The sequence below is a fragment of the Balaenoptera ricei genome, chromosome 1 (genome assembly GCF_028023285.1).
Source record: "Balaenoptera ricei isolate mBalRic1 chromosome 1, mBalRic1.hap2, whole genome shotgun sequence".
In the NCBI taxonomy this organism is placed as follows: Eukaryota; Metazoa; Chordata; class Mammalia; order Artiodactyla; family Balaenopteridae; genus Balaenoptera; species Balaenoptera ricei.
The window spans coordinates 154474933-154763290 of record NC_082639.1 but is presented as its reverse complement, the minus strand read 5'-3'; the positions used below and the strand labels follow the sequence as shown (position 1 = coordinate 154763290).

At 36.1% G+C, this 288358-nt stretch overlaps 1 protein-coding gene across 3 annotated transcripts; it reads left to right on the top strand.

Annotated features, from left to right (window-relative positions):
• The first annotated feature begins 136311 nt into the window (after positions 1-136311).
• On the top strand, positions 136312-284793 carry SYT14 (synaptotagmin 14). 3 transcript variants are annotated; one of them, XM_059904383.1, is made up of 7 exons: positions 136312-136438; positions 143125-143340; positions 211774-212045; positions 216577-217026; positions 280440-280629; positions 283168-283224; positions 284480-284793. In XM_059904383.1, the coding sequence occupies exons 1-7, from the start codon at positions 136327-136329 to the stop codon at positions 284791-284793; spliced, it is 1611 nt and encodes a 536-aa protein (XP_059760366.1). In that variant the 5' UTR covers positions 136312-136326. The 3 variants fall into 3 exon arrangements, with proteins under 3 accessions (XP_059760366.1, XP_059760375.1, XP_059760358.1); XM_059904392.1 differs by lacking the exon at positions 283168-283224; XM_059904375.1 differs by lacking the exons at positions 136312-136438; positions 283168-283224 and adding an exon at positions 138636-139563.
• The last annotated feature ends 3565 nt before the right edge of the window (positions 284794-288358 follow it).

Genomic DNA, 288358 nt, shown 5'->3' with positions numbered 1-288358 from the left:
AGTCCAGCTTAACCCCGGGACCCTCCTGCTTGTCCCAAGGCTCAGAATCCAGGGCAGAGGTGAGGGGCCCCCTCTTTGGCACCAGTTCTAAGCAGATTTTCTAGTCTAAGTTGCACCATAGATTCCCCACATTGTGGAGATTACTGGACACTTGCCAAGCCATTAATAAAGCTGATATTCTTGTCCCCTTTTGGCTAGTGGTCCTTACACGTATTATCTAACAGTCCTAACCCAGAGCGAGAAAGATGGTCATTGTAGGGCCAGAACTCCTGGCTCCATTATTAGGTCAGGGGCTTTCTGCATTGCTTTCTGCTTCTTTGTCTGTTCTATATCAAAGCTAACCTTATTTTCATAGATCAGCTAACCTGCAGGACTCTGCAGTAATTTTAAGCCATGTACATAAATACTATCTAACAGTCTTCAAAGATGACCTACCACAGGAAGTATGTTCATTTCACAGTTAACAAAAATAAGGAGGATGGAGACTCTTTTGATAATTTTTGTATAGGGGCCCAGAATTCAAAACTGAAAACTGCCTAAGTAGCTCATACACGTTAACCAAGTTAATTCTGACAAGTATCCGTCTAAGCAGCTTTACTTAGATTTCTACTTACCATCTTAAAAATAGTTTTAGCCCCAACCTTACCACCAAAGTCCTATGACTTGGACAAGGCCCTTTTCTGGGCTGCAGCTTCCTCACCTGAACAGTGAATGTTTTGATACAGACCATTACTGACATCCTGCTTCCATATTCTATTTATATTCAAAAGTCAGTATTTGGGTCTGGATTGCCTTCAGGGTGTGTTGGTGGTTCTGAGAGGTTTTGGGAGTTGAGTGAGTCTAGAGAAAAATATCTAATAAATAAAAAGGGAGGAAATTGCCAGATGCAAAGTGGGAGTTTATTCCAGGCATATTAAATTACCATGAAACACTTCCATCTACATTTATTAAGAACAGGAAACTCAGCTTTGCTTGCCTAAAGCCTTCATTTCCAAAGCATTAACAAATTATTCATTTCCTTCATAAGTTCTTTAGTCCTTGGGGTATTTAACACTAGGAGTTTGACCATATTATTACTTATTCTCATAACATGTGATAAAGATGATACTAAATATTTTACACAAATGACAGTAGATATGGCTTATGGATCCTCATTAATTTATTTTGCTTTTAGCATAATAGCTTAATACTTTAACCATAGACTTTTTTTTCACCCAAAGCAGAACTGGTAAGTTTCAGATTTGTGGTATTTTAGTAGATAAATACCACTGACCACATAACAAAACATTCTTCTTTTATGCAAATGTGTGTCAAAGATTATTGAAATGAGAAAAAGTTTTACTTTCTCAGCCGCTTAAAAAATAAGATTTTAAAACAGGCCATATCACTATTTAGCTATGTACTCTGTGTTCGTTTTTTATTGCTGCATAACCTAGTACCACAAAATTATCTGCTTAAAGTAACATCTGTTTATTAGCCCGCACCTCTGTAGGTCAGAAGTCTGTGTGAGCTCTCCAGGGTTTTCTGTGTGGAGTCTGACAAGGCCAACATCAAGGTGTTGGCCAGCGGGCTCTTGTTGGGATGCTCTGGGGAAGAATCTGTTCATTTAGGTTGTTGGCCAGATTCGGTTCCTGTGGTTGCAGGACTGAGGGAGGTCCCATTCCCTTGCTGTTGGTGGGAGGCAGGTGTTAGATCCTTTGGGTTGCTCCCATCCTTGGAAAATAAGCCCTTTCTTCTACAAGCCAACAATGGTTTTTTGAATCCCCTTCATGCTTTGAATCTCTGACTTCCTCTTTTGTGGCTAGCCAGAGAAGACTCTCTGCTTTTAAAGGATGCGTCTTTTGGGTAAGGCCCACCTGGATAATTTCTATATCTTACGGTCAACTGACTTGGGACTTTAATTACATCTGCAAAATCCCTTTTCAGCACTACCTAGACTAGTGTTTGACTGAATAACCAGGGAACGAGAATCTTGAGGGACCATTTTTAAAATTCTGTCTACCACATACTCTAATACAATTATGCAAATTACCTAACCTCTATAGGCTTTTTAGGATCCTACTCTGACGGCTTTGATGACCAAATTGTTGAAGGGATTTCACTTTCTAGAACTTTCCAGCATCAGCTAATTAAACAAAACTAAAACAAACAAATAAAAACCCTCTCAGACTGGGTCTACAAGATGTCAAAACATATGAACAAAAAAGAATCAGATTTAATTACAATACTTTCAGTTTTGCTCATTGCTATTTCCCTAACCCTTACAACAGTACCTGGCAGAAAGTAGGTGATCATTAAACATAGTGTTTGTGGAATGAAGGAATACACAACACTAATTAGAGCCCTTTGTTTATCTCTTTATCAAGTATTTACTGCACACAATGCATTTGTGCTGAGTTCACTGAAGAATATGAAGATTCATAAGGCTCCACCCTCACCTATGATGGTTAATTTCATGTGTCAACTTGGCTAGTCTAGTTGTTTGGTCAGGCACTAGTCTAAACATTGTTGTGAAGGTATTTTTTTAGCTGTGATTAACATTTAAATCAGTAGACATTGAGTCAAGCAGATTATCCTCCCTAATGTGGGTGGGCCTCATCCAATCAGTTGACGGCCTTAAGAACAAAGAGAGAGTTCTATCTCCAGCATGTCTTCAAACTTAAGACTGTAACATCAGCACTTCCCTGGCCTCCATCCTGCCAGCCAGCCTTGCATATTTCAAACTTGCCAGCCCCCCAAATCATGTGGGCCAAATCTTTAAAATAAATATCTTTACACACACATGTGCACACACACACACACACACACACACACACACACATACACACACACATACACCATATACACACACCTTATTGGTTCTATTTCTCTGATTAACCCTGACTAATATGCCACCCTGAAGAGGTTAGAAGTTAGAATAATGTTGGGAAGATTGAAATGTGTATAAAGGAAAACAGCTAATAACATATGATTGCTCATAAAGGGAGGGAATCAGCTGTCTTGGATTTAAGGAGGATGGGTGATCAAAGAAGGCTTTATGAGCAATGTGGGGTTTAATCTGTAGCTTAAAGAACAGATGAGAGATGAACAGGTAGAAAAAAGAAAGGAGGGTGTTGCACATAGCAGACCTGGGGAGGTGGGCAGACTTCTGTGTTCTGGTTACAGGAAGAGCAGCCCAGCTAAAGAGTCCTAACGGCTACCCTTTAGGAAAACACTATTAGAAAGGGAACCTGGAGCCAGCTTGCAGAGAGCCCTTATCAGCCCCGAGCAGCCCTGGGCCTAGAACATAGGCTGCCAAAAACTTTAAAGATTCTTCCTTGGAAGCAAACAGCATTAAGTACTCTCCTGTGGCAGGCTACATCATCTTGTCCAAGCCTCTCATCTTGCAGTGAGGAAACTGAGACCCAGGGTGACTGTCCTCAGGTCACACAGGAAATCAGTGGCAGAGCCCAGAGGAGAAATCAATCTCCCAAGGCCTCAGCTGCGGCCCTGATGACCACATCTTTCTGCTTCCTGCTGCTTCAGACTCATCTCCTACCCTCTCCCCCTTGCCTGCATTCCAGCCATGCTGGCTCCCCTGCTGTCCCCACACATTCCAAATTCATTCCCACCTCCGAGCCACTGCACTTGCTCCCAGCCCAGCAGGGCTTTGCCTTGGGTTTTCACAGGCTGGGGCTTTTTTTTTTTTTTTTTTTTAAAACATCTTTATTGAAGTATAATTGCCTTACAATGGTGTGTTAGCTTCTGCTTTATAACAAAGTGAATCAGTTATACATATACAATATGTTCCCATTTCTCTTCCCTCTTGCATCTCCCTCCCTCCCACCCTCCCCATCCCACCCCTCTAGGTGGTCACAAAGCACCGAGCTGATCTCCCTGTGCTATGCGGCTGCTTCCCACTAGCTATCTATTTTACATTTGGTAGTGTATATATGTCCATGACACTCTCTTACCCTGTCACATCTCACCCCACCCCCTCCCCATATCCTCAAGTCCATTCTCTAGTAGGTCTGTGTCTTTATTCCCGTCTTGCCACTAGGTTCTTCATGGCCTTTTTTTTTTTCCCTTAGATTCCGTATATATGTGTTAGCATACCGTATTTGTTTTTCTCTTTCTGACTTACTTCACTCTGTATGACAGACTCTAACTCCATCCACCTCATTACAAATACCTCCATTTCATTTCTTTTTGTGGCTGAGTAACCACAATGTTCATTGCAGCTCTATTTACAATAGCCAGGACATGGAAGCAACCTAAATGTCCATCGACAGATGAATGGATAAAGAAGATGTGGCACATATATACAGGCTGGGGCTTTTTGTCTCAGGTCTTGGCTCAGCGACTGTCTCTCAGAGAGGCCTTCCCTAACCACCGGCTCAAACAGTGGCTCCTCCAAACCTGTCCTCTAATAACCCTGATTTCCTCTCTTTATAACATTTATCAAGATGAGGAATTTTTTTTTTTTTTTTTTTTTTACTTCTCACTTGTCTCCCCAGCTAGAACATAAGAGAGCAGGATTGGTTCACTGGTGTGATTTGTTCACTGCTTTAACTCCAGCGCCATGAACAGTGTGTATTAGTCACTCTACAAACACAAATTGAATGAATGAATGTTGAATACAGGCAGAGCTGGGAGATGCTGCAGGTTTGGTTCCAGACCCCTGCACTAAAGCAAATATAGCAATAAAGCAAGTCACACAAATTGTTTGTTTTCCCCATGCACATCAAATTTATGTTCACACCATACTATAGGCTGTTAAGTGCACAATAGTATTATGTCTAAAACAACAAAGTACATACCTTAATTAAACAACACAGTATCTGCCAAGTGCCATAAAGTGAAGAACAATAAAACAAGGTGTACCTATACAGATCTCAGTACATATTTGCCGAGTGAATGAAAGGGGAAAAGAGATCTAGAGAAGCAAAGAGGCACATGCGTGAGGTACACAGGCGTGCACAACCATCATGTCTGGTCCCAGACACTTGCTCTTTGCCTGCTTTCACTTTTTCTCCAAAGCAGATGCCTCTGGATTGCACTGCAAGGTGGCAGGTCTTGCTGGCTAAAAAGCCCTCATAGGACGGACTTCAGCTGATCACTCAAATTCCCTGCAGTGCCCATTGCAAACCAAACTGCTCTCCCAAAGACGAAACCTGACGCTCCTCTCCTCACATTTCCCTCATACCTGAGAAGTTGGAGGTCATCTAAAATGAACTCTGTTTGCCTCCCTAGCCTTGCTTCAGATAACTGTCCTTTATCACTTTTCCCTTTCTGCCTTAAAGGTAGATGCACCCCCACTTCCATTCAAAGACTTCCTTTTTTCACTTGTTGTCTTAGCCCCTTCCCAAATGACTTTCCCCTGCCTCCCTGTACCCTCCCCAGATGCCATCCCCGGATGGATCCTCAGTAAGCCACATCTCTGCACGTTGCTTTCCTGCTCTAACACCTTCACTGGTTCCACTCCAACTCCAGGTCCTCCCCACAGGCAAGGCCAGCTTACTTCTCCAACCTCACTTCCCATGCCTCCTAGGCTTAAACTGGTGTCAAAGCATACAGGATAACGAATAGCCTGCAATTTTAATGAAGTGAAGCTGTTGGCCTGCAGCTGTGACAGTAAAAGACATTTGGCCACAGGGAATCTGGTACAAAGGCGTTCGGGCAGAGCAAATTCCACCGTGTCGGTTTTACTGTTTTCCGTGAGGAGATAAGCCACCCTGTAGAGAGTCTGAATCAGTTGACTTCTTCCTCTAAAATTTTTCTAGCTGCCTAGCTGTTTGTGTGTGGGGCGTGACTGCATCGCTGAATATACAGAGGCTGTCGAAGCAGGGATTTGGATCTCAGAACTGTTGATTATTTTATATCATCCTAAGCCTCCTCTCTCCTGCACTATCATGGATAAATGGAAGCTGATTGAGTGTTAGAGTCGCACAAGGAGATAAATTCAATCAACAAACATTCAGCAAACACTTATAAGTACCTAATGGATGCTACTGAAGGGTAGCAGAACATGCCACTTTAACATATTGATTATATTGAGCTAAAGGTGACTTAAAAACAGATGCAAGAAAGGTGCTCTGGTTTCCTTTTTTCTCCTTAACACAGTAGATAAAACTCCATGTGAAAGATGCCCTTCCTATACCAGAAGGAAAAGAACATTCTTATCCCCAGAGATGGGGAGTTGAGGCCAAAAGAAATCTTTACCAGCAGGCCTTGTTAAAGTAACCCTTATTTTCCTTAGTCTTCCCATATATTTCAGTTACTTTTCCATAATTACCACTCTTTGTTCAACCTAGTATGTAAACACTTAGGCCTAAGCACTTTGTGCGTCTTCATTTTCCTATGAAGACTCCCGTGTACATGTAAAAATATTAAATAAAACTTGTATGCTTTACTCCTGTTAACCTGTCATGTCAACTTAATTCTTAGACTCAGCTGGCCCTGAGAGGGTAGAGGTAACATTTTGTCTCTCCTACAGTACCTTGAGATGCTCATAGCATAGAGGGGAACAAAAACATATAAACACAACATTATTTCAGAAGAGCTGCTCTGATAAGGGTCTGTGCAGTCTTATAGATACTCAGGGAACAAAGAGACAGTACCTCTCTCACAGTCTGAAGAGGACAGGGTGCCAGGACTAAAAGGGTGTGAATTTGAGGCAAGTCTAAGAGAGAAGTAGGTTTTCCAGATTTCAACCATATCCTCAATATAATTTGAGAAATATTTTAAAACTTCATGAACAAACTTTTTTAGTGACAATACTTTGGCCATACTGAATGATTACCACATGTCTTTCTACTCCTCTGACCTACTTTTTCATGAGCGTCAAAAGAGATTTGTAAGCAACAGCTAAAAGAATAGTTATAAGGTATCAGGATGGTGTTTTGAATTAGAGACTTCCACGTGCTGAAGCCGATGGTCTTGTAAGCTGAAAAAAGTCACATTGCTATGAGAGAAAAGCAGAAGGAAGCACAGCAGGGCAAAAGGAGGAAGGAGCCCAGAGCAGGCCTGATGCTACTGAGTTGTGAAGGGCTGGAGCCTGAGTCTTTCAGGGAATTTTTTATTGAAGTATAGTTGATTTACAATATTGTGTTAGCTTCAGATGTACAGCAAAGTGATTCAGTTATATATATATATATATTTTCAGATTATTTTCCATTATAGGTTATTACAAGACATTGAATACAGTTCCCTGTATTATAATCCCATTCTCGTAATTTATTCCCTCCTCCCTTTGCCCTTTGGTAACCATAGTTTTCTGTGTCTGTGAGTCTGTTTCAGATTCATTTGTATTATTTTTTTAGATTCCACTTATAAGTGATATCATATAATATTTGTCTTTCTCTGATTTACTTCACTTAGTATGATAATCTCTAGGTCCATCCATGTTGCTGCAAATGGCAATATTTCATTCTTTTTTATGGCTGAGTAATATTCCATTGTATAATCTCTACCACATCTTCCTTTTTTTTTTTTTTTTGGCCATGCTGCGTGGCTCGTGGGATCTTGGCGCCCTGACCAGGGATCAAACCTGGGCCCCGGCAGTGAAAGCACAGAGTCCTAACCACTGGACCGCCAGGGAACTGCCTACCACATCTTCTTAAACCAGTCGTCCATCCAGGGATTTTTAAAAACTGGATCCATCGTGATGTTTCTGGGAGAGCATATAATTTAACTGAGAGAACCTATACACTTATAAATTATAGGACAATGATTAACCATACAGACAAGGAGCTGGAGGAAGGGTGCCTTGTGTTTGAGACTGGTTATATAATTGCTTAACAAAATGTCTATTGGTTCCTTTGCAGGGCTCTGAGTCAAAAGTAAGAATAAGAGCACATCAAACATGGTATTGTGGGTCAAACCAATTTCATTGCCAAAGGACAATTCATGGCATCAGTAGTAGCTGCCCTTAAGATTATCATCTAAGGCTATAGAGGTGCCCGGTACATTCCTAACTTCTTTCTGTGAATTTCAATTTTTAAATTACTGAGTCAACAGCAATAAGCATTTAAACTGTTTTTGATAGCTATCCTATATTGTTTTTCAAATGGGCTGTATTAATTTTACCATGCCACCAGCAGCATACATATATATACCAAATTCATGACAACCTTGACAACATTTAGCAAAAGTAGGTTGTTGAGTGAATAACTGGTGGTTCAGTATAATTAAAATAGTACCTCAACATTGGCTTAATAAGCATTTCTTTGATTACTGGAGTTATCTCTTTATGCTGGCACAAAGCACTACAAGGTTTTCATGAGGAGACATGGGCATTTCCACTTAAATAGGGTGACTATTTGAATAGGTCACCTGTTTCAAGATTTCTCCCTTCTTTTGTCCTCCATAGAAATCGACACATCCGGTCATTGAGTTCTTTTTCTTTTTTTTTTAATTTTTGGCTGTGTTGGGTCTTCGTTGCTGCATGCGGGCTTTCTCCAGTTGCAGCAAATGGGGACTACTCTTCATTGCAGTGCGCAGGCTTCTTATTGCGGTGGCTTCTCTTGTTGCAGAGTACGAGCTCTAGGAGCACGGGCTTCAGTAGTTGCAGCACGCGGGCTCGGTAGCTGTGGCTCATGGGCTCTAGAGCACAGGCACAGTAGTTGTGGCACACGGGCTTAGTTGCTCCGCAGCATGTGGAATCTTCCTGGACCAAGGATCAAACCTGTGTCCCCTGCATTGGCAGGTGGATTCTCAACCACTGTGCCACCAGGAAAGTCCCTGGGTCTACTTTTTAATTAATTTTATTTTTTATTTTTGGCTGTGTTGGGTCTTCGTTTCTGTGCGAGGGCCTTCTCCAGTTGTGGCAAGTGGGGGCCACTCTTCATCGCGGTGCGCGGGCCTCTCACTGTCACGGCCTCTCTTGCCGTGGAGCACAGGCTCCAGATGCGCAAGCTCAGTAGGTGTGGCTCACGGGCCTAGTTGCTCCGCAGCATGTGGGATCCTCCCAGACCAGGGCTCGAACCCGTGTCCCCTGCATTGGCAGGCGGATTCCTAACCACTGCGCCACCAGGGAAGCCCCGGGTCTACTTTTTAAATAGGAATCTATTATTTTTTCCATGAATAAAAAACTGCTCTTTCCTCTCTGAGACATTAATTGTAAGAATTAAAAACAAAAAAACAGAAAAACCTCTGCTTTCTGCGTTGTGTTTCTTCAGAGTTCCTTTTCTCTGTTCCTTCAGGTCTCCCTTTTATCTTGGAGGTATTTGTTACTCAAACATCTGGTAATCTTTGGCTACAGATTCATGTTAAAAGCGAGATACTGGGGCTTCCCTGGTGGTGCAGTGGTTAAGGATACGCCTGCCAATGCAGGGGTATGGGTTCCAGCCCTGGTCCGGGAAGATCCCACATGCTGTGGAGCAGCTAAGCCCGTGCACCACCACTACTGAGCCCGCATGCTGCAACTACTGAGCCCGTGTGCTGCAACTACTGAAACCCATGCGCCTAGAGCCCGTGCTCCGCAACAAGAGAGGTCACCGCAATGAGAAGCCCGCGCACCGCAACGAAGAGTAGCCCCCGCTCGCCTCAACTAAAGAAAGCCCGGGCGCAGCAACGAAGACCCAATGCAGCAAAAAAAAAAAAAAAAAGAAAAAGAAAAAAAAAATGAGACTGTCTAGCTTAGACTGTGTACTGCGAAGTGGTTTCAATTTCAGTTGAGTTAAATAAAAACTTTTTTGAGGCTTACTTTGTTGAATTCTAGGCACTTCCAAGGATACAAAGAGTAATAAAACACAGTCCTCAAGAAGTTTACAATCTAATAGAGTAGTTCAGTCTTTTCTTCCCCTTGAATCTTTATGCCATTTATTTATTTGTCCTAGGTCCCCCAGTGCAGTACTACATAGAAGCAGTGTTAGTGGACATTTTGGTCTTACTGCTAGTTTTTAAAATAACAACTTTATTGAAATATAATTCACATACCATAAAGTTCACCAATTTAAAGTGTACAATTGAATATATTTTAGTATATTCACAGACATATGGAATCTTCACCAAAGTCCATTTTAGAACATTTTCATTACCTCAGAAAGAAACCTCATATCCTTTGTATGTTATCCTCCTACTTACCCATCCTCTGCAGCCCTAACAACCACTGAATCTACTTTTTGTCTCATTGAGAGATACATTTCCCTATTCTGGAATTCTATATGAATGGAATGATAGAATATGTGGTCTTTCATGACTGGCTTCTTTCACTTAGCATGTTTTCAAGTTTCTTCTAGGTTATAGCATGCATTCATACTTCATTCCTTTTTTTAATTTTAAAAAATTGTGGTAATACATACACGTAACATAAAATTGACCATTTAAACCATTTTTAAGTCAATTCAGTGGCATTAAGTACATTCACGTTGTTGTATAACCATCATAATGCTCAACTTCCAGAACTTTTCATTACTCCAAACGGAAACATTGTACCTATGAACAATAACTTCGCCCCTCCCCCAGCCCCTGGAAACCACTATTCTGTCTCTATCTATATGACTATTTTTGGTACTATTTTTGGCTCATATAAGTGAAATCATACAATGTTTGTCCTCTTGTGTCTGGCTTATTTCACTTATTTTCACCACACTGTTTTGAGGGGTTTTTTAGTGGTTGCTCTAGGGCTTACAATATACATCTTAACAGCTTCAAATTTATACTAACAATTTCAATGAGATATAGAAATGTTATCCTATATAACTCTATTCTCTTTCCTCCCTTTTTGTGGTATTATTATACATCTATATTATATCTATAAATGTTATAAACCCAGCAATACATTGTTATAGTTATTACTTTACATAATTTTATGTTTCTTAAACATAAAGTTATAGTTATTACTTTACGTAATTTTGCTTTTTAAAGAAGCTAAGATGAAAAAGGAGAGAAAGTATATATTTATAGCTTTTGTTATATTAACCTTCTTATTTATAATTTCTGGTTCTCTACATTTGTTCCTGTGGATTCAAATTACCACATGGAGTCACTTTCTTATGCCAGTACAGCTTTGCTCTCACCTCCTTTGGGCTGTTAATGACAAATGTAGTATAGTCCTATATGTTATATGTCCAACAATACATTACATACATGGCGCTTTATGCAATATGGGCATTTATCAGGTGAAACTTTGAGCCGTCACTATTTATCGTTGTTCTTTTCCCATCTCTTTATTCTTTACCTGTGTGTGCTTAAGAGATAGTAAAGGAAAAAGAAGAGACCATAATTGATTCATAGCAGGTCTGGGGAAGGTTAATTCCTATCAGGAAGAAACCCATGGAAGAAATGACCAGGCTGGATTATTTTGGCAGCATTTATAATATGCAGCAATATTCTGAAAAAATCAAGAGCATATGCTTTTTTGGTCAGTTAGATTGCTACCTGCTAGCTGAGTATCTTTGAGAAAGTAAATTATTTTTCTGATCCTCCATTTCCTCACTGGTATAATGGGTATAATAATATCTATGTGGCGTTGGGAGTTACATGATGTAATATATATTAGGTGCTCGGTAAATGATAGCTATTATTATACTTAACTAAGAAATAAAATTTCAGAGCACATCCCCACAAGGCTCAGGGATTACCCGAGTAGAAGAACTATGACTAACAGGAGGGATAATGACCCACGGTTATTCTGGTTGTCAATAGCAGGGCTAAAGAGATAATGACTTTGCATTGCAAAGCAAAGTCGAATTTAGGGACCAGGGATATAGGACCAATGAGTATGATGTGAAGCTTTTCTATTATTTTATCCTTATCTTAGAATACACCTGCACACACTTGAAGACAGATCATCAAAATCCCCTGTGACTACACAGTAGTGTAGTTTTTGGTTCATTATTTCTATGGTAAAACATCTTATTTGTAGGTCTTTTATTTATATGCATGTTTGCTGGAGAGCTGTGAAAGCTAGCAGAATGAGGAGAAGAGGGAACATTTGCTATTAATGTACTTTGTTTTTCTTGCAGTCATAGTATAAATTGCTAAAAAAAAAAATAAAGATCCAAGAAGAGTATCTTAATTAGTCAACTGTGGTACATGATAACAACGGGTAGTAGAGTACTGAGGTAATTAGAAAAATCTTTATCAACAGGAACATACCTTTATAATGTATTGCTCCCAAATATTTCCTCTCCTCTTATCCTCGTGGTGTGGTTTCTTTTTTCTTTTCTTTTTTTTTTTTTTTTTTTTTTTTTGCCACACCGTGTGGCATATGGATCTTAGTTTCCTGACCAGGGATCCAACCCGTGCCCCCTTGCAGTGGAAGTACAGAGCCTTAACTACTGGACCGCCAGAGAAGTCCCCCCTCATGGTGTTTTTAAGAATTTTTTTTTTTTTTAGTAAAGTTTGTTGTCAAGTGAGTTCATGGGAAGAACTTTTAGAAATATCCATATTCTAGAGAAAATTGTCAGAAAAAACTCATAAAGAGAACCAAGAGGTGGCTTGTCTTGCTAAAGTGACCCATCCCAGCTCTTAGGAGCTAGCATGTGCCCCATGTGGGAAGATAGTGCAGAGCCTTTGCCTCAACAAGGCAACAGAAGCCCTCCAAAGAGCTACTCCCTCTTCCTCTTCTGGCTGCTAGGTTATCACTAGGCTTATATCCTAGCACGCCCAGCTGGGTACATACTGTACCTGAAAAGAGAGCAAAGAGGTTGTACCCAAAGAAGCTGCAAGAATTAACTCACATATACTGGCAGGATCCGGGGTGCTTGATCAAAGAAACCAGAAAGTAAGATTAGGTAAGCAGGATTTCATTAACCTGAGGACACTTCTAAATGGAAGAAGGGGTGGTTCTTAGAAACCTGGAGAAAGTGATGGCTCATACTTAGTGGTTGAAATGCCTAAGTGGCCATGGCAGACAGTGACAGAAGGGATTTAAAGTATCAGGGAAATGGGCATGTTGGAATATATATATTATGTGAAGTAAGAAGACCCACCAGAGGATTATGTTCCACAGGAGGGCCTAGAAGTCACATCGTTTATCAAACTATCAGGAATGTGCTCATGAGACGGGCACCAGCATTGCCAAGAAGTATTTGCTCTTCTCTGTAGGCCATGGCTGACGGTAGGAAATGCAATCACAGAGCTGGGCTCATCAGTAGCAATGATGATGGGGTTATGAAGCAATGGAGGCCAGCTGGTGACCCCTGACTACCAGAATCCAGGAGAAAACAGTTATGATTATGATGGTAAATTTTGAGAGATCCCTAAGGAAACTTAATCTACAAGGCAACTGTGGAGATAATTAAGTGAAGATGGCATCCCTAGGGACAATAAATGGGAAGCCAAAAAGGGATGAAATCAAAAGAAAGCAAGAGGGGACTTCCCTGATGGTCCAGTGGGTAAGGCTCTTTGCTCCCAATGCAGGAGGCCTGGGTTTGATCCCTGGTCGGGGGACTAGATCCCGCATGCTGCAAATAAGTCCACATGCTGCAACTAAAAGATCCCGCATGCCGCAACGAAGATCCCACCTGCTGCAACTAAGACACAGTTCAGCCAAAATAAATAAATATTTTTTAAAAAAAAGAGAGAAAGAAAGAAAGAAAGAAAGAATAGGTGAGCATAAGGCTGGGGGCAGTTGCCCCAATAAAAAGTTATGATCTCTTGCTCAATTCCTAAGCAAATTGGACTTATGCCAATTTTCAGACCCCAAAATTATTGACTGAAAAGGTGAATAAGTCCACAGAAAAAATGTATGGTAAAGATTCTTCCAGTCCTTTTCCAAAGGGACCTTCAGCTATTTACTCAGGTAACTATACATTGGAGAAAGGAGAATGCCCAGACATTTTGAGAACTGCTAGACATAGGAACTAAGTTAAAGTGGAAATCTAAAGTGTCATCATGGCCCTTCTGTTACAACTGTGGCATATGCAGGCCCATTCAACATGGAAGAAGCACTGAACGACCAAGTATACAAAATAACTTACCCAGTTGATGCTAGCCAGCCTTTAACATCAGGAATCACAGAACTGGCTCATGAACGGAGTGATCGTGGTGCCAGAGGTAGAGTCTAGGCATGAACTCAACAGCATGGAGTCCTGCCTATCAACGCCTGTCTAACCACTACTTCCTCTGCATGTCTGACCTGCCAGCAACAGAGACCAATGTTGAGCTCACAATATGGCACTATTTCTTGTGAGACCAACTGGTTGCTAGGTTTAAATTTTATTACACTGGGTCCTTTCCGTCCAGGAAGGGCCAGTGATTAATTCTCACAGGAAAAGAAACTTATTCCAGGTATGGATTTGTCTTTCTCTCCTGTAGAGCCTCAGCCAGCACCATTATGATGTTGTTTACGGAGTGCCTGATTCATAACATGGAATCACTCACAGTATCCCTATAACCAGAGGGTCAACTTCACAACAAAGGATTTGCAGGAGGGGGCCCATGACAACGGGATCTGCTGGTTGTATCACCTATCACAACATCCAGAAGTAGCAGATCTGATAGCACATCAGAAAGACCTGCTGAAGTTACAATTGAAGGGCCAGCTTGGAAGCATACTTTGTAATGAAAGAGTGACATCCTATGAGATACAGTATGTACACTTCACTGAATCACGTATATGGCTTGGGAATGAAGGGGTAGAAGCATAAGTGGCCCCATTTACCATCATTTCCCATGACCCACGGGGGAATTTTGCGGTTCCTATCCCCATAATTCTGGGCTTTTGTAGGTTTACAGACCCTAGCTCCCCAAAGAGGGGCAGGGTCCCGTTGAACTATAAGCTAAAACTGCCACCTGTGTACTTTGGCTTCCTGTGTCCAGGGATCAGCAGGAAAGAAGAGGGTCACCCTCTGTCAGGGATAACTGACCCTGATTATCAAGAGGACATAAGACTGCTGTAATATAATAAGGACAGAGAAGAATATCTATGGAATACAGGGATCTTCTTGGGTGCTTATTGGCACTCTCTTGAACAACTGTGACTGTGAATGGAAAAGTGCAGTAACTCTGACCTGATAAAGGAGTCAGGGGCTCAGACTCCTCAGAGACGTGTGTTTGGCTACAACCATCCTATAACCTGCCAAGACCTCCAGAAGCGATAGCTCAGTGTGTGTGAAATTTAGAATGGATAGTGGAAGAGGAAGATGATGAGAGGATGATGATGAGTTGCAACCCTCAATCAACTGTAGAGATGAGTGCTGTAGTTCATCCCATTAATCTAAGTTTCTTCTCAGGAAGGAAGCCCTATATGAACCATGGAGATGCTGAAAGATATGTTGCAGTGTTCGAGGCAAGGAAATGCTCTCTCTAGGAAGAGACTGAACTAAAGATTGAACGTGGTAGAGAGACTAGGGTCTGGCCACTTCTGATCAAAGGGGAATTCCTCCAAGAAGCAATTTTTGCTCTGGAGCTCGCCATTGGACTGGCTGAAACTTTCTCAGAGTTGACTCACAAGTCTGATGCTCTTTCTACCCAATATCCTTCCTTCCCCTTCTTTTTTAAAATAAATTTTGATCGATTGATTTTTGGCTGCGTTGGGTCTTCATTTCTGTGCGAGGGCCTTCTCTAGTTGTGGTGAGCGGGGGCTACTCTTCACTGCAGTGCGCGGGCTTCTCATTGCGGTGGTCTCTCTTGTGGAGCACGGGCTCTAGATGCACGGGCTTCAGTAGTTGTGGCGCACAGGCTTAGCTGCTCCGTGGCATGTGGGATCTTCCCGGACCAGGGCTTGAACCCGCGTCCCCTGCATTAGCAGGCAGATTCCTAACCACTGCGCCACAAAGGAAGCCCCCTTCCCCTTCTTTAACAGAGATCAGACCTGCATTGTGTCTGAGGCTTTCTACTCCTACTCCTATTCCCTTTCCCCTTTCTCTTTCCACAAATCTCTTGCACTTCTAACTCTACCTTGGCATTTGCTTCCCAGAGAACCCAAAGTGACACGCCGATTGTGAGACCTTTCCAGCTTGTGTTTCTGACTTAAGTGAATAGATCCTTTCTTATTTCTTTTCACTTTTTTCTTTGAATCCATATATGTATACATATAGCTGATTCACTTTGTTATACAGCAGGAACTAACACAACACTGTAAACCAATTATACTCCAATAAAGATGTTTAAAAAAAAGAAAGAATCCAAGTTTTATGTGCACATAATTTAAAAATCAAAATATTCCTACAAGGTTTGTAATAAAAACCAGCATCCTCCTGGTCCTCTCCCACCATTTTCTTCCTCCTAATAGGCAACAATTTCCCCTTGTTTACCTGATTATTTTTGTATATCTACATATCTCTAAATAACATATTGTATTTTTACTACTCAATTTTTCCATTTTGGTTATTATTTATCCCACTAGAGAAGATAAGGGTTTAGCTCTCATTCCCTTCCCTACTCTTACCACACATATGCACACTTTCCAAAGTTTTTATACTGCAAGGATGTTGTATTATACTTTGGCTAGATCAATATCAGTGTTTACATTGTGATGACGAAATGATTGCTATTCAGAGCTAAGCAATGTAGTAAACGATGACTACATTTCCCTTCCTGCAAACTGAAGTTGATCACTGTCTTGTTTTTGCTTTTAAAAAAAATTCTTCGTTTTCTCTGTACCCATCACTAATTGAAGCCCAAGTGTCTAAATACCCTTTCAAGATCTTCAGGCACCTCAAGTGTTCTATCAAATTCATCTTCATGAAGAAGTCTCTCTCTTACTGTCTTCTGACTTGGCCCACTAGAACTCATTGCCTTCTATGATTGTCCAAATGTCCCCCTGGGATCCCAAGAGTTTCTCACACAGGAGTTAGAGCTCCTGTTTCCTATAATCTGTACCTTTCTCTTCTTTGGTTTCTTTCACTACTATGTTGGAGAACTTTCTCAAAATTATTTGAGAAAAGGTGCATAGGAGGTAAGATTTTTCTGAGATCATAGAGGTCTGAAAATGTCTTTATTCTACTTTTCCACTTTATTTATAACTTGGTTGAATATAGAGGCTTAGGAAATATTTTTCTTCAGCATTCCAGAGGCATTGCTTTAATTCCTTCTAGTTTATGGTGGTGTTGCTTAAAAGTCTAAAGCCAACCTGATTCAATTTATTGAGCAACTATTATGCATCAGATTGTTCTACATTTACCCTTGTGATACATCTGTTTTCTGATCTTCTTGCTGTCCTCAACATTCCACACATTCATGAAATGTGCTTTCATGTGGGTCTCTTTTCATTAATTGTCCTGGGCACTCAGAGTGCCCTTTCAATCTGTAAAATCATGTCCTTCAGATATGGGAAATTTCCTAGATTTTTTTCTTCGATGATTTCTTCTCTTCTATTTTTCTGAAACTCCATTTATTTGAATATTGGAACTTCTGTGTCCCCTTATGTTGTTTTCCCTATTTTTTATATCTTTGTCAATTTACTCAACTTTCTGGAGATGTCTTCAACTGTATCCTTCAACCCTTATATTGAAATTTAATTTATATTATTTTTAATTTCAAAAATCTTTTTTCATGTACTCTAAATGTTCCATTTTGTCCTGTTCTTGTTTCACAGTTGAAATATCTTCTTTTATGTCAGACCTAAGTTAAGGCTGGGAAGAACAGGGCAGCTCTGAGGACCTTGGTGTCAAGAGTTAGTGAACTTCATTCTAAGTCTTTAGGTGATAGCCCCCAATTATTATGTTCTTTCACTTTCTCAGTTCAAATGAGAGAAAGAGGTTGACTGGAATTGATTGGTGCATCTGGGTTAGGTATTACCCCTGGCCCAATCAATCATGACCGAAGATTAAGGTATACTACACAAACATGACTCCCAGGGTCTCACCACTGGTAGCTGGGAAAACTGTTCTCAGAGAAGGGGAGATGTGTCATGGAATAGGAAGATATCCCAAAAGATTTGTTTCTCTAGTCTTTCTTCCTGAGACATAAAGTATTCTTCAATACTTTTTAAAGTTGAAAAACTTCAGTATATGTTATATTCCTGAATTTAAAATCATCTAGAGAGGGGAAAATATTCTGTATTTAAAATTAATCCTTATGGAGTAAAGGTTTGCTTTTCATGAGAACCACTTGCTTTAAAAAATATGGATCCTCAGGCTGTACCTCCAAAGGTTCTGATGCATTTGATGTGAGATGGAGCCTGGCAGTCTGTTTCTAACAAGTCTCAGGTGATACTGTTACAGTATTAAGAACCACGGTTTGAGAAACAAACATAGAGAAGGCCTTCTTTATGCTATGCTACACAAAAACAAAAAATCTGATTTTATTTCAGGAGTCAAGAAAATACATGAATTCATTAAGGCAGGTATTTTAAAGAAACTTGGGTATTTAATACCCTGTTGGGGGACATTTTGGTTAACTCACTAGTTTGGATGGCCAACAGAGTCAACTCTTCTTGGCAAGAGTTATGAGGTTGCTCCCAAATGTTCTTTGTGAAAAATTCAAATTGAGAATTCAGATCATTGAGGGCATGGCACAATATCTTAATTATCACAGCCACCTCATTACCTACTGGCCTAATCAATTTTCTGGGAAAGAGGTTTCTTATCTCTTAAAGAGAAGTCATATATTTTTAAATTCTCTGTGTCCTCAAATGTATCACTGTTATAACAATGACTTTGGACTTAAAATTTTTAAGGAAAGTGCAAAATATGCTATCATGTGACTCAGAAATGGGATTCATGAAGGAAAAATTTTAAAAACTTAATCCATTTTTGACTTAGCTTTAGAATGAGTTAGCATTCAAATCTCTCCTTAGTTATTTTTTTTTTAAAGTTGTAAAGACACATGAGTAGGATATTTTCTTCTTGATCCTCGCTCACATTCTTTTAGATATATGAAGTTGTTATTTAAAGCAATTACATCCAGAAATATTTATGGTAAATGCTATCGTTTGTGTTGTTTATTATTTTGGCTTTAACCTTGTTTAACCTTTGTTAAAACAAAAGATATAGTTAATTTGAACTAACTGCCAAATTACATTAATGAAGAATATGTATGTTAGTAACAATTTCATATAGATTATGTAAAATACATACAAAATAAAAAATAGAGGAAGCGATCATCTCATTACATTGTAAAAACCCAATGTACTATCTTGGTAAACTGATTTTACCTCTTAGTTTCAAGTAGTAAGTCTATGCTTTACCTACCTCTCATGCCTGAGACCTCTCACTAAGGTTCCAATCTTTTAGCAACCTCAATACTCTACAATACATTTTTATTTGGGTATCCTCTCGTGACTCAATCATCTCCCATAAAATGTTTCTAGTCCTCATATTTCTATGAATAATACCATTAATTTGGTCTCTTATGCTTATAACATTAATAAATTAGAACTAATTTTGCTTTTTTCCATACTTAATCCTATATCTGTTAAAATATATATATATATTTATATATATATATATTTTTGGTTGAAAATGATGGAGTTTGAATTGGATGAGAGCTAAGGGGATTGAAACTCCACCTAGCTTAAGGAAAAAAGGGAATTTTCTGGAAGGATCCAGGGGTTGTTCACAGAACCTAAGAAAGAAGTGCAGGCACTAGAACAGGTCTAGGAACCTCTGGAATTGGAACCAGCAAACTGGTGCCACTAGAATGTGCTCTTTCTATCTGGATGATAGCTATACTTTCTGAGTATTTTTCACAAGGCTGGGACACCAGTAAAAGACGATGTCACAGCCTACAGCTCAAAGTGCATAAAGAAAAACTGAGTATGGTCGCCATTTTAAATTCAGCCAGTCTCAGGGAGGCATTCTTATTTGTCCAGCTTGAGTCACATGCTTAATCCTTGGACCAATCACTGTGGCTAGTGAATGTTGTACTATATTTGGGATTGGCAGTTGTAGTAGTCTGTGTCCTCTAAGAAGCAGATGTCAAAATGGAATTAAAATATAAGGATTTTATTCGAGGAAATGTCTGTGTGAAACGGAGGGAGCTGGTCAGGGCTGGGAAGACATCAGACTATGATGCAGTCTGACCCTGAGTGAAGGAGAGAAAGTAGTTGGCCTAGATTGCTGTGCAGGCTATGGAAGGTTCAGCAAAGCTACTGTGTAGTTTCTTGAGCCGAAGGAAGTTGGCTGAAATAGGAGTCCCTTGTCTCTCAGGAACTGATCTGCCTTGGTATTCCTGTCATACTCAGTGATTGGCAGGAGCAGCCTGCGGGAGGCGTGGCCTCCATGCAAACTTGGAGATGGGTTTCAAGGTGCAGCCTCTGGGTCCCTTAGTCAGTCGTGCTCCCTGCAGTAGGAGGTCTGTGGGGAGCAATCTCATGGCGGCATCTCAGTCCACTCTGAATCATACGGCTGGAGCGGGAGATGAGCAGCTCCTCGAAAAGAATGGATATGTTTTTCTGGACAGATAAAACAATAATGTCTGGTACATTGTTCGTCAAAATTCTAACATGCCTCTCCAGTTCAAGTCTTTGTTTTTATTCCCACAGCTGCTGCCATTGTCCATACTTTCATGATCTTATTCTTGGACTACCAGAACCTGTTCTAATTAGTTCCTGCCTCTATTCTCAACCTTCTTCCACCAATGTACACTCCACCTTGTAATTTAATGACTAGAACCTCAGTTTGAACAAATCGTTTTCTTATTACAAGAAACCTACGCGGTTTTCGGAGAGTTCTCATTCTCTCTCTGGCATTCGCAACTTTCTAATATGACTCTTACTATTCCCTAATACAACTCCTGTGTCTTGCAAATATCACCATCCTTCAAGCACAACATGTTCCTTTATACCCCAACCTTGTCTTATAATCACAGAATCTCAGAAATGGAGAGTATCTATATGGGCATTGGTTGTTCTCCATTTTAGCTTCTTGACCTTAGGGAGATTAGAGGTGAATATGTGGGTATTAAATCAAAAATATAAATGAAGGGGAAGGAGATGAGATAGATGGAGATGGATAAGGGGTGGGAGCATGCAAAATCTAAGGTCTGGTCCATGTGACAAAATCAGCATATGGTCCTTATGATTTTGAGAGCAGGTGGCTGGGATAAAATGAAGGCTACTGGGGAGCTGGACTTTTGGAGAGGGAGGGATGAAGAGAGTATGGGATGGGTTCCAAGAAGAGGTTTTTTGTTTTTTGTTTGGCTGCGCCACGCAGCTTACAGGATCTTAGTTCCCTGGCCAGGGACTGAAGCCAGGCCACAGCAGTGAAAGCGCCGAGTCCCAACCACTGGACCGCCAGGGAATTCCCCAGGAAGAAAGCCCACCTGGGAAAACTTCATATAAGATGAATTTTTAAAAAAAGCCAAGTGAGTAAGAGGGGAAAGAGATAGAAGGAAGGAGACATGGCAGCTTCCCAAATCTGCCATCCATCTAATGTTTTTGTTGACCAGCCTGTTAGCATTATTCTGTTCCAGTAGAGCTTGTATGCAGTGTATGATTACAATCTGGTTTACTGTGGTAAAAAAATCCAATTATTTTACATACTAAACCAAGAGTGATTATTTGTAACAATAATAATCTGGGCACCAGGGTTTATAACAAGCCAAGATCTGTTTCTGTGCAGCTGCCACCCACTGGTTTTGGCTCTAACCCTTGCAACCATACAGAATAAGCCTGCTTCCTTTACAGCTGGCAGCCATTCGAATATTTGAAAACAATTATCATGGAGTCCCTGAGTCATTTTTTTTTCAGACGAAACATTATCAGCTTTTTAACTTTTTCTCTTAGAATATAGTTAGAAATATCTTGTTGCTGAATTCACTCCAGGTAGTTTCTTAACCAGGGCAGAAAAAGGTGGGATTACTGCTTTCTTTATGATAGATAATAAGCATCTAAAATGGCAGCCTAAAATCACATGAATAACTTTAGTAGGTACCCTATTTATGGAAATTAAACTTATTCTCAATGAAAATTCCAGGTCCTTTCCACTTGTGCTGCTTCTGGCTTAGGTCTTACCTCTTCTGTTTTCTTTCATTTATTGGAGGACTTTACTGAAGATTTCTCATTAATTAAATACATTTTTATTAATGAGGAACCACTGTGGGCTTGGCGCTGGGAGTGAGAAAGATTTATCACTGCTGGGATCCTCTCCCATTGCTGTGACCCAGGGAAGCTAGAGATGGCAGGACCCAGGGTTAGGACTAAGGGTGAGATAAGCAAAATGTCTAAGGTGCAAGTTTTAAGGAGGCACTCGCTCTCAGGTTTGTGCAAGTGCAGGAAAAATAGTGTAGTATTCTAGATAGAGTTCTTATCCAGTCCCCCACTCTAGTTTATTGCTTTGGATAATCTGAGAACATAGATCAGGTAGGTTTAGTTCAGCTGTTGGCCATTTTAACTACAAAACAAAGTTTTAGAGTTAGTACTTTTATATTCTGTACAACCACACAAGCATATCCTCTTATTTAATATACACTGGGGAAAATGAGAGTCATATATGGTCAGCGTGAGGGAGATCAGAATACAAGATTGGGGTTTTTCCTAGATCTTCCCATGGCAGTATGGAGAAAAAGGAGAAGCATATAAATCCAACCCTTGCCCCCAATTTGGAGGTGCTTATACACAGGGGTTTCCTTTGGGCTGTGGATCCTCGACAACATTGTCCAAATTTTTCTTTAAAATTATCCCCTGGATCTAGATTCTCCCATTCTGTAGTGATACAGCTCAGAACATTAAGTGACTACCCAATGACCAGCACCAAAAGAAAAGCCCTACATAGGAAATTTGGAGAAAATAAAGAACTTCGCTATGATTATATAACTAAGCCTCAGACATAAAAGGAGGCTAAATCAAAAGGGAATGGCCCCTAACAGAGAGCAGTAAAACCCTTTTGAGGAAAACAAAGAAAAGGAGAGCACAGGCAAAGGTGAGTTGAATATATACCTCCTCCCTCAGGTTAGGTTGCCCTGTCCAGCTCAAACCAAATCTCTTTGAGGAAATTCCCATTTTATTCTCCTCAGTGAAAGGGGACCAGGAAGGTGAATGAAACAGGATTCCTAAAGTAGGACTCAGCCTAAGGCCCATTCAATTATGAAGAGATACTCTAAATTTTATAATATATGTAAATGCAAAATGTCAGGCATGTTCTTCCCCCTGATTGAAGGGAAAGAGGGTTGGAAGACATCACAGAGAGGAGGAGGAGCCATTTTTAACTTTACTTTCAGAATATAATTATATACTTTTAATTTTAAATGCTATTCTTGCTGGTTGTGAAAAATTTAAAGACCACAGAATGATAAAATATAAAGTGAAAGTCTATCCCATGCTTCTGGCCCCCAGAAGAAACAACTGTTAACAGTTTGGTATATATCCATCCAACACTCCTGTGTCTTAAAAATGTGTATTATAGGGGCTTCCCTGGTGGCGCAGTGGTTGAGAATCTGCCTGCCAATGCAGGGGACACGGGTTCGAGCCCTGGTCTGGGAAGATCCCACATGCCACGGAGCAGCTAGGCCCGTGAGCCACAACTACTGAGCCTGCGCGTCTGGAGCCTGTGCTCCGCAACAAGAGAGGCCGCGATAGTGAGAGGCCTGCGCACCGCGATGAAGAGTGGCCCCCGCTTGCCACAACTAGAGGAAGCCCTCGCACAGAAACGAAGACCCAACACAGCCAAAAATAAATATAATAAATAAATAAAAGATTACTATTAAAAAAATGTGTATTATATATGTATTAGTCAGGGTTCTCCAGAGAAACAGAACCAATAGTGTGCATGTATATCTATATATCTATATCATCTACCTATATAATATATATGAGAGAGAGAGAGAGAGAGAGAATAAGGGATTGGCTCACGTGATTATAGGTCCTAAGATCTGCAGTTGGCAAGCTGGAGACCCAGGAGAGCCGATGGTATAGTTCCAGTCTAAGTCCAAAGGCCTGAGAACCAGGAGAGCTGACAGTGTAAGTTCCAGTCCAAAAGCTGGCAGGCTGGAGACCAGCAGGAGAGCTGGTGTTTCAGTTTGAGTCCAAAGGCAAGAAAAGACCAATGTCCCAGCTCAAGGCTGCAGGCAAAATGAATTTCCTCTTACTCAGTCTTTTTGTTCTGTTCAGGTCTTCAACTGACTGGATGAGATCCACTCACATTAAGGAGGGCAATCTGCTTTACTCAGTCTACTAATTTAAATGTTAATCTGATCCAGAAATACTTTCACAGACACATCCAAAATAATGTTTGGCCAAATATCTGGGCACACTGTGGCCCAGTCAAGTTGACACATAAAATCACAACACATATTTATTATATATAATATAATAAATGGGTTCATAGTGTATGAACTGGCCTATAACCTATATGCATTATGCATTCACATCAAGAACGTGGGCTTCAGAATCAGTGGGCCTGGGTTTGAGTTGTGACCTTGGTAAGTCACCAAATGGCTCTGAACTTTTGTTTCCTTATTTATAATACTGATCTAATAACATGATATACCTTACAGAGTTGTGATGAGAGTTAAACAAAATGTTGCCTAGTGGAGAATAAGCCCGCCAAATGCTAGATTGAAAAGAAAAAGTCCTAACACATCATGGATATCTTTGTATGTCAATAAATATGGCTCAACTTTATCCATTTTTGATAAATGCATAGTATTCTATTGTATGGGTGAATCCTAATTTATTTAACGGACTCCTGTTGATGGACATTTAGGTTTTTTCTAATTATTTACTTTTCTAAACAAACAAACAAAAAAGATAGTCTTGCAAACTTAATTATTTATTTAGGAGAAATTCATAAAATTAGAATGACTGGGTCAAAAATATATTACAGTTGACCCTTGAACAAGATGAGGGTGAGGGACACCAACTCTCTTCACAGTTGAAAATCCATGTATAACTTACAGCTGGCCCTCCATATCCACAGTTCCTGCGTATCAGTGATTTCACATCCAAGGGTTCAACCAAAGGCAGATCGTTTAGTATTATTGTATGTATTCATTGAAAAACATCCGAATATAAGTGGACCCATGAAATTTGAACCGATGTTGTTAGAAGTTCAACTGTAGGTATCTTTAATTTTGATTAAGATTGCCACATTGGTCTCCAGAAACATTATATCAGTTTATCCCAGCCACTCCCCTCCCTTGTCCTCACATTTGGGAGCGTGTCCATTTTCCCATACCCTTGTCAGAACTAAGCACTATCAAACACTTAAATCTCTGCTAAACTGATATTTGAAAAAAATCTCATTTGTTTTACATTCCATTGCTTTTATCAATGGTAAACTTGAGCAATTTCGCATAGTTATTGCCCATTAGTATTTCTTCTTTTGTGAATTGACTCTTCATATCTACAACCCTTTTTCTAGTGGATGCCAGCATATTGTTTTCTTATTGATTTTAAGTGTTCTTTAAAATCCTCAACAATACAATAATATCTAAAACTTATATGCCACCTAGTATAAGCCAGGTTCTAAGTGCTTTACATGTACTAATTTATTCCTCAAAAACATCCTGTAAAGTCGGTACTATTATTATTGCTATTTTACAGATGAAGAAACTGAGGCATATGAAAGTTAAATAACTTGCCCAAGACCTTGCTGCTGTTAGGTGGTAGAGCCAGTTAGTAGGCATTTTGGTGCTGGAGTCCATGCTCTAACTACTTTCTTTACTGCTCTCCAACTGCTGTAAGTATTTCATTTCCCAATTTGTATTTATCTTTAAAGTTTGTTTAAAGTGTCCTAAATTTTTACATAGTCTAATTTCTCCTTTTTAAATGATTTCTTGCTGATCTTATTCTTCTACTTTTTTTTTTTAAATTAAAACCCTATATATTTTTTTAAATTATTTATTTAGCTGCTCCGGGTATTAGTTGTGGCACAACAGGGATCTTCATTGCCACGTGCGGGATCTTTAGTTGCAGCATGTGGGATCTAGTTCCCTGACCGGGGATCGAACCCAGGCCCCCTGCATTAGGAGCATGGAGTCTTAGCCACTGGACCACTAGGGAAGTCACCCTTGCTGATCTCATTCTTAAACGATGAATAGAAATTTCCCCAGCAAAGAAGATCTCTACCTTCCACCTTAAGACAGAAAGATAATTGTGTACAAAAGACATGCATGAAGGTGTGAGAGAGCAGGGGACATTCAGGAAAAACTGAGATGATCAGATACATGAATTCTGGGAGACAAGTTTGAAAAGGTCATTTGGAATTAGACTGTCAAGAACCTTGTAAGTATGGATTTTATCCTGAGGGTAGTGAAAGTGGGAGCTGCTTAACTTATGCTTTTGTTTTTAATAAAACATACTCATGTATAGAATGGTATAAAACAAAATAAAAAGAAATATTTTCCAACTGAGACTTCCCATACACCCAGCATATTCCCAAGAGGTAAGCTTCTTTTATGTGTTTCTGGTTTTGGTTCTTGCGATTATCACCATAATTTTAAAGAATATACTTACAGTTCTCTTTATTAATTTATAAGTTTAGACAATATCTATTTACTCCCATTTATGAAAGAAGAGGAATTTGGCTTATACGTACTATTTCTCACCTTTTCTCCCTTCATCCTCTCCTCCTAAATATATATTCAATACTATACCGTGTATATGAATAATAAAAGAATATATATACCCATGTTCTATTTTTCATTTATATCAATCAAAAATATATAAAACTTCTACTTATCTTTCATCAGTTAAAAAAGAAAACTTCTAATTCTGCATTATGTAAGATGAGAGAAATTACCATCCCTAAACTATTCTTTTTCTCTCATCCCTTTGCTTTACTTCTTAGCCTCTGATGGCTCTGTCCTTACTTTGATGTTGTCAAGTTTGCTAACATTTACATTCTGTTCTTTACGGTAAGTATTTCATACTCTTTCTAACACCTTAGAGCAAATATTTTATTTTAATATTTTATAATATTATGGTTAAATAAATATTATTTATTTTGATGCAAAGTGTATGATTAGAAAATGTAATTCTATATTGCTAAATCAGTGCTGACCCAAACAGTGTCAAGGTCAAATGGATTTTCTTGTCTTAAACCCTAACAGCTACTCAAAATCATACCCTATTTAATTTGCTTGATGTATGGAATATATGGCTTTCCCCTGTAGACTATCTAATTGCCTTTCTTTTTTCTACTGAGAGAAGAAATAGATACCTTTTTCATGATAATAATAAGATCTTCCAGCTTTGTAATATATTAGTTGTTGAATGGAAAGAATTTTCTCCCTGAGCATATTCTTCAGACTTTCTTTTCTAATTTAAATGTGTTGCTTTCTAGGCTTGCTGCCCAGCTGTCATTCTATGATTTCTTTTCATTGTATTCATAGGTTAGTTTCACCATTTCTTGGATCCATAGCTTTCTCTTCCTTAGATTCCGTTCTCATTTTGTTGGGCTATATCAAGTTAAAATCTAAAAAAAAAAAAGTGCACGAGAGAATCCATGCATTCCTTAAATAACTTAATTTTGTCCTCACTCTTGACTAAGTTTGATTTGACACAGAATTTGAGTTCCATAGTCATTTTCCCCTCAGTACTCGGTACACATTGTTCCATTCTTTTCTAACAACCACTTTGTTATTGAGATTTCTGACCAATTTGAATCTCATTTTTCTGGCATTGACGTTTTAATTTTAATTTTATTTTTTTTCCATCTCTGGAAGCTTTAAGGATCTTCATTATCCTTGATGTTCTGAAATTCAATGGGATGTGTCTAGGTGTGGGTTTTTATTCATTTTTCTTACTTAGCCCTTGAAGAGCTCTTTCCATCTAAAGCCCAGAGGCTTTCTTTACATCTGGGAGATATTTTTCCATTGTTTCTTTAACTATCTGTGCTTGATATTCTCTGTTCTTTCCCTCTGGAACTCTTATCAGCTAAACACTAGACTTCCAGGATTGATCTACGAATTTTAATTTTTTTCTCACATTTTCCATTCATTTGCCTTTTTTCTCTTCTAGTCCTTCTTTTTTCTTCATATTCTGTTTTTTCCCCTTTGTTCAAACAGCTTTATTGAGGCATAATTGACAACTATAAATTGCATATATTTAAAGTATAGAATTTGATAAGTTTTGACATAGGTATACATCCATGAAACCATCACCATAATCAAGATAGGGAACATATCCATCACCACCAAAAGCTCCCCTCTGCTTCTTTGTAATCTCTCCTTCCTGCCTCTCACTAGATCATCTTCCCCTTTTCCCCCCAGGCAACCATTCATTTGATTTCTCTCACTATAGATTATGTCGTTTACAAATTTTAAACTCTTATATAAGTGGAAACGTACAGTATATATATTTTTTTCTCTCTGATGCTTTCACTTAGCATAATTATTTTGAGATTCATCCATGAGGTTGTGTGTATCAATAGTTCATCCCTTTTAGTTTCTGAGTATTAGTCCATTGTATGGATATCCATTAAAAATCCATACAATACACAGTTTGTTTATCCATTCACCTATTGATGAACACTTCAGTTGTCTCTGTTTTTGGCAAATAAAGCTGCTATGAATACTCATGTACAGGTCTTTGTATGGACATACACTTTCCTTTCTCTTGGACAAATATCTAGGAGAAGGATGATTAGATCATATGGTAGATGTGTGTTTAACTTTTTATGAAATTGCCACAACTGTTTTCCAAAGTCCTGGTGCCATTTCCACCCCTTCTAATGAATGTTTTGTTCCAACGATCATATTTTAAAATTTCAATAAGTCTTCCTTGTTCTTGGATTTCTCTCTTTTTCCTTTCAGTACCTTGTTTAAAGACTTGTAATATTTTTTTGAGACTCTTTGAGTTTCCCTTGGAATCATTTATCCAGTGTTCACTTAGGTCCATTTTACATGTCTAGAGATCCTTGCCTCTCTATTCATATTTTAAAATAAAGGACCAGGTTGAATAGTATAGGTAGCTAGTATATCAAAATATGGAGGGTTTTATTTTGGGTAACAACACTAGGTGCCTCACCTTTTCCTAGGCAGATGTTCAAATTCTTTGGAGTTCTCTGATTTTATCCTAGGTACAAATTCCACCTCTGGAGTGAAATTGGGTGAATATTTAGTAATATGGGAATAAAGTTAACCAAGTATATTTTGGTTGGGGGAAAAGTCTGAATGGAAAAGAAAAAAAACAGGGCTTAGCAACTGAAAAAGTACATTTTTTTCACATGTAAACTGATGACAATAAGATGCACTGGACAGAAAGTGGTAGAAGTAGCAGGTACCCTAATAGCTTTATCTATTATTTTTACATCATCTTTTCTACTGAAAGTTAAACAAAATATTTGTACATATTGTTTTAGGAGAGAAATTAGATTTCCTAGGGAGTTACCAACAAGTATTTTTTTTAAATCATATTTTGTAGTGTTTTTTAAGTTCTTTGAGCAGCTTCATGAAATGAAAACATTACTATAGCAATTGAAACATAAATTGTGCTTAGAGTTTCACAATTCACTTCCAAACCTTAGCATAAAATGTAAAAGAGATACTGTACTCTTACAAATCATTGTCCTATAATAGATTGTTGTGGCCCAACAACAATCTATTATAATCTATTTCTGAATCCTCAAAAGATATTCCATAATTCCTTTAATAAACTGTTCCACCTTAAAATAAAAAACATCAATAAATTTTTTTAACGTCAGAGTATGGCATGTTATATGAAACTCTATGAAATGTTCCCTTTCATTTATAACAGTATATATTTAAGCAAAGAGAAATTCTATATTGGGAAAAAATAATTGGGAAGATAATAATGAGAAATACGATTCTAGATAAAAAGTTATTTAAGTTTCTTAAAGAGTTCTTTTAAGTTTCTCTTTATCACCATCATCAATGGCTATTTTATCTTATTGGTGTACAGATGTACACTTCAAAGCTTAAGAACAACTAATATAAAGGATCTAGGCACCTAAGCCTATTATGATTTATTTATTCATTTAATAAAAATTTAGTAAGTATCTACTTTTATCCAAAGAATTCTATGCTTGTCATTCTTGTATTTGATAAATGTAAGCAATAAAAGCTCTTAGTGACCTTCTCTGAATCAGGCTCACACATTTACAGTTATATGAACTAAGGAGATTTGAATGACTTTTGTAGCAGTAGATTTTCTCATCTAACTCAGAGTATCAATTATTTTCTTCAGCGTAGAATTCAATTCCCTTCCTACATATGTATGTTCTTGAGACCTTCTACAAGTTGCCTTCTGCTTTCTACATGGTAGGTGGCCGCATTTACTGGTGTGTGACATAATTATGTCATTGAAAAGGTCTGTGGGATATTTTTTGACCTTTAAGTGAAAATTGTTATATAACTGTCACTGGTCATTATCATGGGAGCATCTAGCTGTGAAAAAATTTATTTATTTATTTATTTGGCTGCGTTGGGTCTTCGTTGCTGCGCGTGGGCTTCCTCTAGTTGTGGCGAGCGGCGGCTACTCTTCGTTGCGGTGTGCAGGCTTCTCATTGCGGTGGCTTCTCTTGTTGCGGAGCACAGGCTCTAGGCTCGCCGGCTTCAGTAGTTGTGGCTCGTGGGCTCTAGAGCGCAGGCTCAGTAGTTGTGGCGTACGTGCTTAGTTGCTCCGCAGCATGTGGGATCTTCCCAGAGCAGGGCTCGAACCCGTGTCGCCTGCATTGGCAGGCAAATTCTTAACCACTGTGCCACCAGCGAAGTCCCGAAACATTTTTTTAAATATAATCAAGTACTCCTACCTAGAACAAAATAATATACTTCTTTGCTGTGAGTAAGAACGTTTAGCTTATTTAGTTCGTATCCCCATAAGCAAGTACTTGTTGAACATTTTGTGTCAAATTGCTCTATATGTTTAGAAGTTCCGTTCACTCCTCCACACTGACAGGCCAGTATCCTGCTGTGTTGTAACTGTGTCAGTAAACCACAGTGTACTGCTCCATACATTTAGCCGATAGCAATAACTTCACTGATCAATAATAAATATTAACAGAGATTATACAGGAGCACATCATATTTGGAGAGGAAAAGGGAGAGGAGTGTAGGTGGCTCTTCAGTCTGCATGAAAGGCTTAGAAAATATAATGGAAGAAAGTGTAGGGTAGTAAATTAGCGTCTATGCTATTTGTTCTCTTTTTTCTTTTCTTTGGTAGAGCTTGTGCTATCTCTAAAGTTTTAGAAGGCAAGAAGGAAAGCTACCATTTGATCTAAGTGAATAAAAAGAATTCTAGAATGCTCCACGTTTATTTTCTCTCTTAGCTATTACTTTGCTGCCTGTAGTGGAGTAAGTGATAAGTCTTGAGGAAAATAATTGGTGGAGGAAATCGAAGAGAAAAAAGAATTGTTCTGATTTATGTTTACTTTTATTTTTTCTTTCCATTTTCGTCTTTAATTACCTCCACACAGCAGGATAGATACACTTCTTATTGTACCACTCTATCAGGTAGAGTATCCACAAATGGGAAGTTATTACGGTTCTCCTCCCACCAAAGACATTACAGTTTATCCCACCAAGTAAGTGCCCACTGAGCAATCTTCTCTGGCAGTCCCTCCCTGAACCCCACCATGCCATTTCTGTAGCTCTAAGGCTGTGCTGTCTGATACAGTAGACACTAGCCACATATGGCTAGTAGCCAGTGTATTGCGTAGCACAAATATAGACAGTTTTCATTATCGCAGACAATTCTTTTGAACAGTTCTGCTCTAAGAGAACCTCAGGGAAATGTGCTGAAGTACAGTACCCTTGCAGGCATCACTTAAGTTTTCTCTGTCCAAGAATCCCTTTCTGGGAACCATTTTCCTTTCTCCCCGGTTCATCCGTATAGGTCCCATGGGGGCCACTGTATTCCTCCATGACCCTCCCATTATGGCCACAGAGGTTTTGTCAGAGGTATGCACCTGACCCAAGCTAGGCTAATTTTAGTATCTGGCTTCCTAATTGGTCTGGGGTAGGTTACCTTATTTAAGTAGAGCTAATGACATCCCACCTTTTTTGGAATTTATGGACTTGGGGTACAGAAATGTGGCAGAATCTGTGAGCTGTAAAGTTTGGAATTTCTCAGGAGTCATGTTTTCCACCATAGGGATAAAGTTAGCTTGTCGTGAGCAAGCAAAAAACCAACATGCAGAACAGGTAGAGATAAGGAGCAGAAAATATTGTGATAGCATTCAGATTCCCGAGATTGCTGATACTGAGGCCCAGCTTTATTTCTATACTTACACCTTTATAATTAACTTTCCATTTTCCATAAGCTAGTTAAAGTTGAGTTGCTCTGATTGGAAAAGTTCCTAGAATAAATAACTAATATATAAGTGTTTCCATGACATTATGATTCATGGAAGAAATGCAATATTAATGGTTTTAACTAGATTTTCATTAGATCCTTATATCTAGCCACATCTTCTCAGATAATTGCAACTGCTAATAAAGCTTAAAGTATAAAAATGTTTCTCTTATGCAAACATTCAAAATCCCTGGATAACTAACACTTATTAAATTTTCCAAAATGTAATTTTTGGTATAGGTACTTGTTAAGGCTCCATTTTTATATATGTAATATATAATACTAGAATTAAGCATATATTTAATTATATATACTAGAATAAAATATATATTACTAGATAGAATTTTTGTTCCATTCTTTCAATGGCTTTGGACTTTTTCAATTGAATAGCTTAAATTAAATACAGGAAGTTTCCAAATTTAAAAATCATTTGTTTCTTAAAAGTACATTGGGAACTTTTGTAACTTGGAACATATACTCTTCCATCAAGATAGTATTGCTATTAATAGTGGTAGGTTATTTTGTTTGGCACATGAAAACTACTTAACTAATGTAGGTGCAATTACATTTCACTTTCCCTTTGAGCTGTTCTTTCCACATGATTCACCTTCAGTGCTTTCTTTTTCTGCTTTCTGATGTTTCAGCTGTACCACTGGATAATTAAGCATTATGTCCTCCTGTAAGTCAAACTATCATTGTAAACAATATGTCTATGAAATATTGAGTTGAAACTTAAAATACCAAAAACACATTTCCATTTCCTAGTCATAAGAAAAGGAGTTACTTTGACTTCTTTTATTTTTCTTTTCCTGTCTCAGCCCCTAACTATCCACAGCACATGATGGGAAAATTGGGTAATTGCTTGAACTATACATTTGGAAACTATTTTTCAAATAATTCATTAACAAGGAAGAATGAAGAATTTAAAATGAAGCATTTTTTGAACATCCCCTACAATGTAAAGGTGTATAGACTAAAGATTATTTAGAGGTATATGGTCAAAATTACAAAAACGTCTTGTCCTTAGGTGGGATGCATGACTGATAAAATTTAAAACATTTAAATTATAAATAATTGACACTCCTCCAAATTAAAAGTATCAAACCCATGGCATACTTTAGAAATAAGAGTATATAAGAAGTTAAATCTCAATTCCAAGTGGCCCCTAAGCAAACTCAGAAGCCATATGAAATGTTGGAAAGTTAGGTTAAGCCATATGATATTGTCCAACAGTAATCATAGAAATTTCCCAACTAGTATCTGGAGAGCATTTTTAAAAAAAGGCAATATTGGTAGGGAGAATTATGCATTCTAATCTGGGGGGAAATGTCATCAATATCGAGGATCCTTGGCCTAAATTCCCAGATTTGACAAGTTTGAAGCTCATGTTCGCCACACACACACAAAATTCATTTTCTGAGCAAACTGTGATATTAATCTGAGTTATGGGAGCTCAAATAACTTGGACCCATATATGATACTTAGGTAATTGATGATGAAATGATGATTTTTTTCTTTTGGCTTTCAATATGAAATTCTTATAAAGGCTGAGAAGAGCCAGCCAGAAACCACAAACCCACAACTGTGGTTTCAAGTTCAAACCAATGCCTTGGAGTTCAAGACTAGTTTAAGGGAGGTTGCTTGGAGAAAATATCTTTGGCACTATACATATTTTACCTGAATCTCACAGATATCTATGGTAAACATACACACACACAGAGCTTTCCTAAAACATAGACATTTTAATATTTTCTGGTAGGACAGCATTTTGTTTGATCTTTCAACATCAACTCTTGTTTGTAGCTAGCTTTTAGCACAGTTCCTGGTTTGATAAATATTCACCAAACTAATGAAAATGGTAAAGAATGAATTTCTATTGAACATAAACTGTGACTGAGGGAGAGATTATATAAGTGCAGTGAAAGACAATTTCTGCTCTAGATTTACAGTCCAATCTCACTTACATAAGTGCAAAATTTTCTTTGTGTCAGTCTCCAGGATAGCTATTTTGCACTAGGAGTAAGCATTTTCTTTGCAAGGAGAATCACCAACTCCCTATTCCTCCATGTTGTTTACACCGTTCATTGTCCAGGTCGTCAAAGTACCAAATGAAGCTGAGAGTTGGGTAAATGTTGAGTGGCTCAAGTACCTCAGGTCAAAATTAAACGGCCAGTTGTTCTGTGTTCGACGTTGACCTGTGACGGTTCATAATGCTCGTAGGTTTGCCAGTTAAAAGAACTTGAATGTGACTTGCTTTTTCAGGCCCTTTGTCGAAACGTCTGTCTCATCTCTACTTTTGTATGACCTCAAATGTGTGGAGACAAATGCCAACGCATATTTCCGAGGGAAAACCAAGCTCAGGTTAATGGCAAGCTTTATCAGGAGTCTAAGGCGTGAAGTGCACGAGCACACGTGTGCGTGTGTGTGTGTTTGCGTGAGTGAGAGAGAGAGAGAAGCAGCTGTCCTCAGGATCCCTCTGTCTCTCTCCCGTGTGCTCTTTGCCCAGCTAGCCGTCTCTCAGCCCACAGCGGAGATCTGAGGCGAGTATTTGGCTGATTCAGGCAAAGCAAAACAAAAACAAAACAGACCTTCAGATTACCAAGTCTGAGGGAGTCACTGGGTGGGGATTCTTGAGCCCAGTTTCAATTGAGACCTGTCCATGGTCCTGACCACATCCTTCCCCCTGCCCCTCCCTCATCGGTTTCGGAGGCCGCAAGCAAGGGAGGAGTGGACGTCTCCGCCGGGGTCCTGGGCCCAGAGAAGCTCCCGGCCGAGCGGGTGGAAGCCGTCCGCACATGCTCAGTGCGCCTCGGGCTGGCCTTGGGCGCCGGTGCTGGGGCTCTTTGGACCCCGCACCTGTTTCGAATCCCGGCGCGAGGCGCGGTGGGGGAGGCGGGGTGGGGGCGAGGCGGCGTCACGTGCCGGCGGCAGTGGCGGCCCGGGAAGGTTCCATTTCTTCCGCGCGCTCGCGGCGCTCCGCCCCACCCCAGACCGCCCCGCCCGCGGCTCCCCCAGGCCGCGCAGCCCGGCGACTGCGGGGCTAACCCCGCCCAGCTCCACTCGCCGGCTGCCCCGGCGCTTCCTCCGCCCGCACCCTCGCTCGCCGCCCCCGCCATCCAGTTGGTGCGGTCCAGGGCGAGCACATCATGGCGATTGAAGGTAAGTGGAGGCCGTCCGTGGTTGGTGAGGAGGGGGGAAGCCCAGGTAGCGGGGGCTCGGAGGTGCACGAGAGGCCGAGGCGAGGATGGGGCCGAGAGGCGGCTGTGGAGGCGCAGGGGTCCCGAACGCGTCCCGGGAGGCGGGTGGGCGGAGCGGCGCCGCGGGTCCTCCCGACTCTCGCCGGCCCTGGCTGTTCCGTCGGCCTCGGTCCGTGGCCCGGCGCGGGGAGGAGCTGGCCCGGCTGACAGGTATGGTGCCAGGGCCGCTGCCTCCTCCTGGCTGCGCGGAGTGGGGCTCCGTTGCGGCCCTGCCGACCCGGCGGGGTGGGCTGGGGGAGCGAGGGACCGCAGGGTGTACCCCCTTCCATTGACCTCGCCCCAGCAAGCCATCCTCCCACAATACCCGCCTTCCTACCAAACTGGGAGCCCAGTTTTGCTGTCCCGGTCCTAACCCTTCTCAGTCCCTACTGTGGAGCCGATGCTGGGCTGTACTCTCCGTCCGTTCCCCTTTTGATTGCTGTTGTAGGGGACCAGGAAATTTGAAGTGAGGTTAATTTCCTTCTCAAGTGTTTTTTCCCCCTAACACTCAAAACTGGTTTTTCTCTACGAAAGAGGTATAAATACATCTTTACAACAAACGCACACTCTTAGAATCCTGCAAATATATCAGTCCTTTAAGTGTTATAGTGCCATCAATACTCATATTTTCAAAAAAGTAGCTTAATAAATTAAGTTCCTAGATAAGGTACATAGTTGGCACTAGAGTGTATTTTTCTCTTCTTCCAAAAACATGTAACTGGGATGAAGCGTCTATATTTTTCCTTTTTTTTTTTTTTTTTTTGCTTTGTTTTTAAGGAAGATATTTTGAAAATTAGTATAACTCGTCTAGGATTTATGTGAACGTCTGCAGCATCTTTCAGCCCCTGTCTTACTCTTACCTTAATACAAACAATGAAAGTAGTTTGTAAAATTTCCCGGTGTGTTTGTATGCATCTATACAGATGTGCAAGGCCCCTACAGCAATATCATCACTAGGCTAAATTTTATGTGTTCCTCCTAAGTAAAACTTTTCAAAGGACTTCCCATCTTGGTGACCAATCCCTAGTGGCATACATCTTTGCCAGCTCCAGAATTGTTTTAGTTGTGTGTTTACGTTTATCTTATTTATTTAAGAGATTGATTACCTATTATACGCAAGACACACATTCAGACAGGTTCAAGTGTCTGCTTTAGCTAAAGTGATAGAGGGCACTGGGAATAAGATCTACCAATAATCTTTGATATTCTTGTTATCCAGAGCGGTACTTTCAAACTTTTCCTTACTATGCTTTTTACTAGAGGTTTAAAATCAAGAAACCGAATACACTGATTTATGTTTTGTACTTTATTTCCGCAACCACTTTGTAGTAGAATTTCTTACGACTTGGTAAAGGTAAAAACGTTATTGCAGAAGGCGAGGAAGAATCAGCCAGATAGTATCCAGTTATGATCCTATAACTTGTAATTTCTTTAAAAATTTTCCAGTTTTCCCCCTTTTTCTCGATTGATCCTTCCCTTCTCCCCCTGCCTCCCTGTAGTTAAATGTGATCGATTCCTTTTTTAAGTCAGCTGATGGCATTTTGCTCTGCCTATTACTACTTGTATGTTTAAAGAACAAGATTTTTGCTTTCCCTATTCAAGAGATTCTTCTGTGCTTGAGATACTCTTGATTAATATTTTCATACTAAAGCATTTGTTTAAGGCTTCATAATATAAAGGTCAGGAATTGTCTTTTCTAGTTTGGCAAGGAAACTAGTTAATACTAGCATTTCAAATAAAGATGTCAGGTAAGGTGTGCTGTTTATCACATACTAAAGCAGGTTACTTATACACATCACCCCGTGCTATGTTATGAAATAGAATGAGCTCTGGATGAGGACTTTATACTACGGACATCTTAGAATTTTAGGGGCCCGAGGGAGCATCTCATCCCACCTTCCCAAAGAAGTGGCTGTTAAAACATGCAGTGCCTTCATTCACCTGTTAATTCCGTAGACTTACTGAGCCGTAGCTGTACTCAGCATTCTGTGCTAGACTCTGTGAGGCCGTAAAGATGAATAAAACCACATTTCTTCCCTCAAGGATTATGTGTTCTGTTGGGGGAGACAGATAATTTTAACCATGCGATTACAATATAGTGTGAACATCAAGAGATGAATCATTCTTTTGTATAAAAATATTCAATGATAATGAGTTCATTGAACGAATATGCCAATGAGCATTTATGCCAATGTGGAACTATAATTCTTATAGTTCATAAGATCTTTGTTTTGACCAAAAATCTGCCATTTAGTAACTTCTATCTATCCACTCATCCTAGTTCTGCTTTCTAGAGCAATATATTAAAAGTTCACGGGCTTCCCTGGTGGCGCAGTGGTTGAGAATCTGCCTGCCAATGCAGGGGACACGGGTTCGAGCCCTGGTCTGGGAAGATCCCACATGCCACGGAGCAACTGGGCCCGTGAGCCACAATTACTGAGCCTGCGCGTCTGGAGCCTGTGCTCCGCAACAAGAGAGGCCGCGATGGTGAGAGGCCCGCGCACCGCGATGAAGAGTGGTCCCCACTTGCCGCAACTAGAGAAAGCCCTCGCACAGAAACGAAAACTCAACACAGTCATAAAAAAAATAAATAAATAAATAAATAAAAGAACGTGAATTTCTAAAAAAAAAAGTTCACTATTCTCTGTGTACACGACATCACTTCTACCATTTGAAGACATCTCCTGAGCATTTTCTTTTCTAGACAAAATCTTTAACTCTTCCTCTGGATGGTCTGTAGTTATATGTTTGAAATATGGTAGTGGGCCACTCCATTCCAGATGTTTTGTTGAATAGCGTACATTAAAACTGTTGTATCACTCCTTGACTTGTGCATAATCCTATTAATGTAGCTTAATATTAGAATAGACTTTTTGGAACTTCATGTTGACTCAGGATGAGGTTGTAATCAACCAAAATTACATTCTCTTTCACCTGGACTACTTTCAAGGCACGTGTCTTCAGTCCCTTGCATGACTAACCAGTGTTTTGATTTGAAGAACAGATATTTGTATCTGTTAAGCATACTCTTATTAGTCCTGGTCCATCGTTTTAGCCCTTTAATTTTTTTTTTTTTTTTGGTCGTGCCACATGGCATATGGGATCTTAGTTCCCCGACCAAGGATTGAACCCATGCCCTCTGCATTGGAAGTGCCGGAGTCTTAACCTCTGGACCGCCAGGGAAGTCCCTAGTTTAGACTTTTAAGTACTAAGGGTTACTTTTATTTCCTTCTTTTTGGAAAACCCTTATTTTACAATACCAATTAATCATTTATTTCCTCTTTTTATCAATCAGACAGATAACTGCTAATCAGGACTTCAGACAAATATAACATGATGGTGTTACCACTCTGAGCTAATATAATGCCAGTCAGAGGTGAAGAAGTTAGCCCTATCTTAGGTTAAGGTACAATTTTTAAAAAGCATATTGAAATATTGGGTAGTTTACAGATCCTTATTGTTACCCTAGAGGTTTGGTGGGTGATACCAGGTTGGGAATCATTGGTCCAGCCTCGCCTATCAAGATCTGTAATTGTTATCTGGCATATTAACTCTTCTAACGTTGGCCTCTGTCAGTCTGACATTGTTGACTATTTCCTGTTTTTCTAAGTTTTCTCTTCCTCTCTTGATTACTTACTTCTCAGCCTTCTGTTTATCTCCCTGATCTAATGTTCTCTGTGTTTCCATTCTCAACCCTATTCTCACTCTGCTTTATACACACTGCTGTAATTGCAGTGTGTATAAAGAATAATGTTGAATAATGTTGGAATCACTTATTTATAAATTTGTCTCCCCAGTCTGACCGTAAAAGCCTAGAGAATAACGTTTATTTGGTTTTTATTCATTAGATTTTGTACAGTATCTGAAAATAGTATGTACTCAACACGTTTCTTGAATTGTTATAATGGACTTCTATGCATTATCTTAATGGGTTGCATCCCTTGCCCAGATGTATTTGACCAAATATCTGCCATTTAGTAACTCCTATCTATCTACTCATCCTAGTTCTGCTTTCTGGAGCAATAAATTTAAAATCCACTATTAATAAATTAAAAGTACGCATGATTTTCCTAACTTATATTTCCAGGTAGTAGCTACATATCTTGGATGTTTCACAGCAATTCAGAATGTTTAGCTTGGGACATTCAGAATGTCCTAAACTAAAGTTGTCGCCACAGCTACTGAATCCAGCCTCCATGCTCCCCACTCCATGCAAATTTACCATCTGAATAGCATTTTTAAATAACCAGACACCTGAATTACAAAGCTGGAAATCAACCCTATCTTATAATTCACCCCCCACATCCTGTTGATTACCAAGTCATACCACGCCTACATCTCAAATTAACTGATGATGTTTAGTGCTTACATTTTAGATTATTCCCTTATCCGTCATTAAGAGACTTGTATTAGTTCCCTCACTTGGCATCTCCAGTCTTTAAGATTCATTCCAATCCATTTTTCAAACAATTGCTAGTTATCTTTGTAAACTGCGAATCTGAATTATTTAAAAACTCAAGATAAAGCTAGTCTTTAGTGATCTGGCCTACACCCTTCTTTCATCCAGTCCGTATTTTTCTGTCTCTTCCATAAGATTATCATAAGACTCCTTGCAGAATGTTTTGCTGAAGTAAAAATATTCACCTTTATTGTTAACTTGCTATATATTAACTTTAAGTACTTAACATCTGTGGGTAGCATTTTTAAAAATTGTGAAAGAAGGGTAAATTAGAGAATCTGTGTGTGTGTATACTCACTTTTTGATTATAATGCGTCTTACAGTTTATCACACACTTTTAGATATATTTTTTAAGTCATTAGTACAATTTTGAGATGCTCTTGAAGATTTGTTGTGACTCTTAAAATTTCCAAGACATAATTTGGGCTTTCAAAAGCCATTTGAAATGTGGAATTAAAAAACCCAATACAGGACTTCCCTGGCAGTCCAGTGGTTAAGACTCCGTGCTTCCACTGCAGGGGACATGGGTTCAATCCTTGGTCGGGGAACTAAGATCCTGCATGCTGCGCAGCGAAAAATAAATAAGTAAATAAAATAAAGGACCAATTTTAAAAAAACAATACAAACATGTTGTATTATTAGTCTTGAGGGAGAACATCACACTCCTTTCCTTCTTTCCATTCTATTGTTAAAGATATATCATTACAATGTATACAGGGGATAATGTAATTAGAAAGTCCTACCTGTCAGTCTGTGGCTGACTAAGGCAATTTATTGAACAGTTTATATTTGGAAGATTTAGAGTTCAGTTTAAGCACTGTTGTTCCTAGAAGAGATCCTTTGGCTTTCAGCAGGAATAAAATTTCTAATACTTCACAGAGATTTAAGACATGTTTGTAAATTAGGTAAATTTGTTCACAGTACTTTTGAGTAATTTAGTTTATTTTAGGTTCCTTTTCTAACTCATTAAACAAAATTAGAAAAAAGTAGGGAACACTAGAGAAATATCTGTATTAAGAAGCATTTCATTTTTTGATATTTTAAGTAGTATTAGAATGCAACAGTGTATGCCAATGTGGAAAGCAGAGAGAATCAAGTATTGGCTTATTTATACAATTTGTTGAGTAATACTGTTGGCATTGTTGCTTTCTTTAAAATGACTATAATGTTTGTCCATAGCGTGTGTGTAGTAGTAGAGTAGATTGTCTTCATGGATTTGATTTCCATTCAGCTGACGTTCATTCTTACCTCCACCCTCCCCAGATCCTCACTTGTTAATACTTAATGTGAACATGCATATAGAGATAACATAAGGCTGATCAAACTACTGTAAATAAAAACATTCCAAGTTTTTGAGTAAAATGAATATTCACATATTTTATATGTATATGTAGTAAAATTTTAATTGAAACCTAACAAATTGGAATCCTTGATTTTTCGTTTTTTAGGAGGAAGAAATAGTGACAACACAGCAAGCTGTTATTAGGAATTTATTTAAAAACAAACTTTTAGGATCCATATGTGTATTCAGTACAGTTTCCTATTTTCACATTTTAGAGCTGTTACTAGAATTGATATTGAGTCATCAAAAGATAGAGGATTTTAATGAAATATTAAATTATGTTCAGTATTCTGAGCTTACTGATGCAGTAATGAATATTAGTAGCTTTAAAAAAATGATCTGGTGCAGTAGTGGAAAAAAAAGGTATTCTCAGTTAAATAGAAAATTAAATTAAGTAGACTACCTTCTTGTGAGCATATACCTCTTCAAGGTTTTATGGTAATAATGAGCTTCTAAGAGTCAAAAGCATAATTAACAAAAAAACTGAATTAAGAGTGGTCAAAAGTGGGAAAAATGGATTATGTTTGTGAACAGTAAATTTATAAGGTAAAACTTATACCTGTTAGAAAAATTATTGAATAAATTTTTAGGAACTTGTATGGCTCAAAAGAGAAACTGTATTTACTATGCTGTGCAAACCATGATCTTTCAACAACACTGGGACAACACTGGGGACTAAAATTGGTGTTATTCCTTGAATGACTTAAATAGGGACAAACTAAAAAGTGTCTAGAGATTAGAGACCGTAGTCTAAATGGGTTAAGTTGGTTGAGAGGAGTTGGCAACATTAATAGGAAATATTTAAAGTTTTATGCCTATTATGGAAGTATAGGTATCTGCTGAAGAATTAGCTATGACAATTTATTAATGTGAGCTAGACATTAATTAAAAGGCTGTGGCTACTTTAATGCATGTTTTTTGGAGAGAAATCTTTAGATGAGATGGAATTTAAGGTATTTCTAAAGTAGTCTTGCAGTGTTTGACTTAGAAGAAATTAATAGAAGAATAGAAGCTGTAAATTGTAGTGATTTAGGCTAATGGTCAAAGTAAATGTGGCAGAAAAAATAAAGTCAGTTTTAAAAAGGTTTCATTTTAAAGGAACCAGATCCTTGGGTTTAATTTCGTTTTTGTATACCTGGGCGTATTTTGATGGGAATATAACATCACTGCATATTTTCCTTCTGTAGACATGTGAAAAGTACATACATACTTTATAATATCTATCCCTTCCCCTCTAAAGCGAATTGCTGGTTCCCAGGCACACTTTTAAGTATGTGCACATTCATATACAAACATACACATGCACACATTCACAGCACACGTGTGTGAACCCACACACATCTATTTCCTCTTGTACCCTGACTTATTCCAATTGTAGAGGATTAGTTTCTATTATGCTCCTACATGGGTTTGCCTGAGGGAAAAGATGGTAACTTTGACTAAGCTTGTCAATTTCTATCTGTTTCTCATTTCCATGTTGCTGAGATGATTATTTCAAGGCAATGCTAGTACTATCTCCAAAAATAGTTTTGAGAAATTCACTTTTATTTAAGTTACCTTAAAGAATTAGAAAACAATATAATAATTTTCATAAAAATGAAGAAATATCAATGTTTACTTTTTCACTCTATTAAACTTAGTGTTTGGATTACTTTTTTCTGACAATTAAATAGTGACAGTTAACTAGTGACTGGGCAACGTTACTTAACCTTTAGTGCCTTGGTTTGTTTATCTATAATGAACTAGACAAATTTATTTCTGAATTTTAGTCATTTCATATTCAGTCATTTTAATATGATCTCCAAGTCTTTATTATTATGTCTTTGAAGTAAATTTGGTATGTGAAAAATTATATTTATATGAATTCATTTTGACTATTCATTTTAGTGGAAAACTCATCTTTTTCTAAAGAGATTGACGAATTGATTACATAAATAATCGTTCCTTCAAATTGGTTCAGCCATTACAGAAAACAATATGGAGTTTCCTCAGAAAATTACAAATAGAACTACTATATGATCCAGCAGTCCCACTCCTGGGTAAATATCCAAAGGAAATGAAAACAGTATATCAGAGAAATGTATGCACTGCCATGTTTATTGTAGCATTATTCACAATAGCCAAGATTGGAAACAACCTAAGTGTCTGTCAACAGATGAATGGATAAAGAAGATTTGAGATATACACGCACACATATGCACACACACGTATATGTATACATACAATGGAATGTTATTTAGCTATGGGTAAGAAGGAAATCCTTCCATTTGTGACAAAATGAATGGACCTTATGGGCATTATGCCAAGTCAGAAAGACAAATATATGATAACACTTATGTGTGGATTCTGAAATAGCTGAACTCATAAAATAAAAACAGAATAGAAGGGTGGTTACCAGGGGCTGGAGGGTGGGAAATGGGGAGATGTTGTATAAGGGCAACTCACAACCAGTTGATAAATAAGTCCTGGAGATCTAATGCACAGCATAGTGCAATAATGTGTGTAAACTTCAAAGTCGCTAAGAGACTAGATCTTAATTGTTCCCACCACAAAAAAGAAAAGATAATCATGTGACACGATAGAGGTATTAGCTTACACTAAAGTCTTACGGCAGTATGTGAGAGTATCAGATCAACACGTTGTACACCTTAAACAGTGTTGTAAGGCAGTTTATCTCAGTAAAAATAAATAAAAAATAATTATTCCCCTATCTATTGGCTATACATACTTGATTATCACCATGATATACACTTTACATATCTTAAAATTTTTTATGTCGGTTATACCTCAAAAAGCTGAAGTTTAAAAAGTCAATAATCATTCCCCTTGTGCATTATACTCTTAAAATCAGTAAACCACTTTCGGATTACCACCATATCTAAGTCAAGATATGCCTACTGTGACTTGCCTTTTGCTTACAAATCTGACATTTCTCTTGTAAACTCTTCAGATTACTTTTAGAAAGTTTTGAAAAAGGCATAAAATTTGTACATAGTTCACTGTATCTCAGATTGAAGAAGTGTTTAAGCCTTTTGATTCCCAAACATGTACATTAAAAATATACATTTAACCTATGCAATGCATATTTTTTCCTTACTCTCTTTCTCATCTTAGGAAGGGTTGAGGATAAAAAGAATATTGATTTTACTGTTTGATAATGTAATAAAGCTTATTTAACTTTTTGTGTTTCTTCTTTTGTACTTTTAAAAGTAAGTTTTCCCCCTCCCAAATTTTACTTTATTGTCTGACATTTACCTATCTTTAATATTCCTTTTTATTTCAGTAATAAGAGTGATTGCTCTTGAGTTAGACATGTACATCAGTGAAATCTCACTTGTTGGTTAGAATTTTCAGAACAAATATCAAGAATAGTAGAGCTCAATATTAGTTGCTTTTCCTAATTATGTGATTTTTGTGCATACTTTGGCAAATGTAATTGTCAATTGACTATAAATTTAAAATACAGTAATTATTTGACTTAACTTTTTATTTATAAAATTCTTTCATTTGATATAGATAAATTGAATACTTTTAAAAGTGGGAGTTAGGTTTCATTGTCATTTGCAGTTTTGAGAAAAGTTTAGACTACAGTAGTTTTTTGTTGTTGTTAATACTAAGCCTTGTAAAAATGATGCAGTTATAGTGAAGATTAGGTGTGTATAGTAAAACCTAACAAATTTATATTACATATGTGGGAAGTCTAGTTTCAATTACAGGCTTTAAAAAGTGCAGGCTTGTTACATGAATTAAGTACATAACTCAAACTAAGTTATAAGTGTTACCATCTGGAGAATAGGTCTTAATGACTATATAAGAACTGTTTCTAAGTAGCCTATGAAAACATCAGTGCTGGTGTCAATATACATTATAGTTATGTTGTTATTATGTGGTTCTAAATTTCTTGAAAGTAGTTTCTTCTTATAATTTGGTAAATATTCCCCTTCCTGCCATTTGACTAGTTTCTCATTTTTAAAGATAAGGTGGTATATGGGTATAGTTCATTCTACCCCTTCAGCAACCGATCAGTGATTACTCATTGGTAATATTCCAGTTGATAAGGTTTCACTGTATTTATACTGAGGTTTGCTGAATAATAATTCTTTTATAATCATAACTTTATGTTACGTGTTTCTTGCTAAGTCTGTCTTCCTGATAACAGTGATTAGTCTGTATTGTTGATAATAAGGAAGCAACGGCATTGTTACAGCCACGTTAGAATGTAGCTCTAACCTACTTTAGTGATAGAAGTACTGTTTTCTAGTTTTTTAGCTTGCTTCTTGGATGACCTACTTTTTTTTTAGTGGATATCATGGTTTTTATTTCTCATGTTATTGCTGTAAGACATTTCTGTTTCTTATAAAGTAACTGTTCATAATAAGCTTCTATGATGAGGTAAGATGATGAAATTATTTAATGTTTTTATTATGCAAAGTTTAAACATAATTTTCAGCATAATTATAAGGTTATGCATATATAGAACACTACAGAATTTTATTCAGCTTACATTCATTTCAGGTAGTGGTACTATGTTTCAGAGTGAAGGAAATACCTATTTTTATGGTAACAAGTAATATTACTCTTAGGATAACTAATGTAATTTTTGATAATGATTAAGGTAAAGTATTTTTTGGTTAAATTTGTTAGTTTTATCATCATAGTACTTATAAAATTTGTCTTATTATAGACTTACAAGAGTGGGTAGGTGGAGAATGGGGAAAGATCACAATATGAGTATATGTGATAAAATATAAATAGTGCCTTTAAGGAGTTGACCCTTCCATAATAACTTACCTGTATATATTAAGGCTCAGATACAAAAGTGGGTCTTCCTTGCAGTGTTTCCTTCTAGATGATGTAAAGAGGTGCTTAGGAAATGGTGCTATGATTTCTGCTCTTGAGAAGCTTGCCATTTAAAATAACATACTTGAGTGGAGCTTCCTTATTCCAAGACTTCATAAGACCTTAATTTATGGGTTCAGGAAGATTCTGTGTATCAGGTTTATCATATTTGTATAGGTAAGGTTAAAGAGAAGAATTAGGAAACGTTTTTATGAGGCCATTTCTAAAAGCTAATTTAAAACAGTTCTTTGTAACAGTCAAACTCAGGTTATGATCTGGTTTTAATTTCTAACAAAAATTTTCTTAACAGGTGGAGAAAGAACCTGTGGAGTACATGAACTTATCTGTATTAGAAAAGGTGAGTCAGTGCTCTGCATGGATACTTAAATACAAAATGAACACAGTGTATGATACATTTTAGTACAATGGCAGATAATTTGGACTTACAGAGTATAAAATTTAATAAATATTAACATTTGTTATTTGTATTGTAGACTTAACCATTCATCAAGTACATACTGCTTATTATGTGGTTATTGAGAGTTGTTACTTTATATTTAGTTTTCATGGGCTGATAAAGCCTGGTTTCTAGCATATTGGTTATCAGATGTGGTGAAGAGGCAAAGAATGGAGGGTTTGATTTTTGTTCCCTTTCAGAATCTGGAATCTGAGTGCATGCTGATCTCCCATTGACTTCTGTTCTATTACTGTACCCCATCAGAGAGATGTGAGGAGTTGGTTGAAATTCAAATCGGGAACATGTCCAAAGACCACAACATCTTTTGACACCAACAACTGTCTATGCTTCCTTAGAAGGAGCCACCTGACAACTGGGTGGTTGAACAAGGTGGCCCCAGGAAAGGTAATTCAGTTATTAGGTGGGAGGCAAGGAATCAGGTATTCTCTAGATTTGGAAGAATCAGGAAAACCTTGGGAGTCCCCACACTCCTAAGCAGTCACACCTGTGAAAGGGTGTGAAGAAAGGGGAGGTCAGGGGAATAAATCTTCATAAATGTACTACTCTTTTCTCTTTTTAAACTTGGGGGACTTTCCTTTTCTTACGTCTTTCTTGAAAACCGAGTTGGCCCTCCTGAGTCTGGCCAACTAGCAGCACTCCTTGCCCTAACATTTCACCCTAAGGAGGTTTGAGACAATGTCAGTATTTGTGATACGTGGGTATGATTGACATACCAGGGAATGTCAGCATACTTTTAGGAAGTCTTCAACAGGTCTGAAAAGCCTCAGCTTCTTTAGAGTTGAGTAAAAGGTTTTTAATTCTTTTTTAGGTGAATTTGGCGTAATCATGCTAGTTTATCTATGTGTCATTGCCTTTGATTGCTGTTCATTTAAAAATCGTCTCCTTCCTGTATTAAAGTGTAATTTATCTGTATGTCTGGTACTACAAAAGAGAAAATTGAAGTCAGTTCCCTGAAATCTCAAATTTAGGATTGTGGAAATGGGGGAGAGAGGGGACAAATTATATGTTGTTTTCTTCCTCTATGTAAACATTTTTAGTCTTCAACTATAACATATTAATCCATATTTGCTCAAAATGTTTTAAATAATTTTATAGTTACTACCTTGTCCCAGGAAAACTTTTTAAAACACAGAACTTACTTGGACAGGAAAAGGCACCGTACAAATCAGTTGAAATCAAAAACTATAAAACTGTGGTCAGATGAAGAGAGAATCAAGACAAGAGTAGAGATAGCTAGAGGGGAGGAAAATAAAATGTGTAGAGGGCTTTTCATGGCTACAAGGGGAACAGAAAGCTACAATGGAGAAAATAGTGTAGGTAGTGATAGATGATGATCTGAACACACACCTTTTTATTATGGCTCTTCTTGCTGTTCTTTATTGCTATCTCCATTCCTATCCAGGTGGTTCTCAGACCATGCCTTGCCCAGATTTCTCTATATTAGACCAGCTTTTTCACTTCTTCCAATTTCCTGAAGAATTTAAAATCTGTGATTAAAATTTTAAAAATCATCACAGTGCAGCTATGCAATGGAAAAGTCTCTGAATCTATGTGTATCCCCTCAGCATTCAGTGTCCTCTTCTAGTGGAAGTTCCATAAGTATATGAATATTTTACAAATGAATGCTCAGAGCTAAAGCTTTTGCATTTTATTTTTTATTTAAAAAAATTAAAAAAAAATTTTTTTTTTTGGCTGCACTGTGCGACATGTGGAATCTTAGTTCCTCAACTAGGTATCAAACCTGCGCCTCTGCAGTGGAAGCACGGAGTCTTAATCACTGGACCACCAGGGAAGTCCCTAAAGCTTTTGCATTTTAAACTGGACTTTCATAGAGTAGAGCCTATGAAGGTTATATCAAGTGGAATAATTGTAATTAGTATCAATGGTTCTGGTAAGATGACATCTCTAACATTATGTTCAACTTGTTTTTACCTGTTTGGCTGTTCTCTTTCTCCTTTGCTGGCTTCTCTCCTCTGTCAGACCTATAAATGTTGGAACATACCAGAGTTGGGTCCTGGGCTTGCTTCATTTTTCCATCTATTCTTTCTGTCTAATTTTATTTGGTTCTGTTTTTTTTTTTTTTTTTTGGTTCTGTTTTTTTAAATGCCATACGAGTTTATAAATCTGGCTCTGAGCTGTCCTTGAGCTTCCTGCTCTTATATCAAACTACTTACTTGATATTTCTATCTGGATGTCTGTTAGAATAAAAACTTGGCTTGTCTAAAATGCAAATCTCAATTTTCTCACGTGAATCTATACCTTCCTCACTCTTCTCCATCTCAGCTAATAAATAGAATAGTCTACCCAGTTGGTCAAGTCCCAACTTAAGAATCATCCATATTTCTCTCTTTCTTTTATCTGATGCATTTAATTTATTATTATTAGCAAGTTTGTCAATTCTACCTTCAAAATATATTTTGAATCTATCCTCTTTTTTCCTTCCTGCTGTTATCATCGTAGTCTGTGTCCTTATCTTCTCTTGCTTACACTACTGTAATGGTTTTCTAACAGGTTCCCTTACTTACACTGTTAGCTCCTTTCAGTACGTATCAATGATCCTTTTAAAAGTTTATATTGAACTCAGGTCATATCACTTTGCTGATTGGAATTCTTCTGTGGATTCCCGCTATACCTAGAATAAAATCAAAGTGCCTTACCCTGATCTACAAAGCCTTACATTATAACATCAACTCAGAAGTCTCATCTGTAAATCATCAAACTGTCATCTAAATTTCATCAACTCAGAAGTCACATCATCTAAATCATTTACAACAGGTATGGGTGAAACACTGGATATGATCCATCCTGGTTCAGAATTCCTCTCCATCTCTAGACATGTGAAACTAGCAAATATGTTACCTGCTCTTCAAATACAATGGTGGAACAGGATAACAGTTATAGACATTTCCACCCCAAAGGTGGGAAAATGGAGAGAAGAGAGGAGTCACTGGTACCCAGCAGTTTCGAAATCCAATTGGGAAAAGTATATTCGGTTTCAAGGCCTGGAAATAATACTCTATTGCTCTTGGCCCTGAGGTCTGAGGCTCCACTCTCAGAATTTAAGACTCTACCCTTGGAGTCATCCTTCCTTTTTCAGGAAAGGTAGTGTATATCTGCACCTGAGTATTTTTATCAGCCTGTTTCCTGTGTGTAGAATTTTGGTCTGTTTGTCTTCTTTCATTTTGTCCACTCTTGTCCCTTTCAGTCTGAGGTGGTGGTGTTCTGCTGGTATAACAGTCTCAGGAAAGATTCTCGTGAGTCTTCTCTGTTCGTTATGGGGGTTCCTTCCATAAGACAAGACGCCCCTCCACATGTCTTTCCTGGATGATTCCATCTCTGTTTTTGGCTTCTGCCGGGATGGCTGAGGAGATCCATGAGTCACTTGTCTAATCTCTTCAGAGAGCCCTCTGTGTCACTGAACGTTGTGACCTTTTGTTCATTTTGAGGCACTGGCAAAAGGTTGTCTAGCCACACTTTGACTTTGTCTCCAGAGCAAACTTTCTTAACATTGAATCCCTGATTTTAGCATAATTTACAATCTGGGTAGGCTGAGGATTTTCCAAATCATCGAGTACTGGTTCCTTTTTGCTTAACAGTTCTTCCCTCACTTTATCTCATTCCTCTCAAATTTAACCATAAGCAGCATGAAGAAACCCAGGCTGCACCTTCAGCACTTTGCTTGGAAATCTCCTCAGCTAAATATCCAAGTTTGTTGTTTACAAGTTCTACTTTCCATATAATTGTGGGACACGATTTAGCTAAGCTTTCTGTAACAAGCACCTCCTTTCCTCCAGTTTCCAATAACATGTTCTCATGTTCTTTATTTCCTTTTGAGCTCTCACCAGTAGCACCTTTAACATTTATATTTCTACCAATGGTCTGTTTATGACTATTTAGGTATTCTAGATCTAATACAATACGGATTTTCTGTACCATGCTCCTCATTTTCTTCTGAGTCCTCACTACCAGGGTCATTAACATCCACATTTCTACTAAAAGTCTGTTCAAGGCAATTTAGACTTTTTCAGTTGTGCCCCTCAAAATTCTTCAAACTTCTTCCTATTACTTAATTCCAATTACTTAATCATAACAAATACCTAACTTCCTCATCGTTAGGTATTTTTTTTAGTGGCACCCCACTTTCAGGTACCAAAATCTGTGTTCGTTTTCTTCAGTTGCTGTAATAATTTGCCACAACTTTTGGTGGCTAAAACAACACAAATTTATTCTCTTACAGTTCTGGAGGTGAAAGTCCAAAGTCAGTTCCACTGGGCTGAGGGCAGACTTTTCTTCTGGAGGCTTGAGGGGAGAATCTGTTTCCTCAACCTTTCCATCATCTTGGGGCCTTCATCTGCCTTCCTTGGCTTGTGGTCCCTTCCTCCATTTCAAGGCATATCACTTTGAACTCTGCCTCTGTTGATCCATGTAATGTTCTTCCCCACCAGCTCTTTGAATGACTGATTCCTCTAGTTCTTTCCTTTGCAATCATACATTCCCTACTGACATAAGTCTTAAGTGGCCCCCTCATCCTTTTTTATTCTTTTTTTTTAAAAATTTTATTTATTTATTTATGGCTGTGTTGGGTCTTCATTTCTGTGCGAGGGCTTTCTCCAGTTGCGGCAAGCGGGGGCCACTCTTCATCGCGGTGCGCGGGCCTCTCACTATCGCGGCCTCTCTTGTTGCGGAGCACAGACTCCAGACGCGCAGGCTCAGTAATTGTGGCTCACGGGCCTAGTTGCTCCGCGGCATGTGGGATCTTCCCAGACCAGGGCTCGAACCCGTGTCCCCTGCATTGGCAGGCAGATTCTCAACCACTGCGCCACCAGGGAAGCCCCTTTTTTATTCTTTTTTTTTTTTTTTAATATTCTTAATCTCAATGATATCACCCTCCTTATTTAATAACATCTATTTTAATTGGCAGTTATCGCCTAAATAGTTATTAACCTTGGGGGGAGGAGCTGTATGTCTCCTCCATTAAGATAAAAGCTCTAAGAGGGCATTAGTGTTGACGGACTTGTTCACTGCTCTATTCCCAGTGCCTGAAAGAGCATAGGACATATGATAGATGCAGAATAAATGTTATTGGAGTTAATAAATGAATGATTGAGGTGGATTTGGCTGAATTGATCCTGAATAATTTAATCTGATGCCTACTAATTAGTTACAAGGTGTTTATTGAATACTTTCTTTATGCAAACAAAATTCTAAATGTAATGACTGGTTAAAGAAACAGGGATTTCTTTTTTTCAGCGATATTTTGAACTTGATAATATAAAAGTTTCTGCTGTAAAACACCTGAAACTGCTAGAGAAAATATAGCAAACATACCTTTAAATGTGTTTTTGAGCCCACAGAAAAGTTAGGGAACCCTCAGGGTTTAACAGTGTAGAAGGTCATTAGGGAAATGCAAATAAAAACCACACTGAGATGCCATTTCACCCTCACTAGGATGGCTAAAACCAAAAAGACAATAATAAATGTTGATGAATTATTAAACAAAATATTATTATTAATTTATTATAATAATTATTATGAGGTTATGGAACCTCATACATTACTGGTGGGATTGTAAAATGGTGCAGCCACTTTGGAAAACAGTTTGGCAGTTCTTCAAAAAGTTAAAAATAGAGTTACCAGATAATCCAGAAATTTTATTTCTAGGTACATACCCAAGAGAATTGAGAACATGTTTACACAAAAACCTGTATAGTAATAGTCGTAGTGTCATTATTCATAAGAATCAAACAGTAGAAGCAGCCTAAATGTCCGTGAACTGATGAATGGATAAACAAATGTGGTATATCCATACAATGGAATATTATTCAGCACTAAAAAGGAATGAGATATTGATTATGCTACAGCATGGATAAACCTTGAAAACATTATAAGTGAAAGAAGGTAGACATAAAATATGTATGATTGTATTTATATGAAGTGTTGTATGATTCCGTTTATATGAAGTGTCTAGAATAGGCGAATCCAAAGAGACAGAAAGTAGATTAGTGGTTGCAAGGGGCTGGGGGAAAGAGGGAATGGAGTGACTACTGATGGGTACAGAGTTTCTTTTTGGAGTGATGAAAATGTTCTGAAATTAGACAGTAGTAATGGTTTCACAGCTCTATGAATATACTAAAAACCACTGAACTATACACTTTAAAAGGATATAATTTATGGTATGTGAACTTTATCTCAATAAAGTTGTTATTAAAAAATAGCAGGAACTGAAAATGAGAGCTGTAGATACATTTAGTGGCTTCTCACATGGTGGTCATAGATCTAACAGATAAGGTAGATGATGTATCACTTTTTTATGATCTAATCTTAGAAGTACGCACATGGTACCACTTCTGCCACATTGGCATAAGCATTTATAAGCCTGCCAACATTCAAAGGGAGGAGACATAGGCCCTACTTCTTAATGGGAGTAGTGCCAAAGAATTTTGGGCCATTTTTAAGAAAAGCAAAAACCTTACATGCCTAAGTTAGAAGAGAATGAAAACTTATGAGATCAGTATTCAGTGCAAGAAGTTAGAGCTATCTCATAAGTGCAGAGAAGGTTGAAAGAAAGAAACACTAAGGATAAAAGAAAATTAATGAAATAGAAACAGATACAGTAAGAGGATCAAGACAGCCAAAATGCTAGTACTTTCTTTTTTTTAGCTTTTAATATAAATTTATTTATTTACTTTTACATTCTTTTTTTGAATATTCTTTTCCATTATGGTTTATCACAGGATATTGAATATAGTTCGCTGTGGTATGCATTGGGACCTTGTTGTTTATCCATTCTAAATGTAATAGTTTGCATCTACCAACCCCAAACTCCCAGTCCATTCCTCTCCCTTCCCCCCTCCCCCTTGGCAACCACAAGTCTGTTCTCTATGTCTATGAATCTGTTTTTGTTTTGTAGATAGGTTCATTTGTGCCATATTTTGGATTCTACATATAAGTGATATCATATGGTATTTGTCTTTCTCTTTCTGACTGCACTTTTACTATGATAATCTCTGATTGCATCCATGTTGCTGCAGATGGCATTATTTCATTCTTTTTTATGGCTGAGTAGTATTCCATCGTATATATGTACCACAACTTCTTTATCCATTCATTTGTCAATGGACATTTGTTTCCATGTTTTGGCTATTGGGAATAGTGCTGCTATGAACATAGGGGTGCATGTATCTTTTTGAATTATATAATTTTGTCCAGATATATGCCCAGGAGTGGGATTGCTGGATCATATGATAATTCTATTTTTAGTTTTCTGAGGAACCTCCATACTGTTTTCCATAGTGGCTGTACCAATTTACATTCCCACCAACAGTATAGGAGGGTTCCCTTTTCTCCGTACCCTCTCCACTATTTATTATTTGTAGACTTTTTGATGCTAGCCATTTTGACAGGTGTGAGTTGATACCTCAGTGTGGTTTTGATATGCATTTCTGTAATAATTAACAATGTTGAGCATCTTTTCATGTGCCTACTGGCCATCTGTATGTCTTCTTTGGAGAAATGTCTGTTAAGGTCTTCTGCCCATTTTTTGATTGGATTATTTGCTTTTTTGTTGGTGAGTTGTATGAGCTGTTTGTATATCTTGGAGATTAAGCCCCTGTCTGTTGCATCATTTGCAAATATTTTCTCCCATTCTGTAGGTTGTCTTTCGTTTTTTTTTTTTATGGTTTTCTTAGCTGTGCAAAAGCTTGTAAGTTTGATTAGGTCCCATTTGTTTATATTTGTTTTTATTTGGGGGACTGACCTAAGAAAACATTGGTATGCAAAATGCTAGTAATTTGAAAAGACTTATGAAATAGAAATATCTCCAGCATTGATAATTAAGACAATCAGACAGAAGCAACATGTAAATAATATTAGGCTTGTAAGAGGGTATATAATTGCAGTTACAAGTGAGCTTTCAAAAATCCTAAAAGTGTTAATGACTTTTTGATAGCAAAACTGAAGTCATAGATGAAATGGACAATTTCAGCGAAAAATAGAATTTAAACTCATAGAGAAGTTGAATTAATCACTAATGATTTTTTCTGGCAACTACTTTGCAGCCTTCAAAGAAAAAAGGAACCCAGTCTTATTAAAACTGTTTCAGAGACTAAGAAAAATGGAACATTACCCCAAATTACTTCATGAGACTAGAATATAACCTCAATACTCATTCAGACTAGTACAGTGTGAAAGAGGGAAATACATGCTAATCTTACTTAGAAATATGAATAAGAATTAGCAAACCAAACCCAGCAATGTTTTGAGGAAGAAAACATACAGATGTATGACAAGTTGGTTCATCTCAAAATGTTGCATGGGAATCTACTGATACAGTTTACCATGTTAATCATGTGAGCACCTCAATAGAAGCAGAAAAAGCATTTGATAAAATTTATTACTCATTTATAATAAAAGCTCTTAAACTAGGAATAGAAAGAAACTTCTTTAACCTAATGAAGGGTATCTGTCAAAAATAGATAATAAACTAAATATTAACGATGAAGCATTAGAAGCATGAAAGTTGCTATTCAGCATCATACTGGAGATCTTAGCCAGTATGGTAAGCCATGACGAAGAAACAGAAAGTATAAGATTAAAAAGGAAGGGATAATGCTAATAGTATTCATAGGTGATGTTGATAATCAATATAGGAAATCCAGAAGACTCTATAATCAAATTAATAGAATAAGAGTTCAGTAAATTTGATCAATACAAGATCATTATATAAAAATCAGTTACATTCCTGTATAATAGGCAACAAACAATTAGAAAATGCAATAAAAGATCTCTTTTAGAGTATTATGAAATCTGTAAATACCCAGGAAAAAAATGAACAAAAGTTGTGTATGGCTTTTATGCAGAAAACTAAAAAGGTTTATATACAGACTTAGAAGAAATGTAAATGAAGAGATAAATAATTCTTATGGGTAAAAATATGCAGTATGTTTAAATTGGCAGTACTCCCCAAATTAATCTATGAATTCAGTGCAGTTCTAATCTAAATCCCATCAGGAATTTTCAGGGAGTGGACAAGTTAATTCTTAAATGTATATGTTAGAGCAAATAGTCAAGAAGAACTAAGTTAGCTTTCAAGTAAGGAACATGGGTGTGTGGTGGATATGTAGTAATAAGATACTCATTTGATTGCTTCTCAGAGACCAAGTGGCTGAACAAGAAAGGTTTACTTCTGTCTTATGTAGAAGTCCAAGCTGATAGGCAGGATGGAATTAGGTGATTCTACTTGATGAGTTCCTTCTGTCTTGCTTTGATGTCTTTTAGATGTTGTCTTCCTTGGGACGTTTGAAGTTACCATGTCTACATTCCAATCCCCAGAAAGGGAAAGGGAGAAAGTAGCTCTTTTTTAGGATGTGATTCAGGAGTTGCAAACACATAATTTTTACTCAATGTAAGTGGCCAAAACTTAGTCATGTGGTCATATCTAGCTGCAAGGGAAGCTTAGAATAGTTCTGCCAGAGCAGAACAAGCAAAATCCAGAGGTTGATTCCATAACTAAAAGGAGGAGAGAGAGAATGGATATTGGAGGCAGTTAGCCATCTTTGCTTCAGGGATTTGTCCTGCTGATACCCAGAGCTGGTTGTAAAGTTACTGTAATTAAGATAGTATGGAATTGGCCCAGATACAGACAAATAGTCTAATCAGACACTATAGAGAGAACAGAAAGAGATACTCATTGACATGGAAATTTATGTAAAAGGTGATATCACAATTCAGTGGTGTACGGTTGGATACTTATTAAATGATGCTGGGACAAATGGTTATCCATATGGGAAAAAAAAAAGTTGGTCTGTACCTCATGCTTTAAACTAAAGTTCTATTTGGATTAACTTTAAAACTTTTAGGAGAATATTTGGTATACAATATGATTTCAGTGTGGAAAACAAGTTCTTGAGTCACAGAAAGCAGAACCCAGAAGGAAAAGATTGATAAATTGTACCATTTTTAAATTTAAAACTTTTGTACAATAAGAGATACTGTAAGCAGAGGGAAAAAAAAACAAGCCACAGAATGGGAGATGCTGTTTGCACTGCATATGGGCAATGAAAGTTAGAGTTCAAACTACATAATGACTTCTGATATATTTTTAAATTTTACTAATGTATGTATGCCAGGTGCTGTTAAAGGTGCTGGGAGTAGAGAACATAGAAATGGCTGCCCTCATGAGCTTATTTTCTAGGGGAAAGAGACTGATAATAAGTAATGTGTACACTATATTAGGCAGTGATAAGTGATATGGAGAAAGATAAATCATGGAAAGGGAATAGGGCTTTTGGCTTATCTCTTCAGGAATTTAGGGTGTTCACGGAAGGCCTTATTGAGAAGATTGAGAATGATTAGAGTGAAAGAAGTAAGTCATGCCAATATCTGAGGGAAGAGCATTCCAGGCAGAAGGAACAAGTGTAAAGACCCTGAGGCAGGAGTGTGCTTGGCTTGCCTGAAGAACAGAAAGAAGTCCAGTGTGTGGCTGGAACAGAGTAACAGAGAAAGGAATAGATGAAGCCAGACAAGTAATAGAGGACTAGGTTGTATAGGGTCTTGTAGGTCATGAAAGTATTTTGACATTACTGTAAGTGAAATGGGAAGCAATTAAGGGGTATTGATATATCTCAAGTTACATTTTTCTTTTTTTAATCATGAAAAATTTCAAACATACAGAAAAGGTAATAAAATAGTGAACCCATATAGACTCCTCACCTAAATTCAACAATTATATTCATTTTCTATGTTTGCTGCAGCTATGTATACTTTTTAAGAGACCAACCTAGTAGATTTTAGAATGTCCCACATTCTGGATTTAATTGTCTATAAATAATATAGAAAAATATGTGATACATATAGTAAATATAAGAAATGTATAATTTTTTTTCTACAAAAGGTGAAATATATGTATATTGTTTTATATCTTGCTTTTGTAAAAAACCCTAATTTTACATCATAGAGTTGAATTCAAATTAGTAGGTAGAGATCTCTCTTAGTCCTTTTCCTGGCTGCATTGTGCTCTATTATGCGAACATACCATAATTTATTTAACTGATTTCCTACCAATGGAAATTGCTTTGTTTTAATATTTTTGCTGTTGGCATAATGTCACAATGAATACTGTTGTACATTTGTTATTAGTCGTCTGTTTTTAAGTAAATTTATCTTAAAAATGCAATTGCTGAGTCAAAGAGTCATTCTTACACGATTGTATAGAAACTGCAAAATTCTTGTCCTATGCATTGTACCATTTTGCATTCCCACCAGAAATATATGAATTCACAGCTCTGTCAACAGAGTGTATCTTAAGCTTGTGGATATTTTTGTTAATCTAGTAAGTAAAATATTGTAGTTCTGCGTCATTCAGATTTTCATTTCTCCTATAAGTGAGGTTGAGTATCTCTTTAACCTCTGTCTATAAAGTATACAAATGTTTGCATGGTATGATTTAAAGGACACTGGAAGAACCTGCTTCATCTGAAATGTTTTTCCTATCAGTGTCCCATGGTCTCTCATCTCCTGACATTTGCTATAATTAGAGTCTATCTGATCTTTAGAAATTCATTTCAAAATGTTTTATGTGGATAGAGAAGATGGAGAGTTATTCCTTGGTCCTCTAGCATTTGAATCTAAACATATTACCGCATTTTATCAGATATTTCACTTTTAGTTGTGGAAAGTGGGAAATTATGGACCTGAAGGAATGATACCCAGGACATTGTGGAGAAGGGGTTGGGTAGATGGGTGAAAAGCAGAAGTGGGACAGTCTAGGACGTTGTCCAGGATGGGTAGGTCTTAGATGCCAAGGGCAATCTAAATAGAGGACACTAAAGAAAAACTGCATCTATACTATAGTTTTACTATAAGTTGCTTGGCATTGTCCCTATTTTTTCTCCATGTGTAGAGGAGACCCAAGCCCCCCTGGGGGCTCATCCCTTTCTTGACTTAGGGTGAATAAAAGAGTCTAAAATCTGAAGGGAAAGGCCATATTAGTAATATGGTCCTACCGGTTGTGTGGCACTGTAACCTCTCCGTCTCTGTCTCACCAACCCCTGAGTCTAAGGTCCTAGAGTTGCAGACAAGGGCTGGCTTTTCTTCCTTTCTTTTTTTCTTTTTCCTTTTTGAGTTGGCTTCTGTGGCTATTTTATTATGTCTTCTATCCTCCAGTAGCATTTTACTCTTTGGTGGAAGAGATGGTGTGGGTTTATGGGTTGCAGTGCCATGAAAGAGGTAGCAGTGGCAGGCAGGGATCCAGTTTTAGAGGTCCACATGTCAGCTCTCTCCTTGTGTAGTTGATGGAAACCAAAAGCCTATAGAATGCCTGCTGGTTATGCAGGTAGGGGATTGAATTTCTTGTGTTACCTTCCTCTTGTGTGTCTATGTATTCTTGTATATTTAATTTGTTCAGCAAGTGGTTAAGTGCCAGGTCTTGTTCTAGGTACTGGAGATATTGTGGTGAATAAGACAACTTACCCGCTCTTCTGTAGCTTATATTCTTGGGGCTGATGGGAAATAGACAATAAACAAATAGGATTATTCTAGCTAACCATAAATGCTATTAAGACCAAAGAACACAATGGTGAGTGAGTGGGAGAGAGAGAGAGAGAGAGAGAGAGAGAGAAAGTGTGTGTTTGTGTGTGTGTGTGGACAGGACTCTTTGAGGAGTTAACATTTAAGCTGATATCTCATGATGAGAAGGAGCTGGAGTGTGAAGGTCAGGGAAGGTCATAGTTAGAGAACAGGGAATGCAAGTGCTCTGAGGTGGAAACAAGGCTTGTTATGTCCAAGATGTTGAAAGAAGTATGGCTGGAAAAGTAGTGAGTGAGTAAGTGAGTGTGGAAAGTCTCACAAAATAAGATAGGAGAGATAGATGGTATCCAGATCCTTATGGACTTATAGGCCATAGTAAGGGGTTTGTGCTTAGTTTGAAACACAATGGGGTGCTAAAAGAGTGTTTTAAGCAGGGGAGTGATGTGACTTGTTGGTAATATATGATCTGTAGGGGGTTAAATGTGGAAGTAAGGAGACCAGTTAGGAAGCTATTGAAATAGTCTAGGTAAGAAACGATGGGGCCTGGGTTATGATGTTAGTTGTGGAGAAGTTGAGAAATGCTTAGATTTAGGATGTATTTTACAGGTAGAATTGACAAAACTTGAAAGATTAATATGGGTGGGGGCGGAAGGGAAAGGGAGGAAGACTAAGAGGTTTTGGCATCACTTCTGAATGGTGGTGCTATTAAGTGAAATGGGAAAGACTGAGAGAGGAGCTGGTGGGGCAGGGGTGATGGTGCACAGAAATCAGGGACTCTGTCTTGGACATGTTAGCTCTGAGGTGCCTATTTATCATAGATATCAGGAAGGCAGTTAGTTGGATATCTGGAAATCAGGAGAAAGGTCAGAGTAGGAGATAAATTTGGGGGTATGTGGTATTTAAAGCAGTGAGGCTAGTTGAGATCACCCAGGAAGTGAGTTTAGGTAGAAAAGAGAAGACCAAATACAGGATTAACGTGAATATAGATTTGGATGTAAACATTAAAAAGATGTTTATGTTGTAGTTGTTGAACATGAATAGTTTATTATCTTAATGAATTTGTTATCTTTGGAATTAATTTTAAAACACACACTTAATGGTTGTCTTGCATTCTGCCAGGGATAATTGTTTGATTTTCTCAACTAAAAGCATCATGCAGGAATAAATGTTCTCAGTCAGTTTTAATTTAGTGGTTCTTCTAGGGGTTGGGATTTTGACAATTAGAGAGTCGACAAGGTAACAAGCCATAGTTTGTATAATAAGTGAATAGAAATGGTGAATAGTTGAATTTCACCTTAAAGTGTTCTGTTACAAAGGAACTTGTGGTGTTAGTTTGTGTTAGATCCACTTTTAAAAGGGCAGCTTTGCTGTGTAAAAGCTTTGAAGTTTCATTAGGTCCCATTTGTTTATTTTTGTTTTTATTTCCATTTCTCTAGGAAGTGGGTCAAAAAGGATCTTGCTGTGATTTATGTCATAGTGTTCTGCCTATGTTTTCCTCTAAGAGTTTGATAGTATCTGGCCTTACATTTAGGTCTTTAATCCATTTTGAGTTTATTTTTGTGTATGGTGTTAGGGAGTGTTCTAATTTCATACTTTTACATGTACCTGTCCAGTTTTCTCAGCACCACTTATTGAAGAGGCTGTCTTTTCTCCACTGTATATGCTTGCCTCCTTTATCAAAGATAAGGTGACCATATGTGCGTGGGTTTATCTCTGGGCTTTCTCTCCTGTTGCATTGATCTATATTTCTGTTTTTGTGCAAGTACCATACTGTCTTGATTACTGTAGCTTTGTAGTATAGTCTGAAGTCAGGGAGCCTGATTCCTCCAGCTCCATTTTTCGTTCTCAAGATTGCTTTGGCTATTCGGGGTCTTTTGTGTTTCCATACAAATTGTGAAATTTTTTGTTCTAGTTAAGGAAACCATAAACCAGGCCAAAAGACAAGCCTCAGAATGGGAGAAAATATTTGCAAATGAAGCAACTGACAAAGGATTAATCTCCAAGATTTACAAGCAGCTCATGCAGCTCAATAACAAAAAAAAACCCAATCCAAAAATGGGCAGAAGACCTAAATAGACATTTCTCCAAAGAAGATGTACAGATTGCCAACAAACACATGAAAGAATGCTCAACATCATTAATCATTAGAGAAATGCAAATCAAAACTACAATGAGATATCATCTCACACTGGTCAGAATGGCCATCATCAAAAAATCTAGAAACAATAAATGCTGGAGAGGGTGTGGAGAAAAGGGAACACTCTTGCACTATTGGTGGGAATGTAAATTGATACAGCCACTATGGAGAGCAGTATGGAGATTCCTTAAAAAACTAAAAATAGAACTACCATACGACCCAGCAATCCCACTACTGGGCATATACCCTGAGAAAACCATAATTCAAAAAGAGTCATGTACCACAATGTTCATTGCAGCTCTATTCACAATAGCCAGGACATGGAAGCAACCTAAGTGTCCATCATCGGATGAATGGATAAAGAAGATGTGGCACATATATACAATGGAATATTACTCAGCCATAAGAAGAAGCAAAATGGAGGTATTTGTAGTGAGGTGGATGGAGTTAGAGTCTGTCATACAGAGTGAAGTAAGTAAAGAGAAAAACAAATACAGTATGCTAACACATATATATGGAATCTAAGGAAAAAAAAAAAGTCATGAAGAACCTAGTGGCAAGATGGGAATAAAGATGCAGACCTACTAGAGAATGGACTTGAGGATACGGGGAGGGGGAAGGGTAAGCTGTGACAAAGTGAGAGAGTGTCATGGACATATATACACTACCAAACGTAAAATAGATAGCTAGTGGGAAGCAACCACATAGCACAGGGAGATCAGCTCGGTGCTTTGTGACCACTTAGAGGGGTGGGATAGGGAGGGTGGGAGGGAGGGAGATGCAAGAGGGAAGAGATATGGGAACATATGTATATGTATAACTGATTCACTTTGTTATAAAGCAGAAACTAACACACCATTGTAAAGCAATTATACTCCAATAAAGATGTTAAAAAAAAAAAGCTGCAGGAAGTCTGAATTCAAGCAAAATTATGATGTATGTAACACTTGTCTTAATTATCTCTTTTCTTTAAAAGTTAAAGCTCTGATTTTAAATCAAAGTAATGCTTCTTACATTGTTAATAAGAGCATTCTCTTAGCCCTTCCATCCTTTCCACCCAACCTACTCTCAGAGGCAAAGGCTCTTAACCCTTTTAGCTGTCTTTTTTCCTGCTTACTTTCACGTTCTGCATAAAGTGTCTCTATTTCTGCTTTTGAAAATATTTAGGCATCTGTTGTTTTCCTGCTCTTGTAGGTAGAGTTAGTTCTGGTGGATTAGCATATTGGTTAGGTATATGGTTCTAGAATCAAGACTCATGGGTTCTAATACTGTCTTTATGCCACTTATTAACTGTTTGACCTTAGGTGGGTAACCTTATGTATCTCACTGTCCTCATCTATGAAATGGGATAACAGTATTGTCTTCCTTGTGTGTTGTTGTGAGGATTAAACTAGTTAATACATGTTAAGTGAATGTGAGTACATTTATTGAGTAAAACCAATCAGTAAAAGTAAATAATAATAAATTCAATAATTTTAATCACTATGAAAATAATATTATTTCATCCTCTTCATGCAGTTGTCCACATCCCATTTCCTCTGTATAGTTGTATTTCAGTTTTAGTTTTCAGAATTTACATTTTTATGATCAATAATGTTTGCAGTAAAGGCTTATTACACAATAATTATATTTCCTTTTTTGTAGAGCTTCACTTCTCCACTTAAAATACCCCTCTCTCTTTATTGTACACTTTTCAGGTACCCACCTCAACTCCTCATTAACCAGAGTTCAGAATCCTTGCTGATTTCTCTGTCATTAACATTTTACTTCTGCCACTACTCTTCCCTCCATGTTGACATATATCTCTTCTCTATCTTATGTCATTAGTTAATGTTTTTCTGCTTCCTTAGGAAGTAATTAGTCATCATATTGTATTATTTAAGGTATTGTTAGCTGCTATGTGAAGCAAACCCGAACAAATAATGACTTGAATAGGATAAAGGTTTATTTCTCACTTGTCTAAATCAGGTGTATCAGATTGCTACATCACACTCTTGAGCAGCGATTCAGGGATCCAGGCTTCTGTCTTGCGGCTCTGGCACCTTCATTGTGTAGTTTTGGAGGTTGCTGCATTCATCTGCATCAAGCAGGGGTTGTGGGAGAGGGAAGAGGAAAGGAGAATTATGCCTAGGAGATGATTATGGACTAGGCCTGGAAGCAATGCACATTCCCTCAGATTCATATCCCTTGTCAATAATTCAGTCATGGCTACATCTAACCTCAAAACAAACTGGGAAATGTTAATGAACCAGTGAGCCCAAGAAGTACAGCGAACTACATTCTCCCACTTATCAATGAATCCACTCTAATATGCCTACTTTTTCCAAGTCTTACATGTTCTGTTTATGTTAAGGGTAATCATCTGGGTAAATTCCCTCTAGATGTAGTTGTGTACTTTAAAGGTGTGACTTCAGTGAGAGAATTTCAGGCTAAGTAGAAGAGGAGATTGAAATGGACAGGTAGAATAAGGGTCTTTTGTTGTATTTTGTTTTGGCAGAGAAGGGGTTCTGAATCCTCTGATTTTGTGATTCTTTTGTCTTTGCTGGACTCTATCCCATTTTGCTGCTTTTCCTCATCTCCACCCAGTTGCCAAAGGGCCTTCTCCCTTCTTGCCTTTTTCTGCTCCAGAAATTGAGTTACGAAGACCACCAGACCACCGGTTTAAATCATGCTTGCCTTGTCAGCTCCCATGTATTGATACTTTGAGGTTCCTTCCCTGTGCTCTAATCTACTCAATTATTTATTTATTTTTTATATTTTCAGATTTAGGGTGGGCTTATCTTTCTGACTGTAGTTTTAGATCAGCCTTTGGCCCCCTTGTTGTCTTCTCCCTTCTGTCTTCTCAGCAGTTTTTCTTTTTCTTTGCTCATGACAAAGCCTTTCAGTGGGGTTGGAGCGGGGGTAGGGATGTGAGAGATTGTGCCCTATGATTTGTTAAGTTTTGTCTTTTTACTAACAGTTATTTTGAGATTTCAGTATTCTCTGTATTCAGGTTATTCTGAGGACATGGCTTTTATATAGATTTACTTTTTACTTCTGGTTTTGTATAGTTTGGGGAGGAAAAATTGGGAGGCATGGAGCTAGGCAGCTTCCATTTATTGCAGATACTCACAAATGTCTATGGTCTTTGAGCAAAAATTTTAATATTAATTTTGTCTGACTTATAAATATTCTTTTTTTCAGTCTTTCTTTCTCTCTCCTTTTCTCTCTTTAGCACTCTTTGAGACTTTGGGGGGGAAATACTATATTACTTTTAAAAGTTTAAAGTCTTACCTTTTAAACCTTAAAGTCATATTTAAGTCATTAAAACAGATGAAATTAATTTTTTTACATAGTTGAGGTAGGAACCTAATTTCATTTTTTCTTTATAGAGTTCTAGCACAATTTACTAAGTATTCCAAATATTTCCCACCGTTCCATTAATAAACACTTATCTATTCCTTTACTTAACTAATTATTAGAGCTTTGTGATTTTTATCTATTAGGGCAGATTCTTTTTCTTTTTCTTTTTCAGTGGTGTCATGATTATTGCTGGGCCTTTGATTTTTTTGTATAAATTTCAGAATCAATTTGTCCAGTTTCTCAAAAAGCCCTTTTGAAATTTTAATGAGAATTACATTGAATCTTTACATCAATATGGAGTTAATATCTTTATTGTAACTGAAACTTCTTGTCTTGAACATGGTGTATCTTTGCATTTGTTTAATACCTTTCAATAAAGTTTAAAAAATTTCTCTATAAAGACCTTGCATAATTTTTGTTAGATTTATGTTTAGAAATCTCATATTTTTTTGTTGCTGTGGTAAAAGAAATCTGATAATAGAAATGCAATAAATTTTTGTATATTGATTTTATATCCAGTCTTATTGCTAAACTGTTTTAATATTTCTGTAGATATTTTGGGTTTTCTATGTAGACAGTTATATCACCTGCAAATGATGACAGTTTTATTTACTCCTTTTCAGTTATACTTTTTATTTCTTTGGCAGCTTCTAGGGAAAAATAAACAAAATAGAACTCTATAAGAATTCTCTGTTGTCCTCTTCCAAATGCTTGACTAAGGATGATCTTAAAAATGGACAGTAGCAAGCGTTGGTCAGGATGTGGAGAAATTGGAATCTTCATGTATTGCTGGTGGGAATGTCAAATGGTGCAACCACTTTAGAAAACAGTTTGAAATTCTTCAAAAAGTTAAAAATATACGGTTGATTTTTGAACAGCATGGGTTTGAACTGCACAGGTTCACTTATATGCAGATTTTTTCAATAAATGTACAGTCGACACCCCACATCTATGGGTTCTGCATCTGTGGATTCAGCCAACTTCAGATGGCGAACTTAATACATGACTGATGGTTGTCTGAATTCATAGATGCAGAATCGTGGTTACAGTGGGCTCACTGTGGACTTGAGCATCATTGGATTTTGGCATTCACAGCAGGTCCTGAAACCAATACCCCATGGATACTGAGGTACAACTGTAGTTATTAGATGACCTGGCAATTCCACTTCTAGGTGTATATTCAAGGGAATTGAAAATATATGTTCATATAAAACTTGTACATGAATGTTCATAGCAGCATTTTTCATAATAGCCAAAACAGTAGAAACAACCCAAATATGCATCAACTGATGAATGGATTAAACAAAATTGGTATATCCATACAGTGGAATATTATTCACACATAAAAAGGAGTAAAATATTGATGCAAGCCACAACATGGACACGTCTTGAAAACATTATGCTGGAGGAGGGGCAAGATGGCAGAAGAGTAAGACGCGGAGATCACCTTCCTTCCCACAGATACAGTAGAAATACATCTACACATGGAACTGCTCCTACAGAACACCCACTGAACGCTGGCAGAAGACGTCAGACCTCCCAAAAGGCAAGAAACTCCCCACGTACTTGGGTAGGGCAAAAGAAAAAAGAAATAACAGAGACAAAAGAATAGGGACAGGACCTGCACCAGTGGGAGGGAGCTGTGAAGGAGGAAAGGTTTCCACACACTAGGAAGCCCCTTCGTGGGCAGAGACTGTGGGTGGCAGAGGGGGGAAGCTTCGGAGCCGCGGAGGAGAGCGCAGCCACAGGGGTGCGGAGGGCAAAGCGGAGAGATTCCCGCACGGAGGATCGGTGCTGAGTAGCGCTCACCGGCCCGAGAGGCTTGTCTGCTCAGCCGCCGGGGCAGGCGGGGGCTGGGAGCTGAGGCTCGGCTTCGGTGCTAGCCAGGAGGGAGTCCGGGAAGAAGTCTGCAGCTGCCAAAGAGGCAAGAGACTTTTTCTTGCCTCTCTGTTTCGCGGTGCGCAAGGAGAGGGGATTCAGAGCGCTGCCTAAACGAACTCCAGAGATGGGCGCGAGCCGCGGTTATCAGCGCGGACCCCAGAGACGGGCAGGAGACGCTAAGGCTGCTGCTGCCGCCACCAAGAAACCTGTGTGCGAGCACAGGTCACTCTCCACACCGCCCCTCCCGGGAGCCTGAGCAGCTCGCCACTGCCCGGGTCCCGTGATCCAGGGACAACATCCCCGGGAGAACGCACTGCGCGCCTCAGGCTGCTGCAACGTCACGCCGGCCTCTGCCGCCGCAGGCTCGCCCTGCATCCGTACCCCTCCCGCCCCCCGGCCTGAGTGAGCCAGAGCCCCCGAAGCAGCTGCTCCTTTAGCCCCGGTCTGTCTGGGCGGGGAACAGACGCCCTCAGGCGACCTACATGCAGAGGCGGGTCCATATCCAAAGCTGAACGCCAGGAGTTGTACGAACAAAGAAGAGAAAGGGAAATCTCTCCCAGCAGCCTCAGAAGCAGCGGATTAAAGCTCCACAAACAGCTTGATGTGCCTGCATCTGTTGAATACCTGAATAGACAACAAATCATCCCAAATTCAAGAGGTGGACTTTGGGAGCAGGATATATTAATTTTTCCCCTTTTCCTTTTTTTGTGAGTGTATAGGTGTATGCTTCTGGGTGAGATATTGTCTGTATAGCTTTGCTTTCACCATTAGTCCTAGGGTTAGGTCCATCCGTGTTGTTTTTTTTTTTTTCCTAATAAATGTTTTCTTAATAATTTTTTCCTTATTTTCTATTTTTAGAAATTAAAAAATTTTTTAATAAGTTTTTTCATATTTTTTATTTTAAAAGAAAAAGTTTTTTTCTTAATAAATTCTTTCTTAATATTTTTTTCTTATTTTTTACTATAAAAAATTAATAAATCTATTTTTAAAAATTAAAAAAAATTTTGTTTTCTGAATACATTTATTCTTAAAAATTTTTTTTATTTTTTATTATAATAGCTTTATTTTATTTTATTTTATCCTCTTTCTTTCTTTTGTTGTATTTTTTTCTCCCTTTTATTCTGAGCCATGCGGATGAAAGGCTCTTGGTGCTCCAGCCAGGCATCAGGGCTGTGCCTCTGAGGTGGGAGAGCCAACTTCAGGACACTGGTCCACAAGAGACCTCCCAGCTCCATGTAATACCAAACGGCAAAAATCTCTCAGAGATCTCCATCTCAACATCAAGACCCAGCTTCACTCAACGACCAGCAAGCTACAGAGCTGGACACCCTATGCCAAACAACTAGCAAGACAGGAACACAGCCCCATCCATTAGCAGAGAGGCTGCCTAAAAACATAATAAGGCCACAGACACCCCAAAACACACCACCAGATGTGGACGTGCCCACCAGAAAGACAAGATCAAACCTCATCCACCAGAACGCAGGCACTAGTCCCCTCCACCAGGAAGCCTACACAACCCACTGAACCAACCTTAGCCACTGGGAACAGATACCAAAAACAACGGGAACTACGAACCTGCAACCTGTGAAAAGGAGACCCCCAAACACAGTAAGATAAGCAAAATGAGAAGACAAAAAACCACACAGCAGGTGAAGGAGCAGGGTCAAAACACACCAGACCTAACAAATGAAGAGGAAATAGGCAGTCTACCTGAAAAAGAATTCAGAATAATGATAGTAAAGATGATCCAAAATCTTGGAAATAGAATAGACAAAATGCAAGAAACATTTAACAAGGATGTAGAAGAACTAAAGAGGAACCAAGCACCGATGAAAAACACAATAAATGAAATAAAAATACTCTAGACGGGATCAATAACAGAATAACTGAGGCAGAAGAATGCATAAGTGACCTGGAAGACAGAATGGTGGAATTCACTGCTGCGGAACAGAATAAAGAAAAAAGAATGAAAAGAACTGAGGACAGTCTCAGAGACCTCTGGGACAACATTAAACGCACCAACATTCGAATTATAGGGGTCCCAGAAGAAGAAGAGAAAAAGAAAGGGACTGAGAAAATATTTGAAAAGATTATAGTTGAAAACTTCCCTAATATGGGAAAGGAAATAGTTAATCAAGTCCTGGAAGCACAGAGAGTCCCATACAGGATAAATCCAAGGAGAAACACACCAAGACACATATTAATCAAACTGTCAAAAATTAAATATAAAGAAAACATATTAAGAGCAGCAAAGGAAAAACAACAAATAACACACAAGGGAATCCCCATAAGGTTAACATCTGATCTTTCAGCAGAAACTCTGCAAGCCAGAAGGGAGTGGCAGGATATACTTAAAGTCATGAAGGAGAAAAACCTACAACCAAGGTTACTCTACCCAGCAAGGATCTCATTCAGATTTGATGGAGAAATTAAAACCTTTACAGACAAGCAAAAGCTGAGAGAGTTCAGCACCACCAAACCAGCTTTACAACAAATGCTAAAGGAACTTCTCTAGGCAAGAAACACAAGAGAAGGAAAACACCTACAATAACAAACCAAAAATATTTAAGAAAATGGGAATAGGAACATACATATCGATAATTACATTAAATGTAAATGGATTAAATGCTCCCACCGAAAGACACAGACTGGCTGAATGGATACAAAAACAAGACCCATATATATGCTGTCTACAAGAGACCCACTTCAGACCTAGAGACACATACAGACTGAAAGTGAGGGGATGGAAAAAGATATTCCATGCAAATGGAAATCAAAAGAAAGCTGGAGTAGCAATTCTCATATCAGACAAAATAGACTTTAAAGACTATTACAAGAGACAAAGAAGGACACTATATAATGATCAAGGGATCGATCCAAGAGGAAGATATAACAATTGTAAATATTTATGCACCCAACATAGGAGCACCTCAATACATAAGGCAAATACTAACAGCCATAAAAGGGGAAATCGACAGTAACACAATCATAGTAGGGGACTTTAACACCCCACTTTCACCAATGGACAGATCATCCAAAATGAAAATAAATAAAGAAACACAAGCTTTAAAGGATACATTAAACAAGATGGACTAAATTGATATTTATAGGACATTCCACCCAAAAACAACAGAATACACATTTTTCTCAAGTGCTCATGGAACATTCTCCAGAATAGGTCATATCTTGGGTCACAAATCAAGCCTTGGTAAATTTAAGAAAATTGAAATCGTATCAAGTATCTTTTCTGACCACAACGCTATGAAACTAGATATCAATTACAGGAAAAGATCTGTAAAAAATACAAACACGTGGAGGCTACACAATACACTACTTAATAACGAAGTGATCACTGAAGAAATCAAAGGGGAAATCAAAAAATACCTAGAAACAAATGACAATGGAGACACGACGACCCAAAACCTATGGGATGCAGCAAAAGCAGTGCTAAGAGGGAAGTTTATAGCAACACAAGCCTACCTCAAGAAACAGGAAACATCTCAAATAAACAACCTAACCTTGCACCTAAAGCAATTAGAGAAAGAAGAGCAAAAAAACCCCAAAGCTAGCAGAAAGAAAGAAATCATAAGGATCAGATCAGAAATAAATGAAAAAGAAATGAAGGAAACAATAGCAAAAATCAGTGAAACTAAAAGCTGGTTCTTCGAGAAGATAAACAAAATTGATAAACCATTAGCCAGACTCATCAAGAGAAAAAGGGAGAAGACTCAAATCAATAGAATTAGAAATGAAAAAGGAGAAGTAACCACTGATACTGCAGAAATACAAACGATCATGAGAGATTACTACAAGCAACTCTATGCCAATAAAACGGACAACCTGGAAGAAATGGACAGATTCTTAGAAATGCACAACCTTCTGAGACTGAACCAGGAAGAAATAGAAAATATGAACAGACCAATCACAAGCACTGAAATTGAAACTGTGATTAAAAACCTTCCAACAAACAAAAGCCCAGGACCAGATGGCTTCACAGGCGAATTCTATCAAACATTTAGAGAAGAGCTAACACCTATCCTTCTCAAACTCTTCCACAATATTGCAGAGGGAGGAACACTCCCAAACTCATTCTACGAGGCCACCATCACCCTGATACCAAAACCAGACAAAGATGTCACAAAGAAAGAAAACTACAGGCCAATATCACTGATGAACATAGATGCAAAAATCCTCAACAAAATACTAGCAAACAGAAGGGGTTTATTCCAGGAATGCAAGGATTCTTCAATATACGCAAATCAATCAACGTGATACCTCATATTAAAAATTGAAGGAGAAAAACCATATGATCATCTCAATAGATGCAGAGAAAGCTTTTGACAAAATTCAACACCCATTTATGATAAAAGCCCTGCAGAAAGTAGGCATAGAGGGAACTTTCCTCAACATAATAAAGGCCATATATGACAAACCCACAGCCAACATTGTACTCAATGGTGAAAAACTGAAACCATTTCCACTAAGATCAGGAACAAGACAAGGTTGCCCACTCTCACCACTATTATTCAACATAGTTTTGGAAGTGTTAGCCACAGCAATCAGAGAAGAAAAAGAAATAAAAGGAATCCAAATTGGAAAAGAAGAAGTAAAGCTGTCACTGTTTGCAGATGACATGATACTATACATAGAGAATCCTAAAGATGCTACCAGAAAACTCCTAGAGCTAATCAATGAATTTGGTAAAGTAGCAGGATACAAAATTAATGCACAGAAATCTCTGGCATTCCTATATACTAATGATGAAAAATCTGAAAGTGAAATTAAGAAAACACTCCCGTTTACCATTGCAACAAAAAGAATAAAATATCTAGGAATAAACCTACCTAAGGAGACAAAAGACCTGTATGCAGAAAATTATAGGACACTGATGAAAGAAATTAAAGATGAGACAAATAGGTGGAGAGATATACCATGTTCTTGGATTGGAAGAATCAACATTGTGAAAATGACTCTACTACCCAAAGCAATCTACAGATTCAATGCAATCCCTATCAAACTACCACTGGCATTTTTCACAGAACTAGAACAAAAAATTTCACAATTTGTATGGAGACACAAAAGACCCCGAATAGCCAAAGCAATCTTGAGAACGAAAAATGGAGCTGGAGGAATCAGGCTCCCTGACTTCAGACTATATTACAAAGCTACAGTAATCAAGACAGTTTGGTACTGGCACAAAAACAGAAATATAGATCAATGGAACAGGATAGAAAGCCCAGAGATAAACCCACGCACATATGGTCACCTTATCTTTGATAAAGGAGGCAAGCATATACAGTGGAGAAAAGACAGCCTCTTCAATAAGTGGTGCTGGGAAAATTGGACAGGTACATGTAAAAGTATGAAATTAGAACACTCCCTTACACCATACACAAAAATAAACTCAAAATGGATTAAAGACCTAAGTGTAAAGCCAGACACTATCAAACTCTTAGAGGAAAACATAGGCAGAACACTCTATGACGTACATCACAGCAAGATCCTTTTTGACCCAGCTCCTAGCGAAATGGAAATAAAAACAAAAATAAACAAATGGGACCTAATGAAACTTAAAAGCTTTTGCACAGCAAAGGAAACCATAAACAAGACGAAAAGACAACCCTCAGAATGGGAGAAAATATTTGCAAATGAAGCAACTGACAAAGGATTAATCTCCAAGATTTACAAGCAGCTCATGCAGCTCAATAACAAAAAAACGAACAACCCAATCCAAAAATGGGCAGAAGACCTAAATAGACATTTCTCCAAAGAAGATATACAGATGGCCAACAGACACATGAAAGAATGCTCAACATCATTAATCATTAGAGAAATGCAAATCAAAACTACAATGAGGTATCATCTCACACCTGTCAGAATGGCCATCATCAAAAAATCTACAAACAATAAATGCTGGAGAGGGTGTGGAGAAAAGGGAACCTTCTTGCACTGTTGGTGGGAATGTAAATTGATACAGCCACTATGGAGAGCAGTATGGAGATTCCTTAAAAAACGAAAAATAGAACTACCATACGACCCAGCAATCCCACTACTGGGCATATACCCTGAGAAAACCATAATTCAAAAAGAGTCATGTACCAAAATGTTCATTGCAGCTCTATTTACAATAGCCAGGACATGGAAGCAACCTAAGTGTCCATCATCGGATGAATGGATAAAGAAGGTGTGGCACATATATACAATGGAATATTACTCAGCCATAAAAAGAAACGAAATGGAGGTATTTGTAGTGAGGTGGATGGAGTTAGAGTCTGTCATACAGAGTGAAGTAAGTCAGAAAGAGAAAAACAAATACAGTATGCTAACACATATATATGGAATCTAAGGGAAAAAAAAAAAAAGGTCATGAAGAACCTAGTGGCAAGATGGGAATTAAGACACAGACCTACTAAAGAATGGACTTGAGGATATGGGGAGGGGGTGGGGTGAGATGTGACAGGGTGAGAGAGTGTCATGGACATATATACACTACCAAATGTAAAATAGATAGCTAGTGGGAAGCAGCCGCATAGCACAGGGAGATCAGCTCGGTGCTTTGTGACCGCCTGGGTGGGTGGGATGGGGAGGGTGGGAGGGAGGGAGATGCAAGAGGGAAGAGATATGGGAACGTGTGTATATGTGTAGCTGATTCACTTTGTTATAAAGCAGAAACTAACACACCATTGTGAAGCAATTATACTTCAATAATAAAAAAACATTATGCTAAGAGAAAAGAAACTAGACACAAAAAGCTACGTATGATTCCATTCATATAAAATGTCCAGAAGTGATAAATACATAGAAAAATATACAGAAAGTAGATCAGTGCTTGCCAGGGCTGGGAGGAGGGAGGAATGGGGAGGTATTGCTAATGGGTATGGGGTTTTCTTGAGGAGTGATGAAAATGTTCTGGAATTAGATAGTGGTGATGATTACACAACTCTGTGAATATACTAGAAACCAATGAATTATACACTTTAAAATGGTTACTTTTGTGATATTTGTATTTTATCTCAAAAAAATAAACTGCTTACATAGTGTAATTTTAGTCTTTTTTTTTTTAAACTAATTATAGTCTTATTGGTCACTCTTTCTATGCAAAAGTTTGCATCACCGGAAATTATGTTCCTTTGATGTTTATTACTTTAGATCGTTTTTGTCTTTTATGAACTCATAATTAAGAATGCTATGCCTTACACAGGTGAATATATGTGTTAATATGTCCAAGTCATATTAGCCTGGAAAGTGATATTTAGTTTTATGTTAAAGTACTCTCTCTATGGTCTTGAATATAGTATTTTCTATATATTAAATCTATCTTTATAGCATTACTGAGTTGAGTTTACTTAGTATTCACAAATCAACATATAATATCCTAATACAAATGACAGCCTGTTTAGGAAATTTTAGAAAAGAATTCTTGTATTAGTGTTTAGAGAATAGGAGATATCAGTGGTGAATTTTTTTCTTTAAAAATGAAAATGGCTTTATTTTCCATGGGGAAAATGTATAGATGTTCAGATTTATTATCTGCTATCTTTTTCCTTGACTAGAAGAAAATCACTTAGGTAAGCCAGTAAAATGTAAACGACTGGTCAAGTTGAGAAATAGTAACAGAGATCAGCTTTCTAATCTTTTTACCCGTTGGAATCAAAGACTGTCTTGAAGCTAAGTGGTCACCTGTGGGGTTCTTTGTGTGCTGCTTATCACTAGTCTAGATGACCGACCTTTATGATTTCTTCCAAATATGATCCTGAATAATAATGTAAACCTCATCAGTTAACATCTTAGGGGGAGTAATTATCACCCACCTGACAGAAAAGCCTTATATGAGTGTTGACAAGGTTGTGTTTGGTAACGGTAGGGTTACAAGTTATGGGGCTGGATTAGAGAATATCTTCAATCCATTCAATTCTGATAGTTTCTTGTCCTGATACAGTTGTGAAGAGAGTACAAGGTATAAGAAAGAGAATTTGTAGACAATAGCTAGACTGAGTATAGTAAATAGAGCTAGGAGGGGAAGCTGGGCGTGGTGCTGCCTTCCCCAGCTTCTGACAATTAAAGGAGCGTTTCTGTATGTTCTATGCTTTTTCCTTTGAGTTGGATGCTACTGCTTTGTGGATAAATGGTAATCCAGTTAGGTTTCCATCCTTTCCTGCCTGTGCCCTCAGATCCTCCTTTTCAGCTGGTGGACAAATTTGTTCTCTTTCCTCCTCTTTCCCCTTCAGTGCAGTATGAGCATTTCCATTTCCCTCTTTTACTGGTGTTTTTAGCTGTCTCTTTTTGGGGAAACATTGGATAAGTATCTGAAAATGTAGATAATAATTTTGAATATAGAATTTGCGAAGTTATAGAACTGTATTATGACTTTTGGGGGGCTGGAGTAGGGTAGGAATTTTTTGGTTAGTGACCACACTTCAAACCTTTTGTAGTTCTAATGATCCAGAGTAAAAGAACAATGAAGTGCTTTTTCTTCTTTCTAGTATTTAGAAGAGCTAGTGTTCAGTAGGAAGAATCCACGTTTTGGATTCAGGAGACATGGCTTAAATTTCCCAATTTGCTTTATCCAGGCTGGACAATTGAATAAGTCACTAAATTTTTTGAGTCTCAATTTCCTTATATATTAAATGGTGATACAATTAATGTTTTCTGAACTTAACTCACAAGACTTTTATGAGGACTGGATAAAACAAAGCACATGAAAGCATTCGTAGCCAGTGAGTTGGCATATGCATATTATTACCTTACTTAAGGGGGTAGTGACAGCTCTTGGAACTTGCAGACTCTTAGCAATGGGCCAGATGTATTCTGTGTGTATGAATCTGGAAGGTATGTTCTGATAGTTTCTACTGCTCATTCTTTTAGCGGTTTGACATTCAGCATTTTGAGCGTATGAGAGCTACTAGTGAGTTCGCTAACATGAGTCTTCCAAAATGTTTCAGGAATTCATTTAAATGATGGAATATGTATATAGGAAACACTTTGCTGATCTCTGAATAAGGAAGTGGCTCCTAGTATGGAAAATTCTGACCACTAATCTTGGATGTTGGCATATAAGCAGATCTCTATGTTCAATTTCTGTGCAAATCCAGTAAAGTCATTCTTCATATATTGTTAAATAAACACTCTAATGTGAAATACTAAAAATTACGTAAAAATCGTAATTATGTTTTATTCCTCTGTTTCTTTGTTGTGACTAAACAGTATGTTATAAATAATGTGCTCCTTCTCCCAGCATGTAATTTAGTTTGAATTTATCTTTTAAAAATATCTAGAGTCGTAATATAGTTCTCCCTATTTATACTGTTTTCATTTTTTTCTGGCTCTTAGGATAGCTGTCTTTCCCTTTCAGTGTAGCTCAGTGACTTCTAGGTAGTGCTAATAAGAGATATTCTTGAGGGGACGAATAGATTTTTGTAGCTGTTGTGTTGGAGTACATTTTAAGGTTTAAGGTTTTTTTTTTTCCTGGCTCAAGAATTTTCAATTAGGTTGTGAATTTATACAACCTTGATGGTAACAAAGAATAAGGCTTTTGCTACTATAATTAAAATGACACTTTCACTTACAATTTCATAGAAGGTGGAAATCATGGAGCTGTATTTTCTTTGATTCATTCTCAGCTTCCTTGAACTTCTTTCTTTTTTTTTTTTAAAGTTTTAGTAATTGTTCCTTTTTTTTCCCCCCCTTTAAATTTATTTATTTATTTATTTTTGGCTGTGTTGGGTCTTCGTTCCTGTGCAAGGGCCCTCTCTAGTTGTGGCGAGCGGGGGCCACTCCTCATCACGGTGCGCGGGCCTCTCACTGTCGTGGCCTCTCCTGTTGCGGAGCACAGGCTCCAGACGCACAAGCTCAGTAGTTGTGGCTCACGGGCCCAGTTGCTCCATGACATGTGGGATCCTCCCAGACCAGGGCTTGAACCCGTGTCCCCTGCATTAGCAGGCAGATTCTCAACCACTGCGCCACCAGGGAAGCCCCCTTGAACTTCTTAATGAGAGGTTTATGTGCACCCAGAGGGAAAAGAGCCTACTGCATTGACACATGCTTGCTATTTTTAGTTTTATCTTCCAAATTGTGGCTGCTGTAAGTTAATATCTGCATTAAGTGAGTAAAGCAGCCCCTCAGCAGTTGAAGGGGGAGGTTGAAGTTCAGGACTTAAGGGGAAAGAATGTATTGTGAAGGTCACAGGAGTACAAGAATCTGTAGTCATTGTCATAAAAATGGAGAGCACACTCATGATGAACACTGTGAGAGCCAGTCCTATACCTCACCAGGTCCTTCTGTCTTTCTGAAAGTACCACTTATTGTCTTATCCTCTTATTTCTTTTTCTAAAGCCTGTGTTAGTTGGAGTTTTGTGAGTATAAAACTAAGGTGTTTTGCAGAATGACATCTGTGGACCAACTTTGTAAAGTTAAAGGCTCTTTCCATTTTTCCTAAGCCAATATGCATTATTCAGCTGTGTTATACACTCTTTAATAACTGACCCTGAAAACGGAAAGGAAGTTATTTATAGGCACTAGGACAGAAGAACCAGAATGTTTTTAACTGCCGAGCCCTTGGTCCAAGGGAAGAGTTCTAGGCATACTTTGGCTCAGGATAGATGTCTCACTGATTTGAAGTGGAGATGTCCAGGGTATACTACCCATCCTTTTTTTTTTTAACCCTTCAGAGAAGAGGATTAGGGATGGATTCTCGATGTCACCCTGACAATTGATGTCATACATACCAACCACTACCGCCATTTTACAGAATGCCCCCATTATCAATTTAGTTTTGATTTCTCTCTCCTAAGGTTTTTTTCCCATCAGAAGCAGGGTAGGGGAGAAGGGAGATTTTTGTTGTTGTTCTTATGGATCTATTTCATCCTAAGACCCAGACAAAAGAGTGGGATGTATACTAATTAACATTGGCTTAAGTACATTTTTATTTATATGAACTTCACATATGAAGAGATATATATGGCTGGGTTCTTTGAACAATAAATTTAATTTTCTGGTTATTTATGCTGCCTTATGACCATTTTCAAGAGGAGGGAAAATATCTACAGAGGAAAGTTTCCATACATCAGCTGAAATATGCTTCATCTTTTCCACCTTTTTTTTTTTAAATTAATTTATTTATTTATGGCTGCATTGGGTCTTTGTTGCTGCACTCGGGCTTTCTCTAGTTGTGGCAAGCGGGGGCTACCCTTCATTGCGGTGCGTTGGCTTCTCATTGCGGTGGCTTCTCTTGTTGCAGAGGACGGGCTCTAGGCACTTGGGCTTCAGTAGTTGTGGCACGCTGGCTAAGTAGTTGTGGCTTGTGGGCTCTAGAGCGCAGGCTCAGTCGTTGCGGTGCATGGGCTTAGTTGCTCTGCAGCATGTGGGATCTTCCCAGACCGGGGCTTGAACCCGTGTCCCCTGCATTGGCCCGCGGATTCTTAACCACTGTGCCACCAGGGAAGTCCCTCTTTTCCACCTTTCAACCCCCAAAGTTAGATTACCACAAACAGACCTTTAAGAAATATGTCCACAGAGTGAGAGTGATACAGGTGGTGAATATGGCTTATGTTTGGAGATGATTTCCCTAAAGAATTCAGTTTTCAACTCAGTGAATCTCTAATTACTGTAAAATGTGGGCATCTTTAAACATTTAAGTCTTTAATTAACTTGCAAGTTATTTTAGTGTGAAGGAAGGATCCAGCTTAACATTTATCTCTGATTAACTAACCAGTTATACAAATACCAGTTGTTGAATAATTCATCCTTGCTAATGTGATATACCTCTGTTATTATAAACTAAATTATATATACATGGGTCAGTTTCTGTATTTAGATTTTTTAATTTTCTTTTATTGATTTGTCTTTTCTGGAACCACAGTAGATTGCCTTGTGTAGTATGGACGTTTTAACAATATTCTTCTGATCCCTAAACATGGTATATCTTTCCATTTGTTTGTGTCTTCTTCAGTTTCATTTGTCAGTGTCGTATAGTTTTCTGAGTAGATGTTTTTACCTCTTTGGTTTGATTTATTCCTAGGTATTTTATTCTTTTTGATGCAATTGTAAATGAGATTGTATTCTTAATTCCTCTTTCTGTTAGTTGTTAGTGTATAGAAATGCAACAGATTTCTGCATATTAATTTTGTATCCTGCAACTTTACTGAATTCATTTATTAGTTCTAATAGTTTTTTGGTGGCATCTTTAGGATTTTCTATATATAGTATCATGCCATCTGCAAACAGTGACAGTTTTACTTCTTTTTTTCCACTTTGGATTCCTTTTATTTCTTTTTGTCTGATTGCAGTGGCGAGGACTTCTACTACTATGTTGAATAAAAGTGGTGAGAGTGGGCATCCTTATCTTATTCCTGATCTTAGAAGAAATGCTTTCAGTTTTCCACTGTTGCATATGATGTTGGCTGTAGGTTTGTCATATATGGCCTCTATACCCACTTTCTTGAGTTTTTATCATGAATGGATGTTTAATTTTGTCACAACCTTTTTCTGCATCTATTGAGATGATCATGTGGTTTTTATTCATTTTGTCAATGTGTGTATCACACTGATTGATTTACAGAAAATGAATCATTCTTGCATCCCTGGGATAAATCCTACTTGATCATGGTGTGTGATCCTTTAAACTTATCGTTGAGTATTGGTTTGCTAATATTTTGTTGAGGGTTGTTGCATCTGTGTTCATCAGTGATACTGGCTTATAATTTTCTTTTTTGTTGTGTCTTTGTTTCATTTTGGTATCACAGTGATGCTGGCCTTATAGAATGAGTTTGGAAGCATTCTTTTCTCTGCATTTTTTGTAATAGTTTCAGAAGAATAGGTGTTAACATTTCTTTAAATATTTGGTAAAAGTCACCTGTGAATTTTTCTGGTCCTGGACTTTTGTTTCTTGGGTAAGTTTTGATTACTGATCCAATTTCATTACTGGTAATTGGCCTGTTCATATTATCTATTTCTTCCTGATTCAGTCTTGTAAGGTTATACATTTCTAGGAATTCATTTCTTTTAGGTTGTCCAATTGGTTGATGTATAATTGTGTTTAGTAATCTCTTATGATTCTTTGTATTTCTTTTGGTTGGTTATAACTTCTCTTTTGTTTCTGATTTTATTGATTTTGGCCCTCTCTCTTTTTTTTTTTTTTTTGATGAGTCTGGTTAAAGATTTATCAATTTTGTTTATCTTTCAAAAAACCAGCTCTTAGTTTCATTGATCTTTTCTATTTTTTTTTTTAGTCTCAATTTCATTTATTTATGCTTTGGTCTTTAATATTTCCTTCCTTAGATTAACTTCAGGTTTATTTGTTCTTTTTCTAGTTCTTTTAGGTGTAAGTTTAGGTTATTTGAGATTTTTCTTGGTTCCTGAGGTAGGCCTGTTTCACTATAACTTTCCCTTGTAGAACTGCTTTTGCTGTGTCCCATAGATTTTGGAATGTTGTGTTTCCATTTTCCTTTGTCTCCAGGTGTTTTTGTTTTTGTTTTTTTAATCAGTCATCAATTTTATACACATCACTTTATACATGTCAATCCCAATCACCCAATTCGGCACACCACCATCCCCACCCCACCGTAGTTTTCCCCCCTTGGTGTCCATACATTTGTTCTCTACATTTGTGTCTCAACTTATGCCCTGCAACCCGGTTCATCTGTACCATTTTTCTAGGTTCCACATACATGTGTTAATAAACGATATTTGTTTTTCTCTTTCTGACTTACTTCACTCTGTATGACAGTCTCTACATGCATCCACATCTCTACAAATGACCCAGTTTCGTTCCTTTGTTTGGCTAAGTAATATTCCATTGTATATATGTACTACATCTTCTTTATCCATTCGTCTGTCGATAGGCATTTAGGTTGCTTCCATGACCTGGCTATTGTAAATAGTGCTGCAGTGAACATTGGGGTGCATGTGTCTTTTTGAATTATGGTTTTCTCTGGGTATATGCCCAGTAGTGGGATTGCTGGGTCATATGGTAATTCTATTTTTCGTTTTTTAAGGAACCTCCATATTGTTCTCCATAGTGGCTGTATCAATTTACATTCCCACCAACAGTGCAAGAGGGTTCCCTTTTCTCCACACCCTCTCCAGCATTTGTTGTTTGTAGATTTTCTGATGATGCCCATTCTAACTGGTGTGAGGTGATACCTCACTGTAGTTTTGATTTGCATTTCTCTAATAATTAGTGATGTTGAGCATCTTTTCATGTGCTTCGTGGCCGTCTGTAAGTCTTCTTTGGAGAAATGTCTATTTAGGTCTTCTGCCCATTTTTGGATTGGGGTGTTTGTTTCTTTAATATCGAGCTGAATGAGCTGTTTATATATTTTGGAGATTAATCCTTTGTCCGTTGATTCGTTTGCAAATATTTTCTCCCATTCTGAGGGTTGTCTTTTGGTCTTGTTTATGGTTTCCTTTGCTGTGCAAAAGCTTTTAAGTTTCATTAGGTCCCATTTGTTTATTTTTGTTTTTATTTCCATTACTCTAGGAGGTGGATCAAAAAAGATCTTGCTGTGATTGATATCAAAGAGTGTTCTTCCTATGTTTTCCTCTAAGAGTTTTATAGTGTCCAGTCTTACATTTAGGTCTCTAATCCATTTTGAGTTTATTTTTGTGTTTGGTGTTAGGGAGTATTCTAATTTCATTCTTTTACATGTAGCTGTCCAGTTTTCCCAGCACCACTTATTGAAGAGACTGTCTTTTCTCCATTGTATATCTTTGCCTCCTTTGTCATAGATTAGTTGACCATAGGTGCGTGGGTTAATCTCTGGGCTTTCTATCTTGTTCCATTGATCTATGTTTCTGTTTTTGTGCCAGTACCATATTGTCTTGATTACTGTAGCTTTGTAGTATAGTCTGAAGTCACGGAGTCTGATTCCTCCAGCTCTGTTTTTTTCCCTCAAGACTGCTTTGGCTACTCAGGGTCTTTTGTGTCTCCACACAAATTTTAAGATGATTTGTTCTAGTTCCATAAAAAATGCCATTGGTAATTTGATAGGGATTGCATTGAATCTGTAGATTGCTTTGGGTAGTATAGTCATTTTCACAATGTTGATTCTTGCAATCCAAGAACATGGTATATCTCTCCATCTGTTGGTATCATCTTTAATTTCTTTCATCAGTGTCTTATAGTTTTCTGCATACAGGTCTTTTGTCTCCCTAGGTAGGTTTATTCCTAGGTATTTTATTCTTTTTGTTGCAATGGTAAATGAGAGTGTTTCCATAATTTCTCTTTCAGATTTTTCATCATTAGTGTATAGGAATGCAAGAGATTTTTGTACATTAATTTTGTATCCTGCAACTTTACCAAATTCATTAATTAGCTCTAGCAGTTTTCTGGTGGCAGTTTTAGGATTCTCTATGTATAGTATCATGTCATCTGCAAACAGTGACAGTTTTACTTCTTCTTTTCCAATTTGTATTCCTTTTATTTCTTTTTCTTCTTTGATTGCCATGGCTAGGACTTCCAGAACTATGTTGAATAATAGTGGTGAGAGTGGACATCCTTGTCTCGTTCCTGATCTTAGAGGAAATGCTTTTAGTTTTTCATCGTTGAGAATGATGTTTGCTGTGGGTTTGTCATATATGGACTTTATTATGTTGAGGTAAGTTCCCTCTGTGCCCACTTTCTGGAGAGCTTTTATCATAAATGGGTGTTGAATTTTGTCAAAAGCTTTTTCTGAATCTATTGAGATGATCATATGGTTTTTATTCTTCAATTTGTTAATATGGTGTATCACATTGATTGATTTCCGTATATTGGAGAATCCTTGCATCCCTGGGATAAATCCCACTTGATCGTGGTGTATTATCCTTTTAATGTGTTGTTGGATTCTGTTTGCTAGTATTTTGTTGAGGATTTTTGCATCTATATTCATCAGTGATATTGGTCTGTAATTTTCTTTTTTTGTAGTGTCTTTGTCTGGTTTTGGTATCAGGGTGATGGTGGCCTCATAGAATGAGTTTGGGAGTGTTCCTTCCTCTGCAATTTTTTGGAAGAGTTTGAGAAGGATAGATGTTAGCTCTTCTCTAAATGTTTGATAGAATTCACCTGTGAAGCCATCTGGTCCTGGACTTTTGTTTGTTGGAAGATTTTTAATCACTGTTTCAATTTCATTACTTGTGATTGGTCTGTTCATAGTTTCTGTTTCTTCCTGGTTCAGTTTTGGAAGGTTATACGTTTCTAAGAATTTGTCCATTTCTTCCAGGTTGTCCATTTTATTGGCATAGAGTGGCTTGTAGTAGTCTCTTAGGATGCTTTGTATTTCTGCGGTGTCTGTTGTAACTTCTCCTTTTTCATTTCTGATTTTGTTGATTTGAGTCCTCTCCTTCTTTTTCTTGATGAGTCTGGCTAATGGCTTATCAATTTTGTTTATCTTCTGAAAGAACCAGCTTTTAGTTTTATTGATCTTTGCTATTGTTTTCTTTGTTTCTATTTCATTTATTTCCACTGTGATCTTTATGATTTCTTTCCTTCTGCTAACTTTGGGTTTTGTTTGTTCTTCTTTCTCTAGTTTCTTTAGGTGTAAGGTTAGATTGTTTACTTGAGATTTTTCTTGTTTCTTTAGGTAGGCTTGTATAGCTATAAACTTCCCTCTTAGAACTGCTTTTGCTGCATCCCATAGGTTTTGGGTCGTCGTGTTTCCATTGTCATTTGTCTCTAGGTATTTTTTGATTTCCTCTTTGATTTCTTCAGTGATCTCTTGGTTATTTAGTAATGTATTGTTTAGCCTCCATGTGTTTGTGTTTTTAACGTTTTTTTCCCTGTAATTCATTTCTAATCTCATAACGTTGTGGTCAGAAAAGATGCTTGATATAATTTCAATTTTCTTAAATTTACTGAGGCTTGATTTGTGACACAAGATGTGATCTATCCTGGAGAATGTTCCGTGCGCACTTGAGAAGAACGTGTAATCTGCTGTTTATGGATGGAATATCCTATAAATATCAATTAAGTCTATCTGGTCTATTGTGTCATTTAAAGCTTCTGTTTCCTTATTTATTTTCATTTTGGATGATCTGTCCATTGGTGTAAGTGAGGTGTTAAAGTCCCCCAGTATTATTGTGTTACTGTCAATTTCCTCTTTTATAGCTGTTAGCAGTTGCCTTATGTATTGAGGTGCTCCTATGTTGGGTGCATATATATTTATAATTGTTATATCTTCTTCTTGGATTGATCCCTTGATCATTATGTAGTGTCCTTCCTTGTCTCTTGTAACATTCTTTATTTTAAAGTCTATTTTATCTGATATGAGTATTGCTACTCCAGCTTTCTTTTGATTTCCATTTACATGGAGTATCTTTTTCCATCCCCTCACTTTCAGTCTGTATGTGTCCCTAGGTCTGAAGTGGGTCTCTTGTAGCCAGCATATATATGGGTCTGGTTTTTGTATCAATTCAGCAAGCCTGTGTCTTTTAGTTGGAGCATTTAATCCATTCACGTTTAAGGTAATTATCGATATGTATGTTCCTATGACCTTTTTCTTAATTGTTTTGGATTTGTTTTTGTAGGTCCTTTTGTTCTCTTGTGTTTCCCACTTAGAGAAGTTCCTTTAGCATTTGTTGTAGAGCTGGTTTGGTGGTGCTGAATTCTCTTAGCTTTTTCTTGTCTGTAAAGCTTTTGATTTCTCCATCAAATCTAAATGAGATCCTTGCGGGTAGAGTAATCTTGGTTGTAGGTTCTTCCCTTTCATCACTTTAAGTATATCATGCCACTGCCTTCTGGCTTGTAGAATTTCTGCTGAGAAATCAGCTGTTAACCTTATGGGAGTTCCCTTGTATGTTATTTGTCATTTTTCCCTTGCTGCGTTCAATAATTTTTCTTTGTCTTTAATTTTTGCCAGTTTGATTACTATGTGTCTAGGCGTGTTTCTCCTTGGGTTTATCCTGTATGGGACTCTCTGTGCTTCCTGGACTTGGGTGGCTATTTCCTTTCCCATGTTAGGGAAGTTTTCAACTATAATCTCTTCAAATATTTTCTCAGGTCCTTTCTCTCTCTCTTCTCCTTCTGGGACCCCTATAATGCGAATGTTGTTGCGTTTAATGTTGTCCCAGAGGTCTCTTAGGCTGTCTTCATTTCTTTTCATTCTTTTTTCTTTAGTCTGTTCTGCAGCAGTGACTTCCACCATTCTGTCTTCCAGGTCACTTATCCGTTCTTCTGCCTCAGTTATTCTGCTATTGATTCCTTCGAGTGTAGTTTTCATTTCAGTTATTGTTTTGTTCATCTCTGTTTGTTTGTTCTTTAATTCTTCTAGGTCTTTGTTAATCATTTCTTGCATCTTCTTGATCTTTGCCTCCATTCTTATTCCAAGGTCCTGGATCATCTTCACTATCATTCTGAATTCTTTTTCTGGAAGGTTGTCTATCTCCACTTCATTTAGTTGTTTTTCTGGAGTTTTTTCTTGTTCCTTCTTCTGGTATATAGCCCTCTGCCTTTTCATCTTGTCTGTCTTTCTGTAATTGTGGTTTTTGTTCCACCGGCTGCAGGATTGTATTTTTTCTTGCTTCTGCTGTCTGCCCTCTGGTGGTTGAGGCTATCTAAGAGGCCTGATGGGAGGCTCTGGTGGCTGGTAGAGCTGACTGTTGCTGTGGCAGAGAGAGCTCCATAAAACTTTAATCCACGTTGACTGTTGATGGGTGGGGCTGGATTCCCTCCCTGTTCGTTGTTTTGCCTGAGGCAACCCAACACTGGAGCCTACCTGGGCTCTTTAGTGGGGCTAATGGCGGACTCTGGGAGGGCTCACACCAAGGAGTATTTCCCAGAACATCCACTGCCAGTGTCCTTGTCCCCACGGTGAAACAGAGCCAGCCCCCACCTCTGCAGGAGACCCTCCAACACTAGCAGGTAGGTCTGGTTCAGTCTCCCCCAGGGTCACTGCTCCTTCCCCCGGGTCCCGATGCGCACACTATTCCATGTGCGCCCTCCAAGAGTGGGGTCTCTGTTTCCCCCAGTCCTGTTGAAGTCCTGCAATCAATTGCCACTAGGCTTCAAAGTCTGATTCTCTATGAATTCCTCCTCCCGTTGCCGGACTCCCAGGTTGGGAAGCCTGACGTGGGGCTCAGAACCTTCACTCCCGTGGGTGGTCTTCTGTGGTATAAGTGTTCACCAGTCTGTTAGTCACCCACCCTGCAGTTATGGGATTTGATTTTATTCTGATTGCGCCCCTACTACCGTCTCACTGTGGCTTCTCCTCTGTCCTTGGACGTGGGATATCCTCCTTGGTGAAGTCCAGTGTCTTCCTGTCGATGATTGTCCAGCAGCCAGTTGTGATTCTGGTGTTCTCGCAAGAGGGAGTGAGAGCACGTCCTTCTACTCCGCCATCTTGGTTAATCTCTCCAGGTATTTTTTAATTTCCTCTTTTATTTATTCAGTGACACACTGATTGTTTAGTAGCATATTGTTTATCTTCCTGGTGTGTGTTTTTTTCCAATTTTCTCCTTGTAGTTGATTTCTAGTTTCATAGTGTTGAAGTCAGAACAGATAGTTGTTATTGTATCAATCATCTTAGATTTATTGAGACCTGTTTTGTGGCCTAGCATGTGATCTGTCTTGGAGTGTGTTCCGTATTCACACATTGAAAAGAATATGTATCCTATTGCTTTTGGATGGAGTGGTCTATATATCTTTCTAGTTTAAGTTGTCATTTAAGGCCAGTGGATTTTTATTGATTTTCTGTTCAGGTGATCTGTCCATTGATTTAACTGGGATGTTAAAGTCCCCTACTATTATTGTGTTGCTGTCAGTTTCTCCCTTTATATTTGTTAATATTTCCTCTATTTAAGTACTCTTATGTTGGGAGCATATATATTTACATGCGTTATATTTTGTTGGATTGATCCCTTTATCATTATGTAAGGCCTTTCTTGGTTTTTTTTGTTACAGTCTTTGTTTTAAAGACTGTATTTGTCTAAGTATTGCTACTCCATCTTTCATTTTATTTCCATTTGCATAGAATGTGTTTTTCCATCCCCTCACTTTTATCTATTTGTGTTTTTAGATCTGAACTGAGTCTCCTGTAGACAGCATATATATGGGTCTTGTTTTTCTATCCATTTAGCCACTCTGTGTCTTTTGATTGGAGCATTTAGTCCATTTACAACTAGCATAATTATTGATAGGTATGTACTTATTGCCCTTTTGTTAATTGCTTTCTCATTGTTTTTATGCCTTTTCTTTATTCCATTCTTCTTCTCGTGCTCTCTTCCTTTGTAATTTGATGACTGTCTTTAGTGATATGTTTGGATTTCTTTCTCTTTATTTTTTGTTTATCTGTCATTGGTTTTAGGTTTGTCGTTGCCATGAGGCTCATATATAACAGTCTTTATCTATAGGTGTCTGTTTTAAGTTGATGATCTCTTAAGTTCAAATGCTTTCTAAGAGCCCTACATTTTTACTATTCTACCCCACTCTTTATGTTTTTGATGTCATATTTTACATCTTTTTATCTGGTGTATCCCTTGAATATTTATTGTATGTATAGATTATTTTACTACTTTTGTCTTTTAACCTTTCTACTAGGTTTGTATGTGATTGACCAACTACCTTTACTGTATGTTTGCCTTTACCAGTGAGAGTTTTCCTTCCATCATTTGTTTATTTGTAGTTGTGGACTTTTTTTTTCCTGCTTAGAGAAGTCACTTTAGCATTTCTTGTAAGGCTGGTTTGGTGGTGATGAACTCTTTTAGCTTTTTGTTGTCTGTAAAACTCTTCATCTCTTCTTCAATTCTGAATGATAACAATGCCAGGTAGAGTTTTCTTGGTTGTAGGTTTTCTTCCTTTCAGCACTTTGAATATATCATGGCACTCCATTCTGGCCTATAAAGTTTCTGCTGAAAGTTAGCTGATATTCTTATACAAGTTCCCCTTGCATATAACTAGTTGCCTTTCTCTTACTGTTTTTAACATTCTCTCTTTATTTTTAATTTTTGACATTTTAATTATAATGTGTCTTAGTGTGGACCTATTTGTATTCATCCTGTTTGCAACTCTCTGTGCTTTCTGGACCTGATGTGTTTCCTTCTCCAGTCTAGGGGAGTTTTTAGCTATTTTTTTTCCTCAGGTGTGTTCTCTGTTCCTCCCACCTCCTTCTGGGACCTTACAGTGTGAATGTTAATACACTTGATGTTGTCTCTAAGTTCTCTTAAGCTATCTTTCATTTCTTTAAATGTCTTTTTTCTGTTCAGCTTGATTTACAGTACTTTGTCTTCCAGATTCCTGATCCATTCTTCTGTATCATCTAATCTACTGTTGATTCCTTCTGGTATATTTTTCATTTCAGGTATTATGTTCTTCACCACTGATTTGTTCTTTTTTATATTTTCTAATTTTTTGTTGAAATTTTCTCTGTTCATCAGTTCTTCTCTCAAGATTGACAAGTATCTTTATACTCATTACCTTGAACTCTTTATCAGGGAAATTGCTTATCTCCATTTCAGTTAGTTCTTTTTTTTGAGGTTTTTTCTAATTTTTTCATTTGGAACATATTCCACTGTCTCCTCATTTTGCCTAATTCTCTGTGTTTATTTTTGTATATTAGTAAGTTTTTTACATGTCCCAGTTTTGGAGAAGTGGCATTATGTAGGGAGTGTCCTATGGGGCCTAGCAATGTGCTCCCCTCTGGCCATCAGAGCTAGATTCTCCAGTGGTGTCCTCTATGTGGGCAGCATGCACCCTTCTGTTGAAGCTGGACTGAGTACCGTTGTCCCTCTGGTAGGTCGGGTAGGCTCCCTGTGTGACTGGCTCTGCAGCCTGGCAGTGTGCAACCGTTTTGGGCCTGCTAGTGGGTAGAGCAGGCTCCTCTTGAGGCTGGCTGTGTGTCCTGGCAATGCATGACTGCTTTCGAAGATTAGCAAGTGGGTCTGGTGCAGGTGCCTTTCAAACTACTGCTTCTGTGCCCTTTAAGAGTAGTCTCTGTTTTCTGTAGCCCCCCAGCTATCCTGAATGTGAGTCATGCTGGTTTTCAAAACCAGATATTCTGGGGGCTCATTTTCTTGGTGCAGGACTCTGGGGCTGGCTCAGACCACTTGCTCCTCAGGGAGGACCTCTGCAGTTGTGATATCCTTTCTGTTTTGGGGTTGTCAACCCTGGTGTGTGGGTTCTGACTGGACTGTGTCTCTATCCCTCCTACCTGTCTTGTTGTAGCTCCTTGTTTATATCTTCAGTTGTGGAAAATCTTTTCTGCTTGTATTCAGGTCATTCTCATAGATAGTTGTTCTGTAAGTAGTTGTAATTTTGATGTGCTCATGGGGGGAGATGAGTTCAGGACCTTTCTACTCTACCATCTTGATCTCCCACCCCCTCCCAGTTGGGCTTTTGATAGAGATTTCATTGATTCTCTAGATTGCTTTATGTAGTATTGTTACCTCAATATTACATTTCAATCCATGAACAATGGATGTCTTTCCATTTATTTCCATCGTTTAAAATTTCTCACCAAAATTTTGTAGTTTTCAGTGTATAAGTCCTGCAGTTTTTTGGTTAAATTTATTCCTAAATATTTTATTATTTTTGATGCTTTTCTAAAATGGAATTATTTTCTTAACTTCCTTTTCAGGTTATTGATTGCTAATGTATAGAAATACAAATGATTTTTTGCATTAATTTGTACCCTTCAGCTTTGCTGAATTTATTTATTTTTTGAATATTTATTTTGTGTGTGTGTGTGTGTGTGTGTTTGGTGTGTTTTTTAGGGTTTTATTCATATAAGATTATATTGTCTGTGAACAGAGATAAGTTTTCTTCTTCCTTTCCAATTTGGACGCCTTTTATTTCTTTTTTCTTACCTAGTTGTTCTGGCTAGATGTTCCAGTATGATAATGAATTGAAGTGGCAAAAGCAGGCATCTTTGTCTTGTTCCTGATCTTAGAGAGTAAGCTCTCAGTCTTTTACCATTGACTATGATGCTAGCTGTGTGTTATTCATATATTGCTTTTGCCATTTTGAGAAAGATCCTTTCTATTCCTGGTTTATTGAGACTTTTTTTTTTTTTTATTATGAAAGCATGTTGTATTATATCACATGCTTTTTCTGCATCAACAGAGAGATGATCTTTTTTTTTCCCTCCTTCATTCTATAAATGATGCGTATTACATTGATGGATGTTGAACAACTCTTGCATTCCTGGAATAAATCCTACTTGGTTATAGTGCAGAATGCTTTTAATATGCTGCTGAACTTAGTTTGCTAGCATATTGTTGAGGATTTTTGCATGTATATTTTTAAGGACTGTCTGCCTGTGGCTTTCTTTTATTGTAGCATGTTTGTCTCATTTTGGTATCAGGTTAATGCTGGCCTCATATAATGAGTTAGGAAGTGTTCCCGCCTTTTCTTTTTTAAATAATCAAATAAATAAATAATTAATTAATTTTTGGCTGCATTGGGTCTTCGTTGCTGCGTGTGGGCTTTCTCTAGTTGTGGTGAGCGGGGGCTACTCTTTGTTGTGGTGCTTGGGCTTCTCATTGCAGTGGCTTCTCTTTGTTGTGGAGCACGGGCCTTAGAGCCCGTGGGCTTCAGTAGTTGTGGCTCACAGGCTCTAGAACACAGGCTCAGTAGTTGTGGCGCACAGGTTTAGTTGCTCTGCGGCATGTGGGATCTTCCTGGACCAGGGCTCGAACCCGTGTCCCCTACATTGGCAGGCGGATTCTTAACCACTGGGCTACCAGAGAAGTCCCCCTCCTTTTCCGTTTTTTGGATAAATGTGAGAAAGTTTGGTATTAATTCTTCTTTAAATGTGTGCTAGAATCCACCAGGGAAGCCATGTGGTCCTTGGTTTTTCTTTGTTAGGAGGCTTTTGAGTTACTGATTCACTCTCATAGATTTATTCAGATTTTCTGTTTCTTTTTAAGTCAGGTAGTTTGTGTGTTTCTAGGAATTTATTCATTTCATCTACATTATGCAAGTTGTTGATGTACAGTTGTTTCTAATATTTTCTTATAATTCTTTCTGTTTCTGTAATGTTGGTAGTAATGTCCCCACTCTCTGATTTTAGTAATTTGAGCCTCCTCTCCTTTTCTTCGTCAATCTAGTTAAAAGTATGTCAATTTTGTTGATGTTATCAAGCAACCACCTTTTGGTTTCATTCATTTTTCTCTGTTGTTTTTCATTCTCTATTTTGTTTATCTCCACTGTAATTTTTATCACTTCATTTCTTCTGATAGCTTTGGGTTTAATTTGCTCTTGTTTTCCCAGTGTATTAAGATGGAAATTTAGGTTATTGATTTGAGATCTTTTTAATGTATGTGTTAGAACTTTTCCTCCTGGCACTGCTTTTGCTACATCCCATAAGTTTTGATGAGTGTTTCTGTTTTTATTCATCTCAGGGTATTTTCTAATTTCCCTTTTGGTTTCTTCTTAAACAATTGGTTGTTTAAAAGTGTGTTAATTTTCACTTTTTTGTGTATTTTCCAGTTTTCCTTCTGTTTCTGATTTCTAATTTCGTTTCATTGTGGTCAAGAATAGATCGATTGTATGATTTCAGTCTTTTTAAATTTAATGAGACTTGATTTATGGCCTATCATGGGGGAGTATTATATATGCACTTGAAAAGAGTGTGTATTCTCCCATGTTGGGTAGAATATTCTATATAGGTTTGATAAGATAGGTCTAATTGGTTTATAGTGTTGTTCAAGTCCCGTATGTCCTTACTGATCTTCTCTCTAGATGTTCTATATTGAAAATGGTATACTGAAGTCTCCAACTCTTGTTGTAGACTGTTTCTCCCTTCAATTATTTCAATTTTGTCTTCATATATTTAGGGACCCTGTTGTTAGGTGTATATATGTTTCCAATTCTTACATATTTTTGTTCTATTAAATCTTTTATTTTAATATAATATTCTTTGTTTTTGTGACCTTTTTCTGTCTTGAAGTCTGTCTTGACTAATAATAATGTAGCCACCTCAGTTCTCTTCTGGTAACTATTGCATGAAATATCTTTTACAACTTTTTACCTTTGTGTGTTTGTATTTAAAGTAAGTCTCTTGTATATAGTTTCAGCGTATAGATGGATCTTTTTTTTAACCTATCTTGCCAGTCTCTGCCTTTTAATTGTAATTCATTTATGTTTGATGTACTTATTGATACAAAAGGACCTCTACAATTTTGGTGTTTGTTTTCTCTATGTCTTAAATGTTTTTTTCTCTTCAATTCCTCCATTCCTACTTTTTTTTGCATGTGGTTTATCTTTTTGTAATGTACCATTTTGATTCCCTTTCTTCCTTTTCACGTATTTTTAGTTATTTTCTTTGTTATTACATTGGAGATTACAATTAACATCATAAATTTATAATAACTTAGTATGATTAATAACAACTTACTTCCAGTAGTATACAAACTTTCTGCTTTTATATATCTCTCTTCTTCCCCCTTTTAGTTGTTATTGTCCCACAGTATGTTGTCATGCATTGTGTGCCCATTAACCTATACTTATAATTATTGTTTTATGCATTTTCTTTTACAATAGTGATGAAGGAAAGGAGTTAAAAACCAAAAATGCAGTAATACTGGCTTTTACATTTATCTGTGTAGTTACATTTACCTGTGTTCTTTATTTATTCATATGGCTTCTAGTTATTGTCATGTTTTTTTTCATTTCAGCCTGGAGGACTACCTTAGTATTTATTGTAGGGCAGTTCTACTAATAACAAACTCCATCAACTTTTGTTTATCTGGAAATGTCTTACTTTCTCATTCTTTCTTAAAGGATACTTTTGCTGGATTTAGAACTCTTGGTTCACAGTTTTTGTTTTTGTTTTTTCCTTTTGTACTTTAAATATGTTATCCTACTGCCTTCTGCCCTCCATGGCTTCTGATAAAAAAATCAGCTGTTACTGGGAACTTTTTGTATGTGATGAGCTGTTTCTCTCTTGCTGTTTTCAAGATTCTCTCTTTGTCTTTGTCTTTCAACAGTTTAACTGTAACGTGTCTTAGTGTGAATCACTTTGCATTTATACTGCTTGGAATTTCTTGACCTTCCTGGGTGTTTAATTTATTTATTTCAACAAATTTGGGATGTTTGGGGCATTATTTCTTCAAATATTTTTCTGTCACTCTCTCTTCTCCTTCTGGGACTCCTGTGATGCATATGTTGGTATGCTTGATGGTATCCCCCAGGCCCCCTGGGCTCTGTTCATTTTTCTTCATTTTTTTTTTTTTTTAACTGCTTCTCAAACTGAATATTTCCAGTTGTCTTATCTCCCAATCATCTTCCTCATCAGATTTTTTATTTGTTTCTTTTGAATAGTGTCTATCTATTGACATTCCTTTTTTGTTAGTACATTGTTCTCTTTAGTTCTTTGCTTGTTTCTTTTAGCTCACTGAGCATATTTAATAAGTTGATTTATCATTTCTTACTAGTAATTTTAATGTTTAGGTTTCTTAGAGATAGTTTGTGTCAAAATATTTTTCTCATGTGAATGGGCAATACTTTCCTGTTTCTTTGCTTTCTAATTTTTTGTTGGAAAATGGATATTTTGAATACTGTAATGTGATATGAAAATCAGTTTCTCTTGCTCATCAGGGATTGCTGATTTTTGCCTGTTGGGAGCTACAGTTATCTATTTAGTGCCTTTTCTAGACTATTTTTGAAAAGTCTATGTCGCTTCTTGTGTGTGGTCACTGAATTTTCTTTTACATTATATCTGTGGTCAGCCAGTGACCTTATAGAGGTTTCCTTAAATGTCTGGATGCAAAATACTAGCAAAACAAAGTCATGTGTGTCTTTAAATCTTTCAGTAGTTCCTGCCAGGGAAGTCACTGTAGCTTGAGAAGGCCAAAACAAAGACAAACGTCTGAGCTGGTCCTTCAGGGAATTGCTAGAATGACCAAAATGTGCAATCCCAGATTTTCATAGGACATAGTGTTTACTGCCAGCTCCAGCGCCAGCCAGCTGCTCTCCCCACTGCCAAGGCAGGGCCGAGGATGAAGGATAATAATTGGTTCACACACCACTGCTCTGCTACCAAATTTCAGCAACCTCTTCCTTCATCAAGTATGTCTCTGGTTGCTGTCAGTGTCCAGTAAGGTTGCAGAATTCAGAAATAGTTGATTTAAAAAGAAACTTTTTTCTTCCAGTTTTATTGAGATGTAATTGACATACAGCACTGTATAAGTTTAAGGTGTACAGCATAATGATTTGACTTACATACATCATGAAGTGATTATCAGAATAAGTTTAGTGAACATCTGTCACCTCATATACATACAAAAGTAAAGTAACAGAAAAAATTTTTTTTCCCTTGTGATCAGAACTCCTAGAGAAATAGTTGGTTCTGATACTTTTTTTCCAGTTTAATACTTGTTTCAGTACAGGGACCAACCCTTGTAGCTTTCTGCTCTACCATTTTCCATGAGATCACTCTCAATTATCTTTTTAAAAAATTAATAAGATAAAAACTGTATTTACCCATGCATTTACCATTTCCAGTGCTCTGTATTCTTTTTCAATAGATCTAGGTTTCCATCTGGTATCATTTTCTTTCTGCCTGAAGGACTTTAACATTTCTCAAGCAGGTTTGCTAGTGATGAATTCTTTTGGCTTTTGAATGTCTCACAGTTTAAAAACAATTTGTTGTTGTTATTTTACCTTTGTTTTTCAAAGATATTTTCACTGGTAAAGACTTCTAGGTTAACACCTTTTTTCCCTTCTTTCAATACTCTAATGATGGCGCTCCACTTTTTCTAGCTTGTGTTTGTTTCAGACGAGTAATTGGTTGTTAACTGTATCTATTTTCCTTTATACATAATCTGTAATTTTTTTCTGGCTGCTTTTAAGATTTCATCTTAATAACTGTTTTTAAGCAATTTGAGTATCATACTCCTTTTTGTAGTTTTCTTCATGTTTCTTATACTTGGGTTCAATCAGCTTCTTTAGTTTGTCATTTTCATTAAATTTGTAAAAATTTTGAACTTCATTTTTTCAAATGTTTTCTTAATTCTCCCTTCTCTGACCTCTTTTTTATGGACTCTAATTATATACGTATGTATTTGTGCACCTGAAGTTGTCTCACAGTTTACTGCTTTTCTGTTCATTTTCTCCATCTTTTTTCTTTCTGTTTTATTCAGATGCTTTCTATTGGTATGTCTTCAAGGTGACTAATGTTTTATTTTGTTATATTTAATCTGCTGTTAATCTTTTTACCTCTGATATTATAGTTTTCATCTTTAGAAGGTTGATTTAGGTTTTAAAAAATGTATATCCATGCTTCTTAACACATTCAGTCTTTCCTCTAGCTTTTTGAACCCATGGGATACATCATAATAACTGTTAGTATCCGTGTCTGGTATTTTTGCTTTAACCATCTTTGCTGCAAGCATTTTCACCTCATAACTAATTGGGCGTAAGGCGGTTTTACTGTAAAAGATAAAATAACTCGTTGACAGTTTGGTTTCATTTCTCCATTGACACAGTGCACCCATTTTTATATTATACAAATCTTACCCCTCATAATGGTCTATACAGTGACCAGTAGGAGTGTGGTCTGAAAATAGTGCATGATAACAACTATGTATATTGAGTTGATAGAAAATATGGTGATAAAACTTACTGGAAGTGTGAAATACGAGAGTGTAAAGCCAGATTGCATACTATACTAGAAAATAATGTATTATTTCTCAAGTCCTTTAGCGATTTGAAGGTTCAGAGCTGAACCCACATTTCCTATAGAAGTTTGCAGTGTCTATCAACAGACATATGACAGTATACCAAGAACAAACAACAGTGAAGAACAGTGGTCCCCAACCTTTTTTGGCACCAGGGACCGGTTTCGTGGAAGACAGTTTTTCCACGGACGGGTGGGGGGATGGTTCAGGCGGTAATGTGAGCGATGAGGAGCGGCAGATGAAGCTTTGCTTGCTCGCCCCCCGCTCACCTCCTGCTGTGTGGCCCGGGTTGGGGAGCCCTGGTGTAGAAGGCTTTCACAGGAAATTCAAAGTTCAGTTTACAGGTTTGCATCCTAGTATTTGGAATCTGATCTCTCTCTTAATGAAGAAAGAAATTTTATTGAAAAAGTAAGAGTGCAGTTCCAAACAAGGAGGTGTACTAAGAAGGAAAAAATGTATAAAATGCTGTGAATGAAAGACTTGGAGGACAGTGCTTGTTACAACTCATAAAATCAGTTATTCATACAGTATTGCTATGAATTTTTTTACACGTTTTAAATATATTCAACATTTTTATATTTTGCTATACTCTTTTTAATTTATTAATTTTTATGTTTCATTATGTCCTTTTAAACATCCTTTTTTGTTGTTATTTTATCCTTTACGGCAAAATTACCTTATGACCAATTAGTTATGTGGTGAAAATATTTATGGCTGATATGTAGCAAAGATGCTTATGGCGAAATTACCTATAGCCATGTATCCTTGTCTACTAATTCTGTCACCTTTCTGAGTCAGTTTTGATTGTTTTATTTTTTCTAATTTTCACCTCCCTTCTTTGCATGCCTAATTATTTTTTATTGGATTCCAGACACTGTGAAGTTTTCCTTGTTGTGTTGGCTATTTTGTTTATTTTTTGACCTTTGTTCTGTAATAAGTTGTTACTTGGAAACAGTTTGTTCCTTTTGGTCTTGCTTTTACTATTGTTTGGTGGGGTCATACCCTGGTTTACTCTAGAGTTAACTTTTCCTCACTTTTGAGCAAGATATTGTAGTATAATCAGTGCCCCATAAGGTTCGATATTTTTCATTTTGGACTTGAGAATAGACACTGTTTCTGTGCTGTGTGATATTTGATCACTCTTCTCTTTAATTCTTTTGCAGGATTCTTTTCCCAGTCTCTGGTGGTTTTCTCACATGAATGTCTTGAGCAGTACTTAGCTGTATACTCATGGGTGCCTCAGTGTGGCTTTCTGGACTTCTCTCTCTGCACAGCTTTCTATTCTCTGGTACTCAACCAGGGAAACTCTAGCCTCCTTAGCTTCCTTTTATCCCCACGTTCATCTCAGCTCAGGGAGACCACTGGGCTCTGCTTGGGTTCCCTTTCTCTTTGCTGCAGCCTGGAAACTTTCTCTAGGATAAGCTTGGAAAATAATAATCTCTTTTTTTTTCCCCCTCAATGATCACTGCCCTTTCTTGCCTGTGTCCAGTGTCTTGGTGCCGTTATTTCATATATTTTGTCTCATGTTTTAGTGTTTTCAGGTAGTAGGATAAATCTTATCCCTGTTACTCTATCTTAATTGGAATTGGAAAAAGTGATGATCAGAATAGGGCCATTTTTTGGTATCTAAATAGTTGATACATACATCTGGAGCAGAGGATATCAGGATAGAGACTAGGAAACTACACTTTTTTTTTTTGGCTGTGTTGGGCCTTTGTTGCTGCGCTCAGGCTTTCTCTAGTTGTGGTGAGCGGGGGCTCCTCTTTGTTGCGGTGCGCGAGCTTCTCATCGTGGTGGCTTCTTTTGTTGCAGAGCATGGGCTCTATGTGTGCGGGCTTCAGTAGTTGTGGCATGCGGGCTCAGTAGTTGTGGCTCGTGGGCTCTAGAGTACAGGCTCAGTAGTTGTGGCACACAGGCTTAGATGCTCTGTGGCAGGTGGGATCTTCCCAGACCAGGGATCGAACCTGTGTCCCCTGTGTTGGCAGGCGGATTCTTAAGCACTGCGCCACCAGGGGAGTCCCGGAAGCTACACTTTATTTTATTTTATTTTTTTTAAAATAAGCTCTTTCAATTTATTCAACTGTAACATAATCCAGTAGTTCTGGTGAGATTCAATTATATAATGGCTTAATTGAAAGAAAATTAAACAAGTATATGTCTAAGTTCTGTCACACTAAATGAGATTTTAAATTACTCTAGGAACAGATATTTCAATTCTGATATGATGACTTTAAACAGGGTGGTATTTGATTTTCAGAACAATCAATAAGAATTTCACAAACACTTGAGAGCCATCTTCTGTTGATCTTGCAGAAAATTAAATCAAATTCCACTTTATGCCCAGGTGATCAAAGTAAAGAAAAAGAAGTTGAAAAGCCAATTCAAGCTTTGTTAAGTATTTTTTAAAGATGCCTTCCATGATAGTAGCAAGAATGGATTATCTTCCCTATCTTACCCCTAGTAACCAGGTAACCAGGAGTAGGCTGAAGCTGAGCACATGCTTATCATCTTACAAATTAGTTAGGTATTTACCAAAAAAGCCTGCTCTATAACGACACTTCCATACCCTTCATGTTTCTACATAAATATGGATTATTGTATGATATATACATATATATTTAACATCTTTATTGGAGTATAATTGCTTTACAACGGTGTGTTAATTTCTGCTGTAAAACAAAGTGAATCAGCTACACATATACATATATCCTCATATCCTCTCCCTCTTGTGTGTCCCTCCCACCCTCCCTATCCCACCCCTCTAGGTGGTCACAAAGCACCGACCTGATCTCCCTGTGCTATGAGGCTGCTTCCCACTAGCTATCTGTTTTACATTTGGTAGTGTATATATGTCAGTGCCACTCTCTCACTCTGTCCCAGCTTACCCTTCCCCCTCCCTGTGTCCTCAAGTCCATTCTCTACGTCTGTGTCTTTATTCCTGTCCTGCCCCTAGGTTCTTCAGAGCCATTTTTTTTTTTTTTTAGATTCCATATATATGTGTTAGCATACGGTATTTTTTTTTCTATTTATGACTTATTTCATTCTGTATGACAGACTCTAGGTGCATCCACCTCACTACAAATAACTCAGTTTCGTTTCTTTTTATGGCTGAGTAATATTCCATTGTATATATGTGCCACATCTTCTTTATCCGTTCCTCTGTCGATGGACACTTAGGTTGCTTCCATGTCCTGGCTATTGTAAATAGTGCTGCAGTGAACACTGTGGTACATGTCTCTTTTTGAATTATGGTTTTCTCAGGGTATATGCCCAGTAGTGGGATTGCTGGGTTGTATGGAAGCTACACTTTAAATTGATATGCATTGAGAGAGTCCTGGATTAGAGAATAAGATATGATGAAATTTAGTCAAGAACAGTAGATAGAAATTTGATTATTGAGAAGAAGTAGAACTTGGACAGTGTAGATTTATGAATGAAAAGAAGTAAAAAAAATATTAAGGTAGAAAATTAGTTTTATCTTCTATTTATCTTAAGGGAAGACATTCTCTAGCCACCTGACATTTAACTTTTGAACAGTTGTTTTAGAACATTCCAGCTTGATTTCTGAATGGAATTACTTATTTTATTTGTTTTATTATTTTTTTATTTTTAAAATTTGTTTATTTTCCAGTTTTATTACATAATGAAAAGAGAATATAACATGTCACATTTCTAATTTTTTTATTTTTATTTTTATTTTTTTAACATCTTTATTGGAGTATAATTGCTTTACAATGTTTTGTTAGTTTCTGCTGTATAACAAAGTGAATCAGTTATATGTATACATACATCCCCATATCCTGGATTACTTATTTTAAATTGTAATGTTCTAAAAAGGGTGATACCAAGGTAATTGACTATATTATTTTTCTTCACTTGAAAACTTAAAATTTAACAATGATAAAAGATAATGTATTGTATTTACTTAAAAGTTAGATATATTTTATAATACTTTTTAAACACATGGGGAAAATTAGAGTTTAGTATACAGTTATGTTAACTAGTAGATATATGGTGCCATCTAATGGCTGATGTGAAAATCTGTTTGGGAAAGAGTATAATGCTCAGCAGTTTGTTTTATGCTGAGTAAATTTAACACTGAAATCTTCGGTGCTTTTGATGTCCAAGGTACATTTTTTATTTAAACACTAAGGTATATGTGCATTTTCATTTCAGTTTATAGTATCTTTAAAATTCAACTACATCAGTATGATTTGTCATCACATATAAAAGCATATGTGTGCAATTTACATATTTTAAAATTTATTCAGTATAAATTTTGCATGCAAAACCAATTTTAATAAGCAAGTCAAGTTTGCAAATCTTTCCATCTGCTATCTTATTTAGTTCTTGTTCCCTCTTCCTGGTCCCAATATGTACTTAGAAATTAACGCCTTGTGGAAGTTCACTACTGTTGTAACATAATTCATTCTTCCTCCCTCCTTCTCTCTCTATTTATGTTTTATAAAATATATCCAGAATGTGAGAATGATAGAAGAGATTGGCAATTTTTAAGTGCTTCTCCAGATTGTTAGAGATTCTGTGGAGTCACTCCAGGGGCTGGCATGGAGGTGGCTAAGGTTGGAGAATTAGAATTTTGAGGGCTCTAGAAGTCCTAATCCAGTTTTTCCTAAATATATTTCATTATGGAACCGTTGTCTTCCTTTTTTTTTTTTTTTTTTTTTTTTTGGGTCAAATAACCCGTGTTAAAATCCTGTTGATCTTGTGCTCTTTAGACCTGATTTTGGAAATTATTCTGTATTCCCTTTTATAAAAAAAAAATTATTACTTTTTATTATTAATTAATTTGTTTATTTTGGCTCTGCTGGGTCTTAGTTGCAGCACGTGGGATCTTCGTCGTGGCATACGGGATCTTTAGTTGTGGCATGCAAACTGTTAGCTGCGGCATGCATGCGGGATCTAGTTCCCCAACCAGGGTTTGAACCCAGGCCCCCTGCATTGGGAGTGTGGAGTCTTACCCACTGGACCACCAGGGAAGTCCCCTGTATTCCCTTTTTAAGAATAAAAGGATCCTTTATATATATATTTTTAATGAAATACAGTGGATTTTTTTCTGGTCATCTAATAATGTTTGTTCATTATCAGTAATTTAGAAAATGCAGAGAATTGTTTAGAAAATATATAACACATAATTCTACCCTCCACAATGACAACTATTAGTATTTTAGAGTATTATCATGTAACTTTTTATATATATACATAATTTAAGCAAAATAGGCTTCACTTCTGTGGATTGTTTTGCATCCAGAATTTTTACTAACCTAATGTAACATTATGAGTATTTTCCCACATTAGCGACCATTTTTCATTTTATTTTCTTACTGTTTATCTGATTTTTAATGATATGGCATTCCATTGTATGGGAATACTATTACTTATTAACCAATCTGCTATTTCTGGATTTTTTAAATGTACAAATTTCTATTTTTACAAATAGAATAATTTCAGTGAATACAGATATTTATAATGTTTCAGTAGATCCGATTATTTCCTTAGAAAAAAGGAATTTTTACATTGACAGTTTTTATATTGACACAGAATTCCTGGAAATAGATTATCAGGGTAAAAGAATATCCTTATTTTTAAGGTATTTTATAAAATTCGTAGTAGTTTACATTAATAAGAATTATATACAAGATTATTTTCTCATTTCTTGGTTAAAAAAAACTTTGTCAAATTGGTATGTTGTTTTACCCTCCATTTCTCTGATTACTGTGAGTTCGGACATTATTCATGTTAATTTTTTTCCTTTTATCTTTAATGAAAAATGTATAAGTTCCTAAATCAAACTTTCAGAATTAGGTCCCTTATATAGCCTGTTATGCAGTTCTTTGAGTAACCTTCACTTAACTTTTATAGCTACCAAGACTGCTGAATTAGTTTATCCCATACAGACTACACAATCATCTAGGCATCTATTTGATTTAAGAATAATAACCAGCATTACTTGATAGTTTATACTTAACTTTATGAAAGAAAATGCTGCAGCTAGAGCAGTGTGATTTGAAACGACACAGTGCCCAAAATATTCAACAGTATCATATGCACCTCAATCTTCAGACTAGGTGGAAGCTTAGGCATAAAAGATTTACTTTTACAGATTTTTCACTTTTATGGAGAAATTAAAGGCAAATAATTCCTTGGTTGGGACTTCCCTGATGACGCAGTGGTTAAGAATCCGCCTGCCAATGCAGGGGACACGGGTTCGAGGCCTGGTCCGGGAAGATCCCACATGACGCAGAGCAACAGTGCCACAACTACTGAGCCTGTACTCTAGAGCCCGCGAGCCACAACTACTGAAGCCCGTGCACCTAGAGCCTGTGCTCCGCAACAAGAGAAGCCACTTCAATGAGAAGCCCGCATGCTGAAACGAAGAGTAGCCCCTGCTCGCCGCAACTAGAGAAAGCCCGTGTGCAGCACAGCCAAAAATAAATTAAAAAAAATAAAAATAAAAAAATTTTTTGGTAAGATAAGAATGGCTTTACCAGACCCCAAAGAGAATTTAGTTCTAATTCTCTTAATTTGCCTTTGTTACCCTTGCATGGATCAAATGGATTACATTTATCAGTGACTTTTGGAATATACACAAAGAGTCTTGGGATATTTTTCAAGTTTAATGATGATTTACAATTCTTTAGTGAATGTCCATTTGAATTACTCTTGTAGGTTTATCTTTACTTAAAAACATTAAGGATGTGTTGAGTGATAACTTTTCTCTCTGTTTTTGCCATGTTAATTTTTGCTGTCCTCTTTATTGTTTAACTTTGAATTTTGATTGTGGTGTCTTTTGATACATAGAATTTTTATATTTGTATGTAGGAAAAAAGTATTAGTTTTACTTATGGTTTTTTGTTTTATTTTTGTAAATTTTATCTAAAATCAAAATTCATCGAAACTTAAGTTCTTTCAAATAGTTATTATGTATTTTTCTGATTATAAAAGAACTGTTTATTCACTATCAAACATTTTAGAAACAGAGATTAAGAAAAAATTTAAAAATCACGTGAAATCCCTGTATCTATACCCAGAGATGACAACACTACTTATTGAATAACCAGCAAACTTATTTTTTCTTCACTGATTTGAAATACCTTCTTTATCATATCCTGGCTCACTATGTATACTAGAGTCTACTGAACTTTTTATATTGTCTCACTGTTCTATCATTTTGTAAATATTGGTAATTATTTTAATATCTGGTTTAGTGAAATCTCATTATACATCTTTTTAAACATTTTCTCTCTATACCTTACCATGAATTCTTAACCAAAAACCTCTTATATTGACAAATACACCTTCATAATGACTTGAATGAATATCATTAATGTCTAGCAATCACTACTATGTTTTTTAACTCTATGATTTTATAATTTTAATATGTTATATAATTAGAATCACATAGTATGTGACCTTTTGAGATTGGATTTTTTTCACTTAGCATAATGCCCTTGAATTCCACCCAAGTTGTTGCATGTATCAGTAATTTGCTCCTTTTTATTGCTGAGAGTATTTCGTGGTGTAGGTGTACCACAGTCTGTTTAAACATTGACTTGTTGAAGGATAATTGTGTGCTTTCCATTTTGGGGGTATTACACATAAAACTATTTAAAAAATTTATGTACAGGTTTTTGTGTGGGTGTTGTGACAGTTAATTGTATGTGTCAACTTGGCTAGTTTGTAGTGCCCAGTTGTTTGGTCAAACACCAATCTAAATGTTTCTGTGGTGTATTTTTTAGATATGACTGACATTTAAGTTAGTAATTTTCTGAACAAAGCATATTACGCTACATAATACAGATGGGCTTTATCTAACCAGTTGAAGGCCTTGAAAGAAAAGACTGAGATCCAGCTGAAAAGGAAGGAATTCTACCTACAGACTGCCTTCTGACTCAAGACTATGACATCAACTCTTCCTTGGGTCTTCAGCCAGCTGGCCTGTCCTGAAGGTTTCATATTTGCCAGCCCCTACAATCATGTGGCCCAGTTTCTCAAAATAAATCCTTCTCTCTCCCTCTCTCTATCTGTGTCTGTGTGTGTGTATGTGTATATATATATATGTATATATATATATATATATATATATACATACATATATATATATGTATATATATACATATATATACATATATATATATATAATATCTCCTGTTTCTGGTTCTATTTCTCTGGAGAACCCTAATACAGATTTTGTTACTGCGAATACTTCTAGAGGAACAGTATCAATGCATTTTCTGAATTTGTTTTGGGATTTCTCCAGTTGATTCCTTGATCTGATTTGATTTAAAGATACTGATTCTGTTTCAAGTACTAAAGAGAGTACTGATAGTCCATGGCACGATGTGTCAATAGTGATATGCAAAACATCACCAGTGGATACTTCTAATCAAATACTTTTAAGAGGCAAGACTTTGGGTGGCCATATGTTTTGATACCTTAGAACATTTTTCAAAATAAAAAGTTTCATGACAATGGCAGGAAAGAAAAGGATGAATTTAGGGATTTGAATTCCCAGCTCAAGTACTGCATAAATCACCTGAAAGTTTCTATGTCTTCCCTGAAAGAGATCCTTATCTCCTGTTGTCAAGGGCTGAGATGGCTTAAAACCAAATCCAAAGTCTCTTCCTTGGAATGGCTAAATTACAATGCAAATTGGATTCCCAGCTTCACAGGATGTCTGCTGTTGAAATGAGGGTGTTGATTGGGAGGGAACGGGATCCTGAAAATTGGAATGGGGACATATGGGAAAATCCTGATGAGTTTGGAGTTACCTTGCTTTGCCCAAGGAAACTGTAATGGCCTCCCCTGAAGTAGGTGCTTTGTGAGACACTTCTGATTCTCCTTAAAGCCCTCCTTCACTATCCCTCTTTATTTCTAGATCTATGAGTGGACTGGAGTCTTAGCTGCCCTAAAGGTGAGGTACAAAGTGTGATCCATGAGGAGTTGTTCCATAATCCAAAAGAAGTGCATGATTTTTACAATTTATATAGATAGAAATCTGGAGAATGTGTCTGGGAATGGCTGTTAAGGGTGTGGCCTAATGGTAGAATCAACAAAGTTAGATCAGGCTGAATTTAAAATCTTGCTGGAATTTTGTTGGGAATTTGTATATCAGTTTGGGAATAATTGACATTTTTAATATGTTGAGTCTTCCAAGTTATTAACATTCTGTCACTCCATTTATTTAGATCTCTTAAAATTTCTCTCATCAGTAATCATAGTTTTCAAAATGCAAATCCTGTATATGTTTTGTTAGACTTATCTTTATAAGTATTTCATGTCCTTTGGAATGATTAAAAGTGGTATTGTGTTTTATTTATTTTTTGGATTTTTGAATTTTATTTTATTTATTTTTTTATACAGCAGGTTCTTATTAGTTATCCATTTTATACACATCAGTGTATACATGTCAATCTCAATCTCCAAATTCATCCCACCACCACCCCCACCCCGCCGCTTTCCCCCCGTGGTGTCCATATGTTTGTTCTCTACATCAGTGTCTCAATTTCTGCCCTGCGAACCGGTTCATCTGTACCATTTTTCTAGGTTCCACATATGTGTGTTAATATACGATATTTGTTTTTCTTTTTCTGACTTACTCTGTATGACAGTCTCTAGATTCATCCACGTCTCTACAAATGACCCAATTTCATTCCTTTTTATGGCTGAGTAATAATCCATTGTATATATGTACCACATCTTCTTTATCCATTCGTCTGTTGATGGGCATTTAGGTTGCTTCCATGACCTGGCTATTGTAAATAGTGCTGCAATGAACATTGTGGTACATGACTCCTATTGAATTATGCTTTTCTCTGGGTATATGACCAGTAGTGGGATTGCTGGGTCATATGGTAGTTCTATTTTTAGTTTTTTAAGGAACCTCTGTACTGTTCTCCATAGTGGCTGTATCAATTTACATTCCCACTAACAGTGCAAGAGGGTTCCCTTTTCTCCACACCCTCTCCAGCATTTGTTATTTGTAGATTTTCTGATGTTGCCCATTCTAACTGGTGTGAGGTGATACCTCATTGTAGTTTTGATTTGCATTTCTCTAATAATTAGTGATGTTGAGCAGCTTTTCATGTGCTTCTTGGCCATCTATATGTCTTCTTTGGGGAAATGTCTATTTAGGTCTTCTGCCCATTTTTGGATTGGGTTGTTTTTTTAATATTGAGCTGCATGAGCTGTTTATATATTTTGGAGATTAATCCTTTGTCCATTGATTCGTTTGCAAATATTTTCTCCCATTCTGAGGGTTGTCTTTTCATCTTGTTTACGTTTTCCTTTGCTTTGCAAAAGCTTTTAAGTTTCATTAGGTCCCATTTGTTTATTTTTGTTTTTATTTCCATTACTCTAGGAGGTGGATCAAAAAAGATCTTGCTGTGATTTATGTCAAAGAGTGTTCTTCCTATGTTTTCCTCTAAAAGTTTTATAGTGTCCAGTCTTACATTTAGGTCTCTAATCCATTTTGAGTTTATTTTTGTGTATAGTGTTAGGGAGTGTTCTAATTTCATTCTTTTACATGTAGCTGTCCAGTTCTCCCAGAACCACTTATTGAAGAGATTGTCTTTTCTCCATTGTATATCCTTGCCTCCTTTGTCATAGATTAGTTGACCACAGGTGTGTGGGTTTATCTCTGGGCTTTCTGTCCTTTTCCATTGATCTGTATTTCTGTTTTTGTGCCAGTACCATATTGTCTTGATTACTGTAGCTTTGTAGTATAGTCTGAAGTCCAGGAGCCTGATTCCTCCAGCTCCATTTTTTTCCCTTAAGACCGCTTTGGCTCTTCGGGGTCTTTTGTGTCTCCATACAAATTTTAAGATTTTTTTTTTCTAGTTCTGTAAAAAAATGCCATTGGTAATTTGATAGGGATTGCATTGAATCTGTAGATTGCTTTGGGTAGTATGGTCATTTTCACAATATTGATTCTTCCAATCCAAGAACATGGTATATCTCTCCATCTGTTTGTATCGTCTTTAATTTCTTTCGTCAGTGTCTTATAGTTTTCTGCATACAGGTCTTTTGTCTCCCTAGGTAGGTTTATTCCTAGGTATTTTATTCATTTTGTTGCAGTGGTAAATGAGAGTGTTTCCTTAATTTCTCTTTCAGATTTTTCATCATTAGTGTATAGGAATGCAAGAGATTTCTGTGCATTAATTTTGTATCCTGCAACTTTACCAAATTCATTGATTAACTCTAGTAGTTTTCTGGTGGCATCTTTAGGATTCTCTATGTATAGTATCATGGCATCTGCAAAGAGTGACAGTTTTACTGCTTCTTTTCCAATTTGTATTCCTTTTATTTCTTTTTCTTCTCTGATTGCTGTGGCTAGGACTTCCAAAACTATGTTGAATAATAGTGGTGAGAGTGGGCATCCTTGTCTCGTTCCTGATCTTAGAGGAAATGCTTTCAAAATGCTTTTTCACCATTGAGAATGATGTTTGCTGTGGGTTTGTCGTATATGGCCTTTATTATGTTGAGGTAGGTTCCCTCTATGCCCATTTTCTGGAGAGTTTTTGTCATAAATGGGTGTTGAATTTCGTCAAAAGCTTTTTCTGCCTCTATTGAGATGATCATATGGTTTTTATTCTTCAATTTGTTAATATGGTGTATCCCGTTGATTGATTTGCGTATATTGAAGAATCCTTGCATCCCTGAGATAAATCCCACTTGATCATCATGTATGAACTTTTTAATGTGTTGTTGGATTCTGTTTGCCAGTATTTTGTTGAGGATTTTTGCATCTATATTCATCAGTGAAATTGGTCTGTAATTTTCTTTTTTTGTAGTATCTTTGTCTCGTTTTGGTATCAGGGTGATGGTGGCCTCATAGAATGAGTTTGGGAGTGTTCCTCCCTCTGCTGTATTTTGTAAGAGTTTGAGAAGGATAGATGTTAGCTCTTCTCTAAATGTTTGATAGAATTCGCCTGTGAAGCCATCTGGTCCTGGACTTTTATTTGTTGGAAGATTTTAAATCACAGTTTAAATTTCATTACTTGTGATTGGTCTGTTCATATTTTCTATTTCTTCCTGGTTCAGTTTTGGAAGGTTATACCTTTCTAAGAATTTGTCCATTTCTTCCAGGTTGTCCATTTTATTGGCATAGAGTGGCTTGTAGTAGTCTCTTAGGATGCTTTGTATTTCTGCGGTGTCTGTTGTAACTTCTCCTTTTTCATTTCTGATTTTGTTGATTTGAGTCCTCTCCTTCTTTTTCTTGATGAGTCTGGCTAATGGCTTATCAATTTTGTTTATCTTCTGAAAGAACCAGCTTTTAGTTTTATTGATCTTTGCTATCATTTCCTTCATTTCTCTTCATTTTTTTTTTTTGATCTGATCTTTATGATTTCTTTCCTTCTGCTAACTTTGGGGTTTTTCTTTATTCTTCTTTCTCTAACTACTTTAGGTGTAAAGTTAGATTGTTTATTTGAGATGTTTGTTATTTCTTGAGGTAGGTTTGTATTGCTATAAACTTCCCTCTTAGAACTGCTTTTGCTACATCCCATGCGTTTTGGATCGTCGTGTTTTCATTGTCATTTGTCTCTAGATATTTTTTGATTTCCTCTTTGATTTGTTCAGTGATCTCTTGGTTATTTAGTAACATATCATTTAGCCTCCATGTGTTTGTGTTTTTTACGTTATTTTCCCTGTTACTGATTTCTAATCTCATGGCGTTGTGGTCAGAAAAGATGCTTGATATGATTTCAATTTTCTTAAAGTTACTGAGGCTTGTTTTGTGACCCAAGATGTGATCTATCCTGGAGAATGTTCCATGCACACTTGAGAAGAAAGGGTAATCTGCTGTTTTGGGATGGAATGTCCTATAAATATAATTAAATCTATCTGGTCTATTGTGTCATTTAAAGCTTGTGTTTCCTTATTAATTTTCTATTTGGATGATCTGTCCATTGGTGTAAGTGAGGTGTTAAAGTCCCCCACTATTATTGTGTTACTGTCAATTTACTCTTTTATAGCTGTTAGCAGTTGCCTTATGTATTGAGGTGCTCCTATATTGGGTGCATATATATTTATAATTGTTATATCTTCTTCTTGGATTGATCCCTTGATCATTATGTAGTGTCCTTCCTTGTCTCTTATAACATTCTTTATTTTAAAGTCTATTTTATCTGGTATGAGTATTGCTAGCTTTCTTTTGATTTCCATTTGCTTGGAATATCTTTTTCCATTCACTCACTTTCAGTCTGTATGTGTCCCTAGGTCTGAAGTGGTTCTCTTGTAGACAGCATGTATATGGGTCTGGTTTTTGTATCCATTCAGTGAGCCTGTGTCTTTTGGTTGGCGTGTTTAATCCATTCATGTTTAAGGAAATTATCGATATGCATGTTCCTGTGACCATTTTCTTAATTGTTTTTGTTCGTTTTTGTAGGTCCTTTTGTTCTCTTGTGTTTCCCACTTAGAGAAGTTCCTTTAGCATTTGTTGTAGAGCTGGTTTGGTGGTGCTGAATTCTCTTAGCTTTTGCTTGTCTGTAAAGCTTTTGATTTCTCCATCAAATCTAAATGAGATCCTTGCCGGGTAGAGTAATCTTGGTTGTAGGTTCTTCCCTTTCATCACTTTAAATATGTCATGCCACTCCTTTCTGGCTTGTAGAGTTTCTGCTGAGAAATCAGCTGTTAACCTTATGGGAGTTCCCTTGTATGTTACTTGTCATTTTTCCCTTGCTGCTTTTAATAATTTTCTTTGTGTTTAATTTTTGCCAATTTGATTACTGTGTGTCTTGGCATGTTTCTCCTTTGGTTTATCCTGTATGGGGCTCTCTGTGCTTCCTGGGCTTGGGTGGCTATTTCCTTTCCCATGTTAGGGAAGTTTTCGACTATAATCTCTTCAAATGTTTTCTCGGGTCCTTTCTCTCTCTCTTCTCCTCCTGGGACCCCTATAATGCGAATGTTGTTGCATTTAATGTTGTCCCAGAGGTCTCTTAGGCTGTCTTCATTTCTTTTCATTCTTTTTTGTTTATTCTGTTCCGCAGCAGTGACTTCCACCATTCTGTCTTCCAGGTCACTTATCTGTTCTTCTGCCTCAGTTATTCTGCTATTGTCCTTCTAGTGTAGTTTTCATTTCAGTTATTGTATTGGTCATCTCTGTTTGTTTGTTCTTTAATTCTTCTAGGTCTTTGTTAAACATTTCTTACATCTTCTCAATCTTTGCCTCCATTCTTTTTCCGAGGTCCTGGATCATCTTCACTATCATTATTCGGAATTCTTTTTCTGGAAGGTTGCCTATATCCTCTTCATTTAGTTGTTTCCTGGGGTTTTATCTTGTTCCTTCATCTGGTACATAGCCCTCTGCCTTTTCATCTTGTCTATCTTTCTGTGAATGTGGTTTTTGTTCCACAGGCTGCAAGATTGTAGTTCTTCTTGCTTCTGCTCTCTGCCCTCTGGTGGATTCGGCTATCTAAGAGGCTTATGCAAGTTCCCTCATGGGAGGGACTGGTGGTGGGTAGAGCTGGCTGTTGCTCTGGTGGGCAGAGCTCAGTAAAACTTTAATCTGCTTGTCTGCCAATGGGTGGAGCTGGGTTCTCTCCCTGTTGGTTGTTTGGTCTGAGGTGACCCAACACTGGAGCCTACCCGGGCTCTTTGGTGGGGCTAATGGCGGACTCTGGGAGGGGTCATGCCAAGGAGTTCTTCCCAGAATTTCTGCTGCCAGTGTCCTTGTCCTCACGGTGAGACACAGCCATCCCCCCCCCTCTGCAGGAGACCCTCCAACACTAGCAGGTAGGTCTTGTTCTGTCTCCTATGGGTCACTGCTCCTTCCCCTTTGTCCCGATGTGCACACTACTTGGTGTGTGCCGTCCAAGAGTGGAGTCTCTGTTTCCCCTAGTCCTGTCGAATTCCTGCAATTAAATCCCGCTAGCCTTCAAAGTCTGATTCTCTAGGAATTCCTCCTTCTTTTGCCAGACCTCCAAGTTGGGAACCCTTGTGTGGGGCTGAGAACCTTCACTCCAGTGGGTGGACTTCTGTGGTATAAGTGTTCTCCAATTTGTGAGTCACCCACCCAGCAGTTATGGGATTTGATTTTTTTTGTGATTGCACCCCTCCTACCATCTCATTGTGGCTTCTCCTTTGTCTTTGGATGTGGGGTATCTTTTTTGGTGAGTTCCAGTGTCTTCCTGTCGATTGTTCAGCAGTCAGTTGTGATTCCGGTGCTCTCGCAAGAAGGAGTCTGGTATTGTGTTTAAAATTTTGATTTCCACATGTTCATTGCTAGTAAATGGAAATAGTATTGATTTTTCAGTGTTGACCTTGTATCTTGTGATTTTGCTGAACTTGCTTATTAGTTTTAGGAGGGGTTTTTGTTGTTGTTGTTGTAGATTCTTTGGGTTTTTCTATTAGATAATCATGTCATCTGCAAGTAAAAACAGTTTTATTTCTCCCTTCTAATCTGTATGGCTTTTATTTCCTTTTCTTTCTTTATTGCAGTGGCTGGAACTTTCAGTACTATGTTTAATAGGATGGGTGAGAGTTGACCTCCTTGCCTTCTCCCCAGACTTAGAGGAAATTATTCAGGCTTTCTCCATTAAGTAAGATGTTAACTATAGGGTTTCTTTGTTGTTGTTTTGTTTTGTTTTAATTTATTTATTTTATTTATTTATTTTTGGCTCATTGGGCAGGCTTTCTCTAGTTGCGGCGAGCAGGGGCTACTCTTTGTTGTGGTGCCCAGGCTTCTCATTGTCATGGCTTCTCTTGTTGTGGAGCACGGGCTCTAGGCACAGGCTTTAGTAGTTGTGGCATGCTGGCTTAGTAGTTGTGGCTTGCAGGCTCCAGAGCGCATGCTCAGTAGCTGTGGCTCATGGGCTTAGCTGCTCCGTGGCATGTGGGATCTTCCCGGACCAGGGCTTGAACCCATGTCCCCTGCATTGGCAGGTGGATTCTTAACCACTGCACCACCAGGGACGCCCTGTTGTTTTGTTTTTTAATTAAGTTTAGGATGATCCCTTCTATTTCTAGTTTTTTTTTTGAGTTTTTAAATCATGAATGGTATTGAATTTCGTTTGACACGTAAATTATTATGTTCTTGTGATTTTTTTTCTGTAGTCCATTAATATAGTGAATTACATTGATTGATTTTCGAATATTGAACCATCTTTTTTTTTTTAACATCTTTTTTGGAGTATAATTTCTTTACAATGGTGTGTTAGTTTCTGCTTTATAACTTGAACCAGCTTTGGTAATAGTGTGTAATTCTTTTTATGTATCACTGAGTTGTTTTTGCTTAAAATTTGTCAAAGATTTTTTTTGCCTGTATTCATGAGATTTATTGGCCCATAAGTTTCTTTTTGTACTGACTTTGTCTAGTTTTGGTATCAGGGCAATACTACTATCATAAAATGAATTGGGGATTATTTCTTCCTCTTGTGTTTTATGGAAAATATTGCATAGAATTTGTGTAAATTCTTTAAATGTTTGGTAGAGTTTTACATTCAAACTTTCTCTGGGCCTGAATATTTCTTTTTCAGTAGTTTTTAAATCAAATTTTTTCATAGTTTTAGGGCTATTTAAATTATCTGTTTTATATTGGATAGTTCATATATTTTGAGGAATTGGTCCATTGCACCAAATTGTCAAATTTATGTGTGTAAGGTTGTTTGTGGTATGCCTTTATTATTCTTTTGATGTCTGCAGGATACATAGTGATATTCTGTGTCATTCTTGATGCTGGTAATTTGAGTCTTTTTTTTTTCCTTGTAATTCTTGCTAATTGTAATCTTTTATCCAACTAGATATACACATTTATTTTGCTTACTTAGTAGCTATGAATATATTTGAGTTTTCACCCCCTAATTTATAATTTGTTTCATACAAAATATTCTTTTTGTCAGATTTTGATGTCAGAATGATGCTAGCTTTGAAAAATGAACTTAAAGCTTTTTATCTTGTGTTCTAGAACATATTTGAAAACTTGCTTACAAATCTTTTCAGGCCTAGTACTTTTATTTAAGGTAATTCTTTTATACTTAAACATTTTTATTTTATGCTAATTTTGTAGATGTTTACAAATGTATCTGTGCTGAAGTGTACAAAGTATTTGCCTTTAAAAATTTAAATATCATCTCTACCTATGGTTATATCCCTGTTCTTGTATATAGTATTCTGTATTTGTAAATGATATATTGGTTCAGATGATGAGATCTGAGTTAAAAGAAAATCTTTGTTTGAATCTTGACTCCACCACTTACAGCTCTGTGAATTTGAAATTATTCAGTTTATCAAGTTTCAGTTTCCTTTTCTTCAAGGATTATGGAATATGAATGAAATATTACCTGTAAAATATGGTATAGTAAGACTTAAATTAGTGTTAGTTTTATTTTAATTTTTTTTAATTTAATTTTTTATTTTTGGCTGTCTTGGGTCTTCGTTGCTGCGCATGGGCTTCCTCTAGTTGTGGTGAGTGGGGGCTAGTCTTCGCTGCGGTGCGCGGACTTCTCATTGCGGTGGCTTTTCTTGTTGCAAAGCACGGGCTCTAGGTGCACAGGCTTCAGTATTGGTGGCATGCAGGCTCTAGAGCGCAGGCTCAGTAGTTGTGGAGCATGGGCTTAGTTGCTCCACAGCATGTGGGATCTTCCCGGACCAGGGCTCGAACCCGTGTCCCCTGCATTGGCAGGTGGATTCTTAACCACTGCGCCACCAGGGAAGCCCTATTTTAATTTTTGATTAGACTTGCTAAAGGTGTGTATATTTTATTTTAATTCTCCACCCCCACCAAATCTAAGAAAAAGTTCTTAGATTCTTTTACTGTTTTTATCTGATTTTAGTAATTGATGCTTTTATCTATTATTTCTTCCTAGTGCATTCTTTCTGGCTACTTTATGCCTTCTTTTCAAAACTTCTTCAATGGAATGCTTCATAACATTCATCCTCTTGCGATTAAAAATACAGCATTTAAGACTGAATTATGTTTTCACTAGCCTCCAAGTAATGAAGTTTTATTGTCAAGGTATTTGTGAAAATACAGGAGATGGGATATAAGAAATTTAAGATCAGTGACTCTTGTTTTCATTGGGACTAGAAATCGAACATCGTTTTGAATCTGAGATAACCTAAGACCTTCATTTCAATTACGAAAATTTGCAGTAATAAGTTGGCAGCTTTGCTGTCTTCCTCATTTTAAAGTGAGTGCTTTTGTGTTGTAATGTCTTACCTTTAATTTTGTTTTCTATTCATTTTTGGTAGATTCTCTGTGTCAAGCTAAGAAAGTTTCCCTCCATTCTGAATTTACTGAGTTTTTTCTTTTTTATGTTATAGACAGATGTTGAATTTTCTTAATGAATTTTTTACCTCTATTGAAATGATCCTGTGTTTTCTTTTTTACTTTGTTAGTGGGATGAATAATATCAGTTGATTTTCTAATGTTACATCATGTTTGCATTTGGGGGATAAATCTAACTTTGTCTTGATATATTTCTCCAAGTCTTTCTGGATTTGGTTTTTGATAATCATTTTTTACATTTATGTTCATAAACATGGAGATCAAGCTATCACTGCAGTAATGCTACAGAACAATCCATTCTAAATCTCTTATAAAAATAAGCATTTATTTTCACATATCTGAAGGTCAGCCAGTTTCTTGCCTTTTTAGAGCTTGCATTCTAGTAGGGCAAGAGCAATAATAAACAATTAACAAAATTAATAAATTATTTGGTACTTTTGAAAATAGATATGGAAAGTAGAGTAGGGAAAAGGAGAGTAAAGTTTGGTAATGGGTTGCAGTTTTAAGTAGGATGGACAAAACAGTTCTCATTAAGAAGGTAACATTGAAGCAAAGACTTGAAGGAGGTGAAAGAATTAGCTGTGTGACAATTTGGGAAAATGCCATCCAAGAAGAGGGAACAACCAGGCAAAAACAACCTGGCTAATATTTGAGGAACATCATAGTGGCCTGTGTGGCTGGAGTAGAATGAGCTAGTTGGGAAGCGGTAGGAGATGAGATCAGAGGAGTAATAGAGAGCCAGATCAGGTAGGAGATGGGGAACCATGGGGACGTTTTGAGCAGAGGATAGCTAGTTCCGATTTACATTTTGAAGGGCTCATTCTGGATACTGTGGTGAGGATAGACTAAGAGGGACAGGATTGGAAGTAGGTAGTCCAGATAAGAGCTCTTGCAGAGCTGGAATGATTTATCAGGTATCACCATAACCTAGGTAAACTGCCCCTAAGTACTATCCATAATATTAGTTCTTTTTTAATTTGAAGCATTATAAACATTAAAAGATAGTGTTTTAAAGCCAACACCTATGTAACTACTACCCAGGAAAGAAGTAGAATGCTGCTATTCTTTAGAAGTTCCCATGCACCTTTCCTGATTTTATGTATATATAAAATTAATTTATAGGCATTCTTTATATATTTTAGGTATGAGCCTTTTCCCCCTTATATGTGTTACAAATGTATTATCCCATTCTTTGGCGTGCTTATTCATTTTATGGTATCTACTGATGACTAGAAATTCTAATTTTTAATGTAGTCATTTTCTTTGTAGTTTGTTCTTGCTGTGTCTTGTTAATAAGAAATCCTTCTTTACCCTGGTAAAGTACAAAGACTTGTCTTCTAATTTTGAAGACAAGTCTTTGTACTTTAAAAAAAAAATACAAAGCTTTTCACATTTGGATCTGTAATCCATGTGGAATTGGCTTGTATGTAAATTCATTTCTCCCTATTCCTGGTTTTCCCAGCACAGTATATTGAGAAGATGTTCTCTCTCCACTGCTCTGCAGCCATCTTAGTCATACATCAGAATCCATATATGTATACGTCTATTTCTGGCCTATCTATCCTGTACTATTGGTCTGTTGTCAATCCCTATGTCAGTATCACCTCATTTTAATTATTAAACTTTTAAAATAATTCTTGATGTTTGATAGAGCATCACCAGACAGGTTTTTATTCTGTGCCCATCAGGCAACTTTTTAATTACTGTTTCAGCTTTTCAGGTACCCTAATACCAGGATGATGGTCGTCTTGTTATTGTAAAAGAGTTTTCTCCAGTGTAAATTTAAAAAGTGGTTCATATATCCTCTCCCATTTGAATGTGGCTACTGTGCAGCAGAATCTGAAAGATGGATCGATCATTTCTATGCCAAAATTTATTTTTATTCCTCATATAGGTCTTCTAGGCCCTAATAAATACAAGTCTTGGATTGCTAAAAGTGAAGACAAGACATTAGACAGTGATGAACTCGTCAAAGATAATGCTATTATGGAATGCTGCTTGCTGGCCAATCAGTTGCTGGCAAGTGCTTCTTAACTTGCTCCCTTTAATCCATTACATGGTATGCCTTAGTGGTGTTAGAATTTGTAAGTAAAATGTGAACTTTTTTGAGTGTAGATTATACATTTTTTATGAAACAGGTATTCCTCATTCCTAAAACAAATGCTTAATGAATGCCTACCATATTCTAGGTCCTGTGCTAGGCATTAGGAAGGGAAACAGTGATGTATTTTAAAGTCCCTGTCTTTATGGAGCTATCTTTTGGCAGAGGTAGACAAATAAAACTGGCAGTTACGATCCATTGTGGTAAGTCCTATGAAAGAGGCATGTTCAGGTGCCATGGGAGCATACATTTAGAGCCTCTTACTCATCCTTAAAGTCCTATTGGGTTTTCTGGAGAAGTCCACATCTGAGCAGGGTCGTGAAAGGTAAGAGATTTGAATTGGCAAGGTCAAGTGAAGAGAGAAGGGAGAAAGAAGGGCGGTTCAACCAAATATGTGGGAAAAACTGGAGTGAAAAAAAGGGCTGGGGCATATTGGAAATATAACACTTATTATGAATAAGCAACTCTGTCTTAGAAATTACCGTTCCTGATTTATAGGGAGTAATTGGCAATTTATCTTGACAATTAGTAAAAGCTGTTTCTATTTCAGTGATTTGTAGGAGCTCTGATACCCCTCTTTTAAGTGTAAAAGGCTATTTGCATATAAAACGTGCAAAGGAATTACCCCCATCGCCTTGATCTTTTGATGTTTTCACTCTAAAAGATCTAGGGGAATGATGTAGTAACCTCATTAATAATTGACTTAAGTCATCCATTTAACTAAAAGATAGTGATTTGTCCAAACGAATATTCTAATAAGTATCAAAGTTAATTGGAATCTAGTTCTCAGAAACTTTTTTTCTTTTAGGAATTTTTCACTGCTTTGAAACTAAAGGCTAAGTGGAAGAATATGTATGTTTTTATGTGTTGAGAGGAGTAAAAACATAGGAAATAGTTTTCAAGCAATTTAAAGAGGTTTGGCTGCCACACTTACCAAGACTGAAGGTGGGAGACTTAATAAAAGAGGAAAGAATGTGAGACAGGAGGAGTTGATTCCCTCTCTTTAACCTAATGGTCAGAATTGTAATAGACTCTGACCTGGCCTTTAGGTCTTTATTTGCACCAGCAAAGACTTTCCCTTCTAACATTTATTAAACATTGCCTGATCTTTACAAATATCACTTTTCTTTGTTAATACTTTTTTCTTAGTTTCATTTACAAGTGCTTTTTAAAAAATAATTTTTAAAAATTTATTTATTTTTATTTATTTATTATTTCTGGCTGTGTTAGGTCGTCGTTGCTGTGCGCGGGCTTTCTCTAGTTGCAGTGAGCAGGGGCTACTCTTCGTTGCGGTGCACGGGCTTCTCATTGCACTGGCTTCTCTTGTTGCAGAGCACGGGCTCTAGATGCGCAGGCTTCAGTAGTTGTGGCAAACGGGCTCAGTAGTTGTGGCTCACAGGCTCTAGGGCACAGGCTCTGTAGTTGTGGCGCACAGGCTTAGTTGCTCTGCGGCATGTGGGATCTTCCTGGACCAGGGCTCGAACCCGTGCCCCCTCATTGACAGGCAGATTCCTAACCACTGCAACACCAGGGAAGTCCCCCATTCATCTATTGATGGATATTTAGATTGTTTCTAACAAATGCTTTTTCTGTTTATTTTCTTCTGCTGTTTTGACTTATTCCTTACTGTAAAATACTCTCCAAATCCATCCTTTACTCTTCTTTTGCAACTTTTCTGAGTTTCTGGATCTACATTAGCATTTTTATACAATTATATTCAGTATTATAATTATCATCTAGCAACACTAATTTATATCCCTGTTTTTGAAAGGTCTCAAAATTCCTTTATGAATATGAACTTTCTAAATATCTTCATCACACTAACTTTAGCCATTTGGGACTTGTTTAAAACAGGATCTTCTTAGCCTTTCTCTCAAGCAAATTGCTAATCTCAGTGCTCTAAATTTTATATTCCTCCAGCCTTTCTTGATAGCCTGTTTTAGTTCTTAATCCTCACAGTTAAATAGTTATTTCTCCAGTCAAGTTTTTGAGTATCATTACACATCATTTTCTATATTTTCTAATCTTGAGTTCTGTATTATGTGGTCTAACTGATCTGTATATACTAAAACCTTCAACACCTTTTGTCATTTCTTCCACAGTGCAAAGTAACTTCACCTTTGGCATAAGGACTTTTAATAGATATTTAGTGAATTTAATTATTTCCTCTATGAACCTTTTTATTGTTCTCGGTTTTATTTTGAAATTGGAGACCATACTGCTTTAATAAGAATCTGATAGCATAACAGAAGACTTAGTTTTCACTTGTTAGAAACTTTACACTGCTGATTTCTATCTTACTTGTATTATACCGTTATTTTACATTTTTTCCTAGCACATTTTAAGCCAACATTTTCATTAACCTTTATCAGTGTTTGGCTCCTGGTGGGATAGTAACTTGCCATTATCTGTATTGAACTTTATTTTGTTTTGATGTCTTATTTCTTTAATATATTGAGGTTCCTCGTGTATCTTTCTTTTAATGAATTAGCCACCATGCCCGACCTAATGTTCCTAGCATCTTCTACAAAATTAATGACGATATTCTCAGTTCCTTCGTTCAGGTTACTGGTAAAGGTATTAAGTTACAGTTTTATAGAGTGATTCTTTTTAAGCTGATTATGAATCATTGAGTTTTAGATGTACTCTTACATCCTTTTGTGTAGATTCATTCTTTCTCTCTCTATCCATATCCATATCTCAACCCTCAGTCATGGCCACAGCTATTTGCTATTCCCTGACTTTAGTTTGCTGGTCCAGAAAAAGAGAATATTCAGTTAGGGAGGGAGTGACTTATATGGCCTCTTTGACATTAGACCTAGTCACCAGTTAGGACAATTATGATCAACTAGAGAGGTTGGCACAAGGCAAAACTGGCTCTAATATCAGTGCTTGCCTGAGAGATAGCCTAAGTGGTATGGCCTGCCATGAAGCCTAGTGACTTACTTGTTGGAGTTTCAGACCTTCATCTAGAATCTAGATCCTGTCTGTAAGTTTGTAGATTAAATTGAAATTTAATTTTAGAGAAAATTTTGAGTTTTTCCCAAGAAAACTAGACATCATATGTGTTTTCCTTGTTTACATAACTAGTCATTCTTTCACAGAAAGAAATTAACAAGTTATCCTGACATATTTCACTGAGACATAAAGATTGTTCCTTGGTGTCACATGTCTTTCTAGATAATTGAAACTTGGTATTTTGATAACTTGTACTAATAATTTCTCATGTATCTGCCATGGTTGTCCTTAAAAAATAATAGCATTTGGCATTAAACCCACAGACTATATTTCATTTACTTGAATATCAGTTGATAGTCATAGAAGAAAGATCACTTGTCAAAGCATGTGAATGGATTGCCAGCTTTTATATGCATTCACAAAATCTGTAAGTAATTTATATTTTGTTAGATGAGTGTGATATAATGCCATGGATTGGACGTTCTCTGTCATTGGAAATAGAAGCATTAATGGAGCAAGTATAGGAAAAGTATTTAAAAATTAATATAGGTGTTTATATATTTACCAGTTTATATATTTGAGACAGCATAAGAGGTAGGCTCCAAGAAGTACCTCTTACTTCTAGCCTGTTGAGGCACCTAACATGTCAGATATCACCATTTTTGCTTGGATTACTGAAATAACAAAATGTCTTTTACTAGTCCACTCCCATCTTTATTTCTACACCAGAGTGAACTTATCACTTCCATGCTTAAAATACTTTATAGAGCCCCTGTTGCTTTCAGGATAAAGTTCAAACTCCTCAACAGTCTTTACAAGGTCTTTCATGATTTTGCCCTTGCTTACTATCCAGCTTCATCTCTTGGTACTTTACACTTTTTATTCTATTCTCTTAATATGTCGTTATCTCTTTCCTGTGGGCTTTTTTTTTTTAATACTATAAATACTATTTTTTCTCTTTGCTTTGTTTCTTCTTTCTTACTCTAGAATCTTCATATTTCAGTTTAGGAGTCAGTTCCTTCGGTAAGTCTCTATCTCCCAAGTCAAGGTTAGGTGCCCCTGTAGTACTTTATTAAGCCTCTGGGTTCAGGGACCACATTTGTCTTATTCAGGCTTTCATTTCTATTTCTTAGTATTTATTGAATAAATTAAGGTACAATTTAGTACTTCTCAGGCATTTACACTGACAGAAAAAAGAACATTTGCCCCCTATGGGTACATAAAGATACCCACTAAAAGCATTAAAGTTTCATCATTTTGAATTTTATTTTTTAAATTTCCACAAATTTTATTATTTAGTTTTGTTTTTTGTTCATTTAAAATATGAAAAAGTTTACTTACTAGCTAAATTACTTAAAATCTCCCTAAATCTCTAACTAAAATAGACATTACTGAAAGATGTGTCATGGTACACCACCAGATTTTATTCCTCTTAGTTTCATCATTCCATTGCTTATCTCTTCTCTTTTTGATTGACATATTCTTTCTTCAGCTGTGTGATTAATGCTGATTTTGTTACAGGTGATTTGGTTAACTTACAGAACCACTCTTTATTTTTAAAACATTTTTAATTAGTCCCTATTTTAATATTTAAAAATCGTATTCACAGCCTCTAAGTACCAAGAGTCAAACTGCTCCCTATTTGATTCTACTCCAACACTACCTTGCTTGTTCAGTAATGCTAACTGCAGCTGAAATCAGAGGGGAGGTATTAGAGCTGTTTGCAAAGCTCTCAGAGTAATTTTTCTTTAAAATGTCAAATATTTTAGCTTTCATTATATCTGGTATGTTATATCAACAAAAAAGGTAGAAAGGCATAACTTTGCAAATGGAGCTCCACATTTTTATTCAATATGTTTTGGGAATTCAGGTAAATAGTCCTTAAATTTCAAATTGCTATATTGAAGTAGGAATGCAATATGATGTTGAGCTTTTATCACCACTAAATAAAGTGTGCTGGACCTGTTTAGTGGTAAGAAGAAAACATGATATGCTGTTAAGGTAGATGCACTTTTGATTGCACACATACATATTCAGACACGGTAAATCCATATGCCTTATTTTCAGCAAAGGTTGTGTCTTCCCAAAATGGATCAAGTTTAGTGCTAAAGAAAGATTTGTTTTTTAGGGTGAGCAAAGGATGTTTTAATCACTTCAGGAAGAGAAGTAGAGTGATGTCAGCAAGATAACAGATTAGGTGGTCCCAACACTTGTTCCCCCACAAAAACAATGAATAATCAACTAACTACCAATGAAAATAGCTCTAGGACAGCTCTGGAGTACAGTGAAGCAACTGGAGCTATCCAGTGGAACTTAAAAACTGAGAATAGTTGCATAGAAAAGTATAAGAAGCATTTTACCTGAATCACTCCATCTCCAAGTCCACTACAGCTTGACACCAAGAAAGATACCATTGGCGTGACCTCCCCTCATGGGGGAAGACAATCAGCAAGACTCTTCCAGCTGTTGCCACTGCCATTGAGGAGCCTAGTGGCCCTCACCACTGCTGTGGCCACCTGCAGCTTTCACCCACTGAGGACCTCCACAGTCTTTGTCAAAACTGACCTCAGCTGATGGAGCTGCCTGGAATCCACCCCATTGAGTCTCCTTGGAGTAACCACCACTGTGTCTCCTTCACCCCACTGCCCAGGAGTAGAGTTGCTGCAACACCTGTATGGGGGCTAGAGCCACCTTTTTGCTCCTCCCCACTCCCAGGCTGAAGCTACCATATCCTCCCTCCATGTCTCCCCAGCCTGGTGCCACTGTCTCCATGCCTCAGATCCTGGCTCACAGTTTTTTCACATGCACTGGAACACTACCAATTGAGATTTATCCCTGGCATGCAGGGGTGATTTAACATACACAAATCAATCAATTTACTACAACACATTAACAAAATGGAAGGAAAGAACCATGTGATGATCTCAATAAATGCAGAAAAAGCATTTAACAAACTCAATATCCATTCATAATTAAAACTCTCAACAAAATTAGTATAGAGGATACTTATTTCAATGTGATAAAGGCCATATATGAAAAGCCCACTTACTATGATAAGTGGGGGGAAAAAAATGAAAACTTTCCTTCTAAGATCTGGTGCAGGGTACAAGGGAAGAATTCCCAGTCTACCACTTCTTTTCAACATAGTAGTGGAAGCCCCAGCCATAGCAGTTAGATAAGAAAAAGAAATAAAAGGCATTTAAATTTGAAAGGAAGAAGTAAAATTATGTTTGTAGATGACACTATCATGATCATTTACATAGAAAACCCTAAAGACAATCCTATTCACAATAGCAACAAAAATAATTAAAAACTTAGAAATAAAAGCCAAAGAGATGAAACACTTGTACACTGAAAATAGAACATTGATGATGGAAATTGAAGAAGACACAGATAAATGGAAAGATGTCTTGTGTTCATGGATTAGAAAAATTAATATTGTTAAAATGCCCACATTACCCAAAGTGAACTACAGGTTCAGTGCAATCCTTATCATGATCCCAATGGCATTCTTTACAGAAATAGAAAAAACAGTCCTAAAATTTGTATGGAATCACAAAAAAACCTCAAATAGCTAAAGCAATTTTGAGTTAGAAGAACAAAGCTGGAAATATCACACTTCCTGATTTCAAAATACATTACAAAGCTACAGTAATCAAAAAACTATGGTACTAGTATAAAATAAGACATATAGACCAGTGGAAAGAACAGAGAACCCAGAAATAAATTCATGCATCTACAATTCTTCCATGAGGGTGCTGAGATCACACAAAGGTGAAGGATAATCTCTTCAGTAATGGTGTTAGGAAAACTGGATATCCATATGCAGAAGAATGAAATTAGGTTCTTATCTCACACTATATGCAAAAATCAACTTAAAATGGATTAAACACTTAAATGTAGGACTTGAAACAATAAAACTACTAGAAGAAAACATAGGGAAAAAGCTTCTTGACATTGGTCGGGGAAAGGGTCTTTTGGATATGACACCAAAAGCACAAGCAGTGAAAACAAAAGTAGACCAGTGGGACTGCATCACGTTTAAAAACTTCTGCATGGCAAGGAAACCATCAACAAAGTGAAAAGGCTTCCTATGGAGTGGGAGAAAATATTTGCAAACAATGTATCTGATAAAGAGTTAATAACTAATATAATACTGTAGATCAACTATAGTTCAATTAAAAGATAAAATGAAGTATATAAGGTACTTATACAACTCAATAGCAAAAAAAAGAAAGAAAAAAGAAATGACAAACAAAAGAAAACAAAGCAAATAACCTGCTTCAAAAATGTTCAAAAGAAAACATACAAATGGCCAACAGGTATATATGTAAAGATGCTCAACTTCATTAATGCAAATGAAAACAACGAGATATCAGTTCACACATATTAGAATGACCTTTATCAGAAAGGCAAAATATAACAAGTATTGAAGAGGATGTGAAGAAAAGGGAACCCTTGCACACTGTTGGTGGGAATGTAAATTGGTACCGACATTATGGAAGAGTGAAAGTTCCTCAAAAAGTAAAAATACAACTACCATATGATCCACCATTTCTGGGTATATATACAAAACAAGTGAAACCAAAATCTCTAAGAGGCATCTGCACTTCCATGTTCATTTCAGCCATTATTTACAACAGCCAAGATATAGAAACAACCTAAATGTCCATCAATGGATGAATGGATAAATAAAATATATATATGTACAATGAGATATTTTCCACCCTTAACAAAGAAAGAAACCTGCCATTTGTGACAATACGGATGAACCTGGAGGACATTATTATGCTAAGTAAAATAAGCCAGATGCAGAAGGACAAATACTGCATGACCTCACTTAAATGTGCAGTCTAAAACAGTTAAACTCACAGAGTACAATGGTGGTTGCCAGGGCTGGGGGGAGGAGGAAATGGGAAGATGTTGGTGGAGGGGGGTACAAAGTTTCATTTATACAAGATGAATCAGTTCTGGAGATCTAATGTTCAACAACGTGACTAAAATTAATGATGTTGTATTGTATACCTGACATTTGCTAAGAGAATAATTCATAAGTGTTCTCACTACACACACCCACAAAAATGATATAACTATGTGAGGTGATGGATATATTAATTAGCTTGATCGTGGTGATTATTTCACAGTTGTACCTTAAATATACAGTTTTCAGTTGTCAACTATGCCTCAGTAAAGTTGGAAAAGATACATAAAGCCAAAAAAATCTTTAAAGAAGAGAACTAGTTGACATAATATTAAAATATAGGAGGAAGGTCTTAGGTTTGAAAGAAACTTGTTTGTATTTATCAGAATTTAATGGTTCAGAATTAAAGTCTGAAATAAGCATATCTGAAACTGTTTGACATCACAAATTGGCTTTAACTAGAAGATTCTCCTGCAGTTGGTGTTGAATTTTCAAAATCTTACTAATGAGGATCTTACTGAAAGGGAAGGGCAAATAATCATTGGAAAAGTAAAGTAAAGGAAGAAGTGGCCTCATCTTTTGCCCATACCATTTGACATTCAGATAATTTTGGAGAAATTCGTATACATTGAATAGACAAAAAATTTGAAGCAGGGAACCCTAATTTGGTGTTTAAAAGAATGACTATGCTTTGCTATTGGGTGATTCACCAGGAAAAATGTTTTTCTTAGTCTAAACTTCATTGGAATTATGATTTTGAAGCCTCAATCAAGACTGCCCTTGAAGACAAATCTCTCCCAGAGACAGAGCTTTATTAATTATTAATTAATAAGTATTTGCTTTAAATATATTATCATAAGTGTAGTAAGTATATTATTATCAAGTCTAAGTCGTAAGTGTAAGGTTTAAATATATATTTGGTGTTTCATACTTAATAAATGTTTGAGTTTTTTTTTTCAATTTTTTTCAAGATTTAATATTTTCTGCTGCTGTTACGATATTTGAATGAAATTTCAATTTACTACATGTTACTTATAGGAAACATAGGTTTAATTTATTGATGGTTTGACGTTTGAAACAAGTTGGGTAGCATCTATTTTATCAACCTTGTCAGGTAACTGTCTCCCAGGGGGGAGTTTTGTTTCTAAGATCTTAGTCAGTGTCCCACGTCACTGCCATCTGTGCCTCCCCCCTCCCCCCACGTTGTCCCTTTAAATTACTCAGCAGTGAATTATATCACTTATGAGTAAACATTTTTTTACTGATTGTTTTTTAATAAAATCTAGTATTATATTGATAGATATATATTATTCCTTTCTTTGATTTATATGTCATTCTTCCAGTTTTGCATCATTTATAATATAAAAATTTCACGGAAGTTTTCATTTGTGGAAGTAACTGAGATGTTACAAAAGGAAATTTAAACAAAATATAACAAATTAATCTTTTATATTCCCACATTGTTTCTTGGAATCTCTGATAAATTCTCTATTTTATGTCCAAACCAGAGCAAAATAAAGTGTAGATTTTTTCTGATTAAAATATGTGAAAAATATTTAGGGCTTATTAAATAGGAAGCAAGTATTTCTTTTAAAATGAAAGTTGACTTCTTTTATAGTTCCCATTTTGTTCAAGAGATAGAATTGCATCTATTAAATGAATTATTAAAGTCTCCATGACTTTAGAGGACTAGTGTTTCCTGCCCAGTAGAACAAATCAACAATACAGACCTTATAATGCAAACTGTAAGTTGTTTCTTTTTATCCTTCTTTTTTAAAGAATTATAAGAATCATAGGTACTTCTTGTTTAATTTTGCATTTAAATATAATGGATAAAATAGTTTTGTAATATTTATTTTGTAATTTATAGTTAATTTGTTTTGACAAATTTTATTTAGAGAAGAATATTATTATATGTTTATATTGAAAATACGTTGGCTTAATAAATAAATACCTCCCTTATAATTATATTTTTGTATATCTTTGTGTTTTTCTCATTAACTTTACATAGAAAATGTTCTTTTGTGACAACAGAAAGTAGAATTTAAGTGAATTCTACAATACTTTCAAAGTCAAAATAGATTTGATATTGCTTTTACTTTATAAGATTGTAATTTTTTTGTTTCCATGACCATTTTATCTATAGAAATTAAAATGAATTTTACTATTATTATTGAAGCTTGAATTTTGACAAAAAGTGTTATTTTTTCGTTTATTTTTTATAAATATATATATTCATTCCTAAATATATAGTATAGATAACTACTAAAGCCAGTTCCATCTACATAGCATAAATAATTATTAATCTTGGACAAGCTGAACTGTATTTTCTGGTGAAATATTATATCTTGTATGCTTCTTGACTTTTCAGTATAGTCTTTAGATACTTCATATAGAGAGTCATATAGTTCACAGACACCTTTCTTATATTTTTATTGAGCATTACTAATATATATCAAGCTTATTGTTCTATAGAATACTTTTTTGTTTTTAAATGTTTATGTATTTTATTAGCTTTTCAAACATGGCATATAATAATAAGGATATACTATTTATTTTGGCTTCTAAGCTGAGTTCTAAAGTTAATTTTAGAATATTTTGAAAAGTATCTTGAATAGAAAATATTATGATTCCAGTTTTATGATTTATATATTTATTTTGAGAAAGCTGAAATCAGTTGCTGTATTTCAATGTATATAAAAAGCTAAACCATGAAATGTTTTCTCATAATATATGTACTAAGCTATATTATTTGATTGCATGGCTTTCCCTTGTTTTTTATGCTGCAGTTGACATATAAGAAAGCAGTAGTGTTACTTGGTGTTTAAGACCATGGGCTCTGGAGTCAAAATGTCTGGGTTTAAATCCAGGTTCTGCCATTTCCTAGATTTGTGACTTTGGACAAATTTATTACTCTCTGGCCCTCAGTTTACTCATCTAAAGACTAAGATAATATATAGTATTTACCTATCACAGAATTGTTTTGAGCATTACATTTTAAAATGAAAGAGATTATAATAGTGCCTGGCAAAGAGGAAGCAGTAAGAATTAGTGTTTAACATTTTGGGAGCAGGAATCAGCGTGCCTGTATTCATATCAAGATTTTGTCACTGAATAATAATTTTAAGATCTCGAAAATTCTACGTATTCTTATCAAGCCTCAGTACCCATATCTGAAAAATTAGGTTGTAGTGAGGATTCAGTTAGATAATGCTCGTAATGCACTTTCTAAAACAGCCCCTAGCAAATATTAAGCACTCTTTAAATGTTTGATATTCTTAATTTTGTTATTTATTGGTCTTGGCTTTATTGTTTACCACATTAAAATTTTAAAAATTTGGATATGAGAAAACAATACATCAGTGAATTTTGACTTTTTAACTAACTCTAAATTTGATTCAGCAAATTTAGTTCTTCAAATCTGTAATATTAAGCTAAACAGTTTAACTGTGTGCTGTTAGAGATTTTGGAGGTTCTCCTTAAGAGGTAATATACATTTTTAAATAGCATTTACTTGCTTGCAGTGGATGATCTAGAATGTTTGAAAAGAGTAGATTTATCTATAGATAAATTAATCACAATCTTAGAAATATGTCGAATGGCTTTATAAGCAGATTCACAGTATAAATAAGAGTTTAGGAGTAAATTCCGTCTTATACTGAATGAAAATATATTTTATATTTGTGAGATCTGAGTTAGTGTAATTTAACTTTTTTGATGGTGTATAGCATTCATATCTTTAGGGTAATTTCAATGTATTTTTCTATTGTAGTTTTATGGACAGGTGAGGTTTATCATATGTGTTTATGCCTAGAACTGTTACTGGTCAACTTCTGGTATTATCTCATTTGAAATAATAAATATTATTTCAATCCTGAGATAAGGATGAAAAATAAAATCTGAAGCTTTTTAATATTTTCTATTAGAAAATTATTTCTTTTCTACAATTACATTACTGTTTCAATATTTTAAATACAAAATATTTTCAATGAAATGTAGATAATGGGCATTTAGTCAAGCAATGGATAAAAAGGGAATTGTATAGTATATTTACCTTAGTAGTATATTTGCCTTGTAAGTATAAGGCATCTTTCACCTTTTCTTAGTGAGAAAAGATTCTTTTTGTAGTTTGTTCAAATTTCACAGTATATATTTATCTAAAAACTTGTAAAGTAAGAGATTTACCGTTAAAGCCTAGTACCTATCATCTGCCAGTTCAGTTTGTATTTAGTCAGTGATGTCTTTGACATGCAATTAGATGAGCAAAGGGGAAAACTCCCAACTCTTTTCGAACCTGACCTTCATCAGAGCATTATCCTCATGTTTCCCTCTGTTTACTAGGCATCCACACTGAAATAGTCCGCTGACATTGCTAATGTAACATGTCAAAACCTAAACTCGGTACCTGCTTCTCTCCTACTGCTCTCTTAGTTCCCATGCCCTAAACCACACGCCTTTCCTCTCGTATTTTTTCATTTTGGTAAATGCTGTTACTAATTCACTCATTCACTCAAGCCAGAAACTTTAGAATTATTTTCAACTTCTCTTTATCCTCATCTTCTACATTAATTGACTGGGTTATTATCAATTTTCCCTGAACAAAGTCACCGCTCTTCTCTGCCACCACTGCTACTGCTTAGTCCTCATATGTTGCCACCATTCACTCCCTGCTATTTTCCAGGTTTTCTATTGTTTAAAGTAATATCATTCTACAAGTACAAAATATGTAGGATGGTATTCAAGGTTCTTTGACAGTTTGGACCTTGCTTTCATTTCCAGTCATAGCCGTTCTGGTATATTCTTGGTCTTTCCTGAACACACATTCATTCGTGCATTTACAAATATTTGTATAGTGTCAGCTGGTGGTGCTAGGTGCTTGGAGGATACAGAGGTAAATAAGACAGCCAAGAATGTTGCCCATTAGTGCTGATAGAATGCCATGCACACTGTTTCTTGTTTTTGATCATGGTCTTTCATCTGCCCTTTACACTTTAATAGAGTTTCTAGTAATCTTTCATACCCTACCCAAGTGTCATCTCCTTTCTGAAGTGTTACAAACTTTGCCAGGTAGTATTCCTTCTTGTGTTTCAGTAGTACTTTATATTCTATACCTCTATTATAGTGCTTGCTGTATTATACTTGTTTATAGTTGACCTTTCTCCCTAGGTTAAATTTAAAAGTGGGAGGGGAGGAGAGAAATGAAGGAGTAATACAGAAATAAGGATTAAGGCAAGGCATAGGAAGAGACAAGAAGGGAAGGAGAGAAGGAAAACAGGAGAAGCAGTATGAGCAGTAAAGACACAGACTCTGAGCACGGCCTGTGCTTTTCACGCGTCACCTCAGGGAGCGCTCGCCTCATCAAGAAGCTCAGGGTAAAGGCACAGCTGCCAAAGCAGGAGTGAGAGCTACTTGACACTGGGAGGGAGACCCCAAAGAGGCCGCAGCCACAGGAGGCTGGAGCCCTGGCTGCTGTCGGCCTTCCCCGAGGGATTTGACCGGGCCCCTCAGGCTGCGCACCGGCTGAGCGCCGCCCGCCTCATGGACCCCGTCCTGCTTCATGTCACTGACCCAGTCGCCCAGTTGCCAGAATGAGCTGAGGTCTGAAAATTGCTCAGTCGGACCAGGCATAACATGGGCCTCTTCTCTTGTGGTTTCACTTGCCAATGACCACTATCTTGATAATTCCATGTAGCCGACAGGGTCTTGGTCCTCCCACCTGGTGTCAGGCCTGACCCTCTGTGGTGGGAGAGCCAAGTTCAGGACATTGGACCACCAGAGACCTCCCAGCCCCACATAATATCAATTGGTGAGAGCTCTCCCAGAGATCTCTGTCTCAATGCTAAGACCCAGCTACACCCAACGGCCAGCAAACTCCAGTGCTGGACACCCCATGCCAAACAACTAGCTAGACAGGAACACAACCCCACCCATTAGCAGAGAGGCTGCCTAAGATCATAATAAGTTCACAGGTATCCCAAAACACACCACCGAATGCAGCCCTGCACACCCCAAAGACAAGATCCAGCCTGACCCACCAGAACACAGGCCACCAGGAAGCCTACACAAGCCACTGAACCAACCTCACCCACTGAAGGCAGACACCAAAAACAACGGGAACTACGAAACTGCAGCATGCGCAAAGGAGACCCCAAACACAGTAAGTTAAACAAAATGAGAAGGCAGAGAAATATGCAGCAGATGAAGGAGCAAGGTAAAACCCCACCAGACCAAACAAATGAAGAGGAAATAAGCAGTCTACCTGAAAAAGAATTCAGAGTAATCATAGTAAAGATATCCAAAATCTTGGAAATAGAATGGAGAAAATACGAGAAACGTTTAACAAGGACCTAGAAGAACTAAAGAGCAAACAACCAATGATGAACAGCACAATAAATGAAGTTAAAAATTCTCTAGAAGGACTCAATAGCAGAATAACTGAGGCAGAAGAACGGATAAGTGACCTGGAAGATAAAATAGTGGAAATAACTACCGCAGAGCAGAATATAGAAAAAAGAATGAAAAGAATTGAGGACAGTCTTAGAGACCTCTGGGACAACATTAAACGCACCAACATTTGAATTATAGCAGTACCAGAAGAAGAGAAAAAGAAAGGGTCTGAGGAAATATTTGAAGAGATTATAGTTGAAAACTACCCTAACATGGGAAAGGAAATAGTCAATCAAATCCAGGAAGCACAGAGAGTCCCATACAGGATAAATCCAAGGAGAAAAATGCCAAGACACATATTAATCAAGCTATCAAAAATTAAATACAGGGCTTCCCTGATGGCGCAGTGGTTGAGACTCTGCCTGCCAATGCAGGGGACACAGGTTCGAGCCCAGGTCTGGGAAGATCCCACATGCCGCGGAGAAACTGGGCCCGTGAGCCACAAATACTGAGCCTGCGCGTCTGGAGCTTGTGCTCCGCAACAAGAGAGGCTGTGACAGTGAGAGGCCCGTGCACCGCGATGAAGAGTGGCCCCCGCTTGCTGCAACTAGAGAAAGCCCTCGCACAGCAACGAAGACCCAACACAGCCAAAAATAAATAAATAATAATTAAAAAATAAAAATTAAATACAGAGAAAAAATATTAAAAGCAGCAAGGGAAAAACAACATATAACATACAAGGGAATCCCCATAAGGTTAACAGCTGATCTTTCAGCAGAAACTCTGCAAGCCAGAAGAGAGTGGCAGGACATGTTTAAAGTGATGAAAGGGAAAAACCTACAACCAAGATTACTCTACCCAGCAAGGATCTCATTCAGATTTGACGGCGAAATTAAAACCTTTACAGACAAGCAAAAGCTAAGAGAGTTCAGCACCACCAAACCAGCATTACAACAAATGCTAAAGGAATTTCTGTAGGCAGGAAACACAAGAGAAGGGAAAGAACTACAATAACAAACCCAAAACAATTAAGAAAATGGTAATAGGAACATACATATCAATAATTACCTTAAATGTAAATGGATTAAATGCTCCAACCAAAAGATATAGACTGGCTGAATGGATACAAAAACAAGACCCGTATATATGCTGTCTACAAGAGACCCACTTCAGACCTAGGGACACATACAGACTGAAAGTGAAGGGATGGAAAAAGATATTCCATGCAAATGGCAATCAAAAGAAAGCTGGAGTAGCAATTCTCATATCAGACAAAATAGACTTTAAAATAGACTATTACAAGTACAAAGGACACTACATAATGATCAAGGGATCAATCCAAGAAGAAGATATAACAATTGTAAATATTTATGCACCCAACATAGGAGCACCTCAATTAAGCAAATGCTAACAGCCATAAAAGGGGAAATCGACAGTAACACAATCATAGTAGGGGACTTTAACACCCCACTTTCACCAATGGCCAGATCATCCAAAATGAAAATAAATAAGGAAACACAAGCTTTAAATGACACATTAGACAAGATGGACTTAATTGATATTTATAGGACATTCCATCCATAAACAACAGAATACACTTGCTTCTCAAGTGCTCATGGAACATTCTCCAGGATAGATCACATCTTGGGTGACAAATCAAGCCTTGGTAAATTTAAGAAAATTGAAATCATATCAAGCATCTTTTCCGACCACAACACTATGAGACTACATATCAATTACAGGAAAAAATCTGTAAAAAATACCAACACATAGAGGCTAAACAATATGCTGCTAAATAACCAAGAGATAACTGAAGAAATCAAAGAGGAAATCAAAAAATACCTAGAAACAAATGACAATGAAAACACAATGACCCAAAACCTGTGGGATGCAGCAAAAGCAGTTCTAAGAGGGAAGTTTATAGCAATACACTCCTACATCAAGAAACAAGAAAAGTCTCAAATAAACAACCTAACCTTACACCTAAAGTAGTTAGAGAAAGAAGAATAAAAACACCCCAAAGTTAGCAGACGGAAAGAAATCATAAAGATCAGATCAGGAAAAATGAAAAGAAATGAAATGATAGCAAAGATCAATAAAACTAAAAGCTGGTTCTTTGAGAAGATAAACAAAATTGATAAACCATTAGCCAGACTCATCAAGAAAAAAAGGGAGAAGACTCAAATCAACAGAATTAGAAATGAAAAAGGAGAAGTAACAACTGACATGGCAGAAATACAAAGGATCATGAGAGATTACTACAAGTAACTGTATGCCAATAAAATGGACAACCTGGAAGAAATGGACAAATTCTTAGAAAAACACAACCTTCCGAGACTGAACTAAGAAGAAGTAGAAAATATAAACAGACCAATCACAAACACTAAAATTGAATCTGTGATTAAAAATCTTCCAACAAATAAAAGTCCAGGACCAGATGGCTTCACAGGCGAATTCTATCAAACATTTAGAGAAGAGCTAACATCTATCCTTCTCAAACTCTTCCAAATAGGTAGGAACACTCCCAAACTCATTCTTCGAGGCCACCATCACTCTGATAACAAAACCAGATGAAGATGTCACAAAATAAGAAAACTACAGGCCAATATCATTGATGAACATAGATGCAATAATCTTCAACAAAATACTAGCAAACGGATTCCAACAGTACATTAAAAGGATCATACACAATGATCAAGTGGAGTTTATCCCCAGAATGTAAGGATTCTTCAATATACACAAATCAATCAATGTGATACAACATATTAACAAACTGAAGGATAAAAACCATATGATCATCTCAATAGATGCAGAAAAGGCTTTTGACAAAATTCAACACCCATTTATGATAAAAAGTCTCCAGAAAGTAGGCAGAGAGGGAACCTACTTCAACGTAATAAAGGCCACATATGACAAACCCACAGCAAATATAATTCTCAGTGGTGAATAACTGAAAGCATTTCCTCTAAGATCAGGAACAAGGCAAGGATGACCACTCTTGCCACTCTTACTCAGCAGTTGTGTAAGTTTTAGCCCCAGCAATCAGAGAAGAAAAAGAAAGAAAGGAATCCAGATTGGAAAAGAACAAGCAAAGCTGTCACTGTTTGCAGAGAACATGCTACTATACAGAGAATCCTAAAGATGATACCAGAAAACTACTAGAGCCAATCAATGAATTTGGTAAAGTAGCAGGATACAAAATTAATGCACAGAAATCTCTTTCATTCCTATACACTAATGATGAAAAATCTGAAAGAGAAATTAAGGAAACACTCCCATTTACCACCGCAACAGAAAGAATAAAATACCTAGGAGTAAACCTACCTAAGGAGACAAAAGACCTGTCTGCTGAAAACTATAAGACACTGATGAAAGAAATTAAAGACGATACAAACAGATGGAGAGATATACCATGTTCTTGGATTGGAAGAATCCATATTGTGAAAATGACTATACTACCCAAAGCAATCTACAGATTCAGTGCAATCCCTATCAAACTACCACTGGCATTTTTCACAGAACTAGAACAAAAATTTCACAATTTGTACGGAAACACAAAAGACCCTGAACAGCCAAAGCAATCTTGAGAAAGAAAAACGGAGCTGGAGGAATCAGGCTCCCAGACTTAGACTATACTACAAAGCTACAGTAATCAAGACAGTATGGTACTGGCACAAAAACAAATATAGATCAATGGAACAGGATAGAAAGCCCAGAGATAAACCCACGCACATATGGTCACCCTATCTTTGATAAAGGAGGCAAGAATATACAATGGAGATAAGACAGCCTCTTCAATAAGTGCTGCTGGGAAAACTGGACAGCTACATGTAAAAGAATGAAATTAGAACACTACCTAACACCATACACAAAAATAAACTCAAAGTGGATTAAAGATCTAAATGTAAGTCCACACACTATCAAACTCCTAGAGGAAAACATAGGCAGAACACTCTATGACATAAATCACAGCAAAATCCTTTTTGACCCACCTCCTAGAGAAATGGAAATGAAAACAAAAATAAACAAATGGGACCTAATGAAACTTCAAAGCTTTTGCACAGCAAAGGAAACCATAAACAAGACGAAAAGACAACCCTCAGAATGGGAGAAAATATTTGCCAACGAAGCAACTGACAAAGGATTAATCTCCAAAGTATACAAGCAGCTCATGCAGCTCAATATCAAAAAAACAAACACCCCAATCCAAAAATGGGCAGAAGACCTAGAAAGACATTTCTCCAAAGAAGATATACAGATTGCCAACAAACACATGAAAGGATGCTCAACATCACTAATCATTAGAGAAATGCAAATCAAAACTACAATGAAGTATCACCTCACACTGGTCAGAATGGCCAGCATCAAAAAATCTACAAATAATAAATGCTGGAGAGGGTGTGGAGAAAAGGGAACCCTCTTGCACTGTTGATGGGAATGTAAATTGATACAGCCACTATGGAGAACAGTATGGAGGTTCCTTAAAAAACTAAAAATAGAACTACCATATGACCCAGCAGTCCCACTACTGGGCATATAACCCTGAGAAAACCATAATTCAAAAAGAGATGTGTACCACGATGTTCATTGCAGCACTATTTACAATAGCTAGGACATGGAAGCAACCTAAGTGTCCATTGACAGATGAATGGATAAAGAAGATGTGGCACATATATACAATGGAATATTACTCAGCCATAAAAGGAAACGGAATTGAGTTATTTGTAGTGAGGTGGATGGACCTAGAGTCTGTCATGAAGAGTGAAGTAAATCAAAAAGAGAAAAACAAATACCATAGGCTAACACATATATATGGAATCAAAAAAAAAAAAAATGGTTCTGAAGAACCTAGTGGCAGAACAGGAATAAAGATGCAGATGTAGAGAATGGACTTGAGGACGCGGGGAGGGGGAAGGGTAAGCTGGGAAGAAGTGAGAGAGTAGCACTGACATATATATATGCTATCAAATGTAGAATAAATAGCTAATGGGAAGCAGCGGCATAGCACAGGGAGATCAGGTTGGTGCTTTTTGACCACGTAGAGGGGTGGGATAGGGAGGGTGGGAGGGAGGTGCAAGAGGAAGGGGATATGGGGATATATGTATACATATAGCTGATTCACTTTGCTATATAGCAGAAACTAATGGAACATTGTAAAGCAATTAAACAGGGCTAATGTCTGGGCATAACTTCTTGGTTTTGGTAGCAGGATCTGTTCCTCAACACCAGCCTGATATTCAGGTAGCACTTCTACCATTCCTGCCACCTTCTCCCTCACCCTCATCACCCCTCCCTTACAATATCATTCTCTGCTCCATCCTCTGTGACAATATTATTGAGCCAGCTTTGTATAGGGTGTAATGTCATATCAGTTCTACACCTGGATGCCTGGCTTTCGCAAATAATGAAAAGCTAGGAGATTAAAGCACTCATCATTGACTGGTGGGTGACTTCATTTTTAACAAATGAGTTAGATGCAAATTGTCATGGCTCTTCTGATTGAAAGAAAAATCTTCAAGGAGATGACATTTTAGATGCTCCTTGAGCAGTGGAGGAAGAAAGAGTAGGGGATATTTGAGGCTTAAGATTCATTCCCAACTAATACTTGAGTATTATATGGAAGGCACTGGTGATAGAAAAATTTAGTTCCTGTTTAACTCCAAATGACTGGTGTAGAGAGATAATGCAAAAGTTGAAAGAAAAGAGATTGCTGAGGATTGGAGAAGTTGGAGAAGGTTTTGTCTGTTCTCACTCTGCCAAATCTCCCTGGATGATTTCATGTATTCTCTTGAGATCAGATTCTCTTGAGAACCTGGTAGTTCATCATAACAAAGTTTCATGGAGTTTCTGGAATATATTGTGATCTCCTGTCTCTATATGCACATGCTGTTTCTTCTGCCTGGAATAGTGTTAACTTGGCTAATTCTTAATAATTCTGAAAATATAATCACAGCAGCCATTACTTTCAGAAAAGCTTACTTGATCCTTCAACACTGGGTTAAGTATTTCTATAGTTCTCATAGTCCTTGTTCTTCCCCAATCATAACCTTTATTGCACCATGTTGTAACTGCCTTCACTAGACTGTTCAAAGAAGACAGGAAATGCGTATGTGATAATGCCTGGTATATGGCTGCTGCTCCAAAAATATTTGTTGGTTGAATGAATGAATGGGATTTGGTAGAGAGGACACTTGGTCACTCCAGGCAAGGGGAAGAGGGCAAACAAAAACAAGGCATGTGGTAATGCTATAGCTGATTCTGAGGCAGTGAGTGGAATCATTTGATTGGAGTGTAATATTGAAAAGAGAGGCTGCAGTTTTCAATGTCAAGAAGTCCAGAGTTTGTTTAATAAAAAAAGGCCCTTGAAGCTTTTAGAGATAAGAAGAATCATCTACGTTCTCATAAATTCGATTAAGTGATAGACCTGTGCTTGGGAAGTAAGTTTTTCTAATTCTTGTTTTAAAATTTTTGTAGTACTTTTCAATGGACTAAACATATGATAACTGCCTCTTTTATAGACTCGTCTTTTCAGATTGTTCCCACATAATTTATAGGGAAAGTTTTAGAAGATTTTAATACTCTTGTGTAAATTGAACAACTCATTAAACTGTGCAATTTGTTTTTCTTATAAACTGAACTGTTGTGAACTATGAAATTTTTTAAATATAATTCAAATAAGGCAGTAATCTAACACATGTATAGGGGTTTCCTTCTTGTTTGTAACTTGAAGAAGAATAAATGCTTACAGCTGTGACTTTTTTTCCCCTCTAGTATCTCCAGAGGCAGTTGGATTTTTGTCAGCTGTTGGGGTGTTTATTATCTTGATGCTGCTCCTTTTTCTCTATATTAATAAGAAGTTCTGTTTTGAAAATGTTGGCGGGTTTCCAGATCTTGGTTCAGGATACAGTACAAAGAAGAATTCACAAGATAAAATTTGTAAGTATCATATCACTGCTTTCCCTTGTTTGGTCTTTCTGTCTGTACTATTTATTACTTTCTTTAAAAAAATATATATATATATACAATAAAAAGCTTGATTTTGACATGTAGTAAACTAACCTTGAGCCACTATTCTGAGAGTAAAAGATGTATTCAGTAAATTATGTTCAGTTATCTTTTTATTGCCCATGAATTGCTATCATAGTGCATAAAGATGAATTGTATACCATCATTTAATGACATTTTTATTTTTCAAATATAAGGTATGCTTTTGAGCCTATTATATGAACAGATATGCTTTAAGAAGAAGGACGTATCTTATTACATTTTATGCTTTAATCCATTGTCCAAATAGTTCTCTAGAGAGCTTTTTTCCCGTGTCCCTAGAAGGCTTTTGAAAGTATTCACCCTTTATCTTTACGTGCTGTTGAATTCTCAGTGATGGATAATTTTATTGTTTGGAGAAGGTGGTTTTCCCTGGTAACTTAGTGTATAAAGTCTGATTATGAAAATTAGTGTTCTTCTCCCTCCCTTGGCACCACAGGCATATTATATGACTTAGTGTTACTAGATAGCAGGAAAGATGAGGGCTGTGAAACTGTTCTTTCTCTTATGAAAAAATTTTATATTTTAAAATCATTACAAGAGTTCTTTATTTGCTATTTCCAAAGACTGGCTTATGTAAATGATAGCAGGAGCAAGTTGAAAATTGTAAAAGTAAGACATTAATTGAGAAGAATTTTAAGGAACAATAGAAGAGAAACCTTGCTTTTCTTGTCCATGTATAAATGTTGAAGAGATGCTTTTCTCTTATTTCTGATAACTTAAAAAGTGATAGCCTCATTGTTTATGAAAATCTTATTATTGAATTACATCGTGCAGCTTTTGCATTAGGAAACTATAGTACTTTATGTGGTTTTGGTTTGATCAAGTTTAATGTTTCTCATACGTCACTTCAGTCCTGTTTTTTCATCATTTGTGTAGAATGAACTGGTTAAAGATACCTCTTTTAGCAACCTCCAGTAATTCTGTGTTATAGCATTTCTGGTTTTTCTTTGGTCTTATCCCTTTACACTCTTAAAAATTATTGAGGACCCCAAAGAGCTTTTGTTTATGTGAGTTATAGCTGTTGGTATGTACCAAATTAGAAGTTACAGGCTAAGAAAATTTTAAAATATTTTTTATCGATTTATTTTTAAAAACCCAACAATAAGCCTATTACATGTTAATATAAATGTATTCATTTTAAAAACTATATATTTTCTAAAACCAAAATGAAAAAAGTTTGGTGAGAAGAGTGACATTGTTTTACATTGCAAATCTCTTTAATGACTGGCACAGAAGAAGGAAGCAACTGGATTCTCACATCTGCTTCTGCATTCAGTCTGTCATATGGCCTCTGGAAAATCCAAGTGCTCATTTGTGAGTGAATGAAAGTGAAAAGTTACATATCCTCTTACTCTTATTGTAAAAATGGTTTTGACCTTGAGGATCCATTGGAAAGGTCTCGGGGACCTTATTAATTTTTCTGAGACTGTTTCTTATTCACTTATTAAATAAGAATAATAATATTTACCTCCTAGAGTTATTGTAAGATCAAGTAAGATAAAATTTGTAAATCACAATGCCTTACATGTAATAGCAACTCTGCAAATGTTCACCCTCTGCTCTTGCCTATTCTAACCTCTATGCAAAATTGTTTAGATATGTAAGCAAGTATATATTTAGGGGAATATATAGGGGAAACCCTTGATATATTTTTTATTTTGAAATGGTATTGGTACTTTGTTAATAAGATAGGGTAGTTCCCATACATAGACTATTAATAAATAAACTAAAAAGTACATAATAAAAATCCTTTTTATACTTCTTCTTGCAGGTATAGAATAAAAACTCAATAGTATTTGAGGGGAAAATATTGTCTTGCTGCTGTTATGATAGCTGTGGAGTGGGAAAAAAGTCATTACGTTTAAACCAAGTGGTTTGATTTTTTTTTTGAAGCGTCTTTACTTCAACATATTTCTTCCATTGCATAAGCATTTACAGAAAAATTAAAAGATACAATGTGAAATACTGATATTGAGCTAATGAATAGCACCATTTAAGTAAATGTTAAATTCACACTTGAAAGTGGTTGATTTTTTGAGAAGAGAAAATTCCATTATTGCACCTTTTAGGAACAAGGAATTAGAAAATGGCATTTTTCAAAAATTTTCAGCAGAATCTGCCTTCAGTGTCCTCTCTGGTGGACACAATCAGTAATGCTGTGGAAGATTTGACCACTGCTGTGGGGGAAGTCAGCTATGCTTTCACTGACTCGGTTGCTGAACAGGTAACAAGTATGATAAGTGGCTTTCGCCCAGAAGAGGAAAGCCCTGCAGCAACAGAAGCTGCAGATACTTCTAAACGAGAAAATACCACGTTACCAGAAGTCTCCAAAAACACTAATTGTCAGAAAACACAATTCAATTTAGAGCACCAAGCAAATCGAATAAATAGCTATAATACTTCAGTTTCACAAAAACAAGATCAAGGAATGAATGAAGAAGGAGTATTTAAACATATTAATAATAGACAACAGACGCAATCAAAATATCAAGAAACCGATATTGCTGGTGATTCTTCTTTGAAAGGCCAGATGAGTGATGGTGGGATATCAGTTAGCAAGCAGAATGCAAGGGCTGGATCTACTTGTCAAGAACTTGAAAGTACTGACAGATGTAGAAAATATGGATTAGGAATTTCCAATAATGGTAAGCATGACCTAAAGGAGGTAAGATTTCAAGAAATGCAAGAAAATTATTTAAAGAAGGCTGAAAAACATATTAAAAGTAAAAGATCCAAAGGGAATAAGTGTTCAGGAAATGAATGTTCTCCAAAAGGTATTTTGGAAAGCAATAGACATATGATACAGAAATCCATTAAGAAAGAAGACATGCATCCAGCAACATCAGCTAATTCTAAAGGTAAGTGTTATGGAAAAATCAAAGAACAAATAAATCCAACAAAATACTACAAAGTGAAAGGAGACATAAAAACAAAGAAAAACAAAGCCATTTCTGCCAAAAAAGAAACAGCAAAGAGTAAAGATGAAAAATATTCTGAGATAATACCAGAAAAAGGTGAGGTCTCCTAATGTGAGTTTGAGTGATAAAATTTTCTCTTGATTTTTTACATTAGGAAAACATCATCCAAATTTCTAAATTTTTCTATACACGTCTGTATACCTAATTTAAGACTTTCTTGAATCCTCTTACTGGGAGACATTTTTAAAGTCATGCAGTTTTTTCTTACAGTCATTTCAAAAGCATTCATGTTATTTGTATACCTCTAATTCAGTTACTGCCCCTGGTCCCTGCATTATTTGGCCAATTTTAAGGGCCTTAATTTTACTTAATTTTACTTACCCATTTATTTTACAACCAGAAATTCTGTGGTTTTCTTAAGTAGTGTGCATACTTTAATTGGAATTTATTTGGTGTGCTATAGTTAGATTTAAAAATTTTATATTTTTGTAACCAACCCTTAAGCCCTTTATACCGTGTTGCTCTTCACATCTTTCCTAGTAAGAATGTACCAAATGTTTTATGTTTTTCCTTGAGAGCAATAGATTTTTATCTTATTGAATAATATGCTTCAGGATATGTATCTATTCATTTAGCCATACATTAAGTTTTATATGACTTATATGTTTCCAATGTGTATACATGAACAATCTATTATTATTCATGAGTTCTCTATGTAGAATTAAGATTCCAACTAAGCAGTTATAGTTTTCATCCACAATATTTGTGACAATTTTTAAAACAATTAGCTGACAGTTACTTGGTTTTGGTTGCAGAATTGCTTCATATTGCTAGTTATTACACCTGGCTATCCCTTAGTCATTTTCATTAATTGCTGATCTGATCACAAGGCCAGAAGTACAATGGCTTTTATTTATAAAAGATACATGCAGAATTTTTGTGTATATTTACATTGTCATAAAATAACCAAAATACTGAGTAGCAGTAGAAATGAAGAAGACTGTTTCAGTTCTGCTACATGACTTTGTGCATAATAGGGTCTGCTATTTATCAATTATATGAATGTTTTTTATTTTTTTATTTATTTTTTATTTTTTATTTTTTATTTTTTAAACATCTTTATTGAAGTATAATTGCCTTACAATGGTGTGTTAGCTTCTGCTTTATAACAAAGTGAATCAGTTATACATATACAATATGTTCCCATATCTCTTCCCTCTTGCATCTCCCTCCCTCCCACCCTCCCTGAATGTTTTTTAAATGATATAATAGAGGCTGATCCAGGATGGATGAGCTGATTAAAAAGGAATGCCAATTTTTGGAAATACCTCCATTTTGAAGTCTGTTCTTGTAGCAGTTTTTTGAATGTCAGATTCAGTGTTTTTTTGGTAGCCTTGGTTTAGTTTTGGTAGCCTTATTACTTGAAGTAGCAAAAATTAAAAGAGAAATAAAATTAAGTAAAATAGTTTACATATTATTTTATTCATAAAATAACAGTAGAATGGACGCTAGTAATAAATACTGCAGGTAGCAATACAGAATTTTAAATTTTGTTTTGATTTGTTTTCATTAAGAAACATGCTGCTGCCTAAAAGATATGGAATATTTCTGAAGTATTCTAGATTATAGTCAGTACTAAACTGAAACATGTTATGTTCTAAAATCGTTTTGAAAATCATTTGACCCATATGGATTGTCCCTTCATTAGCTGAACTATAATGTTGCTAGTACCTGTGTCCTAGGTTCTGACAGAGCTTATAAGGTATAATAAGAGGAGGAAGAGTTTCCTTCTCTGTTCCTGAATGCAGGGCTACTTTAGGTAATATTTTGTAGTAGGTGAATTTCTAGTTACCCTCCTCGGAGCTCTTCTGCTGCCTTAAGACCACCACAAGTGCTAAATGCTGGGAGTCAGAATGCCTAGGTTCTAGACTAGATCTGCCATCTCAGCACTGTCCAATAGAACTTTCTGCAATGATAGAAAAGTTCTACATAGCTATATTGCTCCAAACAGTAACCACTGTCCGCAGGTAGCTATTGAGCACTTGAAACGTGGTTAGTAGCACTGGAGAACTAGATTTTAAATTTTATTATTTCTACTTAGTTTAAATAGCTGCATGTGGTTGGTGACTACTAAACTGGACAGTGCAGAATATAACATCAGTCATAGTTTTACCCTTTGATGGTTTTATTTTGCTGAATTAAAAAGCGGGACTTAGACTAGTGACGTCCAAGATCCCTTACTTCTAAATCTAAACATTCAATTTCTATCCCATATTTTAAAATTACTCGTTCTGTGTCTCCCCACCTGAATTTCAAACCTTGATTCCTCTAGTGCAGATGATCTTAGCTGAGTATAATGAGAGAAATATCTAGACTGAACTAATAAATTCTGACTGCTATGGTCTCTTTATCCTTCTAGAGTTGTTTTATAATTCTGAGAAGGTTGCATCATGGTCTAAATGAATCTCAACATGATGCAGTTTCAAAATTTTTACCTTAAAAAAATGGTAATAACTAGTGCTTTTTAAAATAATATAAAATTAATTAATTTACCTTCTGAAAAATTTATTTGAAATTTGGGTATATTTAAGTAAAATTTTCATAGTAAGTCTACCTTTCACAAATAATGTGTTAAGCTTGGTGTATATGCTTCCAGACGTTTTTGTATGTACGTGTAAACTTATACTGCATGTATGTGTGTATATGTTGCATGTAGGCATACGTATGTTAATCTCTTTTCTTCTCTTTTCTCTTAACATGAGAAAAGTTTCTCTTTTCTCTTAACATGATGTGGTAGTTATTCTTTCCCTGTGTGTACTTGTAAGTTCACCTCCTCATTTTTAATGACTGTAGTATATCACTTCATAGATGTATCATAATTTACTTAACCAAGGCTCAGCGATGGACATTTAGCTTATATTTTATTTTTGTTTTCCTTTGCTGTTAAACACAGTACAGTAAATTGTCTCAAATACATATCATTGCTCACTTGCTAATTATTTTCTTAGGCTGAATTCTTAGAAATGGAATTGGTAAATTCCTAGAAATGGGTCAAAGACTATGCAGATTAGAAAGTTTGATATGTATAGCCAGATTGCTCTCTAGAAAAGTTGTACCACTTATAATTCCATCAATAGTGTATGTCTGTCCATTTCTTTGTTCTGCTTCTAACACTGAGCGTCATCAGTTACGAAAATTTTGACTAAGATGATAACCAAAAATGTCTCTTGTAGCATGAATTATTTGAATCAGGTCCATATGTATTGACAATACTTATAACTTCCTTTGTGTGCTACTGATGCTTTAAAAAAATTGTGTAAGATGGAGAGCCCTATTACTCTGTTTACCTGTACCGTGGTTGGAAAATCCCTATGACTAATATTACTTATATAATGCAAATATACAAGTCAGTTTTTTCTATTAAAACATAAAAATCTAAAGCTTGGGCTTCTTAAATGAAAAAATATTTTTCTAAAGCTGAAAATTCAGATTGTGTGATGTGTATATATATGTTTATATATATATATATATATATATTTGTGTGTGTATGAATATATGTGATACATATATAAGCATGTAACATGTATGTAACTATAGCAAATTCGCTACATTTTATTGCGTTATATTTTGATCTGCTCTCCTTGTCGTTCCGAATAGATAATTCCTACATTGACAAAGATGAGCATGGTTCATCCTCTGAAAGTGAAGATGAAGCCCTGGGTAAATATCATGAGGCCTTATCCAGAACACACAATTCCAGACTACCATTGGCAGATTCTAGACAAAAGAGCTATACTTGGGAAACAAGACAGAAATATAGCCCTCTCTCTGCAGAGTATGATGGATACAGTAGTGAAGCATCAATAGATGAAGGTAAGATAGGTTAAGTATTTTTTCTTTTTACACTATAGTATTTGATTATTTGTTTCTAAAACACTAGATGTCTGTGGTTGCACAATAAATAAGAGATGGCATATATAGTAGGGTCACATTTCTGGGAATATAATTTATTCAAATTCAAATCTTTGGGCTCAAGCCAAAAACCAAAACTAAAACCAAAACACCCAAAAGCAAAACACCAAATAATTTAAATACAGTGGTAATTCTAGCTCTCTTTTCATAATGAACATATGCCTAGCAATCATGAGATGGGAAGTGTGAATCTGCTGTTGTCTCAGATGGAATCAGTTCCTAAATACCTGTTACAGGAACTGATACGGTCTAAGAATCTCACAGTGTTGAATATGATTCTAGTGTGTAAATGAATGCTTTTTCATTCAGTATGAGCCCTAACATGAGCCAGATACTTCATGTGGCATGAAGCAGAAGGAGTGGTGATCTCTTCCATGTAGGAGGAAAAACTGTCTGAGATAGATTTATTGAGAGCCGGTACTGTATTATACGAAACTTTAAAGGGAAATTTAAGGAATTTTCAAGGATTTTTTTGTCCCCTGTTGATTTTTGCCTCATGTGCTGACATTGACATTAGAACTCAACCTATGTAGAAGATACAGGTCCACTCTCAAGTGTTTTTATATCTTTCTAAAAGAGAAATAAAAAAGGTTTTACCATTACCTAAAGCATTTTTATTTCCACATCTAAGTAAGTTGTGTGCTGAATACAATGTATGACTACTCCTAGTAATTATTATATTTATGCCCATATATGAAAAAAAGAGCAATATATTTTAAATAGCATTTTTATTATTATATCAAACACAAACTAACCTTGATATTGTAGCTGTGGTTTATGTTTTGGGGCCTGTTACTATTGATGACTTACTTTGGCACATACAGTTGTCAAAGGAGTTAAATTTTTATATTTGGCTTCATGCTAACTAAAGATTGATATATCTCCCTTTTATTTCTGCTAGTACATAGGTACAGTAAGAAATTAATCAAATATGGAAGGCTCATTATGAGATGCTAGGAAAGAAATACAAAATATTAGACATGGACTCTACCCTCAAAAATACCTTTCTTAGTACTAGAGAAAATAAGACATGGGCTTACAAAGATAACTAAATAATGCAAAAGCAGTAAAGCCAGTCCCCAACTTATGTAAACCCTGGCTCATGAATAGTAGAGCAGAAAGAGAATGGGTCTTGAAGCCTGATTCTTGTTCACATTCTGGCCCTGTGACTTACCATATTGGCTGCGAAACCTTGGGCAGTGTACTTAATGGGCAGTGTACTTAATGGGCAGTGTACTTGATAGTTTCTAGGTTTGTTTCATTTTCTCTAAGTGTGAATAATACCTTGCTGATAGGGTTGTCATGGACATTAAATGGTATGTGTGGTGTTTTTAGCATAGTGTCTGGTGCGTGATAGGTAAGTGATCAGTAAATGGTAGTCGTAGTTATGGGTGGTGAAGCAGTGATGGTGATGATAGTGAGTAGCTGCGAGCAAGCCCTGAGTGTGTAGTCTGTGACCCTAGACACTTCCCTTTCTGCAGCTTCAGTTTAGGGTTTTATTTTTCCCTGCTCACTCCTTCTTCTGCCTGTCTGCTGGCTTGATTGCTTCTTCCTTGTAGTCCTATTATTCTCGCGTGGCTCAACAATCTGTGGGGAAAAGGGTGAAGAGAGAAGCATAATCTCAGTGGCTCTTTTGTTCCTGCCCTCACCTCTGGAATCACCCTCTCATTTCATTTCACCTATATATTTAGGACCCACTTGTACTTTTCTACCATTTCTACCCTAAATCATTTGATAAATGATTAATCAATGATAAATGATTAATCAATGACCAATCTACCCAGGGTAGATTGATTTTAGGCATTCTGAAATTATTTATTTCATAAACATTTGTTGAAAGTTTTTTATGTGCCATACTAGATCCTGTGGATGTAAAGATGAATAAAAACAAGCTTGTTTTAAAGAGCCCACAGACTGGAGGAGGATGACCAGTGAGTACATGTGTAATGTAGTGTGTTAAGAGGTCTGCTAGTTACATGAACAACGTTATGTAGAAATACAGAGGAGGACTGAGACTTTGTTTGGGAGGCGGCGAAAGGGGAAGTCTGATGTATGATGCAGTTTTCACAGGATAGGTGAACTAGACTTGAGGGAGAACTGTTCAACCACCATGTAATAGTGATTGCAGGAAAGCAGAAGACAGTGTGGGTCAGTGTCTTTAACCTAGGATCTGTGCTGAATGCCATGCTCAGGAGTTTGGATGTTGTCTTACAGGGAATGTAGAACCCTGGAAGGTTTTTAAGCTGGATAGTGTGACACTTTTAGGTCAGTGTGTTTAAGAAAGATTATTTAACTACTGTAATAGAAGATGAATTGGAGGTAGGAACTACTGGAGGCAAAAGGACTGGTTAGATAAACAGTGATGAGATCCTCATTAGCAATGTTAACTGAGGGACAAAGAATTTGTAGATTGAGGGGTGGTCTCAGTATATCCTGGTGAGTGACTGAACATATGCAGTGAGTAAGGAATTAAGATTGTTTAATTAGTCTAGAAAGCATAAGAGAAGTAAGTTTGTGGGAGGGAGATAATTTAGTTTCAGTCATACTGAATTTGAGGTATCTGTGGAATATCCAGGTAGAGATGGATATCCTTGTTGTTGTTAAAATACTGTCATTGGGATTTAGGATGGGGAGATGATCAAGTGATAATATAAGATAACAGTAGACTAGGAGGATAGTTTTTTGTATCATAGGTTATTGCTAATTGAAAAATCAAAGATTGCTGTGAGCACAAAATACACTCACAGCAATCAGTGGAGTCAGGGAAGAATAGGAAAACTTGATTAGAGAGGGAGATTTCAGAGCTCCAGATTTTAGAGAAAAGCAATTTCAAGTGATAGTAAGTTCTGAACATGCCCACAGGCAAAGATGCAGAAGTACGTATAAAATGCTAAAAGGTTTTAAGGAAGGGAGTGAATTACCATCCATTGGGGAAGATGTGAGAGAACTTCCATGAAAATGACATTTGGGTTCAGCTTTGAAGAATGGGTATAAAGTTGAAAAGAATAAGCAGAGGTATTTTAGATAGAGGGAAGTTCATAAATGCCAGAGTACGCAGTGGTAAAATGTAGGGACTATTTCAGGACAAGAGAAAAGTCCTCTTGGCTCTAACATAGGTGTGTGTGTGTGTGTATGTGTGTATATAAGTATATACATATATATATGTATCAGTATATCAATATATATAGTGTATATCAATATATACACACATAGATATATACACACACACACATATATATATGTAAAATAAAAAGGAAAGAGATGAGGTCTAAAGCCTGGAGTGCCTCACTGAGTAGAAGTTTGGATTTAATTTGTTAACCAGTGAAAACTCACTAGAAGTTTTTCACCAAGGAACCATGACCAGGGATGTGCTTTAGAAAGAGTAATGTAGCAACAGGAAGGCTATAGGAAAAGACACCAATTAAGGAGGTCTTTGGAGTCATCTATGTGGGAAATGGTAAAAATCTGCATTAAAATAGTGGCAAGAGGAATATAGGAGGATAGGAGAGACATTACAGAGGTGCAATTTACTGGATTTAGGAACTAAATGTATTTGGAACATTAGAAAGAAGGAAGGAAGTGTCAAAGATGACACTAGTTTCCAGCAAGTATGACTATGAAAATGATGAGGTCATTAATATAAATAAGAAATCCAGAGAGGGATGTTTTTTTCTTGGATGGTGGGTTGGGGTGGAAGATAAAAGTGGTTTTGTGTATATGGTAAGGCAGAATATTTAGGCAACTGGAAATGGCTGTGGATCTTGAAATCATGAACGGAGTTTGGGAGAAGGTTTTTTCAGATTGTATATACTTAGAGAATAGGAATCAAGGTAAGGGATTAAATTGTTGAGGGAGAATGTATGGAGAGAAAAGATAAGAGTCATTTCCTTTCATTAACAGAAAATTAAGGATGTCACTTAAACAGAGAAGAGAAAGTAACAACCATAAAGTGGGGAATCAGGAGAATGTTGCATTTCGTCAGACACGGAAGGAGAGTTTTGAATGCTACACCACAGGGAGACTGGGGAGGATGAGAATTCAGACAAGCCCCTTTGTCCTGTAGAAGATGATCAGTTACTTTCAGTGTACATTTTAATAGTGTAGAATCATACATGAGATTGAAGGTAGTTAGGAGAGAATAAGTGGAAGAGAGTGTACATTTGCTGCCTGCACTTTCATACCACTTGTTCTCTATCAACTTTCAGAGTCAAGAAAGAGAGGTAGTTGAAGGGGTTCACCTTCTCCCTTCAACTCAACAATAGTAACCCTCCTCTGGTATATATTTGGGAAGGATGGGGATTTGCTTCTAATACACATTTGAGTCTCTGCCAGGTGGTTGTGCCTCTGCATAGTTGACTCAGGAGAAGTACTGCTCACTTCATGTCCGGTCACCTAAGAGGGCTACTGAGTATAGTTCTCTTATAGGATTTGGTTCATTCTCCTGAGGTACAAGGAAAGGGATTGGTAGAGTAGGTTATGCTTCTCTTTACCGCTCTGACCCTTTATTCTGCATACTGTTCTGCAGGTTTATGAAGGTCACACTTGACTAATGTGGGTTGAGGTGACTAAAGGGAATTATAAGGTAGAAGGAAAAATATTTTTAAATGTACATTTTTTACATGACATATTGTTACCTCATTAGGGCTGGTAAAGAACCATTACCCCATTTCTCAAACTCTGAATAATTCCAGTAGAGAAACTTTGGAACAGCCAATATTGGAAATATCTACAAGAGTAGAGAGGGTCAGGGAGGGCCTGGATAGGGATTAGGAGGACCAGTGCAAGATAACTTTCTGATCAAGTAGGGAGAACTACCATTCATTGAGCTCCTACTATGTGCCTGACTCTGTTAGTTTCTGTACACGTTGTTATACTTAGGCTTCACTGCAACACATTGTGGTAGATAAGATTATTTCCATTTTACAGAAGTGAGAGGAGATTTTAGATCAAATAAGTAATTTTTAACCTAAGGTCATGCAGTAAGTTTATAAAGGCTGTACTTGTCAAGTTCCCTGCAAAAATGAATGATGCTTTAGCTTCTGTTTGGTCATCACTGCTGCTTTAGTGTCCTCCCTAAGTCTCTTTCATTCATAATTAACCCCTTCAGCTGGGTCCTTTAGAACAGTTTATATATTATGAATCTGAAATACAGATACTGTAGAAAAAGTAAGAAAATATTATGACCTCTATTTGTTGATCATATTTTCTCCTCTAGGTGGCCATGTTAATCTTCCATTTTTTGGAATACAAAAGGGGATAATATCTTTAAGAAATTTTTCTAGGAAAAATAAACATTAAAATAATTTATCAAATTTCTTTGTTCACAATTTTAATTTATTTTACTTTGTTGTTCTTAAAATTAAGCAGATTTTCTGATAACTCTCTTATTTTAAAAAGGCCTAAGAGTTAAATAGTAGGTTGTGATATCTTGTTTAAGTTGGTAAGATAGAACAACCTTTGAAATTCCATTCATGCTATTTAGTACTTTCCATTTTTATATTAGACAGGAGAAGCCTATTAGATTTTATATAAAGAAAAACGTAGTGTAAAATTATTAGAATGTCTCTGTTATTTATAGCTTTTCATTCTCAGTTCACCATAGAGATTACCAAGCTATATTTGCATATGGTGGCATAGCTATGTTATTAAAAATCATATGATGTTATTTTTTTTTGGTGAGTTAATTTTAAATGCTATTAAAAATAATTTCCAGCATCACTTATGTCTTAGGGTACATGTAACCCATATATATATACACACACACACACACACACACACTTGCCACTCTCTTTCTATGGCTGCTTCACAAGCTCCATGCTATTGATTTTGATGTTTTCTTAAAATTAGGGTCATTAAAACACATTTCTTTATTCCTTTCATTTAAATGTTACTTTTAAAATAATTTAATACTTAAGAGTAATAAATTCTTTGTTTATATTTTCTTTAAGTGTATTTTAACTGCTTTATATTGTTCTATTGCTTTTCACAATTTCTGTGTGAAGAGGGTAAGTATAAAAAAAATTGTGTCTGTGTTTTCCAGATGCCTTTGACACAAAAATTTTTAGTCTTAAAATAGTAAAAGTTATTTATATTACATGGTTTATTTAGATTTTTGATAAGCCTTTTCTTTGACTTCAGGTTTTTGTTTGTGAACATTTCTCCTCTGAAGAATTCTTTATTGTGTATGTGTGTGTGTATGTGTGTCTGCACTCTTAAGTGTGACCAATTTGGGGAGAAATTGATCTTGAAGACTTTTCCTGCATCTTTGTGTTTTGGAGATCTTTTTATGTGATGAGATCAATTGTTACTAGTAGTGTAGAATTCTTTTATAGTGCTACTTTTGCAGGCCACCTGTGACCTGTAAAATGAGATGTCTTTGTGCAATTTAGGTAAAGGCATAGCCTGCTGTGTGGATGAATTAGAAAGCAGTACCAACTTTGAGCAGACAGTTCATCATGAGAATATAGTTCAGTTAGCAGATACCACCTATGTAAGAAGAAAAAGGCATTCCTTCCTCCAGGTGTAAGCTTTGGTGGACCCAATGCACACTGTACTTAAGCACCCCCCTCAGCCAGGTACTTATTGCAGTGCACAGCCTACACAGCCGTACACAGTGGTCCTAAAAACCTATTTTTATACACTTCCAGTCTTAAAATAAGCTGGTGGGATTGCTGCGTTTTCCATGGTAAATCTATATATATCTTTCATAATTTTTTTTTTTGTCTGAGATACTTGTCTAGTAGTGGAATGATAGAAATTAAATCATAGACATTAAAGATATCCTTAATTAACTGATTACAAAACTGACACCTAGAGACGTGCAACTTTATTAAGATCATACAGTTCATTAGGAGCAAAACTGAGGCTCTAAGTGTTTGTAACCAGAGAACAGGTCAGTGCTTTTAAAAAGAACTACTCAGTAAACAAGCTAGTAAATAAGAGAGATACACTATAAATTGAACATGGCCTGTGTCCATTGCTAGGGGTTGAGGCATGTCTGGGAAGTGGAGGAATAATGCTAATGGCAATCTGACAGTTAATGGGACCTGACACTTTACAGGTTTCTGTTAGCAAAGCCTATAGGAACTCAGTCTCAGATACATTTAGGGAGCATTACATAGAGTCACAAATGGACCGACAATAATCTTATTACCTGAGGGCAATAATGGGTGGTTTAAACTGACTAGAACATCTGTTTTTGCTGTAAGTTTAAGCTTACCAACAAGGTACATCTCCTAGGAAACTGTCCCTAATGAGGGAGGCAAGTGTGTTTGTACTTTGTGAGGTAATCTCTTTAAGGAAATGGAAAACTCAAAGCTATTTCTGAAGACTAGGCCCAACATGGCTGTCAACTTTGGAGCCCAGGGAAGAAACCGTCACTGTTTTAGAGTATAATGGAAATCTGGAGGATAGCATGGTGGGAAGGCCCTGTGGTAAAGGAGCCCTCCAGCCAGAGGGATGTTTATTAATGTGGCTACAGTAAAATATATGTTTATTGTGTTTCAGGCTCTGCTGAAGTCTTTGTATAGAATTTAATTTTATCTTCACAGAAATATTTTGATTTTATTACTTACTTATCTGTTTAATTAATTAATTTTGAAAAAGCAGCAGCTTAGAGAGGTACATTAACATGCCCAAGTTTACCCAGCTGTAAGAGCTGGGATACAAATCCAGGATCAGTTGATGGCAGACACAGTTGCTTGACCACCATAACATACTGTATCAGGTACTCTCCTACCTAGTACAAGAATAAAGACACTTTTTTTCTTCCAAGATTGCTATCTCATTGTTCTAAGAGAATTTCATGAAGACTTTGGACACCTAGGAAAATCAAGAACAATACAACTGGGAAATATCTGGGGTTTTGGTCTCAAACTCAGATATGAAGCATATTATGCCTGCTGTATTTAGCAGAAAACTTGAGCAGCCCTTAAGGAAATACTGGTGACTTATTACTTTACCTGCTAGGCTTATTCCAAAAAAGCCAGAGCTGGTTTTTTGAGATACTATAAAACTTCATGATGGACTATTGTGGGAAATCACTTAGATAAGGGGAAGGATTTTGGGAGTTGGTTCCTATGGGAAGTATTCCAATTATCTTGGGTACAGAAATCTAAAACTAGTCTCCTGTCACCTGCAGATGTGATTGTATTAAGCATACCACAGCAAAGAGCATAAGGGTCTATGCAGGTGGCACACTACCTGTGCCTGCAGTGTTACACCTTAGTTTTATTATTATTTTTTAATGTTTGGCAGAAATCTTGACTGTAGACCTTTGCTTTAAAGTATGTGATAGGAGATTTAGGAAGCTTCATCTAATATTGTCAGTCTTTGTAACAGTCTCAACAGTAATAAAGGTAACCCTATCACTATGATACTTAGATATAGTTCTAGGAACTGTGAGAAGACAACTGTTGTTAATATGGGCATCTCTGATAAGAATAATAAACTAATCAACCAATAAAATGCTACACCTCCCTTGTGATGGACTGGTAGGAACTTAAACAGTAAATACTGAGAAGTTAATGTCCTTCACTCATGTTCATACCACCCAGAATCAACCACCATTAGTACTTTAGCATATTTTTTCCAGAAATTTTTTATGGCTATATTTTAAAACACTTTATGCAGTAATACATGGATACATTTTGCTTTTAAAAATTTAACCTGTTAGGGTGGAGAGGGACGAGTACTATTGGCTGCCACCTCATCACACTTCCAAGCTGGAAACATGCACTGTGGGGAGGGAGGCTGCTAGTACATGCAGTAGCTAGGCACTGAAACTCGTGTGGTTAGCCCTGGGAGAGGACTCCATCTAGGTGCATGGAGACAGCCCTGAGGGCCTGGGATGTGGTCTGGGCCGAACCCAATGTCAGTACGCGCATAGCGGGGCATGGCCATCAGAAAATACCTCGAGACAGACAATAATGACAGCACATACTGGGATGCAGCAATTGCAGTTCTAAGAGGGAAGTTCCTCAAGAAACAAGAAAAATCCCAAACAACCTAACATACCACCTAAAAGAATTAGAAAAATAAGAACAGCAAAACCCAATGTCAGCAGAAGGAAGGAAATAAAGATCAGGGAGGAAATAAATAAAATAGAGATAAAAAAAACAATAGAAAAGATCAATAAAACCAAGAGCTGGTTTTTTTAAAAGATAAAATTGACAAACCTCTAGTCAGGCTCACCAAGAAGAAAAGAGAGAGGACTCAAAAAAGCAAAATAAGGAATGAAAGAGGAAAAATAACAACTGATACTGCAGAAATACAAAAAAAAAAACATAAGAAAACACTATGAACAGTCATATGCCAACTAATTGGACAACTTAGAAGAAATGGACAAATTTCTGGAAACATACAGCCTGCCAAGACTGAGTCAAGAAGAAACAGATAATTTTAACAGACCAATCACTAGAAGTGACATAGAATCTGTAATAAAAAAAACTTCCTGCAAACAAAAATCCAGGATCAGATGGCTTCAATGGGGAAATCTATCAAACATAAAAAGGAGAACTTATACCTATCCTTCTCAAACTATTCCAAAAGATTGAAGAGGAGGGAAAACTCCCAAATTCATTCTGTGAAGCCACCATCACCCTGATATTAAAACCAGACAAAGACACTACAAAAAAAAGAAAATTATAGGCCAGTATCTTTCATGAATATAGATGAAAAATCCTCAACAAAATATTAACAAACCAAATCCAACAGTACATAAAAAGGATCATACACTATGATCAGGGTAGATTCATTCCAGGTTTGCAAGGATGATTCAACATATGCAAAGAAATCAGTGTGATACACCACATTAACAAAAGAAAAGACAAAAACCATGTGATCATCTCCATAGATGCAGACAAAGCAGTTGATAAAATTCAACATCCATGCATGACAAAAACTTTTCACCAAAGTGGGTATAGAGGGAACATATCTCAACATATTAAAGCCATTTACAACAAACCCAACAGCCAACATAATACTCAGTGGTGAAAAGCTGCGAGCCTTCCTGCTGAATTCTGGAACAAGTCAAGGATGCCCACTCTCACCACTTCTATTCAACATAGCATTGGAAATCCTAGCCACAGCGATCGGACAAAAAAAAGAAGTAAAAGGTATCCAAATTGGAAGGGAGGAGGTAAAACTGTGACTATGTGCAGATGATATGATACTCTATATAGAGAATCCTAAAGACTTCATACAAAAACTATTAGAACTAATAAATGGATTCAGCAAGGTAGCAGGATACAAGATTAACATACAGAAATCTGTTGCATTTCTTTATACTAACAATGAAATATCAAAAAGAAAGTAAAAAACCAATCCAGTTTAAAATCATGTCAGAAAAAATACCTAGGAGTAAACTTAACCAAGGAGGTGAGAGGCCTATATGCTGAAAACTATAAAACATTGATAAAGGAAACTGAAGATGATTCAAAGGAATGGAAAGATATCCCATGCTTTTGGATTAGAAGAATTAATATTGTTCAAATGGCCATACTACCCAAAGCAATCTACAGATTTAATGCGATCCCTATCATATTACCCATAACATTTTTCACAGAACTGGAAGAAATAATCCTAAAATTTATATGGAATCACAAAAGACCCAGAATTGCCAAAGCAATCCTGAGGAAAAAGAACAAAGCTGGAGGCATAGCCTTCTCAGACTTCAGACAAGACTACAAAGCTTCAGTAATCAAAACTGTGATATTGGCCCCCAAACAGACATATTATAGATCAGTGGAACAGAATGGAGAGCCCAGAAATAAACCCACACACCTGTGGTCAGTTAATCTACAACAAAGGAGACAAGAATATACAATGGAGAAAAGACAGTCTCTTCAGCAAGTGGTGTTGGGAAAGCTGAACAGCTACATGTAAATCAATAAAATTAGACCACTCCCTCACACCATATATAAAAATAAACTCAAAATTGTTTAAAGACCTATATATAAGACATGACACCATAAAACTCCTAGAAGAGAACATAGGGAAAACATTCTCTGACATAAATTGTAGCAATATTTTCTTAGATCAATCTTGCAAGCAACAGAAATAAAAGCTAAAACAAATAAATGGGACCTAATCAAACTTAAAAGCTTTTGCATAGCAAAGGAAATGATCAACAATACAAAAAGACAAACCTATGGAATGGGAGAAAATATTTTCAAGTAATACAACCAACAAGGGCTTAATTTCCAAAATATATAAATGGCTCATACAACTCAATATCAGAAAAACAATCTAATCAAAAAATGGGCAGAAGGCCTAAATAGACTTCTCTCCAAAGAAGACATACAGATGGCCCACAGGCACATGAAAAGATGCTCAGCATTGTTAATTATTAGGGAAATGCAAATCAAAACCACAATGAGGTATCACTTCACACCTGTCAGAATGGCTAGCATCAAAAAGTCTACAAATGGGGAATTCTCTGGTGGTCCAGTGGTTAGGACTCCACACTTTCACTGCCGAGGGCCTGGGTTCAATCCCTGGTTGGGGAATTAAGATTCCACAAGCCTGTGCAGCACAGCCAAAAAAAAAGGAGGGGTTTGTAAAGCAACTATACTCCAATAAAAAAAAGGGGGGGGGAAACACTCCTATACTGTTGGTGGGAATGTAAATTGGTACAGCCACTATGGAAAACAGTATGGAGGTTTCTTTTTTTTTTTTTTTAATTGGATTTTTAAAAATTAGTTATCCATTTTATACATACTAGTGTATATGTGTCAATCCCAATCGAGATTTCTTAAAAAACTAAAAATAGAGCTACCATATGATCCAGCAATCCCATTTCTGGGCATATATCTGGAAAAGACAAAAACTCTAATTTGAAAACATACATGCACCCCAATGTTCATAGCAGCACTGTTTACAATAGCCAAGACATGGAAACAACCCAAGAACCTATCAGTAGACAATTGGCTTAAGAAGATGTGGTATTTATCTGTCTGTCTGTCTGTCTATCAAATGGAGTATTACTTAGCCATAATAAAGAATGAAATACTGCCATTTGTAGCAACATGGATGAATCTAGAGAATATCATACTAAGTGAAGTAAGTCAGACAAAGATAAATATGATATCATTTATATTGCAGAATCTAAAAAATAATACAAATGGATCTATATACAATACAGAAAGAGACTCACAGACATAGAAAACTAACTTATGGTTACCAAAGGGGAAAGGGAACGTGGTGGGGAGGGATAAATTAGCGGTTTGGGATTAACAGATACAAACCACTATTCATAAAATAGATAAGCAATAAGGATTTACTGTATAAAAGAGGGAACTATGTTCGATATCTTTTAATAACCTATAATGGAAAAGAATCTGAAAAAAATATATGTATATATAACTGAATCACATTGCTGTACATGTGGAACTGACATAATACTGTAAATCAACTATAATTTTAAAAAATTTAACCTGAAAGCTAAATGTTCCCTTATCTTGATCCCTTCACCCTTTCTCAGAGGCAACCATTATAACTTTGGTATATATGCTTCTGGTCCTTGTTTTCATACTTTACATATACATATAAACTGTTCAAAGAAAGTATACTTTTGTGTGTTTTTAAGCTTACATTAATGTACCTTTTTCCTTGTGGGAAGAGGAGTAAAGTAGACAGTGAGTAAAAGGAAGTCAGGAAATATCAGTTAATGGAACAGTTAGATAAGATCAAAATTTTTCCTCATTAGACTCTGAACTTCTTTAGACCAGGGACTGAGTCTTCTGTTTTTGTTTTTTTTTTTTAAAGAATCAATTTTATTTATTTATTTATTTTTGGTTGCATTGGGTCTTCGTTGCTGCACACGGGCTTTCTGTAGTTGTGGCGAGCGGGGGCAACTCTTCGTCGCGGTGCGCAGGGTTCTCCTTACGGTGGCCTCTCCTGTTGCGGAGCACGGGCTCCAGGCACACGGGCTTCAGTAGTTGTGGCACACAGGCTCAGTAGTTGTGGCTCACAGGCTCTAGAGCGCCGGCTCAGTAGTTGTGGCACACGGGCTTAGTTGTTCCGCGGCATGTGGGATCTTCCCAGACCAGGGATCCAACCCGTGTCCCCTGCATCGGCAGGCGGATTCTTAACTACTGCACCACTAGGGAAGTCCCGAGTCTTCTGTTTTTAAATAACCTTTTCTCCTATCCCCTCATGCCTAGTGTAATCTGATTAAAGCCATTAAGTAATTTTCTTAGGACGGGTTTATATCTCAAACAGTTAATCTAAATTAATTTATAGTTAGTGGACCAGTGGAAGATTCATTACAGTTAGAAGTTTCTAAATTATCACTTGTCCATCTAAAGCAAAAGAAGTTAAACAGGAAAAAGGGAAAGGAAAACCTAATCAGAGCATTAAAACATGAAATCATAATTGTCTATTTATGATGTTAACTCCTCATATATCCTTCTCTCATTTTTTCAGAAGTGATTCTGACTGTACTGCTCAGTTAAAAATCCATCACTGAGAAAGAATGTAAATAGTTATAAATGAATACTGGAACTGAAGAATATATCGGTGTTGTGTTGGTTTCTTATTAAAAACTTTATCGTGAAGACAATAATTAGAAATTGATTAATTTCCCTATACTGTTTTCCCAGTTTGCTCTTCCATGTTTCTCATTCTGCACGTTGAGTGTGGTACAGACTTAACTAGGTATTTGCACTAAATTTATTTACATGTCCTCTAAACTTGTTCACAACACTTCTGAAATTTTAGCACTTTTTTTTTAAAAGAGTTTGTCTTGAAACTAAACCTCAGTGTGGGGAGAGGTCATTCAAATATCCTTTCTTTCCACTTTCTGCTATAGCAAAAGATAGAATACGAAGTTAAGGGAAGAATAAGGAAGACAGTTATGACCACGAAAGCATGAACCAAATTGTTTATATGATAATGTCAGAAGGCTATGTCTTACCTGTCCCATGTTTGGGCAGATATTAATCATGGTTTGAATTTCAGAAGGAAAGGGAAAAGAGACCTGAGTGAATGCAAACTTTTATTGGGCAATGGGGATAGACTGTGAAAGTTGAATCAGACATATAACTATACAAATCATACATCATGGCATACTTCTCCTGCTCCATTCATGTTGAATAATTACTGAGCTGTTTCAAAGAGGAAAATATCAGCTTAATTATCAGTTTTTGGTGAAATGAAATTGAGGTTCTATTTGAATTTTAAAATTTTGAAAAATCTCTCATCTAAGCAGTCTTGATGTGGGGCTCTCCTTTGGAGACTTGCTGCCTTTGAGAAAATAAATTACATTGAAATCTCTGATGCGTGAATTCAAAATTACATTGAGAAGCTGAGAGGTGTTTTGATGCTTTGGCATATCTCTTTCCTTTTGCTTGATATCTACTCATAAGGATAACAATTTTCTTAGAACATATGGTTATATTTAAGTCTCTGAGGTGTTCAGAAATACCGTCAACCGAAACTAAGGTAATTTAAATGGATTTTGAGAATTAGTATGGTAGTTATTTAAGGCCTAGATAGTTACGAAGAAAGTTCTTTTCTTTTTACAATTTAAACCATCTTTTAGTCGTTGTGCCTTGTCTTAGTAGTTAAGAGAAAAACTTACTATGGGATTTTGGTCATTGGTAACTTTGGAAATGCTTCTTTAAGTATAAATTTAATTAAGCATCAATTATCTATGAGGAAAATATAAACTAAATCTTCTAAAATTTCATAATGAACAGCTTTTTCAAGATGATAGATTAAAATATTTTTGCAGTCTAAAAATCTGTATTTTTACTACATTGACAAAAGATTAATTACAGTTCCATAAATTACATTAGTTATAATATGTTGAATGATTACACTATAGTAAACACTATTCTAAACACTTTACATAAATTAACTCTCTTAATTTTCACAATAATCCTAAGAGACAAATGCCATCAGTGTCCGTATTTTGCAGATGAGGACACTAAGCACAGGGAGGCCGAGTAACTTGTCTGAGGTTGTACAGCAACTGTGTGAGGGAGCCAGGATTCAAATACAGTCATCTGTCCACACATCTGATGCCCTGAACCTCTCCACTGAAATACCTCTGTCTTTTTACGTAACTTTTACACCTAAATACGTTCTTAATATTGCTGTTTTTATTGTGTAAGTAATACATGTTCATTATTGAAAAAATCAGAAATTACAGATGAATGAATAGAACAATTACTCATATTCCCACCATCAGAAAACCATTGCTTTCATTTTCATGTATCCTTTTATAGATATTTCTCTTTGCATGTGTATTTTTATTTATTTAATTTAATTAATTTATTTATTTATTTTTAATTTTATTTATTTATTTATTTATTTGGCAGTGTTGGGTCTTCGTTTCTGTGCGAGGGCTTTCTCTAGTTGCGGCGAGCGGGGGCCACTCTTCATCGCGGTGCGCGGGCCTCTCACTATCGCGGCCTCTCTTGTTGCGGAGCACAGGCTCCAGACGCGCAGGCTCAGTAGTTGTGGCTCGCGGGCCTAGCTGCTCTGTGACATGTGGGATCTTCCCAGACCAGGGCTCGAACCCGTGTCCCCTGTATTAGCAGGCAGATTCTCAACCACTGCGCCACCAGGGAAGCCCTGCATGTGTATTTTTAAATCAAAATGGCTTCTACTTTACACAGTGTGTAGTAATCTGCTTTTTTTCCACTCAAAAATATAGCTTTCCTTGCCAGTATGTATACTTCTATGACATCAAATATACAAATTGTATAATATATTATTACATGGATGTACCATATTTATTTAGTAATTTCCAGTTACTGACATTTAGTCTGTTTCTTATTTTTCCTTATGGATAAGGTTGTTCTTAATAATTCCTAAAATTTGACTTCTTTTCTACCATGTTCTTTGACATTCTCTGTTCCTTCAAGATACTGACTTGAATTGCACTGCTCAGAGGAGCTTTTTTCATTCTGTGCTTATGTTTTTAATAAAGCATCTGGATGTGATTTGTGCATGTTCATGTTTTGTATAGTGCCAAAAACAATTCAAGGTGCAGTACATTTGTGAGGGCATTATAGTGACTCAGAAATGGTGATATTAAAAATATTTAACAACTGGTATGATAATATAAACTAATATATTAATCAAGAGGAAATAAAAATTGAATATAGTCATTTTATTCTCTACCTAAATTAAAGTTTTTCTATTATAAAACTAATTACCAAAGGGTATAAGTTATAGGAAAAACTATCAAGTTATTCTAGTAATTTCATACTCATTTAATTGTTTTTAGAAATTGTTGCTATGATCTTCTGTTTGCTGCTATTACCAGCTAAATGATATGCTTTTCTGAGCCATTATTTGACATTGGGAACTATCTCAAACTCTTCCAGTTATTTTCCCATTAAATTTGTAGTCATTAGTCGATTTGTCTTAATAACTAGAAACTTTCTCTTAATAGTAATATTATTTATGATACAGAATTCTGTATCAGCTTCTGCTGAACTAAAAAATTATTTGAAAATGTTTTCTAGTCTGCATAATACTGACAGATATTTTTTATATATTCACTATCTCTAGAAACACTAAATGCACAAAAATAATTTATTGGAATGCTATATTTAGTAAGGTTGAATTTAATCCATTGAGATAGATGAGAGAGAAATAAAAAGAAAGAAAAAGAAAGAGGTGAACTTGGGCGCTCTGTTTTTGAGCTGCCCGGGTTTGAATCCTGACTCTGCCATCTTCCTCTCTGTGCTAATATTTTCTTATCTGGTAAACGGATATGATGATAATAAATATAATACCAAAACAAGCTAATATTTGTTTATAACAGTGCCAGTCACTGGACAAATGATAGGTAAAGGTTAACTCTCATTTTTAGTAATGAAATTAATATTATTATGCCAGTGTTGGCTAGGCATTCAATGAGTCTGTGAAACTCAGAAGAATATTAGGAAGGGGTTCCCTGTCCTGGGCATCTCCCCAGCTTCATATTGCCAGCCTACCGTGATCTCTGTCCCATTACAGGAATGTTTGCAGTGCAATACCAAGATGATGCCTGCAGTGACTTCCATTACCACCTACTCCTCTGCCATCCTTAGATCTTTCAGAGCCAGTCCTATAGCGGCTGTAGTTACCATAAGGAGCTGCATGAGGGGATGTAGACAGGCAACAGGTAGCTATAACTTGGGTAGACCAGATGGACATTGAGCATTCGTTTGCTGGAGGGCCAGTGCCAATAGCGTCTCCTCCTGTAGTGTCTGTGGGAACATGTCAGGATAGGGCCTGGGCCACTGCTGGGTGGGTGCTAAGGCATCCTTTACCCAGGGCTCCTGAGGTAGCCAGATAGGAGGCCTTAGGTTAACCCTCTAGAGTCCCTATGGTGTCCAAGAGATGGAACTTGTGGTGGCTACTTGCTAGGCAACAACCAGCCTAAAGGAAGTTTCCAGATGAGGAAACTGAAGCTATACTGGTACTGTATGGTGAATGTCAGCCCTGAGCTGATCACTGATCATGGTTTGATTGCTAGTGAAATAGGTAAAGCCCAATAATTTACCAAAAAATTATTTCCTAGGGGTAGTATATGTGTGTAGGCAGTATATGAATGCTTAATATTTACACTGCTATTGAGAGATCTCCAGCATATATTAAGTGGGGAAAAAAAGCAAGGTCCAGAAAAATGTGTGTACTATACTACTCTTAATGTGAGAAAGGGAGAATATGTTTGTATTTGCTTATATTTAAAAATAATGGAAGGGAAAACAAGAACTTTAACAAATAGTTACCTGCGAGGAGGGGAGGGACGGAAGGAGGGAATGGGGTAGAGGGGACAGGGATGGAAACTAGACTTCTCTGGAAAGCCTTGCTTTACATAATTATAAAACAGAATTAAATTTAAAAACACACCCTAAAAACCAAAAGTACAGTAAAACAAAGGAACTTAGTTGTGTATTCAGTTAGCTTAACCATACAGAGAGGGATGTTTAATTTTTTTTTTTTAAGTGAAAGTTAGGTTGGTAGGAAGATGTTACTGTAATCCAAAGGGCATATCATAGTTATCACCTGCGGTAGTAGCAGTGGGGATAGAAGTAGGGAGATTTGAGACATATTTTGGTATGAAGATCAACAAACTTTCAATTCAATATGGGGGGTGACAGAAAGTTAGAAATCTAGGATAGATTCCTGGGTTTTCGGTTGATCAGTGAGGATGGTATGAGAAAAACTAGGATAAAAATAAGGATTTTGTGGACATGTTAAGGCAATTTGAGATATCCACTTAAAATATCAATTTGATAGTTCACTGTATGCATCTGAATACTGCAAGGAAAGATCTGGACTAGAAATATGAATTTGGGAATCATAACTGTATAGATGGTATTTAAAACAAGGGACTCTATTTTAATGATGCCTGTTTATTATATACTACACTATAATCAAATCTGCCTTGCAGACTATTCCAGATTTTTGATTAGGATAATATTGACACAGTGAATTTCAGTAATGTGGACAAATGGAGTATGCTTTTTAAAAAAAAAAAATCATGTAAAATATTATACTCCTTTGTATTGGCATCTCAGTTGAAAACAGTTCCCCTTTCTCTGAGGACTATCTCAAATTTCTAAGGGTGGCGCCTCAGCAGTTACATCTGTATTTCATGACCTTACCCCTGTGGCTGTAGTTGATTGATCCAGCGTTCTAAAGAGAAGGTGCGTCAACGTCCACTTTTGGGTCCCTAGAGGGATCCTGGTTCATGCCCCTTTTTAAAGGCTTAGTTTTTCAGTCATTTCTTGGATCATGTGACATATATCCTTTTTCGTATACATTTATATCTTTAGCTTACGGTAGCTCTAGTTGGTTTCTGTTGCTAACTAATACAGAAATGTATGTAGAGACCCTTGTGTTTTACTATCTGAGGCTCTGTATTGATTTTCGTTAAATTTTGAGATCCTTTAGAAATTTCACCTCAATTTTTCCCCCATTTAAGCCATTGCTGGCATCTGTCCTTTTGTGGAAAACGTCTATTGCTTGAGACAATCTTTTAGTGAATCAAGGCCATAAGAATCTTTTGTTTCAATTTCAGAACTTGTCAGGGTGCTTCCTCCAGCAAAGGTGATAGATTTATTCTTTTTGGATCTAATAGTGTTGATATTAAAGATATCTTCCTGCTCAGACATTTTTATTCTAAGGGTAAAAGTGTCTTAAAAGTTTTCCCCTTCCTTGGAATTTTCAGAAAGTGATTCTCTTTATTTTTTGATTTTTATTTTTTTAATAAATTTATTTATTTTTGGCTGCATTGGGTCTTCGTTGCTGCACGTGGGCTTTCTCTAGTCGTGGCGAATGGGGGCTACTCTTCGTTGCAGTGCATGGGCTTCTCATCGCAGTGGCTTCTCTTGTTGCGGATCACGGGTTCTAGGCGCGTGGGCTTCAGTAGTTGCGGCACACAGGCTCAGTAGTTGTGGGTCACAGGCTCTAGAGGGCAGGCTCAGTAGTTGTGGCTCACAGGCTTAGTTGCTCCGCAGCATGTGGGATGTTCCTGGACCAGGGCTGAAACCCCTGCATTGGCAGGTGGATTCTTAACCACTGTGCCACCAGGGAAGTCCTGATTCTCTTTAATAGTACTGTATATTCTTATTGAATATATATATGTATAAAATTTTCACATGTATTTAGATTTTAAAATAATAGAAGCATTCAGTGCTGCACACATTCAGTTGAAAGTTTCTAATACAGTGAAAATTGTGGAAGTTAATTTCATCAGTGTGAATTAATCCACAAAATATTTTCCTAATGTATTTGACAAAGCAAATGAAAATCTGTTTATTCAGAATAATGCTAAATATAAAGTAAATGCTTGTCCCAAATTAATAAGATTTCTGTACATATGAGATGCTTTGAATGCATTTAATTTGAAGTTTATTTATTTCAGAATCTTACATTTCCAATTAATACATTTTAAATTTTGTAAGTTTAGCATACTTTAAGGGAGGACATATTCTGTGTGATTTTGTATGTGTGGGTTTTTTTGCATTCAGATAAAATAAACTTTAAAAACAGAATAATGCTACCAGCATCTGTGAAGGAATATTCCTTCCTGTGAGATGAAGGCTTGGAAAAAACCTTCCTCTAGCCACTTCGTGTCTCTGATGTAATTGTAGTTACATGAATACACAAGAAGAGTTTTTACCAAATGAAACAAAACTCCTCATCTTTCTGAACTCTGGTTTAGGATAGCATTTGGATGAGATCTACCCTTGTAATAAAAATTTAAGAACTCCTATTGTGTTCTCACCAGTCACATACACACAAACAAAAACCCCACATATTTTTTAAAAACAGAGGGCACAAAGAAACATTTGGAGGTATTGGATATGTTTATTACCTTGATTATGGTGATGGTTTCATGGGTGTATGCACATGTCCAAACTCATCAAATTGTGTATGTTGAATATGTGCAGTTTTTGCGTGTCAGTTATACCTCAATAAAGCTGTTAAAAGAAGGAAAACTTTTAAATAGAATAGCACTTGGAGATAACATTTTGGAGGTGCATTTATCAGTAATAACTAGTAGACTCTGTGTATATGAAATCAAATGAAATATTAATAATAGATATGTAAAATCATTATATTAAAACAGAAACCAGATTTTGTAAGTCTTTACGGGAATATTTTTCTTTGTTTCTATTATAGGTAGAACATTTTCCAGTGACTTTAGAACTTCTAAATTTTTAGAAAATTATCATCTTCTAATTAATCCTCAAATATTTTGCAAATTTTATTGTATGGTCTATTTGTCCTTGGGAAATATATTCTTTTGTGTCTTATTTGATAATATAAATTACACAGTACAAAAAAATTACTTGATTTATTTTAATAGTAATTACTCATTTATTGAATACATTGTTTAGTAAGTATTTTTTTAAATCAGCTTTATTGAGATTATTTTACATGTAAAATTTACTCATTTCAAGTGTGTAAATCAGTGATTTTTAAAGTAACTTTATACCGAATGGTACAACTATCACCTTAAATTATTTCTGGAACATTTTTATTCTCCAGAAAGATCTCTCATGCACTCTTACAGTTAATCCCTATTCTCACCCTTAGTCTCAGGCAGTTGGTAATCTACTTTCTATAAATTTGCCTATTCTGGACGTTTCATATAAATGAAAGCATACAACGTGTAGTCTCTTGTGTCTGACTTCTTTCACTTAGCATAATGTTTTTGAGTTTTATCTCTTGATGTAGATGTGTCGGTAGTTTGTTCCTTTTTATTACTGAGTCCTGTTTCATTGTATAGATATACCACATATTCTCTGTCCATTCAGTGGTTGATGCACATTTAGTGCATTTTCAGTTTTTGACTATTGCAAATAGTGCTGTTATGAAGTCACAGGCAAGTCTTCGTGTGGTTGCCAGTAAGTATGCTAAGATCTTTGTGTTTAATGCATTTAATCTTCACAACATCTCTATATGTTAAATAGTAACATCATCCCCATTTTACAGATTAGGAAGCTGTAAAATTACGTTAACATCATACACCTAGCAAGTGGTGGGCCCAAGTATGTAACCACTTTCATTAGTTTCTAGTATATCCTTCCTATGGTTTTGTTTTTGTTTTTGCAGAAATAAGAGTGTGTTTTATTATTTCCTCGTTGTTATATAAAAGGTAGTATACATATATATACATACACACGTGTGTGTATGTATATGTATGTGTATACATAAAACTTTTTCTTTTGCATCTTCCTCTTGTTACTTAGTATATCTAGGAAATCACTAGGTCACAGAGATCATTTTCCTTCTTTTTACACCTGCACAGTACACCTGAATAAGTACATAGCATATTCAACCAGTCTCCTACATATCAGGGAAATATCTTTCAGACTACTTTTTAAAAATTTTTTTATTTAAAAAAATTTTGTTTTAATTGAAGTATGGTTGATTTACAATGTTATGTTAGTTTCAGGTATACAGCAAAGTTATTCAGTATTTATACATATATATATATATTCTTTTTCTGATTCTTTTCCGTTATAGGTTATTACAAAATATTGAGTACAGTTTCCTGTGCTACAGTAGGTCCTTGTTGGTTACCTATTTTATATATAGTAGTGTGTATATATTAATCCCAAACTCCTAATTTATCCCTCCCTCCCTTTCCCCTTTGGTAACCATAAGTTTGTTGTCTATGTCTGTGGGTCAGACTACTTTCTATACAATATTAATATCAAGTTTCTTTGAAAGACTAATCAGCCTTATATCTGTTACTTTGTTTCCTTTATACTTAATATGGTTGAGACTACTAAGTATATTTTAGTTGTTTTTAGCAGATTATTGAAATTCCTTGTTGGCTGTTATATATGGTAACTTTAGGGCCTTTTTTCACACACACACACACACGTATATATATATATATATATATATATATATATATATATATATATATATATGTATATATATATATATACAGTCAAATTTCTTGGTTTGTATTCTGAACTGAAATCTATCAGGAATACTCAAATAAAGTACTAACAATGACTTATTGAATTCTTTTCAAGCTCTTATCTGTTAAGTTACTCTTTAAGAGCAGTTTATTTGAACTCTTAATTACAGAAATTTTAGTATATTCAGGCTCTTGGGTTTTTCCCCCCATGGTAAACTGTTTAGAACCAATTTTAGGTATTAAAAGCTTCCTAAGCACAGAAACAATGGCATTCGTAGGCAATTTAATAAATAATAAAGAGTTGCCAGGCAGGAAGCATTGTGAATGGTTAGGGGTCCATTCAACAGATTTCTCACAGGAAATTAAAGAGGTATATTAATTAATAAAAAGTTCCACCTGTCTATTAAAAGTTTATAAGTTTTCCTTTTTAAAAATCTCAATCCATAATGTGTTACCTTTAAGTTTTAGGCATGACATTAAATGCCAAGGTCATTCTGGTGTATTCTCTACATTTTTTTACAACTTCCAGTATTATAATTTTATACAGAATCTGCTACATGGCTGCAGATTTTCTCCCTTCACTTATTTACACATAAAGACGTAGTCCAGATCAAAGAAGGCCAAATTATACCAAAACATGGAAATTTGGTATCCATACATATAATCCATTATTTACTTAATTCTTCTTTGCTCTTTTACTACAGTGAATTACTGATTTATGCCATGGTATTTTTTTGAATGCCTGCTGTGCTATGCATATATAGAAAAATAGCTTTTTAAGAGAAAATGAACTTCTTTCTCCTGAGTCTGAGTAGCGGCAATTGGTCATGTGTTGCTGGTAGTAGTAAAATATGAGGCTGAAAAGTTGTTGGTATAGGTCATTTAGGTCTTCACTGCTGGGCTAAGCAACTTAAAACTTTCTTTTCAGCGATGAAGAGCCATTATGAGATTTTTAAATAGGAGCATTACATGACCTGACATTTGTTCTAGGAAGATAACACTGCAAAGTCTATGAAGAATGGATTAGAGATATGAGAAATTAGAGGTAGGAAGATAAGTTAACTGTTCAGGCAAGAAATTTTTATGGTTTACTTCAGCAATAATAGGAATCTTGTCAAGTAGCTAAATGTAACAATTTCTAGCGTTCATTAGGCAATTTTGTGGATTATGTCTATAGAATGAGTGCTTAAATGTTCAACTTCTGGTATCAAACTCATTAAAACGTAAAGCCATTAGCCATTATTCTAACCCTGGTCTTACTATCAGAACACCTTTTAGTTTTTATAAAACTAATTCATGTAGATAAGTACATAAAAAATCAGCAGTCTTCTGGTTTACCCTCTCATTTTGGTGTAGAATATATCTTCCAGTAGCTTCCAGAGAAATGTTGTATTGAATGTGAGCTTTTTGAAATGTTGCACTTATCTTTATTTTAACTTCCTAAGTGATTGATGGTTTGGCCAGATATTTAATGCTAGTTTAGAAATCATTTTCCCTTAGGATTTTGAAGACATTGCTCTATTGTCTTTGCATTTACAATGTTGCTGTAAGAAGCCTATTCCATTTTGATTCTCAGTCATTTTTCGATGACTTATTTTCTCTGGAAATTTTAGCATATTCTCTTTCTCTTTTTTTTTTTTTTTAATTTTATAGCTACTTTATTTATTTATTTATTTATTTTTGGCTGTGTTGGGTCTTCGGTTCGTGCGAGGGCTTTCTCTAGTTGCGGCAAGCGGGGGCCACTCTTCATCGCGGTGCGGGGACCGCTCTTCATCGCAGTGCGCGGGCCTTTCACTATCGCGGCCCCTCCCGTTAGCGGGGCACAGGCTCCAGACGCGCAAACTCAGTAGTTGTGGCTCACAGGCCCAGCTGCTCCGTGGCATGTGGGATCTTCCCAGACCAGGGCTCGAACCCGTGTTCCCTGCATTAGCAGGCAGATTCTCAACCACTGCGCCACCAGGGAAGCCCCTCTTTCTCTTATATTGTACAATTTTATAATGATGTACGTTGAGCACAACTTAATTATAACTGTAGTTTCTGAGGCCATTCAGGTTTTTTTTTTTTAATAATAATTTTTATTTTTTTAAATTAATTAATTTATTTAGTTTTGGCTGCATTGGGTCTTCGTTACTGCTCACGGCCTTTCTCTAGTTGCGGCGAGAGGGGGCTACTCTTCGTTGCGGTGCACGGGCTTCTTATTGCGGTGGCTTCTCTTGTTGTGGAGAACGGGCTCTAGGCACGCAGGCTTCAGTAGTTGTGGCATGCGGGCTCGGTAGTTGTGGCTCATGGGCTCAGGAGTTGTGGTGCACGGGCTTAGTTGCTCCGCGGCATATGGGATCTTCCCGGACCAGGACTTGAACCCGTGTCCGCTGCATTGGCAGGCGGATTCTTAACCACTGCGCCACCAGGAAAGTCCCGGCCATTCAGTTTTTCAGAAGAATCCTCCATCACCCTTCTTTTGGTAGGCATGTGGTAGATGCTTGACTGCCAGCTCTCTAGGAACTGAGTAATAATAGGCAGCTAAGTGTCTTGCCAGTCATCATACAGATTTTCACTTATTCTCTGTTTTCAGTATGATGAGTCTCCCTCTTCTTCCTGTGCCTATGTCGATGTCCCTTAATTGGATACGTGGATGCTTAGTATGGAGGATGCAGTTTGAGGTCGGGATGCTAATTCCTTATCATGAAGCTTTTATCTGCCTTTTTTTTGTTTTTGGCAAACACCTCCCCTACCACCTTCCATAGTACCTGAGGCTTTCTGGAGTTCTGTGAAGTGAATTGGTTTGTTTCTCATCATATTCCAATTTAGTCATATGAGTCAGGAAATGAATACAGCGTGGACAAACTTAATTCGAATCCGTCTTTGATTATTATTATCGGTGTAACACAGTTAGCTTTTGTGAGTATAATTTATTGAAAAAACTGAGTTCATAAACTTGGAACTATCTACAGAAATGGGAACAGCTGGCTTTTCATTGATGTTTTATTAGTCAAGAAAGCAAAAGTATCCCATTATTTCCCTATCAGAATGTTACTCTTAAAAACAGAATTATCTCCCATCCAAAAAATTAATTCCAGTTATAGTTACTGGTTAAATAAGTAAAATTTAAATTAATTTTAAATTAATTCTCAGTTACCATTTTCACTTCACCTCTGACAAACCTTTTAGAAACTACCTCTAAACAAAGATGTCTCTCTTCTTAGAGAACATTTAGAAACACCATGTAATTAAGATTTTTGATGCTATATTTTAAAAGTATTTTGCTCTTTTGCCTATAACTAACCAGGATTTTGGTAAAAGTTCTTTAATTATACAGGTAGACGCAAAGTTTGCCTATTTTAAAATCACTTAAAATATTGATATAAATTAGACCCAAAGCCTTATTTTCATAAGTTTATGTTCTTTAAAGTACATTCGATGACAGTGTTACAAAAGTTGTACTGACTTATTTCCAACATTTAGACTAATGGAGCTGATGTCTCTCAAGAGCTGGCAGTGAAACCATGTGTAAAGGAATCTAAAGGGTGTGAAATCAGATGAGAATTGGACCAACTAAAGCTAGTTGAGACCCCCCAAATATTCCACAATAATTTTAAACTCGTGCCCCTTGGATGGGTCCTGTGGATCCTTAGGAGTAGTTTGCTCTAGGAGTGAGATCAAATGAGGGGTGGGAAATGAAAATGGGGAGATGGAGATCTAGCTCCTCATCTCTTACTGGTTTAAATAAGTTCGATTTTATTTGAACATAGGTTTCTGTACCTAGAAGGTTTTTTTCTGAAAGGCATTAGTTAGTAGTATTGATAGTTGAAATCAAAAGATTGAAGACAGATTTGAGCATGAGGTAGTATAAATATCTAAATCAGGCTTTCCTTGTTCTCCTGTTGCTAAACACCTTCTCCAGTTGGTTATTGTTCCCCGTGGTCCTCATGCTTTTTCCTGACTTTGTACCTTTGTTGATATTGTACTCAAATTTGGAATATCATAGTCTCTTTCTACCTAGTTAGCTCTATATTTCAAAGCAAAAGTTAAGGCCAGCTCCTGCCATGAAGCTTTCTTACTAACACTCCCACACATTGATCTTTTATTCTCAGAATTTCTGTAGCTCTTGATTATATTACTTTGGGTTGTTCTTTTGTTACATACAATAATTTATTTCACTTCACTACAGTGTGAACTCCAGTTTGTCACATAGTGCTCACTGGGTACAAATTTAATAACCCAATAATTTTTTTATTTAACTGAAACAAAATCATGAACCTGATTTTCCCAATTAAAGTCTCTTTTCCCCTCATTACCATGAAACATTAATTTTGTTAATTATTTGCATATTTGGACTTTTGAGTGTGATGCTTTAATGTGCTTTATGCTCTTTCTCATTTTGCATTCATCTTGATTTGCCCACAGAATGGAATGATAAATCATTCATATTTGACAGCTATACTCCTACTTCCCTGTACCTTGGCAGCAGAATACTCCTTTGTATATGTAGATTTCTTTTGACTGTTTAGGGGTAAAGAGGATCATCCTTCAGAATATATAGAATATGTATACTTTCTGTCCCTGTCTGCTGTCACATAGGCATTTAATCTTTTTAGTTTGTATATCAGGACTTATACTGCAACAAGTTACAGTGATGTTTGGGGATGATAGTTTATCCCTAGATGAGGATGTTTAATGGGACTTTTATTGAGACATCTGTTATTCTGTAATTGGTAAGTCAGGGCCCAAAGATGGATTGAGGACATGATACTACTACATTCCGCACACCCTGTCCTAAAGCTAGAGCCAACTGACAGTCTGAGTCAGAAACTTCCCTGAGTATTTATTACGAGGTAAGCCCAGACTGATTCTGTTAGCCCCAAATATTCCAACTCCCACATCTCTACTCCCATTCCATATCAAATATAAGGCTGAGAAAGGAAAAGAAGAGAGAGTTGGAGTTTGAAAGTTTGAAGATGGTATATTAACAGCTCTTTTCCCATCCCACCTCTCAGTGGGCACTTAAAATTCTTGGAAGGCATGGAGATGTCTTCAAAGTTTCATGAGAAGGAGCATGGAAAGTCAAAGAGAGCATAGTCATGGGACTGATCAGGCAACCAACAAGCTAGAAGTTGCCCTACCTAATAAGGGGACTAGGGGCATGGGCTGCTGACCACAGGGGAGGGGAGACATGGCTGCCGTATTCTGGGGAGGCTGAGGTGAGGCTGAACATCACCCAAGTGAATTAGGTGCATCACCTAGGAAGAAACCACCACATCAGCAAAAGCTGCCACAGCTGGTCAGAACTCCAGTGAGGTTTGGGGTTCCCTACCACCTACAGGCAGCGAGTAAGGCAGTCCTAGCAATTTCTGCCATTTTCCCTCTTCAACACATCATAGTAATTAGAGTTGGGAGAATAAGGGGAAGAACATGTCCCAGAATTAAGGTACCAAAGTGCTGGAGTAGAAGGAGGATTGAAAGTGCAGACTATCCTTTGTCCCCCACTCAAAGTTCTGTGAGCAAAAGCTTAGCATCTGTGGGAGGGAGTAATAAAAGCTAATACTTGTGTAGTGCTTACTGTGTAAAAGGTACTGTTTTAAGCTCTTTACTTGTATTAATTCATTTAATCTTTTAACAGCTCTATGAGCTGTTAACTATTAACTGTTATTAACTATTTTACAAATTAGAAAACTTAGTTATAGAGATTAGATTAGATTTGAGTTAGACCTGGGAATGGAGTTTTTAAATTCTACTAGCTTGAGATTTCTTACAAGCAGAAAGTGACTGGGAATGTATGAACTTTGCCCTAAGACCAAATTAAGGTCAGTATGGGGAAATTCAATATCATACCACTGAAAGATAGAGATCAGAGAAAAAATGTGCTACTTCATGCTATAGTCTACTTAATTGAGAATGTTTAAAACACTGCTTACATATTTAAAATCAGTTGGACTCAGCGTTCATGTATTTAAAACATATATAATAAATACAAATATATAGTATATAATGAAAACCCAGCTTTTTATGTTTTTTCTGTAATTAATGAAATCCAATATTAGAGTTATATAGAGTGTATAATATTTAGTAATTTGGCAATGAATTTAATATTTAAGTGTTGATAAACTCATTCCTGCTAACCTGAATGAGAGAATGTGTGTATGTGTGTATCCATCTCAAATATTGCCAAGTTTCTCTGTCATGTGGACATGAATAGGATCACATTAGCATTAATGGTCAAATCTTAGTAATGCCAGCTTTACCTACGCATGCAGACACTCTAATCTCTTGCATTTCCCATTCCTTCAACTATTTTAGGGCGTTCTCAAGGGGTGCCATTTAGGCCAGGTTGCTACTCCCTTTTTATCTCTGTTGCTCTAAACCGATCTTCTTTCTTCTGCCACCCAAAACACATTGTCAGCACTGCTTTTAACTGTACTAGTTGGCCTCTACCACCATGACACTCAGTAATCCCTGAGACATGGCAGCTCAGCATTCTTTTGCAAGTGAGAAAAACAATTATCTTTTTGCATTATGCTTAGTTTGGGGAATCCTGGCCAAGTTGTGAGCTCCAAAGTGTTAACAGGGTCTAAAGAGGCTCTTCTTTCATTTCATGCACAGCATGTTTTCTTCCCAGAGTGTGAATACCTGGACACAGTAGTTTGGCCTGTTGGGTTCATCGCCTTGCATGGGGGTCTCCTCTTTTCTCTAACTCCAGGCTCTAAAGCTTAGAGTGATTTTCTGTGACAGGTATCTCCTTCCCATTGCTCCTCTCAGAAATTTGGATTGTCTCATTCACTTCACCCTCTAATAGCCCAGACACACTGGCATGTAGTCTTAGCTTAAGATGTTTTCCGGGAGGCTTCTCATCCCTGAATATAAATCAGTGGGTGCAGGTAGCTCAACAGGGAGTGGAGAGTGGAGACATGTGGGATGTGGAGTGGGAGGTGGGAAGTTGGGGGATAAGCGTGTCATCTAATTCCATATATGAGCTGTATCTGCGTCTTAGCTCTAGTCCAGCTTTGGCCTTTGCCATATCTATATTACTGTTAAAACTTCATATGCAACTTCATTTTATTATTATTATTTTTTTTGCTTAAACCTACTTAAGATAAATGGTTCGACCCACCATGTATGGTTGTACAGGTCTGTACTCAGCAGCCCTTAAGTGGTAGATGTGGCTTCTCACCCCACCCTTCCTATGAACTGTTACTTTGGGCATGTCGCAGGCTCTCTCTGCTTCCTTTTGCGGAAATGATAGGGTTGAGCAATATGACCTAAGGTTCATTCCAGTTCTCACATTCTGAGGTCCTGTGTTCCTAAGTAGAACTGTTAAAATTTCATTTTATTGCCCTCATAATTTCCAGTATAATAGGTAAAGTGAGTTGTGAAAAATAAATCATTTATGTATGCAGTTTATAGTCTGTAATCATTCTTTTAGTTCTTTTTTGTTGACTGTTAGCCTCTATGTCCAAATTAATATGAAAATACTCTGCTCTTTGGTGCTATACAACAAATATTGTCCAAAGTAGGTTTGTAAGTAAAGGAAGAAAACTCTGAGCTAATAATTTATCTTTGGAGAGGTTTAAAAATATTACATGGTTGTAATTGTGGGCAAGAAATACAGAAATTTAAAGGGAAATATCCTCTAAAGGAAGGAAAAAAAAAATTGGTCCATGGTCCATGCCACTGTTCTGGCTAGGTGATATCGAACTTCCATCTTTTTAGGGCAGTTTTCCACTTGCTATTGCTATTGTAATTTTGAATTTCTGTGCATCAGTTTCTCTAGCGTTAATTGGTTGTTGAATTACTCTAAAACTTTTTTCCTGCTACTTTCTTACAGAATAGTTCTTGGACTGGTGTGCCTAATAGTGCTATCTATAAGCTCCTAATTAAATTCAGGTCTTAATCAACGAGGACATCTTTGATTTATCCACTCTGTCTTCTGAACTTTTGTTTAAATTTTCCATCTCTGCAAGAAAACTGAAAAGATATATTCTGTGTAAGTGAACTAGATTCTCTGTGTTCATTGAAAGGACTTCCATGCCTTTACTGTATTTCCCAAAGGCCTGCCATTTAATCTTTTTTTTCATTATCTCAGATACCATTGAATCCTTTCTCACTATCCCATTAATTTCATCCTTCATATTACTGTACCTTGATATTAATGGACTGTCATGGTAGAGGATATTGTGTTTGGTATGTCTGTAATACTGAATAGCACTAATAGGAAATTTTTATAATTGAGTTGAGTTGCCCAAGCAAGGATGTCGTTCATATCTGGAGGGTTTCTTTAAATGACGAGTCAAATTTGAAGCTTCGGGGAGGAAAAACTATCAAAATATATACATTTATTCTTGCTTATGAGAATTTTAGTCCAGAAGCGCATCAATTATGTGTCACATTTCAAGTTATTGGTAGATATAGTTATGTTTTTAGTAGCCTCAAAAATAGACCTTTATAGATTAAGACCCAGTTATCTTTCTTATTTTATTTTTTAAAAAGCAAATATCCACTGTGAGGTGACAGAGACTAGAGTCGGGTATTGTAGATATTCAGGGCTATCTCTTGACATACTTAGCTGATAAACCTCAATTTAAATTCAATAGAATCAAGCCTTTCTAGACCTAGGCCATTTCTAGACATATTACTAGTTATAGAAATTTAGTAGTTTTTATTTAAGAAATTTAAATGAAATCAACTTTACTGATATTAAAACCATAATCTGAATTTAAGTGTAAAAAGAACTCCCAATTCACAGTATAACTTAGATCCTTGATTTTGTAATTTTATGTATGTTCTGGTTGTTGGCAAAACTTCATATAATCTATTGTTATATTGTGAGCTTTGCTATTTGACTCGTGTTCAGCTCTCTCTCTTTCACTATTTAGAATTAATTTTCTAAGACTACTGTAGTGCCTTATTTATTTTTTCAATTATCTCTTTATTCAATAGTGTAAAGATCTATTATACAGTGGCTTTGCATTTTTGGCATTCCATTGCAGAAAGTATCAATTTGTCACATAAAAAGAAAAATTAGATATACTTTATTCATGTTAAAGTCACACCCTAGCTTTTTTAAAGGCAGCTTTGACTTAGATTTGCAAGCCTGAGGATATTGATTTGAATTATGCATGACTGTCTGGTGTGCGGTTGCATTAGCCTGCTGGATGGATAATGTAAACATGTTCTGAATTTTAAGTACATGACAGTATATGAGTGGCAGGTTAAAAATAGAACTAATAACCAAGTGCATATTTGGATATTTGATTTTTACAGTGTAAAACTATACAGGGATGATCTCTGCAAATGGTTGACTGCCAATATAATAACTTGTTTTGTATTTTATAAATATAAAATGTGTTATCTGATAAGTGTACTAGGTCAGTAATTTTTTTTTCTAATTTGTTGAACTTTTGACAGTAGAAAACGAAAACGCAGTAATGTGCAAGTGAATAAGGATTACCTTTCATAGATTATGAGTTGATTGCTTAGGCATGCCATTTCCTACATGTGTGGGGTTTTTTTTTTTTTGGCTCTTTGAAGGTTTGTTTTTTTTTAATTGGGGTATGGGTGCTTTACAATGTTGTGTGTGTGTTTGTGTGTGTGTGTGTGCTTTAACATAAAAAGTCAGGAAGCTTTTTGTTGCTAGTCATAGCACTTTACCACAAGCATGTGCATTTTGAATTCTGGAATTGCAATGGGTATAACTAAACATTGTAGTTTACAAATGAAATTTGACATTCTAGCCTCTTAAAATCCTGTATGTTTCACTTCCATGAAAATTGGGAAAAAGCAGTCAATTCTAAGTATGGTCCATATCTTTGACACATATATTTTATTTTACATTTCTAAATATAAGTTTCTTCTAAAGCTATAATCGCTCTTAAATTGTGAAAAGAATTGCTAGTTCTAGAGTTTGATATTAAATGTTTTCACTTCTGAAATTTATGTGCTTGTATTACATATGTATGTATTGATATATTTGTTTGTGATTTAGTTTTGGTAAATTTGACCCATTTTTCTTTTGCATTGATATTATTGATAAGAACCTATGGATATTAAGAAAATTATCCGGGCTTCCCTGGTGGCGCAGTGGTTGAGAATCTGCCTGCTAATGCAGGGGACACGGGTTCGAGCCCTGGTCTGGGAAGATCCCACATGCCGCGGAGCAACTAGGCCCGTGAGCCACAACTACTGAGGCTGCGCATCTGGAGCCTGTGCCCCGGAACAAGAGAGGCCACGACAGTGAGAGGCCCGCGCACCACGATGAAAAGTGGCCCCTGCTTGCCACAACTAGAGAAAGCCCTCGCACAGAAACGAATACCCAACACAGCCAAAAATAAAAAAATAAATAAAACAAATGTGGGGTTTAAAATGTTCTGATAAAAAAAAAAAAAGAGTTGGCTGTTTAAAAAAAAAAGAAAATTATCCCTAGTTGTTTGTTAATATTTTTGTAGTTGGTTTTTTAATATTATTGATACTGATTTTCTAACCCAGAATTTTAATGTTATGTTAAGATTTTTTAGTCTTTTTACTTTTGGCTTCTGGTTTTTATGTTATGTTTAGAAAGACCGTTCATATTTTGAGGTTTGGAAAATTTTTGTATGTTTTCTTCTAGTATTTTTATGGTATCACTTTTTACCTGTAAATCTTTGATCCAGCTGGGATTTCTTTTGATACAATGACTGAAGTGGAGATCTAGCTTTTTTCTTTTCCAAATTACTAGCCATTTATTACGTTATTTACTGAACAATATAATACTTTAGCTACTGATTTGACATACACTAAATTTCTTTTTGGACTTGTGTCTATTTCTGAACTTTATTCTGTTCAATTACTTCCTCTATTACAGTGTCTAATGATATTCTGTAACATTATATTATTCCTTGTCAAATTTTTTTCTGGTTATTCTTGTACATTAATTCTTCCAGATGAAATTTAGAACAATTCACATGCTATTTTGATTGGGTTTCTTTTTAACACTGATTTTAATTACCAGTGTGAAGTTTTTCAGTGCCCCTTCTTTCCACTTCAAAATCTTTTTATTTTTTCTATCATCTCTACTAGAGGTCAAATTTTCCTATGCTTTTGCTACTTTCTTCATATGACCTCAGCTAGAATCAGTTATCGGCAATCACTTATCCTTTTTTATTATACAACTTAATTCTTTCCATGATTCACTTCCTTCTGTTCCTAAACATTCCTAGGTCTTCCTACATAAATGGTGTCCATCCTTCTAATTTTCATCTTCTGTGTTTTTTCTTAAAGTATTTTTTAAAAATCAACTTAAGATAATATCTTTCTAATCTTTTGAGTTACTCTGTGCTAACACCCTCTTTCCTTTCCTTATAAATTCTCTTTAAAAGCTAGTTATCAATGTATTCATATCTTTACCAGCTATTATTTCTAGTCACTTGAAAGCTGGATTTTAACTCTCTCACTCTAGTGAAATATTTTTAAATTAATTTTGTTATTATGGTAAAATATACATAGCAGAAAATTTACCCCATAGAAGTAGAACCATAAAATATTACTACTTTTGTGTCTGGCTTATTTCACTTAGCCTAGTGTCTTTGAGATTCTCCCATGTTGTATTATGTATCAGAACTTCATTCCTTTTTATGGCTGAATAGTATTCCACTGTGTGTGTGTATATATATATATATGTATGTATATATATGTGTGTGTGTGTGTGTATGTGTACCACTTTTGTTTTTCAGTTCATTCATCAGTGGACACCTGGGTTGCTTCTACTTTTTGGCTACTGTGAATAATGCTACTGGTGAACATTGGTGTGCCAATACCTGTTTGAGTCCTTGCTTTCAATTCTTCTGGGTATATACCTAGAAGGAAAATTACTTGGTTCTGTCAGTTTTTACTTCATTTATTTTGGTGCTCTGTCATTATTAGGTGCTTCTACGTTTATAATTTGTTATATATTTCTGCTGGATTGACCCTTTTATTATTATAAAATGTCCTTTATCTCTAGTTAACAATTTTTTTGTTTTGTTTTAAAAGCTATTTTTCTGCTATCGGGATAGCCACTCCTGCTTTCCTGTGGTTTGTTTTGCAAAATATATCTTTTTCTAACTCTTTAATTTCATTTTGTTTGTATCTTTTAATCTAACATGTGTCTTCTGTGGACAGCATATAGTTGATCATGTTTTTCTAAATCCAGACTGACAATCTGTACGTTTTGATGGGATTGTTTAATCCATTCACACTTAATATTATTTGATACGATTAGAATTATATCTGCGATTTTATTTTGTTTTTCTTCATACCTCAAGTCTTTTTTGTTTCTCTGCTCCTCCTTTAATACTTTCTTTTGCCTGATGGGGATGTTTATAATGTAGCATTTTAATTTCTTTAATTACTTTTTCATTGTATTATTTGAGGTTGTTTTGTTTGTTTGTTTGCCTAAGGGTTTACCATATACCTCTTAACTTATCCAAATCAGCTTCAAATTTGTTAGCTTAACTCCAGTGATATATAGAAACATTACTCTTAGCTCTGTTCCTTTTCCCCTTTTTTGTTGCATTATTATTATACATATTATACCATTAATGTTACAACTTGAAGAATGCATTGTTACAAATTATTACTTTATCATTGTAGTCATTTCCTTAGCCCAATATAGTTTTACTTCCACCTACCTGCTTTGTGCTGTTACTAGCAAATATATTACATACATATTACATTTCTATATATTATAGGCCCAACAATATACTATATACATATTATTTCATACAATTGCTTTTTAAATAAGTTAAGAGAGTAAGGAGAAAATACACATTTCTATTGTCTTTTATAATTAATTACCTTTACCATCATATATTTCCTTATGGATTGGAATTACCACATGGGGTCACTGGCTTTCATCCTGAAGAGCTTCCTTTAGTATTTTTTTATAAGGTGAATCTGCCAGCAGCATATCAGTTTCTGTTTATCTGGAAAAGTCTTTATTTTGCCTTCATTTTTAAAAGCTAACTTTGCTGGGTATAGAATTTCTGGTTGACAGTTTTTTCTTTCCTTTTTTTTTTGATCGTTTTAAATATTTTATCCCATTGCCTTCCAGTGTTTTTTCTGAGAAGTCAGCTGTTAATTTTATTGGATTCCTTTATATGTGAGGAGTCGTTTTTCTTGGGCTAGCTTGCAAGATTTTCTCCTTGTTTTTGACTTTCAGCATTTTTACTATGATATGTCTGTGTTTCTCTGCCTTTATCCTGTTTGGAGTTTGTTGTACTTCCTGAATGTGTAAGTTATTGTTTTTCAGTAAATGTGGGGAGTTCTTTGACATTAAATCTTTGACTACTTTTCTGCTTTTTTTTTGCTCTCCTTGTGATATTCACATTTCTTGTAGTTGGTGTGCTTAATGGTGATCCACTTTTCTTTAAAACTCTCTTCATTTTTCTACGTTCTTTTTTCTCCTGGTTCCTGGGCTTGTAAAATCTGTAGGGATATAGCTCACGTTCACTTATTCTTTCTTCTGCCAGTTCATATGTACTGTTGAACCCTTCCAGTGAAATGTTTATTTCAGTTACTGTTAATTTTCAGCTCCATAATTTCCATTTGGTTGTTTTTTATAATTTCTCCTATTTAATGATATTCTCTATTAGATGCAACATTCTGATCATACCTTCCTTTATTTCTTTAATCATGGTTTCCTTCAATTCTGTGACTTTTTAATGGCTACTTTAACATCTTTGTGATAAATGGTGTTTCTCACAGACAGTTTCGGTTGCCTTTTTTTTTTTTTTTCTAGTGTGTGATTCATACTTTCCTGTTTCTTTGAATGCCTCATAACTTTTTGTTGTTGAAAACGGGGCATTTTATATAATATATTATAACAACTCTATGTACTGATGCCCCCCACGCTGAGGGCTTGTTATTGCTATTTGCTTATTTTCTTGTTTAGTGACTGCCTGGGTTGTTTTAGTGAAGTTTGTTTCTCTACCACAGTGTTCAGCTCTGATGTTAAACCACAGCTTTGGGGAAGGCCCACAGTCACCCCGGCTTAACATTGGTTTCAGTAAGGCTCTCTTTCTCTTTCCCTGGCCACACCCAGCTGTTACACTCCATTAATTTCCAGCTGATTGCTCTGGTGCTTAAAAAATGCACTGAGTCATAAATTGCTCTGTAAGCTAATCCAGTCAATGTCTGCCTCCTTTGAAGGAACAGTTTCTGAGGTCAGTGTTTGATTTTTTTTTCTGACCTTAGGAAGGCTTCTCTCAGTTGTCTCAGTCCCCTGTTCTCTCCTGCAAAATAGCTGGCCTGCAGTTTAGCCTGCATCCTTATTGAATCTAAACCTCCTCATTGTCTTTTACCACAACCTACTCTATTTTTTTTTTATTTGTCTCACAAATGACTTTTATTTATTTATTTATTGGCTGTGTTGGGTCTTCGTTTCTGTGCGAGGGCTTTCTCTAGTTGCAGTGAGCGGGGGCCACTCTTCATCGCGGTGCGCGGGCCTCTCACTGTCGCGGCCTCTCTTGTTGCGGAGCACAAGCTCCAGACACGCAGGCTCAGTAGCTGTGGCTCATGGGCCTAGTTGCTCCGCGGCATGTGGGATCTTCCCAGACCAGGGCTCAAACCCGTGTCTCCTGCATTGGCAGGCAGATTCTCAACCACTGTGCCACCAGGGAAGCCCCCTCCTCTATTTCTGAGAGCACCTTTAGGCTTGAAGTTCTTCACTCTTTGTTGCAAAGAAGTCAGGTCTTTTGAGATTAGATTAGGAGCTAGGTAGATTTTATGACCTGTTTCAACCCCTGGCTGTACTCTGAGCCAGGACATGGGAAATGGAGAATGGGGGTGGGGACAATGGCAAGCTTCTCTCTGACTGACACTGCTGCTCTAGGAGCTGAGTGCTCACTATGGGGAGGCAGCAGCCTGAGGTTCTTTTTGACTTCTCTCTCCTGGTGTGGAACTCTGCCTCACAAGCCTGGGCAAAGGTGATGAGAGCTGCAGTATTCTCAGCATGCCATGGCCAGGGTTAGAGCCCTGCATTCCATGGTTGGGGGCTGGGCAGAAGAAGGGAGCCCCATCTCTCAGTTGCACTTGCTTGGGACTTAGCCTCAGCAACACTGGAAACAGGATGAAAAATGCTGATATTTTGCTCCTCCCTGGCAAGAGCCCTGCATCTGGGGCTGAGGGGAGATGGAACCTTTGCTCTTGGCTGCCTCTATCTGGAGTAGTCTCTGCCTCGCTAAACTGGGAGGGGTAAGGGAGGGGAGCAGTCTTGGATCAAATGCTACAGACTCTTGTCTTTCTTTGTGAATTTTCATAGATATTCTTGAATAGATGTTTCTTCATTTGCTGTTTGTTTCCAGAGATTAAAATTAAAAAAAAAATTTTACAGTTTTCACCAGTTTTGCTGGAGAGCAGATGAGTAGAGCTCCTTATATTGTCAGCCAGAAGTTGGTCTCCTAATAATTTATTTTTAAATTAAATATTTTAAGCATACAAATAAGTACAGATAATTTCATAATGATGCACGCATTCTCTAGTTTTTTTAGATTCTAACATTTTATTATATTCCAAGAATTTTTTTTAAAGAGATGAAACCTTGGATAGATTTGAAGACTTCTGTATATATACCTTTATAGTCTATAATTTGGTATTTATCATTCCCATGCATTTTTGACATATTTTAAAAGTTTACCCTCCATTCACAGTGTGTAAGCCCTGTTGCTGATCTTTTATATGTTCAGCAACGCTTGTACTTGCCAGACTTCTGCATTTTTGGCAGTCTAGTAGATGGCATTCAACATTGTGGTGGAGTTCCTAGAAAGAACAGATAAGACAGAAAAAGAAATGAAATTTGTAAAAATTAGAAAGGAAGAAATAAGATAGGCATTTCTGGGAAATACGATTGTTTGCCTAGAAGAGGAACGAGACTGTATAGGCAATTATTAGAAAAGATATTTTATCCAGCATCTTTGTTCATTGTTTCTAATGATTTCTAATAATTTGCCTCTAGCTCTGGCTAGGAACTCCTGTACAGTGTTGAATGCTGACAAATGCTTCTCGATCCTGTTTTAAAGGGATTTCTTCTGATGTTTTCCTTTTGTTATATTTGCTGTAGGTATATAGAAGATATTATTTATTGAGTTAAGGATAACTTAAGGATAACCCTTCTGTTCCTAGTTTTCTAAGACTAATTTTTTAGTCATAAATTGATGTTTAACTTTATCAGTTGCATTTTCTGATTTTACAAGATTACATAGTTTTTAACTTTTAATCTGTTTATGTTATAAATTATATTTAAAAGGTATTCCTATGATAAACCAACCTTGCATTCTTGAGATAGAATCAAATTGTCATACTATATTTGGTTTATTGTTGTTTTGTTTCCCTTAGGATTTTTACAGCTATGTTCCTAAAGGAACTTACTATAAACTTTTCCCTTCTCATGTTGCCCTTTTTTGAGTTCTGGAATCAAGGTTTTACTAAAATCACGAAATGAATTTTAGATTATTTTCTCTTTCCCATTTCCTTAGAACATTATATAAAGTTGAGTATCTGTTCTTTAAATGTTTGGTAGAATCAACCTGTAAAATCACTTGTACCTTATACTTTTTTTGTGGGTAGATTTTGTATTGATTCAATACCTAAATGTTGTAGGCATAATTAGGTTCTTTTTTCTTCAGTCAGTTTTGGTAAATTATATTTTCCCAGGAATTCTCTGTTTTATTTTTATACATTTTCAAATTATGCTTATAAAGTTATTAACAGTATTCTTTTTTTGGCCCAAAAGGGTTATTTTTTTCCTTAGTTTTTTCAAGGAACTTAGTTTGGGTTTTTGGCAATCTTCTCTGTTGAATATATTTTAAAATTTTATTTATTCTGTGTTTTTTATTATTTCCTTTTTTCCCCTATTTTCTTTGGACTTAATCCTTTCTTTAACTTCTTGAGCTGAAAACTTTATTATCCTTGTCTTTTTTGTTTTCTAACATATTGCAATTAAGGATATACATCTCTTTACTACTTTAACTGTATCACACATTTTAGTACATAATATATTTATTTACATTTGTTTCTATGATTTCCTTAATTTCTGTCATGATTTCTGTTTTAGTTCATAAGTTATTTTGAAGTTTAAAAAAATATTCAAACTTACAGAAGATTTTATATGGATACCAAGGGGGAAAGCAGCAGGTGGGAGGAATTGGGAGATTGGGATTGACACATATACACTATTGATACTATGTATAAAATAGGTAATTAATGAGAACATACTGTATAGCACAGGGAACTCTACTTAATGCACTGTGCTGACCTGAATGGGAAGGAAGTCCAAAAGGGAGGGTATATATGTATATGTATGTGGCTGATTCATTTTGCTGTACAGTAGAAACTAACACAACATTGTAAAGCAACTATACTCCAACAAAAATTAATTTTTTAAAAAAAGAGGATTTCCAAATATATTGAACTTTTAAAAAATCTCTTGTTTGTGAGTTCTAAGTAATTATGTTGTGATCAGATAACAGAATCTATGTGATATTGACTCTTGCCATTTGTTAAGACTTGCTTTTTATGGCTAATGTATTGTTTTTGGAGGAGGGGAAAGGTTGTCAATGTTCAGTATCTCCATCAAAGGAATATGTATTCTTTAATTCTTGGCTGCAAGTTTCTATGAGTGTCCTTTAGTCAGGCTTACTGTGTTCAAAATGCTGTATCCTTCCTAAATATTTTTCTGCTTTACCTTTTTTTTAAATTGAAGTATAGTTTATTTACAATATTATGTTAGTTTCAGCTGTACAACATAATGATTCAGTATTTTTATAGATTACACTCCATTTAACATTACAAAACAATGGCTATTTTTCCCTGTGATGTACAATATATCTGTTGCTTATCTATTTTATACATAGTAGTTTGTATCTCTTAATCCTATACTCCTAACTTGACCTTACCCCCTTTCCACTCCCCGCTGGTAACCGATAATTTGTACTCTATATTTGTGAGTCTGTTTCTGTTTTGTTATATACGTTTGTTTATTTTATTTTTTAGATTCCACATGTAAGTGATAACATACAGTATTTGTCTTTCTCTGACTTATTTCATTAGCATAATATTCTCTAAGTCCATCCACCTTGTTGCAAATGGTTGTTTTTTATGGCTGAGTAATATTCTGTTATATAAAATATCATATAAAATAAAAAATATATATATTATATATATAAAACAAAATATTTATTTATATATATATATAAATAAATAAATAAAACATCTTCTTAAGCCAGTCATCTGTTGATGGGTGGCTTAGGTTGCTTCCATATCTTGGCTATTGTAAATGATGCTGCTATGAACATTGGACTGCATGTATCTTTTTGAATTAGTGTTTTCATTTTCTTTGGATATATACCCAGGAGTAGAATTGCTGCATCATATGGTAGTTCTATTTTTAGTTTTTTGAGGAATATCTATAGTGTTTTCCATCATGGCTGCACCAGTTGACATTCCCACCAACAGTGTACTGGGGTTCCCTTTTCTCCACATCCTCACCAACAATTGTAATTTGTGGTCTTTTCCATGATAGCCATTCTGACAGATGTGAGGTAATATCTTATCTCATTGTGGTTTTGATTTTTAATTTATCTAATGTGTATCTGCTTTACCTTTCAGTCATTGAGAGAGATGTGTTATATCTTTCACTATTACTGTGAATTTATCCATTTTTTCTCTTGGAATTCTGTCAGTTTTTCTTTAATTATTTTAAAGTTATGTTTTCAGGGACTTATGTTTATAAATTTATATGTTCCGGTAAATCATCCCATCTATCATTATGTTGTATTAACCATCTTTATCTTTTTATTTTTATACCTTTTAGAGGAGGGACTGAAAAACTATTATGTTACATATATTATATATAGTATTATATATTTCCTATATATTTATTGCAAAACTTATTACAATTATTTATATGTTTGAATTTATTTCCGCCATGTTATTTTGGTCTATTCACTCCACTTTTTCTCTGCTGCTTTATTTTTTTAAAGATTTCTTTATTATTTATTTTATTTATTTTTGGCTGTGTCTGCACTTAGTTGCGGTATGAGGGATCTTCGTTGAGGCATGCTGGATCTTTCGTTGCAGCATGGGCTCATCGTTGTGGCGTGCAGGCTTCTCTCTAGTTGTGGCCTGCGGGTTTTCTCTCTCTAGTTGTGGCATGTGGGCGCCAGGGTGCGTGGGCTCTGTAGTTGTGGTGCACGGGTTCCAGAGTGCGTGGGCTCTGTAGTTTGCAACACGTGGGCTCAAGTTGAGGCACGTGAGCTCAGTAGTTGTGGCGCACGGGCTTAGTTGCCCTGTGGCATGTGGGATATTAGTTCCCTGACCAGGGATCGAACCCGCATCCCCTGCATTGTAAGGCGGATTCTTTACCACTGGGCCACCAGGGAAGTCCCTCTATGCTGCTTTTTCTTCTCTTTTTTGCGTTTATCCTGATGTGATTTTTATTTGATGGCATCTGTGTCTATAGAAATATCCTCAGAAAAGAGGATATTACTTCTGAGATCTAGCATAATATTAATGTAAAATGTCTGCAAAATGTAACAGTCACTTATATTACTTGGTATAAACGTCTTCTTCTCAGGAGGGCAAAGTGTTTTTTATTCTTTTCCTCTTTTAATCTTTACCTGTAACCTTTCTTGACATGCTTTCCATCTCCTTTTGCATTGTGCAATCACCATCCATTTATTTGTAGAATCACGAAGCCTGATAGGATCTTGAGAGGTATGGAGTTATGCAGGAAGGTCTACATCTCAAATATCAAAAGAAAAAAGTAGTTTTGAGCAAATAGACTTCAAGAAAGTAGAAGTCTAGTCTAGTTCTCTCTTATAATTCATCGCATCTTTAGTAATTTTCACTTTAATTAATCTCTTATTTTATTCCAGTTCCAAAATGGAACTGTTAAATGTTATGAATTCATAATAGTTAAAATTGCAAGGATCTTTTTTTTTAATTGTAAAGATCTTTTAAATTATAAACTCATTTTCTTTATTTTATGCACACAGGCCCAGAGTTTATATGCTTACTTAGCTTCTTAGTAGAAGACCATAGTTTCAAACCCAGATTTCCTCCCTCCCTGTTCAAGGTTCTTTATCTTTTCTTCTTATCTCTGACATAAAAGCAAATTAGGTTTTCTTCTGGGGGCCAATGGAGTTTTAGTACCTTGCGTAGTGCCTAGCACAAAATAGGTACCAAAATAAATACATTTACCTTTCTCTGAAAGAGAAAGATAGGTAAACTTGGAATTGCTCTGTTTTAAGTGTTTTACACTTTGTTATATGTGAGCACAGAAGAGGCCCGCTGAAATCAGGTGGGTGCTTTTCAGTATGGGTCTACATGTTATATCCCCAAACCACTCTTAACGGAACATGGCTTTGGGTCTCCTGTGGCAATCATGAGAGAAGCTGATTCAGGTGGATACATTTTCTCTGCTATTCAGCTAAATTCAACAAGGATAGTTTGAGTATAATTTTTTCCACAAACTTTTGCTGCAGTCATTAGTGGTAAAGAAAACAGATATTAAATATTTCCTATGAGTCCTTATAAGAATTTCAGAGATGTATTATCTTTCCCTCAGCCAATTCTGATTTAAACCAAGTAATCCCATTTCCTTTAACCATTCTTATGGTTTCTATTTAGAAACTTTCATAGTCTTTCAGTAACTACAAAAGATGCTTTCCCCCTCTACAGATGGAGAAACTGAAGCAGTATGAGGTTTGACTTGGAACTTGTGTGTAGAATTCACTGTATCAGACTGAATTTGTGTATTATATGTGCTGCTTATAAATTCAAGAGCTTTCCTTTAGTAAATCATATATTCACATGTTAGGTACAATGTTTGTGTTTACTTAATCTATATGCTCTCTAGATCACAAGTCCTTATAGATGGAATAATTTGTATTACTAGGTTGATGTTTCTTAATCATAAAATTTAGAATAATTAAACGTTCACTGAAGGACATATCTGTCCACGTTTAATAAAGTAATTCTTGCAAATTGTTATGTCATGTGAAGAGAAGGAAACTGTGTATGTACATTTGTCTTTAAAAGTAAAATTATATAACTCTATAGGAAGTCTACCTCACCACCCCTTACATATTTATATTATTTTTTAAAAATGTAGGTCACAAAAGGAGATACTGAAATTATTTCTTGTTAGAAGTAGAGTTTGATCTTAAATTCCTGATTTTTTTTAAAAAATGTTTTGTGTAGTGAAAAGTTTTAACTTATTAAGAAAATTAGATTGCTACTGTAAGGAAGAAAAAAATGTAGATAGAATGAGATGATTTCTGACATCGTCCAAATAATTTTTTCTGGTAATTTTGCCTGATAATACAGATTCTATTCTATTTTGCAATGGTGTTTTTGGTACAAGGTAGCAGTTAACTTTGGCATTGTATATGTTCTCATAAATGAGTTCTTCTGAAAATTTTTATTGTGGGCTATATAATATGAACATCCCTGTGAGATATTTTCTTTAATATAATTAAAAGTGTTCGATACTAATGATCTCAAAACCTAAGTCTAAGTTTCACTTTGGACCCTATGAATTACTGATGGACTGTTGTACTAGTTTATTTTAATATTTGTACCTTTTCTTTTATAATACCTTTTAATTTTGTGCCCAGTGATTTGATGTCTACTCAGATTTTTAAAATAATTTACTGGTCAGCTGGTTTGTTTACTTAAAATTTTTTTTCTTTTTTTTAAAACACGGTGAATAATGGTACAAACAGTTAGAAATTCATGTTATCTAGATGGCTTCATTCCTGCCATGTCAGTTTTCTTGTGTTTGATGAGACACATAAAGCAGTTGTGGGAGAATGCTTGTCACTGGTATCCATGGTAACTCCAAAGATACTTTGGAACTCAGATGGATAGAGTAAGCCACAGTAATAGGTCTCATTATAAGGGCAAAATACATAAAAGGTTCAGGCATATGCTTTTAATTAGTTTCCAAAAATAGCTAGGACTGGAAAAGATGCAGTGAAGTAATATTTTTCAGTGTTGGAAATAGTATGGGCAGCATTTGAATGTGATGATTGTTTTTTTTCTTACTAAAGTAAGGAAAATGTACACTTTGAATACTCATGGTAGTATAGTTTCTTAATCATAATTTGATCATGAGAGTGCACATTGATAAAAGGTAGGCTTAGTTTCATATTGATACAAATGTGGAATTTGCTTATCATTCTTAATTCTTATCCCTACAACATAGTTTATTCAAAACAGCACTCTTTAGGCTTTTTCTTTTAGATTCTAATGCACTTAGGAAACATACTTTCTATCTACACAATGTGCAAGAATGAGTCCATGCATTTTTATTTTAAAATGCAAATAAGACAGTAGCCAAAATTCTTATTGTTCAGGTATATTAAATTTTCAGTCTTCTTTGGAACATATTACATTTGAATGAGTTAAGATAGGATTCTGGAAAACTAGACTAGAATAATTAAGTATTTTCTGTTAGAGAATTATGGTGGATAAAAGATTAATAACTCTTTTAAGACAAAATTCTTTAAAGATTTCCTTTTGAATTGCAATCTGTAAAGAATAATCTTGTATTGCATTGCAGTTCAACACATTATTTCTTCCTGTTGCTATAGAAACTAATTCTAGTGCAGCTGTGATTGCTAATCAAAATTCTAACATTATACAACCTTTTCTCCTCTTAGTGCTTCATTTTATTTTTAGTTACAAAATAATAAATTTTAAATGGTGAGTTCATAACAATGGTCAAAACATTAATGGAAATTTTTTTTAAAAAATGAGCCCTTTTCTATGAAAATAGAGGTATTCTTATTGTTTAGTTTCAATATGAATAAAAAGAAAACAAAACCTTTTTGCTGAATTACAAAGGTCTATAATTGCCATATTACATCAACATTGTGAAGCACTTAACTGCTTCATAATCCTAAATTGCTACTATTTCAACCATCTATTTTTGAAGTGTCTGGTTACTTGGTATTATAAAAAATGAAAAAATAAAAATCCTCGGAATGCCTGAAGTCTTTTTACACAAAATGATAATGAAATCTGCCTTATTGTTTCATTCTCAAAGAATTGAGATCACATCCCCAGTTTATGTCAGAAGGAAAAGCTAATTAGTTCTTCTCATTCTTGCCTTTATTTGTGTATAACCACCACCACCCCCAACCCCACCCCAAACTATACTGTTAACGTCATCCAGTATAAATCTGTGTATATTTTACAGGCCAGAACTGAACTCCTTTTTTGTCTTTCTAAGAATATTGGGTTTTTTTTTTTCCATTTCATAAAACAAATATAACAATTTCTCACCAAATTATTCATAGCAAAAAATGTAGTATATAAACTCAACAAGACTTAAGCTCGATTTTAAAATTAAATCTTTGGTATGTGTTGTAGTATTATTTGCATATATGATACTTAAAATTTTTATTTTCTGATTTGATATATTAAATAAGGCAAACAGAGCTATAAGTTATTATTTCAGATTATTGATTGATTTAAATTAAAACACATGTGAAAAATCTGTTATCTTCTTTTATATGAATAAAATAAAACACAGTGGGAAATGTGGCAGATAGGATTTTTTTTTAATGTGTATTTATTTATTTTCTTGTTAGTCCTCCATTTTATACACATCAGTGTATACATGTCAATCCCAATCTCCCAATTCATCACACCACCACCCCTACCCCCGCTCCGCTTTCCCCCCTTGGTGTCTGTATGTTTGTTCTCTACATCTGTGTCTCAATTTCTGCTCTGCAAGCCGGTTCATCTGTACCATTTTCTAGGTTCCACATATATGCATTAATATACGATATTTGTTTTTCTCTTTCTGACTTACTTCACTCTGTATGACAGTCTCTACATGCATCCACATCTCTACAAATGACCCAGTTTCGTTCCTTTTTATGGCTATGTAATATTCCATTGTATATATGTACTACATCTTCTTTATCCATTCGTCTGTCAATAGGCATTTAGGTTGCTTCCATGACCCAGCTATTGTAAATAGTGCTGCAGTGAACATTGGGTTGCATGTGTCTTTTTGAATTATGGTTTTCTCTGGGTATATGCCCAGTAGTGGGATTGCTGGGTCATATGGTAATTCTATTTTTAGTTTTTTAAGGAACCTCCATACTGTTCTCCATAGTGGCTGTATCAATTTACATTCCCACCAACAGTGCAAAAGGGGTCCCTTTTCTCCACACCCTCTCCAGCATTTGTTATTTGTAGATTTTCTAATGATGCCCATTCTAACTGGTGTGAGGTGATACCTCATTGTAGTTTTGATTTGCATTTCTCTAATAATTAGTGATGTTGAGCAGCTTTTCATGTGCTTCTTGGCCATCTGTATGTCTTCTTTGCAGAAATGTCTGTTTAGGTCTTCTGCCCATTTTTGGATTGGGTTGTTTGTTTTTCTAATATTGAGCTGCATATATATTTTGGAGATTTCTGTGCATTAATTTTGTATCCTGCAACTTTACCAAATTCATTGATTAGTTCTAGTAGTTTTCTGGTGGCATCTTTAGGATTCTCTATGTATAGTATCATGGCATCTGCAAACGGTGACAGTTTTACTTCTTTTCCAATTTGTATTCCTTTTATTTCTTTTTCTTCTCTGATTTTGGTCGCTAGGACTTCCAAAACTATGTTGAATAATAGTGGTGAGAGTGGACATCCTTGTCTCGTTCCTGATCTTAGAGGAAATGCTTTCAGTTTTTCAACATTGAGAATGAGGTTTGCTGTGGGTTTGTCATATATGGCCTTTATTATGTTGAGGTAGGTTCCCTCTGTGCCTATTTTCTGGAGAGTTTTTATCATAAATGGGTGTTGAATTTCGTTGAAAGCTTTTCTGCCTCTATTGAGATGATCATATGGTTTTTATTCTTCAGTTTGTTAATATGGTGTATCATGTTGATTGATTTGCGTATATTGAAGAATCCTTGCATCCCTGGGATAAATACCACTTGATCATGGTGTATGATCCTTTTAATGTGTTGTTGGATTCTGTTTGCTAGTATTTTGTTGAGGATTTTTGCATCTATATTCATCAGTGATATTTGTCTATAGTTTTCTTTTTTTGTAGTATCTTTGTCTGCTTTTGGTATCAGGGTGATGGTGGCCTGATAGAATGAGTTTGGGAGTGTTCCTTCTTCTGCAATTTTTTGGAAGAGTTTGAGAAGGATGGGTGTTAGCTCTTCTCTAAATGTTTGATAGAATTCGCCTGTGAAGCCATCTGGTTCTGGACTTTTGTTTGTTGGAAGATTTTTAATCACAGTTTCCATTTCATTACTTGTGATTGGTCTGTTATATTTTCTATTTCTTCCTGGTTCAGTCTTGGAAGGTTATACCTTTCTAAGAATTTGTCCATTTCTTCCAGGTTGTCCATTTTATTGGCATAGAGTTGCTTGTAGTAGTCTCTTAGGATGCTTTGTATTTCTGTGGTGTCTGTTGTAACTTCTCCTTTTTCATTTCTAATTTTATTGATTTGAGTCCTCTCCCTCTTTTTCTCGATGAGTCTGGCTAATAGCTTATCAATTTTGTTTATCTTCTGAAAGAACCAGCTTTTAGTTTTATTGATCTTTGCTATCATTTCCTTCATTTCTCTTCATTTTTTTTCTGATCTGATCTTTATGATTTCTTTCCTTCTGCTAACTTCGGGGTTTTTTTAATTCTTCTTTCTCTAACTACTTTAGGTGTAAGGTTAGATTGTTTATTTGAGATGTTTGTTATTTCTTGAGGTAGGTTTGTATTGCTATAAACTCTCTTAGAACTGCTTTTGCTGCATCCCATGCGTTTTGGATCATCGTGTTTTCATTGTCATTTGTCTCTAGATATTTTTTGATTTCCTCTTTGATTTGTTCAGTGATCTCTTGGTTATTTAGTAACGTATCATTTAGCCTCCATGTGTTTGTGTTTTTTACGTTATTTTCCCTGTAACTGATTTCTAGTCTCATGGCGTTGTGGTCAGAAAAGATGCTTGATATGATTTCAATTTTCTTAAATTTACTGATGCTTTATTTGTGACCCAAGATGTGATCTATCCTGGAGAATGTTCCATGCACATTTGAGAAGAAAGGGTAATCTGCTGTTTTTGGATGGAGTGTCCTATAAATATCAATTAAATCTATCTGGTCTATTGTGTCATTTAAAGCTTGTGTTTCCTTAATTTTCTGTTTGGATGATCTGTCCTTTGGTGTAAGTGAGGTGTTAAAAGTCCTCCACTATTATTGTGTTACTGTCGTTTTCCTCTTTTAGAGATGTTAGCAGTTGCCTTATGTATTGAGATGCTCCTATGTTGAGTGCATATATATTTATAATTGTTAAATCTTCTTCTTGGATTGATCCCTTGATCATTATGTAGTGTCCTTCCTTGTCTCCTGTAACATTCTTTATTTTAAAGTCTATTTTATCTGATATGAGTATTGCTACTCCAGCTTTCTTTTGATTTCTGTCTGCATGGAATATCTTTTTCCATCCCCTCACTTTCAGTCTGTATGTGTCCCTAGATCTGAAGTGAGTCTCTTGTAGACAGCATATATATGGGTCTGGTTTTTGTAGCCATTCAGCAAGCCTGTGTCTTTTGGTTGGAGCATTTAATCCATTCACATTTAAGGTAATTATATGTATGTTCCTATAACCATTTTCTTAATTGTTTTGAGTTTCTTTTTGTAGGTCCTTTTGTTCTCTTGTGTTTCCCACTTAGAGAAGTTCCTTTAGCATTTGTTGTAGAGCTGGTTTGGTGGTGCTGAATTCTCTTAGCTTTTGCTTGTCTGTAAAGCTTTTGATTTCTCCATCGAATCTGAATGACATCCTTACCAGGTAGAGTAATCTTGGTTGTACGTTCTTCCCTTTCATCACTTTAAGTATATCATGCCATTCCCTTCTGGCTTGTAGAGTTTCTGCTGAGAAATCAACTGTTAACCTTATGGGAGTTCCCTTGTATGTTATTTGTCATTTTCCCCTTGCTGCTTTCAGTAATTTTTCTTTGTCTTTAATTTTTGCCAATTTGATTACTATGTGTCTCGGCGTGTTTCTTCTTGGGTTTATCCTGTATGGCACTCTCTGTGATTCCTGGGCTTGGGTGGCTCTTTCCTTTCCCATGTTAGGGAAGTTTTTGACTATAATCTCTTCAAATATTTTCTCTGGTCCTTTCTCTCTCTCTCTTCTCCTTCTGGGACCTCTATAATGTGAATGTTGTTATGTTTAATGTTGTCCCAGAGGTCTCTTAGGCTGTCTTCATTTCTTTTCATTCTTTTTTCTTTATTCTGTTCTGCAGCAGTGAATTCCACCATTCTGTCTTCCAGGTCATTATCCATTCTTCTGCCTCAGTTATTCTGGTATTGATTCCTTCTAGTGTATTTTTCATTTCAGTTATTGTATTGTTCATCTCTGTTTGTTTGTTCTTTAATTCTTCTAGGTCTTCATTAAACATTTCTTACATCTTCTCAATCTTTGCCTCCATTCTTTTTCTGAGGTCCTGGATCATCTTCACTATCATTATTTTGAATTCTTTTTCTGGAAGGTTGCCTATCTCCACTTCATTTCGTTGTTTTTCTGGGGTTTTATCTTGTTGCTTCATCTGGGACATAGCGCTCTGCCTTTTCATCTTGTCTGTCTTTCTATGAATGTGGTTTTTGTTCCACAGGCTGCAGGATTATAGTTCTTCTTGCTTCTCCTGTCTGCCCTCTGGTGGATGAGGCTATCTAAGAGGCTTGTGGAAGTTTCCTGATGTGAGGGACTGCCAGATAGGATTTTATAATACAGTTGTATTAATTTTTTACTTTCATTTACTGATAAGCATATTTTATGTGCTGATTGACATGAACATATAAAATTTTAGGAGCATATAATATGCTGGACACTTGAGAAAGTACTGAATGTTTAACCTTTGCACTTGGAAATAAAGTCAGCTCTACTTTAATAGATTTGTTGCATCTCTGCTGTAACATAAATATAAATACTATGTAATCTGATGTAATGTAGTATAAACACTGTGTGTCCCAAGCTATCTATATTCCTCAAAGACAGCTGGGAATTCTTTCCTTAAGCATGAGAATTCTTTAATTTTTTTAATGGAAATCTTTCTGATTTGTATTTTATATGTAGTTTAATTGAATCTTTAATGGTAACTTAGGGTCTTCATTAATATTGATTACTAGGTAAAACCAAAGTATGTATGTAGAAGTAAAAATATATGAAAATAGCACAAAAAGTGGGAGGAGAAGCATTCTGTTGTAAGATTTTTATGTTATATATGAAATTGTTTTAAGATAGATTGTGATAAGTTAAAGATATATATTACATAAATCCTAGAAGAACCACTGGAAAATAAAACAAAACTTAAGGCTAATAAGCTAATAGTGGAGAGAGAATTGAAGTATAAAAGAAGTCAGAAAAAGAAGAAAAATGAACCAAGAATAGTTAAGGCAAATAAAAAACAAATTACAGGAGGGTAAATTTGTACTTAACTATATAGATGAGGTATTGACAAACTATTCCCCATGAACCAGATTTGGCATGCAGCCTGTTTTTGTATGGCCTGTAAGCTAGAAATGATTTTTACTTTTTTCTTCATTATGAAAAATATATGTAACAAAATTTACCATTTTAAACGTTTTAAGCATACAGTTCAGTGACACTAAGTAAATTCACATTGTTGTACAACCATCACCACCATCCATACCTTTTCATCTTCCCAAACTGAAACTCTGTACCCATTAAACTGTAACTCTCCATTGCCCATCCCCCGAGATCCTGCCAATCACCATTATCTTTTCTGTCTCTATGAGTTGACAACTGTAAGTAAGTCATAAAAGTGGAAACATACAATATTTGTCCTTGTTTTTGTCTGGTTTATTTCACTTAACAATGTCTTCAAGATTGTTTCATGTTGTAGCAAATATTAGAATTTCATCCCTTTTTTAAAAATATTTTTAGATTTGTAGAATAATTGAGCTGATAGCACATAGAATTCCATATACCTACCCCACTCCCACCCCTTAACCCTTTATTCCCACACAAAGTTTGGCCTATTATTAATATCTTGTATTAGTGTGGTACATTTGTTATAATAAATGAGCCAATATTGAAACATCATTATTAATTATAGTCAATAATTACAATAAGTTTTGTTCTTTGTGTTGTATAGTTATAGGGGTTTTGAAAAATGCATAATAACACGTATCCACCATTAGTTTTATACAGAATAGTGTCACCACCCTGAAAAATCTGTGTTCAAGCTATTCATGTCATACCTCCCTCCCTTGGAATCCTTGGCAACCAATGATATTTTTATTGTCTCTATAGTTTTGTCTGTTCCAAAATGTCATAAAGTTGAAATCAACAGTATGTAGCCTTTTCAGACTGGCTTCTTTCACTTACCAATATGCATTTAAGGTTCCTCCATGTCTTTTCATGGCTTGATAGCTCCTTTCTGTTTATAATTAAATAATATTACATTTTATAGATGTACCATAGTTTGTTTATCCATTCACTTATTGATGACATATTCTTGGCTTCCAGTTTTGGTTGATTATGAATAAAGCTGATATAAACATTCATGCACAGAATTTTGTGCAGACATACATTTGGAACTCAATTGGGTAACTATCTAGGAGCACAGTTGCTGGATTGTAAGGTAAGACTATGTTCAGCTTTGTAAGAAATTGTCATCTCTAAAATGACTGTAGCCATTTTGCAGTCCCACCAGCAATGAATGAGAGTTCTTGTTGCTCCACATCCTCACCAGCATTTGGTATTATCAGGTTTTTTAAAATTAATTTTTACTGGAGTATAGTTGCTTTACAGTGTTGTGTTAGTTTCTGCTGTACATCATCCCTTTTTTTTTTTAATTAATTAATTAATTTATTTATTTTTGGCTGTGTTGGGTATTCGTTTCTGTGTGAGGGCTTTCTCTAGTTGTGGCAAGTGGGGCCCACTCTTCATCCCAATGCGTGGGCCTCTCACTATCGTGGCCTCTCTTGTTGCGCAGCACAGGCTCCAGACACGCAGGCTCAGTAATTGTGGCTCACGGGCCCAGTTGCTCCGCGGCATGTGGGAACTTCCCAGACCAGGGCTCGAACCCGTGTCCCCTGCATTGGCAGGCAGATTCTCAACCACTGTGCCACCAGGGAAGCCCCATCATCCCTTTTTATGGCTGAATAATATTCTCTTGTATGTATATACCAGATTTTTACAGTTTTAAAGTATTATAAAACTCATAAACACACAGAGAATGTGTGGTAGACACTATATGTGGCCTACAAAGTCTAAAATATTCATTCTCTGTGGTCTGTTAGAGAAAGCTTGTCAGTCCCTGATTTTGATAATCACGCTAAATCTAAATGATTTAAATATGCCAATTAAAAGGCAAATATTGTCAGATGAGATTTTTTTAAAGTAATATCCAAATGTATATTGTGTATGAGAAACCTAATTTAAATATAAAGGCATAGATAATTTAAAAGTTAAAGGATAGAAAAAAATGATACACCTACCATGCAAACATGAATTCAGAGGAAGCTGAGAAGGCTGTATTAATATCAGAGAAGAGTTTAAAATAAGTATTATTATCAGGGATAAAAAGGGACATTTCCACAAGAATTTGAGTCAATTCATCAAGAAGACATAACAATCCTAAATAACAGCTTCAATAAACTTGAAGCAAAGGAGAAACAGAAATTCACAATTATATTCAGAGATTCAGTACTTCTCTCTTGGTAATGAATAAGAGAAGTAGACTGAAAATCAATAAGGATGCAGAAGACTTCAACCACAAAATCAACCAGTTTTTTTTGGTTGACATTGATAGAACACTCCACTCAGATGTAGCAAAATACACTTGATGGAGAAATGTTTTTGACTATATTCAACTTCCATTCATGATAAAAACCTTCCATCAAACTTTTTCAATCTCTGATTATAGGCTCTAAAAAATAACAAAATTTTAAAATCCCACAAGGCTAATAATATTTAGTGGTGAAATATTGAATGCTTTTTTTTTTTTTTTTGGTAAAATCCAGTATATGACAAGAATTTCCACTCTCCCTGCTTCTATTTAGTGTTTTTAATTGAGAGTCTAGCTAGAACAATAAGGCAAGGGGAAAAAAAGTCATAGAGCTTGGAAAGGAAGACGTCGTCAAACTGTCTTTACTTGCAGATGATATGATTATGTAGAAATTTCTAAGAAATTTACAAGGAATTTTTAGGATACCAGGTCAATATACAAATATCAAATGTATTTCTATATATTAGCAAAAACAATTGGGAAATATGATTTTTAAAACAATATCATTTATAGTAGTATCATAAAACCGAATCCTTAGGAATAAGAGTAATAAGCAAGACACTGAAAACTACAAAACATTGTTAAGAGACTGTAAACAAGAATTAAATGTAGTGGTATAGCATGTTAACTGATTGGAATATTCAATATTATGAAGATGTTTATTCTCCCCAAATTGATCTGTAGATTAAATATGATCTCCATTAAAATTCCACCAGGCCTTTTTTTATTTGTAGCATATGACAGACTAAAATATTTATGGAAATTAAAGGAGCATAGAATAGCCAAAACTGTCGTGGAAAAGAAGAGCAAAGTTAGAGGGCTTACACTAACTGATCTCAGGATTTAGTGTAAAGCCACAGTAATCAAGGAAGTGTGGTATTGGCACAAGGATAGACATATAATTAAGTGAAACAGAAGAGTCTAGAATGCACACTCACACACATATGACAATTATTTTCAACAAGGTGTCCAGGTAATTCAGTGAGGAAAAAAGTCTTTCAGTAAGTCGTTTAGGAACAACTGGATATCCATATGGAAAAAATAATAAACACTAATCCTTGCTTCACACCATACACAAAAATTAATTCTAGATAGGTCATAAATGTAAATGGTAAAACTTATTTAATTACTAGAGAAGACATAGATAATCTTTGTGACTTTGCGTTATGCAAAGATTTCATTGATAGGAATCAAAAGGCATGAATCATAGAAGAAAATTGGAATGACTGTGACTACATTAAAATTTTAAAACTTTTGCTCTTCAAAAGACACTATTAAGAAAATGTAGAGGCAAGGCACAGACTTGGACAAAATATTTTAAATGTATTGCAAAGGAGAAATAGAAATTCACAATTATATTCAGAGATTCAGTACTTTTTCTCTCTTGGTAATGAATTTCTCATTTGCAATAAATGCATGAAAAGATGCTCAAATCATTAGTTATTTAGGGAAACACAAACTGAAACCACAATGAGATATCACTACACAGCCAGTGAAATGCTTAAAATTTAAAAGACTATCAGTACCAAATATTGGTGAGGATGTGGAATAAATGGAACTCTTATGCATTGCAGTTTGAATGCAAAATGGTAGAGCCAATTGGAAAACAGTTTGAAAAGATAAATTGTATCCCTACAGTAGAATACAGGTTAACAAAAAGTAACAAACTTCTGATAGATGCAAAAACATAGTTGAAACTCAGAAGCATTTACAGGAAGTAAAAGATGCCAGACACAAAGGACTATATACTGTGTGAGTCCATTTATATGATATCCTGTAAAAGGCATAACTGTAGTGAAGGAAAGCAGATCAGTGGTTGGCCTGTGGCAAAACTTGTGGGAGACAAAGGGACGTGAGAAAACTTAAGGGGAATGGAAACGTTCTATATCTCCTTTGTGGTGGTGGTTACAGAACTATATGCATTTGTCAAAACTCATTGAAGGGTACATCAATGGCTGGATTTTATTGTCTACAAATTATATCACAATAAAGAGGATTTTTAAAATGGAGGACTTAATTGGAATCCTCTAACTAACCATTATGGGAAGGCACTCTGAATTCCCCCTAGCACTGATTGGCTTCTAATATCTCTGTTACTGCTACCTGGTAAGCCTTGGGTGGTCTGTCTTTGCACATGTACAGCTAACTCTTGGTCACAGACTCATGGGGGTCCTCCACACAGACTTTGGAGGCCCCTTTCTCTGCACAGCTTTCTCCTTTTCAGTGCCCTGCCCCACAATTTCCAGCCACTTCAGCTGCCTCAAATCCTTCACTTCAAACTTCACACTTCAGCTGCCTCCTCAGCTCAGATGACTGTTTTGGCCTGCTTAGACTCTAATTCTTGTTCACAGAAATAATGTGACATGCTTTAATTAGAAGAGTTCTAAAATGTTGGACAGTTAGTAACATCTTGTAATATCGGTAATTCTTTTATTTCCTTAATGTTAAAACAGAAAATACAGTTTGAGTTCATGGTCTGTAAACGCAGAAGTCTCACTGCCTTGCCAGTTATGTTTGGGTCACATTGAGATCCCTCTGCAACAATTATTTTGCCCATTCATCAACAAAAATGTTTAAGGTAATATACTGTGTTTCAAGCTTTGTGTTGCTAGGCACTGCAGGTACAAAGGTAAAAGAGAGAGTCCCTGCTCTCTCAGGGAGCTCACAGTTCATAATATCCAAACAGATAACTACAGTACAGTGTACACGATAGAAGCAAAGTGTGTTGTAGAATATTTAGTAGGAACACTTAGGCTAATCTACATGCATGGATGTGTGTATTTGGGGGGAGGGTGGATACATTTGGGGGGTAGGTGATGAATACAACTGAGAAGGCTAGGAGAGGGTTAATGTGAAATGTTTATATTTTAAATCCTATTGGATAAAACTAGGAATTCCAATCTAAGGAGCAGAGCAAAAAAGTAAAGTAATGCAGTTGTTATACAACTTAGAAACTTCTTCAATCTGGGAAAGAATTAGAATGTGTGAGGTTAAATTTTAGAAACCATGTTATCTGCTGCATATTTGTGTTTTAAACTATATTGGAAATTCGAATATTTTCAGGCACAAGAGCCATTCTAGGTCTGCCAGTCTTTCTTCTCCTAAGTTCTTACATCAACTGGACCCACTAATTGAGGCCAACTCTTATTCTAACCAAAGTTGAAAACCAAATGGACTGCTACAAATTCTATCCACTGAGAAGAGTTTCCTTCTTTCTTATCTTTCAGGGCCACCTCTGAAAGATTATAAAGATTATAATCCTATATAATACCAGAAAATTCCACTTCTGCTGGTTTGGGGCATATCATTAGACATAATTTTTTAACCCTCAGTTAAGTAGTCACAGCATACTTTGAGACTGTGCATGCAGGTGAAGCAAGATACGACAGGAGTAACTATCATACCTCCCTGTGCCTTCAGGCCTACTTAGTCCTCATGCAAGATCTGCCAATTTCCCTTGATGGTGGAGTACAGCTTGACATTCGTAACTCAATAGCTAGGTGATCACATGCGATCTACTTCATACTGAACAGGTTGGATCACGTTGCTACCTGGTGTCCCTTGATCTTCCAGTTAGTCTCTGTTTGCCACTAATATTTGGTCAGGAGCTGTTTCTCAAAAACAAACCACTCTTCATTTCACTTGCGGAAGTGAGTATGATCTTTTATCAAAACCTAAGAGTCAAGAAATGAGAGGTAATGAATTGATTTTTGACTCAGAAAGTAGATGTGCTGAGTAAGATTGTACTGTTAGAAAGTCAGTAGCTACATGCGAAGTATGGTTTGAATCAGGAATTATTTCAAGCTACCAGGGAAACAAAGTAAGAAAGATTAGGGTTTCAAGGCATGGTACAAAAATAACCTGAACTCTGTCTTCTAATAAAATGTGTTTGGAGGTACAAAAACATCATAATTAAAAAAATCGAAAGGCCTCCAATGCAATTCTACCATCAGAACTTCTCAATGATACTTTTAAGCATCATGACCTACTGCAGACATTTGAAGACCATTTGGTTTGCTGAGTCTTAAAGGTCACGTGTAGAGCTTACGCTACTGTACCTGGATCATCTGGAGAGACTTATCTTGCTCTGGGTGCTACTCAAAGCTAATAGCTTTTTATTTTACCTTATAAATGGATCAGAGCTATACACTCAATTATGGAATGTGCTGCTCTCAAAGTTTAAAGCGGCCAACCAAACCTTTTGTCTCCTTCTTAGTGGGAGGCAGACAAGGGGTAGCAAATTCTCTTTGACTTCGGGAGGAATATTCTAGCATACCCTGGATCCTCAAGAACTTTATTGAGGAGGCAAGCCCTGTGTTTTCTTAAGATTTAGTTCTCACTTCTGTCACACATGTATATTTACCAAGAAAATTCATCTGTCAACTCTTCTACTCTTACAAATCCTAATAGATTGCTGTCTTCTAGAGCAGGATCAAGGAGATGGAGCGTGGAATGTGGAGGCAGCCAAAGTCTCTGCAAAAGCAGATCACGGCATAGAGCAAGAATAGTTTATTATGTTTCCCTGAAGCAGGGCAATAGACATATCTGTCCTTACCACATGTAAATAACCTGTTGCTTTTGTTCTCTCTGGATTATTATGAAGGGAAAAGCATTTGCTAAATTAAAGGTACATATCAAATACCAAGGCTGTGTTAATTTGCTCAGTAAGGAGGCTCCATCTGGAGTGGCAGCTCCAGTTAAGTCATCTTCTAATTAACTTTATGATAATCTGCCATTATTTTTCAAGCCTATTAATTTTTGTAGAGGCCAAACTAGTGAAGGCAGTCACCAAACCTGCAGTTCTCAAGTCTCTGACTGAGACTAAGCTCTGCTTTTCCCTTGGGATGTCTTGTTGCTGGAGAAAGGAAACTGCAGTGTTTCCAATTGTCCCTTCCTGTAACATATAGGCACTGCTTGGAAGGCCAAAGTGTGGATTCTGCCAGTTGCTCAGAGTACACATTCTAATTGTAAACCCAAGAACTGGAAAAAGAGCAGCAAGGTCATTTCTGAAATTTACTCTTAGATATTTGATATTATCTGATGCTATTATATGTGGAATTGGTTTTAAATTTCACTTTCTAATTGTTCATTGTGTGTATGTAGAGATTCAGTTGATTTTTTAAATACTAATCTTGTATCCAGTGTCCTTACTAAATATGCTTACTAACTCTAATAGCTTATCTCTAAATTATTTTGAGATTTCTGTATCACAGTCATCATCTAAAGAGTAGTGACAGTTTTATTTCTTTCTTTCCAATCCCTTTACATCTTCTTTTTCTCACCATATTACACTGGCTAGGACCTCCAGTACATTGTTGAATAGAGGTGGTGATAAAAGGCATCCTTGTCTCATTCCTGATCTCAGAGGTAAAGTTTTCAACATTTCACCAGTAAATTTGTTGTTTGCTGTAGGACTTTCAAAGATACCCTTTATGAGTTCAAAGAAATTGCCTTCTATTCCTTGTTTGCACAGAGATTTTTTATCATGAATGAATAATTAATTTCATCAGGTACTTTTAAAAATCTTTACTTTAAAATAATCCAGAAAGGATGTGTGTGGAAAATGGAAGGTGTAAATGAAATACAGTGGTACAATTTTTAATAATTATTAAAGCTGGATAAGTAAAAAAAGCAAAATCTGTTACAATTATCACATTACTTTTAACCTTTATTCTTTAAATGCAGTGAATTTGATAGATTAATTTTCTAATGTTAAATCCATCTTGCATTTATAGAACAACTTTACAGTCCTTTTTACCACCTTGAGTCATTTGAGGGTAAATGGCTTGCTGAGCTGATGCTTCTTCATCCCCAAATACATTAGTGTATATTTTTTACAAGTAAGAATATTCTCTTACATAACCGTGATCCAACCATCAAAAGTAAGACATTAATACTGATATATTTTTAACATTTAATTCTCGGAACCCACTCAAGGTCAACAGTTGTACAAATAATGTGCATTATAAGAGGATCTAGTTCAAAATCATGCCTTTCATTTAGTTACCATGTCTTGTTAGTCTCCCTCGGTCTAGAACAGTTCTTCGGTAATTCCCTCTTGGAGATTACACTTGTTTTTTAGAATATCTGAGTTTGTCTGATATTCCTCACAATTAGATTCAGGTTATGCATCTCTAGCTGGAAGTGGTGCCATATTCCCCTCCTTGCGTCTTATCAGGTGATGCACAATTTTGATTTATCCCGTTACTCAGAATGTTCAGTTTGATCTCGTCATTAAGGAGGTGTGTACCAGGCTTCTCTACTAAGTTACTCTTGATAATTAAGTCCTTTGTCGGAATGTATTTCTAACTACGTAAATGACCTATTTCTCAAAATTCTTTCAGTTTATTCTTATATTTATTTATATCTAGATGGATTCATGGTTTCCTCTTTTTCTCAATGTCTTATAATCAGTTACTATAATTATTTATTTTGAAGCTCAAATTGTTAGTGGGATTTGGTCAGTGTGAACCCCTTCAAGCTGGTTTCTTTGTCATTTTGACACGACCCCATCATTCTTTGAGTGTGTCCTTAACTCTCAACACAAGAAGCTTGTCTAGGCTTGTCTTGTATTTTCCTTTTCTCAGCCCTGGAATTAGCCATTTCTTCATGGAGTCGTGGTTCCTTTTAGTGACGAACAGATTGAAAAGCCAAGATCTGGGCAATAGTTATGCTCATTGCTATCAAAGTGTTGTTCTTAAGCCCTCTCAGTGGATAGAGCTAGGATACTCAGGAATGTGTGTGTGTGTACACACATTATATGCATATTTACACTATAGTTCTACCTATTACTAACAAGCTGAGTCCACACTGATATCTTTTCATTCTAATCCAATACCACAGAGTTTATTCTAGTGTTTTCCCTTTCCATATTTGTAACTCCCTTTTCAAACACTGAAAGACCTGGCTCCCATTAACCATAATATATATGCTGTTTAATCACCACCACACCACTCCCCATCACTCTGCACACATCCCCCTTTCACCCCATTTAGGTTCCAGTATCACATACAACCTTTTCCACTTCTGGATGTCCCTGTGACCCTCAGAACATGGACTCTGACAGCCCAGGCCAGCTTGCCCCACACTGAATGTCCTCATCATCCTACCTAAGCTCTGACTTCCTGCTTGGGTTCTGACCCCATACTCCAGGACTTCCCCTGTTCCCCACACAGTTGCCTTCCTTTTCCCACTTGGACTCAGACAGCGCACTCTAGGCTATCCTCACACGTGGATACCCTCCCCATCCAGCTTAGGTTCTGGTTTGCCTGTGTCAGGCCACCTGTTAGTGTGGATGCCCTCCTCAGCCTTCCTGGGCTTGACAGCCCACACCAGTCCCCCCTCCGTGGCTCTGATCCTACCCAGGCTCTGGCGCCCCTTCCCTCAGTGTAGGCACACTCCTCACTCTGTTTGGGCTCTGTTGCCCCAGACTAGGCTTCCTGTCCAGGGGGAACCTTCTTACCCTGCTGAGGCTCTGGTTCCCTGTGCTGGGCCTTTTTCATCCAGATTGGGTTCCATCATGCTGCATGGTGCTGCCCCAGGTATGGATGCCCTCTTTGCCCTCCTTGAGCTCTGACACCTCACTTCTGGCCTCTCCCTGAATGAAGGCCCTCCTCACCCAACTTGTGCTCTGACATATGGCTCCGGGCCACTGTGGCTTCTTGTGCCACCACCTGGGCAGACCACTGCCTGCCTCTGTCCCACTGAAGAGCTTTAGGACTGATAAATTTCCAAAAAGGGAAGAACAAAGGGAAAGCTTGCTATCTTTTTAATGTCTGAAGGATTTGAAATGATGTCCTCCTTTTTACTCTTGATATTAATAATTTATGCCATCTCTCTTTTTTTCCTGACTAGTCTCTTCTAGCAGCTTATTAATTTTATCAGTGTTCTCAGTGAATTTTATTTTGGTTTGCTGAAGCTTTCTATTGTGTGCGTGTTTTCTCTTTTTGATTTCTGCTCCTTATTTCATTCCTCCTACTTTCTTTGAGTTTCACTTGTATGTTTTTTAAATTTTTAACGTCTTGAAATGGGTACTTAGATCATTGTTTTCAGCCTTCCTCTCTCCCCTGCCCTCCCTGGTATATGCACTTAGGCCTGTAAATATCCTTCTTAGCCACATTCCACAAGTATCTCTTTTTTTTTTTAGTTTCTGCTTTATAACAAAGTGAATCAGTTATACATATACATATATCCCCATATCTCTTCCCTCTTGCATTTCCCTCCCTCCCATCCTCCCTATCCCACCCTTCTAGCTGGTCACAAAGTACCGAGCTGATCTCCCTGTGCTACGCGACTACTTCCCACTAGCTATCTATTTTACATTTGGTAGTGTTTATATGTCCATGTATACACTACCGCTCTCTCACTTTTCCACAGGTATTTCTGTGGATTATTTTTAATATCACTATTTTCAATATGTTTTCTAATTTCTATTGCGATTTCTTTTTTAATCCATGGGCAATTTAGAAGTTCATCTTAATTTCTCGTTATTTTATCTAGATATCTATAGATTTTTTAGTTATATTTTTGATTGTGATTTCTAGTTTAATTCCACTGTGGTTAGATAACATCCTTTTTACACTTCCAGTTTTGAGAAGTGTGTTGAGCCTTAACTTATTGCCCAGTATATGATCAATTTTGGCAAGTTTCCCCAGGTATTTGAAAAGAAATGTGAATTCTACAGATGTTGAATATTCACCACTTTTTAGAGCTGCAGTTCCCAAACTCTGAAAACCACTGTCTTAAAACATAACGTTAAGAACTACAGGTCATATTCCTGATATGCATGCATCCTGTTTATTTCTAGAGTAGGAAGATACTTTGTTTTGTTTTGTAGGTACCGTGCAATATGCAAATGGAAAATTAAAATGCTTAAAATATATTCATGCATGAACCCTTTTATGGATATATCATTGCCATAAAATAGGGTATGAAATTTGGTTGTAAAATGAGGGATAAAGTAATAGTAGGGCATCATCATCATTTTGGTGTTTGATAGTCCCACAAAAAATTTCTTCCCAAGGCTGGATGTTTACAGTGTAATTTAACAACTCCGACATAACTTGTGTTATTTTATAAAAACAATTGTCTTGAAATGTTTGCAATAGCAATTCATTTTAAGCCAACTCTTAGTTATTACACTGTATAGACAATATAAAGCAGTTATCAACTAGAGAAAAAAGATATTATTGCAAAAGTTAAAAAAGGAGAAATCCTCGTAACTGTATCTTTTTTATGAAATTTAGATTCCAGATACATTTGGTGTTCTTCACTTTGAAAAGTAAAGTGCAAAAGTAAACTGAAAAGGAAAGAGAAAAGTGTGTTAATATTATTTTCAAAGCTTTGAGGATTTATACAATAATATATAATTATATAAACCTACATATATACAATTTATATATCCCAATGTTCATGTATATTATATATATCTCATTTATATGTTCCAAAATATTTTATATATTCCAATTCACAGCTTTAAAATTGTTTCTCTCAAATCCAGAAACAATATTGAAGTCTACCCATGGAACCTACTTAGCATCTTTAAATATCACTAAACTTCTTTGGGGTAACTTGTGCCTTGGTCTTTGGAGCACATTTACACTAAATCTAAATAAGAGCCAGATGACTGGAGCTCAGCTGTGTAAGTCCCATAGTTGGTGGCAACTAGGCAGGGACCTGATATATTAAAAGTAAGCCAAAGGAAGTAAGGTATAACATAATCACCAGACAGAAATTGTATCGTGCTGTCCACATAAAAAGGAAGTTCAGAGAAGGATTATTAAAGTGGAAAAAGAGCTACAGAAAGAGAAGATATTTTAATAAAAATGAAAACTGAAATCAACTGCCAGACTGATGTATAAGGAGGGCAAGGATCATTTATCTTCCTCCTTCCTGGAATCTTTAGACATCTACTTTTTTGTTTTGTTTTGTTTAATGTGTGTGTGTATTTTTATATTCCCAATAGTGTATTTTGGAAGGGAAATATTAAGTCATTTTTTACTTTTCCCAGTTTTATTGAGGTTTAATTGACATACAACTTTGTATTATTCCAAGCTGTACAACATAATGGTTTGATATATGTAAATATTGCAAAATGATTGTCACAGTAAGTTTAGTTAACATCAGTCACTTCACGTAGTTACAAATTTTTTCTTCTGATAAGAACTTTTATCTACTTTTATTCTACTCTCAGCAAATTTTAAATATACAATACAGTAGTAGTAACTGCAGTCCCTGTGCTATACATTACATCCCCAGGACTTATTTATCTTATAACTGGAAGTTTGTACCTTTTGACCACCTTCACCCTTTTCCCCCAACCCTCATCCCTGCCTTTTTTTGCCAACCACCACTGTTCTCCGTATCTATGAATTCAGTTTTTTTAGCTATAAGTGACATCATACAGTATTTATCTTTCTCTTTCTGACTTACTTCACTTAGCACAATGTCCTTAAGGTCCATCCCTGTTGTCACAAATGGTAGGATTTCCTTCATTTTTATGGCTGAATAATAGTCTGTTGTGTGTATATACCACATTATCTTTATCCATTCATTCATTGATGGACACTTAAGTTGTTTCCATGTCTTAGCTATTATAAATAATACTTCAGTGAATATGGGAGTGCGCATATCTTTTCAAGATAGTGATTTCATTTCCTTCTGATAAATACCCAGAAGTGGAAATGCTGGATCATATGGTAGTTCTATTTTTAATTTTTTTGAGGAATCTCCATATTGTTTTCCATAGTAGCTTCAACAGTTCACACTCCTACCAACAGTGCACAAGGATTCCCTTTTCTCCACATCCTAGCCAGCACTTGTTATCTCTTGTCTTTTTGATAATAACCATTCTGACAGGTGTGAGTTGATATCTCATTGTGGTTGATTTGCATTTCTCTGATGATTAGTGGTTTGAACACCTTTTCATGTACCTATTGGCCATTTGGATATCTTCTTTGGAAAAAGAAAGTTTTTGCCAAAGACATTTTTTAGTTTCTCAACCCATTTTTTAATCAGATTGTTTTTTCACTGAGTTGTGTGTGTTCTTTATGTATCTTGGATATTAACACCTTATCAGATATATGATTTGCAAATATTTTCCACCATTCTGTAGGTCGCCTTTTAATTTTGTTGATTGTTTGCAGTGCAGAAGCTGTTTAGTTTGACGTAATCCTACTTGTTTATTTTTGCTTTTGTTGCCTTTGCTTTTTGTGTCAGATCTAAAATATTGTTAAGAACAATGTCAAGGAGCTTACCCACTATGTTTTCTTCTAGGAGTTTTATGGTTTCAGGTCTTATGTTTTGAGTTGATTTGTGTACATGATGTCAGACAGTAGTTCAATTTCATTATTTTGCATGTGGCCGTTCAGTTTTCCCACCACCATATATTGAAGAGACTATCCTCTCCCCATTGTATATTCTTGGCTCCTCTGTCATAAATTAATTGACCATACATGTATGGGTTCATTTCTGGGCTCTCTATTCTGTTCTCTTGATCTATGTGTCTGCTCTTTTGCCAATACCATACTGTTTTGATTACTATAGCTTTGTAATACACTTTCAAATCAGGATGTGTGGTACCGCCAGCTTTCTTCTTCTTTTTCAAGATTGCTTTGGCTATTTGGAATCTTCTGTGTTTCCATACAAATTTTAGAATTTTTTTTTCTATTTCTATGGAAAAAAATGCCATTGGAATATTGATAGCGATTGCATTGAATCTGTAGATTGCTTTGGGTAGTATGAACATTTTAACAATATTCTTCCAATCCATGAGCACAGAATATCTTTCCATTTTTATTTGTGTCTTCAACTCCTTTCATCAGTGTCTTACGGTTTTTAGTGTACAGGTCTTTTCACCTCCTTGGTTAAATTTATTCCTTGGTATTTTATTCTTTTTAATGCAATTGTAAATGGGATTTTTTTCCCTTAATTTCTTTTTATGATAATTCATTGTTAGTTGATAAAAACACAACTGATTTTTTTATATTGATTTTGTATCCACCAACTTTACTGATTATGTTTATTAGCTCTAACAGTTTTTTGGTGGACTCCTGATGGTTTTCTATATATAATATTATGTCATCTGCAAATAGAGACAGTTTTACTTCTTCCTTTCCAATTTGGATGTCTTTTTTTTTTTCTTGCCTAGTTGCTCTAGCTAGGACTTCCAGGACCATGTTGAATAAAAACAGTGAGAGTCAGCATCCTTGTCTTGTTCCCAGTCTTAGAGGAAAAGCTTTCAGCTTTTCACTGTTGAGTATGATGTTAGCTGTGGACTTTTCATATATGGATTTTATTATGTTGATGTATGTTCCCTCTGTACCCAGTTTGTTGAGGGTTTTTATCATGAATGAATGTTGAATTTTGCCAAATGCTTTTTCTGTATCTATTGAAATGATCATATTATTTTCATATTTCATTTTGTTAATGTTTTGTATTACATTGATTGGTTTACATATGTTGAACCATCCCCTGGAATAACTCCTACTTGATTATGATGTATGATCCTCCTAATATATTCTTGAATTTAGTTTGTTAATATTTTGTTGAGCACTTTTTCGTCTGTGTTCATCAGGAATATTGGCCTGTAATTTTCTTTTTTTTGTAGTGTCCGTGTCTGGCTTTGGGTAATGCTGGCCTTGTAAAACAAGTTTGCCAGTGTTCCCTCCTTGCCTGTGTTTTATAAGAGTTTGAGAAGGACTGGTATTAATTCTTCTTTAAGTGTTTGATAGAATTCACCAGTGAAGCCATCTGATCCTGGACTTTTGTTTGTTGGGAAGTTGATTACTGATTCAATATCCTTACTAGTAATTGGTTTGTTCAGATTTTCTATTTCTTCATGATTCGGTCTTGGCTGATTGTATGTTTCTTGGAATTTATCCATTTCTTCCAGGTTGTCCAATTTGTTGGTATATAATTTTTCATACTGATCTCTTATGATCCTTTTTATATGTGGTATCAATTGTAATTTCTCTTCTTTCATTTCTAATTTGAGTCTTCTCTCTTTTTTTTTCTTGGTGAGTGGCATCTACTCTTTTCCGTATAGATATGAACAGTGAAATGGATTCCATCCCCAGCTTCAATTTGATGGCTTCTGATTAATCTAAACCATTTATGGTAATCACATTCCCCCTACCACAGATGGGTTTAGAAATAGACATGTGACCCAGTTCTGTCCAGTGAGATCTGTGGGGTAATATGCTGAGAGACTTCTTGGAAAGATCATCTCTCTTTTTGAAAAAATTAAGGTAAAGGAAAAGATGGCATGCTGATTCTTAGAACCACTACATTGGGAATTTTTTGATTGACTTCATGGTACAGTAAATATTTAGATATTACAATTTAACTTATAATTCAATGGCTGATTAAATATACATTTTAAAGGGAGAGAAGATGTCCTTTTACTGATTTAAAAACTATCAGTAGAGAATATATTTAGAAACAACAGAAAATTAAAATATCAGGTTTTGTTGTGTTTTTTGTTTTTTGGCTGTGCTGTGAGGCATGTGGGATCTTAGTTCCCGGACCAGGGATCGAATCCATGCCCCCTGCAGTGGAAGCGCAGAGTCTTAACCACTGGACTGCCAGGGAAGTCCCTGTTTTTGTTAACAAAGAGGGATTTATTTGTCTCAGGCATCAAGAAGTTTGGAGATAGCTACTTAGTGATTTTTCAGATGCTTCTTCATTATTCTTAGTTTTCATTCTCATGCTTGTTACTTCATGGTTACAAGATGAGTGCAGCACCTCCAAGCAGGAGGAGGGGAAAAGGCTAGTGGACAAAAGGGGCATGCCAGTTGAGTCTGCCTGCTTTTGTCAGGAAAACAAAAGTTTTCCTGGAAGCCCTGTTCTGAAATCTGGTTTGTTGTGTTTTATTAGCTACTATTTGCAATCCATCTATCTAATCTATCTTCTCAAATTTAGCTTCAACTATATTAAGTCATTAACTTTTCTACTTTGTGCTTATGTTTTCTAAAGTGGGTATGTTAGAGTCAGTAAGTGAGACATTTAATTTCTTTTTCCAAAATTAGGGCTTCTGAGCAAATATGTAAATCTGTGCTAAGTTCAATCTTTTTCATTTGAACCAGACATTGTGGTAATTTTTCAATGAGTTTTATAGTTCTTATGTAAAGTTTTTCTAAGGAAGAACAGAAGACCTATTGAACATTTGAACTGAACTCCATTATAAGAATTACAATGCAAACTACCTTTTTTCAGAGTCCCTTTTGAGAAAGGAGAGTGACAGTCCATTAAAGGAAAAAATGAGCAGTGTTTAAATTTAATATCTGTTATTGTGTCCAGGATTTATCTACACAGACTTAGCTATTCCTAAATTGTATACTGAACTCTATTTCCTTACATACCCTCCTGTCCCCACCTCTATCCTGTTCACAGACATGTTTATTCTCAGTTATTTAGATAAATCCTTAAGGTAAAAGTTAAAGGCATAATTTAAGAGAGAAAGAAAATGTAGTTTCAAATTAACTGCTGGAGGTGGAGATGCCTGCTGGGGACAAGTTGGAGCCATACTTTAGAAGGAATACAGATGCAGGGTGTGGTGGAGCAGGGCGTGGCCTCTTTATAATGGAGACGGGGTGGAATGCAGACTTCAGGCTTTGCCGGGGATGGGGGAATTAGGCCTCCATTCAGAGTGCACCCGTTCTAGGATTCTGGATCTAGGATAGATGTGGAAAAATAGTTTCCGACTCTGCTAAGGTGAATGCTAGTTTAAGTTCATCTCAGTAATTGAAGACAATAAATGAGGTTTATATTTGTTTTACCTACTATACTTTTACTATTGTGGCTAGAGAGGTCACAGATCATAAGGGAATAAATGAAGTTGGTATGCTCTAGGATTGTTTTGAAAGAAACCTAAATAAATCATCAATTTCACTAGTATTTATTGCTCTCCCATTTTTATAGTATAAAACAGGGTCTCTCTTGTTATATAACTTTTATTTTTCCTCATCTTATTATGCAGGAGGAGAGGAATGGGAAACCAGATTATTTGATTTCTGCATCTGAACTAGGGAAGAAGAAAACTCATTTAGTAAATCTAGTAGTTACTTTGCCACAAAATTTTAATCTAGTTTTTTAAAGTTATTACAATTATTGTGGACTGTACTGCATGTCGAGGCTAATTGGAAACAGTGACCAGATTCTTAATCATTATCAGGAAACTGCATTCAGAGAATGAGAAGAACACCCCCACTGGATGAATTGCAGCCACCACCATATCAGGATGACAGTGGTTCTCCCCATCTCTCATGTACACCCTCAGAAATTGGGGACAGTAAATGTGAATTTTCCCACTGCAGCAACAGTCCAAGATGCTCATATAACAAGTGTCCGAGTGAAGGAAGCACAGGTCATGAAATAGAAAGTTTTCATAATAAAGGATATGAAGAAGATGTTCCAAGTGACAGCACTGCAGTCCTGAGCCCTGAAGTAAGTAAAAGCACATAGAATTTTTTAAATGAATGTTATTTGGAAGATAATAATCCTGTGCTTATCCTCTTGGTCAGAAGGTTTTATCACTATCTTGTCCTTTATGGCTTATGGTACCAGTTTCTATTTTTATCCAGCAGATTTTTCAGGGCTGTCCCAACCATCCTTCAACTCCCTTTCAAAAGAGGACAGGTAGATAAAAATGAGAGCAATATGCAAGATATTGAAAAGTATCTTGCCTCAGGTTTCAACCTCAATAGGGGTTTAAAAAAATTTTTTTTTAACATTTTACATAAAACATTCTGGAATTACCCATTTCTTTTATCTTGAGGCTCCTATTTATGTTTGTGTTTATTTTTTAAATTATTTTATTTGGATATTTTTACTATTGGGAGGTGGCCCTTTAACGTTTTACAAGCCTTTCAGAATCATGTCTGCATTTCCATACCATGGAATATGGAAGGGATAAGTGATGCTCAGCTTTACTAATGAAATTTGAATTCATGGCATCATGCATGCAGAGTGGTTGGTTGGTTGTGTTTTAAGTTATTTCCTTTTTTTGGAGCAAAAAATGTGAAAACAACAACAAAAATAGGTGTGTTATACTTTTGAAGTCTTTCCGTGTTCTAAAAAGGATTTGTTTTAATCTTTCAATGATGATAAAAACTATAAAGGTAGTCTAGAGGTTTTCATTAGGCAGTATTTACTTTTAGGTTTCGTTTTTTTCTAGATGGCAAGTTTTTACAACTTTTGTCCCAGGCAACATTTCATGATACTGCAGTGTGTCAGTGTTCTTACTAGGTGAATTTTTATCTACTGCCAAAATTAAGTAATGAAAGTACAGCTCTGAATAGAATTTCCTCAAAGTTTTTCTTATATAATTTCTAGGAACACTTTTTATCTGTTACTACTCTTCTACTATTTCTAATATTATTATATAGTATCTAACTTAGAAGGAAATTCTGCATTGGTATTATAAATTTAACATAGCAGCATTTCATCATTTTCCACAAAGAATATTTCTCCATGTTTTGTACCTGAGCAAATTTGAGATAACTATTTTATAGATTTGCAAACTATATAGATAGCCAACACACAAGCAGTGAAACCTGGATTGTGTAACTGACAACAACAATAATAGCTATCACCAATTGTGCCAGGAATTTTTCTATAAGCTTTACATAGTCAGCTCATCTAACTCTTAACAACCTCATCTTCAGAAAGTTGTTATTTCCATTTTAGAAATGAAAGCATTAAGACTCAGAGAATTAAGCAAGTTGCCCAGGTATAAGCAGCTCTTAAACAGTAGAACTGTAATTCAAAGCCAGGTCTGCCTGACTGCAAAAACAGTGCTCTTAACAACTATGCTCTATTGCCCCTCTTGACCTGACTCATTGTGTGCGAAATTACTTTGAAGTATTGGTACCCTCCAAGTACACCACCTGGCAAGCTATCCCAGAGGACTCACAGACCAAGTTAAGATGCTCAGGTTACACTTGTGTGTGTGTGTGCATGCATGTGTGTATGTGTGTTTTAAGCTATTTCAAATATAAAGCAAGAAGTAAGAGGAGCAAGATAAGGTAGGAAAACACACTTAGGATAGGATGCCCTTAGGCAAGACAACAAACACCGTGTGAATCCTGGTTTATATAATGTCCTTATGTTCAGTCTTACTCTTTCTGCTCCATCAGCATTCCCTAATTACGGCACGGTAACAAGGACAAAAGTTGAGATTTAAACAAGGGTGCCAGTGGCCAAAAACACATACTTGTTTTATGGGAGAGATGCAGGGGCAAGTACTCCTGGCCACAAGTGAAACTTGCAGTTAGTCTACTAAATAGACATAGATTTTATCTGCATTTCTTAAATAGAACACGTGGGTGACAGAGCTGTCAGCCCAGAGGTGACATCATCATAGCTTGGCCTTTCCATCCCTTTCCATAGGTAATAGTCATTTGTTCTATCTTATTTTCTGTTTATTCTGTCTCTGACATATCTTACAAGTTATTAACTTAGTTATTATATATATATTTACCACATCTTCTGAATTCTGCCTGTGTCTCTCAAGTTACTTCCTTACTTATTATCTGTAGTTAACAGAACCTGTGAGTTTTGCCCATATTTCAGAAGCTTGCTGTGTTAACACTTCTTATTGAGTCTCCTCCATCCTGCTTGTTTTTCTGTCTTCTACAGCGAAACTGAATATGTTCAGACTACAGCAAATGCATGTCACATAAATATTTAGGTGCTGATAGCCTATGTTAGTGTAAAACTCATTCTTGTGTTTTTTCAAGTTTACTTTGCTTCCTACCATTCCTTTAATAGATATTATTTATCAAATAGAAAATTCTTACCTTCCTATTGGTTTAATCCAGGATCCAGCTATTTTAGAGCCTATCTTCCTACACAGTTGAACTGGGAGAGGAGTGAGGAGGGTTCAGAAGGATTCCCCAGCAAGGAGTTCATTAACTGTATTGATGACCTGTTGCTGGCTAAAGATTATTGAAAACTTTGACTCAGAACCTTGAAAAGAGGGATTATTTTCTAATTACCTGTTTGTAGAATGCAAATAGTAGCTTTTATCTGTAAAAGTCCCACCCTTTTAACCCTCAGTTTCACAAGGAATGCCCAGGAAAAAAAAAAAATAGGGAGGCACCAAGAGAAACAAAATTCAGAAATAGTTATCTGAGACCATATAAAAATCTTTATTGCCTTGAAAATCTTAGCTGTCATGACACTATTTTAGAAAATATTTAATTGAAAAATAAATTAATGTAATTAATCATTTAATTAGCAATTATGAAGTGGCATGCATTAAAATATTTTGTTCTAAACTGTCAATTTAACAGAGTAAGAATATTTTTACCCTGATCTAATCATATTGCATAAAAAACTGAATTATTCTATGAGAGTTTGTTCTTACTCCTAAAATATTCTTCTTCACTTGTCATCTTTTCTTCCATACACGATACAAAATTGAGTCATCGTAGGTAGACATGTAAGATCTACAAGGTCAAAGACTTGTGTCTTTTTGGTTCTCTGCTGCATCCCCCACCCAAAATATGTCCTGGCACATAGTAGGTGCAATAGTTAGGTACGTGTTAAGCTGCTATAACAAGGAGACAAGTACAATGGCAAATACAGATACAAAACCACAGAAGATTGTGTGTCTTTCATTTAACAGTACTCCTGGGTGAGTAGGTGACTTTGCTCTACAACATCATCCAGGGGCCCAGTTCCTGCTTTTTAGTCACTCTTCTGTCCCCTAGGGTGTTGTCCTAATCCACATGGTCCAAGCTGACCCACACATCCTATCTGTGTATCTGCTTGTGGGAGGAGTGAGAGATAGAGAGTGAAGAGCACGTAATTTTTTCTACAAACCTGATCTGGATGTTTCATACAGAACTCTGTTTCTCTCCCTTTGGCTAGAGCAGAGTTTCATGGCTATATCAGTTGTAAGGAAGACTTCAAAGTCAAGTCTCTTGCCAGACAATGTGTTTCTGGCTAAAACCCAGGTAGTTTTTTTGAGACATGCAAAAAGGGAAGACTAAGAGTCAGTAGTAGTGCCTACTACAGTACGCATTAAATAAAAGTTCAGAAAAATTCAGAAAATTATAAAATTGACCCACATTTTAAAATGAAAAACACTTAATATTTGTTAAAATATTTGAAGGGGTGAAGTGGTATAGCTGAAAAGTCAGAGACCTGAATTTGGCACTATTAGTCACTAGCTGAAACTCCTATTACATTCCGGATAGTTAGACTAGCAGGAACTTTAGACAATTCCAGGCAAAAGAGATACAGTTTCTTTTAATCTTACAATTAAAATATATAGTTTCATACTTTCTTGAACTTTTGGAATATGTATTCTGCCATTTTCAACAGTAATTAGTATTAGAAAATAATACATAGTTTTAAATTCTGGTTAAAAATTGAAGTAGTGTGTGTGTGTTATGGAAAATAAATATTTGGCTGCAAGTATTTTGAGGCCTTTGTATTTATACTTTCATATTTCACATTTCCATTGATTTTCAAGCCTAAATGTGTTAACATTCTATTACAGATGGGGGCATTTGAAACAAATCTGAAAATGGTACCAAATTTTTCAGTAGCATTATACTTTCATTTATGTTCTCTTTCTCTCCAGCCTAATATTGAGCTGTCAGTTTTGTTTATAATGTTAAAAATTTAGTAATTTTTTTTACAAAAGGAGCAGAAATACACATGGAAGTATATATTTTCGTTTCTCATGATAAAAACATATATCCAACTTTCTCAAAATTGTGATGGTGAATATTAAATTCTATGTCTTTATTATAATAAGTTTTTGAGTTTAACTTACCACTTACATTACTTTGTCCCCATAGAGTAGCTTTTGATTGTAGTTGGCTGTTAATTATTATTACTTTCTTTATGATAGCAAATAAAAAGTTTTCATATCATTCTTCTAAAGAAATATCAGGTACTTATTTACATGCTAGATTAAATAATAGAGTTAAAAATTGAAAACATTTAAATTTGCTTTTCTTAGGATATGTCAGCTCAAGGATCATCTTCACAGCTTCCTAAACCTTTTGATCCTGAGCCAGAAGCTAAATATGGCACACTGGATGTGACTTTTGACTATGACTCACAAGAACAGAAGCTTCTGGTAACAGTGACAGCTGTCACAGATATCCCAACATATAACAGGACAGGTGGCAACTCATGGCAAGTACACCTTGTTCTTCTACCTATAAAGAAACAGAGAGCAAAAACCAGCATCCAGAGAGGACCATGCCCTGTCTTCACAGAAACATTCAAATTTAATCATGTTGAATCTGAGATGATTGGAAATTATGCAGTTCGGTTTAGACTGTATGGTATACATCGCATGAAAAAAGAAAAGATTGTGGGGGAAAAGATTTTTTATTTAACAAAATTGAATCTTCAAGGGAAAATGTCATTACCTGTGATATTGGAACCTTCTTACAATCATTCTGTGAGTATCTGATCAAATAGCCCAAATACAGTTTATGTCATGGTATATAATATACACAACTTTTAAAATCTATGATCAACCCAACAACTTTCTCAGCCTATTTTTTGCATAGTAATCATACCTACAAAATTTCTAAGTCCTAAATAGGTACGTATAACTTTCTGTCATCTATAAAAGCTGCCCTTGAAGATTATGTATGATTTATTTTATGTATTTTATTTTATCTTCACAGAGTCTGGCCTGATGTCTTACATATTTATTCCTTTGTTAAACATTTATTACATGATTGCTTATGACATCATCTGAACTCCTTATAGAATTTATTGTTTTCTTTCCAGGTTAAAACTAGGTGATACTTTAACAGCTATCTAGCCCATATCTTATTTGATATACTGCAGAAATTATTTGCTTTTATAGAATTTGTGCTGCTGCCTAGGTCATAACTGATTATCCTTCCAGAACTGCTATGAAATTATTTTTAAAGGTTCAAAAAAAACTCTGCCCTTGTTATACTTTCCACTTCTTTTTTTTTTAACAAAGATTTTGCAGTGTTTCTGAGAGAATACTTCCGTTTAGTACTATGAGCTATTCTCCCTTTTCTCTTTTTTCCTCCAGGTTTTGATCACACACAAGTGTCTCCCCCTCACTGTCTGTCTGTCATCTCTCTCTCCATATTTTTAACTAAAGTCCTGCAAGACATTGCAAATCGCAGGAGAGTTGCACTGTTTATTTAAACCAGGGAGATACACTATGCCACATAGTTATTTAGATTATGAGAAAATCTGTGATATGCTGGAAATATAAATTTTGAATTATATTTATTCCTCTCATAATTGAATAAGAAGCATTTTTACACATAAATATACAGATTTGGAATAGACTTATATATTAAAATAAAGGTATAATATTTTAGAGTTGTTTTTAAGCCTTTAAATGTGTTAAGCATAAGTGCAAGGTTAGAGTCTCACTGAATTTATACCAGGCAGCATTTGATCTTATAGGACCTTCATTCCCAAAGAACCATACCATTTTAGCTAGATGATTTCAGCATCTTTAAAAACCAAAAGGTGATAATAAATATAGTATATCCCTATGGGTTTTTAATATAATAATTATCCTTTATTGGGTAAATTGATAACTTGTTTTAATTTTACATTTTAGAATTACTGTTTGGGGGAAATGTCTTTTTTAAATGATATCAGCAGTTTATCAGAGGAGAGGCAAAAATAGTGCAAGCACTATTTCAGAGGGAAGAAATAACTTTTAATAAAATTGAATATTCTATAATTCTTGCTATGATTTTTAAACTTTCTCATTACTTGGTTTGAGTGATCACTAGTTAATCTGTGGAAAATGCATCCTTGTATATAGAAATACCTGATTTATATTAGAAGAGAATGACTGTATCATCAAGAGGTATGTATTTTGTGTTTCTTTATTTGCTTTGAGATATCTCTTCCCAATTCTGTATTAATTATCTTCTTTTCACAAAGGAAATGAAGCCATACAAAATAATACGCTTTTTTCCTCTGGTCAAACTAAATGATTTCTATCCACACCTACATCACATGTGTTGGCTTATGGTGGGGTTTTTTTTCATTTTTTTTTTTAACATCTTTATTGGAGTATAATTGCTTTACAATGGTGTGTTAGTTTCTGCTTTATAACAAAGTGAATCAGCTATACATATACATACATATACCCCCTTATCCCCTCCCTCTTGCGTCTCCCTCCTGCCCTCCCTATCCCACCCCTCTAGGTGGTCACAAAGCACCGAGCTGATCTCCCTGTGCTATGCGGCTGCTTCCCACTAGCTATCTGTTTTATATTTGACAGTGTATATATGCCCATGCCACTCTCTCACTTCGTCCCAGCTTACCCTTCCCCCTCCCTGTGTCCTCAAGTCCATTTTCTGCCTCTGCGTCTTTATTCCTGTCCTGCCCCTAGATTCTTCAGAACCATTTTTTTTTTTTGATTCCATATATATGTGTTAGCATACAGTATTTGTTTTTCTCTTTCTGACTTACTTCACTCTGTATGACAGACTCTAGGTGCATCCACCTCACTACAAATAACTCAGTTTCGTTTCTTTTTATGGCTGAGTAATATTCCATTGTATATATGTGCCACATCTTCTTTATCCATTCATCTGTCGATGGACCATGTGTTGGCTTATGTTTGATTCTGTATTTCTATATGTCTGACAACCATTACAATAAATTTCTGTGGAGTGTTCAGAGAAAGAAAAAAGTGCTAAATAGATAGCTTCTAAGACATAACATTTAAATCTGAACAAAACTATTTATCTTCTGCGCTTAGAGAATTTTTTCTCTGCATTGCCATGCTTCTCAAAGTTAGTGCCTGTGTTGAATTGTTGCTCTGTCTTGGCCTTCTTTCTTTCTCCACCTGCTCAAAATCTCATTGCTTGTTTTTGGCTTCTGTGCCAAAAACAACTAGTGTATGACAGTTGTGAGGTTAAGACTCATAATTCTGTCTATCAGCTGTCTTGTCATAAAAATAGAATACTAAAAGAATGTATGTGTTCTGTCTGTGCTCTAGTGTTAATGTTCTCTTTGCTTAGGTGTTGATATTAACTGTATAGAGAAATCATGTGACTGTGGATTACTTAGGTGATTTTAGCTCTAATTTTGTAAGATGTAATAATATATGAGTGAGAGGTACTTTCATAATTAAACATTTATTCTTATAGCTCTTGAATAATTACTTCTTTTTCTTGCAAGAATATTAGCCTTTTGGCAAGGGAAAGTTTTAATCTAGTTAAAAAATTTACAGACTGTGGTTAAAACATATTCAAAGCTTAATTACAGTTCATTTTCATGAGTAATAATAGAAAATTAGAATTCTGCATATAGAATTTAGTTTTATAGCTAGTTTTTCAGAAACTGATTAAATCAATACATTGAGAGAAAAATGACCAGTATCACCAAACTGACTTTCTGAGAACTAAGCCCTGAGTTTCCTTGAGGGTAAAATTTAAGTTTAACATTAAGATAAGCATATAGTTTGATCAGTGAACAGTGGAAAATATATGAAGGGTTGAAAAGCATGAGTTCTTTCTACTAACTAGTTGTGTCAGTTTGGATAAATTATCTAATCATTTTGGGCATCAGGTTTCTTGTTTGTAAAATGAGAGCATTAAAACAAATGATCTCTAAGGTTCTACCCAGCGCTATATTCTCTGATTCTACTAATATATATTGGGAGAAAAGTTAATGGATTTTAGGTGAGTTTTGTATGCTTAGCATATGATATTTTGTTGTGGGCATTTATTATGTTTTCTCACTTCTTCATACTTTTTTCAGCAACCTTCTAATGTCTGGGGAAGTCCCAACTGAGTCCCACCCACCTCCCTAAGTTAAACTGTATAATTCACTTCCCTAGTTTCACTGGTAGCTAGGGCATGAGCCGTGTTACCTAGACACTCCACTCATATTCATCTCTAGGAAACCTCAGCACAGACTGAACAGAGAAGCAGATGCTGCACTCAAATTATGTTCTCATCAGGTTGAAGGAATCTGATATCGAGTCATTAGTAATTCTAAAATAGATTTGCTGGTACAGAAATTGTATTGGTGCTGAACAATAATAAATAATAATTACAGGAGAGAAAAGACCTTGGCATAGAAGTGTCCAGTAGGAGCAGTAGCAGATTTCCTCACAACGTCAGTTCTGCAGTATGGTTTTAGGTTTTTTTCTTGAGAAGCTTAGCCATAAACCTGGTTCTCTAGTCATACAAGTCCCTTTAATAAACTGCTGTTCCACTTAGACAGAGTTAGCTTCCAATGATTTCAAATAAGAACCCTGACTGGTAAATGTTGAAATAGCCACATGGTTTAGTATTTACTTGCTTTCGTCAGTTCTTAAGTTATACTCAATAGTTGGAATGTTGTCAGTTACCCTTCCTACCATGATATATCCCTCTCATAATTTGAACTTTTCTCATACACTCAACTTGTTCGTATGGCATTCTTTCCTAGTGTATAACCCCAATTACTTTCTTCACTTGTATTTTTGGTACCATATAGTAATCTCCCTATTACACTTATCTGGAATAGCCTCTCGCCTTTTCCTCCCTCAAGTTTTATTTCTTATTCAATTTATTAAATTTATTAATAATATTATATGTAGTCATTATGATTTATTAATAATGAAACTTTATTCTTTCTCTCATAAACATAGAACCCTTCCTGTACAGACAGTAGTTAATTAGCATAATCTATGCAAAGTAGTCTGTCTAGCTAGAAAATTGAGACTTCAGTCCTACAACTGCAAAGCACTGAATTTGGCTAACAACTTGAATGAGCTTGGAAGTAGATTTCTTCATCAGAGCCTCCAGATAATATCCCAGCCCAGCTGAAACTTTTATTCAGTCTTGTGAGACCCTAAGTGGAACATCCACCTGAACTCATTTGGACTTCTGACCTACAGAAAATGTGTTGAAACTTAAGTTTTAGTGATAGAGGGTACTTAATATGTGCCTACATGTCTATAGTTCATTAAATCTGGCTCCATATTTCATTTCTGTGTGAACACATAAGAGTTATAGGAAATAGACATGGGAGTGGGTGGGATTGTCTTGGGTGAGAAGAGAAAGTCCTCAGGAACTCCTAGATGTAAAGATTGGAGAAAGGTGGGGTAGAGTAGGAAGAAAGAGATAGTAAAATATCACAGAATCCAAGAATGAGGTTTTGAAGGAAGGAATACTCAACTTTGTCAAATGCTCCAGATGGAACCAATAATCTGAGTGCTGAAAACTGTCCTTTGAATTTAGGATATGCAAGTAATGGGTAGCCTTAGAGAGACCTGTTTTGGTGGGGTAGAGGGGTCAGAATCCAAACTAGAGTGGCAATCATGTACACAACTCTTCCACCAAGTTTGCCTGTGAAAATAGAGAGGGGGTTCAGGAAAGATGTTTTTGAGGTTAGGGGAGATTTGGGCATGCTTAAATACTAGTGCAAATGGTAAAATATGGAGTGTAAGATATAGGAGAGCTATTTGAAGATAGCTATTAATTGAGGTCTGGGATGAACAGAGAGGCAAAAATGTTACGAGTATTTTCAAGCCATTTATTTTAATTGTAGACCATGAAATCTAAGTGGAATAAAGAGAGAAGTGAAGCTAGAAGGGGACTAATAGGCAGGGGAAAGTAGAAAGGTTAGTGGACTGAAAGTTCCAAGGATATCAAGGAACAGATGTGAGGGTAGTAGTTGAGCAGGAATTATGGAAAGATAAGGGGCTGTGGTTACAGAGGAGAATGTTTTCAGTTAATGTGATGTGATGAGAAGGGTTCAGAGTATGATGGTGGGAGTGGGCAGCTGAGATGGAATAAAAAGTAAAGACACCGGAGATGGGGGCTTCCCTGGTGGCGCAGTGGTTGAGAATCTGCCTGCCAATGCAGGGGACACGGGTTCGAGCCCTGGTCTGGGAAGATCCCACATGCCGCGGAGCAACTAGGCCCGTGAGCCACAACTACTGAGCTTGCGCGTCTGGAGCCTGTGCTCCGCAACGGGAGAGGCCGCGATAGTGAGAGGCCCGCGCACCGTGATGAAGAGTGGCCCCCTCTTGCCGCAACTGGAGAAAGCCCTCGCACAGAAACGAAGACCCAACACGGCAATAAATAAATAAATAAGAAAGAAAGGAAGGAAGGAAGGAAGGAAGGAAGGAAGGAAGGGAGGGAGGGAGGGAGAGAGAGAAAGAAAGAAAGAAAGAGAAAGAAAGAAAGAAAGAAAGAAAGAAAGAAAGAAAGAAAGAAAGGCACTGGAAATGGATAAGTTGGTCAAGAGAGGCCAGGTTCTTGGATAGGTTATCCACATGGACATTGATCGAAGTCACAAAAGATGGTGGCAGCAATTGGAATGTGAGAAAAGATAGAATCAAGAATCGTTGTTCTCAAGAAATGAAGAAAAAATGTTCAGGGAATGAAGAGGAAATGTCTAGGAGAGAATATCTATGAAGACAGGATAACATGAACCTTAACGGAAATTAGTTATTCTTTTCCACAATTTTAGGGAAGCAATGTTTGATAAAGCAGCAGAGAACTTTGCTTCTTGACTCTGAGACACTTTGGGTATGAGAGAATAACCAGGATGAAAAGTCTACAGAGGGTGATATATCCTCAGGGAAGAATTGGAATTCAAGTAAAGCAAGGTGTTGAGGGTTCAGGGAAGAAACTCAAGCTCTGGACGAGTTTATCATAGATCACGAGGGCCAGAAGGCATAGTGAAAAGATTCTGAAAAGGAGGAGCATGATGGAAGTTTGTGTTAGTGAAGAAGTACGAAGAATAATAGAATGAATGTTAAAGTAAAAGAGATGGCCAATATCATCAGGGATTTGCCTTCATTTATAGTATACCAAAATGTTCATCCCAATCATAATTTGAGTCTATTTAAATCTCCGATTTCATTTAAAGTCTAATTTAAATAAAATCTTCATGAAAATTTATTAGATTATTTCGAATTTACCTTAAATTAGTTGATCTTACCTATCTTTGTATACCAAATATCTAGTACTGGTTATTGCTGTACAAATGTTGAATGGATGGATGGGTGATTAGGTGAATACAGTACATAATATTTCTGAGTTATTGGCTCCGGTGCTGATTTTTGCAGCTAGTCATGTGTTTTCTTGTTCTCGAACTTATTTTATGTCTTACTTCTAGATTTTCAACACTTTGAGAATAGATACTGTTGTTTTACTTATTTGATATTGTTCACAGAACCTAGAACATAGGGGAAATTGATTCATCAGCATGTTCAGATAAACCTAATCATTTTAAAATTCTTACTAAGTTCCATATAACATTATTCCCTGATAGGTATCACCATGCTTTAAATATTTTATATTTTATATTTTATATATATATTTTATAACCTGGTATTCAATAAGCATGCATCTCAGGGTAATTAAATAAGAACACATCAGGATTTGCTTTATTTTTAACTCGTAATTGACTAATTAGGGACATACATACTTATATAATTTCTCATTCAAGAGTACAATGCCACAGTTTCCTAAGAATGATCACCCTTCCTCATGACTTACAGCAATGATGGGCTTATTTTAGACCCTTGTATTTTCCACCTTTAATTTCTAAAATCCCTATATCTCAAAAACAGCCTATCTTTATATTAATGGATTGAATTAATTTAGTTTGATATTTGTACTATTACTTTTATTTTAAAGAGAGGTAAATTATTGCTCAGACATAATTGAAATGTGTGCTCCTCTAAGAATCATATTTAGTCTCTATTATTAGCAAGTGGCTTTTATTTCTTTATTTTTAAAGTGAAGTATAGTTGCTTTACACTGCTGTGTCACTTTCTGCTCTACAGCAAAGTGAATCAGCCATACATATACATATATCCCCTCTTTTTTGGATTTCCTTCCCATTTAGGTCACCACAGAGCACTGAGTAGAGTTCCCTGTGCTATACAGTAGGTTCTCATTAGTTACTTATTTTATACATAGTGTATACATGTCAGTTCCAGTCTCCCAATTCATCTCACCCACCCCCTTTCCCTCTTGGTATCCATAAGTTTGTTTTCTACGTCTGTGTCTCTATTTCTGCTTTGCAAATAAGATCATCTTTACCATTTTTCTAGATTCCACATATATGCGTTAATATACGATATTTGCTTTTCTCTTTCTGACTTATTTCACTCTGTATGACAGTCTCTAGGTCCATCTATGTCTCAGCAAATGACACAATTTCGTTCCTTTTTATGGCTGAGTAATATTCCATTGTATAGATGTACCACATCTTCTTTATCCATTCCTCTGTCAATAGACATTTAGGTTGCTTCCATGTTCTGGCTATTGTAAATAGTGCTGCAGTAAACATTGGGGTGCATGTATCTTTTCGAATTATCATTTTCTCTGGGTATATGCCCAGTAGTGGGATTGCTGGGTCATATGCTAGTTCTATTTTTAGTTTTTTAAGGAACCTCCATACTTTCTCCATAGTGGCTGTATCAATTTACATTCCCACCAACAGTGTAAGAGGGTTCCCTTTTCTCCACACCCTCTCCAGCATTTATTGTTTGTAGATTTTGTGATGATGGCCATTCTGACTGGTGTGAGGTGATAACTCATTGTAGTTTTGATTTGCATTTTTCTAGTAGTTAGTGATGTTGAGCATCTTTTCATGTGTTTGTTGGCCACCTGTGTATCTTTTTTGGAGAAATGTCTATTTAGGTCTTCCACTCATTTTTTGATTGGGTTGTTTGGATTTTTTTTGATATTTATCTGTATGAGTTGTTTGTATATTTTGGAGATTAGTCTTTTGTCAGTTGCTTCGTTTGCAAATATTTTCTCCCGTTCTGAGGGCTTTTTGTCTTGTTTATGGTTTCCTCTGCTGTGCAAAAGCTTTTAAGTTTAATTTGGTCCCATTCATTTATTTTTGTTTTAATTTTCACTACTCTAGGAGGTGGGTCAAAAAAGATGTTGTTGTGATTTATGTCAAAGAGTGTTCTGTCTATGTTTTCCCCTAAGAATTTTATAGTGTTCGATCTTACATTTAGATCTTTAATCCATTTTGAGTTTCTTTTTGTGTATGGTGTTAGGGAGTGTTCTAAATTCATTCTTTTTCATGTAGCTGTCCAGTTTTCCCAGCTCCACTTATTGAAGAGGCTTTTCCTGCATTGTATATTTTTGCCCCTTTGTCATAGATTAGGTGACCATAGGTGCATGGGTTAATCTCTGGGCTTTCTGTCCTGTTCTGTTGATCTATATTTCTGTTTTTGTGCCAGTACCATACTGTCTTGATTACTGCAGCTTTGTAGTATAATCTGAAGTCAGGGAGCCTGATTCTTCCAGCTCCATTTTTCTTTCTCCAGATTGCTTTGGCTCTTTGGGGTATTTTGTGTTTTCTTACTATTCCTAGATATTTTATTCCTTTTTGTTGCAGTGGTTAAATGGGATTGTTTCCTTAATTTTTCTTTCTGCCCTTTCATTGTTAGTATATAGGAATGCAAGAGATTTCTGTGTATTATTTTGTATCCTGCAACTTTACCAAATTCATTGATTAGCTCTAGTAGTTTTCTGGTGGCGTCTTTAGGATTTTCTGTGTTCCTGTCTTGCTAGTCGTTTGGCATGAGGTGTCCAGCACTGGAGCCCGCAGGCAGTTGGGTTGAGCTTGGTCTTGGCATCAAGATAGGTTCTTCATCCTGCCTTCCACAGACTGTGTGCTGTATTCTCCTTCGATCCCCCAAAGGTCGCTTTCTGTCCCAGCTGATTTCACACTGTGGGGGGTTTTTCTGATTGCAGGAACCTCTCTTCACCTTCAGCTTCCTGCCAGGGTTGGTGGTCCCTTTATTGATTCCTCGTTTCTTTTTTTCTTTCTTTCATTCTACCCAGTTGTGAGGAGATTGTTCTAGTCCTTTTAGGTACCCCAATTCTTCCACTAATGTTCAGCAGGTGCTCTGTGAGAATTGTTCCATTTGTAGATGTATTCTTGATGTCATGTCATGTCATCTGCAAACAGTGACAGTTTTACTTCTTCTTTTCCAATTTGGATTCCTTTTATTTCTTTTTCTTCTCTGATTGCCATGACTAGGACTTCCAAAACTATGTTGAATAATACTGGTGAGAGTGGACACCCTTGTTCCTGATCTTAGAGGAAATGCTTTCAGTTTTTCACTATTGAGAATAATGTTTGCTGTGGGTTTGTCATATATGGCCTTTATTATGTTGTGGTAAGTTCCCTCTATGCCTACTTTCTGGAGAGTTTTTATCATAAATGGGTGTTGAATTTTGTCGAAAGCTTTTTCTGCATCTATTGAGATGATCATATGGTTTCTATTCTTTAATTTATTAATATTGTGTATGACATTGATTGATTTGCATATATTGAAGAATCCTTGCATCCCTGGAATAAATCCCACTTGATCATGGTGTATGATCCTTTTAATGTGTTGTTGGATTCTGTTTGCTAGTATTTTGTTGAGCATTTTTGCGTCTACGTTCATCAGTGATACTGGCCTGTAATTTTCTTTTTTTTTTTTTGAATTTTATTTTATTTTATTTTTATACAGCAGATTCTTATTAGTTATCTGTTTTATACATATTAGTGTATATATGTCAATCCCAATCTCCCAATTAATCTCACCACCACCCCCACCCACTCTCCCCCCTTGGTGTCCATATGTTTGTTCTCTATATCTGTGTCTTTATTTCTGCCTTGCAAACCGGTTGATTTGTACCATTTTTCTAGTTTCCACATATATGCATTAATATACGATATTTGTTTTTCTCTTTCTAACTTACTTCACTCTGTATGACAGTGTCTAGGTCCATCCACATCTTTACAAATGACCCAATTTCGTTCCCCTTCATGGCTCAGTAATATTCCATTGTATATATGTACCACATCTTCTTAATACATTCGTCTGTCGATGGGCATTTAGGTTGCTTCTGTGACCTGGCTATTGTAAATAGTGTTGCAGTGAACATTGGGGTGCATGTGTCTTTTTGTGTAATTTTCATTTTTTGTGATATCTTTGTCTGGTTTTGGTATCAGGGTGGTGGTAGCCTTGTAGAATGAGTTTGGGTGTGTTCCACTCTAGGTGTCAGCTCTGCTCTAAATGTTTGCTAGAATTCGCCTCTGAAGCCATCTGGTCCTGGACTTTTGTTTGTTGGAAGATTTTTAATCACAGTTTCAATTTAATTGCTTGTGATTGGTCTATTCATATTTTCTATTTCTTCTTGGATCAGTCTTGGAAGGTTGTACTTTTCTAAGGAGTTGTCCATTTCTTCCAGGTTGTCCATTTTATTGGCATATAGTTGCTTGTAGTAGTCTCTTATGATCATTTGTATTCTGCAGTGTCAATTGTAACTTGTCCTTTTTCATTTCTAATTTTATTGATTTGAGTCCTCTCCCTCTTTTTCTTGATGAGTCTGGCTAATGGTTTATCCATTTTGTTTATCTTCTCAAAGAACCAACTTTTAGTTTTATTGATCTTTGCTATTGTTTTCTTTGTTTCTATTTCATTAATTTCTGCTCTGATCTTTATGATTTCTTTCCTTCTGCTAACTTTGGGTTTTGTTTGTTCTTCTTTCTCTAGTTCCTTTAGGTGTAAGGTTAGATTGTTTATTTGAGATTTTTCTTGTTTCTTGAGGTAGGCTTGTATAGCTATAAACTTCCCTCTTAGAACTGCTTTTGCTGCATCCCACAGGTTTTGGATCGTCATATTTTCATTGTCATTTGTCTCTAGGTATTTTTTGATTTCCTCTTTGATTTCTTCAGTGATCTCTTGGTTATTTAGTAACGTATTGTTTAGCTTCCATGTGTTTGTGTTTTTTACATTTTTTTCCTGTAGTTGATTTCTGATCTCATAGCATTTTGCTTGGAAAAGATGCTTGATACGATTTCAGTTTTCTTAAATTTACCAAGGCTCGTTTTGTGACCCAAAATGTGATCTGTCCTGGAGAATGTTCCATGTGCTCTTGAGAAGAAAGTGTATTCTGCTGCTTTCAGATGGAATGTCCTATAAATATTAATTAAGTCTGTCTTTTCTAACGTGTCATTTAAGGCTTGTGTTTCCTTATTTATTTTCTGTCTGGATAGTCTATCTATTGGTGTAAGTGGAGTGTTAAATTCCCCCATTATCGTGTCACTGTCGCTTTCCCCTTTTTTGCCTTTTAGCATTTGCCTATGTATTGAGGTGCTCCTGTGTTGGATGCATAAATATTTACAATTGTTATATCTTCTTCTTGGATTGATCCCTTGATCATTATGTAGTGTCCTTCCTTGTCTCTTGTAATAGTTTTTATTTTAAAGTCTATTTTGTCTGATATGAGTATTGCTACTCCAGCTTTCTTTTGATTTCCATTTGCATGGAATATCTTTTTCCATCCCCTCACTTTCAGTCTGTATGTGTCCCTAGGTCTGAAGTGGTTCTCTTGTGGACAGCATATATAAGGGTCTTGTTTTTGTATCCATTCAGCTAGTCTGTGTCTTTTGGTTGAAGCATTTAATCCATTTACATTTAAGGTCATTTTTGATATATATGTTCCTATTACCGTTTTCTTAATTGTTTTGGTTTGCTTTTGTAGGTCTTTTTCTTCTCTTGTGTTTCCTGCCTAGAGAAGTTCCTTTAGCATTTTTTGTAAAGCTGGTTTGGTGGTGCTGAATTCTCTTAGCTTTTGCTTCTCTGGAAAGCTTTTGCTTTCTCTGTCAAATCTGAATGAAATCCTTGATGGGTAGAATAATCTTGGTTGTAGGTTTTTTCTTTTCATCACTTTAAATATGTCCTGCCACTCCCTTCTGGCCTGCAGCATTTCTGCTGAAAAAATCAGCTGATAACCTCATGGGGATTCCTTTGTATGATATTTGTTGCTCTTCCTTTGCTGCTTTTAACATTTTTTCTATGTATTTAATATTTGTTAGTTTGACTAATATGTGTTTCAGCATGTTTCTCCTTGGATTTATCCCATATGAGACTCTCTGTGCTTCCTGGACTTGGTTGACTATTTCCTTCCCCATGTTAGGGAAGTTTTCGAATATAATCTCTTGAAATATTTTCTCCAACCCTGTATCTTTCTCTTCTTCTTCTGGGACCCCTATAGTTCAAATGTTGGTGCATTTAATGTTGGACCAGAGGTCTCTGAGACTATCCTCATTTCTTTTCATTCTTTTTTCTTTATTCTGTTCCATGGAAGTGATTTCCACCATTCTGTCTTCCATCTCACTTAATCCGTTCTTCTGCCTCAGTTATTCTGCTATTGATTCCTTCTAGTGTATTTTTCATTTCAGTTATTGTGTTTTTCATTACTGATTGTTTGTTCTTCAGTTCTTCTAGGTCCTTGTTAAACATTTCTTGTATCTTCTCGATCCGTGCCTCCATTCTGTTTTAGAGATCTTGGATCATCTTTGCTATCATTACTCTGAATTCTTTTTCTGGTAGATTGCCTATTTCCTCTTCATTTATTTGGTCTTGTGGGTTTTCACCTTGCTTCTTTGTCTGCAACATATTTCTCTGTAATCTCATTTTGTCTAACTTACTGTGTTTACGGTCTCCTTTCCACAGGCTCCAGGGTCGTAGTTCCTCTTGCTTCTGTTGTGTGCCACTTGGTTGGTGAGATTGGTCCCGGGGCTTGTGTAGGCTTCCTGGTGAGGGACTGGTGCCTCTGCTCTGGTGCGTGGAGCTGAGTCTTTTCCCTCTGATGGGCAGGGCCACATCTGGTGGTGTGTTTTTGGGTGTCTGTGATCTTAGTATGATTCTAGGCAGCCTGTCTGCTGATGGGTGAGGCTGTGTTCCTGTCTTGCTAGTCATTTGGCATGAGGTGTCCAGCACTGGAGCCTGCAGGCAGTTGGGTTGAGCTTGGTCTTGGCGTCAAGATAGATTCTTCATCCTGCCTTCCACAGACTGTGTGCTGTATTCTCCTTCGATCCCCCAAAGGTCGCTTTCTGTCCCAGCTGATTTCACACTGTGGGGGGTTTTTCTGATTGCAGGAACCTCTCCTCACCTTCAGCTTCCTGCCAGGGTTGGTGGTCCCTTTATTGATTCCTCGTTTCTTTTTTTCTTTCTTTCATTCTACCCAGTTGTGAGATGATTGTTCTTGTCCTTTTAGGTATCTGAATTCTTCCACTAATGTTCAGCAGGTGCTCTGTGAGAATTGTTCCATTTGTAGATGTATTCTTGATGTACTTGTGAGGAGAGACAAATTCCGCATCCTCGTATTCTGCCATCTTGACTCCTCTCGCAAATAGCTTTTTATTTTTTATTTACTTGGCTGTGCCGGGTCTTAGTTGTGGCACACGGGATCTTTGTTGCCATGTGCAGGATCTTCATTGCGGCATGCAGGATCTTTAGTTGCGGCATGTGGGATCTTTAGTTGCAGCATGCAGGATCTTATTTGCGGCATGCAGGATCTTTAGTGGTGGCATGCAGGATCTTACAGTTGCAGCATGCGGGATCTTTAGTTGCAGCATGCGGGATCTTTAGATGCAGAAGCGGGGTCTTTAGTTGTGGCATGCAAACTCTTAGTTGAAGCATGTGTTATCTAGTTGCCTGACCAGGGATTGAACCTGGGCCCCCTGCATTGGGAGCGCAGAGTCTTAACCGCTGGACCACCAGAGAAGTCCCCTTGCAAATAGCTTTTAAAACTTACACCTAAAACTAAGACAACACTGTTAAACAACTATACTCCAGTATAAAATAAAAGATTTTTAAAAAACTAATCTTCATCTATTTTCATATTCACTGCAATTCATATACTACCATTGTCAATAAAAATCTACATTTTCTAAACGTAGATTACACTTCTTCATCATAAAGCAATTTAAAATAAATACTTCATGATAAACTAATGATCATAGTTAAAAATGACTACATCAAAGAGAAAGCTGCATGTATGCAATAACAGTAATGTGAGTCATGGCTCACTTTAGTATAAAACTAAATAGTTATAGGCCTATTTAGAGGCAGTTATTCAAAGAGAAAGTAAGTGAGCATATATTACTGGTAGAGGGGAATAACTAGTCTCACATGAAGAATTGTTAATCAGATAAATCAGTGAAAGGGAGAAGCTAAATTACAGCATAGAAGGAAGCTTTTTGTTTAAATCAGAGTCTTAGTTTAAATGTTAAGTTTAAACTTAGTTTAAAAAGAAGTCAAGTTTAAATGTTAAGTCTCAAGAAATTTTGAACATGCAGAAGAACTGAGTGGGAGTAACTAAAATTTCAGTGACTAAAATCATTTGTTTTTTATATCTAGTCTGGGGAATGAAAAACATCAAACATCTTAACTCTGGGGTTCATTTAGTTGAACCATCCAAGTGCTAAACTATAAACTACCAAGGACCAACTCATGCTTCATTTTTTTTGTATTATTTTTTTTAAAAAAGCCAGAAAAGTAAAGTATAAGCTTAAGTGTAATAAATATTACAGGTAATATTTTCCTTTTCTGCTCTATTTTATTTTATGCAATTAATTCTTCCAAGATACTGATATCAGTTGTTTGTAATACTGAGAGAAATTAAACGTTTTTTGGAAAGAGAGTACTATTTGATCATTTTAGAGTGGAGTAAAGATTATGATAGGTAAATTTGGGTCCAGGTGAGCAGCATATTCTATAATTAAGAACATTAAAATGCATTAAATGGAGCAAAAGAGGATAAAATAGTGTTTTCTAAAGAAACACCATGGAGAGAGATATAACATTCAAATTCTAAATATCGACCACAATTTTTTTTTTTTAATTTATTTATTGGCTGCGTTGGGTCTTTGTTGCTGCGCGCGGGCTATCTCTAGTTGCGGCGAGCAAGGGCTCCTCTTCGTTGTGGTGCACGGGCTTCTCATTGCAGTGGCTTCTCTGTTGCAGAGCACGGGCTCTAGGTGTGCAGGCTTCAGTAGTTGTGGCTTGTGGGTTCTAGAGCGCAGGCTCAGTAGTTGTGGTGTACAGGCTTAGTTGCTCTGCGGCATGTGGGATCTTCCTGGACCAGGGCTTGAACCTGTGTGCCCTGCATTGGCAAGTGGATTCTTAACCACTGTGCCACCAGGGAAGCCCTTGACTACTATTTTTAAAAATTCTTTTGGAGCGTCTATAAGGTGGACATCCTGAACACACGCCTTCTTCATCATTACCAACAGCTGTGAAATATATATATTTTACCTTAAAGAAGCACTTTATTACATTACCGCGAGCAATTCCCTTTCTTCTGGATTGTTTCACAGTAATAAAATAGTTGTATCCACTGTGCCTCTTGTTCATTATCTTAGGCCTTTTGTAAATGGATGATAATTAATGAACAATACCATTGAGTGAGCTTGTCCTTGAGACCTTCCCTTTAGAAATAAAAGAAATACCAAACAGAAGCAACATTTTATTTTTTCCTAGTCATTCTCCTCATCATGTTAATATTAAATAGCAGGGTAGTATCCAATGGGCAACTGTATTTTGAAACCAAAATCCTTAATTCTAGGATTTTCACATTTAAAGTCTTGACAGATAATTTAAAATAGTAGGTTCTTCATTGGAAAAACAATATTAAAGTGCTAGATACTAATTTTGAAAAATCATAGATATGAAAATCTATTTTATCAGAATGTATTTTATAAAACAACCAGTAGTAATGGTATTGATTAAAGTTTTTTCATCTGAATTAGTAGTATTGAGGATGTTTCTTCCTAAAGAGTTGTGGTTTTATCTGCTGTGACATTTATTTTGAGGTTGATGGGGTTTAATGCTGCTTTTCCAGGGTGATGCCTATTTAGGCATACAGTGAGAATTTAAAGAGAACTGATAAATACTAATTACAAAAACATTTTTCTTTCTGGAAAATTTGAAATTTAATTTGAAAAAGAAGTAGTTTTTACATTTGACGAATTTATGTTCTTATGGTGGAATATGAGCTTAAGACATACTGCATTCAGGTCTAGGACAGAGGAACTTTATTTTAAAAAATTAAACTTAAAAAAAAAATTAAACTTGAAGGAAACCTTTTATTAGTGCGTTTTCTGTCTCATCATCACATTTGTTCTGTGGACTCTGTAGGGACATGTAATGAGCCAGAAAAAATATCTATTTGACAGTTACATTTTCTTTTATTCTATTCAAGGCAAGGAACAACTCTGGTCAAAAATGATTGTACATTTAAGCCTATATATAAATTCCTGATGCTATTTATATGAAGCAGGTATATTTAAATGATTTCTATCCCTGAAAATGAGCATGGCTCTGCAAGGACCCTGTGTGCTCATTCATTACTGGGAACTCCTATTTGAGTGAAATACACATTTTTAGGTGTTGAGCATGCAAAGCTGTTGTTGTAAAAAAGGCTAATTCTCCATAGTACACATGTTAGCAATTGGGATACTATTGGGATACGTGACCTGAGTACTTGCCAAAGTTGTGATGATTAAATGAGATGAGGTATGTGAAAACCTTCATAGACTAGAAATATTAGTTGTTAACCTGAAATGAAATATGTATTCTTTTGGTTTTTTTCCTTGGCTGCGTCGGGTCTTAGTTGCAGCACGCGGAATGTTTTTGTTGCGGTGCGCAGGCTTCTTTCTAGTTGTGGCCTGCGGGTTTTCTCTCTCTAGTTGTGGCATGCAGGCTCCAGAGTGCGTGGGCTCTGTAGTTGTGGCACGCAGGCTCCAGGGCCTGTGGGCTTCATAGTTTGTGGCATGCGGGCTCTCTCGTTGAGGCGTGCGAGCTCAGTTGTTGTGGCGCACGGGCTTAGTTGCCCCGCGGCATGTGGGATCTTAGTTCCCCGACCAGGGATCAAACCTGCATCCCCTGCATTGGTGGGCAGATTCTTTACCACTGGACCACCAGGGAAGTCCCAAAATACGTATTCTTAATATATTTTAATCATTCTGCCATTATTTACTGTTTTATAGTTTAAAGATATCCTCTGGTCTTACAAAAAATAATGACTTTTGTCTTCCCTTTACCTCTTAGACCTAGAATTGTTTATATAGGCTATATCTTACCTACTTACAGTGTTGATTTTATAGTCTGTCACTTTGGGGCAACTGATAATTAGAGTAGTACTAATTACATTCTTTTGAAGCAGAAAAAAGGTAGTAGAGCTAATTGGAAGTGAAGACTTAAGTCTGGTACACATAGATTTTTAATTATCTCATGTTACGTAATCAGAGTATATAATTTATATAATCAAAGTTATATATCTCTTAATATTTCCATATTCTACAATAATAAAGTAAACTGAACTTTAATTTGGCTCATTTTTAAAGGAATACGATAGCATTTAGTTGATAGAAAATAGCATGTATTATAAGTACATTTTTCATATTAGTCAGCTTACCCAGGGGGGTGGGTATATTCTTCTTTGAAATGAAAGCTGTCATTGTCCCTTAAGCTATATATTCAAGTTCTAAAACTGTATTCTTTATACTAACTCACTTGTGGTTTGTCATAAAAGGTTTAAAATTACTTGATAGTGGGAATTTATCATTTTAATACTGAAACTGTTAGATTTTCAAGATCAAGTTTATATTTGCATTTAGGAGGGTTGGTATAGCATAGAGGTTGGGAGCATAGAGGTTCCGAGGTCCCTGGTTCCACGTCTTGGTTCCCCACTTCTTCCTAACTATGTGTTCTTGGGTGAATACTCAACCTCTGTGTGTCTCATTTTTTTCATTTGTAAAAGGGAATGATAAAAAAAAGAGTTAATCCATGTAAAGAACATCATCTGGCACAGAGCAGGAACTCTAAATGTTACAAATTAAATAACATTAGACAAATGTTAACTAATGTTGTTTATTGGGTCTTATTCATGTGTAAATAAATTTGATCTGAATAAGTGCTAGTTCTTAAGTAAAAATTTACATTGTCTTTTTCAAGTTTCAAAATCAAAAGGAACATTGCAGTCTGGAAAAGAGGAAAATAAAAGTGCTTTTTTTTAAATTAACTTTTATTGACGTATAGTTGCTTTACAATGTTGTTAGTTTCTGCTGTACAGTAAAGTGAATCAGCCATACGTATACATATATCCCCTTCTTTTTTAGATTTCCTTCCCATTTAGGTCACCACAGAGCACTGAGTAGAGTTCCCTGTGCTATACAGTGGGTTCTTACTAGTTATCTATTCTATATACAGTAGTGTATATATTGTCAATCCCAATCTCCCAACTGATCCCACCCTCCCTTCCCCCCTTGGTATCCATAAGTTTGCTGTCTACATCTGTGTCTCTATTTCTGCTTTGCAAATAAGTTCATCTGTACCAAAAGTGCTCTGATCCAACAATACGGAGAATGCTTAGTCCAACAATACAAGTAGCTAGTAAAATAACTTTTTTAGGAACTAAATATAATTCAATCCTTGAATGTTTTTAAGATACAGCTTTTTAGAAATATATTTTGAGTAATTATTAAGAACTCTGAATTATAAATATTATTTAAATAAATACAGTTTTATTATTTTCAGGCATATAGAGAAACGCATATTACATTAGCAAAATGTATAATGCAGTTTAGGCTAGGTTATTCTGAGATAACAGATAGAGAACATGGCAAACTAATCCTTATCTTTTAAAGCTTCTTAAAGCTTCTGCCCAAAATTGACACATGCTACTTCCACTGACATTTCAAGGGTCTAAAGCAGAGGTTGGCAAACTTTTTCTATAAAGTGCCAGAAAGTTGACTTTTTTTAGGCTTCACAGGCCACATATGGTCTCTGTCACATGTTCTTTTTATTCTTTAACCCTTACTTATTTTATTTGTTTATTTTCTTCCAGTTTTATTGAAATACAATTAACATACAGCACTATATAAGTTTAAGGTGTACAGCATAATGATTTCACTTACATACATTGTGAAATGATTATCATAGTAGGTTTATTGAACATCCATCATCTTATATAGATACAAAATAACAGTAATAGAAAAAAATTATTTTTTTCTTGTGATGAGAACTCTTAGGGTTTGCTCTCTTAACAACTTCCATACATAACATACAGCAGTGTTCATTATATTTATCATGTTGTACATTACACCCTAGTACTTATTTATCTTATAACTGGAAGTTTATACCTTTCGACTGCCTTCATCCAATTCCCCCTTCCTCTAACCCCCACCTCTGATAACCACAAATCTGATCTCTTTTTCTATGAGTTTGCTTGTTTGTTTGTTTTTAAAGTATAATTGACCTACAATACTATGTTACTTCCTGGTGTACAACATAGTGATTCAATATTTCTGTACATTTCAAAATGATAACCAGGGTAAGTCTAGGTACCATCTGTCACCATACAAAAATATTACATAATTATTGACTATATTCCCCACACTGTACATTTTATACCCCTAACTCATTTATTTTGTAACTGAAGCTTTGTACTTCTTAATCTTCCTCACTGATATCTCTTTTCCCTTCACTTCACTTCCCTCTGGCAACTACCTGTTTGTTCTCTGTATCTATGACTATGTTTCTGTTTAGTTACATTTGTTCGTTTGTTTTGTTTTTTAGGTTTCACATATAAGTGAAATCATACAGTATTTGTCTTTCTTTGTCTAACTTATTTCACTAAGCATAATACCTTTAGGTCTATCCATGTTTTGCAAATGGCAAGATTTCATCGTTTTTTATGGCTGAGTAATATTCCATTGTATATGTACCACATCTTCTTTATCCATTCATCTATTGGTGGGCACTTAGGTTGCGTCCATATCTTTGCTATTGTAAATGATGCTGCAGTGAACATAGGGATGCATGTATCTTTTTGAATTAGGGATCCTAGAGCTAGTGTTAGTCTGGTAGTGGGCAGGGCCATTCCTGACATGACTGGCTTTGGGATACAGGGTCTTCTAGAGCTGGTGGTACCTATTGGTGGTTAGGTCCAGATCCCAGGGCAGCTCGCTAAGGGGCCCAAAGTGTCCCAGAGCTCGTGTTGGCTGGCTGGTGGTCAGGGTTGGGGCCCAGGGCATCCCAGGGTATTGCTAGCCTGCTAGTGGGTGGACTGCATCTTGACATGGCTGGCTGAAGGGCCATGGTGTTGGCCCACTGATGGGTGGGGCTGAGGCCTAGGGAGTCCTGGGAATGCTGCCCAACCCCTCGTGGACGATTCTAGGTCCCTGGGTGGCTGGGGGCTCATGGTGTCCTATGGCAACTGGCCTGCTGATAGGTAGGGTTGTGTCCCCACCCACCTAGCTGCTTGGCCTGGGAAGACCCAGGACTGGTTCTGACCAGCTGGTGGACAGGGCCGGGTCTCAGCACTTACAGGCTAGAGGGGGGATTCCAGAATGGCGCTTGCCAGCACCGGTATCCACGTGGTAGAACAAGCTCCCAAAAATGGCTGCAGCCAGGGTCTCTGTCCCCAGAGTGAGTCCCAAAGGCATCCTGCCTCTCCAGGAGGCTTGCCAAAACCAGTAGGTGGGTCCGACCCAGGCTCCTTTCATATTACTGCTTCTGCCCAGGGTCTCAGAGTGTGTGAGATTTTGTGTGTGCCCTTTAAGAGTGGAGTCTCTAATTCCCACGGCCCTCCAGGTCACTCAAAAGTAAAGCCCCACTGGCCTTCAAAACCAAATATCCTGGGGGCTTGTCTTCCCAGTGCAGAAGCCCTGGGCTGTGGGCCAGATATGGGTCTCAGACCCCTTGCTTCTTGGGGAGAACCTCTGCAATTTTAATTGTCCTCTTGTTTGTGGGTCGCTTACCCAGGGGTATGGGTCTTGATGATAACCACATGTCTCCACTCCTCTTATCTGTGTCATTGTGGTTCCTTTATTATATCTTTAGTTATGGAGAATCTTTTCTGCTAGTCTTTTGGTTGTTCTCATTGATAGTTGCTTTTTAAATAGTTGTAATTTTTCTGTGCCCGTGGGAGGAGGTGAGCTCAAGATCTTTCTGCTCTGTCATCTTGGTCACTCCCCCTAGAACCATTTTTTAAAATATAAAACCACTCTTAGCATGCCGGCTACATAAAAACAAGAGGCCACAGGCAGCATTCGTTTTAAACCTGTAGTTTGCTGACCTCTGGTCTAAAGCAAGTCATGTGATATCAACAGTGAGGGGCAGTGAATAATTGTGAACAATAGTCCATACAAAGAATTAACTAATATTATTTATAATTTGCATGTCAGTAGCTTGTACATAAAGTTTTGCTTTTATAGTGTAAAAATTTGCTCTCTTGGGACAGACATTCTCACATTCTCTCTTTTTTTAAAAAATTTATTTATTTATTTTTGGCTGTGTTGGGTCTTCGTTGCTATGTGCGGGCTTTCTCTAGTTGTCGCGAGCAGGGGCTACGCTTTGCAGTGCATGGGCTTCTCCTTGCGGTGGCTTCTCTTGTTGCAGAGCAGGGGCTCTAGGTGCGCGGGCTTCAGTAGTTGTGGCTCGCGGACTCAGAAGTTGTGGCTCGTGGGCTCTAGAGCGCAGGCTTAGTAGGTGTGGTGCATGGGCTCAGTTGCCCCGCAGCATGTGGGATCTTCCCCGGACCAGGGCTCAAACCTGTGTCCCCTGCATTGGCCAGGTGGGTTCTTAACCACTGTGCCACCAGGGAAGTCCGAGACATTCTTTTAAATCTTGTTTAGGTAATAAATTTGCATAGCAAAGTCTTTCCTAAATACTTAGCCTTGTCTAGTTATCACAGTTTCTGAATCCAGGTTCTTAATTTATAAACATATTATTGAACTTGAAAAAATTAAATATATGACAAGTCCTAGTATGTTTGCGTAAATTGACACTACCAGAAGATAATGTAAGGAGTGGTTTGTTTATTCTTACAGTTAAACATAGTGGATTAACCACATACGTTTATTCCCTTTTCTTTCCGTGATCCACTAAACTGATAGTATCTTGGTTAAAGAATTAAATACACACACACATACACATTCACATTTGTACCCACAAGATCAAAGAGAAATGGAATGAGGGCATCAGCAGATGTGAGAGATTAGTGTCTGGAAGACAGTGTGGATGAAGGAACCTAGTGAAAAGTGAACATAGAAGCAGCAGAGAACTAATCTGACCCACAAAACCATATATATACTTCTAGCTACAGCGGAGGATAGCGTGAGTCTGGGAACTAAAAATGAGAATCTCTAAAAGTCTATAAAATACGCTGTTGTATCTCCATCTGGCATGAAGATTAGTGGCAGGCTTGTGCCTAGAGCTGGGCAATACATATCATATCATTACTTCTCAGGAAAAACTCAATGGTCCAAGCTAAGACCACCTCATACTGATATTTAGGGGTCCCACACACAGTTATGATGGTCAGTGAACAAATTATGTTTAAAAGTATAGAGTTTTTGATCAGCTCTCTGGTGATGCATTCTTAAATATGAACAGGAAATCATAGCTCAGGAGACACCAAGGGGAAAACTCTACCAGGAAAGAGAAAACCAAAGATAAACATTTTTAAAAAAATTACCCTCAGGGAAGAGTACATAATGTAGAGATGAGAAGAAAATTAAAAACTAATTCAAGTTAGAATTTTCAGAAAGATTTGATAAGATATTATATACATATACACTTTTTAAAAAGAGGACGAGTACTCTGAAAAAGGAACAATCATAGAAGAAAGGGCTTTTGTGAATTACAAATATGATTGCCAAAATAAAGCATGTTCTGGACAGGTCAGTACAAGGATTGGAGGATTGGCAAACTATGGCCCATGGGTCAAATCCAGCTCACCAGCTGTTTTTGTAAATAAAGTTTTCTGGCAATACAGCTATGCCCATTTGCTCACATACTGTGTATGGCTGCTTTTGCACTACAGCAGCAGAGTGAGTAGTTGTGGCTGAGATCATACGGGTCATGAAGCCAAAATTATTTACTCTCAGGCTTTTTACAGAAAAATTTTGCTGATCCATTATTTAGAAGATAGAAATGAAAAGAAATCTCCAGAAATAGAAAAGAAAATAGAGTAGAAAAAGTAGATGTAAAGACAAAAAATAGAGACTTAGACAATCTAAGAGGATTTAACATATGACTAAATAGTGAATCATAAAAAAAAAAAAAAAAAAAACAGCAGAGCGGAAGTTGTATTAAAATACAAGAAAATTTGCCAAAGCTGAAGGACTTGAGCTTCCAAATAAAGAGCCTGAACAATAAATGAAAAAGTCCAGACTAGGCGCATCATTGTGAAATTTCAGAACACCACGGGTAAAGAGAAGGTCCTAAATGGGCCCAGGTAACATAAAAATGAATGAAGATCAGAATGGCGTCAGACTTCTCAGCTACAATGCTAGATGCTAGAAGCTTAAGCCTTCAAAATTGCAAAGGAAAGTAATTTTCACTGTATTAAGTGTTTTGTATGTATTATCTCCTTAAATCTTCATCATAACCCTATTATGGGTATCATTATTTATCCCCATTTTATAGATGAGAAAAATGTACTTTAGTGACTTTGACTATTCCAGTGTCACTGTGTTACATTTGATTGCTTGGCAATCTGTAAATATTCCCAACCTTTTCTAGTTTCTTTCCTGTGCTTCAGAGGAATACACTTCCCAGATTCCCTAGAGTTCTGAATGCTAATCAGGTTCCCCCAATTAAATGCGTTCATGCATGATTTGCAAGGTGAAAGTGAGACAGAGGCCATCTTCCTGCTGCCCCAGGCAGGCGAGTTCAAGGGAAGATGTTTTTCTACCTCTAGCAACATTCTAATAGCTAGTTTTCAGCTTCATGGATGCTAAGAAGTAATTGCAATGGCAGTGATGACTTCCTGATCCCTTGACGAAGCTAAAATAGTTATGTTTTTAAATTCATATTGTATCTCCCCACCTTCTTGGTAAGTACAATAGATCCTTTGGTGAGTCAGATTTTCCGTGTTCTAGGAGTCATTCCTGCAGGACCAGCCTGGACCCTGCTGCTCCAGCTCTCCCAGCAATTCTGTGCGCACCTAATGTCCTGAATTAAATCTTCTTCTTAAAATACCGGAAGTGATTTCTGTTTCCTTCACTCAACCCTGACTGACACAGTTCACAGTAAAGGCTTATTGTTAATGTTAGAATAAGAGGTCTGAGATTTTAGATTTTAAATTTTCAGGTTTTAAAATTTGTATCTAGGTAGTCCGTGCTGTACAAGGACACTGTCAATTATAACTAGGGTTTGATTCTAGTTAAAATAATTTTTAACATATAATTTCTGAAAATAATTACACCAGTAAAAGAGGTTAAAGAAAAGGAACATTCATTTACTTTCTTCAACTTGAATAGTGCTTCCATGTGCTGGGTACAGTTTTAAGTACTTGATGTCATTTAATCCTCACAGTTACCCTTTGAAATAGGTAATAGGTGCTGTTAGCCTCAGTTTATAGCAAACAGGCATAGGTAGGTTAACTGAACTGCCCAGGGTCACACACTTAGTAAATTACAGAGTAGGGATTTCAATCCATCTCTCCACAGTCTGTGTTTTTAGCTATTCTGTATTTTATCATAAGTACATCATACGACTAAATTTTACCTGGAAGAGGGTTGGATTTGTCTTGAAATGTTGATAGAACCAACTTTAAATTATGAATGTCTTTACTCCCGTGAAATTTGTTTTTATTAGATGTAATAATTAGAATCTCTAAAATGTCAAGATTGTGATTTTTAGGGAAAAAAATGTAATGTAAAATAGATCCAGAAATGAAACCTCACTGGTATCCTACTGAGGAAATATCATAACCAAAATAATTGAAATATCATAACCAAATAAATGAAAAAGTGCCGGATTCCCTCTTTGTTACTCTGTACCATTTCTTTTCAAACTTTGGTCCTCTTGGAACTGTTAGATTTCTTGGATATTTCTCATCATTTACTTCTGAATCTTTTATGATCCTGTACCCTAGAATGTATTGAAAAATGTGTTACCTCATTATCCTAAAATCTCACAGCTCAGATCAGTTTAACAGTTTACTAAATTGTGTTACATATATAAAAGTAGAGACATTTGATGATGTATGTTCCTTGGTGAATGGGTTCTCAGAACATGGGTTTGAATGTTTAAAATGGGAAAGGTGATAAAGTGTGTGTTTACTGGTAGTCTTCCCACACCCCACACACACATCTCTAATGAATGCACTGTGTTCCTGTATGCATTTATAAGTCAAAAGTTCGTTTACTGGTCAGTGTTTAGACAGTGTTTAGAAGTTTGGATTAAGGCTAATAAATATTACAGAAGATTCTAGAGGAACTTAAGTACCACTTAGACTTTATTTCCAGTGGATAATAAGATAGATATATTTCCCATTCTCAGCCTCACACCCATGGCAGTGGCTCTAGCAGTCTAGAAATGGAGATCCTCTATTGAGGAATCCAGCAGAGAAGGCAACAGTGTAAGTGAGGCTGTGTTGGCAATGCTAAGTGGAGGCCCTCAGCAGACTTCCTCTTAGATGCCATTGACCGGCATTTGGTCACATGCCCATGGCCTCTGCAAGAGAGACTAGAAATGCAAGTGCCTGGCATTTTAGTCTTTGGAGTGAGAGGTGAGCTCTCCCAGCAAGAAATAAAAAGATTGGGAATGGCTGTTGAGTGGGCAACCGACAGGATTCACTGTGGCTTACAACCAGGGATTTTGGTAGCAGGCTTCAAGTTTATATGTTCATGAGTTCACATTTATGCTTTTAACATAAATGTACATTTTTGGAAGAATATATGTAAAATGAAAGATTTCTCCTTTCAATTTCTCCCCTCTTTCCAAGTATACAGTATTTCATATTTAAAATCTGATGATCAGATCCTATATATGAGCACTAATTATTTTCAAGGCGGATTTATAAATGTAGTTTATGCACTGGTGAACAGCTGTCTTATACTGTTAAAGCAAGCAACAGTTTATACCTCATATAAAGTATTTCTTCTTACCTTCACCCTAATTGTTCTTTTAATAAGAACTCAGACTTTTTTACCTTTGGGTTTGTTTCATATTTTTACATACATATTATAAATGCCACTCTAAAAACTGAATGTTTAAAATGCAAAATTAAAATCTAAAATGTTTGTTGTGAAACGAATCTAATACCTAACCCTCTTCTCTCATGTAGTTTAAAAGCAGTTTCTCACAGTGAGCTCTCCCAGTCATTTACATCAATGTGGGGGCTCAACACCAGATCCACAAAATCAGAATCACTAGGAAGCAGCCTAGCAATCTTTATTTTGAACAAATTCCCCAAGTGGTCATTAAATACATTAAAATTTCAAGGCCACTGGTATAGAAAATGTTAATAATAAAATATATAAGGTTTATACTTTGGGGTAACTTCAGAGGGTATATTTTTATTTGTTTTCTGTATTTCATTAGATCTCTTCATCTTTTATTGCCTTTGGTTTCATTTTCAAATATTTAGCAGTGTATGTTCTTTGGACATTCAAAAATAATTAAGGGAAGTAGAATTATAAAGAAATGTCAGTGAAATGATAGTAAAAATATGAAGAAAAGTTTCCTCTTTGGAAAACCCCACACCTTCATTTAATTAACTGAAATTACCCATGAAGAGCCAGTGATTACATTGAGTAAACACATCAGTTAAGATTCTATCAGTTTCAAGAGAATGCAAACCAACTCAAAATGGCTCGAGCAATAAGGGAAGGTTCAGATAGTAGGTCTGCTTTCAGGCATGGCTTGATCCAGTGATTCAAATATCACTAAGGTCCTGGTTTCTTTCTCTTTCTACTCCCCTACCACCCTGTCTTCCATGTGTCAACTTTATAATCAGGTTTCATATAGTGGCCCTGTTGAAACTTCTTGTGTCTCACTAGGTTACATGCCCATTCAGAACCAATCACTATGGCTACAGGGGTGGGCTGCACTGATTAGCTTTAGCCCTAGAGGTGAGCAGTGGGTCACTTCCCAAACCACATTAGATAAGAAATGAAAAGGAGTTTGTTCACTACTGGAAGGAAGTGGCGAATGGATGCTAGGGAGATAACTGATTCATGTCCAATATAATGTTTATTTCAATTCCTTGAAAATAAAATTCACCAAAACTTTAGTGATTGGACATACTGTCAATGAAATCCTATTTCAGAAAATTTGGTAATACCTCAGAATTAGGCATACCTTTCTGCATGTCGCTTCAGGAATCTTGAGTTCTGTGTTTCACACAGTGTCGTTCTGATATGCTTAATTGGCTATGTACCAAATCCTAAAAACTGTGCTTCTCATTCCTGATTACACTAGTATGACTTGGGGAGATTTTAAACGAAAGATGAATAGGCCCCCATGTAGACCTGTTGAATCAAACACTTAAAGGAGTGGGGCCAGAGTATCTGCATCTTTAAAAGGCTCTACAGGAGACCCAGATGCCTGGGCAGCATTGATTTTCGTTGCCCTATAGAACCTATCTTATCTCCACATCTTATTCTTCACTATCATTTCCTGGATGGCCAGAGGACTAAAACAGGTCATTGCCAAGTTCTGAAACATCTGTTGCATCTGACTATAAGATTTAATGTGAAACTAACCATATCATTCAGAAAACTCTACTGTAAGACTTGTTAATGCTACATTTTTCCAAAACAATCTGCTCAAATTGTAACCAACTATTAAAAATCACCTTTAACACAAAGAGTTTTATTTTAAATACTTGTAAAGAGAATTAGATTTTTATAAATTATTTTGAAATAGGCTGAATAGGAAGAAATGGTTATGCATACTAGTAACTGTTAAGTTTCATTGCCTTTGGTTTCTTTAAAAACTTTGCATTTCGGATATATTATAAAATATTAAAATTATTTATCTCCTTGACTCATTAGAAACTTGACATATTTTCAGAACAGAAAAAGATGAAAAACATTTTGAAGGGAATTAAAGCCCTTATGGCCATAAGAAAAATTGTGTCACCAAAAATATTCACTATATATAAAACCTAGAATATTATAGATTAGATTTTCTTTGGATTCAGTTTATTTAAACAAAGTTTATTGAGGCACTGAAGATATTAGAACTAAATTTTTCAGAAATTGACAAATTCAGCATTTCCTGGGTTTCAGTGGTCTTTTAGGAACATGAATTTGGGAAAATATGCCAAGGGCCCAGTAACTGTCCTCAAGGCCATCTTTAGAGTGTAGTGCCACCTGGACTATCCTGAAATTCAGACTGTAAAATTACATAGGTAGGGAATGAGAATAGCGTTACAAATTTTGTTCCAAAATAGTACACATTGTGATAAAGTGAAATAAAAGGCATTGCTATTTCTGTTAACATTTCATTTCCTGGGAACTGCTTTGAATGCTCTATGAGGATATGTACAAAAACAACAGTAATCATGTGAAATAACTCTGATAGCTAGGGAATTCATTATGAATGAAGTTCCATTAAGACTCTCAGAAATATCCTTCTATATTCATATTTTAATGAACATATAAATCATATTTTGCTATTTCATTTGTCACTAAATTATTCATAACATTCAAATTTTGAATCAGAACTAATCTTCAAATAGTCTGTTTTGTGGCATAAGAGAATTGTTATTACCATTTTAAAGTTTAAGAAAGGAAATTTGAAGTTCACGGTGTTTATAAATTTAAACTGAAATCATGATTGTTCTAATGCATTAGTGAGAGTGTCATTAAGATTTGTGTAAAGTAGTAACACAGTACCTGGGACTTAGTAAGCCCTCAGTAAATATTAGTTATGCCAATATCATCATCATCATCACTACATTACTACTACCGTCACACTACTACTTTCACCTTTTACCTATTTTTTGCATAAGAGTAGCTTAGTTTCGTTTTCGTTTGGTACGAACCCACAGTTCATTATCTTCACGATTCATTTGGTCCCTGTTAACATTCTACATGGATAATTTTTTGAAATATTTTCCCTTTTGATGTGGATAGTCTCATTAATATAGAAGTAGGACTTATAAAATATGAAAGAATATGTAAATTTTTGAAGCTTTAATTTTACACTAGTACCATATAAGCTATCTTAAATATCTTTCATGGCTTTTTCATAGATACAAGACATGAAATATTTATTCTGTTTTTAAGTAGTAGTATTCTATTAATATATATGTGTACACATACATATTTATATTTATTTCTGTGTCTATATTGAAAGCCATGCATTCACACTGAGATGACCAGTTCCAGTTCAGCACCACAGGGTTCATTCTAATTTGTAAGTACCTTCTTCGATAGTGAGAAGCCTCCTACTATCCTTAATGTATTAACTTAACTTGATCAGTCTTTTTATATGTAACCAGTATTCCACTGTAGCCATCACATCCTCCATACCCATACCCTCCTCCCCAGACTCAGGCTCCAAATCCCTGTGTCTCTTTGCTCCTCTTGCATGGAAGTCCTTATCGTGCTTGTCCTCTGACATCCCTACCCGTCTGCGTCCCCACCGCCACCACTGCCTAGAGGATCTCAGCCTGCCTAGGCTTGGCTGTGACACCCTGCATTGCATCACCCTTCTGTGGTGCCTCCCTACCCTATTTGGGATCTGACAGCCCATAGTGACCCATCCTATTAATGGGTGCCCTCACCCTGCTAAGTCTCTGACAGCCCATTCTATTTCACGCCTCAGTGCCCTCAGCAGGATGTCTTCCTGACCCTGCTGGGGGCTCTACACCCCAGGCTGGGCCACACCTCCTCATCCTGCTCAGGATCTGATAGCCACCATCAGGCTGCCCATCTGGATTCTTTCTGCCCACGCTAAGTGACCACTTCATATCTTCTGCCCCACCCCAGCATGGATGTGTTCCTCATCCTGCCTGGGCTGGTGGCCCACTCCTCTGAGGATGCCCTCCTCAGCCCGCTTGGACTTAATCGGTTTTTTTTAAAGTTAATGACCCTTTGCCAGGCCCTCAGTGAGGTCAGGAATAATGACGATGATAATGATTATGTTTGTGCTGATCATAGCAACTAACTTATATTGACCACTAAGACAGAACATATGGCTATACTCTATGTCACAAACAATTGAGATATTTATCTTGTCTAGGTGTCTATAAAATGGCCATCAGGTATAAACTTAAGAATATTGCAACTAGATATAAATTTTGGCCTCCTGGGATTAAAGCCTAAGGGAAACTGTTTCAGCATGGAACTGTCCGTGGTACTGACAAGTCCCTTTTGTCTCTTGGATTCTCATGTAACTGGCTTGAATCTTCCCTACTGTTTGTTATATATAGTTCTGACTATACCTCTTAATTGTTCCTGAGATTTCCACCCCCCCAGCTTTATTGAGATATAATTTCCATATAACACTGTGTAACTTTAAGGTGTTTTAAATTTTAATGATTTAATGCACATGTATAGTATGAAATGCTTACGGCAGTAAGGTTAGTTAGTACATCCTTTACCTCACTTACCATTTTGTTGTGGTTATGGTGAGAACATTAAAGCTTTACTCTCATAGCAATTTTCAAGCACACAATACAGTATTATTAATTATAGTCACCATGCTATACATTAGATTCCTGGAACTTACTTATTTTATAACTGAAACTTTGTACCCTCTGGCCAACATCTCCCCATTTCCCCCACCTCTCAGCCCCTGGCAGCCACCATTCTACTCTCTTGTTTCTACAAGTTTTATGTTTTTAGGTTCCACATAAAAGTGAGATTATACAGTGCTTATCTATCTGACTTTTGCTTCATTTTTTTCCCTTTTATAAAAAATTGAAATATAGTTAATAAAATATTATGTTAGGTGATTTGACATTTGCATACGTTATGATATGATCACGATAAGTCTAATAACCATCCATCCCCATACAAAGTTACTACAATATTATTGACCATATTTCTTATACCGTATATTACATCCCTGTGGCTTCTTTATTTTATAACTGGATGTTTATATCTCTTAATCCCCCTCACCTATTTCACCCCACACCTCCCTCCCTTCTGTCAACCATTCATTTGTTCTTTGAATCAATGAGTCTGTTTTCATTTTTGTTAGAATTTTCTTCATTTTTAAAGCTGTGTGTGTGTATCAGATTTTCTTTATCTGTTCATCCGTTGATGGACACTTAGATTGTTTGTCCATATCTTGGCATTGTGAATAATGCCGCAGTGAACATGGGTGTGCAAATATATCTTCAAGATAGTGATTTCAGAAGTGGAATTGGTGGATCACATGATAGTTCTATTTTTAATTTTTTGAGGAACCTCCATACCATTGTCCATAGTGGCTGCACCAGTTTACATTCCCACCAGCAATGCAGTAGGTTTCCCATTTCCCCCATATCCTTGCCAGTGTTTGTTATCTCTTGTCTTTTTTTAAATATCTATTCTAAACTGTGTGAGGTGATATCTCATTGTAGTTTTGATTTGCATTTCCTCGATGATTAGTGATGTTGAGCACTTTTTCATGTGCTTGTTGGCCATTTGTATATCTTCTTTGGGAAATGGTCTATTCAGGTCCTCTGCCCATTTTTAAATTGGATTGTTTGGTTTTTTGCTGTTGAGTTGTGTGAGTTTTTTATGTGTTTTGCATATTAATCCATTATCAGATATGTGGTTTGCAAATATTTTCTCCCGTTTTATAATTGTCATTTCATTTTGTTGCTCTGGAGAAGCTATTTAGTTTGATATAGTCCCACTTGTTGATTTTTGCTTTTGTTGCCTGTGCTTTGCTGTCAGACGTAAAAAAATCATTGCCAAGACTGATGTCAAGGAAATTTTCCCCTATGTTTTCATCAAGGAGTTTTACAGTTTCACATCTTATATTTAAGTTTGTAATATATTTTGAGTTAATTTTTGTGAATAGTGTAAGACAGGGGTCAAATATCATTCGTTTGCATGTGAATAACCAGTTTCCACGACACTGTTTATTGAAAAGAGTATCTTTTCCTCATTGAATATTCATAGCTCCCTTTTCAAATATTAGTATATACTTGGGTTTATTTCTGGGCTCTCAATTCTGTTCCATTGATCTGTTTGTCTATTTTTATGCCAGTACCTTATGGTTTTAATTATTATAGCTGTATAGTATAGCTTGAAATCAAGAAGTGTGATGCCTCCTATTTTATTCTTCTTTCTCAGGATTTCTTTCAATATTCAGAGTCTTTCTTAGTTGCATAGAAATTTTAGGAATGCTTTTTCTATTTCTGTAAAAAATGCCATTGGAATCTTGATAGGGATTGCATTGATTCTATAGATGGCTTTTGGTAGTATTGATATTTTAACAATATTAATTCTTTCAGTCCATGAACATAGGACACCTTTTTATTTATTTGTATTGTCTTTGATTTCTTTGGTCAGTGTCTTGCAGTTTTCAGAGTAGAGATCTTTCACCTCCTTGTTCAAATTTATTTTTGATGCTATATAAATGGGATCAATTTCTTTATTTCTTTTTCAGAGTATTTGTTTTTAGTGTATAGAAATGCTACTGATTTTTATATGTTAATGTTGTATCCTGCAACTTTACCAAATGCCTTGATTAGTTCTAAATGTTTTTTGATTGAGTCTTTAGGATTTTCTCTATATAAAGTTATATCATCTGTAAATAGAGACAGTTTTATTTCTTCTGTTCCAATTCTGATGCTTTGTATTTCTTTTTGTTCCCTGATTGCTCTAGCTAGGACTTTCATTACTATGTTGACTAGGAGTGCTGAAAGTGGCTACCTTGTCTTGTTCCTGATCTTAAAGGAAAAGCTTTCAACTTTCACTGTTGAATATGATATTAACCATGGATTTGTCTTCTATGGCCTTTAATATGTTGAGATATGTTCTTCCTTTGCCTAATTTGTTGAGAGTCTTTACCATGAATTGATGTTTGATTTTGTCAGATGCTTTTCCTGCATATATTGAGATGATCATATGGTTATTGTCTTTCATTCTGTTAATGTGATGTAGCACATTGACTGATTTGCATATGTTAAACCATCCTTGCATCCCAGGGTAAATTCCACTTGATCATGGTGAATGATTCTTTTAATGTGCTGCTGAATTTGATTTGCGAGTATTTTGTTGAGAATTTTCGCATCTGTATTCATCAAGGATATTGCCCTGTAGTTTCCTTTTCTAGTAGTGTCCTCATCTAACTTTGGTATCAGGATGATGCTGACCTCGTAAAATGAGTTTGGAAATAGTCTTTCCTTTTAATTTTTTTGGAAGAGTTTGAGAAGTATTGGTGTTAATTCTTCTTTAAATGTTTGGTAAAATTCACCAGTGAAGCTATCTGGTTCTGGGTTTTCTTCATGGGGAGATTTTTGATTACTGATTCAATCCCCTAACTAGTAATTGATCTGTTCAAACTTTCTATTTCTTCTTGATTCAATCTTGGTAAGTTGTATGTTTTCCATTTCTTCTAGGCGCCCAGTGTGTCCTCTTTTTTTTTCACTTGGTTAGTGTAGCTAAGGGTTTGTCAATTTTGTTTTTTCTTTTCACAGAACCAACTCCTAGTTTGGTTGATCTTTTCTATTATTTTTCTGTTCTCTATTTCATTTATTTATGCTTTAATCTTTATTATTTCCTCCCTTATGCTAACTTTGGGCTCAGTGCTACTTTTTCTAGCTCCTTAAGACATAGAATTAGGTTGTTTGGGGCTTCCCTGGTGGCGCAGTGGTTGAGAATCTGCCTGCTAATGCAGGGGACACGGGTTCGAGCCCTGGTCTGGGAAGGTCCCACATGCCGGGGAGCAGCTAGGCCTGTGAGCCACAATCCCTGAGCCTGCGCGTCTGTGGAGCCTGTGCTCCGCAACAAGAGAGGCCGCAATAGTGAGAGGCCCGCACACCACGATGAAGAGTGGCCCCCGCTTGCCGCAACTGGAGAAAGCCCTCACACAGAAACGAAGACCCAACACAGCCAAAAAATAAATAAATAATAAGATAGTTTCTATTTAAAAAAAACAAAACAAAAAAAAAAGAATTAGGTTGTTTATATATGATTTTTCTTGCTTCTTAATGTAGATGTTTATTGCTATGAACTGTGCTTTTAGAACTGATTTTGCTACATCCCGTAAATTCTGGTATGTTGTATTTCCATTTTCATTTGTCTCAAGAAACTTCTTTATTTCACCTTTAATTTCTTCTTTGATCCATTGATTGTTCAAGAGAATGTTGTTTAATTTCTGTGTAGTTGTGAATTTAGTTTTCCTGCTGTTATTGATTTCTACTTTCATACCATTGTGGTCAGAGAAGATACTTGGTATGATTTCAGTCTTCTTGAATTTGATAAGACTTGTTTTGGGGCCTAACCTATGGTCTATCCTAGAAAATGTTCCGTGTGCACTTGAGAAGATTGTATATTCTGCAGTTGTTAGATAGAATGGTCTCTATATGTCTCTTAGGTCCATATGGTCTGTAATGTTGTTCAGATCTGCTGTTTCCTTGCTGATTCTCTGATTGGATGATTTATCCATTGTTGAGAGTGGGGTATGAAAGTCCCCAGCTATTATCCAGCTATTATTGTATTGCTGTTTATTTCTTCTTTTAGCTCTGTTTGTTTTTGCTGTATATGTTTAGGTGCTCTGATGTTGGGTGTATAGATATTTATAATTGTTACATCTTTTTGATGGATTGACCCCTTTATCGTCATATAAGGATCTTCTTTGTCTCTTTTAATCATTCAGTTTTTGAAGACCATACCAATTACATCCAGTTCTAGGATTATCTCATTATTAATATCATGATTAATTTTATAAATAATATTGTCTAACTTTTATCCAACAGACATGTCTTTTCTTGAAAACTTAGCAAACACTTTTTAAAGGTACCTTTAGGATGCTTGAAAATTTTGCAGTTCTGCTATGGGTATGTTGCAAGTAAGATTAATTTCTATTCTAGGCTTTAATTTCTTTTGAATTTACAAATCCTGAAATTTTAAACCTCAAGATCTTTTGCACATTTATATTTCATGGGATATTTAAAAGTATTGTTAGATTGTAAATTAGAAGGGTAATCGTGACTGGTAATGGTGGGGTAGGATAACTAGATTAACCCTTTAGCTAAATGTAACTGAATAAAGCTGGATGAAACATGGAAAAATATCTTAAGCACTTAAGAGGTAATAAGATTTTGAGGAATTACCAGGTTTAAATATAGGGAAAAGACTGGAACCCAAAAAGATAAGCATAGCCCTAAAGCCACTTCTGCCTTGAAGTCATTTGTCAAACCAGATAATAAATAAATATTATGATCACTTATTTGGCTCTGTTTAAGTCTGTCATCTTGCTATTTGTTTCCTATTGGTTCTGTGTTCCCCTTTCCTCATTTGTTCTTTCTTCTTTTGGAATAATTGAATATTTTGTTATTTCATTCTATCCCCTTTATTGGCTTAATTACCTATATCTCTTTATTTTGTTGTTGATGTTGTTACTGTGTTGTTTTAGTGGCTGATTTAGGCATTATGGTGTACATATTTAACTTATACTGTACCAGCAGTAATATTTTTCACTTCATGTACAGGCTGATAACCATATAGTAATATAATTTTATTTTTCTTCTTTCAGTCTCTGTTACTGTTGTCATATATTATGCTTCTGTGTTATGAATCCCACAGTACATTGTTATTATGTTTTGCTTTAAAAAGTCAATTACATTTTAAAGAGATTTAAAACATGAGAAAAAGTCTTTTATGTTTACCTACATATTTACCATTTCTGGTGCTCTTTATATTCCTTTGTGTAGATCCAGATTTCCATATGGTATCATTTTCTTTCTGCCTAAAAACATCTCTTAAATTTCTTATAGTGGTGGTTTGCTGGTGACAAACTCTTTCACTTTCTGTGCATCTCAAAAAAGTCTGTTTTGCCTTTGTTTTGGAAAGATATTTTTCTGGGTGTAGACATTTAAGTTGATAGTTATTTTTTTTCCTTTCAGTCTTTAGAAATGTTGCTCCGTTTTTTTCTGGCTTACATTGTTTTTGACAAAAAGTCTCCTTAATTCTTATCTTTGTTCCTCTGTATATAATGTCATTTTTTTCCTCTGGCTACTTTAAAGATTGTCTCTTTTTATTTAAGCAACCTAATTGTTATATTACTTGGTATAACTTTATTCATTATTCTTTTGCTCAGTATTTGTTAAACTCCTTGGAGCTATAGGTTTTTAGTTTCAATTTAATTTTAATTTGGATTTTTTGCCATTATTTCTTCAAATATTAATTTTGGCCCATGTACACATGTATTAGACCATTTGAAGTTATCCCACAGCTAGCTGATACTCTGTTCTTTTTAATTTTTTTTTTCCTCTCTGGTTTGCTTTTGGATAACTTCTGTTGCTATGTCTTCAGGTTCATTAATCTTTTCTTTTGCAGTGTTGTCTATGTTGGTAATTCAGTTTAGTGCATTTTTCATCTCATATGTATTTTTCCATCTCTAGGAGTTAAATTTGAGTCTCTTTTATATCTTATCTCTCCTTAACATGCTCATGCATTCTTCTATTGTCTTGAACACTGGGAGTATATTTATAATAGCCATTTTAATGTCCTTTTTTAGAAATTCTATCAACCATGTAATTTCTAGGTCTGTCACTTGGTTGTTTTCCCTTATTATGTATTATATTTTCCTTCTTTTTTGCATGCTGATAAATTTTTTATTAATGGCCAGACATTGTGGATTTTCCATTATTGCATGCTGAATTTTTTTGCCTTTAATATTTTTGAGCTTTGTTCTTGGATGCAGTCAGGTTACTTGAAAACAGTTTGATCCTTTTAAGTTTTGTTTTACAAAGCCAGAGATTCTTTAGTCTAGGGCTAGTTTAACCCCACAACTCAGGCATTATCCTTCTAATTACTCAACTTTATGCCCCATATGTTATGAGTTTTCTCCATTTGGCTGTTCAAAGTGTGAATTATTCCCAGGCTTATGTGAGTTCTGAGAATTGTTCTGCCTGGTTCTTTTCATTGCTTCTCTCCTTGGCTATAAGTAGTTTCCTCACGTGTATGCACACTAATCAAAACTCAGCTGAAGATTCAAGGTGTATCTTTTGAAGACTTCTGGATCTTTGACGATCTCTTTGTGCTGCTCTCTACTCTCTAAAATTTGCCCTGTTAAATCATAGTTACCTTGGCCTCCCCAAATTTTCCATACTGTGTCCCCAACTCACAGAGACCCCAGTCTCTGATTTCTCCCTACCTACACTGCAGTTTAGAAACTCTCTCCAAGCAGTAAACTAGACTATCCTGCACTGCCTGTTGCCCATTATATAAAAACTATTTTTACATTCATTTTGTCTGTTATTTTACTTGTTTAAAACAAGAGTAAATCTAGTTCCTGTTACTCCATCATGGCTGAAAATAGAAGTGACAAATTTATTTTAAAATGTTCAGGACATAAAATGGACAAAATAATTTTGCAAGAAAAAAAAAGATGGAATATTTATACTCCTGATCTCAAAATTTACTACCAGAGGCACAGTAATTAGGATGGTATGATATTAGTATAAGGATAGACTAATTCTTGGTTAATATTAATAAAACTTCTATGAAAATTCAGGTACAAATCTTTGTTGAAATGTTTTTATTTCTCTTGGCTAAATACCCAGATAGATCAATAGAAAGTCCATAAATAGACTTATACAATTGATTTTCAACTAAGTTGTCAAAGTAATGCAATGGGTAATGATTATTTTTCAGCCAGTGGCTTTGTAACACCTGGATATGTGTCAGAAACAAAATGAACTTCCACCATATGTAAAAATAAAGTTGAAATGGATCATAGTCCTAAATGTAAAATCTAAAACCTATAAAACTTCCGGAAGAGAACAGTAGAAAATCTTCAGCACCTTGGAGTAAGCAAAGATTTCTTGAGTCAGAGAAAGCACTATCATAAACAATTGTGCTTTATCAAATATTTTTAAAACTTCTGCTCTTCAAAGACACTGTTAATGAAAGACAAAAAGGCAATTCATAGAGTAGAAGAGAATATTCCTAATACAATAAGACTTGTATCAAGAATATATATATATTTTAACTCTTAAAATAATAAAAAGATAAACAGCATGATAATTCACAGGCATCAGATTTGAACAGACACTTTTCTAAAGAAAATAATGCAGTTGACCAATAAGCATATGAAAGAAGTTCTTGGTATCATTAACTGTCTTCGAAAATGCAAATTAAAGCCAAAGAGATATTATTACACAATCACTAGAATATCTAAAATTGAAAAGACTAACACTACTAACCGTTGCTAAGGCTGTGTAGGACCTGGAACTTTCATACACTGCTGGAGGGAATGTAAAATAGTACAATCACTTTGTTTCTTATTAAGCTTCCACTTAACATATATCCCAGCAATTCCTAGGTATTTATCCAAGAGAAATGAAAATATTTCAACAAGGATTTGTACCTGATTTTTCATAGAAGCTTTATCAATATTAGCCAAGAATTAGAAACATCCCGGAGGCCCATCAACAGATGAATACACAAAATATTGACTAGTCATGCCATGAAATACAAATAAATAATAGAAATTAATGAACACTGATAGGGCAGTATGGTTGGATCTCAAAAACATACTGAGCAAAAGAAGACAGATACATACCATATGATTACATTTATATAAAGTTTAAAAAAAGGAAACTAGTCTATAGTGGTAGAAATAAGATTAGTGGTTGTCTGAGATGGGAGAATTGATTGAGAAAAGACACAGTAGAACACTTTCTGATTATTTAAGTGTTCTGCATATTGGTTGGGAGGTGGTTACGCAAATATCAAATTTTATTAAACTGTACACTTAAAATTGCTACATTAATCTCATATCTGAAATGATCGTTCAGTAAAGTTGATTTTTAAAAATCAAAAAAATATAGGAAGGAAAGAACAGAACAGTTAGTAAAAATAGAAAGCACAAAGGAACATGATAGATGTGTCAGTAATAACATTACATGTAATTGACTACTCTAGTGAAAGATAAAGATTCTCATATGGATTTTTTTAAACTGTATGTTGTTTAAAAGAAAAATCTTTAAAACAAGGTTACTGTTAACTGTGAAGAGGCTGAGAATTTAACCTCCTAGTTGACGAGTTAGGCTGCCACAGTTTAGTGGATGCTGGCAGTAAAGGACTTTACTGTGCTTGCCATTGTAAGCAGCATTGTCATCAACGTGTTTGCATCAGTTCCCCTGCCCTCGAGTTCCACAGGGGCAATACAGGTGGACCCAGATGGATGCCTGCAAATCAGATCAGATAAAGGGGAAACCTCTGCTCTACGTGGTCCCTCAGGGGTCCATGTTTCTTTCATTGTGTTGCTCTGTCACATATCCCCTAGGACAGGAGGTCAGCAGACTTTTTCTAAGAAGGGCCAGATAGTATTTTAGGCTTTGCCAGCCATGTATGGTCTCTGTCACATACTCTTCTTCTTCTTCCTCTTCTTCTTTTATTTATTTATTTGCAATCCTTAAAATATATAAAGTCCATTCTTAGCTTGTAGGATATAGAAAAACAGATTTCAGGCCAGATTTGGCCCACAAACTGTTCTTTACCAACTCCTACTCTAGAACAGTGTCATCATTGTGATTGTTCAAAGCTTGGTCTGAGTTGCATCCAGATTCCAAGTGATGGGAAAGGGGAAAAGAGGATAGAGAAGAGGCATGCCCAGTGTCTTAAGGCCTGGGCCTAGGAGTAGCATGCATCTCTTCTGCTTATATCCCATTTTCAAGAGGTCAGTCACATGTCCATACATAACTCCAAAAGAAGCTGAAAAAATGTGGCAGCCGCGTGCCCAAAAGGAAGTGAAGAATAGATTCTTGTGGACAATTAGCAGTCTCTGTCACTACTAGAGAAAAAGATAGGAAAAGAAAACAAAAACAGAGAGAGGGCGGTATCACAGAAAGATAGGATTGAGTTTTAAACAAGAAAGGGTAGTTGGCTGTATTGAATGTTACCTGTTAGATTTAACATGCAGGTCTCACTAGTGACCTTAATGAAAGTAGTTTTGGTGGAGTGGTAGGAACATGAGCTCAGGGATGAGTGAGAGCTGAGGATACGGGTAATGTAGACATACTCTTTAACCAGGTTTGACACTGAATGAGGAAAACATAGAAGAAAAAGGGGGAAAGAGAGAATAGGGTATCTGGCAGAGGGTTTGGGATCCACATAGAGTTTTTTAAAAATAGGAGTGAGACTTGGGCATATTTAAATATGGATGAGAAGAATCCAGTGAAGAGAGATATTTAGGATATGAGAGAAAAAGAGACATACACTATTTTTAAGAAGGTTTGAGGAAATAGAATCTAGACAACATGTGGAGAAATTGGTCTGAAATAGAAGAGATTCCTCCTCATAACAGTGATAAGAAGGGAGGAGAGGATCCAGATGTAAGGAAGTTTGTAGATATTTTGGCAGGAAATTGAGGAAGATTCCACATGGGGTGTGTGTGTGTGCGTGTGTGTGTGTGTGTGTGTGTGTGTGTGTGTAGCAGGAAGCAAGTATAAGTACGGAGAAAAAAAGTGGTGTCAAGTTATTTTAGGAGAATGAATGATTTATAATCATTGAGAAAAAGGAAAAATACATTTACTAGGGAAGTATAACAAGGCTGTAAGTATAACCAGACAATGACCCAGGCAAGGTTCTAATCCACTCCATTGTGTGATAACTTCCCCAGTACAATGAAGGAGTAACTAAATTCATTCATGGTTAGTATTTTGCCAGCCTATTAAGTATGTTGAATAGAGAGAGAAGCAAGGAAGTTTAAGGCAAGAGAATGATTGAAATGGTGAATCTTGATGGAGGAGGAAGTGCAGACAGGAATGGGCTGATGAACAAAATTCTAGCATCAAGGGAATGGAGGTCCAGTCAAAGTAGTGGTATTGTGAGAGTAGTAGTTGAATGAGCAAATTAGATGACTAAGAGGATGTGCTTAGCAGCTGGGATTTTTACTTAGTAACTTTGGTGAAGGGCTAACAGAGCCTCTGATGATGCTAAGATCCAAGAAATAATGAGATTGGGAGGAAGAAATCATTAGAGGTGAGAAAATCAAATACCTTAGTGCCCATGGGTGTTAGAAGGGTCCTTTGTGTAGAAATTTGATTCCCCTTAAGTCAGAAAGAGGTTAGGGGAAAGGGTAAGTGTGGGAGCCCAGGGGGAATCTTCAATAAATGAGCAGGACTTACTAGATGATGAGTAGTTGAAAACATGGCTAAGAGGGAAGAGGATGGTGCAGTCAGATGGTGGGAGCTTCGGACAGAACTGTGTTGCACAAAAATGCTTCAGGGATTTTGAAAATATATGCCTCAAATTTTATAAAAGTAAAATTTTTTCAGTGTTATGGGCAGGCTTGAGGGCTTACTCCGTAATTTTGTATCAGTCCCCACTGAAAGCACCTCAAATAATAATGTGAACTCTCAAGGAAGAGGGTGTGAGCCCCATGTTTGAGAGGGAATTGCGTAAGACACAACCTCCAGCTCCTGTGTTCACTTTCTTGATAAGCTGTTGATACTCTCCCACCAGCATCCCCATCACCATCCCACCAGTGCTCTTCCGATAATTGCTTTCCCCAGTCTTCCTCAGCAGAAATTTTGGGACCTCGTTGATGTTACAAACTGTGCAGGAAAAAAAGTATAACATTGAATATTAAGATGAAGCCAAATTATAGAGATTCTTGAAAATCAGAATGGGGATTTAGGTTTATTAGTAGTAAATGACTATTGGACTAAGAATAGTGAGTTCAGAATCCTGAGTCCTGGTACATTTTCTTTTTTATCGAAGTATAGTTGATTTAAATATTATCTTAGTTTCAGGTGTAAAGCATAGTGATTCAGTATTTTTGCAGATTATACTTCTTTATAGGATATTACGAGATAATGGCTATAATTCCCTGTGCTATACAGTATATCCTTGTTGCTTATCTATTTTATACATAGTAGTTTGTATCTGTTGATCTTGTACCCCTAGTTTATCTCTCCCCCCTTCTCTCTCCCCTTTGGCAACCACAAGTTTGTTTTCTATATCTGTGGATCTGTTTTGCATATACATTCATGTGTATTATTTTTTAGGTTCCTCATATAAGTGATATAATACAGTATTTGTCTTTCTCTGTCTGGCTTATTTCACTAAGCACAATATTCTCTAGGTCCATCCACATTGCTGCAAGTGGCAAGAATTCATTCTTTTTTATGGCTGATATTCCATTGCGTGTGTGTGTGTGTGTGTATGTGTATACCACATCTTCTTAATCCAGTCATCTGTTGATGAGCACTTGGGTTGTTTCCATGTCTTGGCTGTTTTAAAGAGTGCTGCTATGAACATTGGGGTGCATGTTATCTTTTCAAATTAGTGTTTTTGTTTTTTTCCATATATATACACACCCAGGAGTAGAAGTACTGGATCATCATATGGTAGTTCTATTTTTAGTTTTTTGAGGAACCTCCATACTGCTTTCTGTAGTGGCTATACCAATTTACAATCCCACCAACAGTGCTACAAGGGTTCCCTTTTTCTCCACATCCTCACCAGCATTTGTTATTTGTAGACATTTGATGATAGCCGTTCTGACAGGTGTGAGGTGATACCTCATTGTAGTTTTGATTTGCCTTTTTCTAATAATTATCAATGTTGAGCATCTTTTCATGTGCCTGTTAGCCATCTGTACGTCTTTGGAAAAATGTCTTTTCAAGTCTTCTGCCCATTTTTTTATGGAGTTGTTTGGTTTTTTGATACTGAGTTGTATGAGCTGTCTGTATATGTTGGATATTAACCCCTTGTTGGTCATATTTACACATGAATTTTAGAATCAGCTTCTCCATTTCTGAAAAAAATATCTTTGGAATTTTGATAGGGATTGCATGGAATATGTTGATTGCTTTGGGAGGTATTACCATGTTAACAGTGTTAAGTCTTCCAATCCATTAATATGAGATGTCTTTCCATTTATTTAGGTCTTCTTTAAATTTCTTTCAAAAGAATGTTTTACTGCTTTTGGTATACAAGTCTTACACTTCTTTTCTTAAATTTATTCCTAAGTATTCTATTCTTGTTGATGGTTTTGTGAATGGAATTATTTCTTAATTTTGTTTTCAGATTGTTCATTGCTAGTTTATAAAAATACAGTTGATTTTTTTTATTGAAGTATAGTTGATTTACAGTGTTCTGTTAATTTCTGCTGTACAGCAAAGTGATTCAGTTATACATATATATACCTTCTTTTTTATATTCTTTTCCATTATGGTTTATCACAGAATACTGAATATAGTTCCCTGTGCTATACAGTAGGTCCTTGTTGTTTATCCATCCTATATATAATAGTTTGCATCTGCTAACCCCAAACCCCCAATCCATCCCCCCTCACCACCTACCCTCCTCCTTGGCAACCACAATCTGTTCTCTATGTCAAACTACACTTGATTTGTGTATGTTGATCACACGTTCTGCAGCCTTGCTTAGACACACTCATTAGTTCTAATGTTTTTTGTGTGTGTTTGTGTGTGTGTGTGTGTGTGTGTTTGTAACATGTATGTTAGGATTTACTGTATTCAAGACCGTGTCATCTGTGAATAGAAATAATTTTATTTCTTTTTTTTCCCCCAATCTGAATGCTTTAACAGAGACTCTCTCCTTGACCAAATTTTCATCAGGCTCCCCTGAGCCCTCTTTTTGACTAGGACTCTACCTTGATCGTGGTCTTGTCTTTAACCAGTTCAGCCCAGCCCAGTCTTAGCAAAGAATCCTGCTACGTCAGTTTAGGGAGAATCCCCCCACTTTGATATCTGATCAAGTTCTTCATCCCCCCACTTTTGATATATAAGTCTTTGGCCTGCCTTTAGCAGTAGTGCTGTTAAGTCAGTTTAAGAAGAATTTCCCTACCCTTGATGTATCTTCTTAGAAATTTTCAATTCACTGACCCCCTCACTCTGCTCATTGGCTACAAATCCACAGTTGTCTTTGCTATATTTGGAGGTGAGCCTTATCTCTCTCCCCAGTTGTGATAATCTTGACACCTATTGCAGTAGTCCTGAATAAAGTTTTCCTTACTATATTAACAAGTGTCAGAATAATTTTTAACAGCCTTTTATTTGTTTTTCTTACTAATTGCCCTGACTAGATCCTCTAGTGCAATGTTGAATTGAAATGTTGAAAGCAAACATCCTTGTCTTATTCCTGTTCTTAGGGGGAAAGCTTTCAGTCTTTGACACCTAGGCATGATATTATCTATAGGTTTTTCATATATGTGCTTTATCAAGCTGAGAAAGTTCCCTTCTATTCGTAGTTTTGTTTACTGTTTTTATCATGAAAGGATGTTGGATTTTGTCACATGTTTTTTCTGCGTCTATTGAGATGACCATGTGGTTTTTGTCCTTTATTCTGTTATTATGATGTATTGCACTGGCTGATTTTCATATGTTAAATAATGTTACAGTCCTAGGATAAATTCCACTTAGTCATGATGTATAATCCTTTTTATATGTTGCAGATTTGGTTTGGTAGTATTTTAGCGAACTGAGGATGTTTGTGATATTCGTAAGAGAAATATACCTGTAGTTTCTTTTCTTGTGATGTCTATGCCTGGCTTTGGTATTACTGGCCTCAAGGAATGAACTGGGAAGTGTTCCCTCCTCTTCTATTTTTTTCTTAAGTTTTTTTTTTAATGTAGACCATTTTTAAAGTCTTTATTGAATTTGTTACAATATTGCTTCTGTTTTATGTCTTGGTTCTTTGGCCCAGAGGCATGTGGGATCTTAGTTCCCTGACCAGGGATCGAACCCGCATCCCCTGCATTGGAGGTGAAGTCTTAACCACTGGACTGCCAGGGAAGTCCCCCTCCTCTTCTATTATGTGGAATGGTTTTTAAACATTTGGCAGTGTATTTGTTTCCTAAGCCTGCCGTAACAAACTGTGTGGTTTAAAACAACAGAAATTTATTCTTTCACAGATCTGGGGGCTAAGAAGTTTGAAATCAAGATGTTAGCAGGGTTGGTTCCTTCTGAGGGCTCTGAAGGAGAATTTGTTCCATACTTCTCTTTTACCTCATCTTAACATACATCTTAGTAAATCTACAAAGACCCTGATTCCAAATAACTTTACATTCATAGGTAACAAGTGTTAGGACTTATACATATCTTTTGGAGGGCACATTCAATCCACAACAGGTAGAATTTACCAGTGAAGCCATTCTGGCCTGGGCTTTCCTTTGTGGGAAGTTTTGTTGTGTTTTGTTTTGTTTTATTACTAATTCAGTCTTTACTTGTTATAGATGTTCAGATTTTCTGTTTCTTCTTGAGTCAATTTCAGTAGTTTATGTCTTTCTAGGAATTTTTCCATTTCATTTAGATTATCTAACTTGTTGAATTGTAGGTAATATTTCCTTATAATCTTCTGGAAGTTCAGTAATGATGACCCCTCTTTCATACCTTCTTCAGTAATTTGAGTGCTCTTTTTTCTTGGTCACTCTAGCTAAAAGTTGGTCACTTTCATTGATCTTTTTAAAGAATCAGTTTTCAGTTTTTTGCTTTACTCTTATTTTTTGTAGTCTTTCTACTCCAGTCTTTATCATTTTTCTTCTCTTTGCTTCAGGTTTAGTTTCCCCTTCTTTTCTAATTTCTTAAGGTAGAAAGTTAGGTTATTGATTTGAAATATTTCTTCTTTTTTTTTTTTTAATATAGACATTGTCTGCTGCAATTTCCCTCTAAGCTAGTTTTCACTGCATCCCATGTGATTTGATATGGTATTTTTCTCTTCTTATTCATCTCAAACTTTTTTTTCTAATTTCCTTCATAGTTTTATCTTTGGCCCATTGGGTATTTATGAAAGTGTTGTTTAATTTGCACATTATGAACTTCCAAAAAAATCTTTCTGTCAGGGGTTTCTAATTTAATTCTGTTGTCATTGGAGAACATAATTTGTATGATTTTCAGTCTTTCTGAATTTATTGAGACTTGTTTTTAACTAATATATGGTCTATCCTGGTCTATTCATAGAGAAATGTTCCATGTGCACTTGAAATGAATGTGTGGTCTGCTATTGTTGGGTAGAATGTCCTGTAGATATCTTTTAGATATAGTTGGTTTATAATGTTCATGTTTTTATTTCCTTATTGATCTATCTGATTGTTCTACCCAGTATTGAAAATGAAGTATTGAAGGCTCCAACTATTACAGTTGAATTGTCTATTTCTCTTTTTAATCTGTTACGTTTTGCTTTATATTTTAGAGTTCTGTTATTGGGCGCATATACACTTTTATTGTTATATCTTCTTTTTTTTTTTTATATCTTCTTGATAGATTGACTTTTTTATAATTATGAAGTGTTATTTGTCTCTGGAATCAATTTTGTCTTAATAGGTATTTTGTCTGATGTTGATATAGCCACTCCAGCTCTTTTTTGGTTTCTGTTTGCATGGTATATCTTTTTTCAGTCATTTTACTTTCAATCTATTTGTATCTTTGACTCTAACTTATGATTCTTGTAGACAGCATATATTTTGTGTTATTTTCTAGTATACCATTTTAATTGCCTTGTTTCTTTCACTCTATTTTTTAAGTTATATTCTTAGTGGTTTCCCTGGGGATTACAATTCACATCTTAATATAAAATAATCTAATTCAAATTAATGCCAACTTAATTTCAATAGTATACAGAAACTTTGCTCTGTTCCATTCCCCTCTCCTTTATGTTATTATTGTCGTACAAATTACATCTTTATACATTATAAGTTCATCAACAAATTTTATAGTTATTCCATGTCTTTTAAATTAGATAGTGAATAAAAGAGTTATGTATTATATTCCTGTTGCTGCTGTAACAAATTACCACAAACTTAATACAACACAAATATATTATCTTACAGTTCTGGAGGTCAGAAGTCCAAAATGTATCAGCAGGGCTGTGTTCTTTCTGGAGGCACCAGAGAAGGATCCTTTTTGCTTTTTATTTTTTTCCTTTTTTCAACTTCTAGAGGCCATCTGCATTCTTGGCTCATGGCCCCTTCCTTCATTTTCAAAGCCAGCAGCATAGCATCTTCATATAGCTCTCTCTCTCTTTGCCTCTTGCTCTTCTGCCTCCCTATTATAAGGGCCCTTGTGATTACGTTGGGTACATTCAGATAATCCAGGATAATAACCCATCTCAAGATCCTTAACTTAATCACATCTACAGTCTCTTTTGCCATATAAGGTAAAATATTCATAGGTTCTGGAGATTAGGATGTGGACCTTTTAGGGCCAGGGGAAGCATTATATCAGCCTATCACAAGTTACAAACTAAAATACATTTATACTGACTTCTATATTTACCTATGTAGTTACCTTTACTGATGCTCTTTGTTTCTTTGTGTGGTTCAAGTTATTGTCTAGTGTCCCTTCATTTCAGCCTAATGGACTCCTGTTAATATTTCTTTTAGTCAGGTGTATTAGTAGTGAATTCTCTCCGTTTTTGTTTATCTGGAAATTTCTTAATTTCTCCATCATTTTTGAAGGGTAGTTTTACTGGATTTTCAGTTCAGCACTTTGAATATGTCATTACACTTTCTCCTGGCCTCCATGATTTCTGATAAGAAGTCAGCTATTAATCTCATTGAGGATACCTTGTATGAGATGAATTGGTTGTTTTTACTGCTTTCAAGGTTCTCTCTACTTCACTTTCTACAGTTTGACTCTGTGTGTCTTGGTGTGAATATCTTTTAGTTTATCCTACTTGGAATTTGTTGAGCTTCTTGGATGTGTATATTAATGTTTTTCAACAAATTTGGGAAGTCTTCAGTCATTATTTCTTCAAATGTTTTCTGTACCTTTCTGTCTTCTCTCCTCCTGGAACTCCCATTATGCATATGCTGGAATGCTTGATGGTGTCTGACAGGTCTTTGAGGCTCTCTTCCTTTTCTTGATTATTTTCTTTTTCCTTCCACTCAGACTGGATAAAAACTGGATAATCTCAGTTGACTTATCTTCAAATTTGCTAATTCTTCTGCTAATTCAAATCTGCTGTTGACCCCTCTGTTGAATTTCTTATTTCAGTTATTAGGCTTTTCAACTCCAGAATTTCTGTGTTTTTCTTTAATATTTTATATCTCATTATGGATATTCTCTATTTGGTGAGACATTGTTCTCATACTTTTCTTTAACTCTTTAGACATAGTTTTCTTTAGTTCTTTGAACATATTTAAAAGAGCTGATTTAAAATCTTGTCTGTTAAGTCCAATATCTGGGATTCCTCAGGACAGTTTCTACTGACTGCTTTTTCTCCTCTGTATGAGCCATATTTTCCTCTTTTCTTTGCATGGCTTGTAATTTTTTTTGAAAACTGGACATTTAGAAATAATATAATGTTTCAACTTTGGAAGTTGTTGCTGCTGCTGCTGCTGTTGCTGTTGTTGTTTTTTTGGTTTTTTGGTTTTTTTGCTCTTGGGGCATGCTTTCAGTGCTCCAGTGTTAAGTTTACAACTGTGTCTTAGCTTTCACTCCATTGCATGCACAAAGCCTCAAGGTCAGCTAGACATGAGAGTTTATTACCTTCTTAGGTCTTTCTTAGGCATATGCATAGTCTTACATATGTGCATGGATTTTAGATTCCTAGGAATGTGTTAGAATTTATTGAATTGCCCTATGAACCTCTCATTCCCAAGATTTTCCTTGTAAGTTTTTCTGTCAACCTCTTGTTAGCCCTAGTTGATACTGCTTTCTTGTGAGGCTGTGATGTTAAACAATTGCCACTGATTGTTTCCAACAAACATCCTAAGGATACAGCTGTCCTGAACACCTATATTAGGCTCTAAGTAAGGTCGAATCAAAACAAAGCCTGAGAATGGAGCTTTTCAGGGACTTGAAAGACAACTCAAGTAATGATAGTTCTCTGGTAATCAGACTTTGGAGAAGCTCCAAACCTTTTCTTACCCTTCCAGTGTCAGCTAGACTGCTCGTTTTCACAGCTACCACAGTTGTGAGGCTGTTAGTTTTCAAGGCTATCATGGAACTGGGGAGAGGGAGATGGGAATAGGGTAAATTTAAAATGCCCCAAAGCTTGGTTTTCAGCCACTTTTCTTGAATAAATACTTTTTGGATCATTGCAAACGTTTGGCTGATTTACAGTTCTGAAAACATTGATTTTAACAGTTTTTGCCAGTATTCTTATTGCTTTTATGGAGGAACAGATTGTCAGAGGTCCTTACTTCACCATTCTCCTCTTAAGTATTTTTGAGTAGAAGTATGTCACTGTCAAAGCTAATTTTATAGACATCTAGTTTACCAGTGTCTCATGTCTTTGCCCTGGCATGGAGATTGGTGACACAGAGTGCAGTAAGTGGACTCAAAATGGTCATCCAATTAAGTAAAATCTAATAACATTATCAGAAGAGAGCTACAAGGCCAAAAGTTCAAAGAATCAAAAGTAAGTAACAGACTGAGTGGACCAGGAGGATGACCTAATTGAACATCGGAGACTTCTCCTTTGCCTGCTCTCTCCCCATCCTTCACATCCCCCGTTTCTCACTCCATGTACCCATGACAGAGTGCATAGATCATGGTGTACAAGAAGCGTCAGAATGGGCGAAAGCTAATTAAGATGCTGTTGCATTGTAGAAATAAAGTTTTCTTGTAGTGGTCTATTTTCAAAACACTTATCAGATGTTAGCTCATATAACCTTATAACTGGACAGGCCATGAACAAGAATCTGTATTTTATAATGGAGAAGAGTGAGACTCTGGATAAGTAAGTTACCCAGAGTTTTAGAGCTAGTAACAGGTAGCATTGCTCTCAGCTCTTTTGATTTTTTGTCAAGTATTCTTTGCATTACTAGGTGATAACACTCTCTTAGAGAAGTTTTTATAGTAAGGACGAACCAATTTTGAGATGATTTCTGGAAGAAAAACCACCAAGATGTGTCTGGTTGGATATGTGAGATTTAAAAGGGAGAAGATGCCTAAGATTTCTAGCATAGAAAGTATAATTTCTGTGCATTGCAACTATCCAGAATATAAATTCTATTCTAACATGGGCAAATAAAGATTAAATTGCTAATTCAAATTGTTAATTCAGTGAAAGAATCAGGGAAATAATTACTGAAGATTTAATTTAAGCCAAAATGTACATATTTTGCTAATTTTCCACAAGGTGTCAGCAGCATTTTAAACAATAGCAATTGTAGAGGTTACTTGGAATGGGATATCTAAATTTGTTAAATATTATGCAAATTGGGAGTATATTATTCTGTTATTTGTTCCCACTATCAGATTGTTTGTACTTAAGTAATTGACAAATTTCATATATTGTTTAGCGCTATATTCACTATTTTAGCATCTGCATTATTATAGCCTTGCAGCCTACTGTAGGGTTACCTAACTATAATACTAAAGTATAAGTTTTGACTTCTCAGAAGATTCAGAATATTACATATTGGAGAAACTGGGTCAGCAGGGGGCAGCACAGTCTTATAATGTTTAAAATTTGGTCATTTGAAAGGACCATTCAGAAACAGAAGGATATAAAGACAGTGTGGTACATGGTTTTTCAAGTTTTTCAAGCATTCACATCCTTTATTTCAAATGAAATATTATTGGTAACCCAAATATATAAAGTGATTTTACTAACAGAAATCTTACCTTATAATATTTATTTATAACATCAAACACCAAAAATAAGGGAGCTGTTTCTTTAACAAAAAATTTAGAATAAAATTTTTGAGATAGTACTATTTCTGTCTTCCTTTTATAAATAAGGAAATTGAGTATCAAGGAAATTTTAAAACATTTCCAAGGTCATACAGATGGCAAAATGTCAGAGTTTACATGAAAACCCACTGTCTTACTTCAAAGCACAGATACTCACAATTATACAGTAGCTGATAACAGGTTTTAGCCTTGTTTCAGCTCTGAAATTAAATCCATATTATTTCTTTTTTAAATATTACACAACAAAAAGATAAGTCTGATTCACACAGATAAGGAGTTACAAATGGTAACTTTTTAAAAAACAGTTTGCTCTGCAATCTTCAAATACTTCTCAATAAACAGAAATGGCAGGTGAATCTTTAGTCCAAAATACAAAATTACATCTCCAATACAGAAATGCACTGGTGTTCTCTAATATGTTAACAATTGGTGTAAGAAAGTTGACGGTTATTCTGTGTTTTTTAGATAAAGAAACTAAAGCATGGAGATGCTAAGTACCTTGCCTAAAGTCACATTCCATAACTGACAGACCCTGGTAGTCTGACTCCAAGGTTTGCTTTCCTTACGAGTACACTGTATCACCTATTTTAATACTCATTTATGTGCATCTATAGCTATTATTTAATTTTTAAATAGTTAAAAATATATTTTAAAAATGAAATTCAATAGAGTCCATTAACCACAGTTAGAAAACCAGTAGCCTTTGGATAACAGAATATAACCCAAAACTTAGGAGGCATTTTGTAATAATTTTGGGCTGTAGTTTTACAATTATCATTGTATTTCAGTTTCCAATAGTAAAAAAAAAAATTATATTTCTATTAAAAACACAGATTCAGATCATCTCATTCAAAACAAATTATTTAAAGGGAAGCTTTAACACATTTGGAATACACTGACTTGCATAGGAATAACTGTGATTCTAACACTCTGTTAGGTTAGTGTCCAACTTTAAAAAGCTCACACCTCCCCTGGGTATGTATGTGAGGGCATTTCTGGGGTGCAGAGTCTGTACTACCTTAGCAATACAATATATGTTTCCATGACTCAGATACCTTAGAGAAAGAAAGCTTTCGCAGTTTTCAGAAATATGATAGATCAGTAAGAAGACAGAGAAGTCAGCTACATTAATTTTGAAACAGAAGCCCTAGGTCTTAACATGTGCTAAAGCTGTCAGGTTACAAAAATCTTACATGATTACACCCACTCTAACATGTTTCTAAATCTCCAATAATAATTATAATAAATTATATTTATTTCTAAATAAATTATAATTATAATAAATCAGATATTTTTAAAGCCTGTGTTTTCCTCCAGGGTAAAAAATTGCAATTTTTTGCTTAAGAGGTAAAATATACACAAAGACAGACTACGAGTGCTTCTCAAGGAAAGACCTATCTGTCACTAGCCCAACAAAGTAACTTGTGACTTCTGCCCAAGCACTCAGTCATGTGCGTGTTTGGCCTTACGTTATTTTTCTGAGATGTAGACCTGAGATGTTGCTCCTAGTTCACTGTGCCTCTCTTGCTCTCCACTGCTTGTAGAGCAGGTCCAGTTTTTCTCACTCCCGCATTTCATGTTTTTCACAACTTATTCTTTTCCTTAAACAATCTTTATTAAGTGCTTGCTAAGCAAGAGATACTGTACTAATTTGGGGACATAAGAGATGAATAAAACAAAGGTTCTACCCTCAACAGTCTAGCAGGAAAGACAGAGCAACAGTTAGTAAGTGCAGTATAGTAAGTTTATGATGGAAATGTTCACCTAGTTAAGTGAGTAAAATTTGGCTTCAACCTTATTCCTAGAGCTACATCTTCCACCCCTCTCCCCACATGCATCAGCTACACCAGATCAATTTATCTACCAAACATGCTATCAACTTTTGGGCCTTAGCTCATCACACTGTCTAAAATGCCCTTCCTTCCCTGTGCCTTTTGAAATCCTTTTGGGGCCTACTTCAAAATCTCTTCTCAGGAATATAGTTTCTGATATCCCAGAGTTTATCACATCTACCTGTATTCTCGTATAAACCTTTCAAGACATCATAGTCTGCCTTAAAATCAATTCATCTCTCCCCTAGAACAGTGCTTTGTACAGAATAGACATTCAATAAACTCTTACACTGCTGACTTCCAAAACTGTTTTGTTTCTATTCAATTCTGTTTCCTTCAGTAAGATAAAACAGTATTTGGTCTATTGATTACTTTTTTGCAAGTAGCCTGAAGTCTGGTCACAAATAAATTAAATCAGGATTGTGAGATGAATAAGAGTATTTCTAAAAATTATTAAATAAATGAGAATATAAATACTAGATATGAAGGTGTAATATTTACTGTTGATTTTCTAGCAGTCTACTGTTCCCATTACTTCTTAGTTCTTTCCTTACATAACATCCTATTTTGTTCAAGTAGCCAAACCTAGGTAATACATAATTCCCACAGAAAAAACAATCCCCCTTGAAGATGAACTCACATTAAAAAAGAGTATAAGCAGAAAGAAATGATCCATCATGAATGACAGCAGACCCAAAAGATAGATAGGTTGGCATTTCTAGGACATGAACTAATAGAACACTGTGAAAGAGGTTATAAAATAAATATGCTTAAAATGAATAAAGAGCTAAAAGAAGTAACAGAAACCACAAGGAAAGAACAAGACAATACGGGAAAAGAGGCAGATTTAAATAATGACCATATGGAACTTCTGGAATGCAAAAATAGAGTCATTAAAAATAGAATCAATGAAAAATATGAATACCCGGGTAAGGAGAATGAAGGGTAGAATGAGAAGGTTAAGTATATTTTCTTATAAAAACTCCAGAGTGAGAGACTAGACAAAGTGAGAGGCAACATTTGAAGTACATAGATCATCAGATTGAAAAAGTGCAGGTGCTCATAAGCAGGATTATCAAAAATGAATCCACACCTATAAAGATTACAGTGATAGGATGAAACACCAAAGACAAAATGATAAAAGTAACCACAGAGAAAAAGATAAGGAAAGGGAACAACAACTGTCTAACAGAAAGCTTCTCAACAGCCCTGAATACCAAACAGCATTGGTATAATATCTGTAAGGTTTCAAGGCAAATAAACTACGAACTTAGAATACTATAGCCACCTAAATTACTGCTAAGGAAGGGGGTAAACTCCAGATATTTTCAGGCAAAGACCAGGAGAGTTTAGCACTCATAGCTCATTGCTGGGATAATTACTAAAGCATATACTTGTGTATGAAGAGCACTGAATTCAAAAGGAAGAAATAAGATGGTGAGCCGAGAGATTATTAAGTATGTAGAATATCTAAATAAGCAGAGACAGATCAAGCAGAAAAATACTAGCAAAGATATGAAAAATTTGAGTAACACTTAAGTTTAATTTAATGTATTTATGTGGGACCTCTATTTAATAAACGTAAGCCTATGTAGAACAGTTACAAATGTCAACCATATATATGCCAGGCCACAAAGGAAGTCTCCACAAATATCAAGGAGTCAATATCATGTCAACTTTGTTCTTTGACCACATTGGATTGAAATTAAAAATTCATTCAAAACTATCTGGGGCACACACACATACTACATGCTGGACGTCGTTCTAGTTATTTGGTGTACATTAATGAAAAGCAGAAATAAATTTTGACCTGCATGGAATTTTAATTCATTAGCGGGGAGGGGAGACTTGAGATACAGTAAAGGTAATAAATATAGTAAATATATAGTATGTGAGAAGGTTATACGTATTATGGGTAAAAGAAACCGAGTGCGCAGGATCAAGAATGCTAGTTGGAAAGGAGTTTTAATTTAAATAAGAGGTCACTGGAGACAATGTAATATGTGGGCAAAGACTTGGAAGAGAGGAAGGCTTAGTCATTTGCATATCTGGAGAAAGAACATTGCAAGCAGATGGAACAGCCAGTCCCCAGAGCCCAGAGTACATGTGTTGTCTTCAGGAAAGAGCAAGGAGGCCCATTTAGCTAGAAGTCCAAGACTGAGGAGTAGAATAGTAAGAGGTAAGATACCACCCCTCAAATCTATATATCTAGATATGCAAACAAACAAAAAACTCTCTAAATTAACTCAGGGTCAGAGAAAAAAGCATAATGGAAATTAGAAATATTTAGAATCAGACAAAATGAGAACACTATTAAATTTACGGCATACAGATAAAACAATATTATAGGGAAATGTATAGCCTTAAATATATTTGTAAGAAGATAAGAGTGCAAATCGATGAGCTAAATAGTCTTCAACTCAGGAAGTTACAAAAGGAAAACAAGGAGAAGTTAATGAAAGAAAAAAAGTAAAGAGGTTTAAAAAACAAAAGCTGGGTTTTTTAAGTTGCTGATAAGTAAACCTCTGGAGATAGATCAGGAAAGAAAAACATTACATTAAATGAAAAGGAGGACATAATCATCAATTCAGTCGAAATTTCAGAATCATAAAGAGAATAACTCTAGAAAAATAAGTTTGGAAACTTAGATGAAATGAGCAATTTTTTTGGAAACATAAATTTCTAAAAACTGATTTAGGAATAATAGAAAACATGAAATGACATTACCGTTAAGAAATTCAATCAGTCGTCAAAAAGATTCTCATAAAAGAAAGAGAAAGAAAAAAAGATAGTTGAGTCTCAAAGGCAAGTTTTACCCAACTTCAATGAACAAATAACTTTCCTGGAATAATATCTATTTGATGAAATGTGTATATATATACATACACACACACACACACACATATATATGTGCATTTTTTTCTGAATTCAATTTAACATTGTTTAACTTGAGGTTTCTGCATATGTTTCTAAGTGAGATTGGTTTATAATTTTATGTTCTTCTTGTCTAGTTAGTGTCAAAATTATACATCTCAAAAGAGAAGCTGGGTACTTTTCCTTTTCATCCGCTGAAATAGTTTATATAGCATAGGAGTTGTTTGAGAGCATGGGGAAATTTTTATAAACTTTTTAAACCAATTTTATAAACTTTTATAAACCAATCTCACAAGCATGTGTGCAGAAATGCCAATTTAAATATGTTCATATTGAATGTAGCAAAAAATAATATGTGCATGTGTATACGTACCTATATATACATACAGAAATTTTGATAAGAGCAGGAGTTTTTATGACCATTTCTCCGTGATGATATATTCAAACATTAGTAAAAGAAAAGATTTTGTTTTTATTTGTTTTACAATTTTTGCTGTATTTTAAATCTTATCAATAAGTTTTCAGTGTTAATATGAAACAACTTTCTGTATGAAAGAGAAAGTGAGAATTTTCTACTTTTTTTTCCACTCTTCATTAGCTAACCTGTATATCAGGTGTACTATGTTCACTGAGTGTAGTAACATTCCCTTTCACTGAACCATCTTTCCCTCTTCCTTGGCTCTTGCAAGGCTAAGGCCCTCAGACCAAACCCAGCAAAGAGACAGAGGGAAGTAGCCACAATTGGTGCAACCCCTCAGTAGCAGGGGTGATAGTCCTTACTGAAGGCCAAGGGGAAAAGAAGCAGGGCAAACAAGTCAGTTGAATAGGCTCTGTAGTAGACATCTGTTTTTTTCTGCCTAGCGTCCATGTCTTCTGTGGCCACAGTATCCAGATTTTGCTTGGGAGACCAACTTGCTCCTGTACTTTGGCTGAAGTGACTTCATTCCAAAGCCCAGAATTAGATCTCACGGGCCTTAACTAGTGAGTTCTAGGGTTTCGGTGGGAGCAATCAGGATGCTGTCTTCCTCTTTCCCACAACACTCAGAGCCACTGAAAACCCTGGCAACTTGGAGCGAAGAGTCTACCTGAGAATAAAGCCAAATTTGGGAAACAAGCCCAAGGAATGGAGGAGAACTGTTTCCTAGTGACATGGGTTGAAGCCTGGATCAGTGAGCACCTGAAGCTACCCTTGTATTAACTGTTATATTACAGAAGCCAGTAAATTCCCTTGTGTCTTTTAAGCCAGTTAAATTTGGTAGCAGTTTGGTGGTTAAGTGCCTGAAGCTTCTCAGCACCAGGCTTCCCTGGAGGGAGGGAGACAGACTGATGTTCTGCAGGCTGAATCCTAGTGGAAGTGCAGGGGCCCATAGACGGCAGGAGGGCTTGCTGCTGCCATCCAGCTCTCTGTCCTTACTTTTGGATGCTTTCTGTTTCTGTCCCTCCTGTGTTTTTGGTTGGGAGCTCTTGATGGCCTCTGTACCCTGTTGCTTTGGGGCAGACCCTTCCTGGGAGGGCCACTTCTTCCCCCGCCAGTAGCCACTGTCTGTCACTTGCAACCAAAAGCATCCTGATTCCAACACCACTCTGAAATTTAAACTATCCACCCATCCACTGCTCATCCCAGTAAGTTATCCTTTAGAGTCAATGGGTGTGTTTTTACCCCTACCAAAATACAGAATGGCTCTCCTTTACACTGGATTGGGGAGGGCGTGGAAGTGGAAGGGGGGTAAGGTTTGGAGCAGCTATGCTGTTCTTGCTTTCTCCTTCCTGAAGTTGCCTCTGGTTATCTCCTCCTTACCTTGTCTGATAGGCACTCGGTGCCTTGGGGCTAGGGAAGGGCCCCCGAGGAGCGAGCACCGCTATTGGAGATGCCGCTCACCAGGTTTGCAGCAGGTGGCCGCCCTCTGGTTACACTTCAGCGCCCTCATCACTCCATTTCCAGGAAAGTATAATGGAAGCATTTTGGGTCAAATTACCTTAAAAAGCAGAAAATTTCTTCTAGCCACAGTGAAAAATAAATTCAACAGAAAATATTCAAATTCATAATAATTATCATTGTAGAGTTCAGCAGTTTTACCTTAAAAGTACTGAGTAGAAGTGGTTACAAGTAAGGTGGAGTCAGTTTAGTACTAATAAAAAGCCCCATACGTTTACTTAATAGGAGTTCTGTTGTATTTTCAATCTTACGTTTTTCTTTCTATATTTACAAGTTCCGACCTGATTTTAACCTATTAGCACCATTAAAGACATGTAATGGCTGTCATAAGTACTAATTCTGCTTATGGTAAACATTGTATAGAGTTTATTCACTTTTCTGAAAAATTAAATAATTTTTTTTCTACTTTTACAGAATTGCTTATAATCCTTCACCCTAGGGCAGAGGACTCAGGAGGAAAGAGAAGAAGTATTAAAAAAGAAATAAAGTATTATGTTAGATGGGAGGAAGTTATACTTTTACTTTAGGGAGGCTATGGGACGATTCCTTTAAGTAGACCCAATTATGATTGGGATTTGTTTGACTTTGGGTTAATCATCTGCAGTTACTGCCACCTAGGGAAGCCTCAATTATAAATTAATGATGGGGTCTGCAGTGAGAGTAGGTAGAGATTCCTGAATACACACTGAACCGAGCAGCATGCCCTGAGGAATAGTTGGAGGAAAGATGCCACTTGAGTACATAGTATCTGTATTTAATTTGTCTTTACTGCAGTTACTCTATTTATATAGTTATTCTGTACTGCTTTCGTTGTAATCAGTGATCCCCTTGGATTGCCACACCTATACCAACCCTGGATAGGCAGTTACACTGATGGCAGTAGAAAGACCATGAGATTAGCACTCTTTCTAAGGTATAAATTCAGAATGAACTCTTCAGACAATAGTTTTTTGGTTTTTTGGGGTGTTTTTTTTTTTTTTCTGTTAAATACTACTGTATTTCAGCTGGGCTTACTAAAATAGAATGTGATCGCCAAGAATCTTACCACTCTTGCTTTTTTTTGTTGGGCTTAGAGACAAGGACATTTTTGCAGCAGTAAAGCAAGGAGATAAGTTAGCTGTTTTTCTTAAGAGCAAGAAAGACCTTTCCCAAGACTTTCTCGGGACATCACTTTGTTGCACAAAATTGGCAATATGACCTCTGTGTTGATAAGAAAATATTAGATTCACATCTTATTATCTGACAGTAGGTTAATATGAAAAATGCTATACTATGAAAAATGTATTTCACAGTATTCTAACAGATGCTGCTAGTATAATAGCCTAATGTAGCAAATGCACCAAATGTGCTTGAGCATGTTTTTGACACGATTTTCATAAGTGATGATATATCCTAATTGAAACTTACTAAAATTATGTTTTCTCCTCCAACTGTCATGAAAACATACCAAACTATGTGTTTTGTGTACCCATGATTTAGGAATATAAGATTTATCTTCCTTTTGGTTTTCTCCTCTATGGTTTAGAGTTAGATTTGAAAATATGAGATTTTTATCCCTCTGAATATTAGTCCCATGAGCTAATTCAGTCACCAAGTATGTATTAATTCTCCTTGATTACTTGTATAGGCCAACCTAGATTCAAACTTGAAGACGTGTATAAGACATTTTTAGATTTTTTAAATCTAAAAATCTAAATCTGTAATTTTTAAATCTAAAAACTTGTTATAGAAAATAGTATTATAGTCTTTTTTTTTTTTTTAACTCATGGAGTGAATCCCTTTAGGAATGTTCAAAGAAAGTCCTAAACATTTTTATTATTGTCAATTTGTATATGTTGTATCCTTGTATCATGTAATTCTTTTCATTAAACCTTTTTTCTTGTGAAACCAAACACATAGTAGAAAAGTGTAAAAGGCAGAAATGTACAACCCATCTAACTACCATCCAGGTCAAGAAATAAAACATTACTAGTACCCCTCAGAAGCCCCCATGTCCTTCCTAATCACTATTTCTTCTCTCCCCACCCCTAGAGTTAACCAGAATTTTGACTTTTAAATTAATCACTTTCTTGCTCTCTTTATAGTTTTACCACCTATTCATGCATCTGAAATACTATGGTTTAGTTTTGCCTGGTCTTTATTTGGTTTTTGTTTTGGTTTTTTGTTGTTGAAATTTACATAAATGGAACCATACAGCTAAATATCCTTTTAGGTTCAGCATTTTGCACCCAAAATCATGTTTGTAAATGTAGTTATAATTAGTTTCATTGCTGTATAGTGTATATATACTGTATGTACAGTATAGTTGCTGAATTATATGAAGTCACCACAAATTGTTTATCCGTTCCACTCTTTGGGGTCATTATAAATAATGCTATATGGACGTACTTTCATATGTCTCTTGGTAAACATTGCACATATTCCTGATCGAGATGTATACATATGGAATTGACAGGTATTATGGTATGTGTATTTTTAACATTTTAAAAAAACATACCACTTTACACTATAACCATTGGAATATGAGACTTCCCATTTCTCCGTGTCCTCACCACACTATTGTTTTAGCCCAGCTATTTGTTGTGTAGTGTTAACTCATGGTTTTAATTTCCTTTTTCTTAATTAGTAATGAAGTTGAACATCATTTCACATATTTATTGACCATTCTTTTGTGAAAGTGCTGGTTCAAGTATCTGTCAAGTGTTTTTATATTGTGTTGTCTTTGTCTTATTGATTTATAGGTATTCTTTACATATTTGGGATTTGAGCTCATTGTGAAGTATATGTGTTTCAGAGGTGTTCCACCTTTGTTGTAAATTAACTGTCTATTATGCATGGATTAATTAGTGGACTTTCTATTTAACAGTCTCTTAGACATTGTTTTATCACATTGTCTTAAATAATGTACCTTTATTATAAATTTTGATACTCAGTAGAGCAGAGCCTCCTATCTTGTAATTTATTTTATTATTTTTATTGTGGTAGGAACATTTAACATGATATCTACCCTTTAACAAATTTTAAGTGTACAGTATTGTTAACTGTAGATATAATGTTGTACAGCAGATCTCTGGAACTTAATCATCTTGCAGAACTGAAACTTTACACCCATTGAACAGCAACTCTCCATTTCCCCCTCCTCCAGCCCCTAGCAACCCCCATTCTACTCTCTGCTCCTATGACTGACTATTTTAGATATCGCATATAAATGGAACCACACAGTATTTCTCTGTGACTGACTTATTTCACTTAGCATAATGTCCTCCAGGTTCATCCGTGTTCTCACATATGGCAGATTTCCTTCTTTTTTAAGACTAAATGATATTTCATTGTATATATATACCGCATACATTTTAGAATTAGCTTGTCAAGTTCCACAAAGAAACCTGTTGAGATCTTGATTATGAGTGCATTTAATCCATCAATTTGGAGACAGTATTGCAAAATTGAACCTTATAATTCATTAACATAGTATATATAGCACTTCTAAATTTCTCTCAATAATAGTCATAGTTTTCTGTATAGAGTACATTTATTCCTAGATATTTTATATTTTATGTTGTAATAAATGTTATTTTGAAATAAATGTTATTTTAGGATTTGTTCCTGGTATATAGCAATATATGGATTCTTAAATTTTACCTTTGCAGGCAACTGTAATACCTCTGTGGAGTTGATTAGATTTCACGTGTGCATAACTATATAGTGTGCACATAAGGACAGTCCAAGTCATTACACCTTTTATTTCATTTCATTTATTTCATTTTATTGCCTTTCATAAGGCTAGGACCTTCACTGGCTGGAATCTCCAGTGCAATGCTGATTAGAAGTGGTAATAGTTGACATCATTGTGACATCCCCAATTTCAAAGGGGAAACATTAAAAAAAATTAAGTATGATGTTACATGTTGCTCGATTTGGTTTGCTCAGCGTTTATTTAGAGTTTTGAATCTAAGTTTATGAATGAGAAAATCCTGTAATTTTTTAATAATGTCCTTGTCAGGTTTTGTTTTAAGGTTTTGCTAGTTTCTTACAGGAACCTGGGGAGTGTTTCCTCTTTTCCTGTTTTCTGAAAGAGTTTGCATAAGACTAATATTATTATTTAGAATTCACTATTGTAGCCATGCAGCTAAAGTTTTTGAGTTTTATTTTGTTGGTTTTGGAAAGGTTTTTAATTGCAAATTCAATTTCTTCAGTAAGACTGTTCAGATATTCTATTTCTTCTTGTGTCCATTTTGCTTAGTTGTACTATTCTAGGAATATGTCCATTTCGTCAAAATTTCAAATTTGTTGGAAGAAAGCTGTTCTTACTCATTTTTTAAAAATCTTTTCATGGCCTATAGAATATGTAGTAGTGTCTTTTTTCACTCCTGATATTTTTTCATTTGTGCCTTGTCTCTTTTTTTCTTAATTGGACTAACATTTATCTATTTTTATTAATCTTTTCAAATAACTTATTTTCATTATCATTTAGTTACCCATGGATTATTTATATTTGTATCCTTAATTTCCAAATTTATAGGAATTTTCTTCACTAGAACTTAGTTTGGGTTTCTAGCTGATTCAAAAAACATTCTGAATGATTTCCATCATTTGAAATTCATTTTTGAAATTCGTTTGCTTTTTTAAATTAATTAATTAATTTATTTATTTATTTGTTTGTTTGTTTTTGGCTGCATTGGGTCTTTGTTGCTGCACGCGGGCTTTCTCTAGTTGCAGCGAGTGGGGACTACTCTTCATTGCAGTGCGCACCTCTTGTTGTGGAGCACGGGCCCTAGGCACGTGGGCTTCAGTAGTTGTGGCTCACAGGCTTAGTTGCTCTGTGGCATGTGGGATCTTCCCAAACCAGGGATCAAACCTGTGTCCCCTGCATTGGCAGGCGGATTCTTAACCACTGTGCCACCAGGGAAGTTCCCGTTTATTAAAATATTAATAAATATTTTTGTAAAAAATCCACTGCATGCTTGAGAAAATGTATGCTTTATAGTTGCAGGATGGAGTGTTCTGCATATTACCATTAGGTCAGTTTTACTTATTGTGATATTCGAATCTTCTACATCATTACTGTATTTATTTGCCTGCTTGTTTGGTCATTTACTGAAAGGAGTATGTGGACAACCCCACTGGTTGTGGATTTGCCTATTTCTCTTTCTAGTTCTGACAATTTTTGCTTCTTTTATTTTGAGCCCATGTTATTAAATAATGCAAACTTGGAATTACTTTATCTTCCTGGTAAGTTTGCAGTTTTATCATTATTGAGTGTACCTCTTTATCTCTAGTAATAGTTACTGCCTTAAAGCTAACCTTGGCTGATACTAATGTAGTTACACCGATTTTCTTTTGGTTATTATTTGCATGGTAAATATTTTCCCACCCTTTTTTTTCAATTTCTGTATATCAGTGTTTTACATATTGACTTATAAGTAGCAGATTTTGTGTTTATTTAATCAAAGTCTGCCAATCTTTGTCTTTAAAAGACAGTTAAGACATTTACATTTAATGTAATTAAGTCTGAATCTGTGTCGGTCTTTTAAGGTCAATACATCTTTTTTACATTCAGGAAAGAGTTCATTGACCCTATGAGTTTAAGAAATTTATCTTCTCTGATTTGTATCCAAACATGCAAGAATTTATGAGACCTTCTCATCTCCTGTCGTTCCTTTGACTGCTGTATAATGAAAAGAGATCCAGGAACTAAAATATGCTAAGAACATTTCTAATCTAGTGTTTTGTGAATTTTACTTACAACTCTTGTTTTTATCATGACTTATCTACCTAATTCCAATAAATAGGGCATTACCAATGTATCTATTAATATATCTTTTTTTACAAACTACTATAAAGATTTCATTTTTGATTGCAGGGCTGTGACTCCCAAATGAGCGTGTCAGAAGTCTCCTGTAGTGAAAGTACATCCTCCTGTCAGTCTCTTGAACATGGCTCAGTTCCAGAAATTCTCATTGGCCTACTTTATAATGCCACAACTGGAAGACTATCAGCAGAAGTGATAAAAGGCAGTCACTTCAAAAACTTGGCAGCGAACAGACCACCCAGTGAGTGAAAAATATTTTTCTTAATTCTAATGTTTTCTGTACTTATAAGACTCTCAGTGTAGGGACTTCAATCCTATCATTTAGTCTTAACCAATCAATGATGGTGTAATCATCAGCTAATCTGTTTCATGTTTTCTATTTCCAGCCATTTGGGAAGTAAAAAGATCTGAAATTCAAAATATTAATTGTAAGGTGACAAGACTTTAACTTTTTCAGCGTCTGCAGAATGAATTAGCCCTATCATAGCCATTATCTTCTAATGCCAGAAAAAGTTACAGGTTTTTTTTAAAGGTAGTAACATTCCACAAATATGATGAGGAATGCTTATAGCTGTTGTTTTTAACTGAAGATCGATGTCGTGTTTCCTGTCTGCATGCAGTACTATGAACTAATGTGTATACTTCTATATTTTTCCTTCTTTTCTCCCTTAACAATTTAAGAAAAAACTGTTTCTTCACATTTTTCCTCCTTTAAAATTATAAATCAGTACTGCCAGCAGAATCTTTTCTTAAATGGAATGTGCTTTGCTTTTCCCAGGACAAACAGAATAAGGAATAGTTTGATATTTATGCTCGATGCTAGGAAAGGAAAGCTAGATGGTATAGATACCTCTGCCCTGTCTATATGCCTCTCACTCTTCTCTCTCCTTAACCCTCTCCCAGCTCAGGAGGCTGGGGATAGGTTATGCACAGAGAAATTGTCACGCAGTATACCTCCAAAATTGTTTATTGTTATCTGTAGAAATAAACTGGGAAAGTAGCAGCCTCTTTATATTTCTCTAAAATTAAAGCTGTTAATAACGGCCTAAACTCAAAATTTGAAAGGAAATCTTGAGTAATAATGGCAACCTTAAATTTGTTTAACAATTTCTCACAGACTTGCTTGAAGCAATATTTCACTCCAAGTATCAAATAATTGTTGGAGGGGAAACTTTTTCCACCCTTGAATTAACTTTACTTCTAAATATCCTAAAAATTATTTTTTCAATCAAAGTGAAAAGTCATAAAAATATATTTAGTGTGCCCTCAGTAGTACTGGAAACCTCACTACTTACATACATCATGCAATGTATCTGTCCCTTCATTAAACGTCAGAAGGCCAAAATTAGATTTATATTTCTACCCTTGGACGAGTGACCTAACTTCCCTAAGGCTGTTTCCTTATATGTAAAATTAAGGTTGTGTTTCTCACAGGGTAACTGTGATACTCAAATCAGATAAAGGCACATAAAAAGGATGGAATTATTATTGTCCCCTTTTTCCTTTCAGAAGGAAACATTCAGAGGGTGGAAAAAAGCAATTACTAGAGTAAAGAGCTTTGGAAGTGTGACTTGGTTATCTTCATTAATCCACACTAGGAATGCAAACTCAAATGGCCTGGGAAGTAACTTAAATGAGCAGAATTTGTAGATGAAGGAGAAGGAGCATGGAGAGGCCTGTGATAAATGCAGGGGTGCACACCCTGCCTTAAGACATTCGGATTCAAAATTTTTGAACACGGTTTATTATTTGGGGTTACATTTAGCCACAAGCTGTCAGTTTGCAATTCCTGCTTTAGCTAATAGTTTATTTTTTTGACAAATCTTTAACTTGAAATGCTAGAAAGCAGCAGAATGAAATGACAGATTTGCCTTTCTGTCCTTGCTGAACCCACTCTGATAGAAACAGAGGAACACTAATCAGAACTAAAATGAAGCAGGGGGTGGGTGGAGGTAGGGATGGACAATAAACAAGTTAAGAGAGATTTGCATCCACAACATAGAGTAGATCTATCAGGTTAAAGAATAGGTTATAGCAATTTCCATTATTTTAGAATTAGATCTTCAGTAGTAGGACAGTTCATGGTATTAGCTGGGAAGTAACTAGTAGGTAAATATAAGTCAACATTAAAACTAATTATATGAAGTAGAGTATTTATAAAGTAAAATATGACAGTTTTATCAGTTTGTCTATTGTATATAAGACTGTGACCCTTCATATATACCTAGGTTCTAAACTTTGAACTATGTTATAGACTGACTAATCCAATTTTTATCCCAAAGGAACAGTGATAACATTCAAGAACAAAAATTTTGGTAGTTCTATTTTATTTTGCATAACTTAATTTTATATTACATTGGGAGTAAAATAAAGTGTTTGAAATGTTAAATATTGCATGGATAAACTTAAAAATTTAGAAAAATAATAATAATAATGATCCTTTATTGACTTTTATTCAGTCTTTTATGGTCCGATAATTTGCATGATTCTATGTTCAATGTGCTTTAGACCAAGAAAATATCATTATAAAGGTATCCCCCTTTAAAACAGTGTAATTTTTGTTTAAGATTACACAATGACCTTAAATATTCTCATTCCATGAAATTTACCCAACATACCCTTTTTTCAACCCTCTTCCTGAATTAAGATGCTAAAGTTTTGTGTTCTTCCACTCCAGTGAACAGTGTTTCCTCTTTAATTCTAACCTTTGACCCTCTTTCACCCAACAATTGACATCTGGTCATTATTTCTTTTACTGCTTTCCACCCCCTGTTGTCAGATGGACTGTTCTGTTGTCTAAAACACTTGATAGGTGGACAGGTTTATATAATCCGAGGTGAGTTCCTGTAGAGGCTAATTGGATGTTGTCTTTTCATGCAAAAACAAAATACCCTAAAACTTGCCAGCAGTGAAGCTGTCCACCATGTTGATTTCCAAAAAAAATGCACATTTATTATCTGTGGTACTTTAAATAAAACTAACTTAGAATTTATCTCTGATTATGGATGATGGTATTCAGAGTATCTATAAAACTAGCAAAACTTTTTAAATTAAAGGTTTATTTTTTCATTCATTATATTTTGATTCATAAGTAGAAATAGATATTTCATGAGAAATATTGCAATTTTCATTAAAATTAATTGAAATTTTGATATGAAGTACACATGATGGATCTACATGCTGAAGATAATTTGCATGAGTTTAAAGAACTTGAAAACACAGTTGTTTGAAAAGAGGGTTTATCTCCCAAGTAACCAGGTAATGAACTGTTATGTTTCACTTGGTACACTAAACATCACATCAATTTTTTTTTTTATAATTCATGAAAATAGTTAAGATACCATACCTAAAATTTCACATTAAATTGTGCCAAAAAGGAATCCTGTAGCATTTAACTATCCAAAAAGCACATTAAATGTATTCTTGCATGAAACCAGGAGAAAGTTTTACTTGATTTGCTAAACTTTGAGCCCTTAGTGCATTTGGCTTCATTTTGGCCCTTAAATGTTTTAAAAATATATTTAAAAACCACATCCATGCAGAGATTTTTTTGACATTTCATCCTAAGCTGTTTTGATGTCATCTTTGCATTCTTGTCTTTCTCTTTTCCTCCTTACCATTTGCCTTCATTTCTATTCGTTTGTTTATTCTTACACTCTGAAAGCACAGTGGAATGCTTTACAGTGTTGTGGCTAACTGAGCTTGCTAAGTGTTTATTAATGCTATGATGTCCTGCTTAGTGAAGCTAAACGGGGGTGGAGATGGGAAGGGCGGGTAGTGGGAGGTCAAGGATGGGGGTGGGAGAGTGGAGGAAGGATTATGAGGTATACCTTTAAATTCTAACTATAATGTAGAAATAGTGAGGTTAAGATATTATTACCCCCAAAAGATTTTATGCCTACTTAGCATTCTCTGTACTTGTCACATTTTATTATCATTTAATCAAAATGGAATTATTGGATTTCTACTAAACATGGTATACACCATATCCTTATAAAGTATAAACACTTAATCTTCTCAGCAAGTGTTACAAGAAAGACGTTTTGAGTTTGTTTCAAATGATATTTGTGGTATGTTGTTTTTTTCTGTAGATACATATGTTAAATTAACTCTACTGAATTCCATGGGTCACGAGATGTCCAAATGCAAGACATCCATCCGCAGAGGGCAGCCAAATCCAGTATACAAGGAAACTTTTGTTTTTCAAGTGGCCCTATTTCAACTCTCTGATGTGACACTCATACTGTCTGTGTATAACAAACGCAGCATGAAAAGAAAAGAGATGATAGGCTGGATTTCTTTAGGTCTGAACAGCTCTGGAGAAGAGGAACTCAATCACTGGACTGAAATGAAAGAGTCGAAAGGACAGCAAGTATGTAGATGGCACGCATTGCTAGAGTCGTGATGACTAGGATTAATGAGCAATTGCAGTTCAAGGCAGCATCATTTCTGAGTACAACATTACTCTTCTTACCTAGTCACCTATTCTTTGAAGAATCATCTTTAACATTCTACCCAAATGCTTTAAATTCTGTGGAGAGAACATCTAATACTGACATAAATGAAGAAAAGAAGTGTCTCTAGTAGAGCTTGTTTGAGAAAATGAGAAACTTTCATCTTTCTTAAACTGACAATCCTCCAGAGCTTTAAGAGCATCCTTTTGGTTTGAAGTTAATTTTACTTTAGCAAAAAAGCCAATAATTTTATGAAAAATCAAAATTATAAATGATTTTGAAAATCAGAATTTTTAGCTGCAGCACCCTTTTAGGTCACCCTACATATTATACACAAGACATATTTTGACTGGCTCATCCCTGGTGTTCGTAATGTTCTTTAATATGAGAAAGTCATTCTCCAGCATTGTCAGATCTAATGGTGAAAGGTTTCAATCACATTGAAAATCATTTTATTTCAGATATTTTCCCTTTGTGCACTTAGTTTTGTTGTGCCTCAGTTCTTCTCAATAGCACTAAATCTAAGTGCAAGCAAGTATTCGTTTTCATAAGGGAATGTTTTTTATGTGTTATTTTAAGAAAAGCTCACTTCTTCAATTGCCTCTGATTTTGCCTGATCCAAAGAGACCAAGTTACTGTACTGGTCCCTTGCAAGTCTTCTAGACAGGTTGTACTGTAGACCATGTAACTTTCTGTTGAAAGCACTTCCTGTATTCTTGTATTCCAATGTAGGAAGCTAATAGAGCAGGACTTCACTTTAAAATCTCTTTCAATGGTTGACTCTTTAAAATTATAGTAATGTGAAAATACATTTTTTACAAACTAAAAAAATATAGTGAATAAGCTGTTGAAAATTGAAAACAATTCAAGTTAAAGAAAATTTTAATCATCTGCTCTGAGTATTTAGTAACCAACACTGCATAAAGCAGGTAGCATTCAAATAAGAAACAGTTCTCTTCACTCTTACTTCAATTTGTATTTGTGATCTAAAGACTCTCCAGTTCTAAGTTTGAATCAGAACATCATGTTAAAAACAGTTCTGAGATTCCTTAAGAAGTTTCTAGTGACTTGTGACTAGATTTTATGAAATTTACAGGTACGTTCTTCAACGTGATGTCATCCTGTGCCTTCCATGTAAGTTAAATTTGCTCATACAGCTTGAAAGTTGTATTTGCAAAATTAGGCCTTCAATTTTTATAAATGTGAAGATTAGATTCCTCAGAACAGTGTCACAAGATCTTTATTTCCTCTGAAGTATGTAAAAGTTGTATAGTGTGCTAATTTTTTTTAAATGGCAAGGCATTTGTTGTTTCTATATTTAGGAACTCTGATTACCAGGAATATTATAAGCTGTTTTCTTTTTAATTTTGCTTCTTATCCAATATATAATTTTATGCATATACTTTATTAAATAGAATATGTTTTGTATATATGAAAAATTTTTTTTCTCTCTCTAATTTCTAGTTAAATGAGAAACATACTATTTACCAATTACTAAAAAGCAGTATATCATTGTTCCTAGTCCCAACTAAGTACTATGTATTATTATAAGCTAGAACTTGTTATTACCATAATAACAAAACCATGCATAGATATTATTACTTCAGCCTGGCTGTACTGAAAGGCCTTAAAAGAAATCCAAAAAGACAGTGAACTACTAATATTTTTTAGTTTAAAAAATGGCAGCTCTATGCATTCATACACATGAGTTATATGATAAAATACAAATGCTATATCAGGTGACATGGGGTTTAAGAATGTGTGTTAGAGAGTTGCATTAAAGGGAAAAATCTATTCTTTTATTATTACATTAATGAGCATTTTCCAGGGTTTTATAAATGAGTTAGTTTATAAAGTTAAAACATGAATCAAATGATAAAATATCTCATGAAAGTATTTTTAGCAACAGTTATGGAAAGAGATTGGAAGGGGGGCTGTAGATTTTACTGAGAAATTGGATTTAGGCATTTGATGCTGCAAGTATCTTTTCTGGCTTTGAAACAGCTAACTGCATTGCTAACAACTGGGATCGTCCTAATAATAAAGAGTTATCAGTCTTATCTGTAGCTGTAACAAAGCCTAATCAAATACATGAGACCAGCTTGGTGCTTTCTCCTACAGCAAGGAAAAGAACACTAACTAAATGTTATTTGTTAAATCTGTCTTTCTTCAGACTATGCCCAGAATTTTGTGTGTGTGCTTGGATATATCCTTAGGGGTTTATCTGGTCTGAGTATATCAAATCCGGTATGGCCTAAAATTTAATCAACAATTTTTAAATATTTCAAGAAAGACCCTACCTCCACCCCAGCTGCCAAGTCCTCAAAGATTATGAAGTGTATGTATGTGTATCTGTATACACACACACACATGCCTATACACACAACATATATATACAATATGTATATGTGTGTGTGTGTATATACATATATATATGTATTTATATGTATTTGTACATATGTATTTGTATAGGTGAAGGTGCCCTGGCTTTCTCAGATAACTAAATAGAAAAGCATTTATCAAGTTTATGGATTATTTTTCTCCTCCGTATGTTTACTAGAAATTATATTTGGTTTGGGGTGCTATTTGCTGCCATTCTCCTCCACACACAGCAAAATATATATCTTTTTATCCTTTGGATTGACACAGCTTAGAGTAATTACTCCCCCAAATTTGTCTATTATTTTATAAAAAGATTAAATAGGGCTCAAGAGACCCACTCACTCTACTGAATCTAATGTACGAGACGGTACTACTGCTCTTTTGTGTGCTTGGATTTGCATGAAAGCTTAAAGGCAAAATCTTGTATCTTAGCAATTAAAGCAAATAGGGGCCCACTGGTGGGCAGCAGGTGTTGTCTGAGAAACTTGAGAAAGACAACCCACTTTCTTATTGTTCTCTTAGAATCTCCTAAGTTTTATAATAAAATGAGATAATCCAAATACAGCGACTGACTGGCATTCATGGGAGCTCCTGAGCATGGAATTACAAGCTTTATTTGTCTCCCAAGTGAGCTGCAACATGTAGTTGTTTGTTACTGCCCAGGAAGCAAAGTGTGTTTTAAATCAGAAAAGAATTTGTTTAGTATATTCTCTTACCTTTAAGAAGTTTTCTTCCGTAATCTTATGTCTTCTGTACTATTCGCATTTTGTGTGAAATCTCTTTGCGTATTTTCTTACTGTGCATTCAGTGAATTCTCAATAATGTTGTATTTAGTGACAAAAATAATAAACTGAATCACAATTTTTAAAAAAGAAAAACCAGTGAGAAAATATCTAAACTACCCTTATTAATACATACATGTTTAAGTGTAGGGCCTGGTAGGGCACTTCCATCTAGTCTAGTTCAGAAGCCCAGGGCTATATGTTAAATCATTTTCTTGATACCATCACCATTTTCACTTATCTAGTGAATCAGAAGCATAATCAATGCTTGCAAAAGAAAGGTAGCACCAGTGGGGCAAGAGTTCATAGAACTGAGGGTGTTCTTTAAGATGAAGATAGAGATCAAATGATA

Bases quoted from the DNA above. Each gene is read 5' to 3' on its own strand.
- SYT14 (XM_059904375.1), top strand. From the start codon at position 138,636: ATGGCATTTTTCAAAAATTTTCAGCAGAATCTGCCTTCAGTGTCCTCT. The intron at 139,564-143,124 runs GTGAGGTCTCCT...CGTTCCGAATAG, and splicing joins TGAGATAATACCAGAAAAAG to ATAATTCCTACATTGACAAA. The intron at 212,046-216,576 runs GTAAGTAAAAGC...TGCTTTTCTTAG, and splicing joins CTGCAGTCCTGAGCCCTGAA to GATATGTCAGCTCAAGGATC.